At 44.9% G+C, this 288,358-nt stretch overlaps 1 long non-coding RNA gene across 1 annotated transcript; it reads right to left on the bottom strand.

Moving 5' to 3' along the window:
* Positions 1-71,467: 71,467 nt before the first annotated feature.
* LOC146789010 (uncharacterized) lies at positions 71,468-227,596 on the bottom strand. Its single transcript, XR_014969738.1, has 3 exons — positions 227,541-227,596; positions 130,727-130,771; positions 71,468-73,508 (listed from the first exon to the last, which is right to left on the bottom strand). It is a non-coding gene; the product is annotated as an uncharacterized LOC146789010 (long non-coding RNA).
* Between the last annotated feature and the right edge of the window lie 60,762 nt (positions 227,597-288,358).

Below are 288,358 nucleotides of genomic sequence, written 5' to 3' on the forward strand. Positions count from 1 at the left end.
GGAAGAATCTCGAGGAGGAAGAGAGTGTCATAGAGGGGTGCGGCGTAATCGTCGGTTCTAGAGAGGTCAACTATCCTGTCCTGAATCCTGTCCTGAAGTCTTTGTCTCCTGAACTATCCCGGGGAACCCTTACCAGCCCTTTGGCCAGGGGGTTTGTCTTCACACCATTCTTGGTAAATATAATTTTGTGTATTTGCAGATGTTCTTTTCTCTCTGTCCTCTTCCTTTGCAAGAGTTCGAAGTATGTGTTTGATGATTAATTAATTGAATTTTCTCTCCTACGAAGTGATGGCGACTGTACTGTGTTTCTGAAGTGGTTCACATGCATTTAATTTAGATAAAAGACTTGAAACTTTCCTGAGTCTGTGGTTATTTACTTCAAGGTATAGAAAAGTTGGAGTTATGTTCATTATCACCATCAATTAGTTCAACTAATGGTCCATCGACCAGAGGAAAGAACTTTTTGATCAGTGAAAGGTTTGTTAAGAATAGTGAATAACTAATCCTGATATTGTGATTACACTTATAAACTTTGACTCCAGCGGTTTACTCACTTGTGTGTATGTTTATGCGCCCAGGTGAGTATATGGTAGTAGAGTATCTATTGATGGTACGTCGCTGGATCAGTTGTTGCTCTGTTCTCAGTGCGCATGACGGTTTGTCCGGCTGTCTCAGGATGGCCAAACACACATGCACACTTTAGCTCTCTCTAACCCGAGCTACGTTGCCTGGTTGGAGAAAGCAGTCACAGGCTCCCAGTCTCCCTGGGAGCGCAAATCTCATGTTGTAGGAGCAGCTTCAGCATTGGCTGTAGGGCAGTCTGGGAGCCTGTGCCTACAGTGCAGGCAGAAGAGCGGAGATGAGGTGGGATTCAGGTAAGTTTTTTAAGATTTTGTTTTTTGTTTTGTCCCTCCCCTGCCCCCACCCCGCCACTTTCCCCGACACCAGCTGTGACTGCATACATGTGCAGTACCCAAGTGACCTACAACAGACCATGGTGTTGTATTCTTTCAAATTAATGTCCTTTAGACTGGAACTGCCTCCCACTGTTTGCACTACCATGTCTATATATATGCTCTCACTCTGGCTGCTGTCCCACTTGCGGCGCTTGACAAACGTGCTATAGTTTAATGCCACTTCAAAATCTGCTAGTCAGCAACTCTATGGCTTTTTACCCCGTCTGTGTATCAGTTCTCACACCCGCTGCGGCGTACTCGCCCTCGATGTTCCCTGGATGGGTAAATCCGTGCAGTTCCCTCTCATAATCCAAAGGTGCCCCTTGCTTCTGATTGAAGTGTCCCATATTGCCGCCCCTCGCCAAACCACGGCAGCTTTCTAACTCCAACCGCAGATGTCAGTCATATGGTACTGCTCCAACAATTACGATGATTGCCGATCATTTTTGACGGTGGGATTTTCTTTCTGCCGTGGCGGTGCAATCAGCTATTTATATTACTGCTCCTCGTTCCACCATCGGCTGCTTCTGCACTCTTTTCGGAGGGTACAATTTGACATGGTGGTGGGTCCATGTAAAATCAAAGCTCACATCCAAAGGATAATCACACTCACAGAAAGCTGCCGTAGTTTGGCGAGGGGCGGCAATATGGGACACTTCAATCAGAAGCAACGGGCACCTTTGGATTATGAGGGGGAACTGCATAGACTTACTCATCCAGGGAACATCGAGGGCGAGTACGCCACAGCGGGTGTGAGAACTGATACACAGACGGGGATTGAAACATCGCTGTGCCCCGCTGTGCTAAAGTTAGGTTTGGATACATCAGACAGGGGGAGGCTGGACATCAGTCTAGCACCCAATAGCAGCAGTTCTCTCTCTTTGCCATCAATCCTCATATCCAATGAGGTGAACTTTTCCAATTAAAAAAGTAGAACGTTGACTGTGTCACATTTCAATGAAGCGAGCTGGAAGAAGGCTAAGCGCCGAAACGCGTCCTCGCAATAAACAAAATTATGCCACTAACCCCGTGAGTGTGATTATCCTTTGGATGTGAGCTTTGATTGATATATATATATATATATTCACTGAAAAAACCATAGGTTTCACACACGTTATAGTTAGCTGGACATTTTACTCGTAAAAAACCAATGAAATTACCCCGTTATAGTTAGTTCAGCTAACTATAACTCGCGCGCCCGCAATCCACTGCTGATGACGTCACATATTACATCACTCATGACATGGTCAGTGACATCACTGATGACATCACTGATGACATCTCAAATGACATCACTGATGACATCACTGATGACATCATCCAGTGAGTATGTGTTTTTGAAAAATTTCAATATGTTTAATATATTTATGGAAAGGCCTGTTTAAGAATGAGTGGGTGTACAAGTGTGTAAATGGATGATTTTCTGTGGTGCATAACATGATTCTTTAAGTTAGTCATTAAATGTATCTTACTGCAGACTAGTGACTAAACTGTGTATATGTATGTGTCTGTATGTTGGTGTATAAGTGGCTGCATGGTTTTGAGAACAGCTATATGAGTCTCTCCATGGGTAATTGATTTGTTGTCTAAGTATCTGTATGTGTTCATGAATGTTTGTGTGGGTAGGGTGTGTGTCACTCTATGCATAGATGTGTGAGTGGGTGATTCTATGGGTGCATGGTTTTAAGACTGCATCTGTGATGGACTGTATGGTTGGGTGATTGTATGTAAAGGTGTGTTAGGGATTGAATGTATATCTCAGTGGTACATGTGTGACTAACTACATATGTGAAAGGCAGTATATATGCGTGTAAGAGTATATAAGTGGGTAGATGTGAGAGTGTGTGATTGTGAGAGTGACTGTATGGATGAGTGTGTGCTTGAATCAATGATTCTCTAAGAGCGTAAGAATGTGATACTATTTTTATGAGTAAGTGAACTTGAGTGTGTTTCACTGCCTAGGTGAGTAAATGGGAGTGTGATTATTTGCATGATTGAGTAAGTGTGAGAGTACCTCTATGGATGATTGGTAGTGTGTGAGTGTCTATATAGGTGTGTGTATAAATTCATATGATACTTTTGTATGGAGTGACTGTAAGTATGAGTGACTGTACAGGTGAGTGTGTGGAGGTGTATGTAGACCTAAGAGTTAATAATTGGGTATGTAGTTATTGGTATTGCAGTATGTATAGTTTTGAGAATGAAACTCTTAAATTTGTAGTCGGTGTATCAAAGGTTATATTAGAGTGTGAGAAGATGTGCTACTCTATCACAAGGATAATGTCATCAGTGATGTCATTTGAGATGTCATCAGTGATGTCATCAGTGATGTCACTGACCATGTCATGAGTGATGTAATATGTGACGTCATCAGCAGTGGATTGCGGGCGCGCGAGTTATAGTTAGCTGAACTAACTATAACGGGGGAATTTCATTGGTTTTTTACGAGTAAAATGTCCAGCTAACTATAACGTGTGTGAAACCTATGGTTTTTTCAGTGAATTTGCAAGGTTTTTTAAATGCTAATTCCTAACTATAACGTGTGTGAAACCTATGATTTTATCAGTGAATTTGCAAGGTTTTTTAAATGCTAATTCCTAACTATAACATGTGTGAAACCTATGGTTTTTTCAGTGAATTTCAAAGGTTTTTTAAATGCTAATTTTTGTATTTTTTAATTATATTTTTTAAATATTTCTTTTTCAAAAACTTTCCTATGTATACATTAATATATTTTCTGTATCCTTTAATTTGGTGTGGCTCATTTTTTTAAAAAGTTTTAATTAACATAAAGTTGAACAGCATAGTTAATATCTTCTATTAAGTTATGACCACTTTTTTTTTTTTATATAAATTCTTGGGGTGCGCGCTCAGAGCGCACACCTAGTACGTTTGCGTACATTTTTCATGAATTCCGGCGTACGTTATTGACGTACGCATACATACGTTTTACTGCGCGCTCGGAGCGCGCACCTAGTACGTTTGCGTACATTTTTCATGAATTCCGGCGTACGTTATTTACGTACGCATACATATGTTTTACTGCGCGCTAGGAGCGCGCACCTAGTACGCATGCGTACGTACGCATGCTTACGTGCGTCGTACGTACTCCACGCGGTACACTTCCGTATACGCGTAGAGTACACGCGCTGACGTTTACACATACGCGCGTGCTGCGTATGCGCGTTACGTACGCGCATAGTACGTAAGCGCATGTGCGCATACGCGTTCGCGCATGCGTAATTGTACCGTGCGCGCAGGGAGCTTGCTCGGTGCGCGCACCTCGGGGTATGTGATGAATAAAACAACACTTCTAATTGGTTTTCATTACTTTCAGTTTCAGATTGTTTCAACACCACACCCAATCCCCTCATGGCAAGTCATGTGATCCAGAAACATCACTTTTCATTGGTTCAAAGTACTTTCATTTCCAGATTCTTCCAAAATCACACCCACCCCCCTCATTGTTAGTTCTGATTCCCTAGGAGAAGGAGCTAATCTGTGTGTTGAGATACAATGGCAGAGCAGCAGCCATCTTCTGAGAGTGAGCAGGACACTCTTGAGAGACAGAGGCAGAGGAAGCAGAAAGACTCCTTTATATGGCAGTTTTTCACTTTTCCAGAGGGACAAAAGAAGGTGAATGCACCAAAGGTCACCTGCAAACTGTGTCAGCGCGTCTTGTCACGTGGGAATCCTAACAAGAAGTATTCTTTTAGTATTCATACTATGACGAGGCACGTTGAGAAAATGCATCCAGTGACTTTTCGTCGAGCTTCTGGAGCAAACCCTCCACCTGCTCAGCCGACGACATCTGCAGCAGCTCAGCCGAGCACATCTTCGGCAGCTCAGGCAAGCACTTCTTCTGCAGTGGTGCCTTCACCTTCCACCACACCTCTGGATATTCGTCCTTGTTTTTTGAGGATGAGTACACACTGCATGGATTGTGGTCGTCTTATTACTTTGGGTGAGAGCAGTATTGATCTCATTCAAAGAAAATTTGAGGAGCATCCTTGCGAGAGGCCATAATTTTCTTATTTTTTTTTTCGTTTTTCTCTTCCTCTGTCCCTACATTAACTCAAGGGCTCTTTTTAGAGCCACCTAAAATCAAAACACCACAACTTGTTTTTTACAATCTATTTCTTTTTTTTGTTTTTTAGAGTGCGCGCACCCAGCGCGCACCCAATTTTTTTTTTTTTTTTTTTTTTTTTTTTAAACCATTTTTTTTCACCTTTAGTAAACCTTCAGGAACTCCCTGAGAAAGAGAGGGGAGTGGCAAAGTAATTAAAAAAGAGATGGTGTACATTTCACAGATGAACGGAAGACAGTCTTCCTATTAAACTTTAAACTCTGCATCAGTATTTATGTATAGGTACCCAAAAAACATAATAGCTCATTTTAGTGCTGCATTTGAATTGGCTGTATTTACAAGGAGAGGAAAAGACACACAGAGAGGCTTATCCTCTCCTTGTAAATATGGAGGAGCACCCTGCGCCACTAGTTCGTCAAGAAAATTGACGTAGTGGTGGCGCAGGTGGCTTGTAAATGTGCCCCAGAGATGTTAAGGAAATTAAGGGTAAAACAGACAAACCAAGAGTGACAGATACAGACACAGAGAGCAAACAACTGACAAGGAGTAAGGCAGTTAAAAAGACTAAGACATATGGATACAGAAAAAGAAACATGGATGAAAAATTAGTGATGGAGGTAGTAAAGGTAGGGGAATAGTATAGAAGGAGTGAGGAAGTTACAAAAGAGTAGTAAAGCAGGAAGAGAGAGTGAGAAGAGAAATGAGAAAAGTAGAGTAAGGAGAGGTGAAGAAAAGGAAGCATGAAACGAAACCAGTGACACATACAGATATGTTAAACTTACCTGACCATCAAAATAAATAATTTAGAATTAAATGTTTTTATTTAATTGCAAAGATAACTGAATAACATCTTCTAAATTTTCTTTCTAGTTCTGAAAAAAAGTATTAATATTCAACAATACACTTTATTAAACAGTACATGTTTCTTCATATTTAGCAAAGCAATTTTTTGCCCTTTTTTTGCTGTTTTCAGAATGTTTTGATTTTCACTGAAAATAGTGAAATCAATTGTATTCATCATTTAACAGCGGGCAAAAAAAAAAACAATCTGAAAGATTGTTTAAAAAAGCCCCAAATGTATCCTCACTAAAACATACTTTAATAGAAATGTTAAAAATACCTTTTAAGAAGAATAACAATTTCCAAAAAATAACGTCTGTAAACCTTGTTGCAAATGAACATTTTCCAAAATAATATCTGTCAAAGAAGTCCACAATTGTTTGTTTTACCTTTCCTTACGGCCAAATGATAAGTTTAAAATCTCTTTTGAGCGAAATATCCAATTTAAATCCTTTTAAATTTTAATAATGCTTTCTTCCAATGATGATGTTAGTATTTAAAATTTGGGTTTCAGAAAAATTAGGTAACAATTGGGTAAATCATAAGGCAAACGTTGCTTGAAAATCAATTGAGAATCATTACACAGTGTCCATCCTTTTTCACATTTAAGATAAACTGTGTAATGACCAGAAGTTATAGAAGGTCCATCATGAAAAATTATTGCAACTGCAACAAAAGTTTTTCCAGATATTGATAATTGTTGTCCTGTAAACTTCTTTATTAAAGTGTCCAATTTTGAACCATCAGCTCTACAACGTTGCATCATTAAAATTACATACTGTCCATATTTCTTTAAAAATAACGTTGACAACATGTCTGATTTACATTGAGAACATTCCATGTTGTGATTAGCATCTTTAACTAATTTACTAAAAGTCACTGTTTTACTCTCTGGTAATGGTAAATATATGAACCTTTCAGAATGAACATTACTACTGCTTGTGTTCATACAGTTATCACAACAATGTTCCCATTTATAAGAGACACCAAATACATTCTCTACTTCTACCCCTTCATCTTCCAGTACCATCAGGATATACATCAAGAATTCCTGTGCATCTTGCTGGACATTTTGTGTAAACTGTGTACGTCCAGAACATACATCTAAAAGATTTCTAACATCAGAAGCACTTTCTATTTTAGTTTTATCATTACTCAGCTTCTCATAGAGGAGACTCAGCAAAGAACAGAATCTTTTTTCATGATTGTGGGCCTCATGTAGGTCGCCAAATACCGGTCGGTAACGGCCGATTTTCGGTAATTATACCGTTACCGACCGGTATTTTGGCTTTTGGTATGTAGGGGGACAATTTCTGGATTCAGAATTTACCGAATCGGTAAAATTACCGAATCGGTAAAATTACCGAATCGGTAATTTTACCGATTCGGTAAATTCCGAATCCAGAAATGAGATGTAGGGGGAGTGTGTGGGTGTTGTTATGAGTCGGTATTTACCACCAACTAATAGTTGGTGGTAAATAATGTATGGATGAGGAAAAGCATTTAAAAGCGCTTAGAAGTGTGCACATGTGGCAGACATACATGCCCTTAGGGCATGTATGTGTGCCACATGTGCACACATGGCCGAAACAGGGGTGCAACAGGGTGTCAATGTGACACCCTGCCACCCTTGCATGTTCTCCCCCATTACCGAATCGGTATTTACCGATTCGGTAATGAGGCATACCTTCCCCTCAATGGGAAGGTATGCCTCATTACCGAATCGGTAAATACCGATTCGGTAATTACCGAATTTTAACGAATCGGTAAAAATTACCGACACATTACCTACATACGAGTTACCACTTCTTAAATACCGATTCGGTAACGTTCGGTATTTAAGAAGTGGTAACTGGTATGCTACCTACATGAGGCCCTTAGTGTTATCTGCTCTTGCAAAAATTCAAGATAAAATACAACATTCAGCACTACATTTGCGTAGCAGTTGATACCAGAGCTATTTTCAAAATGGCAACCAACAACCTCTTCCACACTGTCCTTTTTCTTTTTGCTTGCAGTCACATCACTATCTTTTTGTTTTCTCTTCTGTACATCCTCATTACAGATATCCTCAAATCTCCTTTTCCGACAAACAACATGTTTTTCAAACACAGGATACTGACCTAAATGAGGAGCATAGCTTCTTCTTAATCTATTATACTCCTTTACACAGTTTGCATCAGCACTTACTTTTGAGTCATCAAAGTCTATCATGAATAAACCAGATAATTTTTTCACACGTGACAAAGCAACATATGCCATACCTTCTTTAAACACACTAGATCCAATGTTTACAAAAGCACTATCTACAGTTAATCCTTGAGACTTGTGAATAGTTACAGCATATGCTAGAGAAAATGGAAACTGCTTCCTACGCACATATAAGTCTTTCACAAGCAAGAAACGAACTGAACAACGACAAATGTCTTTAACCTCTTGTATCTGATCAAATTTTATTTTTAAACATTCAATTCCAACTTTTTTCTGGTACTTAATAAAACCCACAACTCTTCCCATAGCTCCATTCACTAAACCTTTCTCTACATCCAAATTCCGTCTTAAAATGACTCTACAGTTCATACACACATAAAGATTCTTTTCCAAACCTGCTGTTTTTTAAATGTTTTTCTCCAGAGAATCCAATTTAGTACCCAATTTGCCTGTCAATATAACAGTTATTCGTTCATGTTCTATTTTATCCACAGCTTCCAGTTTTATAATCTCTTCATTTTCCAATTTCAAAAGTTCTTGATTGAATACAGAACATTCATGTAGTGTTGGCATTAAGCAGATTACAGTATTTTTTTCTGCAATTTCCTTGTATATTTTCTCTGGAACTATTTGTTCTGTTGGAAACAAATTACTCAGCAATCGACTCTGTAATGCTTTTCTGCCATGTTCTGTGAGTTGTCCAATTCTTATATCTTTCAGAATACTTGCATAGTCCTCATCATTTGCTTGCCTCATATTGGTAATGAGTTCCTTATACTCAAAATATGTCCAAATATTTACATTGCCTATACTTCCTAATGACTTTTTTGTGTCTTCATGTGTAAGTGTATGGAATACCGGTTGTCCTTTAACTGGAGTAAGTTGCAAAAGATCTCCAAAAACTATGACGTGTTTTCCTCCAAATAGGACGTCAAAGTCTGTCTTCAGAATTTGCTGCATTCTTAAATGCACAAAAGCAAGCATTAAGTTTGATACCATGCTTACCTCATCAATAATGAGTACTTTCATTTTCTTCAATACTCTTGAAACTTCCAAGCATGCTTCTCCTGCTAGTTTGTGGTACTGTATTTTGTTCTCATGCTCTACTGGTAACATTAGCAAACGATGTAAGGTAACTCCTTTGTTATACGCTGCTAACCCAGTTGGAGCAGTAACAACACAAGACAAAATGGAATCCATTTTCTTCTGTAGGTAGCTTCTAATTACATTAATTAAGAAACTTTTTCCAGTTCCTGCTTGTCCACTTACATACATTCTCATTGGTTCAAAAGATGTGCATGAGCACTCTTTATTTTCATGTAGTAATCCGTGATCAATTTTTTGTCTGACTTCTTCATAAATTTGTTTTTGTTCTTCATTCAGTTGCTCCTCCAAATATGTTAAGTCTACTAAATCTTCCTGAGCTTGATTCATAGCTGTTTCCACTTCGTTCATAGCTATTGCTGCTTCATTTTCGATGATCGGTTGTCCTAGAGGATCTTGACTGAATGTCCCAGAACTTTGACTGTCTTGAGAACTGTCTCTAGCTACTTCAGCTGCAATTGTTGCTTCTTGTTAAATTTCTTCATTTAACATTTGAACATAAGTTGTGAAAGTACTGCATTCTATGGTATCTTTGCTAGCATTGAAGGAATCTTCGTAGCTCTGAAATTCTCCAAGTAGTTCCTCCTCTGAACGCCATGGTTTAAACAGCTGCAAAAGTGCCAAGTAGTAAAATTCCTTTTTATCATGAGTGTCGCAACTCAGCTTCCGGTGATTTATCAAACTTCCTTTTGTTTGCTTCACCAAACATCCTTCCTCACCAATGACTTTAGATTTTCCATTTTTTTTTTTTTTTTTTTTTTTGAAAAACCTTTATTTTAGATCAGTGACACAGCTATTCAGCCGACAACCCGGAGGTACGGCAGCTTTAGAGATTCAACACATGCTTGCGTCCACATATCACTGACAGGAGAGCCAAAGGTTCTATTTTGCATAAACATAAATACAACCCTAAACACAAGCAAGGCGAAAGGTACTGTAAACACCAATAGAGGTTCCCATCAGGGGGGACGAGCCCCATCACGTCCAACAGGCACAGATCTATAGTAAGGGAAAGGAGGGAAAGGCAGAGACTCTAGAGACAATCACATATCAGCGGGAAAGTCAAAGCCGGAAAAAGACTAAGGGGAAAGTTGCTCCTCAGGCGGATCCAGGTCGGGGGGCAGGCATATGTCCCCTCTGTACTGGTTCCATGGCCCCCACACAGCATGCCATTTCCGAGGGCGCCCCCGAGCACAATACACTGTCTTCTCCCTAAACATACTCCAGTCCATGTTTTCCATCCACGCTGTCAATGTGGGCGGCCTAATGGAGCCCCACAGCCGAGCGATATCGCGCTTGGCTACCATGTTCCCCAGGGTCACCCACTGAGTCTGTGCCGCGTTGTGGTCAGTAGGACTCCAGACATTCAGGAGACAACATCGCGCCTCAGGCTGCATAACAATTCCTGTCACCTCCCCCATCACCTCGTGGGCTCGCCTCCAGAACTCCATAATCGCAGCGCATTCCCAAATAATATGGAGGAAGGTACCCACCATACCACAGCCTCTCTTACATAGGCCCTCCTCATAGAAACCCATGTGGACCAACCTGGGCCCTGTCACGTAGACCCTATGGAGTATTTTAAGCTGCACCAGCCGCAGGCGCGCGGGGATAGCGACCTCTTTGGGAGAAGAAACTGCGGACTGCCAATCCTCATCATCTAGTTCAAGGCCGTCCCTAATCCATTGGGCGCGTAACCCTAGGAGAAGATCCGCCCGAACATTGATAAGCTTCTTATAAATGAGCGAAATCGTGCTCTCTGGCATGTGACCATCCAGGATCCGATCCTCCAACGGAGAGGACTCGGGCACCTTCTCCCCCTCCACAAGGACTGACCGCAAGGCGTGGCGCACTTGTGCATATCGGAAGAACTCCGTGCTCCCCAGCTCGTATTCCTTCTGCAGCTCCTCGAACGACTTTATCCTACCCTTAACTAAAAGGTCTCCAACCCTGGATATGCCGATCAAATCCCATTTCTCGAACCCTTTTGTGCGCCAAAGCTTCCCCAGAATCTCGGAGTCAAACAGAAGGGTGGCAAGGGTAAGCTTACCCCTCCAGCCCAGCGAGTCCGTCGCCACCTTCCACACATGGACGGCCACTCTGGTGGGCCCCGTGAGGGTGAGGTCCGACGATTTCGAATACAACGCTCTGTGGTAATTACCCCCACGGAGCAACCAGCGGTCCATGGCGAAGCCAGGGCTAAGCGCCGGACCATAGACACCATGGTTAATCGCGCTCAACTGGGTGGCCCAGTAATAACGTCGAATGTCTGGAAGCGCGATACCACCGTCGTACCACGGAAGCGTCAACTTAGCAACTGCGATACGCGGACGCCCGTCCCATAAGAGCGCGCGCTGGTGGCTTTCGATCTCACGGAAATAGCTGGCCGGGACCAGGTCAAGAGTGTTCTGCAGGGCATAGAGAAAACGGGGAAGGGACATCATTTTAAACAGTGCAGCGCGGCCAAGGAGGGAGAGCGGCAATCGCCGCCAGCCCGCCACATCCCGCCGCAGGCGCGCCAAGGGAGGGAGCAAGTTCTTCTCATAGCGCAAGATGGGGTCGATGGAAATATAGATCCCCAAATACAAAAAGCCCTGCTGGGCTATCTGGATCGGACAGTTACGCGGAACAGGCGGGACATCCCCACACAGGACATACAAGTGTGACTTCCCCCAATTAATGACTAGGCCCGAGTTTCTACCGAAAGATGTCAAGACGTCACAAACCACTATCAGAGATTTCTTAGGCGAGGCAAGATATAACAGAATGTCGTCAGCGTAGAGTGAAATACGGTCTTCGTGGTCAGGCGACCAGCGAAGCCCACGTATATCCGGGTGCCACCGTATCCACGCCGCCAACGGCTCAAGAGCAAGGGCAAACAGCAACGGCGACAGGGGGCAACCCTGCCGGGTGCCTCTCCCGAGCTCGAAAGGTGCCGACGCCCGCCCGTTCACCACGACGCTTGCAAGAGGCCCCTCATAGAGCAGCCTCACCCACCCCACGAATCCAGGCCCGAAGCCGAATTTGGCCAGCACCGCCCACAAGTATGCCCACTCTACCGTGTCAAAGGCCATCGTGGCGTCGAGGGACGCCACAATAGCCGGCTCTCGTATCGTACCCGTCCTGGCAATCACTCCGTGGAGGCGTCTAAGGTTTAGTGCAGTGTTACGGTGCGGGATAAAGCCCGACTGATCCGGGTGGATCAAGTCGCCAAGTACCCGGACCAGGCGGTTCGCGAGAATCTTGGCAAGGATTTTCGGCTCGGCGTTAGGAAGCGAGATCGGCCGATAGGAACCACACCTATCCCGGGGCTTTCCGTCTTTATGTATTACCACGATCGTCGCCAGCCGTTGATCGAGCGGAAGAAACCCGTTCCTCCGCGCCTCCACGAACATGGCGGTCAAGTGAGGAGCAAACTTATCCGGACAAAGCTTGTACAGCTCTATCGGCAGACCATTTGGGCCCGAAGCCTTGCCGGAGCGCAACGCACGGATAGCACCTGCCACTTCGTCTACAGTGATATCACCATCGAGGTCCTCCCTATCCATGGCGGAAAGGCAGGGCAGAGCGATGTCACGCAGAAGATCACTCGAGTCCTCAGTCGGTCTATCCGAGACCAAGGCGTATACCGTACGAAAATAGTCTGAGAAACACCGGACTATACCGTCGGGATCAGTGACAACCTCTCCCCCATCCGTCAACAACTCCGGCACCACACGATTAACACGCTCCTTTTTGTCCAGCCATGCCAGCAATTTCCCGGCCTTATCACCAACATCATACAACCGCCCCTGCTGCTCCCTGTGAAGGGTCTTGGCGGCATTTGTCACCAGATCCCTATACTCCAATTGCTTCAGGCTCAAATTGTGCAGCGTGGACGTCTCAACATCCCCCTCCAAGGCCAACTCTAAAGCCGCTATCTCGTCCTCCACTTGTATCACCTCGGCGTCTCTCCGCCGCTTGGCGGCCACTACCAGGGACAAGGCTTCTCCTCTCAATACAGCCTTAGAAGCTTCCCACAAGGACACCGCGGAGTCAACTGAGCCCTGGTTTTCTCGAAAATAGTGGTCAACCGTCTTCAGCAACGCACTGCGCATCTTGGGGTCCCGAAAGTACCAGGGGTTAACGGGAGCCACCCTGCCCCCCGCCACCCGGCCTATGTCCAGACGTGCCCACACCGGTGAATGATCTGATATGCCCCGTGCCATGTGCCTAACCTCAGTTACCGAAGAGGCGTGTGCCGCCAGAGTGAGCAGATAATCAATCCGGGAGAGACTCCCGTGGGCCCCGGAGTGGAAGGTGTATTGTCGCTGAGTGGGGTGCCGCAGCCTCCAACAATCTACCAGGCCAAAAGTATCAATAAAGTCGGGAAGCCACTTCTGAGCCCCCCCGGTGTCTCTGGGCGGGTACCTATCTAGCATTCCAGAACCAACCGCATTGAAGTCCCCTCCCACCACTAGCATCCCTTCAGGGAGTTCCAACAAGGCCTTGCCCAGATCGGCAAACGTGGAGGCCTGCAAGGCAGGAGGGACATAAACAGAAACCAAAACCAACATTCTGCCCTCCCACCTCCCCGACACGGCCACAAAGCGCCCCCTATCATCAGCAATGGTGGAGTCAACCTCAAATGGTAGGGAAGCTCTGACAAGTATGCCCGCACCCCTGGATCCCGAGGAAAACCCCGAGTGAGCAATGAATTTGTAGCCCTTTCTGTTAAGTGCATAACACATATTCCCTATAAGGTGGGTCTCCTGCAAGAGGACCACATCTGGCAAGGTCCGTTTAAAAAATTGCAGGACTATCCCCCGTTTTATACGATCCCCTAAGCCATTAACATTCCAGCTGAGTACGTTTAAGCCCCTATCCCCCATCCCTGAACACAAAGAGACCTCCCCCCCCCCCCCCCCCCCCCAGAGAACCACAATCGGACAATTCTGACAGTCATTGCTACGCCTTGCAAGAAAAAACAACAACCCCAAACAACAACCCCAACAACCTGAAACCCTCCCCCCACCCTGCACCCCTGCGTCAGCTTACAAGGCCCCCCCAACTTGCAGTGTGCCTGTCGCCCTACCAAAAACAAATCTACAAAAAGCACCCCAAGGGAGGAAAGAGCCCCTATCTTCCCCCCGCCGCCCTCCCATTACTGCAATAAGGTGCGAGTCACTGTCCAGGGCTGAATCGAAGCAGGCCAGCACCGAAGGTATCACTTCTGTCCATCCCGGTCGCCTTCCACCCCATCCACGCTGTCCCGGCCGGGCTGTCGCCGAGGGAGTGCATCCAACCAGTCCCCTGCCATGTCCGGCGATTCGAAGAAGAAAGTCCGATCCTCATATACCACACGCAGCTTAGCGGGGAAAAGCATGGCATACTTCAGGTCCATATCCCTAAGCCGCCGCTTCACCCCCAGGACACTTTGCCTCTGTTTCTGGACCATCTGGGTGAAATCAGGGTAAAAGCTCACAGAGGCATTTTGAAAAGGCACCGGGCCTGTCACCCTCGATGCTTGCAGGATAGCGTCCCGATCTCGAAAGTGGAAGATCCGGGCGACAATCGGCCGCGGGGGGGGCTCCCACCTTAGGCCGTCCGCCAGGCACTCGGTGAGCCCGCTCCACCGCGAAAAACTTGCCGAGGCCCTTTGGCGCAAGATGATTCACCACCAGATCCTCGACTAGGAGGTCCACGGAGAGCTCCTCCGAAGCTTCCGGGACCCCAATAATGCGCACATTATTGCGCCGGGCCCGACCTTCAAAGTCCTCGAGCCGGCGAGCGGAGAGGTCATTCGCGGTTCGTAGCTTGCGGACCTCAGCCTGGAGTTCCGAGACATCGTCCGCGAGGCCAGTAGTCTTGAGGTCCAGGGACTTGACCCGCTCATTGGTTTTTCCCAGGTCCGCGCGAATCAAGTTGACATCGACCAAAATCATGTCCACCTTGTGCGCCAGGGTCTCGAACTGTCGCCCAATCGAAGATTGCATCCCGTCTATCGCCCCCTTGATATCCTGCAATGATAACTCCGAGGCTGGGGATGAATCTGCCTTCTGTGCTTCCAGCGACTGTCCCGATCCACCAGGCGACCCCTTCTGCTGGGCATAACGATCCATATTGTTGGATTGGATATAGCCTCCCCGCCTGGTAGTCTTAGACTTCGACCTGTCTGCCTCCGATTTGGTCGACATCTCGGACAACAGGACGGTCAGTCGCAAGAGGACGTCCCTCACTCAGGTAGAGGAGACAGGTACGACTAGGTCTTCAACAGCCAGTCAGGACCGGGTGGAGGTCTTCCAGACAACAGAGGATCTGTATGACGCACTCCCAACCCGGAGCAAACAAAGGGCGAGCAAGCGAAAGTGCCACGGCATCCGTCCGTCGGTTCACACCTCCCAAGGCCGCTGTTGTTCAATTAGTGGCCGGGCATCCTGCCAACGCAAGCCCCTGGCATCCTTCGGAGGTAGGCCGCAATCTTCCGCCGTGCACAACTTCGGTCCCCGGTGGGCGATCTTGGCCCGGACAACGTCAATCGCCCCAGCTGTGACTCATCTGCAGGATTCCGTGCATGAAAATCAGGATTTAGGACAGGATGATTGCCGGAGGGCGCGAGGGTAGCGGGAGCTCAAGGCTCACGCGGCCATCTTGGTCAAGCGCTAAGCTCCTCCCCATATTTTCCATTGTTGATATCTTCTGTGACATTCCGTTAAAAAATAAAGTTCTGCAGCACTTCATAGAGACACATGTTCTCAAGGTGATGACTTCTTTGTGGATAATATGTGTCCAACATGTTTGTTCTTAAAATGTCTGTACTTTCTGGTTCGAACTCTGCTAAATATTCAATTTCTCGAATAGATTTCAGTACCCGATTTCGCATTCCTGCAAGGCCTAAACTTGCCCAAATTATTCTTCTGGATTTCGAGTACAGACTTGCAGATGATAACCTATCTGAGCATTCGTAGGATCCAATTTCTTGATGTGATAACATCTTTAAACTGAAACTGTATAGCTTCTTACTGACAGTCTTCTCGTGAGAAATCTCTTCCCACATTTCCTTCAATTCCGTTTTCTCAGATTTAGTGATGTAAGATGTGACATAGCGAGCAACAGCAATAGAATTGTCAGCCACATACTGTATATCCATGTTAGCATTCCACATGGATAAAATGACTGGGTTGTAGTCATTTATATATTTTGACTCTTCTTTTCTTCTTAGGTTGTAGGTATTCTTAGGCGATTTTCTTGTAATAGTATGTCGCACAGCTGACATAAAACTGTTTACTCTTCCTTTTGAAAGAAATGGTCGTGGAAATCCAAATCGACATTTTGTGTAGAATTTATCTTTACTCTTATACTTTCGTCGACAGTATTTTCTACACCGATGACTTTGGAAATGTAAAACTTGCTCTTTTAAATTTTTCTCTTCTGTGCTTTTAGGTATAGCACATGTTGCATATCCTTCGATGAAACTTAAAACTGCATCATCAGAATCTGTTCCAAATTTTGGAGCATCCTTGATCCACAACAGCATATGAATGAGGAGCACCTCTGGCTTGGTACTCTTTTCTCCAAAAGAAATCCACAACTTCTCCAAGAGGTGGATTTTTTTTATTGCAGATGAAGAACATCATAGCCTCAAATCTATGATTGAAATATCTACAAACATTAACTGGATCCAATGAGCACAATTCTCCTGCTGTCTTGTATTGGATGTTTTCAATATTTGAATTTGCCTCTCGAAGAAAATCCAGAAGATCATCCCAAGCGTACTCAGCACAGCTTAGGGTAAGGAACCATGTAGGAGTTCCTAAATTCCGTAACATACATTTCAATTCTCCATGGCGTCGGTACCAATATTCATTCGTCCCACGCTGACAAGCCATCAAATTGATCAATTGAGATTCCAAATGATCATCTCACTGTTGCACTTTGTTCATAAAATCCTTTGCAGTCACATTACGTAGATGTACTCCAGTTTTCAAAATGTGATATACTGCATAAGATAGTGCTGACAAGTCACTTTCAAATAAAAGATGGAACATATAAGGAATACTTTGACGAAATCTCAGATCTTCTGCATATAGTCTTGTAGTCCGATACTCAGAAGCAGGAATCTGTACTGGACGTTCATCATATCGTCCTCCTTCTCCTGTAGGAAACAGCTGGGGAAAACAACGAGCTTCCAAGCTCTCCTCCCATACACTCACGGGAGTTCCTTGTGCTTTCTTCATCTGAAACAGATCAATAGCGTTTCCCATAACTTCTTTAGAATGTAGAGGATGTATGCTGAAATGTTCATACATTTTTTTCTTCTTTTGACTTATCCACTTTTTCAAGTTGCCCAGTTGGTATTCCTGTGTCTTCTAGTATTTCATCTTCATCCATATAAATGGCTTCATACCATTTATTATTTTTTTTCAAATACAAATTTGCTCTTTGTACTTTTCGTACATCCACCAGCTCCTGCCAAATTTTCTTTTCAAATCTAATGGCAAATAGACAACTCTTCCTTTTAAACCTCTTTGTAAATCCGAAGGAGGTAATTTACCAGTTTTTGGCTCCATACGCACTATGGTCTGAAACGGATGGACACATTGAATGAGTATAGACTCATACGTATTTAAATCAGAAAGTTCTGGAGGAATATCAACTAATTCTAAATTATTATGTACAGCTCTAGCTGGCATTCTATTTTCTTCTAACTTGTTAGAACAGTATTTACAAATACGCTGATCTTCACCCAAATCAAAACAATTTTCCAGAAATATATATGTTGCAAAATCTTTCCACTTTATAATTATCTTCATTTTCACTTTTTTTATACAGATCAACATTCCTTGTTTGATTTTTGTAATGGCTTCTCCGGCAACATATACAAGTAATATTTGGTCTTTCATTAGAGATGATAGCCAATTTTGTCATTTCATCATCAAAATTTTTACTAACAGTGAGTTCTACATTCTCTTCCACATTTTCATCAATAACTGTGTCATTTTCTGCACTTTCTTGTTCTGGACCAAAGTAACAAAACTGAATTTCATCAGTAACCTTTACTACATCTGATACAGATCCACGGAACAGAGCATTATTCAACTCATTTAACTTTAGTGCTGGACTTTTAGCAAAATACAATGTTCTCACAAACTTTCTCATTTCAGTATGATGAACAGCCAGCATCCTAAAATGGTGAAAAACACTTTGACACACTTTCCTAGATAGACAAGCCAGAGAATGTCCTTGCAAACCAGTATTCTCTCTCACTCTGCATGGATCTAGTCTTTCTGTTTAACACTCTTTTTACTATATTCTCTTAGAAAGTCACGTAATTTATCAATAGATTCCTGACGCACAGTACAAATACTACTACAATTCCAAGTGTACACTGGGGCTTTAGGACGTCTTCCCATAACCTCATCAGCCATCACTTGTTCCTCATTTCTTGGAACCATTTTCTCCTTTTCCATTACACAACCATCCTTAACTTCATAAGCTCTACCATTGGTGTCAACTGCATGCAACAAACTATTACTTTGAAGATAACTCTCTTCATTAAAAAATGGTTCAGTACTTGAACTATGTTTCCATTCTCCTAAGAACACTTTACAAAAGTTTTTTTTTTTTACTTCTCTTTTCCTTTTGCTTTGTGACTTCATTGCATTCACTAATTTATCTAATCTACGCATCCTGTTCAAAATTAAAATGAATAGTTTTTTTTATTTCTAAAGCCTTCGTAACAATACTTTCAATAAATTTCTTTTTCTTATAAAATTTTGTTTTTTTCTTATATTTTTTCACATCCTTCAGCAAATTTAACATCACTCTTCTCTGAAACATTTTCCGACGAATGTTTTTAAAATCTATTTTCCGTGTTAAGTCACTCTTCCTAACTTCTGAGTCTATATTAGCATTTTCTTTTTGCTGTCGACTCTGTTGTTGTTTTGTACTTGAAACACTGTTTGAATGTATCTTTCGATCATTTTTTTTTTTGAAGATATTCTTTAAAAATTCTTTAGTTTGCTTACCAGAAGACTTTTTCTGTTTTCCAACACGTGCTTCACCTCCTATTTTTTTTTTTATCAGTCGTCTTCAAATATAGTTGTTGTTTCTTTTCTTTTCTTTTTCTTGACTTTATAGGCATCTTTATATTTTTTCACTGTTGCTCACCAATACCTGCAAAAAACTAAAAAAAATACCTTTATGTAATTTTAATTCATTACATTTTTTTTTTAAACTTTTCAAATCCTATCACATGAGCTGATCCTTTCCTACGAGTCAAACTCTTACAAAATAGAAGAAACATGAATTAAATCTCTGACAACAATTCCAGTGTGCACACAGATTCATGGTCTGATTCTAGGCAGAAAGCGATATTTCCTTTGGCAATTTGAAAGCACATTTACTACTGGGGTAGAGCAAGTGATAATTACTGTAACAGCCTGACACATGTTCCTTCTAGTTTAGACAGGCAGAAAGGAGCACATGTCCTAACAGCTCCTTGAGACCATGACCATGTGTTAGAGGGTGACTGATTAGACTAGAGCAAAGGAAATGAGCCTTGGTGATTTTGAATCTGTTTGCGTTACACACTGCTATCTGAAACACCACACTGAGCTGACTATTACACATGGGAGTGTAGCAGAAGCTGCTGTGTGTGTGCAAAGAGTGTGTTTCTGGAGACTGTGTATTGTCATCTGCAAGAGAGATCTGCATGGAGACTCCCACAACTGCATGAAGAGTACAGACATGTGTGTAAGAGTACATGTGTGGTAAGGGTTAATTGGAGTTTTCAACATGTAGGAACCACCTCAGCCATTGCAAGAATTGATGAAAAATCTACCATGCTATTTTCAAATGTGTTTGCATTTGCATCCCATTTTTTTTATACTGATTTCTGCTGAGTGCTAACCAACACATTGGAAGAAAACAAGCTGGGCCTTTCCTGAATGTGCAAGTTTTACAGAACAACAGCAACACAAATTAAAACGCTGACAACAATTCCTGTATGCACACAGACTCATGGTCTCATTCTAGGCAGAAAGCAATATTTCCTTTGGCAATTTGAAAGCACATTTACTACTGGGGTAGAGCAAGTGATAATTACTGTAACAGCCTGACACATGTTCCTTCTAGTTTAGACAGGCAGAAAGGAGCACATGTCCTAACAGCTCCTTGAGACCATGACCATGTGTTCGAGGGTGACTGATTAGACTAGAGCAAAGGAAATGAGCCTTGGTGACGTTGAATCTGTTTGCGTTACACACTGCTATCTGAAACACCACACAGAGCTGACTATTACGCATGGGAGTGTAGCAGAAGCTGCTGCGTGTGTGCAAAGAGTGTGTTTCTGGACACTGTGTATTGTCAGCTGCAAGAGAGATCTGCATGGAGACCCCCACAACTGCATGAAGAGTACAGACATGTGTGTAAGAGTACATGTGTGGTAAGGGTTAATTGGAGTTTTCAACATGTAGGAACCACCTCAGCCATTGCAAGAATTGATGAAAAATCTACCATGCTATTTTCAAATGTGTTTGCATTTGCCTCACATTTTTGAGATACTGATTTCTGCTGAGTGCTAACCAACACATTGGAAGAAAACAAGCTGGGCCTTTCCTGCAAGTTTTACAGAACAACAGCAACACAAATTAAAACGCTGACAACAATTCCTGTATGCACACAGACTCATGGTCTGATTCTAGGCAGAAAGCGATATTTCCTTTGGCAATTTGAAAGCACATTTACTACTGGGGTAGAGCAAGTGATAATTACTGTAACAGCCTGACACATGTTCCTTCTAGTTTAGACAGGCAGAAAGGAGCACATGTCCTAACAGCTCCTTGAGACCATGACCATGTGTTCGAGGGTGACTGATTAGACTAGAGCAAAGGAAATGAGCCTTGGTGACGTTGAATCTGTTTGCGTTACACACTGCTATCTGAAACACCACACAGAGCTGACTATTACGCATGGGAGTGTAGCAGAAGCTGCTGCGTGTGTGCAAAGAGTGTGTTTCTGGACACTGTGTATTGTCAGCTGCAAGAGAGATCTGCATGGAGACTCCCACAACTGCATGAAGAGTACAGACCTGTGTGTAAGAGTACATGTGTGGTAAGGGTTAATTGGAGTTTTCAACATGTAGGAACCACCTCAGCCATTGCAAGAATTGATGAAAAATCTACCATGCTATTTTCAAATGTGTTTGCATTTGCCTCACATTTTTGAGATACTGATTTCTGCTGAGTGCTAACCAACACATTGGAAGAAAACAAGCTGGGCCTTTCCTGCAAGTTTTACAGAACAACAGCAACACAAATTAAAACGCTGACAACAATTCCTGTATGCACACAGACTCATGGTCTGATTCTAGGCAGAAAGCGATATTTCCTTTGGCAATTTGAAAGCACATTTACTACTGGGGTAGAGCAAGTGATAATTACTGTAACAGCCTGACACATGTTCCTTCTAGTTTAGAGAGGCAGAAAGGAGCACATGTCCTAACAGCTCCTTGAGACCATGACCATGTGTTAGAGGGTGACTGATTAGACTAGAGCAAAGGAAATGAGCCTTGGTGATTTTGAATCTGTTTGCGTTACACACTGCTATCTGAAACACCACACTGAGCTGACTATTACACATGGGAGTGTAGCAGAAGCTGCTGTGTGTGTGCAAAGAGTGTGTTTCTGGACACTGTGTATTGTCAGCTGCAAGAGAGATCTGCATGGAGACTCCCACAACTGCATGAAGAGTACAGACATGTGTGTAAGAGTACATGTGTGGTAAGGGTTAATTGGAGTTTTCAACATGTAGGAACCACCTCAGCCATTGCAAGAATTGATGAAAAATCTACCATGCTATTTTCAAATGTGTTTGCATTTGCCTCACATTTTTGAGATACTGATTTCTGCTGAGTGCTAACCAACACATTGGAAGAAAACAAGCTGGGCCTTTCCTGCAAGTTTTACAGAACAACAGCAACACAAATTAAAACGCTGACAACAATTCCTGTATGCACACAGACTCATGGTCTGATTCTAGGCAGAAAGCGATATTTCCTTTGGCAATTTGAAAGCACATTTACTACTGGGGTAGAGCAAGTGATAATTACTGTAACAGCCTGACACATGTTCCTTCTAGTTTAGAGAGGCAGAAAGGAGCACATGTCCTAACAGCTCCTTGAGACCATGACCATGTGTTAGAGGGTGACTGATTAGATTAGAGCAAAGGAAATGAGCCTTGGTGATTTTGAATCTGTTTGCGTTACACACTGCTATCTGAAACACCACACTGAGCTGACTATTACACCTGGGAGTGTAGCAGAAGCTGCTGTGTGTGTGCAAAGAGTGTGTTTCTGGAGACTGTGTATTGTCATCTGCAAGAGAGATCTGCATGGAGACTCCCACAACTGCATGAAGAGTACAGACATGTGTGTAAGAGTACATGTGTGGTAAGGGTTAATTGGAGTTTTCAACATGTAGGAACCACCTCAGCCATTGCAAGAATTGATGAAAAATCTACCATGCTATTTTCACATGTTATTGCATTTGCCTCACATTTTTTTTATACTGATTTCTGCTGAGTGCTAACCAACACATTGGAAGAAAACAAGCTGGGCCTTTCCTGAATGTGCAAGTTTTACAGAACAACAGCAACACAAATTAAAACGCTGACAACAATTCCTGTATGCACACAGACTCATGGTCTCATTCTAGGCAGAAAGCGATATTTCCTTTGGCAATTTGAAAGCACATTTACTACTGGGGTAGAGCAAGTGATAATTACTGTAACAGCCTGACACATGTTCCTTTTAGTTTAGACAGGCAGAAAGGAGCACATGTCCTAACAGCTCCTTGAGTCCATGACCATGTGTTAGAGGATGACTGATTAGACTAGAGTGTTACAAAAAACAAGCTGCCCCTTTCCTGCGAGTGCAAGGGTAATGGTGCAAGACCAACCGGAATGAAATCTCTCTTTACATTTCCTGTGTGCTCACTGTCTCATGGTATGATTATAGGTAGAAAACAGTATTCCTGGGTGATACCAGTACACATTAACTTATAATGAAGACATACTCCATAATATAGAACATGTTCAAGCCACTTAAATATCTTCCTTAACATAAAATGTAAAACACAACTTTTAAAGTGGTAGGAAAATGTACCATACTATTTTCAAATGTGTTTGCATTTTCCTCTCATTGGTCAGTAAATGATTTCTGCTGAATGCTAACCATCACACTTCAAGATAACAAACTACCCCTTTTCTGCGAGTGCAAGGCTAACAGAACAAAAGCAACACGAATTAAATCTCTGTCAACAAATCCTGTGTGCAGACAGACTCATGATGTAATTCTAGTCACAAAACAATATTCCTCACTGATACCACTACACCTTAACTTACAGTGAAGACATACTCCATAATATCTTACAAGTTCAAGATAGTTAAATATCTTCTAAACCACAAAATGTAAAACACAACTTTAAAACAAGAATGACAATTCTATTATTTACATCAAAATACACCACATACTTCCCCTCTCAAACTCATATCTCACCTTTAAAATTAATTAGTTGAGAAAGAAATGTGGCACTCAAACAGCAGATTATCAGATCCAGAATCTCAGAGCTGTACACCTCTCTCCTCTCTCCACAACCAGTAAATGGCAATTTTTCCCTCTCTTTTTTCCCACATATACATGTTAATGTAAAATCACAGTCCTTCCCACATTTTTTCAAATGGAATCACACATTTCTATTGGTTGCTACTTTCAACCCCATTGCAAATCATCCCTTCCCCCAACATGACTTCTGCCTGCTACCATAGCAACAGCTCATGGAACACAGGTGTGAGCAGAGAGGTCAGAAGTTCAGCAGACAATGTTTCAAATCCAAAGAGCAAGACTGCTTGACTTTTCAAACATAACAGCAAATCAAAAGTAATGTTCAGTGGGAACACATTTTTCTGAACCAATCCAAAAGATGCTTTTAAAAATGTAAACATACAGCCTAGTTTTTAGTGTAGAATGGTTTGAAACAGCCAATGAGTTCTTTTTATTAAAATAAAGTATGTATGCCTCCATTTTTCAACTGTCTTTCTTTTCATATTGCCATTCTACTGAAAGACACCTCCTGAGTGCATCCTGTTCTCCTTGAAAGATGTTCACAGTGTGGATTGTAGGTCACAGCTATGTCTTCTGCAGTGAAAAATTTGCAGAAAAAAGAGGTATGGTGAGAGACCTTGCTTTGCCAAATGTAGACATTAAATGGATTGGTCAGAGAGGGTTAAAGTGGCACCAATTAATGCCTTTGGTGAAAACCTTTCTACATCTCCCACAGCCTAACCTTAATATTGTGCACTGTGGTGGAAATGACCTAGGGACTTTAACTGGGGTAGGTCTGGAAATGCTTATTAAGGACACCTTTCTGCAATTGATGTCACTTTTTCCACAAACTGCCTTTGTATATTCTAATATATGCCAAAGGCAAAAGTGGAACTGGTCCAACCAATTTTGTCCGCAGATTGACAAAGCAAGAAAGCACGTCAATAAGTCTGTTTCTGCTTTCCTCAGAGACTATGGTATGGGTTCTATATACCACAACAACTTGCGTTACAACATGCAAGACATTTATAGAGGAGACGGTGTACATTTCAATGATGAAGGGAACAGAGTCTTCCTCTTGAACTTTAGACTCTGCATCGGTACTTACTTGTAGGTACCAAAAAACACTCAATGAACACAAGGGCTCTTTTTAGAGCCACCTAATATCTAAACACCTAAAAGTGATTTTTAAAAATTATTTATTTATTTTTTCGGGTGCGCGCTGGGTGTGCGCACCTCGTGATGTTTTTAAGGTTTTTTCGGGTACGCGTAGAGTGCGCGCACCTCGCGATGTTTTTAAAAATTTTTTTTTTTAAATTTGCCCTTCGTGGTCCTACTGTGCCCCCCTGACAATGACTAGGGGTCTAGAACTCCCTACCCTGCCCCCTGTTCACGGTCTCCACCTTTCCTTTTTAGTGCGACAGACAAAATGGCGGCCGACACTTCCTGATTTCGACCGATTCAAATGTTTACTGACATCTAACAACCAATCAGAATTACGCTCGTGCACGGCAAGGTGCGCGCACAGGGCTTGCTCAGTGCGCGCACGGTACGCGCGTATAGATATTGATATGCTTTTAAATGCTATTTTCTCAGGAAATACTGAACAGATTTACACCACACCTGCAAAAGGCACTTCCTTGACCTTATGGCTACCTCTCTGCCAAATTTCAAGTACTTCTGTTCAGCCGTTCGGGCTGTAGCTGTGTCTAAAGGTCCTATGGAAAAATGCATGAGGAAAACGTGTTTTGGGACCCCCCTTTTTTTCTCAGCCCCTGCTTGACGAATCACCCCGAGACTTTCAGGGTAGGAGCTGAACGGAGCGCCCCATTAGTTTTGAAAATTTCACGAGGATTCGTCAACCGGCGCCAAAGTTATTCAAAATAGAATTTTGAGATTTCCTATGGAAACACGGTCCTAACTATAACTATCTACTGGCGACCGCCAGTAGATAATATGTGTATATATATATATATATATATATATATTCCAACAGACATTTCACATACGTATTCAAAGCGTTGAAACAAGCTCTCCAGCCGAGTGCAGATAACCAAAGTTTTATTCGCAGTTGATAATCACTCCTTCATGACGCGTTCGATCCTTAACGGATCTTAATCATATGCAAAATGAGAGGTGGTCAGTTGCTCCTGTGTTAACTATACGACAGTAAAGAAGGACCGAACTGACTTTCAATGAATTGCGTGATGGTAATTGCTTTCAGTAGATGGCATTATTACTACAAATGATGGGATACAGTGAGCACCTTAAAGGTGAGTACTCTAATAAAATCAGTCACCAGTGCACTCACTTGATGTATTTGCGAGTTGTTCTCACTGATGAAAGTTCCCACATATTCTCTGAACTGCCATAACCATAGTGCATTGCAATGGTGAAGTAAGTGTCATTTGGTCCTTCGCTTTTGTATTTCTCAACACTGTACCATGATAATTTCTCACAGAGCAATACGCTCTTGATGTCTCCAGGAATCAATTCCATATAGGGCAGAGCGGTGTAATGTCCTCCGTGAAATCCATGGCTCTGACACCAGTCTATGTTGTTCCAAAATTCCTCACTCGAATACCTTCTGCTTTTCAAAATTGTCATTATCTCAGAGTGACATTTTTGAAAATACAAATGCCAACTATTGAAACCAATTACCATTGTGCAATTAATTGAAAGTTATTTTGCTCCTTCTTTGCTGTTTAAGATAGTTGTATATTTAACACAGGAGCGACTGACCACCTTTAACTTTGCATATAATTAAGATCCGTTGAGGATTTAAACGCGTCATGCTGGAGTGTCTACCAACTGCGAATAAAACTTTTGTTATCTGCACTCGGCTGGAGGGCTTGTTTGCATGCTTTGAATAAGAGAAGCCCAGTCTGTCGAGTCGGGGCTTGTAAAGCGACGTCCAGTGCTTAATTTGTAAAATATGAAGTCCAGGTGCTCAAATGTTTGTTGGAGGCCACACCCACTTCTTCCGGCTCCACCCACATCCTTCACTAGCTCCACCCACATCCTTAACTGGCACTGCTGAAAGTCAGATGTAATACCCAATCTGAATTTCAGCAAGGGAGCCTTCTCCTGACCTGTAAAATTTTTGAAAAAGAGTCAATCAAAAGTGCATTTAAAGTACAATTTTGGAATAAATTAGCTAAAATGACTAATGCATTGAAATGGGACACGTGAAATATTCCACTGCTCTATGTGCCAATTTGGGGAAAGAACAATTCTGGGGTATGCAATTTTTAACTAATCTAGTCTAATTAGTCTAATTGTGTGTCATGAGTTAAGCAAGCACTCAAGCCCTAAACCGAGGAAATGTCACACATAAGCCCTCAGGGCAGAAAACATGGAAATATCACACATAAGCACGTAGGCCAGAAAGCATGGAAATATCACAAATAAGCACCCATGCAATAATCCGTGGAAATGTCACACATACGCATCCAGGCTAGGGCTCGGCCATAAACCGTGGAAATGTCACACATAGCATAGGTATCCATGATCCAGGCCATAAACCGTGGAAATGTCACATATAGGCACCCAGCCGGGGCGTGTACATATTCCCCCATGATTGTAATGGAGCCTCCCCTTACCCCAGGAAAACATTATTTTATGGAAAAATATATTTATTTTTTTTGTCCCATTCCCTCAGATCTTCAGATTTTTGGTTTTGTTTGGAACAGCTTGGTTCTCTCTTGTGTGTCTGTTCCTTGTATTGCGCATTAACCGAGCATCAGCTCTATATTGTACACTCTAGATATATTGGCTGACCCTATCTTCCTCCTGGGGATAGGAGAACTCGACTTGATGATCCCCAGTGGTCTTACATTCAAGAATCACCCAAACCCACAGAGTACTAGATGTTCCTCGCTGTTCCTGCAGTGTCTAAAGACTTTCTCCTAGATTGTCCCTTCATCCCAGGATCTGCCATATCTGTCAACAGCTACAAGTGAAGCCAAATCACAGTTAATGTCAATGCTAGCCTGCTGGTGGGATTTCAGATGTTTCTGGGTTTTAAGATCAGCGTATGGTCAGTGCTAGCCCATACCAAGGAATACACATCCATCGGGGGCTCAAGATCAGCTTATGGTCTGTGTTAATCAAAGAGTATTTAATGCTAGCCCTTAACACAAGATCTGGATGCATCTGGGAAGCAAGAGGGCCTAAAGGTCAAACAGGTGCAGATGCATCTAGGGGTCAAGAAGACCCAATGGCCAAAGCAAGTCTGTGCCGAGGAATACACATGAATGTGGGAGCTCAAGGTCAGCTAATGGTCAATACCAGCCGTAGTGAAAAGCACAGGTGCGTCTGGAGGTTTAAACTCAGTTTAGACAAATCCTAAACGGCAGAAGGTGTGCTGGAGTGTCCAGGTGATCAAGCTCACTTTATTGTTAATGCTGAACTGTTTAACAGTGCAGGTGCATCGGCGTGGGGATGAGCTCAGTTTACACCAATCATCATAGGCAAAAGGGGGGTCAGATGAAACTAGGGCTCAAGCTCAATTTATAGTCAATGTAAATCTGTGAAGAGGGTGCAACAGTCAGCATTTGATTATCACTGCCTCTCCCTTATTTTCCATCGCATCTGCCTTTGGGGTTGGATGGATGTTTAATCCTGCCTGCGCCTCATCCCCGTTTTCGAGATGTTTGTTGTAGGACAGGTCCACTAACCCCAACAGGAGTGAAGCACGTTGGCCTATATGAAGCACCTACTCAAGCGAGTTAAGCACGATATAGGTACACCTTTCTCAGACTCCTTCACCGACACATTTTGCTTATGTTTAATGGTACTGCAAGTCCATACAAAATAAAAACTCTTCATAAGAGCACCAGCTGAGTTGGTGCAACGCAGGAGAAAAGTGCCCTGACAATGCTTTCGATAACAGTTCACTAAAGATGCTCAAGATTTAAAAGCTTGACAGACCAAACACCAACCAGGAGGAACCATAGCATGGGTGCGACAAACTTGCATCCGGCATGCTCTTCTGCTCTGGAACAGATAGGGAGTTCTAGGACTTAGCTAAGCCAAGCTTTTGCTAGGGTATTTTTTATGAAGAATGATTTCAAAGCAATGTTAAATGTTGTCACCTGTCCACCCACCTTTTGCAGGGCAGCCTAAATCGCTCATGGCCCAGCCTACCTATATGGCTCACTCACTGTCACTATAAATAATACTTTCAGAGAGACACTACTAGAGAGAAAAAACTGGTTAGAGAAATACTGTCACAGATAAATATCTGAATAGAAACCTAAACAATTTGGTAACATCAGAAAGATGCCTATAAGCAAAACTGCTGCAACACATTCCTTTACACTGAAAACATATTTCAGTCACTCTCCCCTAACTTGACCACTGCTAAACCTAATCCAGTCCCCAGCATTACAATGGAACCTAATGCTAACTGTTGTGCGCAGACAACTGCTTATGGCACCCCAAAAAGCTGCTTGTCTGACAGGAATTATTGCTTTACTTTTTTCAGCGCAGGCTTTTTCCTATGTATTTAAAGCCAGCATTAAAAGGATGATGACAGTCTTTTTCTGATTTGCTATCATTTGGAATTCTCCGACCAACACTAGTTTTTAAAGTAGGGTGAGATGATCTGCCAGGTATGTATGTGCAAAGACTTACGCATCATTTGGGCCTGCCATGTCAGTAATCTTGTAGTCCATGCTTTGCCTTGCCTTCTGCTGCCACATTTCTTGTTGGAGTTCATGTTTTATATGAGGAATGGTTTCTAGTACATTGTTCCTCCTAAAAGTTGAAGAGTGTGGGTGAGTGGGGTGAACAACATGCCAATTTTACAGCCACAGTTTCTGCACTAACAGCTTTTCTGCTTTTGTGGTGCAATTCTCCAAAATTGTGAGTGCATCGCAAACTCAATTTTGCTGCAAAACTACAGTGCTGAAACAATTAACGTCCATTCTTTGTTGTAAAAACACACTGCTGTGCTACAGTCAGTATTTTTTGTGTCAAATGACTCAATATCCTTCAGAAGTGAAAGGTGGGGGCTTCTGAACGTCATTTTAAAACTCAGTTGTAAAATGCCATTTCTCAAAAGTGGTCATGCACAGCCTTACCATGCCATTCATTTCACAGAGAAAAATAAGCACATACTCTAGTGCCACCATGCAGAACATCCGCCTCTGAGGAGGTGTCCGTGACCGTGAAGGTTCAGGTCAACTTGGAGAGAGAGGCCTTCTTTCCCTCTCACCACTCGACGAATATGCTGTTCACTGCTGAGGGTTTGCCAGTGCATACATATAGTAAAGTGAGGCTAAGGCAGCATCCTTACTGCGCACCATTAAGTGGTGCCACATTGCAATAAAAGTGCAAAACCGGGTGGGGGGGTCTCTAGCCTGGTAGTGCATGGCTAACCCTGGAACAGACAGGCATGAGACTAGCATCTGTGCTGGCACCATTTGATGCAAGAAATCAAAGTAACCTCCTGCAGAGACATTTAACAGCAGCAAGCTATTTTCACAAGGGAGAGAGTTACCGGCGGTCATTTAGACTCTACGGGTTATGCTAGTTAGTAGTTCCCGTTTTTTTTTTTGCACCACTCCTGACTAGAAACGAAGCTGAAATGGTGCTCGCTCATGTTTTGGGTGCTCTGCTCCCACCAACTTTGGTCAGGTGATCAAACAGTGAGAGTAAAACTTTGAAAAAAGTCAATTGAAACAGTGCCGGTACCACTGAAGGACATTATTCCCCATTATTAGCCCTGGCTCCTAATTGGCAACAAATAGCTCACCACCTGGTACCTGCTGTAAAGTGTGATTTGTGCCAGAGAGTTTTTGCATTCACACTTTACACTGGGGTCTCAGTAAAGCGCTATATGTACACTGCAGGGTGCCGGTCGCATTCTTGCTCGGGCCTCAGTTCAGATCTTCCTCATAATCATACATACAGTAAAGTCACCACGCTCGAGAAAAAGCAGGGTTGAATGGTTTGGTTTTTCATTTTTACTTACAGGTTTACTTTACTGGTGGCACTCCCTTTATTATTAAGAGGCCTGCTAAATGCTGCTGCTGCTTCAATAACAGAACACCTTGTCCTAACTGAAATCAGTTAAACAGCAAACTATTTTCAAACCTATCATGAAATGAAACACGAAAAGATGGCTTTACGAATTGCCTGTTATTCAAAACACTTTTTGTTTATTTCACATCCTTATTTTTTGTGTGATTAGCAAAGTTAATTGACAAAACAACAAAACCACTGTACATTACTCATACAAATATATACAACACAAATGACAATATACTAAACAGCACCCTAACGGATTTATACATTCAATCATCAAACATTCTTGGCCAATCCATTCATACCAGAAACTGACGTATACTAAACTAAACGGTCCTTTTACCACCTCTCTCTTTTAGGCACAAATTGTTGTCCGTATTTTATGCGTATTAAGACATTTTCTTCCTTAATATACACTTGAAGACCAACATAAACATTTAGGGCAGAGCTTTTATATAAAGTGTGTGGAGGACCGACTGGTCGACGCGTTTCGAACCTCTATCTTTATGAGGTTCTCCTCAGGACCAATAAATTCTGCAATATAAATAAAATCAATATAAAGATGAATCCAAAATCGCTCACCCTGCGATTTGTAGTCTGCTTCATCAAAGGAGTTGGTGTGACAGACGTTCGAACGTGATTTTGGCTGTATTTGGTCGTGTCCCTTATCATTTGCTTCCAACAGGGACTGAAAACGAAATGAAGGACGGTGTCATTGCAAGTGTTTAGTAAATGCTGACGACGTTTATGTTTAAAAAGTTATAACCAACGAGTGGGGGGGGGGGGGGTTGTTACACCATCGCTTACCTGATTTCCTCACAAATGACGGCGTACCGCGAGCCCGTGCAGCCGCATCAGGGACTCCTCGTATATTCAGGAAGTGAATGCGATGGATATACCCGGGTCGAAGTGTTGCTCTAGACTCATGGGAGTTGTAGTTATTTTTAACAGAGGAGTGGGAAATGTAGTTTTCTGTCGGAATGATGCCGACTTAAAATTTATTGAAAATGACGGTGAACTTGATGAAACGAATGATGCGAAACCGCGCAATTGTTAAAGCGCTATTATATCACCGAAACGCGTCTGCTTGGCACAATAAGTAAGTATCATTGCTAATGCATTCTGGGATTTTAAAGAGGCATTCTCGAGCATAACAGAGACTTTGTACTATACATCCCAGAATGCATTAGCAATGATACTTACTTAATGTGAGGCCCACTGTAGGGTAATGGCAATAAAAAGCAGACTGGGACATATGCCTCTTTGTGAAATCCTGTGCAGCTGATATGTCGCCTGTGAACAAGGAGTGAAATACTCTGAAACGCGTAAGGCAGAAAATAGCATGCTCTGAACTTTGAATGCTGGCAGCCTTCACTGAATCTCCTTCCGAGTGCTCCTCGAACCGGAGGGAAATTGTTTGAAAGATTTATTACGGCGTTCCAAAGTCGTGAGGAAGCACCACCTTTAGAATTTAAGGGGCCAAGGACATGGTAACGTACCGAGTCCGTTTGGGATTGAAGATTGGCTTTAATGGCTGGGATTCCTTTTTCAGAGGACCACTAGAACAAATGTTTTATTCATACACCTGCGCAGAACCTACTAAGGAATAATTGTTTTAAAGAGGCATTCTCGAGCATAACAGAGACTTTGTACTATACATCCCAGAATGCATTAGAAATGATACTTACTTAATGTGAGGCCCACTGTAGGGTAATGGCAATAAAAAGCAGACTGGGACATATGCCTCTTTGTGAAATCCTGTGCAGCTGATATGTCGCCTGTGAACAAGGAGTGAAATACTCTGAAACGCGTAAGGCAGAAAATAGCATGCTCTGAACTTTGAATGCTGGCAGCCTTCACTGAATCTCCTTCCGAGTGCTCCTCGAACCGGAGGGAAATTGTTTGAAATATATATATATATATATATATATATATATATATATATATATATATATATATCTTTTTAGGCACTTTTTTGTATTTGAAAGCATCCTACAGCTCTCTCAACAATAAAGTTATAGAAAAACCATGATAATAGAAACCAAGCATTGACAAAGCCAAAAAGTTGGCAGCCAATGCTAGACCTATTGGCTGTGCCATTGCTTGTTTTTACTATACTGAAACAGACTAAGGAAATTGGAGTAAGCATTGAATGTGTGGCCCTGAAGAAGCAATAGTATTTAGTGAAAAATGTGCTGGACATTGTTAGGAAATAAATATTGATTTGTATTTTATGGAACTGAGTACGCCTAATTAGTGTCCTTTAAATGAGTTTAAGATGTTTGTTGTTCTATGGTCTATCTGGCATGGCAAGTTGGTATACCTTAGAACAGCAGGTGCAGAATGTCGGTTTGACTTTTATGTTATACTGATCTGAGCTGTACTGTAAAAATGAGTTCTTGTGGATACTACTTTCAACTACAGGCACACATTAAGCACTCAGTACTGGGTCTTGCTCGGCAACATTAGTCAATGTTCTGTTTCTGTTTAATGCATTTTTAAAACCTAGTCCAAAAATGACAGTGTTGACGGTAGTGACTTTCTGAATTGTAACGGCTAAAATATTGTATAGAAATTACCCCACCTCTAACCAACACCCCATTCTCAGCACTGTATTCTAAGACTACCGATCATGTTTTTATTCCTGTTCCGGTCACTTGCCGCTGTATCTGTTTTGCATATTTTTAAACCAGAAAATATGAACATTTTGAAAAACAAAGACTGGTATTTGCAGCCTTTTGTTTTAATACAGTGGTATGCAATGTAATTGAGTCAATGGACCTTATTCACAAAGAAAGTGATCTCTGTCTTCACCTGCTTGTAAATTTCCAGCTTTCTAAAATTAACCAATGTTCCCATGAGTATGCTTAGAATGCTGCGCCACAGTCCGGTTTCCAGTCGTAATTCCAACCAAAGTGATGTCGGGGTCTTAATCGAGAACAATGGACGAACATGAGTGTGGGAAGAAGAAAATATGAAAGGCACAACAGCAATCCCATGGAAGGAGAGGGCTGGCTAAAGCCCCAGTAAGTATGTTATATATACAATTTCAGTCAAATCAAAAGGTCTTGGTTAAGGTCAGACTTTAAAAAAAAAGCAACAACTATTGATTTTGTCACTGTTTGTTTGCTGGAAGCCCCAGGACCTATACTGATATGTCTGCCTGAACTGCAGCCTAATGTGCGATGGGTTAGGTGCTGGCCAGCAGGGGGAGTCGCTGCCTGTAGATCCCGGAAGCTGAAGCGCGCGCTGATAACAGCCCTTTGTTCATGACACCCATTGTCCTGGAGCCTACGCCCTTCTCGAGATGCCGACGGTGTCCGAGGAGGGTCACGTGCTGTTTGACGTGGGGATATGCTGATGGGGTTTCCGTGCCACATGCCGGGGAACAAACAGTACCCTTTCTTTTATGTCGTTATTCCGTTTCCGTCGTTCACTTGAATTCAACGGGTTTGTTTCACAATGTGTTGGGCTGTGTGCTCCGCGGGCGTTTTTTACGCAAACGTTACTGTGGATAAAGAAACGCCGGGTCGGTTTAAAACATGTACTCAAGGTGGGTCCAGGAAGGGGGGGTAAGTATACTATTTACAGGATATCCACAAGAATTCAACTGAATTGATTGATAATCAGTGGTTAACCTTAAAACCCGGCTGGATCAGAGCTTAATTTGAACCTGTGATTGATGGGGCCCACCTAGGATTGACACTAGCCGGGTTTAAAACTGCAACACCATTTTTTTTTTTTGTCCCGGCCGGTACAAAAATATACAAAGTAGGTATATATAAATAGAAAGCGCCTTCGAATGTGTCCTAGATCTGCGTTAACGATGGATGCCTGGCTAATAATTAAAGTAAACAAAAGCAGAAAATTCATGCCACAAATGAATACATAACGATTTTCTTTAAAGTCTGATTTAGTATAATTTCTGGGGCTTTACAGACTCTTAAAACAACAAATGACCGGTATTTTACTCTTTGAAATGTGGCAACTCTAGGCCCACCTTCACTCATTTTTGGGAACCAGCACTTATTTTTTCTCCTCTAACTTTGACCCAGAGAGGGAAAGGAAAAAACACGCAAGAGGGAAAGATGGAGGAGGAGAAATTCAGAAAAACTGCGTAAAAGAGAAAGCAGTGATGAAAAAGAACCTACAATAGTGAGATAAAGCGGCAGGGAGTGTCTGGTGGTAGATTAAGGAGGAATGAGGTGGTGGATGTAAGACTACCAGCCTTGGTATTTGGCTCACCACATGCTATAGCGCCTGTCGCGGGTTTCTGAGCAAATCTTAGGCCCCGGCACTCATTCTTTTCAAGTTAAGCACTAGGCTGGATTCAGCCTGTTTCGACCCATGGTCTTACTGTCATGGACATATTTTTTGAAGAAGGTGGGAATGGTGATGGGGCGGAATTGTATGCGGAAATTATGTAAATCTATGTCTCTAACCTATTGACAGACTTTGTGGGCCCATTTCAGAAAAAAAAATGAAAATGTACTGGCATTTTACGAATTTGTGAATGCGTAGAATTCACAAAGTCTTCCAAAGGTGTGCCTTGTTTCAGGGTTTTCTCTAATTTCCAACATTGTGGAGGAATTTCTGAGCCATGATTGTAAGTAGTCTACATATACACAGGGGTAAATCGCTAAACGTGTTCACTAGCACTTTTTCTTATAAATGCCCTTGCTGCCTGAGGTTTTTCAGCTCCTTTTCATCCCTGTAATATTATTCACTCCCACCATTCACAGGAGTAAATCTCACACCATTTTCATGGTAAAAATGGGACTAAAATATGTTTCTGCATACCCACTAACTCGGCATTTTGTGGGTGTTTCCAAATTCTCTAGGACCCCTCCCCGGAGTGTGCACTTCCCACCCCTGGTGGAGGATTTACTCATTTCTCAGCTGTTTATTTGCCATTAAGGGGCGGGTCACCATCATGATTTGTGCACAATCTTCCAATCCAACACTCGTTGTACGTCACTTGATGGCTGTTGCTTGTCTGATGGTGTCAGAAGCTAAGACTGAAGGAATTAATAAACTATCTCTCTCAGTGGCATCTGCTTCACCGATGGTGTCAGAAGCAAAGACCGAATGAATTAATGAAACATCACTCTTAGTGGCTGCTGCTTCCGATGGTGTCAGAAGAAAAGACTGAGTGAATTAATGAAGACTCCTGTAAATCACAGCAGCGCAGACTGGATTGCTTCTGGGCGCTTCCACTCCGAGGGGGCGGCACGGCGGGTTATTAAAGTGCATTTCCCTTGTCGTTCTGAAGCCAGTTGATCGGCCCGGTGCAGGGACCATGTATGTGGCACGTGACACCCTCGCGGACCCTGACTTGCGAGGCGTCTCTTGAAGCGTCGACTAGACTTCATCTGGCACAACGAGGGTGTGCACAAAAGCTGTTACTCCACAAGTATAAACAACATGGCACATTCCATGACATATTCCATGACATTTTGAAATAATTAAGAGGTGCAAGAAAACAAGTGCAAGTAAAGAGCAGCAAAGCCCTCGAATGAGTCACGCTATAGTGTCTGGTCCGATGGTTTATGGTACAAACGGAATCACTGCTAGGCGCTTTCAGAATATGGAAGTGGGGAGTCATTGTTAAAGGGGCAATCCCGTGCCTCATCCTGCACGAACCTTTACCAATCACCAACGAAATCCATTTTTCAAGGATTATTTACTGATGACGTCAGGTGGGGTTTTCAGATTTCCTGTGACGTCATTCACCGAATGGCCCCATTAAGACAATGGCTCGCCAGGTTTCCTTGTGTTGGTCAGGTGGGCGGGATGGCGGAAATCTCTGAAGCTGCCAGGAGCGTGACCCACAGGTCGAACTGCAAAGCTTCGCCCTCCTTTCGAGGTGCAGCGTGGTTCCTTCGAGGGGCGTGGGTCCCATTTTATTTGAAAGCGTCCAGAAATGCAACTCGGGTGAAAAATAACATGGGGGAGGGTGGTTCCTAAAATTGAAGAATATTTCACGTCTAATAAAACATGCTGGCTGCTGCAGAGGTAGTAATGCGAACCAATCGATGTGCATTTGAAATTAAATGTGGAAGAACTGTTTTTTTGTGTTACCACCGGGTGAAGTACATAAAAACGATATGTAAACTGTGATGCTCAGTGCAGTGGGGACAGAATGAGTGAGCGTGGGGCGGTATGAGAGTTGTGGCAAAAAAATCAGCAAGATATAATTTATATATAATATAACCTGTATTTATAGCTCTACGAGTCCCAATCTGTGGCAAAAACACATTGGAATGCAAGTTATTCTTTTGAGATTTAATTATTTTCTACAGCAGGTATTTCAATACAAATACACCCACCTACAACCAGCAGCTGGTGGGCAAACAACTTGTATCAACCACCCGCACGCCTCTTCCCTGCACCCCCAGTCCCTTTACGTCGTGTTTTTTCAGTAGAGCCGTTTCAATGCATGTCTAACATGTCTCAAACTCCCCCCTTATGCCCTCCCCGTCCATTGCGCGCCCTCAGTATCTCAGCCAGGCCTTTTTTTTATTGAAGTACCGCCAGGTTCCATATTCAGGGCCAATGGAATGATGTGGCAGACGAGGACTAAATTATGCGGCAAGAAAAGGCAAATCACATGGCATAATGCACCACATTTTGTGATACTATTACCTCATTTTTTTTGTCATTTTTGCACACAACACTGGGCAATGGATTCACCACATTAGTATTGTTACAAGGTATACATGGTACCCCAAGTCATTGTCTTTAAATGTATAATCAACAGGTAGGCAGCCTTAAAATAGTGCAAAACGTTAATGTTGCCCTTAAAAAGATGCATTCCAGAACTCAACCAATTACACCTTACAGCCCACCCCCCAAAGGAATAAATCGTTGTCACCATGCAGCCTCAAAGGACTAGATCAATCACAGCCTCAACTGACTTCCAAGTATCCTCTGGATTTGAATAAACCAACTGGACACATTTACCTTTCCTTTAGACAGCACCCACTCTGGAGAGAAGGGCTCTCTCTTCTTTGTCTGTCCCTCTCACTTCACACTGTAGGAGAACCCTGCCTTCTCCCTTCAGCCCTCGCCAACTCAAGGTCTATATTGTTCTGGAATGGTTGTTTAAAACGCTTGGTAACGTCGTTCCCCATAGATCCTGCCAAATTTGGCTTCTGGGTACTACATAAGATGTGATATGGCACAGGGTACAAATCAGAATTTCTCTTAAAGGCTGGCTCCCTGTCTTTCTGTCCATTTATCTATCTCCCTGTCTGACTACACCTCTGTACTAGAGGTAGGTGACCCCACGAATTAATGCGGAGAGCCGAGAGAAGACCCGAGCCAAGGGTCTGGCTCAGATCTTAAAGCCCGTGCATGAGCCGAGCCCTGAAAATGTTTGCTATGTAAATTATAGACAAAACATCATGCAAAATATGATAACGTCTCTTCAAAATTCAAAAGAGTTTTTCTTTAACGTGTAAGTTTTGACATTAGTATCTCACATTATGGCACTGCACTGAGAAGTACTTTATTAAAAGTGATAATTTTTAAACACGAACAAGACAACTGCATGTTACCCTTGTACGTGGCCCAGATTAATATTTAGTAACATTCTTTACGTTAAGGCTTGATTTTTACCTTTTTGTACACCTTTTGTCAGTTTATATATATCGCAAATTCCACCCGAAGGTATTGGAGTGCTTTACATAGAAACCCGTTATATTACACAAGGTCACCATTTATTGTTTATAGGGATAGGGCGATTACGGGATTTGCCCAGAATCACAGGAGGTGGAGCTGACGAGAAGACTTGATTCTGGTTCCCCAGGTCCAAAGTTGAAAGTTGTGGCCCTAACGATACATTCAGGGCCAGCTTTAGTGCGAATATATGATGTTACTTAGCATACCGTTACTCCGCAGGGATTTACTTCAAATTTTTTACTTAGCAAATACCTTTACTATGCATGATTTTCGTGCGCATGCTTTTACTTCGCAAATATATACAAATACATTAAAAATGCTTTTACTTCGCAGTTAATTATTACGCATACCGTTACAACGCGTTATCGGTACTTTAAAACAAAAAAATAATCGTAATAGTAACCTATCCCCTGGCACGCACCCTAAACCCTAAAAATACCACCTGCACCCCAAAACCCTATCTCACCCTGACCCCTAAAAATATCCCAGTACCCCAAAACCTAAATGCACCTTGAACCCTAAAATTACCCCCGCACCCTAAAACCTAAATGCACCCTGAACCCCAAAAATACCCCAGCACCCCAAAACATTAAATGCACCCTGAACCCTAAAAATACCCCATACACCCCAAAACCCTAACCCACCCTGACACCTAAAAATACCCCTGTACCCCAAAACTTTAATTTGCAAAGTAACTCCATTATGCGTAGTAAGTGCATGCTAAGTAATGGAACATGTGTAGTAAGTGCATGCTAAGTAATGGCATCTGCGGACTAAAATATGCGTAGTAATGGTAATACAAAGTAATGACCGCGTAGTAAAGGTAGAATACCCTTTAGTGCTGGTGGTGTCCCATGCGAGAATCTTTAATCATTTTTGACACCCTCCATGACCTTCTTCACGGATTCCCTCACTACCACCCTCATCTCTCCTCGTTCACATGCATTTCATTTGTTTTATAGCGCTATTCATACCAGTATAGGGTGTTGGACCACGTTACATCACACACACATTATACGGAAACACTGAAACATGCATGTGTGAATCAGTCCATAGAAAATGTTATATAAAACAATGAGGGTTACCAGGTGTACGAATCACCTGTTATTCATACTAGGTGGTTGTATATTTTAAGCAGGGCCGGACTGGCCCTAGCGCACACTGGGCATTTCCCGGTGTGCCGCCAGGGCGGGGGCCGGTTTTGTTACAGGGCCGTTTTGCAGCATAGCTGCAATATCGGCCCCTGTAACAAAATCGGCCGAAACCGGCCCTGGCAAACGGCTCGGCCGCACCCCCAACCCCCTAGGGGGCCAGCCGAGCACTTTGCCAGGGCCGGTTTTGGTTCCCAGTCCAGCCCTGATTTCAAGAGTATTTGGTCTGGAGAACAAACTCAGGATTTAAAATGCTTCACAGTGGTTGGGGTTGGCTTTCCCAATAAGAATGCATTTCTATCCCAACAAACCCTTTTTTAAAGCAACATTAGGATAATGCAAGACTGTGGGAAAAAAATGAATATCCTACCTAAACCATGAAATTTGCATGCAGCTCTTTGATGAAAGTTCATAGGTCACTGTGCTATATTCGGATTGTAACCTATGAAGTGCAAAGTAACAAAAGGATGTTTGTGACAAAAGCAGTAACCCACTGAGCTATCCACATAAAATACAGTTCTGTGATTTGCATTGTACACATTCTTTGCAGCAGGCATATAACCCTCCGCGCTACCTTACTATGAGTCAAAACTGCCAGTAGACTAAACTCCTATCTCTACAGCAGGAACATTAATCACCAGTGTAATCATGACATTTTTACTATTGTCTGAAAACTGCTGGACACACAAGGAACTATGAATGCGTAAGTTATTTCTAAACACAGCGCCCCCCTCCCAGCTCAGCGCCAGGTGCGGCTGCACCGGTACACTGCGCTGAAGCCGGCCCAGTCCAGGCCAAGGGTAGGGAGGGAGGCGGGCAGAAGCCATCGGAAAGGTTTTCGTATTAGGGGCTCGAGGTTTCATCAGAACCCCGAGCTAGGCCGGAGCAAGTTCCTGTCACCTCTCTTCTGTACCCCTGTCTCTCTATACCCGCTCTCTCCTACCTGTGCGTGCGTCGGCTGTCCCTTCTTTAGGCTTCTGCCTGTCTTTGCCCCTTTCTCTTCCCTTTCCCGTCTGCCTACCCCCACTCTGTACCTCGCTGTGTCCCCGGAGCTCCCTCTCTCCGCCCCTTTTGCTCTATTCCATTATATAATAAAAGGCTCTATTAAAATATCCGTTCATCGGAAGTACACTCTAGAAAAAAACAGGTGAAAAACTAGAGAAACAAAAGCGTGAAGTTGTGAAAAGAGGCCGGGGTGACTCGCCGTAGCCGGCATTTTCGGGAAAAGCATGATCAATCTTAAGGTTTTCCAACTGGTCAGCTTTTGTGGCTCGCTAATTAATTCACAGATAATTGTTCTTCCAGATCAATGGTATGTAAATGATATGTAAATGCTTCTCATGCATTTTCATTTCGGGCACGGTGAATGGTACTGGTGACTGCCCTCAGGAGCCCCAGGTCAAAGGGCACTGGCCCGGGGGACGGAGAGCAGAGGGTACAGCCACGGACTTCCTGAGTCAAAGCGATCGGGGTTATTTTATCCACACAATGGCGCCGCAGCGAAACCGTGAGAGCCACGACATGCGACCGACGGGGAAAAGATAAGAGAGGACACACACAATGAGAAAATAAAGCCGGCTCCCCCCACAATGACATGTGACGGGCCCCACAGTCCTTTGTTTGGGGCTGTGTCACAATAACCTGCTCGGGTTCTACTTCCTCTGGCGGACCAATCAAATGACAAAAATATAAGGGTTCCGGCACAAAGATATCTTGTATTACTCCAGGAGTCCAGGAGGGAGCTAGGAGTACTCCTGGCGGACTCTTAAAATGACCGAGTGAGCCAAGACTGATACAAGAGTAAGAGACAATGATTCATACCCCAACATTTGCCAATCAGGCCCTCTTTAAGTGCTTCAAGCATCATTTAAGATTTTGGCATCTTCATGCACACTGTCTAAAATACTAAGAACGGAGGAAAGGAGTATCTCCAAACCTGGGACCCACTGGCGCTCCAGAAGGCTGCTGTAAGCCGTGCATGAAGCCTACTGGGAGGTGCAGGCCCTGAGAGCCTTGCGTGAGGCCTGTTGTGGGGTGCGGACCCTGACAGCCATGTATGAGGTCTACTGTGGGCTGCAGCCCTTGAGATCCATGCATGAGGTCTACTGTGGGGTGCAGGCCTTGAGAGCCATGCACGAGGCCTGCTGTGGGGTGCAGGCCTTGACAGCCATACATGAGGCCTATTAAAGGGTGTAGGCCTTGGCAGTCATGCATTAGGCCTACTGTGGGGTGCAGGCCCTGACAACTGTGTATGAGGCCTACTTTGGGGTGCAAGCCCTGACAGCCATGCATGAGGCCTACTGTGGGTTGCAGGCATTGACAGCCATGCATCAGGCCTATTGTGGAGTGCAGGCCCGACATCGGTGCATAAGGCCTACTGTGTGGTGCAGGAATAGAGAGCCATTCATGAGGCCTACTGTGGGGCGGAGGCCCCGACAACCATGCATGAGGCCTACTGTGGGGTGCAGTCCTTGAGAGCCATGCATGAGGCCTACTGTGGGGTGCAGGCCTTGACAGTCATGCATGAGGCCTATTGTGGGGTGCAGGCCCCATCATCCGCGCATGAGGCCTACTGTAGGGTTGAGGCCCCGATGCCGTGCAAGGGGCCTACTGTGGGGGGTAGATCACGATGGCCATGACAGAGGCCTACTGTGGGGTGCAGGCCTTGACAGCTGTGCATGAGGCCTATTGTCAGGTGCAGGCCTGACAACCGTTCACAAAGCCAACTGTGGGATGCAGGCCTTGACAGCCATGCATAAGGCCTATTGTGGGGGGCAGACCTTGACAGCCATGCATGAGGCCTATTGTGAGGTACAAGCCCGACATCTGTATATGAGGCCTACTGTAGGGTTAAGGCCCTGACTCGGTGCATGTGGGGTGCTTTCACTGGAATACAGGAATCAGAATACGCGTGTTCCCCTAGTGTGTCCCATTCATAGTGTCTGCTTCCAGTGAAAGAAGACACTATGAATGGGATGCACTAGAGGACCAAGCATATTTTAATTCCGGTACGGTTTGAATTATCAATACATGGATGTTCTCAAATGGCAGTACATTTTAAGGAACTGGTGAATCATATGCATAATTTGAAGCCCTGAAGAAGTCCTATGTGGATTAAACGCGTCGGCTACTGGTTTTTCTCTGATTTCATTGATGTACTTTTTCAGAAGAAGAGAATTAATAATGAAGTAATGAAGAAAGAAAATTGTGATATCTATATTGTCTATCTGTTGCATACATATGCACCGTGATCACTGTGTTTGTCAATGGAAAAATCTACTTGCTGAATTCATATGCAATCTATACAATACATTACTAAATCTGAGTGCTTAACCACTGTTTGCTAATTTTATTTCGGAAGTTTTCCATTTAGAGTAGAGAGGGACGGTACTCCAGGGTTTGTTGCACCATAGAGAATATTACTTTCCCCCACAATATCAGTTTTGGCAAGTGCCGTTCTCTATTGCCTCAACCCCTCTGTTTCTTGTTGCACTTCATATTTTTACAGTGACTAGCACCACCTGGAAGCTAGTTTTACTGTAGCATGGTTGGCTGTTCTATAGGAAAGCACTGGGAAACAATATTAAGTTTGATAAATGTTATCTCTGCCTAGAAAGCACCTGCAAATTTAATTTTGGACTTTTTGGAATATTCAGTAAATGTCAAATTCACTGATGAATAAAAAATAGTTTGGAAAGATGTCTTTTTAAAAGTCATCTTTGTCCTACTTGAAGTCCCTGGAAGCTAAATTTACATTTTGCCCTCTCTATTCTGCCAGCCAGTAATTAGTAGGGTGCGTGGAACTCGTGGAGTTTCACTCGGCGAAATTCTGCGCAGTTACAGAAGAACTCCTCGAGATTCCACAAGAGGCGTAATTCGGCACGTTGCGCTGCTCTGTAGCTTGTTCCGCACTGTGAAATCAGTATGAATGGCATCACGTGGTGTGCCAAAGGGTGCTGCTTTTTTCTGCTGCTCAAATAGATTTTCTACTCTAGCAGTAGCTTTCTCAACGTCAATGGTAGCGACCTGCTGCAACCACCCGTGTTGAGAAATCTCGCCAGGAGACGTTCTAGCACCCGCAAACTTAATGTTGCCGAGCCGCACATGAGAAAATCTCTGCCACGCTGCGGTTGACGGAGTTTTTCTGGAACTCCGCGCTTCAAGTGGAGCGTGGAGTGGGCAAAACTCTGCAAGCTCCACCGGTGGAGTGTTTCACCCACCACTATAATTAGCATTTTAATGGGCGTGAATGAGGTGTGAACTTGCTCGGAGGACAAGGACAAAAGGCCTTGGGTGTGGGGAGGTGTTGTTGTGTCCTTGACAGGGTAGCCTGTGAGCTGGGCCTCGGGACCTGATTACTTTCAAAGAGCTCTACCCTGTCATAAACAGGTGTAACTACCACCTAGGCCTCCATCCTTCACTTGTCCCTCCAGCCAGAGTGGCCTCCATCACAGTGGGCCTCTTTTTTTCGATGTCACATTTTCAGAACTTGATGGAGTGTCAAGACCTGCTTGACAGGTCTGCTGGGGTTTTTCATATGATATTTGGGGCGCTTGTCAAACGAGAAAAACAGAATGCCAAAACAATGTGTGTATATCTACGGTCTGGTTGCTAAAAACTCAACTTTGTCCAACCAGAGTTCTGTCTCTGAGTTTGTTTGGGGTACGGGAACTGTCAAACTGGATTTTAGTTCTAGATATGGGAGAGAATACTTACACCCTCTTACACCCTAGTACACTTCCCCCACACATCCCAGTCCTCGGATTCGAAGTTTAGTGAGACTGAAGACTTTGGCCATCTTGAAAATGCCCAAAGTGGGTAGGGTTAGCCCAGCATTGGTTAGATGTTCTCACCCACAGGAAAGTGCCAGGCATAAATGTGACATGTTCAGGCACCCACTTCAGAACACTCCTGGATCTGAGGAAGATCAGAAGAGGAGTGAATCTACTGACTGCCACCTGGAAAAAGCCCTGGAGGACTGAGCCTGCTTTTTCTCTTGTACCCAGAAAAAAGAAGCGGACTCCAAAGGTCATAAGCCATACCTCCTCTTAAAGCTACAGGAACACATCTGGCTTCTAAAGGCCGTTTCCTGCATCTGCCCCACTCCAGCTGTCTAGTGGCTACTGGACCTAGACTGGACCCTTCTGTTGGCCTGTGCCTGCAACCCTGTGAGGTCCGTGGGGTCCTGGGAGCTTTAGAAGTTTAAAGGATTAGGAGTTAAAGCACTAAAGTCAGAACATAAAATCTTTGACAAGGACAAACGTGGTTAGTGTATCTGACCCGCACTCCATCGCTGTCAGTGTCAAATTGTGCCTAGGCCCTGTTCTATTTCAACCATTAAATAGCATTGGCATTTTGTGCTTCTGGGTGCAATTTTTACTTAAAATATTTAAAAAATCATATCTGTGATTCCCCTTATTGGACTTTATTGTTTTTCATTTAATCTTTATTACCATTTTAGTCCTCCATAAATACTTTAGATATTGCTTCTAAGTTAGGCATGTTTGTTCTGTGCCATAGCTACCAGGGGGTTGAGCTCCGGTTTATTTAGTGATTTTGGTGACTGCGGTTATTACTTGAGGTGGGTACTCACCTCCTTAATTAATAACCCCATTTCTTACAAAGATGCAAACCCAAAGCTGGATCAACAGACACCAAGTTGCCTGCTTGGCTGACCACAAATTCAGGCGTCCTTTCGTAGGTGCGCTCATCATACATGAGCGCACCTACAAATGTCACAAATGCTTTTTTAAATGTGTATTTACCAAGTTGAAGTGTGGGAGGGGGGAGGAACACGGATGGCATGGGTAGGGGGAAGCATTACAAAGGACGTAAGTAGAGAAAGCTTCACAAAGGATTTAGGTTCGGGAAAGAACAAGGAGGACGAGGGTGGTGGGAAACAACATGGAGGGCGAGGGTTGTGGGAATCAACACAGAGATCAGGGAAACGGAAGAAACACAGAGGGTTGGGGTGAAAGGGAGATGCAAAGGTATAGATACAACAATGTGGAGTGGATGAGAAACCAACATAGGGGCAGTGGAAAGTACACAAGGGCGACCACAACATGTAGGTGACAGGAGAGAAGCACAGGGAGACTAAGAGAGGGGAGAGGATGTGGCCTAACGGTTAGGACAGTCTACCTCAAATCTGGGAAACTTGGTTCAAGTCTTGGCAACGAAGCTCAACATCGTGTGATTCTGGGCAAATCGCCGCATCTCCTTGGGCCTAACAAAAAAACAACAATAAAAAAAAAAGTGTCCTTATGTAACGCAACTGGTGCTCATGTAAAGCGTTCTGATACTTTTTTTTTTTTTTTGAAAAATTTGATTGAAATTAGGCAAATCCAATAATACAAAGTTTACGGCTGTGCAATCAACAAAAATCAAATCCGTAGCCACTGTGTGACACTTCCGGTTCTTAGATAAACAATACCACATCATCAATGCAACTGACAACAAGACCCCATCTACCAATCCATCATCGACACCTGCCCGAACCTGAACCAGGGGGATCTCTGACCCGTGCTCTGTCTCTAGGGCACTAAAGCCACCCTCCACCCCTGCTCATATCTCGAACATGGGAAAACGCCATGTGGCACACAGTACCTGACCCCAGGAGCTAAATATCCCTGCGTCTGCACCCTCCCAGGACCACTACATCTGCGTAACATTGGTAGGTACAACCTACCCCACTCCAGTGGGAGCTATTCCGGGATTCGGGGATGGCGGGGTCGAGCCAGGTAAGCCTGCAATGTACGTTTTATAAGGGCCCCAGATGTCCCTAGGACGCGCTATCGTGGGGAGGAGACTAGAGTAGATCTCGCTATTCGTGCTACAGAAAGCCATGGCCGTAAGCCACGTCTTGGACGTGGGAGCGGTCTTCTTCCCCCAGTGCCTTGCTATCTCCCTCTTGGCCAGGAGAAGCCCCAGAGAGGCCAATTTACGGACATTCTTTGGGAAATTGACGGTATACCCCAACAGTGCGACCTCAGGAGTGGGAACCAGAGTCAGCTCTAGCATCTCTTCTAGGATCTTGTGAACCTGTGTCCAGAATGTCTGTAGTCTTGGACACGTCCAAGACATGTGTGCAAAATCGGCATGTGGTGTAGCGCATTTCCAGCAGGTGTGTGGCCGCGCGGGATCAATGGCATGGAGTCTAACAGGGGTCATATACCAACGGCGTAGGAATTTATAGTGTAGGAGTTTGTGACGACTGTTCAGTGACACCGTGTCGGTGACCTTGCAACATGCCGTCCATTGTTCGTCCGTGATAGGCCTACCCAGGTCTGTTCCCCATTCCTCCCGCGCACGATCGTCCGTATAGGGGACCCGTGCTGCGCACGCCCTGTACAGCTTGGAAACAATATGTGCCCCCGTATCGGCGTCAATCAGGGTGGTGAGGGGTTCCAAGGAGGCCGGCTCGAGGGGAAATCCCTTAATCTCCGCCCGGGCGGCGCAATAGAGCCGGCGAAGAACGAACCGGTCCATGAATGTAGCATCACTGAATCGCGCGTCCTCCGATGCTGAGAAAATGTGCCCACCCGGGTATAAGTCCCCGATCCTGGTGAGGTCAAATTTCGTCAACGTTCGTTGCACCAGTGCTTCATCCGTGCCCGGTAACAGCCCAGGGTTGGGTATCGGGAGGGAAGAAGAATACAGCAGAGGCTGAGCCAAATAGTGCGAGAGCCTGCTCCACGCCCAGCTGGCGGTAGATACCGTTTGAATGTCCATTGGGTCTCTGGGGACACCTCTGGGCAACACCGCCGACAAGCGACCCGGGAGGACAAAGTCCGCCTCTGGGCGAAGGAATGGGATCCGAGCATCAGGGTGATACCAGGCATAGGCATGTGCACACTGAGCGACTAGGTAGTATAAATATAAATCAGGCACTCCAAGGCCACCTCGATCCTGTGGGAGTGTGAGAGTCGCCCAGCGGATCCGGGGGTGTTTCCCGCCCCAGACCAGTCTAATCATGAGGGACCGCAGGGTGCAGAAAAAGGTCCGGGTTAGAGGGATAGGGATATTATTGAAAAGATACAAGAATTTGGGGAGCACTATCATTTTAAGAATAGCTATCCTAGCGGACATAGAGAGCGGGAGCCGCAGCCACCCATCCACCTGAGTCTCCAGTCGCGCAATCGCGCGGCCATAGTTGAGGCGGATGATTTCGTCCGTGCTCAAATGTATTTGTATGCCCAGGTACCGCACCGAGTCCGGGCACCACTCCAGAGGGAACTCACACTGCCATGGGGAGGTGCCACTAGTCAATGGAAAGATGATGGACTTATGCCAGTTTATGCCCAGACCCGAGTGGCTACCGAAACGAAGGATTTCATGTATCAAGGGGGCAAGGTTGGCCTGCGGCTCCCTGACATACAGGATTGTGTCATCGGCATAGAGAGAGGCCAGCAGTGGGCCCGTCCGAAACTGGAGACCCCTGTGGAGGTGCCGCTCCTGGAAATGCCGAATCAGGGGGTCCATAGCCACAATAAACAAGAGCGGTGAAAGCGGGCAACCCTGCCGCGTACCGCGCGTGAGCGAGAATGGGCGAGATAGCGTGCCGTTGAGACGCAAACGGGCCGTAGGGCGACTATAGAGAAGTCTGACAGTCGCCAGGAAGTTCGCAGGCATGCCCATGCGCTCCATGACGGAAAGAAAGAAAGGCCATTCTAAAGAGTCGAACGCTTTTTCGGTGTCTAGGAGGATCGCTGCAGCCGGTGTGGTCGGGTTAATTCTGTGCAGAACCGTGAACAGCGTACGCAAATTCAGCGACGTCGAGCGGCGGGGGACAAAGCCAGACTGTGCGGGCGATATAATGAATTCCATCAGCTGGGAAAGCCTGTTGGCTACTATCTTGGCCAAGATCTTATAGTCAGTGTTTAAGAGGGAGAGGGGCCTGTACGACCCACACAACGTCGGGTCCTTATTCGGCTTCGGGAGCAGCACAATGACTGCCTCACTCAGAGTAGAGGGGAGGGAGCCACGCTCCAAGGCCTCCGCATACACCTCTATTAACTTGGGCGCCAGCAGATCAGAAAAGGCCTTGTAAAAGTCAGCGGAGAAGCCATCAAGGCCCGGGGCTGAAGAGCCCCGAAGCACTTTGATCGCCCCCCGCACTTCCGCCACCGTTATAGGTTCCACCATGAACTCCTGCATGCCCCTATCCAGGAACACAAGAGCGATTTCCGATAGATAGGCCGCACGAGCGGCCGCGGCGTCACCCAACTTGGTGGTGTATAGATATGTGTAGTAGGCCAGGAATTCGTCCCGGATCTCAGCGGGCGTTGTGCGGAGCTCACCATCCGTGCCCCGCACCTCGGCGATCAGGGACTTGCTGTATGGTGGTCGTAAGGCCTGCGCTAGCGTGCGCCCTGGCCTGTCCCCCTCTCCATACCTACGTGCAACCTGGTATTTCCCCAAATAAAGGATCTCCCTGTCCGCGGCCTCCCGGAAGTCGGACAACAGGCGTAAGCGCCTGGTAAATACCTCGTCAGAGGGTGCTTGCTGCGCCTCAGTGTCTAGCGCGTCTAGCTGTGTCTCCAGTTGTGTTATTGTTGCGCGCAATACCTTCAGGACCCCCGCGTGCTTAGCTATGCAAACCCCTCTGATATATGCCTTGAACCCATCCCAGAGCACTGCCCACGAGTCCACCGAGCCAGTATTTATGGTGAAGTAGTCCTCTATCGCCTCAGAAACCTCATGTACAAAAAGGTCATCCAATAGCGCCCTCCCAGGGAAACGCCACTGCCGCTCAAAACCCTCAGGTCGAGGAACGTCTAAGCCAAGTAGGACTGGGGAGTGGTCCGAGTACGTTCTCGGGAACGTCGTCAACGCGCGGAACCAAGGGGCCAGGCCCGGGGAGAGGAGCCAGTAGTCAATTCTGGTCCAAGTGTTGTGTTGTCCTGAAAAGTGTGTGTAGTCAGTAGTGTTCGGGTTTCGCCGGCGCCATATATCCGTCAGTGAGAACCGACGGCAAAGGTCCTGGAATGCGCGCCTTGCCCTAGGCTTAGAATCTGTGGCCCCAGAGGTGCTATCCAGCCCCACATCCAGCAACATGTTTAGGTCGCCGCCCAGCAGGACGCCAGCCGGCGCTAGGGTTACCAGTTGGGCCTCAAGCGCATGGAAAAAGTCAGGGGAATCAGTGTTGGGGGCATACACACAGACAAGAGTGACAACATGGCCCATCAAAACCCCCTTTACAATACAGTAGCGCCCCTCCCTGTCTCCCAGAAACGCCTGGCACTGAAACGGGACTCTCTTATGGATCAGCACCGCAGTGCCTCTGGCGTAATTACTGAAATTGGCAAAGTATCGGTGAGCGCCCCAGGAAGCTGCAAAGCGGGAGGTCGTTGGAGCGTGCAGATGAGTCTCTTGAAGAAAAGCAATGTCCACCCGGTGCCGATTTAAGTAGTGCAGTATTTGTTTGCATTTACTCCGGTTGTTCAGGCCCCGGACATTCCAAGTCATTAACGATAGATTGAGAGGAGCTTCATTCAGACCTATGTGGGCCTTTGATGCCAGTCAGCAAGTAATGGGAGCAACAAAACCGGGATGTCACTGTGTATCAATAAAGTTCGTTCACACATAGCCATATTAGAAGAGTCAAAAATGCTTACCCCCTACCCCCCTCCCCCCACCCAGCCAAACCACGCAAACGTGAGGCAACCCCAATCCTGGAAAAAAAGAACATAGCTCTAGACAGTAATACCAAGTGTAACCAAACAGTAGAAAGCAGAGCATCTCAACAAAAAACGATCCCATCGGTTTCAACCAAAGGGGGGTGACAACGATCCGCAATCCACCCAGCGCTGCAGCACAAATATACTCCAAATGTTAATACGTCCCTCAATAACCAAAGTCAAACAGTGCAAAGTTCGGTGACGGGCGCCGTCTCAGCCGACACCGGAGGTCGAGAACAGGTCCTGGCTGCCCGCAGACCCACTACCAGGGGGAGACCGTCCACCCTCATCTCCCCCCCCCCCCCCCCCCCCCCGGCGGGCCCCCGCGCGGCTTGTAGGTACGGCAAAAATCCTGCACCGCAGCGGGATTGTCAAATAGCCGAGCTCGGCCATCAACCTCGACCCGGAGCCGGGCCGGATAGAGCATGCCATATTTAAGGCCCAGGTTCCGGAGCGCCGCCTTCACCCCCGCATACTTACGCCTGGCCTCTTGGACCATGGCGGTGAAGTCTGGGTAGAATGAGAGTCTTGAGCCCTGCCAGGTAATCTCGCCCTTCTCTCTGGCAAGCCGCAAGGCAGTGTCGCGGTCTCGGAAGTTCATAATGCGGGCAATCAGCGGGCGAGGCGGAAGCCCCGGGTTAGGTCTCGGCCCCAGGGAGCGATGAGCACGCTCCACCACGAAGCCAGGAGTGAAGGAGTCTCTCCCAAAGATATCAGCCAACAGTTGTTCCACAAAAACATCAAGCCTGCCCGTGGCCGTGGACTCCGGAACCCCAATAATTCGCACATTGTTGCGCCGACTGCGCGATTCCAAATCTTCGTTTTTGCTGGCCACTTCCTTCAATATGCGCTCCAATCTGTCCACCCTTTTGATCTCCTGCACCGATTTATCCTCCACTGCAGAGATCCGGGCCTCAGCCTCACCCAAACGCTTGTCGTGGGCCTGGATTTTGGCCCCCATAGTTTCCAGAGTCTTATCTAGGGCGTCAAAGCGACCATCCAGGGCCCTGAAGCCGGCGCGCATCTCCTGTAGCCAGTCCGGGGACGGGGCACGGGCCGTCGAGCCGCCGGTCGCTCCACCGGCCGGGTCCGGCATGTCAGGGCGGTTTTCCGCGGGCTGCTCAGACAGTTTCTCGAACTGCAGCGTTTTCTGTTTGGGGTCTTTGCGACCCATGCCCACAACCGCCAGACGGCCACCAGCGTGTAGAGTAGGGGAGGCACTGGTGCGATGGAGCGTCAGTCCAATGGCGCAGGCCAATCCTTAGCCAAGCTATTCTGGACCACGGGCGTCGTTGGGCCCACCAGCACCGGACAGATCTCGACCTCACTGTGCAGCAGGCAAGGGCCACAACTCCATGGAGCCAGCAGGGTCACAAAGGAACATCAAGTGCACCAGCGCGATGTAGTCAGCAGCCGCGACTCGAGGCCGCCGGAAGGGGCAAGGGAGGAACGCACAAACCGGTCGCGGAGCACATGGCCAACCCAGAGAGGGCCCAAGGATCGAGGCAGAGACAACCCGGGCGCCAGGCCCAGCGAAGGGCCCCAACCGCCCCCCCCCCCCCCCCCCACCGCTAGCAGGCCGATTCACCACCCCTCCCAGGCCCCCCGACCGAATTAGCCCGGGGCCCCAGGGAGGAGATAACGAGCGAGGCCGCGCCCGGAGCGCAAGGCAAGAGCCGAGCGCCCGGTCGTCCTCCGGTCCGCAACGGCACAGGGAGAGAAGCGGGTCCCCGCCAGACAGCACCACAGTGCTCAATGCCCCCCCCCGAGCCCCCCGGGTACCTGTCTCTCGGCCGGCCTCCTTCCTCACACTCGCGTCCCCCATCCCCGGATCAGCCCGCCATCTTAGGCCTCAGGATAATGTGGTCGTCGTCGGGCGCCCCCGTGGCCCGGGAGGTCCGTTCTGCATCCCAGCGCACTCCGGGACCGTAGTAGGGTCAGCGGCGGTGTCTGGCGTCCTGCGCCCGCATCAGGAGGGCGAGGAAAGCAGGGTTTGCGCCGGGTCGATGGCGGAGCTTCAACGCCGTGCGGCCATCTTAGCTCGCGGCTTGGCCACGCCCCCCCAAGCGTTCTGATACTTGATACCTTCGGGTCAAGTTTACGCTATATAAAACTCTGAGAAAAAAAAAGATCAACATGAATGAGACCGGTGGAAAAGCCATGTACTGTCATGGAATACTTAACCCAAAAGAAAACAAGCATTGGCATAGCCAATAGGTCTCGCCTTTGGGACTGTATAAGTGTTTAGACATGCAGCACATTATCCTGAGAGCTGTGCCGCCACGGATTGAATACCTATATAATTACTACACAATGGGTCATGCAGTCTGATTCAGGAATATATGCTTGCCTCTGCTGCACTCTTCTTCCTGGGTGGCATCATGATAACCAACACTTTGAAGGCTTGTGTGAGGTCAGATGCAATGGGCACCAGAAGCAAGTCTATACAACATGCATATCTCTTTTTCTGTCTGATCTTTGAATATCAAAGGCTCATGCAACAGAGAGTTACTGGTGATGAGGGATGGATACGTAACCATGAGGGAAAGGAGGGGTGGTACAATGACTCAGGACATGCCTAGAGGAAGGTGGTCAATCGAGGGTCCGTGGAAGGAGCGGGTGGGTCTTTTTAGGGAGGCTAAAGCATATGCTTTACAAAAGAAAGTAATCAAATGGAAGCCTTACAAAAATAGTGTTACACACTGGCTGCCTTTTCCCTGGGAGGAGAGCTTATCTTTTTTTTTATAAACAATTTTAGTGGGTTTTTACGACCACTAAGTGGCGAACAATAGACATGGCACAGATATAGTACATAGTATAACAGGTTCATATTACGACCATGAAACCCAGAGCATATGCGTACAAATGATAGTTGATATCCAAAATGTGACAACTTGAGTACAGTAGGTCATAAGTTCAGCCACTTCCCCTACACACGATCGTGCTTTCGGGGGCAGCCCCTTGCCTCAAACACCACTCGTTCCTGCTGGGCACACTAATCCACCCCACGACGCCACTGTGCAAGGGTAGAGGAGGAGGGACTCAACCATGTTGCTGTAACATCATGCTTTGCAACAAGGAGGGCAGTGTCCAGAAAGACCCTTTCAGCCCTAGTGCCACCTGTACCCTAAAATACACCGAGAAGGATCAGAAGGGGGGAAGAGAGCTTATATTTTAACAGAACCCTGAAGTCTGGATAGAGAATGGGCCTTATTCAGTGTAAATTGCTCCTAATAACCATATGTTCGGGTGATGCTATAGGACTGTAACTTGATTTTATCCTTTACAATAATCCAACTATCAATGTGTTAATTATGTAAAAGTTGTATTCAGTATAAGCTATACAGTTACCAATATTATAACAGCTGATGCCAGCAGAATCTATTACGGTGTGAGATGTGCTGATGTGTTTTAAAGAAAGGACAAGAAAATAAAATAAAAATGTTAACAAGGTCATCAGTGTAGACCGGATGCAGCACTTGTGTGGAGTGATCTTAACGAAACAGTATCTGTATCGGTTTATTGTAAGTTTGTCTTTGCTATGTGCTTTTATGCCGGTCTTTTTTTTGTAATATGTTTGTCTGACATATTAAAGACAGCATGGTTTTGACTTTTTTCTATGGATTTATATTGATAATGTTGCATTCTGTTGAGATGGCTTGATATATCTACATGGGACCATGCATCTTAATTGTTTCTATTATAAAGGCTTTTTCGAGGGTAAAAAGGGAGTGTAGGCACATTGTTTGGGTAAATTGTTTCTGATCAGGAAAGAGAGACATGCTGCCAGGATGCAAACTGTTGGTAAAGGCAGATATTTTATTGTATTGGAAGTGAGAAGGGTGTGAATAGGAGGAGGACTGGTGGGGGCGGTGAAGGGCTAAATAGTTTCTGGTTGTGTTGTGAAACCAGACCCATAGCTATAAAGATTGCTATCGCTCTCATGTCCTGCATATGGCACTTGTTTGGGAATGCATACCTTCAGTGAATTCTCCGAAATTACAGGATGGGAAGCTTCCCATCGAGATATGACCAGCCGTGACCTGTGCAGGGTCGAGCAAGGGGGATTTCGACAGACAACAAGGAAACATTTATTATTTATTTAACTTTCCCTCGTAGTTGTCTGTCGAATCCCCCCCCCCAGCGGTGGGGCCTGTTTGGGGTGGGTGGAGGGGGGGCCTCCACCCACCCCAAACAGGCCCCACCACCCACCCCAAACAGGCCCCGCCGCTTTTACCTGCACGGGCCGTGGCTGGATATGACCCTAGTTTGCGAGCTGCAAATAAGTTTGCTGTAGCTACAAACCCACATCTGGTGTGTTTTAGGTATATTTTAGTCTCTTTCGAGTATATAGTCAAGTGTTTTGGGGGAGAAATGTGTTTGGGGCATCTTAAAGGCAGCGTGTTTTCGTTCCTTTCTTTATTATTTAATTGCAAATGTTGCATAGATGGTCAAGCACATTATTTGATCAGTATACAGCATTTTCAATTTCAAAACATAAATTCGAAGGAAAAAACGCACAACTTTTCAGATGCCCCTAAAAACAATTGGAAAAGAGACACAGCCTTTCAATTCGCATAAATGCACCGATAAATGTCAAAGTTTAAATAATTAAGCGCATACTTTTTAATAAACTACAAACATGAGATATAATGAAAATACTGTAGCAGTTTAGCAAACGAGAGAACGAGTCGCTTCTTTTCTATTTACAGGCGCTTTATGGCGACTTAAAAGGCAGCGTATCTCTCTTGTTTGCTAAATATTGACAGTATTTTAAGTTAGGTCGTGTTTAAACTTAATAAAAAGTATCGGCTTGTTTTTTTTCAAAATTTTCCCATTTGTGCAAACTTAAAGGGGGCGGGAGGGCTGTTTAAAAATGCGATGGAATGTCAGAGGGAGAATGGTCTACCCGAAATTGCGCTGCTGAGTTAAAAATACGAGTGACACGCAAATAATTTTCAAAATACAGAGCACAACTCTGAGCAAAGCAGGAAGGAGGGGGGGAAAGTGCAGGGAGTTGTGGGGATCACGACAGAAGGCACAGAAACAGGCACAACAACTGGTGAAAGCGGAGACGTAGAAGGGCGAAAAAAGGTTTGGAGGGGTTAGAGAAAAACGTAGAAAAGGAGCAGATGAGAGGCAAGAGTAAAGAAAGGATCAAAGGGGTCAAAGCAAGAGTGAAAGAGTGAAAAGAGGCGCAAATGGAGCAGTTGCATGTGAGAGAGAAGGAGCAGAAGGAAAAAGCTTGGCAGAAGCTGAAAGTGGGAGAGAGGGGAGAAAAGGAGTTGAAGCAAAAAGCGAGGGGGCTCCTCAGACACAAGGAGCCGGGTCTGAAAGTGCCTAGACTGGTTGGAGGACCAGTTAAGTGGGATGGGGTGCTGGGCCTAGGCCCCCGCTACAAATATTCCAGAGCTCTCGAGCTTGCACAAAAGCCAGATGCCTTGAGGTCTTTCACTTTATAGTCGGTGTGGGGAAGTGAGATGCAGCTCACAGATATTGATATTGCACTGAGGAAGGGCACTAGTTGGGGATTCACAGAAATAATTTCAGAAGTACCCCAACATAGTTGGGCTAGATATGATATGTAGGCAGAGCCCAAATTTCAGTCCACTTTTTGTGAAAACTCCAAGACTGTCTAAAGCCTACTGGCCAATATTGACTTTTTTCAGGGCACGAGGTTGAGTAGGGGAGAGGTGTGGGAGTTTGTTTGTTCAGAGTTGTTGCCTGTTTATTCTTCTATTCGGAACTTACTATGTACATTAAAATATAATAAAAATGCAGGGTAGTCAATACTTAAAAATGTTGAATTGACAGAGGTATATGTCGCACTTCACTTTGTCTAAAAGGATAAAACTATCTTTCAACGTCAACGTGCATTACCTGTATTTTAATGTTTAGCTGGAATCGTTGGTTGCTTAATTGTTCCATGTGGCATGGTCTGCCAATGAAGAGCAATTTTTTCAACTGGTTATGTAATAGCATAATTCATCTGTTTGATGTACAGGCTCATGGGTAGCTTATTCTGTGGAGCACAAAGTAAAGCTTTGATCCACTGTGAAGTTTTGACATGATCCTTGCATGGAGGAAGCTATTACTTGCAGCCGGGGCAGGTGAGTTGAGTTTACGTGGGGGTCTGTTTGCCATGTTTCACACTGAAACCAGTATTGTTACGGTTCCAATTCCTGCTCTGTTTTAGTATCAAAGTCTGATCTTTGGAGAAAAAAAGTCTCAATGCAAAATGTAAATGCAACGTCTGTGAGGCTCCGTGCAAAAAGTAAATGCGGCGTCTGTGACAGAAAAGTGATGGCTCCATTCAACAAGCCATCACCAAAGGAAACAAGCGTTGGCCGCGCGCGAGCGGCCGGAGACGCAAAATGTGGTGGGGGAGGGGGAGAAGCGGGAGTTGTGTGTGCGCGTGCGTCATCGCGATCGCTCTGAAAGCGAAAGTGATTGCGATGACGCACACGAGTTTTCAAAGTGCTGCTGGCGGCCGGCTGCGCGCGTGCACGATCGCGTGAACGCAAGCGTTAGGCCAGCCAGCAGCACTTTGAAAATCCCACATACAAAATGTCTTTTCGAGCCAGCGCAAGCGCTGGGGCTCAGCGAGACCTAAAAAGGAGTGCCCGAAAAGCAAGCGGTGGAAAGAAACAAATAATGCATTCATGCCCCAGGGGAGGGACAAACACAAGAAGAGGAAGAAAATCCCACACAAGCTAACAAATAAAAAAAACAAGAAAAGGAAAGTGACGTTAACGCCAGGATGAATTTCAGAAGAATTTCAATGCACTGTCAGAAGAGTGAACAGTGGACTGTACACCGATGCTGTAGGAAGCATATGATCCTGGCAAAAGTGGGGGTGCACTATGGAGTGGAACCCAGGTGGTAGGAGAGTGAAGTGGGGAGTAGACCATACAATTTTGAGATCAATTCCCATGTTGATAGCTATAGCTATATGTGCAGAACACTTGGCGGACACGAAAAATTTATTATTGCGGACTTGCACCATAGTGCAGGGCTAAATAACGGCTGATCGACCATCCCATATACTAGGACTGTTTAGCATCCGGATTTTAAAGTGTCTAAAGCTCAATGTATCATTTACAGCGAAATTAATACAGGATGGGCCCTTCACTAATCTGAAGGGCCACTGCTGTGTAGACAGATAGTTGGAATGTAAGCCCAGCTTGTCACTGTCTTCTGGACTGGGCATGTGAAGGGTGGGAATGAGTAAGTCTGAGGATCTAAGCGTATAAAGCAGACCAATTGTTGCTTTTGTCGTCTATGATAGTGATTGTTATTAAATTTTAAAAGCCACTGTTTCGTTCTGTGAATTCTTAAATTGATTCTTTGAATCACCAAGTAATGCCTAGGAGTCTCTTATATGAACAGGTTTGGCACAACCTCCTTGCCTGTCCTGTCCCCAAGTATCTACCAGTTTCCGCATCATTTCCATCTGCATCACATTTTACACAACATGCCTCTGTTACACGGTCGTTGTTGCAAGGTCACTTTAAAAACTGTATGTTGAGCCTCGCGAAGTGGATGAACCAACTTAGACTCAGCTACTCAAAAATGGCGGTCATCTTTCTCGACTAATCCTGCCCCCTGGAATGGGGATTGGTAGCCTTCTGAACTTGGCTCCTCGCCATGCACCACTACCCTCTGCAAAATAAGACCTGGAAGTATTAGTCTTTGAGTCTGATCTCCGGTTTTTAACATCACATTTCTAATCTGGCACTATCTTGCTTTCTATGGCTCTGATCCCTGAAAAAAGATCTTCCCTTGCCTGTGGAACATGGGAAAACCGCAGTTCAAACCTTAGTCTAGGCTCGCCTAGATAATTCAGTGCTGCTGACAGCAGTCTTCCTAAATCACTCCTTAACCGACTACAACTGGTTCACAACGTGCCAGCCATTTTATCCTCAATCTTACGACATTCTGTCATGTCACTTCTCATCTAGCTTTCTTACATGGCTTCCTATTGACAGGCTTGGCCATTTTAAGGCCTATTATCTCGCTGACAGAGCCCTCCATCCCGTGGTCCAATATATCAGCAGAAACCTTTCCGCATATTCACTCTTGCAAGAACCCTGCCTTTGGCACCCCTCACCCCCCAGTCTTCTCATTATTCCCTGCTTATCCCATCCTAGAAAGGGTGGAGGGACTTGCATTCCAGTTCCCTTGCTTCGAAATACTGAACCACACTCCGTTTTCAAGAAACTTCTCAAAACTCTTATCTTTAGCTATAAATGTTCTCCTTATTGCCGCTTTCTGTTTTGGAGACTTTTTATTCAGAGCCAGGACACCCAAGACTAGTTAGACGAGACACACACACACAGACACACACACAGACACACACACACACACACACAGACACACACACACAGACACACACACACACAGACACACACACACAGACACACACACACACACACACAGACACACACACACACAGACACACACACACACACACACACACACACACACACACAGACACACACACACACACAGACACACACACACACACACACAGACACACACAGACACACACACACACACACAGACACACACAGACACACACACACACAGACACAGACACACACACACACAGACACAGACACACACACACAGACACAGACACACACAGACACCCACACACACAGACACCCACACACACACAGACAGACACACACACACCCCCCCCCCCCCCCCCCCCTCCGCACCATGGCAGAGGAGAGACAGGCCGCGTGTGCCCTCTCTGCACTGCCAAGTAGGACATGGGTAAGGCCAAAGAGCTCTCAGGGGCTGCTGGTGCACGAGGAGAGGTCTCCTTTCATAGGTTAGAAGCTAAAAGGGATCATAGACAAACGCCTGCAGAACAGTGTGAAGGTCAAGAGGTCAAAAGGTTTGGGCCTTTCTTGGTCAGAATTTGCGTGGGAACAAGGCTGCCACTGGATAATATTCAGAAGGTGGGTCAATGAAAGGCTAGATCTTTAATAATTTGTTGCTGGTTCCGCAACTTCAAATGACAGCAACATTCTCAGTTGACTCTGGAGGGCTTCGGTCACCAAAAGGGGCGCTACAGGAAGACTTTTCCTTTCTCCAGAGGGCTTCCCCTATGGCAAGCTCAGCTCCCGTGAATCACGCTGCTATGGATGTAGGTGTGTCAACCACAGTGGAAGAAGAAGAGTTTCAAGGAACCCTCTCTTTTTGCTGTGTTCAGGCAGAGGCAGAGACTGAGGCAAGCTCTTCTTCATGCTGTATGGCAGATACAAATGCAGTCACATCAGCAATGAGAGAGGTGGCACTTTAGGGGTTTTGAGTCCTTTCAGAGGGTGGGGGCAGCCAGGCACAGGATTTAGCGCTACAAGGAGGAGCGGAGCAAGTAGTACCTCTGGGCAGACCAGATGGAGGTGTGGGTCCATCATCAGTCAGTAGGAGAACCAACACACAGCCAGGAATTGTGAGCACAGGTGCAACTAGCCACCCAACCAAGGTGGCTGGGTATATTATGTGTAGTCTAATGGGTGTGTTTCCTCAAACTATTCTCCTCCACCTTTTATCATCTATCTATCCAGCTACCTGCTCAACGTGACTGGTTGCTAGGCAACCGGCTGCCCGCTTTTTCCTCTGACGTTAACGCGTCGCTGGCCTTGGCCCCAGACCTGCTCTCCGCCCCGCCCACCCCCCAGGCTACTTAATGCTGGTTGCTGCACGGTCATGCACAGAGGGCGTGCCGGTGGCGCCCCAAAGGCAAGCCTGTCTGCACCCGTCCGCGCCCACCGCCAGAACCTCTGGCTCACCGACCGCCCACCGCTACTCCAGCTACAGTTTTCGAGTAATGGACTCAGGATGCCGCAGTGCCTCTGCTGCACCCACTCACCAAAAGAGCTTTCGACTACCTCCACAGCCACTTCACCTGCAACTCCAAGGAACCAGGGGCCCCTACAAAGGACACTGACAACCAGCCCAAACTACAATGCATGCTACTCAAACATCCGCTACCTGACCAAGCATGCCGTCCAACTCGAACACCATCACCACCACCAGCCTGGGTGTAGTGTTCCTCACAGATACCTTGCTCAAGGACTCCTCAGCCCTCGACATAGCCACCGCCACTCCAACCGGCTACAAAATGACCCACAGAGACTGGCCAGGCAGACCCAGAGGAGGAATTGCCATCATCCACAAGGACACCATCAGGCTCACCACCTCTGATGGCTCCCCCTCAACCAACATCTCAACTTCCAACTCCAAGCCAACGCCCAGTCAACCGTCAGAGGTACCCTTGCCTACAGACCACCAGGACCCGACCCTTTCTACAAAACCATTTCCAAAATCATCGCTCCCCTTGCCTTGCAATCCAGACATTACCACTGCCTTGGCGACCTCAACTTCCACCTCGAAATCCCCCCAGACACCAACTCGGCCACCCTACTAGTCTCCTTGGACAACCTGGGCCTCGTCACCAACCCCATGCACATCTCCGGACACAGCCTCAACCCCATCGTCCCGTCTAGCGACAAGATGTGGTTCAGCCACACAACGGAGCTCACCTGGACAGACCACAGCATCATCCATTTCACCATCGCTGTCACCTGACAGGTCACCGTCACCCCACTGCCCACCGCAGGTGGAACACCATCACTTGATCCTAATGGATGGCGGCCTCAACACCACCACCCTTCACACATCCGACGATGTCAGTGAAGCAGCCGACCACCTATCCAAATGGATCACCACTAGTGCCGACTCCATGGCACCCATCAAAAACCTCAGCAACAGAAGAACCAACAAGCACGCCAACTGTTTCACCCCTGAACTCACAGCAGAAAAACGAAAATGCAAACCTCTGGAGAGACGCTGGCACACGAGCTGAGACCTGGGCGGTCACATAGCCTTCAAAATGGCTCTCAAATCCTGTCATCAGAGAAGCAAAGAAAGCAGCATTCACCACCCACCTCCAGTCCACCAACCGCACAAAGCAACTATTCAACATCGTCAGAGAATTCTCCTCCCTAGACACCGTTGAAACACCATCCAGCCCTCCTTGTCCCTCTGCAACTCACTTGCTGACTTCTTCCACACCAAGGTTGCCAATATCTACAAAAACTTCGAACCCCAACCACCACAGTCATACCTTCCCGATCGCCCCTCCCGCCCCACTTCCTGACTGACTGGCCACCTCTGCTCCGAAACCACAATATTCATCATGTCCTCCATCCATTCCAGAACTTCCACTGACCCCTGCCTCCACCTCGCCTTCAACCTCAGACACAATGAAATCAGTTCCCCGCTCACCAGCATGCTCTAGGGCAGCGTTAAGCTTCGCCACCTTCCCGGAAATCAAGAAGCACACCAAAGTCAAACAGTGGACTCATCCGACCTCCAGAACTACCACCCAATCTCACCTATCCCCTACCTGGCCAAGGTAGTGGAGAAAGCTGTCAACCGACAACTCGCAGACTATCTGGAATCCAGCCTCCTGCTTGGCCCCTGCCAATCTGGTTTCTGCCCCAACCACAGAACAGAAACTGCCGTTATAGCCGCCACTGACGACGTAGGAGCCGTACTTGACTGCGGTGAGTCAGCAGCCCTGATCCTCCTCTACCTGTCAGCGGCCTTCAACACCATCTCCCACCACCTCCTCATCCAAAGACTTCACCACATCGGCATCTACGACAAAACCCTCAAGCTGCTACCTCTTTTCTCACCGGACACGCTCAGAGAATCCGCCTCCTGTGGTACAACTCTGACCCCAAGAGTATCATCTGCGCTGTACCCCAGGGTTCCTCACACTGTTCAACGTCTACATGACTCCGCCTGGCACCCATCGCTCGCAGCCACAGTCTGAACATCATCTACGCCGATTATACCCAGCTCATACTCTCCCTCACTGAAGACACGGACATCACCAGAGCGAACATTCAGAAAGCCATGATCAACATTGCCGACTGGATGAGAGCCAACTGCCTCAAACTCAACACCGAAAAAACACAAAGTTCTCCTCTTTATAAGAACCCTTTACCTTGGGACGACTCCTGGTAGCCATCCGCCCTCGAAACAGCACCCGTCTCCCCCACCCACGCCTGCAACCTAGGAATCACCCTCAACAGCGAACTCTCTATGAGATGCTAGTGCAACTAAGTTGCCTCCACCTGCTTCAACACCCTCGGACTGCTCCAGAAAGTCTTCAGATTGATCCCAACCGAAACCAGAAGAACAGTCACTCAAGCCCTCATCACCAGTTGACTTGACTACGGGAATGCCCTCTACTCCGGAACCACCACCCTCCTCCTCGGGCACCTCCAAACAATCCAGAACGCAAGATCTGCCTAGATGATCCCACATCACCCTCCACCTTCGTCGCCTGCACTGGCTCCCAGTCAAGAAGAGATGTCACTGTAAGCTGCTCACGCACCCCTACAAAGCCTTCCACAACACAGGACCACAATACCTGAACACCAGTCTGACCTTCCACCAGACACCTGTGATCTGCCACCCTGGCCTTCGCCACCGTCCCCTGCATCCATCCTACACAAGCTGGAGGATACTCCTTCTCCCACCTTGCAGCCAAAGCATGGAACAACCTCCCCATCCACCTCTGAAAATCTACCCCCCTAGCCAACTTCAGGAATAGATTCCAGACCTGGCTGTTCGGGTAGCTCCACCTCACGCAAGTGCCTGGATACCCTTCGGAGTGAGTAGCGTGCTCTACAAGTTCTATTTGATATATGTTTCTATCTATATGAATGAACTGGTTGTGGTGGCCCTTTTAATTTGAAGCCCTTTGGTAGTGTTTATTTTCTCATCTTTATTGAATGCGTGCATTGTGTACACATAAAACCATGCATGAACACATATTAAAATGCTGTGGTTGGCTCCTCTTCCTCGCTGCCACAAGTTTACAGGACTGTCCCATCCGGCATTTATAGTGCATACATCATATGCAACAGTGGCGTCTTGAACCTCATGCTTTAGCAGCTACAGTGGGGGTGGGGTTCTTTATGGGCCTCTTTTATCTGCAACATGGCTGATAAAAAAGCTCATAATGAACGCTAAGAGGAAGAAAGAAAGATGGGTTGATAGGAAAGGGAAAGAAGGGCAGATGAGTGGATGTATGAGTAGGAGAATGGATAAATGGATGAGTGGATGAAAGAATGGGTGGATGAAAGGATGGATGAGTGGGTGAAAGAATGGATGGCTAGATGAAGGGATGGGTGGGTGAAAGGATGGGTTGATGATAGGTAAATGGAAAAGATGGCAGAATAAATTTAAATCTGAGAGGGTGGATAGGTGGAAGAAAGGATGGCACGGTATTTAGAAATCTGAGCGGATGGATGGGTGGATGGAAGAGTGAATGAGAGTGGTAAACGATGGCAGAGTAAAAAAAAATCTAAGAGAATGGAAATGAGGGGTGGATGAATGGGTGGATGAGTGGGTGAAAAGATGGCAGAGTAAATAGACATCTGAGAGGATGGAGGGATTGATGGGTGAAAGGATAGCTGACTAAACACAAATCTGAGGATGGATGGGTGGGGGAAAGGATGGCAGAGTAAATGAAATCTGAGAGGATGGGTGCGTGAAACGCTGGCAACACAAGTGAAAATCTGAGAGGGTGGATAAATGTGTAAGTGATAGGATGGAAGAGAGAATGGAAATGTGAGAGGATGGGTGGCATAGTAAATTGAAAACTTGGAGGATGAATGGATGAAAAAGTAAATGGAAATCTAAGAGAATTGATGGATGATTGATAGATGAATGGATGGAGCAAAGGATCAACCGATGGATGAAAGGCTTTATTCTCCAGTATTGGGGTGTCTTTCATAGATTCACATGCTTAAATATTCCCCGTCGTCGGAGTGGGAGTCCCACGGTAAATAATATAGCAATATATACAGTAATAATATATATGTATGTATATATATATATATATATCCGGCTCAACTTTCCGTCACGCCCCTTCACTCGCGTATATATATACACCAGTAATCATCTAAAAAACAGAGATATAAGTAGGTGATAAACATGAAGAATGTCCCTATATGAAATCTCCATAGAGATACATGAAGAGAGAAAAAAGACATTCGCAGTCTATCTCTGTCATTATGTTGGTCCAAACTACAGCCAATCAGGCGTCAGCTCCCCTCTATGAACCTTCTCCTCAGAGCTCCTCACCTCAGATTTTCTACCGCACGTCGTGTGAAAGGGAGTCTCCCTGAGCTCTGCTCAGTTTTTTCTCTTCAGCATGTCTTCAAGTAAGAAGTCTGTTTAGACCTTGTTCCTCTTGTGGAAAGCTACGTTTATATTCAGAAGACCCACACAGTAAGTGTATTTACTGTCTTTACCCGGATCATGAAGTGGGTAAATGTAAATTCTATAGAACTTTTTCTACAAAAACTCTTAAAGACAGGGAAGGCCGTCTCTTGTTGTGGCTCCAGAGACTGAAAGATAAGGATGAAGTGGTTTCTGACGTAGAAAGCTTTACTTCTGGCCGTTCCCACACAGCCTCAAAACGCAGCAGTGTACAAGATCTTCCTTCTCCTTTCCTTAAGAAGAAGAAAATGTCTCTGTCTATGACATCTGCCATGTCCTCTTCCATGGCTGCTGCGATATCGCCCACGAGACATAGTTCTCAGGCTGCTGAGGCATCGACTTCCCAATTTTCTGGTAAAAAATTGGCTTCGTCGACGAGACTTCCGACGACGAAATCCGCCATTTCCTGCTCGTCGACGGTGACTCTGACGACGACGTCAGCATCAAGGTAGTCGACGGCGGTCCCGTCGACGTTATTGTCGTCAACGATGATTATCAGTACTATAAAGACTGTGTCGTCAGTGTTGCCTATTGCACCGTCGTCGACGAAGATCTTGTCGACGCTACCATCGTCGTCGACGAAGAAAAAGAAGACCTCCGTCGACGACAGCTCCGTCGACGACAGCTCAGTCGACGGTAGTTCCATCGACGCGGAGTTCGTCGACGCTGGTTCCGTCGACATTGGTACCGTCGACGGTTCCATCTACGAAGATGTCGACAGAGGCCTCTGTGCTTTCGACCCCGTCGACGGCAATCTCGTCGGTGAAGATAAAGATTAAAAGAGCAACTTCTGCGCAGAAGTCAATGAATACAAATATTTCTTCCGCGTCTTCAGCGACTACTTCGTCCTTTGCCGCTGTACCTTTGTTGCCATAGCCTCCAAGTGGTCAACAGAATATGTCTGGTGAGGTCATACTTTTAGATGATTCCCAACTTCCTTCACCATTGTTCGCAACTGATTCAGATCAAGAGTCAGGAGAAGGTTTACCTGAATCGTTCGGAACAGCACACAGTCCATCGGATTTAATAATAAAATGCCAGGATGAAAGTAGTGAGGATGAGGAACGTTTTTATCAGGAAGAAATTGCTACGGAAGGACAAACTGCGACGTTACCATTATCGCTTATTACAAATCTCCAACTCATGCTGGATGATTATAATCGGCGTTTTCCTTTATCACCACAAGAATCTGTAGTTCCTGCTGTTCCAGTGGTGCCAACACCTGTGTCGGAGCCGGTGCCAGTTATAACACCTTCAGTTCCGCTGAGACAGTCATCAGCTCGAACATTAATTCATCATGACAGTGATGAGGAAGTTCCTCAAGACAAGGAAGATGGTGAGATCCTGGATGATGGTGGCGATGGTGGTGATGATGATGATGATATGGCGGAGTGGGATGACTACCATGCCCAAACACCATCTCCCTCTCCTGTAGCACCTGGAGACTCACCACCTGTCGACATTGCAAGTTTTCACCAGTTGATGGATAGAGCAGCCCAACGGTTCAAATTAACAACGGAACATAGAGAAGAGGATTGTTTTCTTTATGACTTTAAAAATCAACCTTACAAGCAGACACATACAATCCCCATTATCGAATTCATTTGGGATGAGGGCAAAAAGATAATGAAGACACCAAATAGCCTTCCGGCACAGGTACCTAGGTTGGAGAAAAAGTATAAATCTCCAGTAGGAGCTCCAGCATGCCTCACTGGTCAGTCGAAACCAGATTCTGTAATTACACAGGCTGCGCAACGTCGAGCTAGAAACCCTTCATCTACAATCACTGCACCACCTGATCGTGATGGACGTCGCATGGATGCCATAGGGCGAAAATTTTCATCAATGGCTTCCACTACTGTAAGAGCGGCTAATGCCTTAGCCATTTTAGGTCGTTACGACCGTCAAATATGGGCAGATATAGCGGCGTTGGTTGAGATGTTACCTGAGGCATCTAGGGTTGAAGCTGCGAAGCTTCTTCAAGAGGGAGAGAGTACATCTGCAGAAATAATCGACTGTGCAGTGGACATCGCCTGTACAGGTTTCCGCCAACTCGCTGGAGCTGCGGTATTGCGCAGACAAGGTTGGTTACGCTCAACATCTTTTCGCCAGGAAGTGCAGGCAAAAATATTAGATATGGCATACGATGGAGAATCTTTATTCGGAGATCATGTGGATGAAGCTCTCCAATCGATCAAGAAAGATACAGAGACCGCTCGCTCTCTAGGTACACTGCAATTTCGAAAGCAGACATTTCGGGGGGGAACGCGGACGCGGCACCTCCTCTAATTTTCGAAGAGGAAGCAATCAATACCGGCCATACAACCAGGGTTCCAATCGGTATACCTACAACCAGCAACAGTCTTCTCGGCAGCAGTCTTCCAAGAATTACAGAGGAAAATCCTCGTACAGAGGTTCCAATTCTAAAAGACAATGACTTGTGTCAGTCCCAGAAAATTGGAGGTCGAATCTCACTGTGCTGTTCTCAATGGTCCTCCATAACAAAGGACCGTTGGGTTCTGGACATTGTAGAAAAAGGTCACACGCTAGAGTTCATCGAATTTCCCCCACCCACGCCACCTACCGGACCACCGCCGGCGCATCTCAAAGAACTTTTTCATCAAGTTCAACTGTTAATACGCAAGGGAGCCATAGAGGTGGTACCAAGATCTCAAAGAGGGAAAGGATTTTATTCCCGATTCTTCCTTATCACCAAGAAGAATGGGGAATGGAGGCCAATACTAGATCTGAGGTCCCTCAACAAGTATCTAAAGAAACAATCTTTTCGTATGTTGACGCTTGTCGAGAGCTTGCGTTTACTCTCACAAGGAGATTTCATGGCGACTATCGACCTCCAAGATGCATACTTTCATATCCCGATACTACATCGGAAATTTCTACGCTTTCGAGTAGGTCGAAAGGATTTCCAGTTCAAGGTGTTACCATTTGGTCTACGATCTGCCCCGCGAGTGTTCACAAAAGTGCTCGCTCCTGTGGTAGCCTTCCTACGTCTCCAGGGTGTTCAAATCTTCCCATATCTAGATGACTGTCTCCTAAAATCACAATCAGAAAATCAACTTCTACGGGACACACGCCTTTGTCAGGAGGTGTTTCGCTCCTTAGGACTATCAATAAATGCCATAAAGTCCCATCTACAGCCCTCTCATCGCAGGGAATTTCTAGGAGCAACACTGGATACAGTGTCAACGAAGGCGTTTCTCTCTCAAGACCGTCTTCAAAGGATTCTTCGACGGGTGTCCCTTATAAGATAAAAAAAGTCAGTTTCAGTAAGAATATTAAAGTCATTTCTGGGGATGGCGTCATCGTGCATTGCCTTGATCCCTCATTGCAGGTTAAAGACACGCCCCATACAGGAGGAACTAGACGTCCAATGGCGTCAAGTTACTGGGTCGTTCAACGACGTTGTAAACGTCACAGACCGTACGGACTCGGCACTCAAATGGTGGACACAACCATTGAATTTAACAAAAGGAATTTCATTTCTGTCGGTAGTGCCAAACATGACAATAACAACAGACGCCTCTCTAGAAGGATGGGGTGCTCATTTGGAGGATCTTTCAGTAAAGGGGAAGTGGACGATGTGTCAAAAAACCTGGCACATCAACAGGTTGGAACTCATGGCTATATTTCTAGCTCTCAAGTCATTCCTTCCTTTAATCCAAGGAGAACAGTCCTAATACAGACGGACAATACAACCTGCATGCACTACATCAACAAGCAGGGCGGAACAAAATCTCCGAAACTGTCTCGACTAGCGCAGTCGATCTGGGATTGGTCTCTCGACCATCGCATCACGATTGCAGCAGTTCATCTACCAGGGGTATCCAATATCCTAGCGGATTCCCTGAGCAGGTCTTCCTCGTCGACCCACGAATGGGAGTTACATCAGCCAACTCTAGAGATGATATTTCGACGATGGGGTCGTCCACAGCTGGATCTCTTTGCCACACTGGAGAACCGGAAATGCCGAGATTATGCAAGCTGGCATCCCCAGCAAGGGTCACGGGGCAATGCCTTTTTGATGAACTGGTGCAATCTGTTTGCCTACGCTTTTCCCCCAATCCCCCTCGTACCGCGAGTGCTGTGGAAGATGCGGAGGCAGCCCTGCCATCTACTGCTCATAGCCCCACGATGGCCTCGACAGGCATGGTTTTCGGAGCTGCTCCTACTTTCCCAATGCGAACCAATCCTTCTACATCCCCGTGCAGATCTACTTACAATGAGCAAGGGGAAAATTTGTCATCCGAATCCCTCATCACTGAGCTTATCAGCTTGGAACCTGAGCACTGTGAATTTGCCCATCTAGACATTCCACAGGACTGTAGAAACATCTTGGCTCAGACGAGGGCCCCTTCTACGGTGAAAACGTACAAGTTGAAATGGAGGAGATTCTGCCATTGGTGTGCATCTACTGGGGTTCATCCAATTCACTCTACACCAGAACAATTGCTGCCGTTCTTCTTACAATTGGCTAAGTCCGGACTTTCTCATGCAACTTTGAGAGTTTTTCTGGCGGCAATTTCGTGTTTCCGTCAGGATGGTTCAACTTCCCTTTGTTCTTCAAGGATAATGCATCAATTCTTCAAAGGGTTGTTTCGTAAATTTCCACCTGTTAGACGCCCTCCTCCATTGTGGCACCTTAACATCGTGTTGTCACAATTAATGAGACCACCGTTCGAACCAATACATAAAGTCGATTTGAAGTATCTGACATGGAAGGTGGCTCTTCTTCTAGCACTAACGTCTTCACGTCGTGTCAGTGACATCCACGCTTTTACTATCAATCCTCCTTTCCTACAGTTCAAACCAGATTCTGTAGTATTGCGCACTAATCCAACATTCTTGCCTAAGGTGCCTGCAGATTTTCATATGAATGAACCAGTCATCTTAAAGACTTTCTTTGCTAATCCTCAAACACCTGCGGAGCAAAGGTTACATTCCCTGGATGTGAAACGGTGTTTAAAGTTCTACATCAGCAGAACAGCTTCTTTTCGAAAATCCGATCAGCTCTTCATAGCTTATGGACGGTTTCACAAGGGGCGTCCAGTTACAAAACCAACCATTGCACGTTGGGTTTCAGCAGCCATCTCCTTCTACCATCAAAAGGCGAACAAGCCTTTGCAGTCACCAGTGAGAGCTCACTCCACTAGAGCAGTGTCATCCTCAACCGCCTAATTTGCTGGAGTGCCGTTGCATCAAATCTGCAGAGCAGCTACATGGTCGAGCAGACATACGTTTACAAGACACTACTGCTTGGCGACTTTAAACGAGGAGGATGCTGCAGTTGGGCAGGCAGTGCTTCGCAATCTTTTTAAATAAGGTGAGCCTCTTCCTTCCCTCCTCCATATTGTTTCCATTTACGTGAATAATGTCATTTGCATTTATAAAGATTTTGAATAACATCTTATATATATAAGGATGTTGATTGTCATTACGATTCCAGTTTTCGTATGATTATGGAAACAATGGTAATTCTTACTGCTAGCTATTCTATATTCAAGCATGTGAATCTATGAAAGACACCCCAATACTGGAGAAGAACAATTATTACTTACCTGTAAACAGGTGGTTCTCCAGTATTGGTGTCTTTCATAGATTCACATGCGACCCTCCCTCCTCCCTTCAGAGGCTCCCTTCTCCTCATACACTCTAAAATCACTCTGGTGCGACGAAAATCTGAGGTGAGAAGCTCTGAGGAGAAGGTTCATAGAGGGGAGCTGACGCCAGATTGGCTGTAGTTTGGACCAACATAATGACAGAGATAGACTGCGAATGTCTTTTTTCTCTCTTCATGTATCTCTATGGAGATTTCATATAGGGACATTCTTCATGTTTATCACCTACTTATATCTCTGTTTTTTAGATGATTACTGGTATATATATATATATATGTATATTATTACTGTATATATTGCTATATTATTTACCGTGGGACTCCCACTCCGACGACGGGGAATATTCAAGCATGTGAATCTATGAAAGACACCAATACTGGAGAACCACCTGTTTACAGGTAAGTAACAATTGTTCTTAATGGATGAATAAGTCAAAAGATGTATGTATGAGTGGATGGATGTATGCATGAGTAGATAATGGATATGTGAATCGATCAATGGAATGGCCAATTAATCAATGGAATGGTAGAAGAATGAATGGATGACGGAATGTAAAGATGAAATGGGTGGAAGGAAGGGTGAATGGATAGATGATTGGATGGAAAGAAACGAGTGCTCTTCTGTGGAGGTTCTGGCAGACCTGCTTTGCCTGCTTGGTGCCATCAGTTCTTTGATTCAAAGTGGGGGGTATTTTAATTTTCTGGCGACTCCCTTATCCTGCAACATTGCCTAATTTGTACGTGTAGTCGCTGGTGGCGAGCACAGGTGGCCGTTCCTGGGGACCAGGGTTTATTTTTCAGCATTACTCTTTGCCACAGGGCAGGAGGCAAAAAAGGAGAAAGAGATACATAAAAAAGCAGTGACAAAGGAATAGAGATCAAATAACCTAAGAGAGGTAAAAATACAGGACGTGTAGGGTGTTGGGGAAAAAGAGGCATGTGGTGGAATCAAGATCAGGCAATCTTGGTAATCTGCCAACCTGGAATCCAGCAGCGCTGTTGACTGGCTCCTAGAAAAAAGTTAAGGTCTCTTAAATGTATTCATTTCTTTTTACAAATTAAGCACTCCCACACACATGTTTGTGCTTACCAGTGATGCTTCTTTACCACTGTACAGCTTTCACATCACTGCCGCTCTCCAGGTGATCCATTAAAGATGCAAAACATTTAAGAATATTTTTATTATTTACGCATTTTAAAATGTCAATCAGAGGGTTTACAATACACATCTTACTGGAATTAAAATGATCTCCACAAAAGAAAGAACAAATATATAATTTTTTTTATCTTTTAGAATAAACAATCCAATTGAAAATGAGCCTCATCCAGCAGCAACCGATACTTTCCTTTGAACCCTAAATACTTTAAATCTGACCCATTCGCCTACAAAAGAGATGCATCATCATAGGCTGCAGGCTAGGGGACTGCTTTCAGAGAAGGATGGGCTCTCATCACCCGGCCATCCCATGACTGCCCCATTCGAATTGTGTCCTCCTGCAGTCCAGCCCTGCAGACTCCCCACAACCATGAAACAATTTGGGTATTTTGCAGATGTTCATTCAGAAACGCCCCTAAAACCTATGATGTCATTCAAAACTGTGTTGTAAATTTCACAATTTGGCCCCGTCATTTCTAAGTACTCTCCGTTGGATAAGACCATTGAGCACCATTAATGACATGGAAGTTGGTTCCTTGCTTGCTCACTCAGTGCAATCTGGGGCAGCTATTCATTCATTCAATCACTACAAAGAAACGAGAGAATGCATAGAATGGTTATCTTATAAAAACACAAAACTAATCTCTGTGCCAACAATAATATTGGACTAACTAACTACTACCCTTGAGTACTGGACCTGGTGCTCCCTGGCGTAAAGCACTTTAACGCCTCGTCAGGGGACGAAAGCGCTATATAAATGCAATTACAGGGATTGGACCTACCATCAGGGTTGCTTTTAGAAGGGAGGGGTGGATTCGCCATGGTAAAGTCAAAGCACTTTATATATAATCATATGACTATCCGAACGTACAAAGATGTTTTATAAGCTACATTTATTTTTTACTCTTGGGTGGCAGTTGCAAGATAGATAGAAAACATAGAAACACTTGCGGCCCTCACTACGTTTTTTTAAACTTATTACGCAATCATTGAAGATTGTGTTTTTAATATCACCTGTTTTTAACTTGTCTGTATAAATATGTAATTGCAGTGATTTTAGGTATTTATGCAATAAAAGTTTTCATTCATATAACTGCAATTAGTAGTACAATTGATGTATCATCACATTACAGGTTCGCCAGCGGCAGTTCATCTTACATATACTCTACATTTTGAAAAACAGAAAAGCAATAAATGTGATTGGCATACACAATTATCTTATCAAGAAGCATCTATATTCTGTTTACAATGCATCAAGCTCTGAAAGGGAGACAAGGTATGGACGTTTTGCAGGAAAGGACAGCATTAAGAGGCCAGCCCCCTATAAAGGTATAGTAATGGGTCGGGTGGAATGGTGTGTGTTGAGTAAATCCATTGACCCAATCTACAAGATTGAACTTTAGAACTCCAACACATATACACATTTCAACACCTATCTACAAAGTCATGACTGCGCTCTTACAGATAGAGAGGCTTGCAAAGATATCAATGTATATAGACTAGTAGTAGTTTTTGGTCATGCTCCATGTTGTACATACATGTTTTTCACATACAATAAACCCATAAGATACATTGATCAATATCACATCACTTGGGGAGTCATGGCTTTCTCCTCTTTCTTTGACATTTAGACATGGATACCAAAGCAAGGTTCGGGTTTGTAGAAACTCATGAAAAACTTACTTCATGAACAGTAATGGTTGTCCTAAAGGTAGGTTCCAAGTTTTACAAACAAGATTACCCAGAGCAAAGTTTCAGTTCTTCATACAATCTTCTGGAGTGAGCTTATGAAAATGCAGCATGGCTAGTAATATCATTTCGCATGTACTTATGCAGAGCAAACAGCTGGACCATCAGCTTGTGTGATCATGATACTATGACGAAAGCAGTGGGGTGTGACCCTGGTGTTGTGAAGTAGCCGGTCTGTGACTGGTGGCGGCCTGATTCACAACACCAGCTGCCACGCCCCACCAGAGTTTAGTGGATGCGCAGCCTGGCGGCTCCATGGTTCAGTTTTGATCGCCTTTTTCTCTCCGGAGTTAGGCACGCATGTCTCAATTGTCCTCATTGGCAGAATCTGGAGAAGCAAAGACAATTGTTAGAGAAGAGTAGGATTTAAAATATCTTCCATTGTACAAAATACACATTTATTTATTCAATTATAGTTTTTGTTAAGCACCAATGAGGCCAGATCAGTTCCTGCACATGCACAATATCTGGGGGCCTTACTCTAAGCGTTACAAAGGGAAACTTACCAAGCTTTGATAAGACTGCAAGTCTTGGACATGGAAATGATACATGAAATTAGGTGACATACATATAAATATATATGTATGTGTCTGTATATATATATATATATGTACACATACATACATATGTATCATGTTTAAGCTTTTTCAAAGCCCATATTTTACAGAAAAGAAGTCTTCACTGTGATTATTTCAGAAATGTACAGGGCTGACTTCATTTGCAAGAAATTTAGCTTCCCTAAACATATAAAAAAGTTAAACCAATGGTTAACTTGCCATTTCTTCTTCTTTCTTTCAGTGCTGGTAAAAACGATTTGACGTCAGTGATAGTGCTGCTCTCAAGGCATTCATCAGCACCCCTGACGCGCTTACACTTGCAGACTGATCGCTGATTCAAGGATCTAGCGATACCTCGTCCCTAGTGTGTGTGAAAATACTAATTGTAGATGCAGAAGCAGTCAGCAAAATGCTGAATTGACGGTCTCACGCTGCACTTTATTTTCCCATTGTCAGTCTTGTTTAAACCTACTCTATAGTGTCAATGTACTACTGAAGATAAGCACACTTTGGAAAACGTGTTTCATTTCCTTACAGTGCTACTTTACATTTACAATTTGACTTCTATTAATTCATATTGTTGCATGGAAACACATTTTAGATATTACACATGATCTGTTCCTCACCAAAAGACACACATTTCTCAAAACATAGATATATCTGTAGTATCAGAGAAATAATGAATACTAAAAATGAAGTTAAGGACGAAGCCCAATGCTCCAAATATTCCGAAGGAGTACTAAAATCAACGCATAAATCACGTGATATAAAATATACATAAAAAGTAACATGTGTGACCTGATCCCATATTGCCATCTCGGGGTCCAGGTGGCATTTATAAGCACTCAGCCTTCGGGCTCTTGGTTTATGATGTCACCAGAATCCCTAGATGGCAATATAGGCCCTTTATTACACAGTCACCCTTCATGTATTCTCTACATCTGTATTGACACACTTTAGAGTGAAGTCTGCCGTCATGACTCATCTATTTTCAAAGCAGACCACCATCATGAGAGACTTATCAAATGCACACTACCATCATGGCTTTGCTATATAACGTAGACAGCCATGAAGATTCAGCTCTATCAAATGCACACTACTGTTGTGACTGTTATCCAGTGCAGGCCACTATAATGACACAGTAATTCAATCAAGTTTACCATCATGACTCATCTAGCCAGTAAAAGACCACCATCATGACCTAGCTATTCAGGGCAGGCCAACATCGTGCCACAGCTCTGTCCAATACAGACCACCAACATGGCAAAGCTTTTCTATGCAGACCCCTGTCATGACACAGTTGTATTCAATGGAGGTCACAATCACGATACAGCTATCCAATGCATGCAGTCAATATTCAGAAAGTCAATGCAGCCTGCTTTCATGACAAAGCTAGATAATGCAAACCACCGTCATGATGCAGCTACGTTCAATGGAGACCTCCATCGTAAGACAGCTATCCAATGCAGGCCATCACCATGGCCTAGATCCATTAGATGCACACTATCCTCATAACTAACCTATTCAGAGCTCACCAGCGGCATGACTCCGCTCTCCACTACCGATTGCCGTCCTGACGCAGCTACGTTCAATCGAGACCCCCATCGTGAGACAGCTATCCAATGCAGGTCAACACCATGGCCTAGATCCATTAGATGCCCGCTATCCTCATAACTAACCTATTCAGAGCTCACCAGTGTCATGACTCCGCTCTCCACTACCGATTGCCGTCCTGACGCAGCTACGTTCAATGGAGACCCCCCATCGTGAGACAGCTATTCAATGCAGGCCTTCACCATGGCCTAGATCCATTAGATGCACGCTATCCTCATAACTAACCTATTCAGAGCTCACCAGCGTCATGACTCCGCTCTCCACTACCGATTGCCGTCCTGGCGCAGCTAGGTTCAATGGAGACCCCCATCGTGAGAAAGCTATCCAATGCAGGCCAACACCATGGCCTAGATCCATTAGATGCACGCTATCCTCATAACTAACCTATTCAGAGCTCACCAGCGTCATGACTCCGCTCTCCACTACCGATTGTCGTCATGACGCAGCTGTTAAATGCAGACCAGTCGTGACGCAATTACTGAGTTCAGACCAGTCATGCAGAACACCGTCATGACAGTGCTATTCAATACAGATCATCTTCTCATACCACAGCTATCCAATGAAAACCAAGCACGCGTGTCATCATCATATTGTATATAACAATAGATAAAACCTGCAAACTCCGTGAAACCAATTAGTGGGCAGCAACTAACAACAAAATGAGTCAATATCATTCTTGCTGGCCGCGCTACACATTTAAAAAAAATAATAATAATATCAATGCATTTTAGACATCTTGTGCCTTTGGCTGACAGGCACATTTGAAGTCACCGTGTTTACGTTAGTCAAGACTCAAAATGCAAGCTAGGCCTATTGTCTTTGCCATTCTTTAGTAAAAATGTTCTACTTGTAGATTCATTTTAGGGGTGAAAATCACAAAAAAAACCTTTGGCCCAGTTTTGCTTTACAAATTCCGAAGGAAAAATATCACGCTGTAAACACTGTGACTTCGAATGTGCCTGCGGGCCAAGGGCACAAGAATATTAAAGACAGTTAACAATCACAGAAATGTTTTGCCCTTTGTGGGGCTCAGCAGTGCGATGTAGCTGCCGTGCTTTATGACAAGGGTGTATAGTGTGGGTCCAGAAGAGCCATACCCAAGAGATTTTTACGTGCTATTCATATCACATACATTAACACACAATCTTATTCGCATAGTCTTAGGTTGTCTTGAAGAAGAGGCTTGGATCAGTCCCCACTGGACCGATATTGGACCCCCTTTCTTATAAGTAATGAAACTTAAAGGGAGCCGAATACCAAATAACAGGTCATGTTATTCCCTCCATTCTTTTGCTGGTTGTAAGAGTTGATTGTTAAGTAAAAGGGAGCTAAAAATGGTGTTGCTTGATTACCAGACCCACATCAGGCTCAACCTTTCACTCCTCCAGGTCAGAAAGTAACTTAAAACTCATCTCTCCATGAAACCCCTATCTGCAATCAATATGAATCTTCCCACAACTCCTGCCTCCGAGGCAACATCTGACGGTAGGTGCTCATACTTGGACATACACATAGACTTCAGAGAGGCTTCTGGACACATCGCGGTAATTACCTCCATGCAAACATTTCAGGGGGGCCTGGTGCATGGCTCAAGACGTCAGTATAAGAGACAGCTCAGTGAACTTGGAATAATCTTTTGTGAGAGGTAGAATGTAATAAGTCGACATTCAACCCTGTGCTTCTCATCCCTATTTAATCACTTCTGGGGTACCTCGAGCCTCTCCCCTGAAACCTTTGCTTTTCTACCTCTCGGTTTGACCGTCCGGAGATCTCAGAGTGAGGGGGGAGGGAGTGTCTTGTTGCTTACAATGCTGAAATTACTTTTTAGCTCGACAGTGTAGTAAATGTTGCCTAAGTTGTCTTTTGAAAGTAAATCACTGGATGGAAGAATTTCTTGGAATTTGTATTGGGATAAGACTAAATAATTTTTTATTGCAAATGGTAAAGCGTGAAAAGGGGGCATCTGGCTGGAGTGTTTGAAGCAATTAACTAACTCTTCTTCCTGCATTAAAAGGCAACTGTCAGTACTAACTGAAAACAGACTTATTTCGTCAGATTAATGCAGAAGTCAAATTCTGTCATTTTTATTTATGATTTTAAGGGTAAGCTTTACCCATTACTAGAGGAGCATCAATGAGCAGAAACAGCTTCTTTGACAGCATTTTGTCTGGCTTACTGTAAAAGACTTTATTTTGATTCTATGCTCATACTGAAGAGAATAGAAAACGCAGAAATGTGTTTAACAAGAGGTACTGTCGTTAGTATATGTTTTTTCTGTAAATAATTGATTCGTCTAATGTCACCGTGCACTTTTAACTATTTTTATCATTCAGATTGACTTGATCCCATGAAAATCAATGATTTTAAAATAATTATTTTATTCATTCATTGGTACTTTAGCGCCAAAAAGACATGTGGTTAACAAGAGCTTTATAAATAAGTTGCCACACGAACTGCAAGTTAGTACTTCTTTGACCAGACATCATACACTAATCACACTCAAAATCTGATTAGACAAGTGGATTTTTCAAGAGACTAATTGCTAGAAATCGTCTGAGCCTCAATTGAGCAAGATCAAGCCAGGAGGGGTTATGTGGCATATGGCAGTAAATATAATAGACAACAGTGACATGCTGGTAGATGGGGAGATAGTTTTATGGGTTGATGCATTTGTTGCAGAAACCGGTGTGCTCCTACACGTCACTGGTTCCAATTCAAGCAAGAGAGGGGTCATGGTCAATGGTGCCCAGGACTGACCATGCTCTTGCGAGCCCAGGCCTAATTCCAATATCAGGTAGACAGTCCCCCCAAAAAGGATGCCGCAAGGTGTACCTGCGTTTCCACAGGAGGAGGACAGGATCTTCTGGCTAAGCCCAGCCACAGACCACAGGCAGATTTCATCTTAAGTTCTACTTTCCGAGGACAAGAGAAAAAGAAAGTAATTGTTCCAGGGACATGGAAGTGGGCATGGGAGCGCTGATTAGTGTTTTAATATATTATGAGACCTCTCCTTTAACTAAATCGATATGCTCATGACAGCAAGGTGGGCGTACTGGTGATGTCATGTGGAGGTATTATAGGATAACTCTCTCTTGGCCTTCAGTAACTGAAGGGCCAGCTGCATGAAAGAACCCTCGCATTACAATCTCTGGTGAAGTGGGTTTCTTCTATGATGCTGAATTGGGCGTGCTTCTGGGTTTTCCATCACTGCTTGTGGCTTACATATTCATCTGGCTTGCTGTGAATGCGGCGTCAGATGCCTATTGGAATGCCTAGATGTCCTGCATGCCTGCCATCATTATACTACAAATTGCTGTGCAAATCTCCTTTTAAGATTACATATGCTTGGCAAATGTTTGGATTTGCGAAAAACAGTGAAACTGCATCAATGCTAATGAACTGTGTTGTCAGCAGAAACAAATAATTAGAAATCATTATGAATCATGAAACTGCCAAAAGAAAATCTGTATTGTCAGATGCTGTTTTAGCTCTTCCTAATCTGCATTTTTCTCCAACATTTTGTCTCTGAGTGAAATCCATCAATACAGGCATTTTGCACTGAACAACTTCTGCTACCATCGTCATATTCTATGTCTTATTAAATCATATATTGTTTTGTAACCGTGTTTTCACACACCACCTTTTTCATGTATTTACTTGAAAATTATGATGTACATGGTATGGACCTCTCATGTGCACCACCAAGCTTTCTTTCCCCCATATTTCTGAAATTGAGAAAGTCTGTGACTCCGACCTCCCTCTAGTCAACACAAAGGCTGCAATACTGCTAGAACAATGCTCAGCTTCAAGGTTGTAGGAGACCCACAATTTCTTGGGGAGAGGGGCACAAACAGCCTTGGTATGAGCCAAATCATGGTTCTGGGTTAGCGCTATAGCCACAGAATGAGCCAAGCCATTAAAAGAAGTAAAGTAGGTAACAACTGTCATGAAAGAATAAGATAAAGTCTTTAAAATGAAAAAAATATGTTTTTCAACATTACTCAGAATCTCAATTAGGTACATAAGACTATATCAGTGAATTGAGTGACATTTATTGAAAGTAATATTTTATTTAAAGGAAACATTCATCAATACCCACAATGGCCGGACGAATTTGCAACGTTACCCAAAATATGTCAGTATGTCATGTTCTCTATTTATATAGCCTATATTATCATTAAATGAGACGCAAGATTATTTTTTTTCGATTACCATATGTAAGTGAGGTTTGTGTAGAGGCAGATCATGTACTGAGTTATTTCAATAAGCTCTTAAACTGGATGGTTATGGAAAATGATACACAGTGAAGTGAAGTGATGGGCTTTAGATCACACAACTGGGCGAGTGGGGAAGTCGAAGTTGGAGTCCAGGATTTCATATTGTGCTGTTCAGACAGTGTAAGGTTATAACCTTCTCTCTTCCATTTAACACCACAGATTAGTACTTTGTGTTCAGTTATTCAATGAGTGTTAGTATATGGAAATCTATACATTCACTTTTCACACCTTAATTCAAATCGACATTATACACACGTGCTTAATTATTAGATTTAAAGGTGTGTGTGTATTTTTTGGGAATGTTTTGACAGACACTGAATATCAAACACAGTGACAGAACATTCCTGTGTGAAATTGCGTTGCACTTTATTAGCGTCTCCTTGAAGAACAGCACTGTAGAAGCAAACTCAGTATGGGGATAGATGAGAGACCGCTTTATTTTTGATAATTTTTTTATTGTGGTCATTGGGGTGTTGAACCTCTCATAAAATTGTTCTTTTTCTCATGTGAGCCCAGCCAGCAGTATCATTAGCCAGTAGTGGCTGCTATTGGATGTGCGTGGTGGGGTGGCAGGGAAGGGGTGAGGTGGGAGAGAGGGAATTTAGGGAATGAAAAAAATAAACTTACCCGGAATAGCTGGTAGCTGGCTTTTTCTTGTCTCCAGCCCAGGAACCACCCGGGAACACAGGCTCCCCTGAGCCAATAACAACACAGTGTTGTGATTGGTCTGAGCACCATGGTTCGGCGCTTAGACGGGGACAGGGAGCCTGTGCATGTTCCTCACCAGGCTGTAATACAGCCTGGTGGGGAACATGCAAAGTGTGCATGACTGCAAACCACTTCTTCCCTTGCTCTGGCCAGCCCCGCCCGCCGTTGATTACAATAGGGAAAATACTTTTATGTTATTATTTTATTTTTATTTTTGAGCAAGAGGAGCCGCCACTGTCATTAACATAAAAAGGCATCTTCTGCCTTTCCTGCACTGACAAACACAACGATTTAGGTAGCGGCACAACATGTCAATGATGGCAATTAAATAGGAAAAACAAGAGGTTGTAGAGCTCCCACAGAGTTTACTCAAGTTACAGTGCTTCAATGAAACTTAGGCGTTGTGCAGCATGGCTTTGAGACATTGTGTTTGTCCCTGTTTAATCATCAGTTTCCATTTCAAAATCTGGGGAGGCAGAGTATCATTTTCTGCACCTCCCCTGCTCCTAAATCTTGGTAGGATAAATCCACCCTGTTCCCCACACCCATGTTCGGCTTTTTGGCACCTTAGAATATTGTTAACAATCTGAAAAGGCTGTGAGGGATTTCAGCAAGTTATTGGTACAAGCAAAAAAATACAAAAGATAGGAAGGCAAAACAATTGTAAGCTAAATGCTATCCCAGGTGAAAGCGAGATGAGGTCTGCCAAACGGAAGCATGTGTAAGCACCACTAGAGCTCTTGTATTAGTGCCACGACTGCTCCACTGCACACGCTCCTCTATCGGTCAGAACAGTCTATTAATCCAGCCCCTTGTCGGTTACATCTTTATCCTCGGCAGGTTAAGCCGCCAGATTCCTTTGCTGTAGGACACGCTCTGTAACGCCCGACAATACCATTTCGCTAATCCTGTTTCATCAGCTTTGAGTGCCCCGTCTGGTCATTCCAATCGTGAAGAGGAAATTTAGAGGAAAAAACACACACAAGAAAGAACGAAAGAAAGGAAGGCCTCAGCATGAAGACTTTGCCAAGAGTCCCCTTTTCTTTGGAGCCCATTTAAGGCCTGGCGCGTGCCGCGCCTGGACGCCCGCCAGCGCCATTCCGTCACGGGATGTCAAAGACGTCTGTTTCCACCGGCGGGCTGGGGGCAGCGGCGGCTGCGTCTCACGCCAACGTTCGCCTGCGCGCGCTAAATGGAAGGAGAGCACGTAGAATGGAAACCCCGCAAGAGAAAGGGTGGATGCGAGGGAGCGCGCGCCACTGCAGCGGCGCACGCGGGCGATCTCTTTCTTGTGCAGGCGCCAGAGGCAGGCTCAACAAGTGAGCAGCGGAGGGCTCGTTAGCCGCTCTTTGTTATACTGTTTACTGGAGCCATGGACACCGTTCATGAGACGAGACGCATCCGTTCTGGCAGCCGGCTTCTCTGCCCTAGTGGGGTGAGACGTGGGAGTGCAGGGGGGCATCTGAATATGCCAGGGGTTGGCTCGCTACTGCTGCTTAAGCCTCATCAGAAATTCCACTTGGTATCAAAGACGCAGTAAACCAGCTGAGACGCGTGTTGCCACCTGGCCGGTGTTCTACTGGCATGACCAGTATTTTAATATTCCGCCTGGTACCAACATTAGCAAAATCGTCTAAAGCTGGTATATTTTAACTTATCAGTACATACTTCAAACTCCAAATATAAGAAGAATGCAAAGAGAAAAAAAGTAGTATTACAAATCAATGCAGAAGATTTTATATAAAGTCCTATTTAAATATTACGTCCTCTCCATTGCAGACTCTCCAAACATGAACATTGCGCTGAGAGTTTTGTGCCAGCTGCATTCTGATCTTCAATGACAATTGCTGGAGTGTATGAGGAAGATGGATCTCTCTATGGTTTTCCTCGGGTTGGTATTTCAGGGCACAGGAGAAAAGAAGGCCCCTGTTTGTATCCTCCAGTAGGCCAGGTATCTCCTGCCACCTCAGGGCAGTTCCAACACCTTCCAGGACTTGGAAAAATTTCAAGTGCTTCATAGCAAGGGGGAACAACTGCTGCTGTAAGAAATAGAGGGAAGACATTGCACACCTTAGAGAAGCCACTGCCCAATGCGTGCTGTTAGCGCTCAACTATGCTAGCTGCTCCTAGTGACTGGTGGGAAACTCTTCCACCATCCCCGGGTGTTTGAAAACTCCTGCTTCTCCATTCGGCTGCCTTCACCTGGCAGCACAACAGTAGCGTGGGAGCATAGGAAGGGTTTGAACCCAGCCGATTGCACAGCGTTTCTCCCAACCAGGACTTGCGGTAGCAGCCAGTTTTCAATACCAAATTAACAATATTGGCCTTTGTCAGAGAGAACTTCAGCAACATTTCTTATTCAAATGGTAAATGCATCTAATCATTCTGCAGTATCTGCAATCAATCTGTGAATATTTGGCCTCTTACAACTGCCAAGAGTCTCCACCTTCTACATTCTACCTTCTACCACATTTCACAGTCCATCACATCATTCCACTCCAGTTTTAATGACATCACCCACATCATCATTATACCAGGGAGCTGGATAAAGCCTTCAGCATTACCTTGGTACCATGTAACCTCTACTCTCCAACCTGTGTAATAACTAGGAGAGTGCCCTGTCCCTTGGCCAGCACTACTTGCATACTTCAAAGGTACATGCACAGCCGATCAAGTAGAAGGGAACCCAAAGCTTGCACGCTTCCTGAAGTACTTCAAATTTGGAAACATCTCCCTCCCAGTGAAGTGGTTTAGCATTTGTCAGATTATCTCTGTAAAACGTTGACAAATTTAGTACAATTTTATTTTCCGGCCTTTGCAACAGACCGGAAGCCTCACGTTCCTCAGTTCCTTAGCTACCAAGTGACTCCATGTCATGATTTACATATTCTTCCAGTCCTGGCTCTTTGGCAAACTGCCATATGTAGTCTGAAATTGCAGGACCTTGCTTGAATTCGGGAGAGAGTGAAACTATGAGGCCCAGAATGCAGAGTGGTGTTGGTTTAAAAGCTATGGCTGGCTGAATGCATCCTATTAAATAGAGCAGAAGTCCATTTCTAGGTGAACTTTCCGACAGTGTCAGGGTACAATAAGATAGGGTTCACTAATTTCTGCCACCTATGGATACTAGTTCTTCCAGCCAGATGCCTATGGCTGTTTCTTGTCTTTGTTTCTTTGCATGTACCAGGATTCTATGGTTCTTTCAATCCAAGCATCATCCATTACACAGTAGAAGATGTGTTCCTGTCAGAAGGGTTTGACCTTTCAGATACACTATTGGGTGATTATCCATCAATCACCAAGACTATATAGTTGTAATTATTATGACTGTGGATGTAATTCTATCCAAAAGCACTCTGAGGCTAACATTACAAGAACTCAATAAAAAGTTAAATCCGTTGTTTTAAAACACCCACCTGGATGCCCAAGACGCTATTGTGCCGTGTGTGGTGTTCGGAAAAGTAATGACAGTGGACCCGAATCCAGTGCCGTCATCTTGTAAATTCAACCTACATGTAAAAAAGGTTGGATTTAAAAGCACAAGGTGGCTTTGCACTTCTACGTTCTTTTACTTGTGTGCACTACCACCCCTAAATAGTAAAATAATGCATGAGTAAATCCCTCTCCAAGAATGGAAATTAGATTTTCAAGGACAGAGGTGTACTGAAAAGTTTGGGAACAGCAACAGACTTTGTGTGGTTCTCTGATCCATTTTCAACATGACAATGGTCTATGATTTACTCCTGTGGTGAAAACTATTTTCCCAGTGGAGAAAAAACATTAGGGAAAAGTGCAATTGCACAAATGTGATGCCGTATCTGCCAGTGAAGTGGGCACTGTGTACAGTTGCGTTTGCCACTGTCCCTCGTTACAAATGCGAATTTACAAAAGCTTGACAGAAGTCTGCCTGGAAACCTGCGACTGTCACATTTCTACACTCATCACTTATGTGAGAGTGAACGCCATTGGGTGCAGATTGACGGCTTTCTTTTGTGAATCCGCTCAATGTGTGAAACAGTGAAACAGCAGACAGTGTTAATGGGACATCATTTGTTTGTGGTAACCTGCCTACATGAACATGTCACGCGGATTATACACCTCTTTAACAGTAGTTCTTATTGGTCAAGATGTTGTCCTTGAAATCTTAAAAAAAAACATTTTACATCCACTGTTGACCAACTCAAGCTGGGATTTTGTTGTAATTTACACTCCTAGGGCATTCTGGTAGTTTGTAAGAATATCACCTACAGACATATCGTCCAACATAAACATAGTGTCCTAAATATCGTTTACAAAAATATTATTTAGAACACAGTATCTATGTCGGATGACACTCTGGCGACGGTGTTCTGGTATCAGACCATTTTGGTTGGATCATGAAGCTGCCAAACTGGGCGATTGTGACTATGGTGTTATTTTTATGAATGCTGCTTGCTCCTGCAGCTCACTTCCACCATAGTACAGTAATATCAGGGGAAGGGCCAAACGACTTGCGTTTGCCCAGTGTTATTTTGACTGCTTGCAGTCCCCACTCTTTTGACACAAATCCCACTCATATAAGTTGTTACTACCATTTTCATTGGAGTTTGTGTGATTTTAGCGTTTGTTTCTATTTTTGTGCTTTTGACATACAGCGTGATGATATCATTAGATTTGCAGACCTATAAAGCATTTTTACATTCTTTATACCTGTTTTATAGTGTTTGAGCTTTTAACTTTAACCTAAAATTGTATTGTTGTTTTCATTTTTTTATAAAGTTATACTTCACTTTAGAAACTGACTGCTAAAATGCAGCAATCTATATTTCAGATTTACCTCAACTGTATTTTAGGAACGTTTGAAACCCCTTTGTTTTTATGTTTTTGTCTCCTGACAGTCCTTGACCTTCAAATGTATGTACGTTTGAAAACGGTAATGGTTGGGTGATGTGTGAGATGCACCTTGATAATTTCTGGTAAGCAGGGACACTAAAATAAAACAGCAGTCGAGGGCCAACTTATGTTGCAGTATTGAGTAAATTATGCAACAAGGAACGACAAATTCTTTTTCAATAATGTGACAACTCTTTCCATTGAAACCCGCTGTGCAGAATCGTATAGGACATTTCATAGTCCTTATTTACGTATTTCTCCAGGAGGTACTTCAGGATGCAAAGCAGTGGACCTTAAAGATGCAACATATTGGGGATTCTTTGAATGTCTGAACACGCGGTTAAAATAATTGCATGTCTGAGAACAGCCTCTGTCATGTTGACATACATTTGTATTAATGGTGAAGGCAAAAGCTCTTCCCCCATTCCATCAAACTGAGATGTTTAAACTATCTGGACAATACCGTAACCTCTTTAAATGTTTTTGCAGCGATAAAATGCTGAAGGTGACCTGTCAACATTTATAAAATCAACCCACATGAAGAACATTCCAATACTTTTGAACCCTCTTAGTTATAAGCAATTCTTTTTGTTAAAATTTGCAAATTATGTAGCCGGTGATGAATTTTGTGGCAATATTTAGGTGAATAGAAAATTGACCACAGGTGTATCATGTTGAATTACTGCAAATTCGCCAGTCCTATAGGTCGCTGGTATAATGACTGGATGATGTCATCAGTGGTGTTGTCAATTATGTCATTTGAAATATCATCAGTAATGTCATCAATGATGCCATTTAATGTGGCATAAGTGAATTATAATATGTAAGGTCTTGGCAAGGGTGCAAGCTATAGTTAGGGTAGTAAACCATAACTGGTGAATTTCAGTTTTTTTTTTATTTTTAAATGTTAGTTTTTATTTTATTTAACACCTAACTGTAATGTCATTTTGATCTTTTTTTTACAGTGAATTTTGTATTTTTTTATCGTAAGCAAAAATCGTGTTTATATATATATATATATATATACATGATTTTTTTTAAACACGAGGCGGCAAGACAGCTAAAGCCATATCTAGGTCAGGTCTAAAAATGGAAGTTAATAAGTTATGCGAGATGCAAGGTTGAATTCATCTTTTGAAACCTGGGGACACAAGGTGCATCACAGCTGTCCATTTCTTTCTAAGAGTCCCACCATGTCACAGGGAGATGAAGGCGGGCCTACTGGAAACATTCAAGGGAAAAATGTATTTTCAAGTTTGAGAACACTTCTGAGGCGCCGCAGCAGGGCATGCTTTAAACACACAGGAAGCTTTTTTTAATGGACTAAGTCCAAAAGCGCCTAAATGAAAAATTGCGTAAGTTACAAGGGTAGAATTTAGAGGGAGAAACCGTCTCTAACAAATTCATTGTCAAAATACAGGACACGCCTGCATAGAGACGCAGAGAGCTACTTTGCTTAACGAGGCGCGAGCGTGTGCTGGCCATGACGCTGAAAGTGGGACACCGTATCAAATAAGGGCGGGTGATTTACATACAGTAAAGAAATCTATATGCTCCCTCTCCAGGGTGCTGATGGTAAGAGACAGCGCGACACGAGGGTGGTGTTAAGAAACGTGATGTGGATGCGCCTGTCCAGGGGGCTGAAGTGCACACTAAGTACAGAAATGCGCTTGCGCGCTGACCAAGGTGCTGAAGGGTGGACATGTCTCGTCACTAGGGCGATTCTAAGTAAAGGTGTTTGCGTGTGCCCTGTTCAGTCTACTGATGCTGCACATCCAGACACAAACACACGTGTGCTACCCATCAACCTGGTGAAAAAGTGAAACGCAATCGCACAATCATGCCGAACATAAGATGCGTGCAAGGGCCCTGTCCATGGTTCTGAATGCATGCAGCTGTCCAATGTTGCTCCTCCGCGTGGGGAGGGAAAGGTCTGTAGGACCACGCGCAAAACACTTACCACAAAACGGTGAGAAACGGAAGAAATATAAACTGCAAGAGTGAGAGAAAGAGGCAGGGGGTGTTGGGTGATTTATTAAAGAGACAGGATATGGAATCATGATAGTGTAGACTTGGAATTTGCTCCTCCACGGTCTATAGTGCACTTTGAGTGACTGTTTATTTTTGTACCGTCTGGGACATCAAAATAATGAGCTGGCAACCCTAATCATAAGACTGCAAGTTTGTTGCAGGATCAGCACATTATTTGCTCCATCCTCATCCCTGATTATTGCCATAATAGCAACAGTTTAACCTGTATCTTTAACCCTACGCTGCCGTCAATAACATGCTGAATTACTTCAAGCGTTGTCTCAACGCAGGGTGCGTTCCCAGACACACTCCTCATTCTTGCCCTTCACTTTCACCCTCGCCCTGCACTCACAGCGATCACAATGCACTCACACTGATCACCATGCACTCACACCATTCACCTGCTCACCCTGCACTCACACTGATCACTCTGGACTCACAATGCACTTACACTGTTCAATCTGTACCTCACCCTGCAGTCACACAAGCACACTACTCACCCTGCACTCATGTGACACTTCACTCACCTGTCCCCCTCACTGCTCAATCTGCAAACTCACTCAAACAAGCCCATCACTAACCATGCATTAATTCTTCCCACTCTGCACTTACATCAGCATCCAAATTCATATGATCACCTCTCTCACCCTAAAGACACTCCTTTTACCCTACTCTCACACTGTTGCATCGCTCACCATGCACTCACATGGGCATTCCTGCCACCCACACATCGCAGAGGGTTAATGTGCCTGCTACAAAGAATATGTACCATGCAGATCACAGAACTGAGTGTGAGTAAACTATGAGTAGCGCTATAAAAAAATGATATGTTTGTCAGAAAGGTGGTATAGAGAGATATGAGGTGCATTGTTGGTGCGTGGTAGTGAGGGAATTTATAGAGAAGGACGGCATTGGGGAGGGGGCACCAAAAAAGACTGTTGCACTGTGTGCAACCAGTGCTAGGGGCCAGCACTGGCTGGGAGTGTTAGACCCCAGTGGCGGCTCCACCGCTATGGCAGAGGAGCGTCGCCCCACTACTTTCGAGCAGTGGAAAGGAAATATAAAATGATAACTTTAAGTTACTATCATTTTATAAAATTATAATAACTTTGTTATCATTTTATGTTTCATGGGCGGGTGGGTGGGCGGGGCTGCCCTGCTCAGGGAGCAGGGCAGGTGAGGAGTGGTATGCCCACTCCCAAGTGCGCAATGACTGTTTGGTCGCCCCTTTCGGGCCGCCCAAACAGTCATGCGCACTCTCCCCTTCTCCATGCAGGCTGCATTACAGCCTGCATGGAGAACATGCCCACCGCTAAAGCCCCCGGCTGAGCACCATGTCACGGTACTCGGACCAATCACAACGCTGAATTGCAGCGTTGTGATTGGCTTAGAGGAGGGAGCCTGGCTGCCTGCTTCCTGTTCCTGAAATCTAAAGCTGGAGAGCAGAAGCAGGACAACGTGGGACCCGGCCGGTGGAAAGGTATGGTTGTTTTTCCCCCCTTGCGTGAACCCTGCGCGACCCCCCCTGCCCACCCGTCTCCGCAACCCCACCCGTCTCCGCAACCTCACCCACGAGCCATGCTGGCCACCCCTTTTAGCCCTGCCCGAAGTTGGGGTCTAGTTGCGCCCCTGCACTGAACTACAGTACAACACACACAGCAACACAAAGCACAGGCATACTTTTAGAAGTCCAGTACTCTCTCTCTCTCTGTCTCTCTCTGTCTCTCTCTCTCTCTCTCTGTCTCTCTCTCTCTCTCTCTCTCTCTGTCTCTCTGTCTCTCTCTCTCTCTGTCTCTCTCTCTCTCTCTCTCTCTCTGTCTCTCTGTCTCACTATCTATCCCTAAACAAACGCCCAATGGTAATGGATAGTCAGAGTAAGGCAACAGGAGATGACGTTTTTCGCCCAGGATAGCAAAATGGGTTCATGTGTGGGAGTCACACACCACCTCTCAGAACAAAAGATCTTGCTGAAACTGAGTCGAAATCTGTCAAAAACAAATCTCCTTATATGGTTCATGTGTGATCGGCTGTCGCAGGGTGAACCTCACCATCAGACTTCCTCAAGTATACCTCGACCGTTGATCCATTTGAACTAGAAACTATTTTTCTTGAAATCTACAAATGATGCTCCAGATGGTGGATTGTGGGGAAAATACGGTAAAGCCATAATTATGCAGAAAACGCTGCAACCGCTGTATCGTATTATTCCAGTAACCTTGAATGTAGACATCAAATACATACGGATGTTTCTGCTCATGCTGCCCAGACAAGGAGGTCATGCCTTCACATCATTCCTTTCTCAATCCCACACCAGGTAGAAATTCCTGAAATAAACTCCTCCCATAGGGTCACCGGTACCTTCTCTGGGGCGTTCATCCCCTCGTTATTCCATACAACTGTCTACCCAACAGCAAGTACTTAATAGCCTGTTATGCCATCCCGCTCTTTATATCATTATATTAATATAACTTCATTTTCTTGGCAGATCTGTACTCGTGCAATGCACTTTGGAAAATAGGATTAACGATTTTTAAACTGGAAAAAGTGTCGAACCATTCCCAACATGCGCCTCGCATGAAACATCACATGTACTGAAAGGACAACGTGGAAAACAGTGTTCATGTGAAAAGTGTGAGGACATTTCTGGCCGCGAGGTTGGAATTTCAAGGAGCAGAAGGGGGAGTCCCCCCCCCCCCCCCCCCCCAACTCCTATTTGCACAAGTGTAAATAGTTTGATAAAGAGGGTGACGGACAATTGGAGCACAGCACATCTGTTTGTAATTTAGCACAATATCCTGGTGCTTCTGGACTCAGGAACATGCCATCGCCATGTGCAAAAAATATCACCAACGGAAGACCGGAAGTGGTCAGTTTCAAAACTGTCCCACGAGGACAAAGCACTGCAAAGCACAGTTGCAATGATTCATTGGGGAGAGGGGTTTCAGGTGGAGTTCATCCGACATTCATGCTTGCAGACTGGCACGTTTCCCCCCAACACACTTTGATCCAAAACAAAAGAGAGAAAATCCAAAAGGGGGAAAAAAAGAAGTAAGAGAAAGACAGATAAACAGCTACAAGGGAGAAAGCAAGGATGAAAAAAAACACGCAAGAGCAGTGGTTAATTTGTGAAAAAAGAAGTGATGGGGCTCTCTTGTACCAGCCCACTGCTCCTGTTAGAGCTGCCTATAACAGAACTACCTACTAACCATGAAACCCTACAAGTGGGGAGAGCATGTAGTATAACGGCCAGAGCTGCCTACTCTGGAACTGGGGAACCAGGTTCGAGTCCCTGCATAGGCTCAACATCCTGGGAGTCTGGGCCAATTACTTAATCTCTCCGTGTCTACAAAAAATGAATGTGTCCTTAACTTGTGCTCATGGAAACCGCCCCAATACCTTTGGGTCGAGTTTGCGCATCAACCGCTGTTGACGAGCACCAGAAACCAGCGGCTCAAATTAAGCACTGCACAAAATTGAGATAAAGGGGAAGGCAGTCTCTGGTGGTGGGAGAAAGAGGCATGAGGTGGAATCACGACGATGCCATCCTTGGTATTTTACGACCCCGACATTCGATGGCGCCAGCAACAGACTTCTGAGCAAAACTCTGTTCGCCGGCATTGATTCTTTTACAAATTCAGTGATGTACAATTGTATTTCACTATATCGCTGTCAAAATATCAACCTACGAAAATATTGCCACCACTCTATTGCCTACCACCACAGCATCAAGGTAAGTATATATTTACTGTCCGTAACTTCTCCTTCACTGCCTTGCAATGCAGTAGGGAGATCAATACTGCGGATAGAATACCTTTGCAGGTCGATATGTCAACCACGATCTACTGGTAGAACATGAAAAGGAACAGATTCCTGGGAGCAGATTTTCTCACATGTAAAATCACCCCACAAATGGGTCTTTCCTTGAGTAAATCCATTTTCCAGTGCATATTACTTTAATGAGCGCTAACCTTGAATTTACACTTCTTAACCAAGCCATTTGCCCTCCTACAAATGGGACTGAAAACAGTGCGCTCCGTGGGCCACAGTGTGCTTTTTGAGGAGGCAGACGTGGTTAATAAGCATAGATCTTCGGTTTCATTCCACGTCCTGCTTCCTTTTCACGGCGCCTTTCGTCTTCCTTTTAGCAATAACAGCACAAGACCAATTCACAAATGCTGCAGCAAAAAAACTCAGAAGTCTTCACCCATCGATGTAAGCCTACATACATTTTGAGCCAATGTTGGACTTTTTAGCAATTCTGAAGGAATTCCAGAGTTTTCACATGTGCATAATCCAAAGTAATTGGCGTATGTTTCTGCAGGCGGAAATGTGATGCAAAATTGCATTTCCACATAAATCCTTTTTTTCTCTCTTTCATGGGAACCCGTTTTTGTCTTCCCCTGAACAACCAGCAGTTCTGGGGTTGGTCTCGGCCCTGTGACGTAAGCATATGTACAAGTGTATTCTGGGCCGGAAATTATTGGACCTAGTCCTAGTTGCGTAACGCAACTTGAGGGGGTCCCCTGCAAAATACTTGGTACCCCCCATCACGCTCCGGACCCTCTCAGGCCAGGGCCCACTGCCCCTGCACAGTGTTGGAGAGTGCCCCCTGGAGCTCGGCGCCTTCCCTCACACAGTAGGGGCTACGGGTGCTTGTGTTACACCACTGACTAGACTACTCACAAGGTTGCATGCTTGAGAGTACCCATCATCCTTTGCTGGTGGCCCACCCTGGAATCTGCCCGTGGGAGCAAATTTGCACAGACAGAACCTCCAGGTGAGCAAATCCCATTTATGAAGACAAAATCCAATTTTACAAATAGGTCATGACCCCGGGTAACTAAAATATTGCGTAGAATCCTCTGCGATTCAGACTAAAGGTGGGAAGAGATTCCCTTGGGCTCATTACGGTATAAAGTGTGGTATTTGTGGAAACTGGTGTTAAGTGGTAACTCCTGTTATCGCCTATAAAAGAACTCCACGTTCTCCAGCAAACTCCGAGCCTTCACCATGTCCCCAGGCAACTTTCGGCAAGTCAAACCTGCCAAATTCTACAGAGGGGAAGAATGCCTGGAAAATACCGGGAAATGCAGGTTTTGTTGTGGTAAACCGCAACATTCGTATGTTTTGTCTCATCTTACAGTGGTGAATTTGTAACAGGCAATCATTTTAGCATCTGTTAACGTCAGTTCCCCGGGGTATCCGATTTTAAGACGGGACCCCTCCTAATGAGGTCCTAGGAAACGGAAAATGGTGACCTCTTTTTTACCCTACGATGTGAAGCACCATTTTTGCTTGAAATCTGTTCTATTCACTGTCTTGGTAAACAGAGTAGCAATTATTTCCAGCTGCCTACTCACAGCCTGCTCCAGTGGGTCACATAAATTGACCCCTTTATCATCAGTAAAACGGAGCTTAGATTATCGTTTGGGCCTAAGGCTGCTGAGACATATATGTGTGCACCAGCTTTTCAGGAGTTTCAGAAAAGTTACATGTTGCTACTAGTTGCTACCTATAGCAATTTAAACTTAAAAAAAAATAAGTTGGAATTGGTTGGAAAACGAGTTTTTATTGACTGGAGAAAAGTACTGACCAAATGAGGAAGCAGGGGCGGTGGACTTAAATCACAAAATGCCATAGGGTAGCACAGGGCTTTAAGTGGGATGAAAAAACTGGGGGGGGGGTCTGTCGAAAGGGCGTGGCCAATATAACTAAGGGCGTGGCTTAAAAACATGTAAGCTAAAAATCTGTGCTTAGCATAGTGTGTCGCTGAACTTCTTTTCTGCTGTTTCTGTCATTGCATCCAGATATATGATACAAGTAACATCATACTTACGACAAGTCAAGACTATTGGCTTTATCATAGATAAATAAGCAGCAACTATGGCTTGTACATAATATTGAAAAAGCTTTCACTTAAAGCCCTGGTGACACCAAGACAATGTTGCTGCTCCTGAGTTTTAAAAAGAGAAGGGAAATCTAGAGAGAAAATGACTCTCTTAAAGGATTTCCCTTCGCCTACAACGCTCCCCTGGCATGACGTCATGCCGTAACTTCGTGAGAAGTGAGCAGTGTGAGCACCCGCACACGATGTGCGTGCTGCCACTACAGTCCCGAAAAAAACTGACTGCTTGTGCCAGGGCCCAAAACAGAGCCCGATAGGGACCCGTTTCGAGGCCCTCTGTAAAAAACTGCCGGTGCTCAGACCCGGTGAGACCCGGCCCACTTAAAGCCCTGGGGTAGCAGTAGGCTTGACATCTGTCGACATCACTGTGTTTATCTCCTTCCAACCCTTAGGCCTCAAGAGCGTTCTACAAGGTGACCGGAAATGCAAGATGTTGAAATAAAGAAAGTGGGCAGAACCCTTCCATGGTACCAAAGTGCCCAACTCCAGGCCACCTCTAACTGACATCTATGACATGAACCACGCAGGGTAGCAGCGGATCGCTCATCACCCTCGCATACAGAGCCTGGGGACCCCGACCTTCTTTCTACGATGCCATCTCCCCCTGTGACAGTTCACCTGTCAAGCTAGCCCGCAGAGCGCACCCTCGGCTGCCTCGGTCTGTGCCTCCTCTGCTCGTTTTCTACTAATTTTTCTGTCTTTTTTCTGCTTGCTTGTGCCCCACTATTTTATCTTTCTACTCTTTTGACCTTTATTTCGTCTCTTCCTGCTCGTTTCAGACCTTTATTTTTGCCTCTTTTTGTTCATTTCTGACCTTTATTTTGCCTCTTTCTGCTTGTGTCTGACATTTATCTTGCATCTTTCTGCTAATTTCCTCCCCTTCCTGCCTATCCCTTCTCCTGCCACCCAGCGCCCCACCCCTACCCCCAGTACTTACCGCACAACCCCATTGAGCAGGTCCTCGTGCCAGCTCCCTCTGCGACAGTTCTCCTGTCCAGCTTGCCCCACTCCACCACCCTCTGCTGCCTCAGTCTGTTCCTCTCCAGCGCATCTTCTGCAAGTTTTTCTGCCTCTCCTCTTCTTGCTTCTGCCCTCCATTTTGTCTCTTTCTGATCATTTCTGACCTTTATTTTGCCTCTTTCTGCTAGTTTCTGACTTTTATTTTGCCTCTCCCTGCTCGCCCCTGACCTTTGGTTTGCCTCTTTCTGCTCGTTTGACCTTTATTTTGCCTCTTTATGCTCGTTTCTGACCTTTATGTTGTATTTTCTGCTCATTTCTGACCGTTATTTTTGCTAATTTCTGACCTTTATTTTGCCTCCTTCAGCTCGTTCCTCCCCTTCCAGCCATGTCCCTCCTGCTGCCGTTTCCCTTCTCCCTCCACCCAGCACCATGCCCATCCCCCCAGGACTTACTTAATGGAGGCTGCAGCGCAGCCCCATTGAGCTGGTCCTTGTGCGAGCTCCCCCTGCGATAGTTCTCCTGTCCAGCTTGCCCGCAGTCTGCCACCCCTCTGTTGCCTCGGCCTGTGCCTCCTCTGCTCATTTTCTGCTCATTTTTCTGCCTCTCCTCTATTCACTCCTACCCTCCATTTTGTCTCTTTCTGCTCGTTTCTGACTTTTATTTTGCCTCTTCCTGCTCGCCGCTGACCTTTAATTTGCCTCTTTCTGCTAATTAATGCCCCTTATTTTTGCTAGTTTCTGACCTTTATTTTGCCTCTTTCTGATTGTTTCCTCCCCTTCTCGCCGTTTCCCCTCCTCCCACCATTTCCCCACTCCTGCAGTTTCCCTCCTCCTCCCGTTTCCCTCCTCCTGCCACCAAGCAACCCACCCCTCTGCTCAGATCCTACGTAATTGAGGCCACAGCCAAGCCCGCCTGTGCCCTGTCCGCACCTAGTGACAGGACCCCTGGCCCTCCAGCCCCTATACCACAGAGGGGCGCCTGAGCCTGGATCCTGGACACAGAAATAACAGCTGCTGCATTTCCTCCCCGCAATCAACCAAAGGACCATTCACCTGCCGTCATTGCTGCTTCTTCTGCAACACAGGACTGCCTTCCCACGCTGGATACCCGCCGTTTCCACTCAGAAGACCAAAAACAACATTGACCCGCTCTAATGCATGCTGCTCAGCATCTGTTCCCTCTGCAAACATGCCACGGAAGTCTGGGACATCTTCACCACCCTATCCCCAGACGTTGGCTTCATCACCGAAACATGGCTCAACTTCTTGAACCCCGACAACACCACCACAACACCCAAAGGCTACAAGTCATAACACTGAGACCGCACATACAAACATGGTGGGGGCAAGGAAACCATCTGATGCATCGCCACCAATGACGAACGCACACCACTCATGGAACACCTTAACTTTCAACTACAGACCAATGCCAAGACCATGATCAGAGGCACCTTCGTATACAGACCCCAGACACCCTGACCTGCTTTCTACGACGCCATCTCAAATCTCATCGCCCACCCTAGCTATTGACTCCTACCAAAACATCCTACTTGGTGACCTCAATTTCCACGTCAATGACCCCTGAACAATGCCAACTTCACTTCTTTCCTGGAGAACCTGAAAAATATCGACGGAACCCAATTGGTCACCGAACCAACAGACAAAGCCGGACACACACTCGACCCCATTTTCACCTCCAGCGACAGAATCAGATTCAGCCACGTCACAGAACTCACCTGGACGGACCACGCCATCATTCACTTGACCATCTCTGACGCACAGCACACCATCATAAAGCACCACAGCTTTTCCCACTGCAGCTAGAGCAAGGTAATTCAGACACAGTGGACACAGGCCCTCAGCGCCACCCAAACTGAAGCTTCATCAGACCTTATCCGGGCCATCGAGACCTCTCCCTATGGATCACCAAATGCGCTGTAAGAGTTGCCCCAATGAAGCCAACAAAACCTCAAAACAAGCCAGCTGATACACTCCAGAGGTCAGAACCAACAAGTGCAACTGCTACCAACTTGAGAAACAATGGTGCACCACAAGGAACACTTCCCACAAGAAAACAGAGTGCAACTCTCACAGCCCGCATCAATACAGCGGCCAACCACATGAAAGAACTCTTCAAAATAGTCAAGAAATTCTCCAACTCGGCAGACACAGAGAACACCATACACCCCTCCCAAGAACTCTGCGACACCCTCTCAGACTACTTCCACAGCAAGACCGCCACCATCTACAACAACTTTGGCCTCTAGCCCACTGCTCTCAACCGCCTCAACCAACCAGTGAACATCAGTTGAATGATCACCACCTAGTCTCCGCTCATAACTCACACCACCACGGCCTTCATGGCATCCATCCACTCCAGGGCACCCACCGACCCCTGCCCCACAGTCTCTTCAGCGTCGGACCCAACCCAATCAGCATGGAACTCACCAGCATCATCAACACCTTCATCTCCACAGCAGTCTTCCTGGACAGTTGGAAACACACAGAGCACAGACCCCTCCTAAAGAAACCATCTGCCGACCCCAGCAAACTAAAAGATTATCGACCAATCTCCCTGCTCCTTTACCCGGCCAAGGTACTCGAGAAGGCCAACAGCTCACCGAATACCTTTAACAAAACCATCTACTTGGTGCCTCTCAATCAGGATTCTGTGCCAACCACAGCATTGAGACAATGCTGATCGCCACGACAGACGACATCACAGCCCTCCTCAACCACGGAGAGACTGTGGCCTTGATTCTCCTGCACCTCTCTGCTGCGTTCAACACCGTTTCCCACCACACTCTCATCAACATACTCTACATCAGCATACAGACTAACACCCTCATGTGGATCGTCTCTTTCCTTACAGGACGTACAAAGAGCATCCATCTGCCCACGTTAACCTGCGATCCCAAGGACATCATATGCAGAGTACCCCAAGGATCATCCCTCAGCCCCACCTTGTTCAACACCTACATAACCTCTCCTAACAGATATCGTCGGATCCCATGGCCTCAATAAATTTCATACGCAGATAACACTCAACTTATCCTCTCACTCACTGAAGACCGCTCCACCGCCAGAACCAACTTCTGCAACACCATGACCAACATAGCCAACTGGATGAGAGACAACTGCCTTAAATTCAACTCCGACAGATGGAAGTATCGATCTTCGGGAAGAACACTTCCATTGGGACCACAGCTGGTGGCTAGCAGAACTCAGATCAACATCCACAACAAAAGACCATGCTCTCAACCTAGGCATCATCCTTGACAGAAAACTGACCATGAAACGACTTGTCAACGCAGTCGCCACCTCCTGCTTCCACACCCTTTGAAAGCTTTGCAAAATCTTCAGATTGCTCCCCATCCAGAAGCGATGCCAGTTCAAGATCTTCATGCTGGCCTACAAAGCTCTACATGATCAAGGACCAGCCCACATCAACCATCTACTGAACTTCCATCTATCTGCAAGACACCTGAGCTCCTCCTCACTGACCTGTGCACCCCCCCCCACATCAATTGTAACCACAGCAGCTGCCTCGCCTTCTCCTACATTGCCGCCAAGACCTGGAATGACCTGCCCCTCCATCTTTGAACAGCTCCCTCCTGGCGGACTTCAGAGAGAAATTCAAGACCTAGCTCTTCTATAGAGACACCGCACCTACAGCGCCCAGATACCCCTAGGGGTGACAGTGCTGCACTATGCAAATTGAATGGACGTGTTCCTGCGCACTGAAGGTCCATCGCAAAGGATAACTGGACATCTTTCAGCTGCTTATTGCTAGATTTGGGTGTTAAATTGGTACTAATAAGGTGAAATATTTTCCCAGAGACTGTTCCCATTTCTAAAATGACAAAATAATGAAGTAATGCTACCACAGAATGTGGCACATTGCGCCGCATAATTTGCCTTTTCTTGCCGCATAATTTAGTCAACCCTGCTGAATAATTTGGTCCCATTCTGTCGTATAATTCCAGTGGCCCTGGTTATATTGAAGTGTTTCACATTAGGTCGCCTCCTAGGGTTGCACTAGCCACTAAAGGGCATCTCCTCGAGGTGGAATTTTCTAAATTTAAGAAAGAGAAATAGTAAGAAAGCAGTGGCATGGTGCAGCATAAGGTCTATACCCGCTAAACCCGAGGCACACCACTTCCACGGATTAGCCTTCTGTTTACAAGTGAACACTGTCCGAGCCTATGGAAGAAATGAAAACAAGATACACTCTGGTAAAGAGCATGGCATGTTTATTAATTCTGCTAAATTAACTTTATTTTGGCAAACCCTGGTACTGGTGATCAGGTAAGACCACCCAACTCACAGAAAAAATTAGCATAGGCACTTTTCAGGTAGCGCTGTAAAAATGAGCTAATGCAATGACCTGTGTGTTGGGTAATTGTATGCGTTTCATTAGCTTAGATGTGCCAACATTATCCGCGAAAAAGGCCCCGTTGCACCAAGTCGAGCTGCTGCCAATTTTAAGGTAACCCTCTCACTCTCAGAGCTCTGGGCATCTTCAGACCCCTTTGTGCCAATCCGATCGGAATGTTATGGGTAGTGAATAATTAAAAATGGAAACCATGCATGAAAGCTGCAGATCACACAGCAAAGAGGTGGCTTACGGGTCCCAATTTAATGCAAGTCCTAAATACATTTATATGACGAGTGGCCAACGGGGCCCAGGAGGGCTGGATTCATTCCAGATTTTCGGGTTATCCACAGCACATAAGAGTGACAGGCAGCGAGTTGAAATGAAATTCCCTTAAGTAGTCAGTGGTGCATCCTGTCCTCCTGGGCCCAAGTTGGAATCCGTGTATTAGACCAAGCAACCAGGCATGGCAATGAGACGGGGGCGCCTTGAATACACAATATACAGGCAACGGGTCGCTACAGTCGTCTTCCAAAGGGCCTGGGCAATAAACAACAGCCCTGCCCAGCAAGAGGGAGAGAGGAGCACGTCATCACGCTTTTGTGTACAGGGTCTGAAAAGTGGAGTCTGTTGTAACCAGCCCAAAAAACGTGACCCGTGCCAGGATCCTGCACCAACATTTCCATGTCAGACTTATTGTTGCTAATGGACCACAAAAAGATTTCGGTATAAGCAAACTATTAAATAAATATGTTGTTGCTTGATGTTTTCAAGGAATGTTTTGTATCCCCAAGTTTCCAGGTGTTGGGGTTGAAAGTGGAAAGAAGGTGCATGAAGAATAAGATATGCAGATGGAAGAGATATGAACACAAAAGGGGTTTACATGTCACAGAGTGAATATAACAGGAGTGATTAAGCCACCAGGAAGACCCCTCCCCTTCGATAGGCCTCAGAAAAGCAGAAACATGGGACAAATTAAGGCATTTTTGTATCGGCGTCTCAATCGCGAACATGGTGCCTCTCAAATGAGGCATTAATATTTTATACTGTATCTAATTATGCGATCACTTGGACTCCTGCTTTGCTCGCCTGCTCCTAGCAATTTCAGAGAGGAGTTTACGCCTTACCAATTACAAATTTCACCAGCTGCCACCTTTAGTAAAAGTCTACCACGGGAAATGCGGTGTCCTAATACCACGGAGCAAGGTGGCAACTTCAGTGGGCAACAGACCCATCGTACAATAACTGAAGGAATGTTGTGTGACTCAGCCACTCTGCACCAATGCACTTTATTGAAAGAGGCGGAGTGGAAAGATTCATCTTCAGCAGAAGCATCATTCACAAAAGGGAGAGCGAAACATATGTCTGACGATGCTGGATGATAACTAGTAATGTTATTTGCAAAAAACGCAAGAACTCCAAGCATCATGGATAAGCACATGCATCTTCCCCCTGAGCCTCTGTTCAAATGTGCAGTTTATTGACATGTTGCTCAGAAATGACACGCGTGGGCTACTCAGTCTTTCCTTCCTCATCTTTCTTGCTCTCTGCTATTCCATGTTAGCAGCATTCCCTACTTCAGACCTGCTTAAAACAACCATTCCAAACACACACCTTTAATAAGTGCTTTCCTTCGCCATCAAGTAGCAAAAATGAACTTCTATGAAGGCACTTCCCTGTGATCCAGGTACATTTCGGACCTGGTCATTGGGAGCTGCTGGATTCAGCTGCTAATTTATCCACTCAATATCCCCTGTTCCGTGATGGACACTGAGGCATCAATTTGTATCGGTCGGTATTAGAGCGTTATTGACTGCATCCGATATAGGTATCTTATGGGCCGTTCTCAGGTTCGATAAGTATCTTCAGATATAGGTGTTCCCCTTGAAACGCGACATAACATGTCTCTGTTGATGCTTACTGCAATGGCTTACTGCAGCAGCGGTCCGAGGAGGGAGTTCCGTGGGGCGGAAAGGTGGGCAGGGGGAGGGGCAGGGTGGGGGGTACTAAACACCGGAACATGGATAATTGGAGGTAAGTAAACAATTAAATCAATAAAACGAATTTGGTAGCGCGCCCTGCATCACAAAATGCGGTGCAGCGCGCTACGAAATTCGTTTTATTTATTTAATTGTTTACTTACCTCAAATTATCCATATTCCGGTGTTTAGTACCCCCCACCCTGCCCCTCCCCCGCCCCGCCTTTCCGCCCCACGGAACTCCCTCCACGGACCGCTGCTGGCTTACTGCAATGGAATCCAAATGCCGCAGTGTTTTGTGGGTAAGTATCTGTAAGTCTGACCTGCCCATATTTAATTGCGGAAACTCTGAAGGGTCGGAAAAACCTGATCCAATGGGAATGCACAGGTGCAGCGATTTTCTGAGGCACGTGAATACCTGCCAACTTACAAAATTACTTCACTGTGTGAGGAGGGGACGCGGCCTGGTGCCTAGATCTGGTGCAGAGAGCTATCTAAGAGGTACTCTGCCCCTCACCAAGACCCCTTCCAAAAAAAACACAACAAAGGGGTCATTGAGGCTGTTGCCAATGTCCTGGGGTGTTTTCACACCTTAACCCCTTCGCTGCTGCGGACATTCCGCTGCAGCGCTGGGGGGGGCAGGGGGGCAGCGCGGTGGGCCTGTGCTCATGACGGAGCCGCTCCGTCATGAGCCACAGTTGAGCTGTGCTCATGACGGAACGGTTCCGTCATGACTCCGCCCATTTGCGTTGTCGCCCCGCACAGGCGGGGAAACAGCGCCGCGCAGGCGGAGCGGCCGCCGACAGGATTGTCATGACGGAACCGTTCCGTCATGAGCACACGGCAACCGTGGCTCATGACGGAACGGTTCCGTCATGAGCAGGGAAGGGGTTAATGCACATCGGCTGGTTACTGACTCTGAAAACGAGATGGACTTCCACTGTTTTCAGCTTGTTTTCCCTGCTACCATGTGATTTTGGTTCCTCACTGGGTGACCGTGTGAAGAGTGCCAAAATCGTGTGCTGTTGTGGGGTGTTTTCACACCTTTTAATGGACATCGGCTGGTCACTGCCTCCAAAAACAAGCTGGAAATCCACTGATTACAGTGGTTTTCAGCGCTTTCTCCCTGCTACCGTGTGATTTTGGCTCCTCACTGGATGACCATGTGAAGGGAGCCAAAATCGTATGACACACAGCAGGATCGTGTGAGTTGGCAGGTATGCACTTGTAATCAAGGCCACATATTCTAATCAACCAAACTTCTTTTGCCGCAGATCATACTAGTCAATTACATTTCAATTAGATCAAACCCTTCGTCTCAGGGCTTTAAATGGGCCGGGTATCATCGAAGTTTAGCCCTGGCAGTTCTAAAAACCAGGTACTGAGATGGGTCTTTAACGGGATCTCCATTTTGCTCTTCTTTTCAGCATGAAAAATATCTGCGTGACACTTCAAGCCCCCCCCCCCCCTCTTTTTTGACAGCCCCTTTCCTCCCGCCTTTTTTCTTCCCACGTAGATATTGCTGTGCCTGATTACGGGCGTTTATTAAATGGAGACCATTTGCAAACACCTATTTTTGCACACAGTAATTACCAGGTGCGATAAAGTTAATACCCTTCATTATGTTTTGGGAGGTCGGACCTATAATAAGGCCAGGTATTTTCTGGAACATGTGAATTCTGGTGCTGTAAGCACTAAAATCACCGTGTTATTCCCCCTAAGAGAATAGGTCCTAGTTATCTGATAAATTCCGAACACCGTGGTGTCAGCTTTTATTGGGTGCAATAATTATCGCATATAGTGGCCTCTCATAGTCAGACCCTAGGAAATCCAGGACAGTCGACTGAGAACCAAACAATTAGTATTATTTGCTGCAAAGTTTAAATTTGCAGGCTCCCAGCTCTGCACTCATCCCCCTAATGTGGATCAAATGCGGTACAATCTAGCGATTTGCTTAAGGACCAGCAGTGGCCGATCCGCCCTGCGGCCGCCGCAGTGTCTTAGGGGGGGGCGCCCTGATCTACTGTGGTCTGGATCTGCTGAAGGAGCAGCAGTGGCCCAGCCACCCTGTGGTCGCTTCTTGGTCTTGGGAGAGGCCGGCCTGATCTACTGTAGTCCACATTTGGCTAAGGAGCAGCAGTGGCCCAGCCGCCCTGTGGTCGCTTCTTGCTCTTGGGAGAGGCCGGCCTGATCTACTGTAGTCCACATTTGGCTAAGGAGCAGCAGTGGTCCAGCCGCCCTGTGGTCGCTGCGGGGTCTAGGGAGAAGGCACCCAGATCTACTGTGGCCTGGATCTGCTTAAGGACCCGCAGTGGCCCATCCGCCCTCTGGTCGTTGTGGGGTCTTGGGGGAGGGTGTCCTCACCTACTGTGGTTCACATTTTCTTAAGGAGCAGCAATGGCCCAGCCACCCTGTGGTCACTGTGGGGTCTTGGGGGAAGGAACCCAGATCTACTGTGGTCCGGATCTGCTTAAGGACCAGCAGTGGCCCTGTGGTGGCTGCGGGGTCTGGGGGGGAGGGCGCCCTGATCTACTGTGGTCCGGATCTGCTTAAGGAGCAGCAGTGGCCCAGCTGCCCTGTGGTGGCTGCGGGGTCTGGGGGGGGAGGGCACCATGATCTACAGTGGTCCAGATTTGCTTATGGACCAGCAGGGGCCGAGCCGCCTTGCGGCCACAGTAGTGTCTGGGGGAGGGCATCCAGATCTACTGTGGTCCGGATCTGCTTAAGGAGCAACAGTGGCCCAGCCACCCTGTGGTCGCTTCTTGCTCTTGGGAGAGGCCGGCCTGATCTACTGTAGTCCACATTTGGTTAAGGAGCAGCAGTGGCCCAGCCGCCCTGTGGTCGCTGCGGGGTCTTGGGAGAAGGCACCCAGATCTACTGTGGCCTGGATCTGCTTAAGGAGCAGCAGTGGCCCAGCCGCCCTGTGGTCGCTGCGGGGTCTAGGGAGAAGGTACCCAGATCTACTGTGGCCTGGATCTGCTTAAGGACCCGCAGTGGCCCATCCGCCCTCTGGTCGTTGTGGGGTCTTGGGGGAGGGTGTCCTGACCTACTGTGGTTCACATTTTCTTAAGGAGCAGCAGTGGCCCAGCCACCCTGTGGTCACTGTGGGGTCTTGGGGGAAGGAACCCAGATCTACTGTGGCCCGGATCTGCTTAAGGACCCGCAGTGGCCCTGTGGTGGCTGCGGGGTCTGGGGGGGAGGGCGCCCTGATCTACTGTGGTCCGGATCTGCTTAAGGAGCAGCAGTGGCCCAGCTGCCCTGTGGTGGCTGCGGGGTCTGGGGGGGAGGGCACCATGATCTACTGTGGTCCGGATCTGCTTAAGGACCAGCAGTGGCCCTGTGGTGGCTGCGGGGTCTGGGGGAGGGGGCACTGATGTACTGTGGTCCAAATCTGCTTAAGGAGCAGCAGTGGCCCAGCCAACCTGTGGTAGCTGCAGGGTTTGGGGGGGAGGGCACCCTGATCTACTGTGGTCCAGATTTGCTTATGGACCAGCAGGGGCCGAGCCGCCTTGCGGCCACAGTAGTGTCTGGGGGAGGGCATCCAGATCTACTGTGGTCCGGATCTGCTTAAGGAGCAACAGTGGCCCAGCTGCCCTGTGGTGGCTGCGGGGTCTGGGGGGGAGGGCACCATGATCTACTGTGGTCCGGATCTGCTTAAGGAGCAACAGTGGCCCAGCCACCCTGTGGTCGCTTCTTGGTCTTGGGAGAGGCCGGCCTGATCTACTGTAGTCCACATTTGGCTAAGGAGCAGCAGTGGCCCAGCCGCCCTGTGGTCGCTTCTTGGTCTTGGGAGAGGCCGGCCTGATCTACTGTAGTCCACATTTGGCTAAGGACCCGCAGTGGCCCATCCGCCCTCTGGTCGTTGTGGGGTCTTGGGGGGGGGTGTCCTCACCTACTGTGGTTCACATTTTCTTAAGGAGCAGCAGTGGCCCAGCCACCCTGTGGTCACTGTGGGGTCTTGGGGGAAGGAACCCAGATCTACTGTGGTCCGGATCTGCTTAAGGACCAGCAGTGGCCCTGTGGTGGCTGCGGGGTCTGGGGGGGAGGGCGCCCTGATCTACTGTGGTCCGGATCTGCTTAAGGAGCAGCAGTGGCCCAGCTGCCCTGTGGTGGCTGCGGGGTCTGGGGGGGAGGGCACCATGATCTACTGTGGTCCAGATTTGCTTATGGACCAGCAGGGGCCAAGCCGCCTTGCGGCCACAGTAGTGTCTGGGGGAGGGCATCCAGATCTACTGTGGTCCGGATCTGCTTAAGGAGCAACAGTGGCCCAGCCACCCTGTGGTCGCTTCTTGCTCTTGGGAGAGGCCGGCCTGATCTACTGTAGTCCACATTTGGTTAAGGAGCAGCAGTGGCCCAGCCGCCCTGTGGTCGCTGCGGGGTCTTGGGAGAAGGCACCCAGATCTACTGTGGCCTGGATCTGCTTAAGGAGCAGCAGTGGCCCAGCCGCCCTGTGGTCGCTGCGGGGTCTAGGGAGAAGGCACCCAGATCTACTGTGGCCTGGATCTGCTTAAGGACCCGCAGTGGCCCATCCGCCCTCTGGTCGTTGTGGGGTCTTGGGGGAGGGTGTCCTGACCTACTGTGGTTCACATTTTCTTAAGGAGCAGCAGTGGCCCAGCCACCCTGTGGTCACTGTGGGGTCTTGGGGGAAGGAACCCAGATCTACTGTGGCCCGGATCTGCTTAAGGACCCGCAGTGGCCCATCCGCCCGGTGGCGGCTGTGGGGTCTTGGAGGAGGGCGTCCTGATCTACTGTGGTCCACATTTGGTTAAGGAGCAGCAGTGGCCCAGCCACCGCGGTGTCTGGGGGGGAAGGTGCACTGATCTACCATGGTCTGCATTTGTGCTGATGGCAGAGTCTATCTGTCTTCCCATCTCCGGACAGCTGTGCTGGCCCAGCAGAACGCCAGCATCTCCCCTCTCTGCTTACTGCATAAAAGGAAACATTAGTTTCCCATTGCCTCCCCGTCAGCAGATCAATCATACACCGTGGCCAGACACAATCCACCCCTCCCCCAGGATTTGTAATGAATCTGGTGGTGCCTCTGTCTGCTCGACATCGATCGACGGGTTAGTATGCACTACGCAGGCTTCTGCCAGAGCTAGTCAATGGGAATATTAGTTTACGATTGAATAATGAGGCTGGCATGAAAGGCGGTGCCTGCCAGTCTTGAGGCTGCACACTGATTCGCGGAGACCCTAACAACAGAATTTTGAAGGAAGTGCTGAAAATTGATGAAAGTGTAAATCCAGCTCTGTCTCCCCATAGTTTACCTCAAATTGACCGAGAATATAATAGTCCTTTTTTATACAGTCTGTAATATCAGCATGTTGCTTGTTTATTATTTATAGTTCAATAATTTTCTTCTATTAATCATGTAACTTATTTTTAATAACTCCAAATGAGGGTCTTTGTCTCTATTAGGCTCTACAATATTATGAGGGACCAAGCCTCCAAGACGTATACATGGTTTGTGGGTCCCTTCTTTAGGACTCTCACAAGCTATGAGGGCTGCTTTATCTATGAATCTTCCCGGGCATGTGAGCCCATGTCCCTATCGGTCACATACTGTATTAGGAAGCCATGCCTCTGCAGGCCCACAAAAGGTTTCAGGGATTATGCTTCTACGTACTCACACAGGATGAATGAACCATGCCTCTGTGCGCTCACATAAGGTATGAGGCATCATGCCTGTATATACTCACACAGAATGAACGAATCATGCCTCTGTGCGCTCACATAAGGTATGATGCATAATGCCTCTATGTACTCACACGGAATGAATGAACCTTGCCTCTGTGTGCTCACATAAGGTATGAGGCATCATGCCTTTACGTGCTCACACGGTATGAACGAATCCTGCCTCTGTGCACTCACATAAGGTATGAGGCATAATGCCTCTATGTACTCACACTGAATGAGCGAAGCATGCCTCTGTGTGCTCACATAAGTTATGAGGCATCATGCCTCTACGTACTCACACAGAATGAATGAACCATACCTCTATGCGCTCACATAAGGTATGAAGCATCATACCTCTACGTACTCACACAGAATGAATGAACCATGCCTCTATTCGCCTACATAAGATATGAGGCATCATACCTCTACGTACTCACACAGAATGAATGAACCATGCCTCTATTCGCCTACATAAGATATGAGGCATCATACCTCTACGTACTCACACAGAATGAATGAACCATGCCTCTGAGCACTCACATAAGGTATTAGGCATCATGCGTCTATGTACTCACAAATGGTATGAGAGTCCCTGGTTTCCAAATTTTGAGGCTCGATCCATCTATAGGTCTCACAATCTATGTGGAGTACTGATTCTCTGATCTTACGAAAGATAAGGGAACATGCCTCTATGGCTCACACCATGTATACAGGACCATGTACCTATGGGCTCAAAACATAAAGAATACTAATTTCCACTGTCCACTGTCATATAGCACAATCCACCTTTTATCCGGTATTTAGACACTGATACTCAACAGAAAGGTATTCTTTTTATAACCACAAAAGAATGAAAGGCTGAGTGGACCCACCAGGATTCAAACCTGTGACAGTTGGGTTTCACAGAGATCTCTACAATGGATGCATCAGTCCTTTGAGCTGTCTTAGCATGTAAGTGTAACCAGATTTACGTGGCATGAATGTATAAGGACCCGTGCCTCTATGGCTTCACAAGCTAGGAGGGATATTTCTCTATAAAATAACCTCACAAACAGTAGCGGAGACCATTGCTTTGGGATAGGCTAAGTAGCAAGGAGGTTTCTCCTGGTGGGGCGTTACATGGATCTTATCATCATCTTGTAACTTATATTTGATCCTGTAACCTGACAAACCTATAACTTGTTTTCTACACGACCTGTCTACGAAACATCTTTCACTTTAACAGAATGTTATTGAATCTCAGCTACATCTGAATTAGAAAACGCATTATCTTATTAAACATATATATGTTCTTTATATTTTATTTCTTTAGAGTTTTATATAGCGCAAACTCAACCCGAAGGTATATGGTGCAAACAATTCCTACAAAGGCAGTAAAGCGCTATATAAAATGACCCATGGCTAGGAAGAAAGCAAGCCTTTTTTGGCATGTTACTGAAGATCATTGTACAACCAACTTCCAACTTATAGAACGGCCCTCTTATATTGAGAACGAGAGCAGGGCATTTTTGCATTTTAAGATGTATCACTCTTGGCACGTTAAAAGGTGGCTGATTAAGAAACACTGATGAATCTGAAGTGCAAAATGCACTGTGGTGATCTGCCAATAAATGTAGACCTATGTTTACGATGAACCAATTCTCCCCCTGAAATCTGGTTAGCTAAAACAATTTCCCTCTTGGAATTTGGTATGCTAAAATCAAGCTCTTCTAAGGCACAGATTAAACATTAGTATTTCTACAAGTGATTGCATAAATGTCTAAAAAAGACGTCCGCACCTGCTCCTCTCTGACTGCACCAAATGTGCAATTCTCATCATATAAATGCACTAGCAAATCAATCCCCTTATCCTCAATGACATAAAACGTGGCGGTATTATATACACAGCTGCTTCACATTTTCAAGCAAAATCGCAGAGAATGTTTTCTGCTTGGTAATTTTATTTATGGCATTATCATCTGTGGGTCGCTTTCGGTTGACAGTCCGATTTCAAGCAACCATGCATTAGTAAGACATGAGATGAACGGATTCTGAATGTGATGGGCAGTAACATTCCTAAAACCTAATTAGCCATATTCAGAAGTGCAGTCAGTTAGTTTTCTTAGGAGTCAAATTTTTCTCACTCTGCGAATACAACAGAAGAGCACTTAGGGCACTAGCAAAAGCTTAGGCGAAGATGCTCACTTCTTCACAGCAATATAAATTTATATTAACATAAACACCTTTTATCCATTCACAGTAAATACATACAAAGAACACAAACCCTTTTAAAATACTTTCACCTTCTGCACTTGGTTTAAAATTACTGATGCAGTATCAACGCTCTTTTATTTACCTCTTTTATTTATCAATCTAACTGTACCCATTCACCTATGCCTCCCTAGTGGTAACTGCCATTTGAGTGGGGATGTCTAATAATGCCATATCCGATTTTCATCATCACACCTTCTTGTAAAATGATTTCCATTAACATTCATTGTATGTAAACTTATTTAATGTTGGGGGTCATGAAAATCCGGACTAATAATGGACCTTCCTGCTTTGAATAGGAACGGTGAGAGCCTCCCCTTATCTCGAAGCAGCTTCAATTTGCCTCCGGATCTCTGTGCACTATGGAATACGAGGTAGCTGTGTGGAGTGGAAGTGAGTGGGGCAGAGAAACTTGACAAGCAATGTATGCAAGCAGTTACATCCAGATGGCAGAAAAATCACCAGCAAGTTTTCCCAAATTGACAAGTAGGAATTACCTCTGCAAAGCAACAAACCTACACTACCATTGAAGGTGCAACATACGACTTAGAATACAAAGGCAGCCAAGACCAGCCAGGCAGGCAGGCACATTCTTGTTGCAGTATTTTCTTCTAAAGTGAAGATCCTACAGCACCTTCCTTGCTTATAATTTTTTGGGTATTGTTGTCAAACTTACAGCATCCATTTCCATATACAAGAAAGCTGTGGAATTTCTAACTCTGATAACAAGTGCTTAAATCTCAGTCGTGCTAACAAGGCAACCTCCTAACACATAGATATTTCCGACCAGTTTTTGCAACAACCTTTTATCAAATATATACATTTTGGTCGTGGTGACCAAGTAGTCTCATCATGGATACATTTTGCCTGTGGCTGCCAAGCAGCATCATACCACGTCCACATTTTAGGTGTGCTGACAAAAGCAGTGGAATACTTTAACAAAGCATTAAGACACAGCATAAGCATTTTGCGTGTGTCGTCAAAGCAGCATCATACAACATACATAATTCGATGAAGTTGATGAGGCAACCTCAATTCACATAAAGGTTGTGGCTCTGTGGTCAAGCATCATAAAAAAAATACGGATTTGAGCTATGTTGAAAAATCATCATCATACCACATACACATTTCATCTGTGTCCACGAAGAAAGTATCATATCACATCTGAATTTCGGCCGTGCTGACGCAGCCAAGGAATCTTTTGGCCTTCGAAACAATCCATCATCACATACATATTTTGATTTTATTAACAAAGCATCGTCACTCAACATACATATTTCAATAATGTCAATAAAGCACCATCAGTTAAGATATACAACACTTCAGTGAAGTCATCAAAACACCCTCACTTTACACATTTCAGTAATCTTGGTAAAGCATCATTCTTTAAAATACGTATAACCAACAGGGAGACAAAGCAGCTTTACCAACCAATCATCACCATTTAACATGCACATTTTGGTTGTGCCTACAAAGCATCATTGCTCAGTATATACATTTCAGTGTACATGTGCTGGAAAAACATCTCATCGTATCCATATTTCAGCTTACTTTGTTGACAAAGCAGCAATCTGTCACATACACAATTCAGTCTTGAGCACATACTACCAACGGGCATTTAGCTGGTGCACCTTGCATGGCTTTCATCCTGGTATGCGAAAGTAGACAGGCCCGCAAACATGTACACCGAGACCCAGACCACTCTCTTACTTTATTAAGGTCTTTGTTCATAAACGAACCTTTATCAAATGGCAAATAAAAAAACAAGCGTGTAAATCCCAACTTGCTCCCTCCAACTCCCCACTCCCAACTATTGGCTTATCTGAAAGTGGGACAGGACCGAGATAGTGTTTCCTCAGGATTGGGGCAGAGGTCTGCAGAATGGCTGCAGGGTACAGGAAGCTTTAGTGTACAGCGTTACACAATGGAACATGGTCTGCAGAAATTTTGTACATGGTGATAAACTTGGCGTAAAGTGCGTCTCATCACTGGAAAAAAATAGGACATGGATTTCACAGGTAGGCTGCTATTGCTCCACCGCCCGCCGTGTTTGCATCCTGGCGCCAAACTAATGCCATCCAGGCCTGGCAAGAGTCCAGCATGGCGCAGTCCCTCGCTCAGCAAACCACTCCATGCACAAGCACTGCCGGGAAACAGAAACCATCATCTGCCAGTATTAGGCCCATTTGTTACATCCAGACGGAACTGGCGCTTCAATGGCACGACCTCTTAAGTGTCTCCATTATACCCTAAAAGGACATCTATTAAAACCTGATATTTGTACAAATTAGGTCAATTCATGATGTTTTTCAACCGCTGCCTGAGACTGCGAAACAAAACATTACATAGAACATTCAGTGTATGGCCTTTTCATGGCTGTTTGAGGAAATTACAAAAGACGTCCTTTCGAAGCCGATGTTCCTTTTTTTGCATTTTTTTTTATTAATAAAGGGAGAACCGACGCCTCCCGCCTTTAATATTGTGCTATCAGGGAAGGATCTCCCGTGGGGGAGCGTTCTGCCACCCCAAAGCCGAGATACGTGCACTCTGGCGCAGATAGTCGTCTCACAAAGCCTGGTGGGGGCAGAAAGGATGCACCGTTAATAAATGCGCATAATTACCGGCGGCGCGAGGTTTTCTTCATACAGCGTTTTGACAGCTGCGCTTGAGCGGCATCACAATGTGAGGCGAGAGCCTCGCGCTAATCTCATCCGAATCTCAACTTTTTTTTATTTCTAATTCAACGTTTATTTTCCCCCTCAAATGTCCATGATTTTTCTAGGCCTCCTAGGCGTCGTAAAGGCCGGCTTGGGAGCACGCGCTCGGAGCCGCAGGGCGCGGAGTTTGTTCCGGGTTAATGGAACAGACGTCGCCGTCGGCAGCGGGTGACCTTTGAACCCCCTAGCCTGGCAGACGCCGCCGTCCTCGCGCTAACTAAAATGGAGGGGCTGAGGCCTGTGTGCTCTCAAGACGTGGGGTATCCTCCTTAGGAGAATCCACACGCTGCGGGTTTCGGAAGCTGGCCTGACATCTGCTTGTGGTGAGTTGAGCGCCGAATGTGCCCTCAGATGTTGGATTACTGCGATTGGCAGTATTCCTTTTGCGAATTAAAGACTACTAAATCGTATACTTCTGAGTAAAAGTTGACGGGGAGACTGCATACACGCCAACATTTTAGAACAAGAAAGTAGGAGATTTTGGAGGGGAAGAAACAGCAGGCGTTGGCAATTTCCCCATTCACTTATATTGAAGGAGAGGTCGTTTTTTGTCGGGAGACAGCTGAAAGCCATTTTTGGCTTCAAAAATCTGGAGTCTCATGCCTGAATTGTGTCTTTTTGGCATGTTATGGGAGAGGCATTGTTATGTAGATTTGTATGGTGCAGCTTATTGCCTGTGAGGGTATGCTGAAGCAGGAGCGTAGGTCCGATGGTGCTCCTAGTTGAACAGGCAGGTCTTCAGCATCTTGCGGAAGTTGAGGAGTGGAGTGGCGATCCTGATATGTATTGGGAGTTTGCTCCAGCTTTTGGTGGTGATGAAGGAGAAAGAACATCCTCCTGTCTTGCTTTTGCGGGGGATTCATACGAGGGCGAGCGAGGTGGAGAGCAGCTGTCTGGAGGGTTGGTAGAGTTGAAGTTGGTTGTTGAATTAGGCTTGGCCTGCATTGTGGAAGGCTTTGTAGGCGACGATGACAAGCTTTAACTTGCAGCGTTTCTGGAGGGTAGCCAGTGCAGTTCCAGGAGGTAGGGAGTGATGGTATTCTGGAAGGTTTGGAGTCTTTGCATGAGTTGGTTAAGATGCCAACGTAGAGTGCGTTGCTGTAGTTGAGTATGCAGGCGATGAGGGCCTGGGTGACCGTGTGTCTTGAGTGGGTGGAGAGCCAGTTGAAGATTTTGCTAAGCAGTCTGAGAATGTGGCAGCAGGATGCAATCACGGTGTTGAACGGATTGTTCATCAATAGCTTGTCTTCAAGGATGATGCAGAGGTTTCTGGTGTGGTCTGTGGGAGTGGGCGTGGGACCCAGAATGGGTGGCCACAAGGAGAAGTCCCAGGGGGAGTTCTTAGTACCAAAGATCAGTATCTCAGTTTTGTCCGTGTTGAGTTTGAGGCAGTTCTCTCGCATCCAGTTGGTCATGTCGGACATGCATGCAATAAAGTTGTTGCTTGTGTTGTTGTTTGTATCGGTGAGGGAGAGAATGAGCTGAGTGTCATCAGCGTAGGAAAGAATGTTGATATTGTGGGTTCTTATGATGCAGGCGAGAGGTGCCATGTAAATGTTGAACAGGGTTGGACTGAGGGAGGAGCCCTTGGGGACTCCGCAGACAAGCTTCTTATGTTCACAGGTGAAAGTGGAGAGCCTGACTCGTGTCATGTTGGAGAGGAAGGAGGCCATCCAACTTAGGGTGAAGAGGGTGCTTTGGACTCGGTGTTGAACGCCGCCGACAGGTTGAGCAGGATAAGTCAGCTGTTTCTCCTCTGTCCATGATTGATTGGAAGTCACCTGTTGCTGCCAGGAGGGCGTTTCCTGTGCTGTGGTTGCTGCGGAACCCTGACTGGGTGGAGTCCCGGAGGTGGTGCTTTTCAAGATAGGTGGAGAGCTGCTTGTTGATTTCTTTCTCCAGGACTTTGGCCGGGAAGGGTAGATGGGCCTGTAGTTACTGAGACTTTTTGTGTTTGGCAAGAGTTTCTTTGGCAGAGCAGTGACCTCTGCATGTTTCCAGCTGTCTGGGAAGTTTCCCCTGAAGATGGAGGAGTTGACAATGGTAGTGAGAGGTCTGAGCAGGACCCCGTGTGGATGGTCTGCATGATTCTGGCTGTGTAATCTGTGGTGAGGGTGCTCCAGTTCATTAGGAGGTGTGAGTTCCTGATGGTGATGGGTGGTTGCGTGACGATGTCCTCTATGGTGGGTTGGGGTGCGAAGTTGGAGTAAATCTTGAGAATTTTATTGTGAGGAAAAAGTGTGAAAGGTCGTAGCAGATGATCTGTGGGGGGATGATGGAGTTGGCAGCGGCTGTTGGGCTTTTTAATTCTTTGACGATTTTGAAGGGTTATTTTGCCAGAGTTGGTGCAGGATTCAAGTCTGATTATGAGGGCACATAGGCCAAAAGACAGATTTCCCCAGCAAACTCGATTTAAAAAGCCTAAGAAAAAAACCTGCTCAATCTCTAGAAGTAGATGGCTTCTACATTATTATTTTTTTTGCTCGACCCTAAGGTTTTGGAGCACTTTATACGAGCACAAGTTACATTATACAAGAACACATTCATTTTTGTTTTTTATGCATGGGGAGCTAGAATGAGTTGCCTAGAATTTCATAGGTTGTTGAGCTGGTGCAGAGATTCGAACCTGGTTTCCCAGTTACAAAGTCCGTAGCTCTGATGGTTACTCTAATTTCAGACTTTTATAAAATTCTAAAGCAGTTAGAAATCACATGAGTACTCCTAGAAATTTTTCAATTCTAGACGTACATCTAGGTGTAACTTACATACCAACGTATTAAAACTGGAAAGTGGGAGATTTTGAGAAAATAAATTCAGCGAATGTGTTTTCTACATTGACATATTGAATCAGAGGCAATTGTAGCAGAAGACAGCTAACATAAAGCCATTTATGCATTTCAAAATCGAGTGTCTTGCCTGAATTGAGTCTGTTGGGATGTAAGGCGGACCATAACTGCAAGAGGAAATGTGACACATGCATGTGTACATTTAACCATTTTTTATGCCCCTTCCAGGGTGGGTCAGAGGATTTTTTTTCCCATTTCATAAAACCCATTTCTCTATATACCCAAACAATATGAGGATGCTCCAGTATCTTGACAGGAGTACATTTGTAAATGTTTTCAGGGCAGGAAATTACCTGCAAGGAATATCGCACAAACATTTGAATTTGTATTTATCTACTTTCCAGGTAGGAGTGCCCAGGAATGCCTACTACACAGTCCCAACTTTGAATCTGTAATTGCAACAATTCCATCTTGCTGGCAGAATTTCTGTGCTAGTAAATGTCATTCATGAAGATATTTTATGCATGTCAGCTGAATTTAAGTGCACAAACAACTTTGAAAATTGAGCCCAGAATAAGAAGAAAGCTCTGTTAACACTTGAACCGTGTAAAAATCAACATTCAAACAGTGGCGGCCTCTCAGCTATGGAGGCTTTGAGCAGTGTAAAGGAAAGGAAATATAAAATGATAATCATTTTTAGTTATCATTTTATGATTCCTTTTGTTTGCAGGAGGGCGGAGGGACTGGGCTGCTCTTCTCACGGAGCAGGAGAGGAGTGGTACGCCCACTCCTAAGTGACCAATGACTGTTTGGTCTGCCCTCTAGGGCCGCCTAAACCAGTCGTACGCACTTTCCCTGTTCTCCATGCAGGCTGCATTACAGCCTGCGTGGAGACCTAGCCCAGGCCCCCACTCCCTGGTTGAGCGTCGAACCAGGATGCTCAAAACCAATCACAACGCTGCATTGCAGCGTTGTGATTGGTCAGGAGAGCGTGGCTTCCTGCCCATGAGAAGAGCTGGAGCAAGGAGCAGAGACGCTCTGGCAAGGTAAGTGTGTAATTTTTTGTTTTTCATAGCGCTAAATCGCTCTCGCACCCCCCTGCACCTGCCCCCGCTAGCCACCCATGAAGCATGCCGGCGGACACTGCATTCAAAGTCACATGATGTGTTTGTTAAGGCTTGGAGGCTATGTTCCAAAAATCCTCCGCTTTGCTCTGACTACACATCAATGGGGAGGGTGGCACAGGGGTAGTTTTTGTATGATGGACTTTGTTTGCATTCAAATATGATCACCCTCAACAGGTTAATAAATAAGTTTTCAATCCACTGTTCCAATGCATCCAAGACCTAGACAAAGCAATAAGACTGAATTTCTCCACTCAAACCTATGCTAGATTTTGCCTAAGGGCAGCAACAAGCTTCAAGCACTACTCCACAGACTCATGGACAATTGCCATGTAGGCCAATCTGTACACCCACACCCCCATCAACAATGGCCTCTATTAGGGCATGAAGGCTAGGAGAGAATGTGGCCTAATGGCTAGGGCGGTCATCCTCGGAGCTGGGGAACTGGGTACGAATTTCGGCAGTGACACTCAACGTTCTGTAATTTCGGGCAACTCAATCTCCCCGTGCCTAACAAAAATGAATGTGTCCATCTGTAACGTAACTGGTGCTCATGTACAGTGCTCTGATACCGTTGGGTCTAGTTTGCGCTATATAAAACGCCACAAAAAAGCTAACTACATTCCTCTAAAATGCAATACATAAAAAAAAATATTATGTTACATAATTAATTTTGACTTTGAAGTCTCATCAATTTAAGGTTTGGAACCATTAGAACCCAAAAATATACTTCTGTTGTTCACAAATTAATATACACTTCGATTTCCATTTAAATGTGTGAAGATTGGGGCCTCCAAAGTGAATCTATTTGAAGTTTTGATTTTACCATCCAACAAGATATCTTCCAACGCCTGATCATTAAATCTTTAATGCAACTTAACGACTAATAACTAATATTACTTGTTTCATCCGGGTTAAACTCTTCCACGAGCCAGGTAGACCCCAACCTTGCATAGCCACATTTCAAAGCCTTCTTTGCTAAGACTCTGTGAAGGATACTTATATAAAATGACTGCGCACACGAAATAGCAGAAATGTGCATGCTTGTGTGATGTAAGTCTAATATCAATTGCACTTACATAAATCTTGTACAAGTGTTGTTTTGGAAAGGAGATCCCTTATTAGCATGTCAAATTAGAATCCTTAACCGTACTAGAACCAAGTATTCAAGACATCTATTCATTCCGCTTAGGTTTCACCAAATGTAAGTGCTAGGTGAAGTGGAGATCAAGGGTTTGTACATTTTTTCTTTCTTCCAATCCTAGCCTCCAATTTTTGCACTTAATGAGGTTTGCAGAACTCCCTGGTTTACGTTCACTTTTGTCTATACAAAGATTTTCAGCTGATTCCGACAAAACTTTGATTGCATTGAGAGAGGATTTTGAGTTAAATCAACTAAGCTCCGGTGGAAAAAGTCTGTGAACGGGTTCTCTGCAAGTTTACCTTTTGAAGAGTTATATGTACACAGTGGCCAATGTATGAATATTTTTTACTCTACACGTTTACCTTTGAGAAAATAATTTATCGCAAAAGTTATGACATTCAAGCAAATGTGAGAAAGTGATACACTCTTAAACGTTATAATTTTGCACAGTTTTACATATAATTCTGTGGTTGCAGGGAAAAAAACTTGTTCACACCCATCGGCAGCACTTCATGTGCAAGAGTGTGAGAGACAGGATGGTATATTATGTTGTATTTGTTGTGTAAAAAAGGATATCAGTGAAAGTGGACGGGAGGCCTATTCTGGCTTTGTGGGCAATTTTCATCCAGTTTCTTGGTAGAAATCAAATTTAGGTTTCATAGACTTCTAATGTCTAGTCTGTGTGACAATCTTGAGACAGTGGAGATACAGCAAAGTTCACTCAGAAAAATAGTTGTGTGGGTAATTATTACAAGGCCGGAACACAATCAATGGTGACATTTTCAAACGAGAACTTTGGCCTCATGGTATAGGCAGTCCCTAGACCATCCATTGTATTAATGTCCAGTGTGCGGTGACCCTCTATTTCTGCTGTGTACTCTTCTGAAGATCTTGACAGATTTATGAGAAAAAAGGCTGGGTGTGTAACCTTTTATTCTAATTAAATGTGATTACCAAACAAGCGTGCAAGCATTGGCTGGCCTGATGCAACCTGCCCTTCATAGACACGGCTAGGATAGCATTCGCAGGAAGCATAATTGCATTAGAGTGACAGGCCTGCTCCACTTTTCACCTAGTTTATAAACAGGAAGTACCCCCCGGGGACCTGTGGCATTAAAGCTTAGAGTTCATATTCTTCAAAACACAGATTCACTGCTATGCTAATTAAAAAAGATTAATGCACCCTTCACACCATATTACCCTTCCAACGTGATTAAAATATATTGTTACACGCGTAGTAGTGTCTATAATTAAAAATTGAAAACATTTTTTTGGTTCTTACCATTTTACCACTATAAAAGGAGATTACGGATATTCAGATATGCAACACCTTGTATTCATAAACTATCCGCCACAATATATCAAGTTCACTTTACTTGCACATTAGCTTAAGCTAACCACATGTTAACTAAACATTCAACACATTTACTACTAAATCCACAGCACCAGCACCACAAAAACACAACCACCTGAGCCGTTTCTACTTTCCACTTCAGAATTAAACTCTCTTTTCTATTATAGTACCCTTTTTTGCTCACTTAATTCCTCTAATAATAAGCTGGAAAGAAAATGGAGACAAGATTATGACTCTGGGGGCCAAGACTACACTGAAATTGGCCCAAAAGGCTTACTATGCGGCCATTAGACTGGCCAAGCGGACTTATTACACTGACCGTATTGCCCAGTCTAGTAATAATGTTAAAGAGTTGTTTAGCATTGTAAAAAGCTTCACTTCTCCTAATGCAATGAACGTGGCCCACACCCCTTCTCTCGAATGGTGTGAAGAACTTTCCACCTTTTTTATTAATAAGGTCAGGGCACTGCAATCTCATTTTCAAAACTTCAACAGCCAGATCTCTCAGCTGTCCCCCGACTATTTGACTGGCTCCACTACCTGTGTTACCTTTTCTGCATTTGAACCTGTTCCTCTGCCAGACTCCCTGGCTGCCTTATCTTGCCTTAAATCAGGCTCCCCGCATGATCCATGCCCTGCTAAACTTATGGCCACTGCTGCGGTTGTTGTTAATCCCTTTGTGAACCAGCTGATTAATACCTCACTCTCTTGCTTTTGTGCCTATTGACTGGAAACAGGCGGTTTGTTCCTCTCATACAAAAACCCACTCTCGATCCCCATCTCCCTTCCAGCTATCGACCTATTTCCCTGCAATTGCTAAAGTCTGCGAAAAAATGGTTAACAAGCAGCTCACATTTTTTATTGAACAGCATGGCCTTCTCCACCCTGCACAATCGGGCTTTAGGGCCTCTTACAGTACTGAGTCGGCCCCCGTGGAAGTAGCAGAGGCTATCCGTGAGACCTTGGATGCTGGGGGCAGGGCCGTGTTGGTCCTTCTGGACCTCTCGGCCGCTTTTGATACTGTCCCCCATTCACTTCTCCTTGCCCATCTACATAAGCTTGGCATTATCGGCACTGCTTGGGAGTGGTTGAAATCCTTCCTGGAAAAGAGAACTCAACAAGTCTGGACTCCCCCTTTTGTGTCATCATCTCAAGATTTGCTGACAGAAGTACCTCAGGGGTCTATTCTTAGTCCCTTGTTATTTAATCTTTACATGACTCTTATTCAGCTGGCTGAGGATCTGGGTGCCAAAGTAGTTGCCTATGCAGATGATACGCAACTCTTGTTTACCTGGAAGAAACACGAGGCTGACACATCTCATGTCAAGGCCTGCCTGTCTGCGGTATTCAGCTGGCTTGAGTCGGCTCAGTTAAAATGTAACATTGACAAAACTGAGATTTCTGCCACTATTGCCTCTCTCTGCTAAAGAAACTGTTATCCGTGCTTTGGTCACCTCTCCCATAGATTATGCGAATGCACTTTAAGCCGGTTTGCCATGTTACCTTCTGGACAAACTTCAGGTGGTTCAGAAATCCGCCGCTCGTCTCCTACTGGATCTTCCTAAGTACTCCAGTGTTAGGCATCACTTGCGTAATCTACACTGGCTGCCAGTTAAAGCTAGGATAAAGTTTAAGGGTATTACCATTGCTCACACTGCACTATATGAGTATGGCCCTGCCTATTTTAGGAAACGTTTTCAGTTTTACACCCCTGGCAGGTGCCTGCGCTCCTCGAATATGCTCCTAGCATCTGTCCCCAGGTTTCGCCTGAAACGTAAAGGTGGCAGTTCTCTGTCCTATCTTGCAGCAACTTACTGGAATTCCCTTCCTCTGGATCTTCGCAATCTGAAGAATCCCTCTAAGTTTAGGAAAAAGCTAACAACCTTCCTGTTCAACTACCCTGTCCCTCTCACACTCTGCTTTGGTTCCCTCGGATGCTTTGGCTCGCGCCGAGACACTCTATTGAGTAGCTGTGCGCGCTATAAATCCCTTAAAATAAATAAATAAATAATCTCTGACACACATCTCCACTTCTTAACCTCTTTCTCTATGCTTTCTTCTCCGGTTCCTAGAGTTCTTTCCATTCCAGGCTCTTCCATTATATGACTCTTTCACTTTGTAACTCGGCTCCGTTTTCTTGTGCAACCGCTACTTAGTCTCTCACTCACTGGGTCACCTTCATTTCCTCATGTCTCTCATGACCTCATCATTGCAGAGCCTATAACCTTCCGTCTTTTCCATTCGTTCATAATTGCTTTTCTCCTTTCCTCAGCCTTCTTCCCTCTCTCTCTTCTTTTTAGGTCGAGCCTAGAGCCAGCATTCATGCGCTGCTCTGCGAGACTTGTTGTGGTGGAGTACCGAATAGAAGCTCCTCCCACTCTCCACCCATATTTGCCATTGGCTTGTGTCACTGTCTGTCCTAAATGATGGCTTCTGATTCGTAGATAGGCAGGTTAGTACCTCCTTAGTACCGCCTCCTCTTAATTTGTCACCTCCCATGGCGACTGGCCCCTTTACTTCGGTTGTTACACGGTACGTGTTATTTAGATTGTGAGGACTGTTTTCTTTATTCAATTTCTCTTATTGCAGGCACGATGTGCTTTGGTGCCTTCTTTATCCCCCCCTTCCGTTGTCGTGCCTGGTTTACCCCCGCCCCCCCTCCTGTTGTCCGTGCCTCCTCCCTCCCCGTCCCTCCACCCCTGCCCGCCCGCTGTCCGTGCCTGGCCCTCCCTCCTGTTGTCTGTGATGCCTACCATTTGCAATGCAATAGGTCTCGCATTTTCGCTAGTTTGAGCTTTTGGTTTTTAAAACTTAAATAAAATTCATTGTCATTTACAATGCCAATAGTTTAAACTCGCGTATATGCGAGACCTATTGCATTGCAAATGCTTGTTTTCCTCCTCATAGCTTACAACCAGCTTTTAGCATATTACTCACTGAAGTCAGTCTCACCACGATTTTTACAGAGACTGGTGTTGAAGCGTTTACAATGTTTTATGTTAATTTGCTGATGATTTCATGATGGGTTCTTTATATTCTGTTGCCATGCGACCTCATCGTTCTGATGTACAGCATGCTGACACCTCTCTGGTTTAATGTGCTTTATAAAATGTGAAATAAATCCATACTGCTGCAGATGAGGCTAGCAATTGACCACTCCTTGTCATTAGTGCTCAGTACACACATGCATTTTAGGTCGTCTCAAAACCCACTTGGGCACTCTTCTAACTTGACACAAGGTCTGTCCCACAAGTGATTAATGTATTTTTTCGGATTGGATCCATGCCGGATTTTCAGGATTCCCACCATCTGTGTGAATGATTTCAATTCTATTAATTGCATGCAAATATATCTTGTGGAGATATCCTAAAACATCTGGTATGTATCCGGCCCGCTGGAAGCTAAGTCGGACAGCCCACTCGCTCCATAGCACAGGGGGTTTCAAACTGGGGGCGGCCCCCCCTAGGGGGACCTCAAGTGATCCCAGGGTGGCACCTTGCTGTAGCTTAAAGAAGCATTATGCTGATAACAGTGCTTTGTTTTCTGTGCACAAAAATGAGCGGCAGTAAGCTACGCTGTGATGGGCCATCACTAACATCTTTTGTCATTTATATCTGGCTGGGAGAAGGTATCAAAAGGGAAGCAACTCCAAATATTCTTCAAAGTCCTCACCCCCATTTCTAATAATCACACTGTGGATACTTTTAGTCATGAATAAGGCCTGCCCAACCAGAATAGTATGTTTGGCAATCACGTATTTGATTGCCTTGTTAAATCAGTAACAGAACTTACCTGCAATGTTTTAAATAAGTCTAGACCTATTTAAACATTGAGGTTTAATAGAATAATTCTCAAAACGTTTGAGGGGGGAGTCATGATAATGTATTTTTATTTTTTTGCATTGGGGGTGCAGCATTAAAAAGTTTGAAGACCACTGCCATGGCACGACATAGTGGGGCAGATTCTCAGATGAATAAATAAATATGCACCCCATGGTTTACTCTCTCACAAAGGGGAAGATTGTTTTTTTAAATTCACAAAGGATCCAAACAACTAGAAACCGGTCAGTGGTCAGTTTCCAGGAGCACTCCAACATCTTGTGAATTCCATATTACGTGCATTCACAGTTCTTAATGCACTGTACACGGGCACATGCAAACATTTCTTTGCTTGGGTGCAAATGCAGATTTTTTCAGTTTTTTTCCCTCTATGTGGAAACATTTTTTCATGTTGTGAAACTCCTTTCTATACACTCTTCTCAATTTGTGGGGGTATTTGCTTTCCATTCCCATGAACTTGACAGGAGTACATATATGACTATTTTTAGGATGGGAATTGGTTGTGGTGACAGTTGTGACTATCACTTCCTGTCTCTGGGAGAGGTTGTACACATGCGTAATATTACACATTTGGGGGATATTATTGATATTATGCATAAGTAAGTCCCTTTGCGAGTGCAAATTAATGAATATTTAATTATCGAAGTAAATTGGAACTTGTAAATCGAGCCTTTTGCATATGGAAGATGATTTCACACATACAAAATGGTTATTCTTTAGGACTGAGTGTTCCTTTTAGAAAAATTGTGTGACAGGTTAGTAAGTGAGTCATAAGCTAGTATTATGGGATCATGGGCTTATAAACAGGAAGCTGTGATGTGCCTGCCCCTACTTCCCCCACTTCTCAAACATTTGCATTCTCAGGTAGCTAGTGTGGTTTGCTACCTCTTCGGTTGAGCAGTGTCTGTTTTGGTGTCATCCTGCATCAAATTACACGAGGTGCAATAACATGACCTACCTGAACCTTTACAGTTTTTGTTTTGAACCTCTCCTCCTTCTACCACGCTGAGCTTGACAAAATAAATTGAGTGATTAAAACACCTTTTAAGGCTTTGATGATGGCTGCTGCAAAGCACCCTTCATTTTAAAACTATGCTTCTCGCCCTTTCTACCCTCAGCAAAGTTTACGCTTAGTAATATTTTGACATAAAAACAGAAACACACAATGTTTCCATTCCATTTGACCAAAAAACACTACTCCCCATAAATGTGGTGTAACCAGCCTGTCCCTTGTCTGTGCCTCAATGCAATTGCAACTACGGCATTAATGAAGCTGCAGCCATGAGTAGCAGGCTGTCTCCTAAGCCTCTTTCACCCCTTTCCCACCATACCTGACCATCCCCACCATACCCAACCATGACTCCAAACTTGAGCTCCTAAGTGTTGCCCCTTCTTTGCAGCAAGGGTGCCGTCTTTCCTGATTCTAGCATTGAAAATTAACCTCCTGCCGTAGAGTAAGCAAGTCATAATTGTGATGCAATGGGCCTCTCAAAACTCCAGATCTCTTGACTGGGGTGAATGTTTTGATGTGTTCTGCATTCCGTCCATCAATTGTGTGTTTTTTTTTGCTTCCTCGCCCTAAGTGCGCCGGATATGCCCAGACGTGGGTCCCGGGCTCACTGTGCCACTGGATTCAAGCTTTCCTGGCTGAAGAGGGGTGAAACCCCGAAACCGGTCCTAGGATGCTTGTTTCCGGTCCAGGGAGGAACTGGCTTAGCGGGCTGGACTGTTCCCATGAGGCACAGGGTCAAGACTGATTTGCATATGGCCAGGTCTAACCTGGGGTGGCATGGTGAGCAAATGAATGATGGATTTAACTCAGATCTCTTGACTGGGGGGTGAATGTTTTGATTTGTTCTGCATTCTGTCTATCAATTTTGTGTCGTTTGCAACAGTGGGTTATTAGCAGAGATGGTGTTTTTTTAATACTCCGCATGGTTAATCTTCATGCCCAGGTAAGTGGTACACAAGATCATACCCAATCTGTTGTGAGGGTCATATATGGGTGTACGTATGACTACTGTATTACATGTGGGTGCCATATCTGTGAGGTGGCACTAGGTCTGTCAGTGTCCCACATTCTTATGGGAGATGGTCCTACTTGGGAAAGAACAAGATCTATCCAATACTTTGTCTTCCACATAGTTCAGATCACCATTTAATATCAAGACCATGTGGATATATGATAATAGTGCTGCTAGGTTTTCTAAAAAGTCGTGTTAAGGTGTGTTGGGGCGTAACTAGTCACAATTATCTTAAATATTAGGGTTACCATCTAGGCGTGCCTCTAACACTATGTACCTACCAAGGGCATCAACAATTTGTCGCAACAGGATGAACAAGAAACTCTGTCTGACCCAAATAAGAGCCATAAGTTTGCCCCCTCCATTTTATAGCCATTTCCCAAGCTCTGGTTTCCTAAAATGTCTCCTGCTGCAGATTGCCCATAATGGGTACATTCCAAAGTAGCAATGTTTATTCTGTGATACTAGCCATGTTGTGTCCTGTTCAGAGAACATCCAGTGTTGGCGCAGATAAGGTCTATTTAATAGGTAACCTGGATAACACTTCCATCCCCAGGTCAGACAAGAATTACCCAAGGCCCAGTAAAACAGTAATAACTATAATAGGAGTCTTCAAGCTCCCAGATTTTAGATCGGTCGGGCGCGTAGCTTCTGAAAGGAGGAAGCGACAAGGACTTCACATTACTAATTGAAAACCCCTCTGCCGGACTCCACCTACCCCGGATACAAAATAACTACAGCATCCCTATGCTAGTGATTGTTTTGGCTTCACCACTCTGCTCTAAACAATCTTCACCTAATCGACTGTCCTTATTGTTCACGACAAAAGGCGCGGTTAAAGGCGAGATATCTGCTTGTATATGGGCGTCTGGGCCATGCCAGAGTCTCCGTTCTCTGCATCGTTGTTGTTGCTGGAGTAGTCGGACACAGTTGCAGAGCTCGGTCCCCAACCTTGTTCACATACAGCTGTCAACACTGCATCCCTCTGCTTGTGCATCTGATCTAGTGGGCCCTATCTTCTTCTGATCTGGATGTCTAATTCTCCGCATTTGCTGTCAGTCTGCCTCTTGTGATACCATTCATTGCTGTTCACCCTTTCAGCCTAGTCTCATGCTTCTCTTGGATCCGTTAAGAAAATGCGTAATGTCCTTATCAAGAACTTTCAATTTGACAAGAAACTGCATCATTTACTTAAGGCCTACCACCATATAGCCTGGAAACAGTTGCACTTTGTTATCATCTATTGTGTAATGGCACTTTGTCTTGCTCCATGCAGCAACACGTCTTGTTCTCTATGGTTTAATAGTTGTGGCTCCACTAGTCTGGATGGTCGTCCCATCACAGCAGGACTATCTGTGCTCGCTCAATTGTAAAGAATTTTGAAAGGCCATTGGCTGGTACCGTTTAGGATCGCCACTCATACACGAAAAGTTCCATCTTCTCCCCCTACACCCAAACTTCATTCAGGAAATCCACTGCAGATTTAATTTTATGGCATGACACGGAGGCCAATATTATGCAATCTCCTTTTATTGCCAGCTCACACAGCAGCAACAATTAGTAAGAATTTAGAACTTTCAAAACATTCTGAACATCTATATAGTCTAGCAACAGGCAGCCATCTTCCTTCTTTTATTGCTGCTGCTCACCAGGTAAGTAATCCTTATTTTCTCTCCTCTAAATTATTATTAGTAATACTTACTAAGATTTATTACATGTATACTACATGTCTTATTGAGTATTTGTGCTATTTCCTTGCTATCTGTATGCCTGTGAGATGGTGATTTAATCACTTTTAAGTATTTGCACGTTATTTGCATCCATTTCCCCTTCTCAATCCTTGAACTGCCCCTCTTTTCACCTTTCCGTCCCAAGTTTTTTCTCCCCGTCTCGCTCAGAGACACCAGTTTCACTTGTAACTGGCTCATATCGCAAAGTCGCACCGGAGGCTCACTCAGTCTCTCGTCTTTGAAAGACGCGCCGAGGCCTCGATCTTACTATCTGGGCCCCGCGCGCACTATCCCCGCTTCAACGCCACCGACGCGACCGGCTCGGGTGCTGCCGGCGCATACGCAACCTAATAACCAATGTATTTTTTAATACATTAAATAAAACAAAGCCTCCTCACCTCGCTACCCCCTGGGGCACGATTTTCGTCTCGCCCCCGGTGTGGCCGCTATCTTCAATGCAACCGCACTGGAACCCTCTTCCTGATGTGTTCAACTCCACGGCAACTAGGAAGCAAGCCTCGTTTTAGTATATTAGAGGAAAGACCCTTCATAAAACATTAGGCACACCTTCAAACCCTTGATTTTAACCGCAAACGACAATTTCAACACCAAAGAGAGGATCTCCTTAATGTAGCTGCCCCCTACTGACCAATATTTCAACAAAATTACTTTAATAGGAGTTTTAACCCCTTATACTCCCCCTAGTTACTTAATTTGTACCTACCTACCCATACTTACCCTGATTCCCTTATATAACTAACCTGTACTTACTCATTTTAATTAATTTAATTATTAAAAAAAAAAAAAATGTCTGAACAACAGCTAGACTCATTAGTTGAGAATAGATTAGAAGATCTTGTAAATAGGGCTTTAGGCAAATTGATGGGGTCGCTAGATGACACCATCAATAAAAAAATAGAAAACCTTTCTAACCAACCTAATAATGAACCTGGTTGGTCTACTTGGCAAGACAAGTCTCAGAAGAAAAGGCCATCGGGTGACCACCCTCATAAAAAATCTAAAAAATCAAAAGGGGTCATTGAGAATGTACCAGATGACGCCGGTGATAGACTCAGTGTGTTCGACACTGCGGGTGGGCATGACGGCCCGGTTGTCCCTATAGACAGTGAATCAGATGAGGATCAAACTTATGAGCCAGAGTTTGATCTGTCCTGTTCTTCAGAATTCAACTCTGATTACGATGATATTCCCCCCCCCCCCAGAGAAAAGGGGCTTCTGATGAGGCATCTTTGGACTCTGGGTCTAAGAATTCTCGACCCATTTGGGGATAATATGTTCGACCCCCCCGATGATAAAACATCCCCTTTCACCCGAATGGACACCCTCGCAACATGTGGCCAAATACATTACCTTTTGGTTGAGGATAGAGATACCTAAAGAGGTTAGATCTCGTCTACGGTCCGAATGCCCTCGCCCATCCCTCCCAGATATGATAACTAAGACTCCCGAACTCGACCCAAAGGTGGTATCTTTCATTAACAAGGGTAGAAGAGGCCTAGATAGAGGCCTAAAGTCCTGTCAGGACAGACTCCTCGACATCATTGGCCCACTTACTAAGATTTTTGAGATGGCTGAGTCAGCCTACCTAAGCGATAGTAAAGTCGACCCCAAAGAACCGAGAGAATGGACACAGAGTGCTGTTTGCCTTCTTGGGAACGCCAACACAGCCCTATCAAATGAAAGAAGAAAAAGCATCCTTTTAAAATTGGATTCCAAGCTCATAGAGCTTGCAAATAAAGAAGGGGGAGCTTCTTCACAAGGCCAACCTTTTGGTGATAATTTCATTAAGGAGATGGCAAAGTATGTTGGAATTTTCAGTTCCATACAGAAATCACAAAAAGAAATTAGAAAAGTTTTCCATGATAGAGTTTTTGGAAGGGCCGGGCGATCAAGGGGTCGGTTCCCCGGCCATGGTACACCTTCCTCCAGACCCTACATGGCACGAGGTAATAGGTCCTTCCAAACCTATGGCTTTTCCAACTTCTATCCCCAAAGACAAAGAGGAGGTCGCTTCCGAAACAACAAAGGTGATAGAAGACAGAGATGATTCTCATCAGGTACGTCATTTCAAAGACCCTTTACTTTCCCCTATAAAGGTGGGAGGCAGACTAGCCCAGTTCTCTGGAAACTGGAACCTAGTGACACAAGACGCTTTGGTACTACAAATGGTCAAGGGATACCGAATAGAGTTCACAGACAATCCCTTCCAGGACAAAACCCCAAGGGAAATCCTCTACTCTCAAGAACATTCGAAACTGGTAACAAAGAAGGTAGAAGACCTACTGGCCAAAGGCGCCATCAGGGAGGCAACTCATCCCAAGGTTGGTTTTGTCAGCAACATATTTTTGGTGGAGAAAAAGAACAAAGAGTTGAGGCCTGTAATAAACTTAAAAGATTTGAAGGAATGGGTGATTTACTGCCACTTCAAAATGGAGGGCATATATCTCTTAAGGGTCATCCTAAGAAAAGGGGATTGGTTAACAAGACTAGATCTCAAAGACTCCTACCTTACTATTCCAATCTGGCCTCCTCACCAAAAATACCTCCGCTTTACATGGCAAAACAAAATGTGGGAATTCTCCAGTCGCCCCTTCGGTCTATCTTCAGTGCCCTGCTGCTTCACAAAGGTACTCAGACCGGTAGTAGCATGGCTCAGGGCAAAGGGCGTAAGGTTAATTATATACCTAGACGACATCTTAATAATGGGTCAGTCCAAAGACATTGTATCCCTGCATACTCAGTGGGCGATAGAGATATTAGAAAAGTTAGGATTTGTAATAAAGCTAAAAATATCATGCCTAACTCCAGCACAAGACACTCATTGTAGACACCCTCCGCACAGATCTTCGCCTACCCAGAGACAAACTAACGAAATAAAGAAAGTCTTATTAGCAAACACTATTACACTGAAAGACTTAGCGAAAATTCTGGGTCTCCTATCCTCTACCATCCAAGCCATATTCCCCGGACCACTCTATTATCAAGCCCTACAAAGACTAAAAAAGAGGTGCCTTCACACAAATCAATCATACTCTCAAATTCGGTCCTTAGATCAGGACTCGAGGGAGGAATTGGAATGGTGGCTCAAGAACGCACAAGCTTGGAACGGGAGAGCAATCTTCGGAGAGGAACCCAAATTGGTGATAGATTCAGATGCAAGCCTAGAGGGTTGGGGAGCGAGATGCGGAAACTCTTCGACAGGGGGACGTTGGTCAGACCAAGAGAGGAACATGCATATCAACTGCTTGGAACTCCTAGCAGGCTCCTTCGCAGTCAGGAGTTTCACTCAAGAGAAGATGAAATGTTGTGTAATGCTTCTCATTGACAACATTTCACCAGTCCAATATGTGAGCAAGATGGAGGTCCACACTCCAAAGACTTAGCGGAACTAGCGAAGGACTTTTGGGGTTACTGGTTAAGCAGAGGAATTTCAGTTGTAGCACAACACATTCCTGGACTGAGCAATGGAGTAGCCAACTGGTTCTCCAGAAACTTCAAAGACTCCAGCAATTGGAGATTGAACAGGGAGATATTCCTACGTATCGATCACATATGGGGCCCTCTCAACATGGATCTTTTTGCAGACAGGCTGAATACTCAACTGACACAGTTTTTCAGCTGGAAACCAGACCCTCAAGCAGCTGGGGTGGACGCTTTCCTACAAGACTGGAGAGGTCTAAGGCCATATGCCTTCCTGCCATTTGTCATGCTACCCAGGTTCCTCCTACATACACGCAGACTCAGGGAAACAGTAGTAGTGGTAACTCCTCTTAGGAGATCTCAAGCATGGTTCCCTGTAATTCTAGAAATGTCAATAGACTTCCCTCTACTAATTCCCCACTTCCAGACCTTAGTTCTGGGCCCTCAAGGGGAAATACATCCTCTGATAGAAGAAGGCTCCCTCACACTGATGGCATGGAAGATTTCCGGAGACAGTGGGAAATCCCTGGCCTTTCGCCAGATGCTTTCAGACTCATATCTGAGTCATGGGCTTCCGGCAGGAGAAAAGCATATAGACTGGCATGGAATAAATGGATTTGCTGGTGTATTCAACGGGATATCAATCCTATTTCAACTGATGTAGTCTATGTAATAAATTACCCAACAGAATTATTTGAATCTGGTTTATCCTATAGGACAGTAAACATCTATAGATCAGCCATTTCTGCTGGTCAGTCCTTGATAGACCGGACTACCTGTGGGTCAGAATGCTTTGACAAGGAGGATTATGAGAAGCATTAGGGTCCTTAAACCACCGATTCCTAAGTATACCTCGCTTTGGGATGTTAAACTGATCCCTCAGGTTTTAGACAACTGGGGTGATAATCACTTTTTGTCACTTAAAAAACTCTCTTATAAACTCACAGCCCTCCTTTGTCTCGTTTCATTTAGACGTACTTCTGATGTTAGAGCTTTAGATGTCACCAGTAAAGCTTATCAACCTGAAGGAGTTTGCTTCTATATTAAAAGAAGAACTAAAACTCTTTCCTCAACCATTTTCTACCCTTACTTCTCTGTAAACACTAGACTGTGCGTGGCGCAATGTTTGAAAGAATATGAAAGGGGAACCCTTAACTTGAGGAACGATGTCACGCATCTTCTTATGTCTCACAAAAGACCTCACAAAGCCGTTTCCCCCCCTACCTTAGCTAGATGAGTGAAAGATGTCATGACTGAAGGGGGTGTGGACATTTCTGTTTTTGGAGTTCATTCACTTAGAGGTGCTTCAGCCTCAAAAGCTTTCACCAGGGAGTTTACAGGGCATTTTAAGAGCGGCCGACTGGTCTAAGGAAAGCATGTTTAAAAGCTGCTACTTTAAACCAATGTCTAATGTAATTGATAATGTATTGAATGCACTTTGAACTTACATAATATTGGCCTCCATGTCAAGCCATAAAATGTAGATTTTCCACAGCCTGCTGAAAAGAAAATCTGGATTTTATTAAGGACACGGAGGCTAAGATTATCCCACCACTAATACCCGCCCGGGTAGATTAACGTATTATTTACTTTCTTTCAGAGTGACGAAATTTGGTCATGGAACCATCTCCTGGAGTTATTCATCAGGAATTTGTCTGGATTAAAGTTTATACCATTCGCAGCGCAGAATAAAAGAAGGAAGATGGCTGCCTGTTGCTAGACTATATAGATGTTCAGAATGTTTTGAAAGTTCTAAATTCTTACTAATTGTTGCTGCTGTGTGAGCTGGCCATAAAAGGAGATTGCATAATCTTAGCCTCCGTGTCCTTAATAAAATCCAGATTTTCTTTTCAGCTGGCTGTGGAAAATCTACAATGTCTTCTCACTGTACTCCAGATATCTAATGCTCACTATTAGTAAAATGTGACAGCATTATTTTTCTAAGTTATTTACTAGAATATAATACATGCATATAATCAAAAGAAATTTGCAAACCCTTCCCCAAGCCGCAGGAAACGGATGTTCAGGAATGTACATATTTTGCTTGTTTTGTGTTAAAAACCAAATATGTGAACTGCAGTGGCAGAGCAAACCTCACACCTTGCACAGAAGAACCCATTAAGATAACATTCTGCTGGAACACAAACGTTACCGGTAAAAGTGCATACACAGTAATCCTACCTGCTGTAGGATGAATCCCACACGGCACTCGGTCGGAAGTGCGAACTGCAAATAAACAGAGATCAGATGATAAACTTAGTGTGCGTGATCAGCTTTACTTTCAAATCGGCAAAAACAGTGACAAAAATGTCTGTGTAAGTTGAGAGAAAGTGAGAATAAGCATACACAATAAGATTTCGGTAGAAAAAAACATACACAGTAATCTATTTTCCACAAACCGAGGAAATGGGGTCTGTAATTTCCCCCAAACGTTCAACATTTCTGCATGTGTGCACATACCCACGAGTCCCATTTGCTTTAGACTTGCTGCATACCCAACATGAATCATTCCCTTGAATAGCTTGCATGCATTTTCAAAACTGTACTCTTAGTCTTTCTCCGTGCTGCAGAGAGGCCAGTTTTTCATGGTTGTGAAAATGGTAGGTTTACACTGCTCTTTTCTTAATTGTTAATAGTGATGTCTGAACTACATCAGCGTCACGTAGGGTTGGTAGTCCTTTTTAGATAATATATGAATTTTAACATGAGATCCAGATCCAAATAACTACTATGGTTTACTTACGCTTATGTATTTTAGAATACAGCCAAGTGAGTGCGAAAAGGGAACGTAAGTGAGTGGTAACCTGCTGGGGAAATTATTTATAGCTAAGGGGTGTGTATATGAAAGACGTGTAGTAAATCAGTAACATTTTAATTTTGGAGAAAGCATAATTATTTGTATAGTAGTACCTATTCAGCGCTTAGACGCCTCAGGGTGGTAATGCGCTATATACATCCAGATAACAAAACAAGAGCTGTCCACCCAAAGGGAGCAAGAATATCCTGCAAGGTCAAGGGTTCTTCCACTTGATGCTGACCCTTTGGACTCACAGTTCAACAACCAGAGCCCACTGGTGCTGGTTATTAAGTGGCCCTCCATCGTCCGTACAGTACGCACTAGGTGGGTATAAAGCCTTTCTGGGTGTCTGTAATTCACCCAACCTATGGTGCTTACAGCTTGGTAGAAGATATCTTTGTAGAGTCCCGGAATTAACGAGAGCTCCTCTTTATGCTGCTCCCACGCTGTTTCTGTTATCTCATTCTAGGCAATGAGGCAGGCAGGGTGCTGCTTGGATGATAAAGACGCAGAGCCTAGTGGGGGCTGAGGTTATTTATTTTATTGATTCATGCAATAGCTATAAATGTACAGTGATTAAATAGCAGTCTACCTCACTCCAGGGTCCAGGCCCCTTGTAGGTCACAATAATATTTTGACAGGTTCACCATCATTTTAGGTCCCAGTAGCTGTTGTATAATGTAGTCAAAAGCTCTTCCCTAACATTATGCAAGCCTGAAATCTATGGACATAATCGTCTATTTCATCCCAAATTGCCATTCTGATCAGCAGCGCCCACCCTGAGGAGAAATGTCTGTCTAACTTGTAACATCTGAATACAAAACAGGGCCAAGCTTTTTTTTGGATTGTTGCCCTGTGGCATGGACTTGACATCATGGCTTTGGTAATATGGTTACGAAGTTCCTTACTATACATACAGCCAGTGCAGCTCTGAGCAACAGAAACAGCTTTTAAAGTCCTGGCAGAGGCTTCACACCAGGCACTCGCAGCACTGTTCTGCAGAACTCTTCATAAAGTGCCAGAATGACTCCATGGATTCATAATAGAAAGCAAAGATTTTACATTTGGCTTACTCCAGATGGGAGAATTCAACAAGGACCGGTCTTGCATAAATAACAACTTTCCACCCACCCAAGTTCTTTCCAGCAGCGTCCATTGACAAGAAGTTAGATTTCAGTAAGAAAAACGCTCCAAAAACCATACATGATGAGGTATCTCAGGAAGTGCTGGGGTTTTACATATAAATCGGAACTTATGCGCACCCATGAAAGACTTTTAAGGAAATTATTCATACGTTGAGTATTGGCAATTTGGCATTTCACTTTGCATTCCTAATACAGTCTTTGTCTACAAACCTTTATATGCCATCATAGTCACTAAGTTTTTAATATACAAATTTACTCCAGCTGACCTCGAAAAATCATAAAAATCTTAATAGACCTGCAGGTCTAGTGACTTAAATAATCTTCTCAACCAAATTATTATACCTTTGACCCATAAACTGGTTTCAAATGATGATATCCTGGGCAAATATTTAAATTTACTGAGCCGCCATTTTCTTATTTATCGCATAAGAGAGCACCTTCAAATACACGAGTTTGGCATGGCTACTGTACAAAATACACCTTAGTTTGATTTAATAGACTAAAATTTCCCACTGACAAAAAATTTCCACTGATAAAACTATATACGTTACAATGTTTAGAAATCGATTGTCTGCAAATATTTTTCATTTGCATGTCACCAAGTAAAGTGTTCTGATTTGTTTTGCTCCTATTTAAATCTCTGTTTGCATCACATTTCTGAATTACAAAAAATGTGCTTTCGTAATTCCTGATATATTTTGTACTATGCCTTTAGAAGCTGTTTAAATGTTGTGTTTTTGGGGGGGTGGAAACAGACATTTTACAGCTTTTTGTTTCACAATGGTTGTCAGATAGATCCCGTGACAAAAACCTCTAACTGTAATAAGAGAAAGAAAAGAAAACACAATTTTCCAGGCTAAGATAAGCAGCAATTAGTAAGACAAACTGACATTTGACCTCTGTCCTTGTACAAACAGGAAATGTGTCTAGTTAAAAACAAAATTTAAAGGTGCCTTTCTTTCGCATTCATTTTCTGAATGAACTGATCACCTGTTCCTTTGCAGTTTAAGTTCACTCACCCGAAGTGACAAGTAGGTCCTATAAATAGTTGACCTGATAAAGTCTGACTCGCCATAGGGAGTGGGTGAGTAGATTTTTCGAGGCCTGCCCAGTAAGTACAGACTGGCCAAATGGGAGGAGGGAATGAGTTTGTGTAGAGGATGTGGCCTAACGGGCTAGGGCGGTCGATCTCAAATCTATGGAACTGGGTTTGAGTCTCGGCAATGACTCTTCACTTCCTGTGATTCTGGGCAAATCACTTAATCTCCCCATACCTAACAAAAATGAATGTGTCCTCGTGTAACGTTACTGGTGCTCATGTAAATCGCTCTGATACCGAATACCTTCGGGTCAAGTTCACGCTATATAAAATCCTGAGGAAAATAAAGAGTCGTTGCTATGCAAAGTGAGTTACTTCTTTGAATATGAATAGTAAAATTCTGTCCTGGTTGAAGCCTCCATACTGGACACAGAGGCATCACAAGCTAAGTTATGTGTCACATTTGACGATACCAGTTCATGCACCATAAACAAGGATTGATGGCAGAATCAAAAAGAAAAGTTTTAACAAACGTTTTTGGATGGTTACATTTAATAAAAACACCACGTACTGTACATAATTAAACCCCAACAAGCCAGAAGAAAATAATAAGAAATATTTCATCCTTTTCTACTGTCGTTCATAAAGCACATCATTTTGGAGAAAATAACTAACAACGGAAAATGGGTAAAGAATGTAGACAGAAGTGTTAAATATCACATAAGGAAGTGTTAGCATGTTAGTTATGGAAAAATCATGAGGACTAATGTGAACAAGAGACTTAAACCCTGAATGCCTCAGAGGTAACCAATGCCTGTGCATTCTGGGAGTCACCTACAGTGTGAACTACCAGGGATTACTGTGGGCCTCCACATTTGGTAGGGTGACTCCATGATGAGGGTTAGGGGGCCGCCATTCTGAGGGCATAACTACTAGTCATAAGGTACTATTTACTGGAACTATTTTCTCTTCCTTCTGCTCACCTACCTGTTGTGTGCAGGATCTCAGACCTATTGCACACAGAACACTGTTTTTCCTCCTGGTCGCGTTTTGACGCACTAGGTAGCAGAGGTGTCTTCATGGAGGGAGGACACCATATTCCATGTCTGCGAGCTGATGGAAGGGGATACGCTCTAGAGCAATTACAAGAAGGGACATGGAAGAAAGATGGAGCCTATTATGACACCATGCAGTAGGGGACCACCCCCAGGGGGAATGACAACAGTAGGGCGTATCCTCCCTAGATAATGACTCATACTATTCAACTTTCTTTAAACTTCCCTCATCTTCACTGCAAACAAGTAGTTTGCATGAGTGGGAAAAGGGAATGAAGTAGGACACAATGGGTTGTGGATGTAGTCTGGAAATTGATCTTTTCTTTAAATCAGCTCTCTTCTCTGCAGGAAATTCCAGGGAAACGGCCTAACTCGTTGGCTGTTCTAGCGTTCAGGAAAAGGAGAGCCTATCTAACTTCAAAGAAGGAAGATCCTAGGAAGCATTCTAGAGAAAAAAGGAAAGCCTTTTTCCACTTTGGATTGATTTTTTAGGTCTTGTATTAACCGCAATCTTTCTGATTTTTAAAAAAATTATATGTATATTATACTTCTGGGGTTTCAATTAGCCCACTTTACCCATTACTTTGTTGTTGTGTCCTTGAGACTTCTCTTTTGTCCACTATAACAAGGACCACTGGTATTATGCGGCAGGGGAGAGACAAATTATGCAGCAGGGTTGAGTAAATTAGGCGGCAAGAAAAGGCAAATTATGCCCAATGCGCCACATTTTGTGATGGTATTACTTCATTATTTTGTCATTTTTACACTTGTTAACACTGTCTGGGTAGAGGTTTCATCTCATTAGTACTAGTTTACCTTCCAGATATATCAATTAGCAACAGAAAGGTGACCAGTTAACTTTTGCATAGGCCTTCCACTGCGCGGCAACACGTGCCGCTACGTTTTTAGTACATTTTGAACAGTTTGAGCTACAAATATTTAAATAAAATCTGCAGATTATGCTGCAGGTAATGAATTGCGTGGCAAATGTGGCAAATCTATAATTATGAGAAAAATGCAGCCGCACAATTGCATAGTTCCAGTTCCCCTGCTTATAACATACAGCAGTGGTTTGCAACCTTTTGACTTGTGTTGGCCCCCACTTAATCATTATTGGAACACAGGGACCCATACTGAACCATTATTAGAATCTGGAGAACCCCACTGAGTCATTACTGGAAGCCGAGGATCCCGGCCTAAGCATTTTCAATGATTTGAACCGCAAAACAGTACACAAAGAGTAGAGAAACAAATAAACTATGAAATACTTTTTTTAAAATTCACATATAAAGATATATATATATATATATATATATATATACATACAAAACATACATTTTTTTATTTTATTAGGTAGGATGGAACTATTCTGAATTCAGTTGAGCCCACTCATCGTCCGTACTATTGGGGTCATTAGGATTTGGGGACGGACTGGAGTCCGTCCGTCATCCTGGTGTAAACCGGGACCGTCCGCCTTGCAAGCGGCTGTCCTGCACACTCGATCAGGATGCAACCGCCACCATGGTTGTCGGATCTTGATTTTTAACATTGCGGCGGGTGCTGCTGACAGCAGCACCTGCCGAAGTTCTAAAACAGCATGTTGTGCATTTCACAGCACCACGTGAGAGGGACCATGCGGTGCCTGCCACGTAGTGCTGTGAAATGTATGGGGGTACCATGGGTACCCCCCAAGTGCACCCTCACCTCCCCCCAACACAAGGGGGGGCTGCAACGGGCCCCCGTCACCAATCCCTACCAGCCTTTCATGGAAAGGCCTGTAATGGCCAGCATCCTTCAGGGCTACCTGATCCGTCCGCCAGGCAATCTGTTAGATTGCTTTTGGCGGACCCGTGGCGGACGGTCTTTGCATCCGCCACGGTTCGACCACGGTTCCCTCCGCCATCGTAATGTGGCGGGGGAATCTCGGAACGATTGCGGAAGTACAGCGACCGCATGGCTGGCGGTGACGGGCCTTCCGCAATCGTGATCGACCACTATATTCCTTCTGATGCACTTCCACTGCTCTCACGAATCAATCTGAGAATGCTAACTTAATTTTTAGCCTCCAATTTCAAATTCCTTCACGTTTACAGAAAGTTTTAAAATGTTCAGTTTTATATTTTGCTTCTTCATTCTTATAAACTTCATTAACCTGTTAATATTATTTAATATTGTAAGCAGTCGCAACCCACCTGAGTAGGATTAGCGGACCACAGGTTAAGAACCACTGACATACATGATTGGGCAGTGGGACAGTCCACTTCAGCCACTGAATAACTTTACTGGGAGTTATGGTATTCTGATCTTTCATAAGGTGCACATCCACCCACAAAGTAGTTCCCTACACTGCTACGGACTACTGTGGCAATGTGTGCTGTTTGTGACCCAAAAATATGTTTGCTTTTAATATTTTGTAAAGTATGTATTTGTGATGACCAGGCACCTCATTCAGCAATAAAGTTTTACGAAAACCATTACAAAAATTGACAAAGCCAAAAGGCTGTCGGCCAACACCCAATCTATTGGCTTTGCCAGTGCCTGGTTTTTTTTTTTTGCACTACATTTTTAATGATTTTGACGCTGACAGCCTGACTATTGGATATGTAATACACCTGCACTTCAGGGATTTAAACAGGAGACACTATCAATTCTGTTGGAGAAAATAAATGTGATTCCTTTTCAACTACAACCCCAACATAGGATTGCCCTTTACGATCCACAGTAACTTCCCAGGTAGTAAGGGCTGGAAGTATAAATGATGAGCAGTTGCCCCTACGCTGTCCAGGAAAAGTACCACAGAAGTGGCTATTTAAACCCTGGCTGGAGGTACATCTAGGCTGCCAGGATGACAGAGGTCCTGTCTAGGCAAAGCCTGTGGCAGACTGCTGCTCTATCAAGAGTTGTATATTTCAGCAATGTAGCACTTAAAATGAAAGTGCTTCTACCAATACGGTGGCAGCACTTTAGTCGAAAATGAATGCAAAGCGCTTTGCCATGTTACGCTGGGCCACTTGGCTTCTAAGAGACAAACCTCCAAAGCAGGTGTTTTTTTCCAAGAAACAAAGTCAGTGACCCTGGCGTGCAGGGAGTGCTGTCTTCATGTTACGGCCATTGATTATTTTCCATGCTTGGGTCAGCTAGGTCTTGATGGACAAACATAGGTAGGGAAAATATGCCCCAATTACCTGGGCTTTCCCAGTTGCATATTGGCTACTCCCAATACCTGACAGCCATCAGTCGGCTGAGGCTTCGCCAGCAGACTATCGGCAGTTACCCCGCCTCTAAATGGGGCGTAAGAGTTCTGCTCTATTCTAAGTGACCACCTTAGTCGGCAAGAAAATGTAGTGCGCAAAAAAGCTAGGTCTGCCTGCACACCTGGTTAGCAGATGGTGGAGGAGAGTTAACATGCCAAGGTGGAGAGATGAATACATGGCTCTGCCCCTGTAGACAGACTTTAAAGACCTTGTTGATTACTGCAGGTGTGAGGTGTCCAGGGTCCTCGTTGGAGGATGAAAAAAGACTATGGGTCCCCCTTTTCTTTATGCTATTATGAGCATGCTAATGAAGGCACTGTTCATGTCTGAGAGAGGACGGTGTAAATGCCCTGTGTCAAGGCAAGGCCTTTGAAAATATTTTTAGCATCCCCAAAAAAGGGAAAGCATTGGCTGCCTATAGGTGCTTTGTAACTTCGATTCCGATGGCACCTCACTGGCTGATGCAGTGGAAGCTTCTGCTGTAAGAACGGCTGCTTCACTAGAGAAATGGAAGGTAGTTCCTGGTTGGTCATAATTCCGGAAGCTGACAGTCTGTGAACTTTCAGGACAGGTAAGTAATCCTCTTTTTATTTTTGGAGGAACAGCTCTGGGAGGATTCCGACATCTATGGGTACTGACTTCCCACCAGTACATAACTGAGTTTCATCGTGTTGCATGTACTTAGTGTTATTCTTTCTTAAGTTTCTCTTATGCAATCGGAGACATTTTGGCCGAAGAGAAAATAACAATGTTCCTTCCTCCTGCCAGCCACACAGCAAGTCCTTATAAAGCCATCTTACCAGGTCATGGAGAACCGAATCCAGGTCGCCTTATTTATTCCGCTCCCATTGTAACCCTTCTCTATGTCTTCTATTTGCTGGCTTACTCCCACTTTAGGGAGCATCCTTGTTAAAAGTAACATAACATTACATTTAGCAATACGTTTAAATTCTTAAACGTTCTGCTCTCCTTTAATTTGCTGTCTGCCTGCTCCCTTCCCTCCCTGTTGCAGCCACCAAAGTCTTCAAATAGCATTAATTAGCACTCTCTCCCCCCCCACACCCCCAATTGGTCATTACTAGGACGTCATTGATTTTCCCCTTCATTAAACCACTTGACGCTTAGGCCAATTCATTCATTTCAAAGAAAACTCTGGCCGTCATCAAACCATAATGATAATTAAGAAATCACGTCTCAGAGCACTAGACAAAGAGATACACTTTGGGTGCTTGGAAACTGCTCTCTAATTAGACACCAAATATTGTGCTACTGTTTTCTTTAAACATGCTTTTGGAACATCCCAGCATTTTTCCTGCAGAGTTTGTCACGTTCTTTTGTACATTATTACGGGCGTTGGATACATACCAGGTAGTGAGGACTGTAAACAACTCCGTACGAACAGGGTTTCTGAAACCTTTCATGGATGTGATCTCTTGTCTTTAGTAAGCCTATTTCGATAGCGTTGGAACCCAAATGGTAATGACAGAAACCAGAATCAAGAAGTGCGGTATTCCTTGGATTTCCAGCTCAGCACCTTTCTTGTGGTTGCGTAATTGTGAACAGTTGGTAATTCAAGAGTGGCATAACAGTTGTCCCAATGACCAACCTTTCAAAGAGGGAAAACACTAGCCCACTGAACCACCAGATGTATTTACCCTTCCCTCTTTGTGCTGATTTCAAGATGGCCGCGAGCTACACTACATTTTTGAGAGCTCACTAGCTGGTTCTGGCTGATGCTTTTCAAAAAGTGTAAGGAAGTCGGAGCCGCCAGACCTAACCGTTCAGAGACAGAATTATTTCTGGTGTGCGATACAGTGATTGCACAGAGAAGAACAAAGATGACGTCCAATAAGGAAGTAGTAGTTGAGAGATATTGGTTTGTGACTGGAGAGGGATGTCCCTATAAGCAGTCACTGCAAGAACTAAAAAGGTCTGTTGAGCTACACATGCGTTATCACAGTTGCACCTCAAGCTTTGTTACTATGAAACCTCTGCAACGCATCTTCCCCCATCTGGGTTTTCCATACAAGGTCCAGGCTACCGTCTCTCTTGTTCTGTCCAGACTTGATTACGCCAATCGCTTCTACCACAGATCACCTTTAACAGCTATGAAAAGATTACAACAGATTCAGAACTCAGCTGCCAGACTACTCTTACATATAAAGCCACAAGCCCACATCTCCCCTGCCTTGAAAGCCCTATATTGGTTACCGGTTGCCAGAAGATCCACATTCAAGCTGCTTTGTATCACCCACAAAGTGATACATGGAACAGGACCGATCATCAGGAATAAAATCACCAAATACATTCAACGAAGGAACCTTCACTCTAGAGTAGCACCTCGCCTAAAATCCCACCGTATAAGAAAAAAAAACATGGGTGGCCCATCCTTCTCTGTTCAAGCAGCCAAACTATGGAACTCTTTACCCCCATGAACATAACATCCACGGATAACTAACTTATCAAGAGTTGGCTCTACCCCACATAACTACCATACTGAAACATAAATATACAGCATATCCCTCTGTATATAAGCATATATTTGTACTATAGATATGTGCCTACTTATGTGTATTGCTTTGTATAAACATGTATAATAATTATGTTTTTAAAAATATAGATATCTGTTAGTTCTGCTTTAAAAATGTACATTTTACTTATAATTACATTATTCTATGTTTTAACATGTATTTAAGTAACTGCATAGATAATTAAATCCTGTTTTATAACTATCTACAATTGCTTCACTATTGAATTACAAAAAAAAAACCAGTTAAATTAATTTAAAGTAGAACAACACTCGAAAGCCGGAGTTTTATTAAATGCAACTTTAATCTCCATATATCACCTTCCTAATGCATATATATATATATATATATATATATATATATATATATATATATATATATATATATATATATATACCTTCCATGTACTTATATATCTATATAATTATTACTTTGCTTCTCATTCAGCATATCCAATGCACTACCCTATATCTCACCTTATATCTCTCGCAATATATCCTCTACCTCCACTCCGACTCATTCCAAACCTCATTCTGCTACTCTTTCCAATACACTATCCTATTTCTCACCCTATAACTCTAACAATCCATCCTCTACCTCTACTGTCTCATTCATCCCAAACCCATACCACTACTATCATCCCCAAAATAACCCTTTCTAGACTCTTCCCTCCCCCACCCATTGTTGCATCTACTCATACCTCTTTTATTATTCACATCTCCCAAAAAAGCCTTTCTAAACCCTTCCCTCTGACTTTTCCCACTCCAACTTCCCCGTTACTCATCCCTAACCCCCACCTACTGCTATGAATTCCAAAAAAGAAAAAGAAAGAAATTCTAGACCCTTGCCCCTTATATTCTTCCACTATTCCTTATCAATCCAAATAACAGACTAACATGACCACCACTCAAATTAATGTATTATTTCCCTATACTAATTTCCCACTAATCCTGTTTGGGTTCTGGAGTAGCGTGCTACTCACCAAAAAGCGTTTCAACACCGCTTGAGGGGTAGCAAGCGCTATATTAAACTTTTCCTCTTCGATCTCTCCACTATTTTTCTCAATTGAAATAACAGACTAACATATCCACCGGTCAAATTACTTCCATATTTCACTATACTAACTCACCAGTAATCCTTTATGGGTTCCGGAGTCGCGTGCATCACACTGAAAAAGCACTTTGACGCATCGTCAGGGGTAGTAAGTGCTATATAAATGCAATTACAATACAATACACAATGATACATGAACCATTTCCTTTTATTTTTTTATTAACTCATCTAAGATGGTGGTGCCACTTAGATCAGTCAATTAAAAAAAACAGATAAATATTTTACGTGCACAAAAGCATTTTTGTAAAAGGGGAGGCGGCAATTTGCCACCAGGCCCGCCTCCATTTAAAAAAATGTTTTAAAGAGTGGCGGAGGTGTGTTTGGGAGCAAAAGAGAGCTGGTGGGCAGAGTGGGTTGAAGAAAGGCAAAGGGGTTAAGAGGGGGAGAGCAACACAAGGCGGCTGGGAGAAGCACTCAATGGTGACAACACAGGGGCAGGGGAAGAAGCACACAAGGAAAACAGCAACATTGAGTGCCAGATGGAGAAGAGGTCAGAACAGGATATGCAGTTCCTAGGAACTGCATACCCTGTTCTTACCTCTATGCCCTGGGGCATGTATGCTGGACCTTTTAAATGCCCCCGTCCCTCATTGTGAGAGCTGCCAGATGGAGAAGCACACACAGTGGCATAAGTAAACCTTAGGGGGACAACCTGCAAGGAATTATGTATAGAATACTGGTCCACCCCTGCACCACAGGGGTGTCCGTTATGCCCCCGGGAAGAAGCACACAGATGAGGGAGAGCAACCAGGAGTGCAGGGGGGGTGGAGAAGCACATAGATGAGAGAGCAGCACGGAGTGCAAGCAGGTAAGAGGTGGGAAATAGCTAGAAAACACCCGCTTTCTTGTGAAGTGCTTAAGCAAAAAAGAAAGTTGTTTCCTATAAGTAAACAGTGGAAGGACACAAGTAAAGAGGATGTTTCAGGGACACCAGAATGACAAAAGGGTAGCCACTGAATAAGAAGCAAGCAAATGTGAATGGCAATAAAGCCAGCTGATGGTATGCAATGTTCTTGGTAAGCTGTCAAGAGGTCTTTTTCAACCAGGCAGCACTGGTAGGCTCGGCATAAACAAACAGTAAAATGACCTAGTTATGTTAGTAGAAAGCCAACAAGGGATTTTATTTTAGGAAGATTCAATTCTTTTGTCCAATGCAAAATACTCTTTATGTGAGCTCAAGCCTGATACTCAACCAAACGTTATTAAATTAAATTTAGTTAAAGATATATAACAACACACACGGGGTATTTTTTTAAGTGAAAAAATCACTGGCTTTTTATATAGAAACAATTGATAAAAAGGAGTACAGAAAACAAGTAAATGTATAATGTAACATGAAGGGAAAAAACATAAATATTATCCACAATTCATGGCATTACAGATATCCAATCCGATGAAGTAAACAGAGATCTATCTCATATTTAGAGAACAATCAACTGTGCATGTATGCTTTGGAAATGGATAATACAGTCGACGTTTCGGTCTGTTGGGGTGTCAATCAGTCAGACCATCTTCAGGACAGTTGAAAAATTCAAAAGAAGACTCTCATAAGTTGTTGTATGAAATGGAGGAGTAATCACTTCCTCATTGGTGATTGATTATACTTCATCCGGTCTTAGTTGGGTGAGTATATACCATATGGATGCCCGTAGCGAGATGGGCAACAATGGAATTCGGAATTCTGACTGTTTCGATCTTGTATGACAAGGAAGGCCATTCGGTCCTTCGTTGACAAGTGTCTTGATTCAGTGCTCGAGTTCCTATCGACGGACGGTACCTGAATCTGCTACGGCTTTGAAAAGATAAAATCATTTCTTTGAATCAAGACACTGATTGACACCCCAACAGACCGAAACGTCGACTGTATTATCCATTTCCAAAGCATACATGCACAGTTGATTGTTCTCTAAATATGAGATAGATCTCTGTTTACTTCATCGGATTGGATATCTGTAATGTCATGAATTGTGGATAATATTTATGTTTTTTCCCTTCATGTTACATTATACATTTACTTGTTTTCTGTACTCCTTTTTATCAATTGTTTCTATATAAAAAGCCAGTGATTTTTTCACTTCAAAAAATACCCCGTGTGTGTTGTTATATATCTTTAACTAAATTTAATTTAATAACGTTTGGTTGAGTATCAGGCTTGAGCTCACATAAAGAGTATTTTGCATTGGACAAAAGAATTGAATCTTCCTAAAATAAAATCCCTTGTTGGCTTTCTACTATTACAATTACACTTGCCCAAGCCCTCAAGGGTATATTGGGTGCTACCCCTGGATTTAACTAGTTATGTTAGGACATCCAAGCATAAATCGTGCCCCCACCATGCACTGCCCATGACCTCACACAACCGTGCTAATGATATTCTATTTATTAACTTTAAGACCTGCTATTTCATATGCACAAGAGTAACAAAGGGTGTGCCCCTCCCCCACAAACGGCTGATTCATCCTAAGCAGCTGTAACACCACCAGACCGGAAGATGAAGAACTGCACTGTAAAGAAAAATACAAAAAGCAAGTCTCCATCTATATGCCCATAATATGGAGGAAAAAAACACACACCATGTTTGACCCATCTCTCCTAGAGTTCCAGGAAGCCACTTCTTTTCAAGGGCATCTAATCAACCAAAATAGGGTCCCCACCACCCTCTTTGGTTAAGGCTTCCTCTGTTCCCATTGTCTACGTACATTATCTTCTATCGCCTCTTCTCCGTGTTGTTGAACCCCAATTTCTCATTGTACAGTGCTCCAGGGCACAACTAGGCTCATGCTCTAGAAATACCTACCACATAATACATTCACGAGTCACAGGAAAAACAACGTAAGTGAGAGTAAAATAGGGAGCTACGTTGTTTTCTCAATCTTAAGTACCTACCCATACGTAGCTCCCCAAGTGAAGTGAACCTTGCTCTTAAAACTTGCCTGATCCTGTCCTCTTAACTGACTAATCCACCACCCCCATTCCCTCTACAAGTTCGCATTGATCTGCGCTTTGTTTTGACTCCAGCTGTTATTTGCACACCTTGGTTTCTCGAGTATAGTTATATGTGAAGCTCTCTGACACCCAGTAGATAGAAATCCACCATATAAATATCCTCACAGCACACAGCTCTGTGTTTGAAACAGTCTGACTGTTTTTTTTTTTTTTTTTTTTTATCCTCATTTGCGATTGTATAGATAAGGAGGTTTCTGGAGTCTGATGTTTCTTTTTCGTCTATCTTTGCCTTCACAGCCCCATCACTTTCCGAGGAGGCATTTTGGGGAGTATCCCTTTCCATCAGTTTTTCTCCATTTACCCTTTATCATTTCCAATATTACCATTGGTTGTTTGGGGGGGGAGCTAGTCAATGTGACTACTCGGCAGAAATCATTTCTACCTGGTATTATGGTTTATCGCATTAATCATTGGACTTGTTGTTCATGACCCAATAGAGATTTTAATTACTTTGAAATTTACTTTGAAAATGTTGTTCCCAAATTTCCCAAAAATTGTTCCTCTTTGTATAGCCCCTGTTTCTATCGAAGTTGTTGATTTTAATGGTGTAGTTTAACCAGTTTGTATAGCTTGGGGCGGTCGATTTGACCCATTTAATACAGATTTCTCTCCGGGCTAATAGCATTAATACAAAGAGTAAATTTCCCTGTTTTTTATTTATCTTATCACTATCCGCATCTGTGTTACTATTTATCCCAAAAAGAATGAGAGACGTACTTACAGTTATGTTGGTTCTTAGTATCGTATTCACTGTCTTACCAATCTCCTCCCAGTAGTTGGTTATTGCGGGGCATTTTTGAAACATATGGATATCATTCGCTCTTGCCTCTCCGCACTTGGGACAGCTCTTAATATTGGATCCTTTAAATTTAGACAATTTCTTTGGGGTCCAATAAGCCCGATGAACTGTAAACAGGTGATTTCTTCTTAATGGTGCTGATTTTATGCAAGACCAACATTTCCCCATAGATTCTTGCCATATCAATTGTAGATCTATCTCTTGATCTGGTATGTCTTTCCTCCAAAGTTTTTCCGGAACTAAAATCTTTTTCCTCTGATTCAATAAGTGCCCAATACCACTTTGATATTTCTTTTCTTATTAGTGTGATTCTTATCATTTCGCTTTCAAGTGTCTCGTTTCCGATATTTTCCTCTTGTAGCGACTTGGCCCAATTTGATAGTTGATAATATTTAAATTTCGATATTTTCCCGTCTGTTAGTTCATATAGTAAGTTCCATGGGATTATCTCATTTCCTTTTAATATCTGTCCCCATATTACTATTCCTGCTACTTTAAGTGGAACTGCTAAAGAGTCTTTTAGGCATTCCGGTGTCCCCGGAGAATCCCATATTGGTGCTTTTGTACTATAATACGGTATGTTTAATGAACTTCTTATTTGGAACCAAAGTCTAACAGCGTTATATAGAATCTTTAGTTTTATTTTTTTGAAAAACTTTGGGTGTCCAAATTTAAACAGGAAGTGGTCTGTTTTCTCGGTCATGCTTTGTAGGAAACTTGGGTAATCTTGGTATTTTCTCAATAACGATCTAACATTCTTAAATTGGAAGGATCTAGAGTATTCAAACAAATCAGGACTAGCTATCCCTCCTTGTTCTTTCTTCCTTCTGAGTTTGCTCCAGGCTATTCTCGTCCCTTTTGAAGCCCAAATAAAGCTTGTAATTTCGCTTTGTATCTTCTTCATAAGTTCTTTTTTAAAATCCAGTGGTATAGTATTGAAAAGATATGTACATTTTGGGATAATAGACATTTTTATTACATTGGATCTTCCCAGGAAAGTTAATGGTAGGCTTGACCATGTTTTAAGTAGTTTTCTCATTTCTTTAGCAACTATCGTTAAATTTACTTGCGGAACTTTATCTATTTCTTTTACCAGGGTAATTCCTAGGTATTTTAATTTATCCCTACTATATGGTGAAAGTGGATTACAGTTCCAGCTCATTGTTTCAGTTTTTTCTTTATTTGTTAGATATCCTGAAACTTTACCAAAGTCACTCATCATCTTATCCAATGAACAGTCTGACTGTTAGATTTTTATTGTGAATTAGAGAAACATCCTTGCTTCATACTTTTGTGTTATTGCCTGAATTCTATTCTATTTTTATGCATTAAGAGATGTCCAGTGTTTACTTTTAAGACACAGGACTGGCTGCTACATTTCCAATTTTCACTATCAATCAAACGTAATGTTTGTGTCCTGTAAGTTTATCAAAAGCGATCCTAATGGTGGCCTTCAAGCTAAATGCCAGTAATGTGCTTTAATAAGAAGTGGTAGAAGTAAGATGATGCAGCCATAAGAGATTAAGCCAGCAGTTTATTACATGGTAACCTCACAAAATGCCTTAATAAGGTAAAATCACGAACTGCCTCTTCCTTTCGGATGTCAAGGCACACTCTCACTTTACTCCTGGGACATCACACACACACACAAGAAAACAAGCAGGTTGTTGCAGGCCCTAGCATGACAAAAAAAAAAACAATTTCCTCATATTGTATTTGCATTTAAGTTGTTTCTCTCGTTTTGGTCATTTCACATCAGCATATGCATTCCTCTTTATCGTCTTGTTTGTTCTTATTTTATTACATCTACAGTCTCCATTTTTGTTCTCTGCCTTTGACTTGCTCTTCTCGGTCACATTCTTCCATTTGCTTTCCTTTTCTCCTGGTCAGTCTCTCACTCCCCCTGCTCCACATTTAATTCTCTTGTGTTCTCTCTTTTCTTTCTCGCTCCCTCAGTCTCCCTGTCTTTTGCTTTCTGCATCTTGGGTTCATCCCTTTCTGCACCCAGCTTTGTCATGGTTGATGCAGTTCTCCTCCATCTCTGAAGGGTTTTCCATTATTCTGTGTGGCTTATCTGCTAACCTAGGGCTGGCTTTGGGTTTCATCTAAGGCTCCCAGTCTAGGTTGCAGGTAGTAGAGGGCTACAGGCCCTATGTGGATCTTCAGGCTTGGTCCCAGCGTAGGGACAAAGCCCAAAGGCTGCGCACAGCTCTGGATCAGGAAGCACTAACCGGTCCTTGCGGGAATTGTTGAGCTACAGCTCCTCAGTTATTGGCAGTTGGCTCGGGCTTCAATCAAAGGCTCTGGCACTTGCAATTCACACCACTGCCATTCATGTTGTATTAAATGTTAAAAGATTTCAGCACCAATCAGGTTAAAATGTATCTTCACATGATTTCTGACTCTTTTCAAGTGGAGTTTGATTGCACTCTATATTAGCTCCTTCCCAGTTCAGCTGCATGGCTGGGGCTGTCTGTATAGCCCCCTAATAGAGAGAGACACTGGAAGAAGAGGACTGGATGGATACAGAGCAAAGTTACACAAAGCCCTGGGGGACGGGTGTGGTGCCATGTCAATTGGTGCCACAAAAGTCTAAGGAAGCTACCTTGCAAGCAGCATCTGAGTTTTAAAGTAATGACTTGCAAGCAGACTTTGAGTAGATTCGTGGTCTAAGGTTCTACAATTTCTACAGGTTCACTTTGTTGGCAGAAAGTGCATTTCATTGTTTAAGTTGTGCGTCACTTGAATGAGCTTCTTGTTACATCATGCCTGTAAAATTTGGTGACATTGCAATTCTTGCGTTGTAAGTGGTAATACGGTGCCACAGTTAAAGCCTTTTGATTTCAAACTGCTCCACTAAGCTGCGCAGTGCACCGTCAGAAGCTTGCAGCCCTGCTGACTGGAACTGAACTGAAGATCTCCTTTTATTATGAGGGCTGGGGACATGCAAGTGACAGTACAGGACCATGGAAGAGTTGAGCTTGCATTGGCAAGGCCCTCTCTCCCCATTCCCAGACTTTGTGGAAGCTGGTCTCACCCCTTTCCATGTCAAGAGAGAGACACAAAAAATGTTTACTTCGATTATTGCCCGTTGGCTACGGCTGGTTGTCTTGATTTCAGAACTGTTTAGCCTTCTTTCTTGCCCTTACATTTCTTATGAGATCACTTTGGTAAAAACGCAAGATACCCCTAATCCTAAATCCCAGTTCTCTAGCCACCTAAAATACTGGTTCCAAAGATTTGATGCCCCCCCTCCCTGGGGGCCACATGTGGGTGCTTACCGACATCCAGGACCAGGCAGTAATCAACGTGTTGAATATCCTGTCCGCTTTAGTACAGGAGCATTATCTCTTCCAATGGGCATCCTGGATATCCTTCATGTTTGTGATAAAGTCTAAGTCAGGCTCACGGAGGGTCAAGTACACCAAGGAAGGTCTTGATTACTTGAGAACCCCAGTGATGAATGACAGTACCAACCAAGGATGACAGAGGACTTGTCGAAGAGGTCTCACTGCTAAACTTCCTATTTCCGCCACAGCCGTAGGGAGTTCCCGATTACTTGACAACCCCAGTGGTGAATGACAGTACCCACCAAGGTTGACCCAGGACTTGTCGAAGAGGTCTCACTGCTAAACTTCCTATACCCGCCACAGCACTTGGGGAGTTCTCGATTACTTGAGAACCCCCAGTGGTGAATGACAGTACCAACCAAGGATGACCCAGGACTCGAAGAGGTCACACTGCTAAACTTCCTATATCCGCCACAGCACTTGGGGAGTTCTCGATTACTTGAGAACACCCAGTGGTGAATGACAGTACCAACCGAGGATGACCCAGGACTCGTAGAGGTCTCACTGCTAAACTTCCTATATCCGCCACAGCGCTTGGGAGGTTCTCGATTACTTGAGAACCCCCAGTGGTGAATGACAGTACCAACCGAGGATGACCCAGGACTCGAAGAGGTCTCACTGCTAAACTTCCTATATCCGCCACAGCGCTTGGGGAGTTCTCGATTACTTGAGAACCCCCAGTGGTGAATGACAGTACAAACCGAGGATGACCCAGGACTCGAAGAGGTCTCACTGCTAAACTTCCTATATCCGCCACAGCGCTTGGGGAGTTCTCGATTACTTGTGAACCCCCAGTGGTGAATGACAGTACCAACCGAGGATGACCCAGGACTCGAAGAGGTCTCACTGTTAAACTTCCTATAGCCTCCACAGCTGTACGACGTGCGTCAAAAGTTACTAAACGGTAGTAGCTCATCCTGCAAGTGCCAAGAGGCGGTTTAGTTGTGCATAAACTCCTTCAATAAATCTATAAAAATTCAAGTCTTCCACATTTTATAGAATATGCATAAGAGAACATGTCAGATCCAGTGAATTACTCCGCCTTCTTCTGCTGACAAAAGAGAGCTTGGATTAAAGCAATAGCCTGCTGACTAAATCTTTTTAAATGCTGCGGACTTCTATGTGCTGGGCCAGTCTCCCATCGAGGACTGCAGTCCCTGCCTGAAACAGCCTCTACTGAGGCAGAGGGCAGCCGCTGCAGCGGCATCCATTGCCAAGAGGACCTTGGACGGAATGGCCATGTCAAAGGCCGTGGGGGAGGAAGTGCTGGTGGCAGCTTCACTTCCTATTATTCAGCCCCAAGCAAAGGTTGAGAGGAGATTGAAAGGGAAGCCGTGGGAGCCCCCTCGCTCTCCTCTGGTCAGTGGAGAAAGACTGACAGTCTCCTTCAAACACACACGCATTCTGCCTTTCAGCACGAAAAGACACTTTAGAAAGCGAACAATGCCCGTGGGTTGATTTCATTTCAAACAGTTTGCATATGTTGCCCGAGCACTTATTGTAGGGGAAAGGGCGATGCGCATATGGGAACAGACAAGGCAGCATCCTACAGCAACTGGGTTCAGATTCATCAGCCCCGGCCGAGTCTAACGCGCAGTTCTAAACATTGCCAAACCACAGCTGACCATGTAAAACCCACAGACCGCCCTGGTTTGGCAACAGGCCTGAAATATTGTATGATGTGGGTACTGGGTTAGATGAATCACATGGCATGTTGCATTAAGGTGGATAAATCATTTGTGCTGGAAAATCGTTGAATAACGCGATGCTTTATACTCTGCAATTCACATTAAAAAGAGACATTCTTTTATCTATTTCAGAAGGATGAAGGACTCCGTTGACTATGTCGGCCTTCAAGTCTGTGACATGCAGGTTTCACACAGATTTCTGCAGCAGAAACCTGCACGTCACAGATTTGAAGGACGACATAGTCAACGGAGTCCTTCGTCCTTCTTAAATAGACAAAATGAGCCCCATAAGTATAGATGGCCGAGCCAATAAACTAACAGGGAAAGCCGAGCCAGAACCGAGCCAAGGGTCTGGCTTGTATCCTACAGCCCGTGCCGAGCCCCTGAACGTATTCGCTATGTAACTCGTACAACAACCCCCACGTAAAATACGTTAGTCTTTTTAAAATTCACAAAAGTGTATTTCTTTAACTTGTAGAAGCTTTGACATCAATAGGGCACATTATAGAACTGCACTGGGAAGTTATAGTTTTGTTCATCTGGAATTCTGAACTCACATATATGAAAGTGCTTTCATGCGTGATAATGAAGAAAAAAAGTTTTGGTTAAATAAAATGTTTGCTTAATACCACAAAATTTAAGCAGGGACTCTGCGATTTACTCCTGTTTTCTGGTTTCACTTTGTACGAGTCAGTGCCTAAATGGGCAGTGCTTAATGTGAGCCAGTAAATGAGTATCTCTTTGTCTTTCCTTATGTTAAGGCTTGGTCTGTCTCAATCAACCTACAAGGTGGCTGCAGCTTTATTGATTGGCCGCTCCTGTTGCAAACTAGTCTAGAACAATACGTTGCTCCATAGGCTAGAGGGTATGATCGTCAGGCAGGCGTGAATGGGTAGGTGCTGACAGACAGTGCACCCGACAGCAACCCCTGTTACGGTGCGGGCGATTACACGCGCTAGCCTATGGAGCAACAATAAGGGAGCACGGGTACTGAACCACAATTAGCTCCTAGCCCTCCCCCTTTCTTGGTAGGAGGCTTTGTCTATACCTCTTAGTGCATTTTTGTAAAAACATATCGCAAATCCAAAGGCATTGGAGCACGTTACATTACACATGGTCACATACCTTGTTCATAAGCACTGTGGGATTAAGTGATTTGCACAGAATGTTGAGCCGACTATGAGACTCACACCTGGTTCCACTGTCTGCAGCTCTGACTGTAAGGCACTATCCTGGGTAAAGAGAAGGTGGCAAGCAGGCAGAAGCAACATGAAAGCTCGGCTCCTTATGGGCTCGAGGTTCCAACAGGAACTCGAGCTGAGAAAGAGCCAGGCTTCAGGTTCAAGCACACACACACACACACACACACCTAGAAGCCGCTAATTTTAAGTTCCATCTAGTTGAACGCATTTAGTCGGATTTGTGTTCAGGCCAACTGATAAGTACATTCAGGTCAGAATGATATTCTCTAGTTCACTTTTCAATACCAACAACGTGATAGCGGCTGCAATGTGGGCTACCGGAGAGAGTATGCTATTTAAGACACAAGTTATTATATGGACATGCACCTACTGAGAGTACTAAAGTTAAGGCCGGTCAATGTCTGCTTCCAAAGGTGCCTTTAATAGAGGTATTTAGACATATTCAAATGGGTGAGTCATCATACAGTGACTTATGTTTTTTACCTTCTCTATACTAGATCCTGTTTAGTTTCAAACTCTTTAACACGTATGTTTGCTTTAAAATATATAATCTCTTCTCTGTAATCTTCAAGGTTAAGGTACAGATGTGTTTTGTTTTTATTAAGTGGAATGTTCAACCATGACGACAACATTTCCTCTTGGGTATTCCTGCTAAGATAAGTCCTAATGATACATCGCAATCATACACTGTTCTTTATCTGTCAGATGGATATGAATTCTGAATTTGCTTGTCTTCACTTTTGTAGCTGCCTTACCAAAGCAGCAGCTTGGATGAATTACAGCAGTTTAAAGTTTATTGCAGATAGGTGGTAGTGATGGTAGTAGACCTCACTATTTGGTCTTCGGCCTACTGGCCGAAGCCTTCTACATATGCTAAAAATATTGAGGTTTATTTTAATTATAAACTTCCCTTTAACCCTTAGTTCTCTAAGGCCTCATCTATTTGTTTTTCACCTGAAAGTCTTTAAAAAAGTACTCCCTTTTATTCCATAGCATATTCATTTTAACATCGTTCTGTAGATTTGCTGACTCCCACCTAGAGAATGCCAATGCTCTCTATCTAGGCTTACAGGCAGTAACTACATCATTGACTACAACCTGCCCAGAATGCTGCTGCAAGTGTCCTCCTTAATCTTTCTCCTTCTGCTCCCTCTAGTCACTGAAAGAAGATTCATTGCCCCCCTCCTCATAGTCTTTCTCTTTGCTTTAAAGCGTTGAATTAGCCCTGCTTCTATACAACGTCTGTTTACTCGTTCTGTTCCTTCTCGCTCCCTTTGTTCTATTCAGGCTTCTTTGTTGTGAGCACCTAAAATTAAACAAGTTTGACAAGGTGGCCGTGCTTTTTCATTCAAAATGGTCTCTCCTTGGAATTCGTTCTCTTCAGGTATATGGTATGACGTGTCACATGAAGTAATGGAAGATCTTGAAAACATAGAAACCTAATTTAATTCTAAGAGTTGGGTCCTCAATACAAGTTGATGGGAACAGGGCAGGCTATTTTCCGCACATGGTAAATGTAATTACTCCTAGGCGTGGCATTTACCGCGTGTGATAAATACCTCATAATCTTAATTTTTAACTTAGAAATGAGGCATAACATACAGAATCAGTTTTAATACACTGAATTCCACGTTTTGTCTTTATTTCTGAGCCTTTTTCTCTGATAAATTTTGTCAGGTTTGGCCTGCTGTAATTTATCTGGCAAACTGAGAAAGTGTGATAATTATCACACACCTCGCAATTCCTGCTAATCGGAATTTAGCACTAAACTTGTATAGCGGACAATAGTCTCCTGATGGACTGTAGTTAGGGCCACACGAATTATTCCCAATAAGAACCATATTCTGTGGCAGGGTTGATCAAATCCTGTGGCAGGTAAAGGCAAGTTATGCGTTAAATTATGTGTATTCGGTGGCAGTATTTTGGCTTTTTAATACACACTAGCAGTGTCTGGGCAAAAATGTAATCTCAGTAGTAGCATGCTAATTACCAGCTAGAGCAACGATCACCTGAAAAGTAACCAATTCCGCTTGGCAAAGGGCGTGCTTCAGCTGCTGGATTGGGTTATGCTTTTTTAGGTAACTTTTTATCTGGTGGGGCTAGAACAAACATGTTGTTTGCTGGAATCTACAAACTGTGCTGCAGATCACAGAATGTTACGCCTCCCTGCCGAGACTCGAACCCGGTTCGCCAGCGTCAAGGTCGGCCGCTCTAGCCGTAAGGCCACACACATCCTCTCCCAATTTTATTATGTAGTGAGTGCTGCAAATCTGTAATTTGGCAGAAAATGTAGCAGTAACAGAATAGCTTAATTTACGGTCTGACTACAGTATATTATTTAGATGCATTACCAGTTCTCTACATTATTCAGATTCTTCTTTCGCCGTCCCAGTACTTATGCGATGAGAAGATGCCCACCTCACAGACAGGCACCACGCCCCATAAAAGCTTTCTTTTTACCAATACTCCCTTGAAAAGGGAATTTCACCCATTCTCCTTCCTTAGTGTGCCTCACGTGGCCCTTGAAAAGGGATTGGTGCACCGAACACTTTCTGTTAATAACACCCACAAACTCTGTCTAGGACGAGGAAGAAGGAATTTTAGGAATGAAGATTACCAGCAAGTAATGTAAACCTTACCTCATCTCCTTCCTCATCCCATTCCTTATGTGATGACCATCTACCCAAGCAGTATGCCTTTGTTGAGATCAACCAGCTTGAAGCCGGAAATACCGAAACACAAAGTAATGGCAGAAACTGCCTTTATTAATGCATTACTCACATTAAATGTCCCATCATGTTAAGAAATGCCATACCAGAGCCACTAGTCTGAATTAACAATCCCATAGACAACAACCACATCAAAACCAAGGTGGAAGCACCATCAACATGTTCACAAAGCTTCTAATCTGCCTGTGTATTTATTGTTAATATCACTAGGTAAAGTCAACCTGGCTTAACTGTCCAAAGAGATGACTGAATTAACACCAACTACTTAGACAGCTTGCCAACTCAAAACACCTTCCAAAGGAGCAAATTCAGAGCACGGGTAAACACAAAGAAAGGACAGCCTTCCAACAACAAGAGTTAATAAAGGGACTCCACGCTGAACTCAACTCTACTTAATCTTACTAGTAAATATCCTACAACATGGATGCTTGCTCTACACAATTATCTCACCAAACGTATATATGGATGATAATGATCAGGGGACTAGAACTGATATACTAAAAAAAAAAAAAAAAGAACGTCTTTGTAGTTTGCTAGAGAGAATCCCCTATGGCTTATAATCGTCACCAAGAGCCACTATAAGAAGAAAAGTTGCCTCACGAAAACAAATTCTCATAATAGAAAAATATTTAAAATCTCAAGAAAACAAAAGCCACTCTGCAGATCTTAATTTTGAAGAAGCCTCATTACAATCAAGTGTTGTTGCAGATAGACTAAGTATGAAAACACCCTTCAAGAACTGTAGTATTAATACATACACACCCCTACGGCACAGAAGGAAGTTCAAGGGTGATCATATGCTTGGGTCATGGTATGCTTCTCTAAATTGTGAACCATCTAGGAGTGATCTTCATATCCCTAATACCCTGGGGCAAGCATTTGAAGTATTTGAGGCAAGGCATATCTCAGGAGAGTGTGTCCAATTTCAGGCCCCCCTATAGAATAAAAATCAACTAAAACGAAGGCATTTGAGTTTAGGTGTCTGCCAAAAATGCAATCCTTTAGAAAGTTGAATCAATTACAGAAATCCTCAAGATTTGGAACAACCGTCAAATATCCTAGAAGAAGAAGAAACTAACTTATGCTAATGTGCCTTAAGAGTTCATAATCCCACTATGAAACGGACCAAATAGTGAAATAACCCTCTTTGTCTATAACAAAACTGACAACAGGAACATTTCTGAAGAGCATAGTTCTTTCCAACTGTTTGAACTATGCCAGAATAATCTCTCATATATTATGATGCAATCCATCCAGTGGACACCACTGCTTTCTGGACTTTGAAAACTTGAGTAAAGTCCGTAAAGCATCTTCGAACAGAAGCAAATTCCACTCTTTCTGATTGGCTAGATAATACACTGTAGTGGAGTGACTCTAAACCATCATCAGGATCCATGTTAATCCCAATTTAAATGGTAATTGCTACTAACAGAAAAGGGAAAAAAGGAAACCTGAATGGCCTTGGATGGGTGCTGACCTTCATTGAAACAACCCTGCAAATGCAACTGAGGCAGTATAGCAGTGCAGCATGATATGGTGAACCACACAGGACCGAGATGCAGACTGATCCTATGATTCCATAACCAACAGGGTATTAATAGGGAAGGATGCTATCAGAAAAACAAGGTACCATAAAGAGAAATAACATTGCACCACTATCCAATGAGACCAAAGTTGACTGAATCATAAACCTGTTACAAGAAAAATGAGAACCATGTACCTAGCTTTTATGGGTCTTTACAAGTGAGAACATTAAATAAATTAACCAACCCCATTTCAGTCTGATGTTGACTTCTTTTCCAGCTATTGTGGAAACTCTTAAACTGCTTCAGCCCCAACAGAAACTGAAGCATCCATCAGGCAGAGAGTTTGCTACATCAGTGACATTACAGGGAGAGAGGACAAAGAAAGGATGTAAACTCAGCTGTTCATGTTCAAAGACAGTAGCCCTTGCCAAGATGCCTCCCATCCGTCAATAGTGTATTAGTGATGCTCTGTACATTAGATGAAGGATTTGCAATTCCTCTAGTATCTTGCGGTTCATGAGAAAACTACTCGGACCACATCATTCTGTATGGGGAAAAACCAGGCAATATAAAATAACTAAATTCTCATTTAGGTTATCTGAGAAATTCTTGAAACAGTAATGAAAAAGCAGAAAACTTTAAGTAGAAACATGACCATAAATGATTATCCTAGTCTAGGAAATTGGGTTACTGGTTGAGGGGGGGTGAAACCCTACTCAAGCAGCAACCACAATTTCTGTCAGGGTGAAATACAGGCGAACTGAACTGAGCTGAACTGTTCGTTCCCGTGATTGTGCTCACCTGTGAGGGAGGAGGAGGAGTCCCGTGCAGTCAGCCGCCTTTGCAGACCGAGCAGAGCGGTGCAGAGCTGCAATCAGGGCCAGCGTTTGAAAGAGCTGGGGTCGAGCTGAGGGGTCGGGCTGAGGGGTCTGAGCAGGGTCAAGCCACGCAGGTTGGTGCAGCGGTGGCAGTTTTCTCTTGCTCCCCCGCTCTCAGTTTCCCAGGCTCGCTCACTATTCCCTCTCCCATCTCCTATTTACTGCCAGCCAACCGGGTAAGAAGCACTTACTTCAGGAAGCGGAAGCTAGTGGAGTCGGTGCCGGAGCAGAGTGAGCAGAGTGCGAGTGTGAGCGGGTCCGGCGGCGAGAGGCGGTAAGAGGCAAGCCGAGTGCAGGCAGCGGCGGCGAGGGGTGAACGAGGGGGGTTGTGGACCGTGTTATCCCAGCGCATTTCGGGACAGTAAGAACATCAGGTACCCGCTAGCGGTGTTGTGCTGGGAACCCGTTCCACGCCTCTCTACGCTGTCCCGCTCTGCTGCCCGCCCTGCTTTGCCCCCCCTGCCGGCCAGACCCGTCTCGCATCTGCCCTGCCCCGCCTTTGCCCTACTCCTTCCCGTGAGATATCAAGGCGCGGGCGGCGACACGACTAAAGGAACCAGGCTGGTGTAGCTTACGAGGCCGCCTACAGTCATCAACCCGCTGACCTAGCGGCCCTAACCATTAAACTACAGAGGCCTCAGCCTTGCACCAGCCCGGCATTGTATTAACACACCGCACCTCTCCCCACCCCCCTCACCTCCACTTGCTATTGCACGGGTGGAGGTGGGAAAGGGAGAGGTTACAGCGGGCAGCGGGAGTATCCTGAAATAGACTGGAGTCTGGTTGCCGCCCACTGGGGCAACACTCACAATAAATAAGAGCGAAGGTGAAATTTTTTGACCCACAAGGAAGACAAAGTGCCAAAGAAAGGGGGAGTAGCCATCCCAAGTCCCAGTCATACTACAATGCGGTCCGGAAGGCTTAGGAAAGAAACGGCGAAAACCCACAAGAAGTTGAATAAAGAATCTATTAAATCACCTGCGGAATTAGAGACGGTATTACCGCACTTCTCGGCACCGCCATCCTCCCACTTGCAGTACTCCAATCAGGGATCTGGTCTCCTAGGCTGCACCCCCAAGACGGAAACAACAACACCCCTAGTGCCTTCAACTCAACAATATAATACGCAATATGAAACAATTAATGACGCAAAAAAGAGGACCTTCAGAGATTTCTTTAAGAAACATGGAATTAAAGCCCAAGCCTCAACTAACCCTAATGAAACACCGTCTCCATCAGTACAGCCTTTCCCAACATCTCTCAATACAGATCCAGTTCAAATTAAAGTGCAGGCTATGATTCAACAGCAGCCCCACAACCAGGTCACCAGCACGTCCCCGGATGGTCATCTTATAAGGGACGTATTTTCTACTCCTGTAAGAAAAATAGGCTATTATCAGTCACTCGGTCAGGAGACACGCTTTATCCTTTGCAACAAGTCCATCAATTAAATAAGGAACAAAGCTCTTTGCCAATAACTATTTCAAGGGACGATTCTCCTATCAACCCAAGATCACTTTCACAGCAGGAAACTAACTTTCACACTAACAACATAGGTCTTCCTGGAAACAAGATAATTTCTACCCCTCAAGCTGCACAGTGGACCAGGACTTCCCCAGGTAACATCAAACCATTTACTCCAACGTCGCCTCTTGCTCTGGCTCATCATGAACCCCCTGAAACAAAGTCAGGAGAGCCCAAGTATGAAGCACCTTGGCCAGATATTTTGGAACAAACAAATCCTACTGGCAACAAACATAGCAAACTTGGCGAATACATGGTGCTACAACTCAGTATTCTGGGTTACACAATTCTGAACGGTCGCTTCCCCATGGATAGTCTACCAAACTGGACAAGAACTAATGGTCGTACTTATTCCTTTCTAGATTACACCATCTGCAACAAGGAAATTCTCCCTCTGAATGAGAATTACACCATAGCCGCACGAGGAGACAGCGACCATCGACCTCAAGTGATCACTATGTCATTCCACGTAGCACAAACCAAAGGAAATGATGGACGGAGTGTTGAACATTGCAAGCACTCACCCCACGTAGCACGGCACACCGCGATAAGCTAGACCACAAGAGGAATTCGCACTGAAAACATCAAAAGGTTGAAATGGTCAAATCCTATTATACCAACAATAATGACCAAATGCAGAGCTCTGCAAGGTTTAAGGAGAATCGACGAAATCCCGCCCACTACTGCATGGGAACTCTTCTCCCGGGAACTGCTCAAAAACTTCCCATGTACCACACGAAAAACCAAAAAAGGTAATTCAACCATGACAACTGCTGAAATTAAGAAATTAAAATCATTACGCAACAGTGCGCTAAGACAAGCACGTAGGCACCCAGGGGAAGATCACTTATTTAATACATATAAGCAAGCTCAAAAAGCACTTTGACAAGCAATATTCCTGGAGAATAACAAGTGCTCTGAGCAGTTCTGGTTAAAACTGATACATGCAAGTAAAAACCACAACCCAAAATCTTTTTGGTTGCTTGTTAATTCAAAAACACATAACCAAGGAGGACAAAGTAGTGCGAACATCTCTGAAGTCGAATGGGTATCCTTTCTAACGACCCATTTTGAAAAACCAGAAAAGGAAGAAGGCCCATCGGCCAAACCTCCAACTTTGGCCCGCAGCTTAACTTACGCCAATCGCTAGGTACAACACATGTTGGGACACCTGAGGAACCTGCCAAATTGAATATAAGGATGCCATTGGTAACCGACATCAAATCGATGCTCCAGCATGAAGAATCGCCTCAATGGGTACCCACAACACAAGAAATTCTGATGAAAAGCACAGCACGAATTATAACCGAGGGCTGCTCAGACGAAGCTCCTGGGCCAAATGGTCTACCCCAGGCTCTGTACAAACAGGACACTGAATTCTGGGCTAAATAATTGGCACCCTTATTTACTTACTGCTGGACCAATCACGTATTACCGTAATCATGGCGTGGTGCCATTATACACCCAATTTACAAAGGTAGCAAGAGATCAGATCCGAAAAATTACAGGATGATTACTCTATTGGATGTGGAATCCAAATACTACGTCAAGTTGCTCCTTCAAGATTTGGCGTCTTGGGCTACAAAAAAACATCTTACCCTTTAACCAGACAGAATTTGTGCCAAAATCAGGTACTATAACCAACCTGCTTGCTATATCTGTCCTGTTGGATAAAGTGGCAGCGTCAGGAATGCTAATGCATGGCTGTTTTGTTGACTTCAAGGCCGCTTTCGACCGCGTACCCCGACGCCAACTATGGCTCAAACTGCGGAAATGGGGGATTCCACCAGTGCTTTTACAAGCAATAATTGAGCTACACACTAACACATGGATCCGTATAAAACTTGGAGAAGGATCATATATCTCCAGGAAAATACAAACATCTCGTGGAGCAAAACAAGGTTGTGTGCTGGCGCCCCTCCTTTTTAATCTCTTCATTTCTGATCTGTCGGAGTCACTCGACAAAGTCAACTCTCACCCTCCAAAACTTGCCGGGGTAAGAGTTAGCAATTTACTGTAAGCGGATGACCTTGTTCTGCTCAGCCACACTAGGGTCGGCTTGCAGAGACTATTCGACCGGCTGTCTCCTTACACCATCGAAAACGATCTGGAATTGAATTTATCAAAGACAAAGGCAATCACCTTTGGGTTAAGGAAATACCAAGTTGGCGGTTGGCAGTTCAAGGGTAAAAGTATTGACAGGGCCACTTCATATAAATACCTGGGGGTCCACATGGACAGAAGGGGTTCATTCTCAAAACATAGAGACGAGGTAGAAGCCAAAGCTTTGACAATCCAGGTGGCATTTACGAACCTCGCAAGGCAGCTGTCCGGTCCAAGTCTGACCCCTCTCATAAGAGTCATGAAGGCAAAAACCCTCAATTACCTCACTTACAGCCAGGAGCTCGTGAACAGCCTTGTGAACAAAATAATAACAAGAATCTTCAAGCAAGTGCTGAGCCTTCCAAAAACCTCATCCCCTGCTCAAATACGACTTGAGTTTGGTCTCCAAGATCACCGAGCGCTGGAGCATTCATCAGGTTGTGTAACAAGTTACGTACTTCCAGAGAAGGAAGCTTGGAGGCCTTTTTGTGGCAGTAAATCTCAGCCAGTCAGCTTGGTAGTTCGTACCGGTGGTATTTACAAGACTCCTTAAAACTCCTGGATGCAGAAGAGATCTGGAACTCCAATCCATCGCAGCAGGCACTCAAAACCTACATCAAAAGACATGTCCGCCTCTGGTCTTTCCATTCGGACAGAACCCAACTGGTACAACGTAAGCACGCCTGGTCAATTGTATCCGGGTTTAAGCCAGGGATTGTGGCGCCTCATATGTCATGTACCTACTCAAGTGATGTAGAAAAAAAGATTTTTGGCCCTCAGAATGGGCGAATGGCCATTCTTGTATCACTTGCCAAGTTGGCGTCGCACAAATACCAACATAACGTGCGGGGGTGTGGGATTAGCAAGGAAACAATCAAGCATGTGGTAGGTCTTTGCCCTGCACTCCTTAATGATCGAAAGTTTCTGCTAAAGGTCGAATGGAACAAACTTGGCATCCGCACTTGTCGACAAGCTATCCTCGCATCTATGAATCCGGACAATCCACTGCTTAATATCCGGTTCTCCAAGTTTGTCACAAGAGCAGTAAAAAGTCTTATAAACTGCGAGAGCCAGCAAGCTAACAACTGTTAATCCATAATGGGGATAACTAAGCCCAATGTTGTTTTGTCGATCTATTTACTTCACTGTACTATGTAACAGCAGTCGAATATGGCATTTTGCACACCATTTACTTATTGTTCTCTGTCTTGTGTGACCCTGGAACTTTTAAATTATTGCATGTAGGGGTTTTACTTTACAATTAGAATTGCACTATTAGCGGTTTAGTTATCAGCATTTTATAATGACTAATGTCTTGTCCCGTGGCCTTAGTTGATGCCAAATTAGAATGGACCACCACGGCTTTCAACTGTTTCTTAACTGCTTCTTAAAAAGGCCCAATTGTCTAGATGAATAAATATAGATTGTTAGGTTTTTTAATTATTTATTGTTGAACCTCACATCCTTCTATTATCTACCATTTGCTTGCGACGGTATTAATGCATCAAATGGACGCATTTAGGCGGATTCTAAAAAAGTAAGAGGAATAATGTAAGCAAAGACACAGGAGTTTAGTTAACGCTTGTTCACTACTTTATGTGTAAATATTTTAGCAATTGTTCGATATACGTATTTTTTTATCACTGAGGCACGCCCATTATTGTAATGATTTTTATTAATCAAACAAAGTATTCTTCTTCTAGTACAGGCAAAGCGGGGCAATGTTTTGCGGGGCATTGTCAGACCCGGTATCAAGGATGCGTCGCGCAGCAGCAGTTCCAAGGAAGCTGCTGGGCTGCTATGCAAAGTCCTGTGTCGTCGTTGAGGATGTCGTCGTAGAGGGGCTTACAATGCGAAAGGCCTGCATCGCGGGTGCGTTGTGCAGAGGCTATTCGGAGAGCTGCTGGCTATGATGCGAGGTCCTGCATAACGGATGTTTTACACAGCAGTGATTCCGAAACATCTGTAAGGAGATGGATCAGTTCTGCTCAAAGTACATAAGCTGGGCTGGCAGAGCACCTTTAGGCCCACATCCAACGGTACAGGAATTGAGTGGTACCACTTAGGGGGTAGGACTCACAGCAGACAGAGTCCAGATGCATGGTTCATGGTGGTTGGAATCTTTTCTGTCCCTGAGGTTCTGATCAGTAGGCCAGCCAACTAGCCCTTAGAGTCATTCTGGTGGTCCGGGAGTCAAGATGCAGATCCAGTTCTCACTCGAGCAGCAGGGCAACAGAGTAGCAGTCCTTCTTGCAGAGCAGCACAGCCGTCTTTCTGAGTTTTCCACAGGTCCAGAGGTGTACTGAAGAGTTGAGTCTAAGGATCTAATATTTACACCTGGTGCTAGCTTTGAAGTGGGAGAAGGTTCTGGAGGTTTCCACCTCCAGGGGTGCTGTGAATGTCCTCCCTCTTTGTCTTGGCCCCAGCTTGTCTGGGGACACAAAAGACTAGTGTCAAACCCTTTGTGAGTGCACTCAGGCAGACGCTTTGTGAAGTTCAAGTGTGAGAGGTGACAGCTCCTCGCCCTGTCAAGTAAGAGATGGCCCATCCTGCCAACACCTATTTCCCCTTTGCCTCACTGTCTGGGAGCAATACACAAAGACCAACTGTCAAATACACCTAGTCATGTGACTCAGGAGACAGGCTGCAGACACCAAATGGTTAGGACAAGAAAATGTCAACTTTCTAAAAGGAAAATGAACAAATGATTGAGGGAATGCTGAACAATGCAAACATTCACCCCAGTCAAAAAGATATGGGTTTAATCCATCGTTCTTTTGCTCACCTAGCCACCCTAGTTTGAACCCAGCCATATGAAAATCAGTCTTGACCCTGTTCCTCATGGGAACAGTCCAGCCCGAACTGCCAAGGCAGGTCCTCCCTGACCAGAAACAAGCATCCTGGGACCAGTTTCTAGGCATCACCCCGCCTCTGCCATGCTAGCCTGAATTCAGTGGCGCAATTAGCTCGCCACCCACATCTGGGCGTACCCTTACCAATTAGGGTGACAAAAGCAAAAGGAACAAATGATGGACAGAATGCTGAACAATGTGAACATTCAACCCCAGTCACAAAGATCTGCGTTTAATCCATTTTTCTTTTGCTCACCACACCACCCCAGTTTGGACCCAGCCATATGCAAATCCGTCAAGACCCTGTTCCTCGTGGGAACCGTCCAGCTTGAACTTCCAGCCTGGCTTATGAGGGGTAATGCCACGAAGCCGCTCCCAGGATGCTTGTTTCCGGTTCAGGGAGGACCTGGCTAGGCAGTTTGGGCTGGACTGTTCCCATGAGGATGCTACCCAAGCGATTGCCAGTGGTTAGACTTATTGCAAGCATTCCTTGTGTCACCTTTTGTGTTTGTAGTGTACACTAGAACAGCAAAGAAGACCTGGAGCTGTGCCACAAGTACTTCACCGACCAAACCTCCCTGCTACGGAGGAAAGCGGAAGTGCTTTAATGGGGCTCTGCAGTCAAAAATGCATGCGATACCTCGCGAACAAATCCAGCGTAAAGAAGAGCTTTCTGCGAACCCTGTGCATTATTCATCATTTAACACAGCAAAGCTAAAAGTGCTGGGTCAGGACTAAACGGAGCATCAGCTTCAAAGTTAAGGAACGGCTAGGGGGGCGGCGTTGGGGGGCGTGGGAGGGGGTCGCCCAACTCGCTGCGCACACTGAAACGCACCGAGAGGCATGCCCTCATTCAGGCATCTTTGATGTCTCTTAATCGATGAGCGCAGACAACTATTACATTTATAATAAGCTGCTTTTATCTCCCTTTGTGGCTCATTTCACTAAATGGGTCTTCGATGCTGTACGCCATGAGTGCCACATAAAAAGAGTTTGTAAAATAAAGCTGATCTCGAGCAATGCTTCCATTCCTGGTGTTATTTTTTTTATTAACTGAAGTTGCAGAGCAGAAGAAGTAAAAGACCGGAGGTTAAGATTCCCCTGTGCTTTTAGTTTCTAAAGGTTGTTTGTATATAGAGAGATATATTCTTGTTATGACAGGCTACATATCATAAACGCATAGCACTCTCTAGTATATTTGTATCCATAAGTAATATTGTTATTTATAGTCCTAAACACATGCATTATTTAAGTGCTCTCACATGACGGTATTAAAAAAGCAGACTTCTTTTTCACCACCAGAAAAGCCCTCTAACTGGGCTCTACATCCTTAAAGCAGGGACATAAGCACGCACGCGCATATCCAAGAGGGCACACCCTCCTTCAGAAAAGACTGTTGGAGTGCAAAGCCTGAAAGGAAGAGGAACTAAACACCCAGCTATGACAAACACAAACAAAATACAAATAAAGAATACAGCTAAAACGAGCCAAAAGTGAACAATATCCAACTTGTAACTCCTGCTCGCTCCTGTTCCTTCATATCTCTGTGTTGTGCATGGCTTCCACACAGTCATTATTACCAAAAGAAACCGGTTAATAGATTCTGTGCCATCGTTATACGGGCAGCTGCATTCCAGGAGTACTCTAGCGCGCTCTAACGCCACCTAAAGGCTTCTCTTGTTACCTTTTAATTATTCTTTTACACGACGGCAGCTGGTGACAAAGAGTCTACACAGATGAGGATTTGCCAAAGTGACATCTCACAGTCTTTGACATAATATAACGTGTGTGTATCACCCAAGGGTATCAAGGCGCTGAACAACAGATGTTTATTGTTATCCAACTCAATGGTACTCATTTTATCGACCTCAGAAGGATAAAAGGCTGAGCGGACCCACTAGGATTTGAACCTGTGACCATGAGGTTAAACACAGATCTCCACAGTGGATGGATTAGTCCACTAAGCCACCAGACCTGGCTACAAAAGTGTTGCACCTTCTCGCCAGACTTCTGTTTGTTACTTAGGAGTTAGGGGCATGGCAAAAACATGGAAACTACAGAAAGAATCATTATTTGCTATTTGTTCCTGATGATGTCTTCCTAAGTGTTGAGAACAGGCATGGTAAAGGCAAGGGTAATAAAAGGCAAGACATGGAAAGCAGCCACTAGATCTAATTGCCAGTGGACGGGGCATAGATAGTACATTTTTAAGTATCAACAATGGAATGTTCTCCACCTCAAAGTTTAGTGTGACATCATAGAAAACTCCACACCCACTGAGGTATTGGTCCACCAATGCACCTTGCTCACCGCATTAAGGGGTGAGGGACTAGGGTGTCCACTGTTGGCTACCCAATGAGGTCCAATAACCAAGTAACTAACTCACAAATTAGAAATCAATTTTAATATACTTCTCTCAACAATGTAAATGTATAGAATAGCAATGGGAAGTCCAAACCTCCAGAAGAAGTTCAACCGGGCTAAGATCGTACACACCAATAGTGCTGCCTGCTGTACAGAGCAATAATAGAAGAATTTGATGTTCTGAAAATAATCTATGGCTATCTCTGTTATGCAGTAGAATCCGAATTTGATATGCTCAGTCTGTGGAATCAACATTTGTTTTAGCATACAATTTAAAGAAGACTTGGACAATTTAGGTTAAGTTTAGTCATTATATTAAATAAAATTAGAGTTCATATCAATAATCATCATTTAAGCAACAAGTCATGAGTCTCAATAAGCTGTTACAGAATGTAGTATATATAAAACCACACGTAGAAAATCAGACAAAAGATAACCTTACAAGGAAATTCAGAAACCTGTTGTTCAGCCATGGAGTCCATGGGAAGTTTGCTTAGCATGGAGGTTCCTGCCGCCTATATGGGCAGAGGAAGGTTCAGGGAGTACCTCTCAGCATAAGCATAGAGACTAGACAGAGAAAATCAGCAGTTGCCTGCTCCTCTCAAATGTCCAGTAATAATATGGTTTTGTATGTCCAGAGGTGATATCAGTTGTCACCCCACTATGGTCTGTGTCACATGTGACCATTGTCCGCTCACAAGGTACAGAAGTAGATACTTTGGAATATTTTCCCAGTGGATGTAATGTCAATGGATCTGTTTCGGGCACACAGGCTAGTTCACAAAAAGAGATTCACAAAAGTAGCTTTCCAAGAACTAGGGTCAACAGTTTGGCTTCTCACATTAAAGTCCATGTTGAAGTATCAAAAAACTATTCTTTACCTCTCAGGAATGTCAGGTGAACGTGCAAAAAAGATACATTAAATGAGAAGTGTAGCAAGATTCTGTGTCAAGTCTGGAGGCGAGGATTATGCTTTACTTTCTTTACTTTTTATTCAGCAGCCATTTAATTGTAACTTAAACCAGAACCACATTTCCCATGAAACATCGGGAATTGGTAAAAACAAAGAATGGACAAACCGTAACAGTCAAAGTGGCCATTCCTGAGGCAGAATCTGTATCATTGTCCTTCACCTCTGTCCTTAGTGTTTCTTGATTTGCTTTTTGCAGCCCAGAAAAGTCACATTGCTTTTCTCCTCACAGTATGCATGTTGCTTGAGTGTTTTTCTAGGTACAGTGTGTATTTTTTAAGGGTCGCAGGTCCGCTTTGATGCTCCGACGTGACCATATACTACATTCCTCCCTCCACTATGTGGCGCTGTGGTAGCGCCATTTTCCTATGGTTGGCGTTGTATGATTTTGGAATTCCTGTCTAATAAGAGCCAGAATCGCACACTGCAATCCTGAGCCTCTGCTGCCCCTGGAGAGTGATGCCGCTTCTGTGTGGGGTCTGTACAGGCATACAAAGGTACTCAACTCCCTTGCTACCAAGGGCCGGTAGCGTGTGTTGTTGTTTGTTCATGATGCCCCCAGGGTCGGTATTAGTAGTTGAGGCCGGCTGAGACTCCTGGGGACACGCTCCCACCTGGAACACCTCCGGACACCGGGGATTTGCCTCATTTACCTCGACGACATGCTCCTCCTGGCATAGGACCCCTACAATTGTTGGCTCAGCTGAAGATGGCAGTCAACCTGCATGAAGGTCTAGGCTTTGTGGTGAACAAGAAGAAATCCCTCGTAATCCCCCTTGTGTTTCTGACTTTTGTTATAGATTCCACAGAGGTTACCTCAAGTCTTCCCTCGCGGAAAGCGACCAAGATCCTACACAAGCTTTGGAGAACGTTAGCCTGAAAAAAAGTGTCTTTGCAATAGATTGCCTGCTTGGTGAGCCTCTTATCGTAGTCCATTCAGGCTATATTTCCAGGAACTCCGCTCTACCTGGCACTTCAGCGATTAAAAAAGGCACACCTGCGAAGGGGACTCACTTATTCCTAGTCGGTCATTCTGTCAGAGGACGTGCAGGACGAGATCCTTTGGTGGCTTTCCCACATGGGAGAGCGATTTTTGGGTTGGCTCCAGACCTTATTATAGAGTCCACGCCAGCAGGTCAGGCTGGGGCACACAGTGTGGCAAATTCTCCACAGGAGGGTTATGGTCTCCTCAACAACAGATGTTACACATGAACTGTTTGAAGTTCTGGCCGGACCCTTTGCTGTCCATTGTTAGCCCTCAGAAAACTGCACAAAGAAGTGTCATCTCCAATCATACTCTGTTAGGTACGGTGGGTTATGCAAGAGGCTGAAGTGGATCTTAAAGTATTTGGTGCACATTACACTAAAGGAGAGATGGCCTCCCGCCTGGAAGATATTATGAACACAGTTGACTGGTCCTCGGATTGTACCTTTAAGAAGTTCTATTTCAAGCCACAGGTAGATATGGCTCATTTGGTGGTAAGTAAGCTTTAAACTAGCATAATCCCCGCCTCCAGTCCTGACAGAATAAAACGTTTTCTAGCTATTGTAGGGAAAAGTTCCAATTCTATTAAGGACTTGAAGTCGAGGATTATCCCACCCATGGATTACTCACCTGGGAAACCCTCCCCATAACTACTAAGTATCAAGTTAAGTTTTTATTTGACATGATGCTTGTAGAGTGTTGCGGATACAAAATAATTCTACAGTATATCTTCTGCTTTTGTATAACCTTATTGGTTGGTACTCTCTTGATAATTGCATCTCTTCTTCCAGGGATGGAAAATTGGAAACAGGATTCGTGAGAAAAGGGCCATGGCGTGATTCGCGCAAGAAAGAGGCACTAAGGACAGAGACGAAGGACTATGATACAGACACTGCCTCCGGATTGGCCACTTGGACTGTTGGACTATTTGTCCTTTCTTTGTTTTAACCAATTCCCAATGTTTCATGGGAAATGTGGTTCTGGTTTAAATTACAATGAAATGGCTATGGAATAAAAAGTGAAGAAAGTAAAGCTTAATCATCACCTTTGAGTCCTTAATAGAATTGAAACTTTCCGTTACGATAGCTATGGACATTTTTCATTCCTTCTCGCTCATCCATGGAAAAAATGCAAGCCTATGGAAAAAGCCATTGAATGCATATGGAGACGATGCATCTAAATTAATAGACAAATATGCAATTAGACTTAAGCATCAATAAAAAATCCACGTCAAGTAATCAAATAATATAAGTTTTCAAAAGATTACTTCATGAAAATGTTTAGTCCTAACAAAGAGCTATTGCCACAATTTACAAAATCCCTACATGTAAATTAATTTCATAAAACATATAAACCTTATCGTTTTTGGAAATTTAAGATTCTAGCTATACGAAGTTCAGCACAAAGAGCTTCATTCATCTAAGTGAATGCATATACATTTTGCACCAACATTTATTTCAAAGCCTATGGTGCATTACAATGGAAGCAGTAAAACATGGCTTACATTCATTAAAAACGTTTGCACAATTGTGATTGAGACTCATGTATGTATGTGTATATAGCTCATCATTTTAGTTTGCATTCATTTGCATCAAACAGAGAATACTTTTTAAGAAATTGTCATTTCAACATTGTATTTAGTCATTAGAAAATCAATATGTGAATTATTTTCTATTTCTATAACTGAGCACTCTCTTACGATGCTTGTATTATGTTTTCATCAAATTTATTGTCACTCTCTGAACGTGTGCAAAGTGCACATTTATTTTCGAGTGAGTTTTGTCGTCCTATTCAGTTTTATCTGTCGTAAAAATATTTAACAGCTTTTACTCTGTAACATACCCATGTCCAATATATTTTGAGATTGAACAATCGTCGTGTTTTTCAGCACACACTCAAGAATTAAAACTTAATTGTGAGGTTGCTTTGGAAACACAGCTAAGCAAATGTGTGTCAGCCTCCAAGAACGCTTAAAACCTTGCTTTTTTTAATCATATACTGGTTCAACTATGAAATTAAAGATGTTTATTCAACACTGAGAAGCCTTATTTGGGCAGCCACGCACCATACAAATCATAAATCAAATTAAAGAAGATCAATAGGGCATAATCTTCTCTCACGGACAGCATAAATGGAAGAAAATTAGGTGTTCCACAGGATGAGCCTCTGGCTGTGTTTTCACCAGAAACAGTTTGTCTGGTTATGAAACCTCACCACCAAAGAGGGAAGACCACCAGCATGTGCATGCTCTGCCAGAGGAAGATCTATGCATGTTTCTAAAGGGAGCAATGAAAAGGTTCCCAAACTCCAGATTCAAAGTTTTTATTTAGTACAGCTTCACATAAAGAAGAAATATATCCCTTTGTGATCAATGATGAACATACCAATTGGCAGCAAATCAAGCATCTTTGTAACATACACACAGTACCTAACAATCAGCAGTCATACAAGCATTTCCTCAACATGCGCGCACAGGACATAACAACCAGCAGTGATTCAAGCATCTCTAACACACACACCACCCCCCTGCTCCCCACCCACCAGTGATCGAAGCTTCTCCACAGCAAACACACACATAGTATATAACAATCAGCAGCGATACAAGCATCACCGTAGCACACACACAGTATATAACATTCTGATGGATACAATAGATTTGTTTTTTATTTAGATGGGTAAGTGGGCTACTGCTTTTGACAGTGAGATCATTTTGTTAAGTCCAGTTCATGAGTTGTAAGCCTTCTGATATAGCACAGTGCTCTATTTACTGGCATCAAAGAGCTGCATGCAAAACTGTAAGTCATGGGTTTAGATCCTTATTGATTTGTTTCTCAATCTGTTGTTATTCTAAGATTGCAAACAAGGGTTGCTTTGGGAAGTAATAGTCTTATTAGTACACACAACCACAATCACTGCTTTAGGTTTGATATCTTGACTTTGTGTTTCCGTTTAGTCTTAACATATAATGTCTAGCATGGATGATATTTGGGTTCTACACCCTATAAGTCATGACCCACACTGTCTTATGTAACATTTCCTGTACACCGATTTACACACGTGTATGATTTGTTGTGCTGCTGTGTGTGATGTAATAGCTCTGACACCCTACATTGGGATAAGTGACATTATAAAAGAATTAAATATAAAATCGGTGCCATTTACATCAATATTTGTGTAATTACTCATTCAGACAGATAAATCTTACATTCTGTCAGAGCAAGCACATCTCTAGGGAGTTGAACAAAGTTAAAACGTGCCTCCAAATCATAGTTTCTCTTAAGTACTTGTGAAGTGATAACATGTGCTATTTGGTTTTCTTCCAGTGCTTTGGCATCTAGGTGTTAGGCTCCATATACCCAAACAAAAGGAGGACTGATACCTCTTAAAATCAGGCCTTTGTTTTGGGCCCACTGGAAACATAAATCAGAAAACCCTGTTTCTGCTCTAGTCACACAGTGAGCTCGTTTGAGGCAATGTGATTGCTTTAAACATGTTTTTCTTCAATGTATGTTTTTATATGCTTATTATGATGAATGGAAAGGTATCAACGAGGTTAAAGATTTAAATGAAGTTAGCATTTTCTTTGTAGTGGAGTGCGGAGGAGGTAAGCTCGACAGGGTTTGGAAGTGGTGTCAAGTAACAATTCAAAACTCTTCCACCACTGTGGGAAAACATTTTACGACATCATTGTGGAGGAGTGCTTGAGGTGGTAGTGAGAAGGATGAGAGATCTGTGTACAATTTCAGACTGGAATCCGTGGCAGCTGATAGGCCAAGGATTGGCACATGACTGTCAGCAGTGAGTCCTGAAGCACATACCCGGCAAAATTGCAGGGGTGTGGGTGGGTTGGGGGGAGGTGGGGGATACGCCTGCACCAAGGGTTGGACACAGGATTCCAGTATCAGATTCCCTAGAGTGGTCTCTCCTTCCTCTTGTGCGGTTGGCCATGAGGAAGGAGGGGTATGCCGAGTACCAAGGCACACCCAACGGGAAGGTGTTAGGTGGGGTCTGCAGGGGACTTATAAACCCACACTCTCCCAAGCCAGCCCTCTTTGTCTCTGCTCTTCGGTCTGTGCCCACCAGAGCGACAGTTTCCCACCCATCCCTGAAATTATGTAGAACTTGGGGTGAGTAGGTGTTTCTAAGCTGGAAATACGGTAAAACAAACATGAGACACACTTTGGGCGCCTGGAATACATTTAAAAGTACTCTAAGTTGACTTTGATGTGGTTTTGGGGCTGGCTTGAGGTAAAGACTAGCCTGAAGGCGGCCTTTACTGTATAGCTCAACTCGGGGTTGCTCACATCATGGTGTCTTTATTTGCAGGGAGGGCTGGGATCAGGTTTGATCAAGGAGGACCCTGATGGGTTATTTGCATCAGATATTATTCATGTTTTCATGCTGTCAAGAAGTCTATCACCTGACTGTTCTTATTGTATGCACTTAAGTCGGCATGCTGGAGCAAGTATGACAGCTGTTCTCGCACATGTTGATATATAAAGTTGTGGGATGAAGTTATGTCAAACTGTACATGCTGTTATATTTTGCATTACATCTGTTGTATGTATATATCCTTCAAATGTACATCGGTCATGTGCATTTATTACTTCAAATGTAGGAATGTATGTCCTAGAGTTTAACATGTCAGGTTGACAACTGACTGCATCATACATTTCCAAATCTTATGGCGTTTTGAATTACGGCCACTTAATAACCAAATGGGGGTAGTCCTGTCTCTTATTATGTGTGTGACAATACCCGAGTGTGCTGACTATTACATGATTCAGTGCTCGGCTGATAATGTCTCTGTAGTTTGAAAAGTGGGTGTACTACGAGATCATGCATGATACGAGGTCGAGGTGCAACATGGTGTTTACATGAGAAATTCATTTAGAAGCAAGGCAGCAACTAGAATTTCAAGTGGCCCTGTTTGTCTTTGCATTTTGTAGGTGTGCTTTTCCCCATATTAATGCAAAAAGAACAATTGATGGACGGAATGCTGAACAATCCCAAACATTCACCCCCAGTACAGAGATCTGGGCCTAAATCCATCGTTTTTTTGCTCACCATGACATACAAGTTTAGACCCAGGCATTAGCACTTCAGTCTTGACCCTGCTCTCCATGGGAGAAGTACAGCTCGAACTGCCAGGCCAGGTCATCCCTCGACTGAAAACAAGCATCCTGGTATCGGGAGTAGCATCCCTCATCAGCCAGGCTAGCTTGGAACCAGTGGCATGGTGAGCACGGACCCATGTCTGGGTATACTCGTCCGACTCGAGGTGACCAATGCAAAAAGAACAATTGATGAACTGTATGCTTAACTATATCAAGCAGTAAGGGCACACTGCAAAAGTCCTGCAGGTTTTCAGAGGAGTACTCCCAACAAATATGCAAATGCTACATTATTCAGACCCATCGTTTGCAACACAGTTTATAAATTCTCATTTCCAACATCTTTATTGCCTGATCGGTTAGGACTCTTGACATCAGTGAGCACCCATTGGGTGGCCTTTTTAGTAACCATAGACAACACTTTATCCGGGGGTGCAGGTACCAAGTACTATGGCACTGAACAGCATCTCTAAAGCCCCTTTCAGAAATGACCCTTGGTGACAACACTTGTGCCATGCGCAAAGCAGACTGACCCACTGGTATCATAATGGCTCTACAGGTTTGCTTTTCTCATGATAGGTTCCAACCTGATTCTTTTGCATCAATATCCTTTTTAAGAGCTTCTGTTTATCTGCTCTAAATGGTCTTCCAACATCTTCCATCGTGTGTGTAGAAACCGCTTTGTTTCTGCTCTGTGTAAAGTCCTCTTGCTCTTGTCGTTTCTTTGCTTGACATTTCCAGTGTATTTGGTTCACATGGCCTGTTCCCCATTGGACATCTTCTCTTTTGGTGAGAACGTGCAGGCAAACCGTTCAGTATTGGTTTTAAGAAACTGTGTTCTTCATGATCTTATCACGTATTAAAGATGTGCTTGCTTGGGAAAAAAAATTCGACAAATAACACACGCTAATAAAGAGGAAGCCAATCATGCCGCAAAGCTGGTATGGTGGACCCACACTACAGTGTTCAATGTAATTGTGAGTCTAAAACCCTCGAGTACTGCTTGCCATAGAAGTAAGTGATCACAATCTCTAAATGATTATCTAATCAATGAAGCGTGCTTCAATCAGGCCACACTTCCAAGAGGACACCAAGAGCACATGGCACGGAGGAGGATTTGATTTCATCTAAGACCCGTTCGGAGGTTCACTTGGAAGTGTAGCCAGATTGAAGCATGCTTTGTTGACTAGATAATTGGGTGAAACACTTCCGTTTTGCTCGACATGTATACAGTTGGGATGTCCTGCATTGTTTACAGACTTTAAATCTATGAATGTAGGATTGCTGCAGTAAAACTAGTAGATCCCTGATGAAGTCATAAATGACCAAACATGTTGGCTAGAGAGGACTATTTGCTAACCAAAAGAACAGAAGACTTACAGCACCTATGAATACTGTGTTGTGATCACCTACTACCATGGCAAGCAGTGCTCAAGGGTAATGGACTCATTATTGTGGAGCATTCCTCTTTAGGGGGCGTTTGGTAGCCACCCTTCCCCTCTTAAAGCATTGAGAATGTGTGATAAAAAAATCTTTAGAACTTGACATTACAAGTGGGCACCCGCTATTTCCTAGCTACCCCTCATTTTGGATTCACTGTATTAGTGATGCTCAAATTCACTGTTACCACTATATTGTAAAGATCCAATCTCATCTCAAGTACTACTGCATTTCCGAATGCAAACGCCTGTTATGTGTATTTGTAAAGCCCACTATTACCCACGAGGGAATCCTGGCACTGTTATAGTCTGTTGGCCACTCTCTTCCCTACAAAAGTTATTCCAGGCTTCCTTCTCAATCACCAGATGAATAAGGCCTGACACCTGAATTACAAAAGTAAAAAAATAATAACTGAGCATGTCTATGCTAATAATTCTAGCATTGAAGTAATCTCTCTGGAGATTCTCCAACTTGGGAGAACTGTTACCCACCCTCCACCCCGAGAGTGACCAGAAGTATGAACATAATCATGAAAAGTGTGTGTGTGCGCGCGCAAGTCTGTGAGTATGTGCATATGAGTGTTGTGCCAGCACCTCACCCTGGTAAAGTGCTATGGCACCGACACATGGCGGTAATTCTTAGAAACGTATCGCCAATCCAAGTTATGATTCCAGACATTCCTCTTTCCACCCCCAGTAAAATGCTGCACTTTGCATAATACTGGCATTCTTTGTTAACGTGTGGGCATCCATGGCATCGTGCTTTATGGTTGCATTTTTTATTAAAAGACATTTACGTGTGTTTGGATGGATAAATAGATAGATACCACCCTAGCAGAATGCTGGCACAGTTTATTGGTGGTATATATGTAATATAAGGAAATTAGGTGGATTATATGGTGTGGTTGTGCAATCCCTCCATGTAATACACTTACCAACCCTTTTAGAACCCATGGGCTTCATCTGTCAAACCCTCAGCTCAATCCGGAGTAGCTGTGGCACTGAGCAGCAAGGCCTATACAGAGGAACACGTGTAAAGCATTTAAACAGCACCAAAACAATTGAAGAAGAAATCAACATAACACTCAAGAAATCCAAAAACATTTTTTTTAAATAGACTGTATTTTTAAAAGAATTTAGACACCAGAAAGAAAAAGATCCACTGGAGGGTTCTGCAGATATAGATTTTACAAGCAATAATAAATCAAAGCAATTTCACTTAATGACGAATAAGCCTTGGCAAAGTCAACGAATTGGACACAAACTTTTTCAAGAAATACTTAGGTAAGTGTAAATGAGGTTGGTTAGAAGAACTTGGGGCAACTAACTCCAGCAAGGAGATAGTCAGGGGGATCAGCAAGGTCCTCCAGAACAGTTACCTTCACAGAAGAAGCAATCCTTCAGCAGTTCCAGGCACTTTATCCCCGTTGTAATGGATTCCTATGGAGTGGTCTTTAGGTGGAGTGGTAACTTGCCTTCTGAGGATACCAGCAACATTCCCGGGCTAAACGAACTTGGGTGCAACACTGTGCATCGGGTCTTGGTCCTCGATGCTGCAAGGTGGCGGTGGTCGCGGCTACAAGACTTTGGGCTACCAACTTGCCCCAGCAGGCTTCTTCTTCAGCAGTTTCCCTGTGCTGGGAACAGGAGGCCAGTCAGCTGGCCCTTGGAGTTATCTTGGCTTGACTGGGCTCTGGAGGCGGCTTCTCCTTTAGCATGACACAGCAGCCACAGTCTCTCTCTTCGCTAGCTACCAGGTGCAGCAGGTGCAGTTTTCGTTGGTACAGCCTCTCTGCTAGTCCCTCGGTGCTGCAGGGAAGTCCTTCTTCGGTTCTTCTTCCAAGTCAATCAAAATCTGAGGCCTGGGTGCCAGCGGTGCCCTCTTTACACTCTGAAAGTGCCCTCTGGACAGGATGCAGTTGGTAGCCAATGGGCTATCAGATTCCCTCCCACCTGGTGACCACTTCCTGACTATCCCAGTATGGTGAGACCCCTCTCTTGGTGTACAGACCTCTCTAACCCACCTCAGGTTGGCTACCTCAGGGCTACACGGTTTGGCAACTTGTTACCCCTCTCTGCCTCCTGTGCCAGCCTGTCTGCCTCAACAATGGGTCAGCCCTACCCCCTGGTGCTAAACATCTGCCCTTCAAAGACAGATTTATCGTTAAAGCCTACCTTTAGGGCTAACACCCAAGTGGCTTCGTGCAATCCCTCATTATGCTTCTTCCTGAGAGTCATTAGTATAGCTCTCCAGGAGGACAGAACGCTGCCTTGTGGAGCAGGCTTCATGTGTGCCCAGAAGGGCACAGGAGTTTTAAAGGCCACAAAGTGGCAGCTTTGCTAAAGCTGCACACTGCAACAAGTTACATTCATTTCAACTTGAAATACAAGTAGGGCTTAATGTAATGAGTTGTTTGATATTTTGCAGTGCCTACTTTGGTTGCACCTTCCAGTAGTTAGCACAACCGTACTCGCCAATTGGGTGACCAAGCCTTTCCAGTTTCCAGGCAGTTTTTGCGTGTTTTACTGTCAGGACATTGAAAGTACATGTCCTGTCTGTATTATTTATGTTGCACCAGGCCTTTGGGAAAGTACATGTCCTGTCTGTGTTATTTATGTTGCACCATGCCTTTAGGGCTCGGTAGGCCTGCCAGAGGGCTAACTTACACACATGTCCAGTGGATGTGGTGGATTTACCATTACTTTCAATAGCAAAGTGGAGTTAGCAATGCACGACTGCTCTAACTGTCTGCAGTGGGAGACTTGAGGACTTGTTTTACTTGGGAGGAACCTCCAGGGGTGCGCTATTAGTGCTGCAAGCCCAGGGGTACCAGTCTAACTTACATGCCATTGGTACCATTTACTAGGGACCTACAGGTAAGTTTGCCATTTTCAATTGGGCACAGCCAATTTGACATTGGCACTGAGGTCTAGTTAGAGGCACTCAGTGCATTGTTGGAGTCAAAAAAGACAGCAGCATCAGACAAAAAGCTTGGGGGTGACCATAGAAAAAGAGGCATTTCCTTAATGTATGTATATATATGTATATAAGTGCGTGTGTGTTTTGGAGATGTGTGTGTGTACACACATAATCCTCCAAAACACACAACACAGCACTCCAAGAACTGTAATTTCATTGATTAGTTAATTGTATTATCTCGCTCTATCGACGTGTTTCGACCTATCCGGTCTTTTTACTGATTTGCGATACCAAGGAGAGGCATGTTTTCATGTGTACTCCTAGTTATTTTTAAAGACTTAGTAGTCGAATTGCTGGACTGGTGGTGGCTGGTCCCACCAAGGGCTAAGGAATACACCAACAAGTTGACCAAATATCAAGATCTCAGTCTTGTCTACTCATGTATTTTAGAATTTAAGACGACTTGGAAGTAGCGTACACATTCTATGCCAGAATACAAGAGTTTGTTGACTGTTGACTGGCAAGGAGAGGGCTTGCAGGGCTGGCGAGATCGAACCTGGGGCATCATGCCTGGGTGAATGTGTGAGGTTAAGGATGTTTGGAAGGAGTTTACAGCCCAAAATGATGGAAAACTGCCTGTGACAATTGCCACACAAAAAATAGCACAGCTTCTATCACTTTCCGTTCTCCATCCTCGAACAAAAAATACATCCTCGAACAAAAAAAACATACATTAGAGTGAAGGTTTGTGTGATAATGAGGGAGTATGGGATGTCGCTTTAAACTACGGATTCTGTTTCACTTACAATATAGAGCACTGGTAGGCAAATTGTGACCTAGTTTCGTCTCCTATTAACTGCAAAATGTCAAACTGGGTTTTCTCAAGTGACAGATGAGAGCTCACACAATAACAGGGCTGCAGCAGCAAAGGAAATGAAATGTGGCACATGGCAGGAGCCTTGAAAGGCAGACACAACACTCACCAAAAGCAGTGTCGCTCATTCATTTAGGCTAAGCGGGAGCACGGCGACACAGGGATATATAACAAGTGTCCACGCAGCACTTTGGAATTACTCATCTGCACTAGCGATAAGGGATTTCCCACACAAAATGATAGAAGAAGCAGACCCAAGTCCACAACTCCCAGAAAGCTTCATTTTGGAATCTCAGTTCTGGAAATCTAGCGTCCCAGGGATACAGAGTCAAATAGTCACCATAAGACCAGTTCATCAAAATATTACGCAAACTTCCCCTCTAAATCTGGTTCTACGTGGCTTTAAAACTACATTTCTTGTCAAGTCGTCCAATATAAAACTGTTGTTAAGCTACTGTAAACATAACCTGCAGGAGTGCATGCATTAGGAAGTCGCTCCCTTAATCCCTCAGTCTGATATGTTCTTTCTCTTTCATCTGCCGAACACAGTTGGCAATTTCAATCTTGTTCCACTTGCTGTAACCTCTCTCACGCCTCAGCCCACCAGAATTTGAGGGCAGGCCAGGGGGAGTGGCCAATGATGGAGACTACTAATGAAGCTACCGGTGGCCCATAGGTAGTCTGAGTCAGAAGCGAAGCCTGTGACATTGAGCCACCCCACTTTACTAGAGATGTTGCCCCCTGAATTTTACTGCATGCCTGCTCCTTTCAGTCAACTTCTCCATGTCTCACTTCTGCCCATTCCCCACCATCCTTCTGTCTGCCCTTCTTGTGTCACGGTTCATGACTGCTTTCGGTGCCCATGGTCTCTCCCCACTGCTCACACAACGCCTGGTCACCATCCATCACTGGATCTGTCTCCCAAACCTCGAACACCGGAGAACCCTTTGAACTAACCCCTTTTCACTCCCTTGGAGCCATCCATCTCCTTGCCTTTTTTAACCCAGTGGAGGCCTGCACAGGCTGCCGGAGGCCAATGGCATTAGCAAAGTTCCTTGCTGTAGTAAGTTTGCTCACCGGCCTCTCACGTACATGTGTCGTTGGTGATGCTGGTGAGTTCCACTGTGGCCCTGCTAGTGCTTCACGCAGGGAAGCATCATGGTCTTGGGAAGGTTGGCAGCTGGCATTTGCTTCAAGATTTCTGTGGTGTTCACTAGTCGGCTGGACCACAGACAGCGGAGACTGTAAGGAAGGCAGGCCTGAGCCCAGAAGAGATCCTCGTTCAGTTTGGTCCGTGCTGGAAGAACGACCACCACGCAAGTCAGTGCTCGCAAAAAAGCACCTTGACACCAATAGGTCTTCTGGTTGGACCAGTGTACTAACCAAAGAGGGGTTTTGAGCAGGTGGGGCCGACCGGCATTGATGTTTGGGGACTGACACTTATTTTTTCTGAACAAACTTTGCAAGAGAGAAAAACAAAGGGGAAAGAAGGAGGAAGATAAAGACAGAAAAACAGTGACAGAGGGAAAAATCAGAGATGAAAAGGAACCTACAAGTGAGATGGGGGTAGGGAGTATCTGGTGCTGGATTACAGAGGCATGAGGTGGAATCAAGGCTACACAGCCTTTGTATTTGGGCCCAGCCCTTTGACTGTGAAGGCTGTGGGCTTCTAAACAAACATTTGGACTGTGACACTTATCCTTTACAAACTAGGCACTGGTAGTACTTGTATAGTTCTGAGGAGTTGGACACTGGTCAAGCTCCTAATGGAGATTGACATTGCCCGAATTCAAAGGTCTCTCAGTCAGGAAAGAGTACTTTCGCAGGCACATTCTAGAACAAACTTGAGGAGCAGGTTTGGCGCAAGTATTTATGTATTTCAGTCTTGCCGCAGAGGAAAAACTAGTCCTCATAAGGGCTCAGTTAGAGTGATAGTGGATCGTCGGAGGAGGGGTGGTCATGGCCACATGGCCGACACCAGTGGTGAGCATCAATACAGCAAGCAAAGATCTCGGTCTGTAGGACATCATCATTAGGCACATGCAAGAGCTAGAAACGACGGCCCTGTTCTAGGAGACACAGAGGGGATACAGTATCAAGGCTGCATTCCCAATATTCGATAGAATGGCATCAAGTCGGAAGTATCCCCATTACCGGGCAAGGAAGGTTCCAGCCCTCGGTATAGAGCAGATGTTGCTATGTGTTCCACCCAAATCAGTCAGTGAGTCAGTGCTTTGCTGGCAAGTTGGCACCCTTGTGGCCCCTGGACTGTCAAAGACTGAAGACCAGGTTCCGGCAGGAAAGAAGTGAAAATGTAATGCAGGATGGCACAACTGTAACCTACAACTTTGGTGTTTCGTCCTTAGAGGGAAGAAGATCTTCACTTTGCACAGAGAGAGGCATCGCTTGTCAGATCATGAGTTTTGTCTGAACGAGGAGGTTACAGCCTTGAATTTTAAGTAGGTTATTCATTCGGGAAACCTACAGGATTTCTTATTTGGATGACAAGTAACTGATTTATGTTATGCCATCAGTATGTTGTTCGAGCTGTCTGACACCGGCTACAAGAGACCTTTTATATTAATTTATGGATGCTTAAGACATTTTGAACATTTAAATATATCTATTAATCATGTTAGGGTCGAGCCTGCGGAAGCATATGCTAGCGCATGCATCTCGCTTGTGAGACACTATTGTGTACAAAAAGGGCTTGGAGCCCGCCGGTTGCTTACCGTTTGTGCACTTCAGTCTCACTCTTCTTTGCAGAGTCCATAATTGGCTAGCCCAGCTAAAACGTCACTTCCGATGCTTGCTGTGGAGCACAGACCAAGCCCAGATCGATTTAACTTAGTCAGTTCCGACGTGATTGAGGTACTATTCCCTTCCCCCTCTAACTCCTCCAAACCCCCACCTCACCCCATTCTGCTGCTCCCTCTATAGCGCTTTTTTTTCTTGTTTTCCCCCGTCATCAGTTCTTCCTCATCGTTTCTTGCTCTTGGGCCTCTTACTGCTCGCACCCACCCCCTCCCTCCATTGCTTGCCCAGGGAATGCTATGGAATCTCTGGAATTTTAGAAACACATGTGAGCATAAAGCTAATTTTGAAAAGTTAGCTTTCTCTTAATGTTTCTAGAGTCTGGGGACGTGCAAGGCAAAAGCAGAAAAGAGAACTAATTGTGTTTATGTTATTTACTGCCATATTTCATTCACGGACCCTCGCTTGACATATAGCTAGCTGTATGATTGGGAGCATTATCACGTGTCCGAAAGGTATGTTTGCTTATTACTTAAGCGAGCCATGTCGGCTCACTGGCCAGTGCTTCTTGTGGTACAGAAAGCGTGGCATCAAAAATGTCAAACTCTTAACCCTATTTTTTTTTCACAACAGATTTTATTGGGTGTTTGCAAAAGCATGACCCATCCGGGCCAAAAGTGTACATCATGTCACATAATAGACAGTATGGCCCAATCCCCAGCGAAAGCTTTATAAACAAAATAAAGCGAAGAAAAGAAAAACAGCGAAAGAAAAATATTGACAAGTGCACAACATACCTCCTGCACCCCACAACCCCACCCAGTGTCGTGCCCAAGGTCTGGTACATGGCTAGTCCATAAGAACCGAGAGTCTGCTCACAGGCCCTGCCACATTGTCGAACTTCAGATCCGGGTGCGATTCAGCAGTACATATAGGCTCCAGATTCAAGCCTCGGTAGTCTGCCCATCTCTGCCAGATCTTAGGATGTTTTTTCGGGCATCCCCTCGCCTGGAATACCGTGACCTCCATACCCATACAAAAGTCCCTGCCTCGCTGCCAAACACCCAGAAGCGGTGGGTCTACAGCTTCCCACTGTCCTGCGATGTCTCTTTTGGCCAGGGTGAGGCTGAGGAATAACAGGTGAGGTTTAGATCTATTAGAGCCTTCACCATCAGTTATGTGGAATATACCAACCAAGCACCTCAGCCAAGCACTATTTGTGGTGTTTTAAAGCAGTTTATACATAGGGCAAACTCGGCCCGAATGTATTGGAGCGCTTTACAAGAGCACCAGTCACATTACACATGGGCACATTCGCTTTTTGTAGGCACGGGGAGATTAAGTGATTTGCTGAGACTAGAATCTGGTTCACCAGTTACAAAGTCGGCAGCTCTGGCCAAAAGGCCCTATCCTCCCTCCCATAACCAACCATTTCCCTAATAATACAAGGCGAGTATGTAGAGAATATCTGTGTTGCTTTTATTTGAGTTGACACACCTGCGGGGCCGGGCGGGGTAGTGACTTAAGTCCCGTAACCCTGCAATAAACAGGTTTGCAAAGGATTGTCCGCAGAGGAGTCCCACGCGGGCCGTACCAACTTCAAACTGCGCCTTTCGGCCTGTGCCCTTGGATTGCAGTGTTAAGAATATGCGCCGTTTATTCGGGTGGCCCCTTCTTTCGCCATGCGCAGTTAATGGAGGGGTGAGAAGTCAACAAGAAATGCCAACTGACAAGAGACACACAAGTCAAACCTGTTAACATTTCCCGTTCGTTACTGACTTACAAAAAGAAGAACAAATTATTATGGGGGGACAATGGGAGCGTTATGAACGGTTGTCCAAAGTATCTTTAACTTTTGAGTTTTACAGTTTCTTCGTGTTTTATTGTGAAACGAAACCTTTCCTTTGTTTGATCATTAGCGAAACGGTGTTACATTTCGTTTTTGCTTGTTAGAATTTTGACTTTTTTGCACTTGATAATGCTAATTAGTATTTTAATCAAGGTTTGTTGTAGGAATATTTGTATGTATACTAAGTCATTTGTACTAAGTTAATGTGTTAAACTTAATTTTGATCAAACAACCATGTTTTTAAATTGAGCAATTGCTTTGGAAAGTGATGTGTTTATCACGTGAAGTGCTTGGAGTTCGTGCTTACTTTTTGAGCGCTATAATATCTCCATTGTTTTGACGCAGTGTTGGTATGTTGAAGGCTTGTCTATGTCCATATGTTATATTTTAGTCCATACTGGGCAACTACTTTTGCTGCCAATGTACGAGAGTGATGCAACGTAATAATCACTTATTTTGAATGTCTATGTCATTAAGTATTGACTGTTTTTAGCAGAATAAAGACACCATGCCAGTGCAAACAATGTTCAGTGCATTAGAGGTTGGGCGTTGAAAGGGAAGCAGGGGCTGGTGGGGTGCAGGATTCATGTTTTGGCAAAGCCTCCAATAAATCAGTTCTGTTTGAGTTGATTACATCGAATTCAGCTTGCAAACGACAATAACACAGGATGTAACGCTGAGGCCCCATAATTGCCTTTGGAACCTCCGACGAACGTTTGCAGATATGTTCTGAGTCCGCACACCAAGAGAAATATGCTATCCTTCACAAGATGTTTAATGATGAATATTGCATGATTTGTAATAGTTGATATACTAAGCTTGTGCGACTCCCTTTAGTACCCTGCAGTAAGTTGTGAGGCGGATAAGAAAGAGTGACTACTTATCCAAGTGTCAAATTAAGTTCAATTTGCATCCCATGGCCCCTGGCTTCAGAATGCACTTCTCTAGCTTCTAGAATTTTCTCCAGTGTTAAAATTATGTAATTTACACATGACCCTTTTACCCTCTCCCACACATTTAACATGGTGTTCTGCTGCTTCAAACACAGTCACTGCCAGGCTGATCGGATGGGCCTTTATTTACTTTTTTAAAGTTGTTGAAGCACATAATACCTGTGTCCCAAATATATATATATATATATATATCACTGAAAAAACCATAGGTTTCAGGCCTGATATAGTTAGGAATTAGCTTTTAAAAAACCTTACAAATTCACTGAAAAAAACCATAGGTTTTAGGGGTGTTCTAGTTAGCTGGACATTTCACTCGTATAAAACCATTGAAATTCCTCCGATATAGTTAGTTGTACTAACTACATCTTGCGCGCCCGCAATCCACTGCTGATGATGTCACATATTACATCATTCATGACCTGGTCAGTGACATCACTGATGACATCTCAAATGACATCACTGATGACATCATCCAGTGAATGTGGTTTGGTTCGTTATTTAAATATGTATTATATATATATAGCAATTTGCATTGAAGAATGAGTGGATATAGAAATATAAATATCTGGATGGAGGATTTAGTAGCAGTGTGATTGACTGTTTACTTGACTAATTTATAGTGTCTCACTAAATATATTGGATAGTGACTAAACTGTGTGAATATCTGTATCACTTTTTCAGTTGTTGTGTAAACTGCTGCACCAGTTGGTTACTAGCTACGTGAAAGTCTATATTAGTTATTGATTAGTTAACTGAGTATTTGTAAAGGAGAGTGAATGTGTGTGTGGTTCGGTGGGGGGTGTGTGACAGCCCAAAGATGTGTGAATAGTTGATTCAGTAGGTATATGAAGTTAAAACTACATGTTATAACAGTTGTTTGGGTGAGTGAATATCTTTATGGGTGTGGTGATGAGCAAATATATGTCTCAATGGTACATAGCCAACAAACTAGAAAAATAAAAGCCAGTGTATGTGTCAGTTGTTGTATATAAATAAGTATACATAAGACTCAGTGATCGTGTGAGTGACTGTATGGATACCTGTATACTTGTAATAGTGATTTTATAACACACTAAGTATGAGTTACTATCTATATGAATAGATGAAGTGGTGTTTGTATAAGTTTGTAGCTAAGTAAAAGTAAGTATGATCCATTGTTTGCATAAGTGAGTAAGATGACTTCATAAGTGATTAGGATGTGTGCTGGTGTGTAATGTTGATATAGGTGTATAAGTATATTTGATAGTGTTCTATTGATCATTGACAGCATATATGAGTGAATCTATAGGTAAGTGATTAGATGTGTGTATAGATCTAGGAATCCCTGAGTGGGTGTTTAGAAACTTGTATTGGTGTGTCAATGGTTTCAAATATGGCACTCTGTATTTTAAAGTGAGTGATGAAAGGTTATACTAGTGTATGATGAGGTGTATCTGATGGTCAAGTGGATGATGTCATCAGTGATGTCATCAGGGATGTCATTTGAGATGTCATCAGTGATGTCACTGACCATGTCATGAATGATGTAATACGTGACATCATCAGCAGTGGATTGCGGGAGCGCGAGATCTAGTTAGTATAACTAACTATATCGGAGGAATTTCAATGGTTTTGTACGAGTGAAATGTCCAGCTAACTAGAACACCCCTAAAACCTATGGTTTTTTCAGTGAATTTCTAAGGTTTTTTAAATGCTAATTCCGAACTATATCAGGCCTGAAACCTATGGTTTTTTCAGTGAATTTCAAAGGTTTTTTAAATGCTAATTCCTAACTACATCAAGCCTGAAACCTATGTTTTTTTCAGTGAATTTCAAAGGTTTTTTAAATGCTAATTCCTAACTATATCAGGCCTGAAACCTATAGTTTTTTCAGTGAATTTTAAAGGTTTTGTAAATAACAATTTTTAATGTATTAATTGTTATACTGATTTTTTTGATACTGATTTACTACATTTTTTAAACTATTTATTTTTAGAAATTAAATTTTTAATTAAATTATAATTACATTATACATTACAATACAAAATATACTTTCTCAGAATTAATTACTTTAGTTTAAATACTTTGCAAATAGGCAATAGAGTTTTAAGTACAGTAGTTACAGTTGTTGCAATGGGCAACACAATTTCAAACACAATGCAACATTGAGCTCAATGTGAATTTCTAGTCAAATGCAATTAGTTACTTTATGGATTACTTTTCTAACCACAGGACTGCATCCTAGATTCAGTCCTTGGACATCTCCTGTAAACAGTTGAGTAAAAAAAAAATATATAAAAATCGGGAAGGGGCCGCGTGGCCCCCCTCCCGAGGCCATCATTTGCCCCGGGGACCCCATCCCCCAGGGCATGGCCCTTTTTTTTTATTTTGGAGGGGGCTGCCTTGCCCCCCTCCTGTGGCCACTTATGGCCCCGGGGACCCGATCCCCCGGGGCCGTTTCTTTTTATGTTTGTTTTTTTGAGGAGGGGGGCCGCGTGGTCCCTCTCCTGGGCTACTACTAGCCCCGGGGACCCCTTCCCCGGGGCTGGTCCTCTTCGTTGGGGGCTGTGGGGGGGTCCCCAATCTCCCCACGGTACCAGCCGGCTCCCCGCGTCCTGCGGGAGCTGGCATTGCTTTTCCACATGGGGAGCAGCTAACATGCTGCTCCCCCTGTGGAAAAGCAATCTGCTTTCCTATTTGGAAGAGAGAGCAGGTTTCCTGCTCTCTCTTCCAAATAGGAAAGCAGTTTGCAATGACAGGGTGGGAGCCGCGAGGCTCCCGCCCTGTCATTGCAAACTACAGTGTCCCGGGGGTGGGCACCCCGGGACACTGCAGGAGCCGGCCCTGGGGGGTGGCGGTCCCCAGGGCCTAGACAAGGCTCCAGGAGGGGGGCCGCGCGGCCCCCCTCCCACATTTTGAAGAAGCCCCGGGGGGTGGTGGTCCCCAGGGCTGGGGGGGCCTGAGAGCCCCCCCACCCAATATTAATAAGCCCCGGGGTGGCGGTCCCCAGGGCAGTGTGGGGGGGATTGGGACCCCCCACACCATTTGTTGAAAATGCCCCCGGGATTTGGCCTCCCCCCCCCCCGGGGGCCAATTACCAAAGTAGCGCGGGAGCCCATCATTCTTTTTATTTTCGGCCGAAATTCGCGCTGGGTGCGTGAATCTCACCGATTCATTTGGAAAAGGACCCTGGTGTGCGAGTCTTTTCTGTGGAGTATTTGTAACATGGAATTTCCTGCATATATCAGTTAAGGGAACAGTCACAGGGAGATCATTTTTAAGAGGGAACTCCTGTCCATCCACTTTTTAGGTTTTGCCTAAAATGGTGCAGACGCCGTTTGTAGCAAAACATATTGTAATTAACAGTGTAACTCCTTTGCTTGCTTCTTATTCGTTATCTTATGTGGGCTAGAAGGCGAGACCTACTGGCTTTGCTAATGTTTGTTTTTGATTCTTTCCCTCCCCTGATTGAAGTGCTTGTTGGGAAGACTTTATCTCAAAGACAATTCGGGTATTTTTATTTTCTTGCCTCTACCGTCCTAATGAGGCCAAAATGAATGTGGCCGAAACGCGTCGACCCCATAATACGGAGGGATCCGCCAGATGCTGATTAATGTTAAAAAATTGTGTACATGTTCCTGATAATAGATTGAGGGTTGAAGAATCCCCTAAAATGTGTACAGGACGACCTCTCTTTGTCTAGTTACGGATGGAATTACGTTGTTGGTCCATCCGTATGTAAAAAATAACAGGTAGGAAAGATTATTTTCTGGATATATGTATTTGTATGTTTTATATATTTGTTATCTTTGTTTGTTAAAAAATGTGATAAAAACATATGCTTTTACAACTACTTTTGGAGTAAGTATTGGTGTTGCCTATAAATGAAAAAATTGTAGAGATTTATTACTCACAGATAGGGATCAATATATTTCTCCCTTGAATAGAAGTATTGGCAGATTAGTTCCTCTGCATCGCTGTCTTTTTCCCAGAGGACACCTTTCAATGACTGCTCCCTCAGCCATCTGCCGGACAGCCTATACCCACCTCGCCTCCATCTCCCCCTCCCCTACGGCCGACTCCAGTACTGCCTCCTCCACCCCCTTTGCCTCCAGCAGACTAGCCTCCAATGACAGTTATACCAACGCTGATCTCAACATCTCCTAAAGATATGGCAGACAAGGGCTCTTTCGATTCAGTGTAGTCTGATGTTGAAGAAGAGAGTGAACTACCTAATGAAGGGGGTTACGAGGAGTGGGATGATTACAGTATATAACAGGTAGATGATAAAGTGCCTGTCCAACCAGATTCACCTTCTGATGACATTGCTTGTTTCAATGCCCGGATGGAGAGAGAAACTAAAAAATGCAATCTTCTCATGACCTCTGTGGACCAAAAATGCTTCCTATGACTTCAAGGAGTAGCAAGTTAAAGCTATTGGGTCCATACCAATACTGAATTTTGTATGGTCGGAGGGCCTAAAATTGATTAAAAGGCCAGCCACGGTATCAGCAGTGGTGCCCCATTTGCAAAAAAACAACAGGGCTCCAGACCAAGCACGGCCTGCCTTGCAAGCCACAACAAACCAGACTCTGTGATCATGGTTGCGGCTCAGTGTAGATTAAAGAACCCGATCTAGCGGTCCTCAGCCCCTCCCAATAGGACAGCAGGGGCTTCGATAATTTGTGCCATAGAGTTGGTTCCATGGCTGCTACATCAATTCAAGGTCACAAATGTCTTGGCAATTTTAGGCCGCTATGATTGCCAGATGTGGCATGACATCACATCAGTAATTGACCGCATTCTGGAGCATACGGGGGACATGGCTAAAGCTATCATCCAAGTGGGCACAACAACTTCAGGAACCATCACTGATGTGTAAGTGGACATTTCAAACAAAAGCTTTCGCCAGCTGACTGAAGCGGCTGTTTTAAGAAAGCAGGGATGGCTGTGATCGACAGCTTTCCCTCCAGAAGCACAAGCAAATATTCTGTAAATGTCTTTTGATTAAGTCACTCTGTTTGGAAAAAAACTTGATAATGCCTTGCAGATGGATATGGCAAAATCACTTAGAGCTCTCCAGTTGTGTTGACCTGGTTTCCCAACTTTTCATAGCTCATGAAGATCCAAAGCCTATAGAGGAGAGTTTAATCAGTACGGAGGTCAAGGCTGCTTTTATTACACTCTAAGAGAACCCAATATGACCACGGTTATACACGGTTATACACCCAGTAGAAACCACAGACAATGGTATGGTAGATCTTCTAGTTGCGGGAAGCCCTACTAATTTAAGGCACTTCAATTTGACCTTAAATCAGCACCACAGATTTTTACGAAGGGCCTAGTGCCGGTGGCTGCTTTGCTCAGACAGCAAGGCCATCAAGTGTACCATATTTGAACTGGCTCATCAAGGGAAGAGGCAAAGTCTTCTACGGCTGCCTGCATTGCTCTATTCCACAAATTAGGAATGATACTGAACACTGACAAGTTCTCTGTGGATCCACAAACAAAGCTTCAATGTTATGTCCATTATCGCACATTCAGAGCCAAGGGAGCTCTGAATCAGCTATACTGGACATGCAATTGGGTAAGGCACAAACAAAGACCATCTCTGCCAACTAGTTGCCTACGGTCAGGTGTCTGCTGGGCCTGATGGCATCATAGGTCTTATACCCTTTTGCTGGCTCTGGATGAAACTCGCCCAGCTAGAACTGGCAGGTCAGTGGAAACCAGTTCCCAGAACGTGGGACAATAAGGTCCGAGTCACAAGACACCTAAAATAGGCACTCATATGGTTAAAGTTCCTGGCATATCTCAACGCAGGGCTTCCTGTCCAGTCTTCAACAGGCCGACAAGTGCTCACAACTGATGCTTCAGTGGAGGGTTGGGGTGCTGAAATGCAGGAGTTATCAAGCAAATATCTATGTTAAGACACAGAAAGGAAGCTCCATATCAACATCCCGAAGCTGTGTGCCAAGGCTTGCAGTACTGGTTTACTGAGATCCTGAAACTATCTGTTCATCCATCAATTCTATTGAAGATACACCCCAAGCTCCTCTCCAGGCGCAATGGAGAAATACTGTACCACAACCTCTGGTCATTGAGTGTGACAACATGGTACCTGACGACCTAGAGTTTGATAATTTGGTTCTCACCCTGGGATATAAAAACATCCTGGCACACGCCCGGCCGCCAGGTACTATGAAAACTGATAATGCTAAACGGAAGCATTTCTGTATCTAGTGCTACAAATGGTCTAAAATACTCAGCAGTCCACCTCACAGCAATTTCACAGTTTTGAGGAACGTAAAAAAATTCCACTACTCTATTCTCAGGGGGTCATTTAGCATTTTGTGAATGGGCTTTCCAGAGCATTTCCGCCTGTACGGCGCCCACCATTACCTTAGGAGCTTAATACTCTCCTGAGCCAGCTCATGCTGCTTAAATTTGAATCAATCTCCAGAGTACATCTAAAATGTATGTATTAGAAAACAGTGCTTGGCGCTTACATGCAGAGTGGGAGAGATGCAAGCATTTACGGTGAAAGAACCATTTCTCCACTTTCCGAAGGAAAAAGTTACCCTAAGGACCAATCCTAAATTCATGCTTAAAGTCCCTGCTGACTTCTACCTGAATGACCTTGTTATTCTGCGCTCAGTAAAGTCATTGTACTCGCCTGATGTGTGCAGGTGCATCAAATTTTACATGGACATTTGCTCTTCTGACCAACTTTTTGTGTCTTTCAGCCATCCAAACAGAGAACTGTCAGCCTGCGTCACCTTTTGCAACTACCAGGCTTAGAATCCACTCCAGGAAAGAGTGAGGGTGCATTCCATCAGGTGCATGGCAATGATTGCAGCACTTTACGCTGATGTGCCTTTTCAAGAAATATGCAATGGAGAAGCAGGCACACTACAGCCTGGATGTGAATGTAGCAGCAGATTCAGCAGTGGGACAGTCAGTCCTCCGCAACCTGTTTCAGTAAAGGTGAGCCTGCTTCCCGCTTTGTTATAATTGGTATGTGCTGCTTACTATTTTGATTCAAAAGACACACAATTAATAGACGGAATGCAGAACAAATCAAGACATTCACCCCTAGTCAAACAATGGATTTAAGCCCAGATCTCTGTACTAGGGTGAATGTATGACATTGTTCTGCATTCTGTCCATCAATTGTTTTTTTTACTATTTTGATTCAAGCATCTGAATAAATGGAAGATCCAATGCTGGAGAAGTACTTACTTGTAACTCTTCTTCTCCTGTGTTGGAATCTTTCATATGCGACCCTCCCTCCTCCTTGGCCAGGAGCTCATTTATTATTTACTCTAATTACCCGTTGTGCTATGAAATCGTACCTATGGTGGCCTCTAAAGGGAGCAGGAGAGCTTAGCACTTCAGCCTCATTTGCTTATTATTTTAAATGAGGTGGATTGGGTAATAAACAAACACTGTTGTTGTGGCCTGCGGCCAATTTAACACTGTTAACTACTATTTAAAGTTACTAGGGATTCCCACCCTAACAACCGGGAATGATTCAAGGATGTGAATATATGAAAAATGCCAATGCTGGAGAACTGGTGTTACAGGTAAGTAACTAATTTCTTCACCAGATACAAGTATTTTATTTGCCAAACAATACATAGCAGACCTGTCTTACAAAAAGATATGGGCCATTTAACAAGGGCCTCCTGGACGGAGTGACTTTCTAGCACCCAAATGAGTCATTATACCCAGCTCCATGGTACTCTTTTTGTCGACGTTGGAAAACGGCAAGGATGAGTTGGCCCAAAAGAGATTCTAACCTTCAGAGTGAGCTCAACCCCCTAAGCCATCATACACGACACTTTAGAGATCTGGCCTTTGAAGCCACTATATCTGTCACGCCAGATTATTGTGTTCACATAAAAACACACACATATCATACATTGAGGGGCTTTTGGCTAGCAGCTTCCATCCACTGATCAGTTAAATTGCCATCCCCATTTTTCTTCTACCCACCACAGCATGCAACATGGGGCGATGGAGTAACCTAATTTACTCATTTGGCTCTCTTAACATTGAGTAACTGCACAAAGCGTGTGCACATTGTTAACATCCACTTACAAATAGTTCCTTTCTCTCTAGTGGCAGACCTGGTTCAAGTGAGCTTTTTTAAAATGTTTATATTATTTTTAAATAACTGCTACTTATTTTGCTTGCCCTAGGTCTCACCTTTCAGACAGTGCAAGATATCTGGTTGTGAAAGACTTATTGTGGGCGCCCGAAAAGTGCACAGTGAGCTTACAGCCCATCCACTGCTTACCATTGTTTTGTTTTATTGTCTCTCTTCTTTCCTAGGGAAGAGGTGTGGCACAGCGTCCAGGCCAGCTGACTCCGGAACACAGGGGCCACGATTCGATCGCCGGCACCAGCGGCAGGTCAGCCCAGCACCATGTGACTCTGGACAATAGCTTGTATAATATTCCTGACGGTCCCCAGCGCCTTGACGCCCTCAGGTAATTATTTGCGCTTTACAAATACTGGATTTTTTTCCTTGCATCTTATTCAATGTCTTGCCTTCCTTTTCGTGTGCTGTTTCCTCCCCCAGGCATAGCTCCTTGACCATTCTTTTTACTATCTGACTTGTATCCTTCCACTGCTCACTTTTAGGGAACTATTTTTTGCTTTTTGGTTAAGAACTCCAGGAGAATGCATTTGTTTTTCTGCTCTCTCCCCCGTGTGCTTCTCCCCTGACAAATACCCCCAGCACTCTTTCTTGGTTTTTTTCTTCCTAAGCTGCTGTGTCTCGTGTGCTTCTACCCGCCATCTTTCTCTACTCCCCCTTGAGGTCCATTTTGCTCTTCGTGTGCTTCTCCCCCGCCCTGTGTTCCGCTGTCCATGTGTGCTGCGTGCTCACTCGTATCTTTCTCCCCAACCAAACTCTCCTACTTTAGATGTTGTTTTCTCTATCATATGCTTCTCTGCCTGCGTGTGTGATGAGATCGCCCTCATGTGCTTCTTTTCCCCTCCTCCCCACATCCGCTACTGCATTGCCACACCACTCTGCAGTTCTTTTTGATATTTTGTGCAAAAGAAATGCAATTTGTTTTATAATGTAGTATTCCAAGTTGCGTTCACCATCATGGATTGGTAAACAAAAACAAAAAAACTATGCCCGCGTCATTCTGTAGAGCTGCACATTCTTGGCATACAGAGTGGTGACCAGCAACAGTGATTGCGTCACTGCACCTTTTTTCGTTTTCTTTTTTTGCCAATGCTTGTTAAAGTTGCTGTTATAGGGTGTTTAAGTGCCATTGTAACTGCCTGCAATTTGAGCGCGTTGTTGAGCGGTGCTTTCGTCATGTTGCCGTCACAATAATAAATAGTCAAATGCTTGCTACAGCTGTTAAAAACATCACTAATCAGACTGTCACATCAGTGAATGTTTTTAAATTTAAATATTTATATTGCAAACATGGCCACAATTAGGTGGCAACATGTGTTCTTTTTTCTTTTTCTTTTTGTGGCCTATTTTTGCAATCAAACAAAATAACCATTGTACCAGCACGCCAAAGCCAGTTATATTGACCTTGGCAATGCTTGCTGTATTACGTGTTGAATCAAACATTCCATTTTAGCTTGGAGGCTCTGCTGTTAATACCTCGAAAATGTTAATGCTCACATTATATATCCGAAAGGTTAACTCCACAAAAACAGTTAATTGTCAAATATACAACAGAAATTTGAAAAGGCAGAAAAATAGAGTAGGAAAGGATGAGAAAACAGGAATTAGCAATAAGCATGGAAAAGTAGAGGGGAAGTAAGAGGCAAAAGTGGTAAGTATGGATACCCTGCAAGAACAGAAAAAAAGGGAGAAAACAAAAACCCACATGTTATAGCATAAAAAGGTGAGAAAGAAAAAAAGAAAGAAGGGAAGCGAAATAGAAAAAGGGAGTAACCAGGCTGTCAATAAGGGCTAAAGGAAAGTAATAAAATAGCCATTGAATAGGCGAAGGAAGTATTACTATTGAGGTAAAAAAAAAAATTGAATGAAAGAATGTGCAACTAGCTGCTTGCAGTGCCTGCCGGAAGGTGTCTGGTTGTAGCAGTGCTCGGTAAAGGATTTATATTGGCATTCAAAAAAGAAAAGCGGGAGAATCGCTGTTTGGGCATTTTACAAAAAGGAACCCGGTTGGCTATCATAAAAAAAAAAATCCAAAGAAATACACTTTGTAGGAAATTAACCCTTGAAACAATGTGATGCACAGGACATTGCGGCGAAAGACCAAAGAAAAACAAAAATCAATCAGCAATCATTGCAAAGGCAGAAACGCCTGTTACTGCAGACCGTAATAGGAAATGCAGATTGCCAGGAAATTATAGTTAAAAAAATGCTTGGTAAAAAAAAAGTCTCATCAATGTTACAGTGCATAGTTTGTCCTGTCTACACTTAATTCAGAATTTGCACTTTATCTTTTCAAATCACTCCATCCCTCCCTCTTTATCACTGAGAGGACATACCATCTGGTGGTTACATTCCTATTCGTGACTTGCCCATTGGAACAAATTGTGTCACTGAACAAATTGCACCATTTAGAAAGAGGCTCCATTACACGGGTGACTAGGGTGTTTACTTTCCGGCTTGCGCCCTGCATTTGAACAAGTAACATACAAATCATTTTTACAATACCAGGCTGACAAGCCACTGGGAAGTAGATGCGCTTCAGAATAGGCGAGAAGGAACAACAGGAAAAAACCTTTCAGTGCTGTCCTGATATCTGCTGTCCTGTATACCATGTGAAGCTGATGAAGTGGTAGACAGATAGATATACTGCCCTCTGAAGTTCTTTTTTTCTACCAAGGCCAAAACAGATTTGCGGTTGCTATGCAAGAGCATCGAAGGCAATATGAAGTATTTACTGTGACTTGTGCCTTTGCAAAGGCGGCAGCACTATCCATGGACAAAGACCTTGGTACAGCAGGATGGAAATGCTTACGAAGACTTATGACAAGAAAATAAGAATTGCTTTCTGAAGGTCCATGGCAAAAGAAAATGCTTACAATGGCCTATGGGCGGAAATGCATATCCAAGGCCTGTAAGAAGGAAGTACTGGTAAAGATTTATCACAGCCGGGAAAAGGATACGAAGACCTTCAGCAAGAAGGGAAAGCTTACTAGAGATCTAGCATTGAGGGAATGTCTAAGATAACCTAGAGCAGGGTTTACAAAAAACGACTTCAGAAAGGATATGCTTATGGAGAAAATGCTTACCACTCATGACATACTGTTCAGTTTCATCAAAAGGTATGTCTAGCAGTCTAACGTACCAGACAGCCGTAGGCAGGAACGCTGGGACTGGTAGGGGTGAACCCAGGTGGGAGCAAACTGGTCCAGCTTCGACATCGCTTCAAAGATTCCTTTGCCCCACCCACTGTCGCTCTCTCCCTACCAGCCACTGATGCCTGCCTCTGCTCATCCCTACAGTAGCCAGGAGACAAGCAGGGCTTAAATTAGAAAAATGCCGCCAGAGGAAATAAAAGGCAGTTACAACAACCCCTCCCCCACCATTGTGGCAGGTATCAAATGCGGGAAGATATAGCTGCACGTGTTTTACGAAGGCCCGCGGGAGCATCGACTCCAGCTACTTACCCCGTCTGCATTATTAATAGATGCTAATGGCTGCATTATAAAGAGATGGAAAGCCCTCCCCACCGTTTTTTAATAATATGGAAATTCCAGTAGAAAAAATAGGCAGCAGCAGTCTTTTCCTTGTTCTCTGACTGCAGAAACAGTCTGCACACCCCTCCCCCACCCACTCCTCCAATTTGCATTAAAATCAATTGCAGCCAATAAATATTTGCAGTAAAGCAAACCGGCAGGCAAAGGCTGACAGTCCTAAGGAGACTGCGATTGTGTATATTGCACGTATGTGTGTACATTCAGAAATGTGTTTTTCACATAATCAGCTAGACTGCTATGCTAATTGAAATGCATAGTAATCAAGAAAAATGAACCTTCAGCATTTTGCGCTTCAAATGTATGCAAATCGCACAAACATGTGGACACATATACCATGAACATAAAATGTACTGCTCTCCTGATATATAAGAGCTGGCTGAATTGAATCCAGCAGCGTTAATGACCATGCTTTCACCCAAATCTCTCTCTCTCTCTCTCTCTATATATATATATATATATATATATATATATATATATATATATATATATATATAAACATAAACACACACACATACACACACGTATATGGTAGACATACAAAAACCTTTATTGTTCCAGTCCCAAATTGAGGCAACAAAATGTTACAAGACAATAACAATACCAAACATAGTCATAAAACGATAATTATTTCTGGGAAGTTGAAAAGCAATTGCTGCAGTATATTGCACATTAATTATTACAATCAGTTTTTATACATATCATACATTTCTGTATATTGCTGCTGAATAAAGCCTTTGCCTGTTGTCCGATGACTTAATCCAAATACAATTGATAGAAGAATATCATAAAATCGACATAAAATTGCATCAATGTAACCTCAAAAGATGTTATACCCAATCATTTTATTCTCTGGATTATATAAAATGTGCGAGCTTTCGCTACAGAATGAATACTTTTTCTAATAATCAGCGATTTAAGAAACTTTATACGCAATATGTGCAAAGTGGGGCAGACAAGAACCACATGAACAAATTCCTGTATTCCCTGTGTACATAGATTATATGCTGATACACACATATGCTTTGATGTGGGTTTTGGTACAAAGGCCATAATATAAACTACAATGCCGAAGGGTTTGTAAATGTCACTAAAACTAGGAGGTGACGGCACTGGTACTGGATACGTATAATACCTGATTGTTACCGCGATACCCACCTTACACCAAGCATGTAACATTACACAGACCTGTGGATGGACAGAATGCTGTACCCAAAACAGATGATCACAGAATGATTCAGACTCTGGTGTGCTATGGAAACATCAGCATCATTTGTTCAGGCACTCGGGTAGGCGATAGCACTAAACAGTCATGCAAATACAAACACTAAGAACACAGCATCAAATAATACATGTACTGTGCCCATTGAATGAAATCTAATTCAAAGAAAAAAATACCATGAGAACATTTACAATATTTATATAATTCCTTTGAATCACAGCTTTGGAAACAACTACTGATTGTGAAAAGCCAATGATCTAAATGTAACATATATGTGTGTGTGTGTGTGTGTACATATATAAATGTGTTCTTCACATAAATATAACATAAAAATAAATATATTTGTGCAATGGCAGTGAAAATAAATGTGGGTCAATAACACATGTATTTAGAGTAACTGTATATTCACACATTTATTACTACAGAGCAAAGTTCAAATTCCAGTTTATTACATCAGTGAGCGAAATCTAAATGAGAAACACTGCACTGCCTCACAGCTTGCATGCTACAGTTACTTTACACATGAAAACAAGTCTCCTAACAGTTACAAGGCCTGTTCAATGTGATTTGTATATACTGCACACATTTAACCTCTTGCATCCTAGTTTGAGTTGAAACCTTTTTTAAAAAGCAAATACATATGAAAAATGCCACCTATCCATAGAATATGCTCTTTACTATCAATGTTGAAGGAGAGGAGAGGCATAATGAACCACTCCAGGCTTTGCCTCTCGCAAGTCATCGCCCCTCCTAACGGTCAACAATGGTAATAAATAGCATTCTACACTCTGTACATCTGCATATATAATGCATAGTCACTAAAAAACACAGTTAAGCACCAAGTTATGTTATTGGCGTAAACATACAAAACAACTGAAATGCGCCAGTTATGCTACGCAACAACTGTCATAACTTGCGTTGCCTGCCATGTTTTGCTCTTGGTTGTCAGTCTTTTTTTTCCTGTATCATTTCTTTTTAAAAATGGGTGTTTGGTAGGCAACAGTTATGGTGTGTGCTGCATACCATAAATAGCTAATTTTAGAGGTCTAACTGGAGTTTTAGTTCTCCAGTAAATTTCTCTGCTTTTATTATACTACACTTTTTTCAAAATCCCTGCTGTACACAGGCTTTGGTTGTGAAAAGTGGGGATTGGAAGCAGTCTGTTGTGGGTGGCCAAGCCCCATTGTGCGTGGCCTTCGACTGTTCGGTCATGGGCAGCCATGCCCTGTTGTGCATGGCCTTTGGCTGTGTACAACAGAGACTTATCCAAACTGTTGTGGGCAGCCAATCCCCGCAGCGCATTCCGTGGGCAGCAGGTTTGTCTGCGGGACTTTGCCCAACTCTCCTGCAGCCTTTCCCCACTGCCCACGTTAATTGAATCAGAATATTGGGGGTTTCTACGTTAGATATATTTTTTTTTTGTTCCCTTTTTACTTTTCTTTTCTAAATTTTCTTTTTTTTTTTTACAAATCACAATATTCTATTCTATATAAAATGATGCCTTTTTTAGATGCATACAATTGCGATTTTACCATGGTGAATACTATTTTTTTATCTCAATTTTCCGCATCGCTAAATGGCCCCCAGCCCCCTAATGGGGCAGACCTCAAGAAATCTACTTGCTCAAACAAGATTTTATCAGGGCGAGCTATGGTGAACTGACATAAAATAGGTGATCTGATCACTCATTAAGTGAATGAGCAATAAATACGCCTTTAAATTTTGTTTTTATCTTGTTGTATATGCTCTGTGTTCTGAGACAGAGGTCAAATGTCAGCTTATGTCTCCTTACAATGTGCTTCTTCTTTTATCTTGGAGGTATGTGTTTAGTTTTATTTTTCTGACTGCAAAGTTAGAGGATTTTGTAAAGTGAACTGTCTGACAATCCTGCTGAACAAAAAGTGGGAAATTAAAGGCTGTAGGATGTCAGGCTTTATTTCTAACACACCACATTTTAAAAGCTTGTAAATGACCTGTGCAAACATTTCAAAATATATTTCAGTGGTTATGAAAGCACATATTTTGTAATTCTGTATGATTTAAAAAAAAAAAAAAAAGGTTACAAGGTTGAAACACATCAAAACATTTTATTTGGTGATGTGCAAATGACAAATGTTTGGTGAAACACAATTTCCACTGATTGTTTATACGCGATATAGTTTTATCAGTGAAACTGCATATTAGCTGGAAAGTTTGTGGCCCTTTCAATTGAAATTGTGCTCTTTCTAATTGATAGTGCTCTATCACATCATGCTTTAGTAATATGTTTAATAAAAGTGAGTTTTTAAACATAAACTGAGAAACATTTCTGTCTCCGCCTTGATGATATTAGTGAAATAAGTGGTAAATCAGGGGTCATGTGTGAGGTAGATTCCTATTATACATGGAGCAAGTGTTTAGTCTATTAAATCAAACAAAACAGTTTTTTGTACAGCAGAAATGCTGAACTCACATATTTGAAGGTGCTCTCATATGTGATAATGAAGAAAAAGGCAGCTCTGTAAATAAAATATTTGTCTAGAATCATACAATATGAGGCAGGGCCGGACTGGGAACCAAAACCGGCCCTGATAAAGCGCTCGGCTGGCCCCCCCAGGGGTTTGGGGGTGCAGCAGAGCTCTTTGCCAGGGCCGGTTTTCTGCCGATTTTGTTACAGGGCCGATTTTGCAGCTATGCTGCAAAAACGGCCCTATACCAAAATGGCACCCAGGGGCCCAAAACCAGCCCCCACCCGTGCGGCGCACCGGGGGATTGCCCGGTGCCCGCCACGGCCAGTCCGGCCCTGATATGAGGGCAGTTTACGGGTCCAGTACAGTACAGTTAGGTCAACTTAACTGTTCAAGTCACTAGATCTGCAGGTCTGGTAACATTTTTATGATTTTTCAAAGCCTGCACTGGGGTCAGATTCTTCTCTGGTCTAACTCCCTGTGCTGCTCAAAAATGTTTTTTCCGCAGTGCGAAAATCACAGTTTATTTCAAATATGCAAATTGCTAGATGGCAGGAAAAAACATAAATCCCCTTTATCAGCCAATCACATAAGAGAACAATTCAAATGTGATTGACAGCATTCAGGATCTTTTAAATTACCATTTAAATGGCATAGAGAAGCAATAGTTTTAAAAACTATTCTCTTGCCAATGTCCTATAAAGCTTATATCTCAAAACCTACTTACTAAAGGAGTCCTGAAGAAGAGGAAGGCATTGACAACTTCCCTTGTCTCCTGATCTGCTGAGCTCCAGAAAACTGCAAGAGCTAGAGGCGCTTTTCAAAACTAATGGGTGAAAGTCATTTAAAAGGGCCATCTGCTGAATGACGTGCCTATTGTTGGTGATTGTAAGAGATGCAGGACTGGGTAAAGAGAACTATTTCTTTTTTTACTATGCCGAATGGGCCCTTTAACACTGGGATCCTGAGGTTGCCACACATTTGTGGCTGATGAATGTGTTACCTGGGGTATCATACTAGTAGTTTAGCATTTACAACAAAGTGATCAATCTCTGACTGCAGCCGTACTCGCCCTCCACCTACTTAACCTCTTAACTTGACCAACCGTTCACGCCAAGCACACTACTAAGTTTGTAGTGCACTTGACACAAACGGTTACTTATGCACTGAAAAAAGTCATTTTGGTGTAGGCACTAGAATGATTTTCTATTTGAAAAATAATGTTGGCATGCAAGAGAAGAGCTTCCCTCTCTTCTGAAGATTATTTCTCAGTCAGTGTGTCACGCTGACATCACACTCACTGAAAGTGAAATGAATCTGCGCCATTAGTCACTTTGATTGGTGCTCAGGGGGCATAACTCTGATCCCCGTATCCTGACCCAAATGGGATAGTAGACATCAGGCCATACCACCGCCCCGTAAGCCCCAACAGTCTTTTTGCCCATCCAAGGGCTTAGAACAGCCACAAGACAAGCAAGAAGAAATTTGGATTATTTTTGCTATAGTTCTGACAAATTTGCCAGAAGAGCAGAGGTAAAACCCAATTTCCTCTCACTTGCCATAGCGAATAGCTGCACTATTTGGGCTCTAGGTCACCTGGCAACCAGTTACCTTATGAACCCTGGGCTCATCTGAGCCCTAGAGAGCCATGGTGTTGTACTTGTGTGGACTCTACTACATTTTCTGTGCAAATGTCAAACATTGGCTAAAATCATGCATTTCCCTCACATTTCTGTCATGGAACGTTCCAGAATCTGCAGGGATACCCGCAATTCTCACCACCCAGTGTTCCCACACTTCTCTGAATAAAAATAGTACTCCACAGCACTTTTTCACATTTCTACTAGAAAAAACAACATTTTGCTACATCCTGGCTATTTTCCCGGTTCCCTTCATGAGAATCCACAAACCTTGAGTACTATTAGAATCACCAAAATGTGTTTGGGGGGGGGGGGGGGTTTCTATTGAGGGACGTAAATCTACCCTGGATACATTTTGTGGAAAGTTTATGAAGGTACAGGTGCAAAGTGCCCCTAACATTAAAAAAGGTTCGAGCATTGGGGCAGGAAAAAACTCACCTGCTAGGAGGTTAAGGGTATAATCATACTGGGACAGAAAATATGCCAAGGTACAAAACTAAGTCACCTTCATTATTAAATCAGATAGCTAGAAAAGTGGCCACAGTTGCAAATTGGGGCAGGTTTCAACTTCTTAAGTCAAACTTTTAGGTGTTTGCAAGGCATAGGAGGCTGCATTAATAAGTGCTTGCTACTGGAAATATCTGTGCCAATGTTAGGAAAATGAACAGTAAAAACTGCTCTACCAAACCATACAGCAAGCCCACAGGAGGCATTGCCTGGCCTTGCCTGGCCACTTTACCTGTTTACCTTGGCATTCCGGCCAGGAACGGCCCTTTTGGATCCCGCATATGTGCTGCCGTTTGTCCTGAGGCCTAGTATTACTCTGACCACTTTCACTCACTTTCTTTTTCTCACACCATTTTGATTTTCTTTTTGCCATTTGTTCTCTCTTTTTCTCAGTGCGGTTTCGCATTTTTACGCTCCTTTTCCCCCTGCTCCTCTCACCTGGACTGACCAATCGCTCAGCCACTTAAACTTTCACTCCAACCACCACTGAAGAGTCGCACTCTCCCCCCAAAGGCCACCCACTGAAACTGGAACACTTTCTTCAAAGACACCTGGTCCACAGAACTCTAAAACCACCGCCTGCTGCACCAAGACGACCTTGCCCACTCTTATTACAACCTCAGTCACCGCCTGCGCATAAGCCCTAGAATCTCCCAAGACCACCACTATGACCAGACCACAATCTAGCTGGTACAACGATGACCTTCGATGCACCACTGCAAGGGGCTCGAATGCCACAACTTGAATTTCCTACAGGTTTTTAAACGTCATTTGCAGTCTGCTCTGTCGACCATGAAAGGAAGAGCCATGATGTGTGACATGTGTGAGGCAGAGTTCCGGAGAGAGCACACGCTCCATTTAAACCCCGCTGAAGTTTCGCCAAAAGATACCGTGGACAGCCCCGGTACCATGACCTGCAATCTGCACCACCTCCTTAGACAGGACTGAGGAGGTAGAGGCGCACTGGTGGGAGAAACGGCTTCCTATCGAATCACGTGGCTACTTCATTCGTGGCTTTTGCAAGCATGCACCCAGATGCAAGGAGTGTGGAATGCTTCATAGCCCGTATTGCTAGTGTAAGCATGAACATCCGAAGCAGGATCCCAGGTGAAAACAGAAGTACAAGAACCAGGAAGTAATGGGGCCAGTACCAGACAGGAGTATCTTAAATGTTATAATCAAGGGAACGGCCTCATCCCCTTCCCCTTACACCACGCACCTGGGACATTCACCCACCATCTCTCCTTTCCATAGTAATCCAACCCACATGGGCTGAGGTTTGTACTGCAATGCCCGGATAGTTACAACCACATTAATCACCTTTTAGGCTTCTTGTTAATGGATGCACCGTGCTGACTAATCGAAGGGACAATGGATAGGGGTAGATTAACTAGAGAGAGAGTTCCTGATAGCTCCAGAGGTAAGAAAATGGTGGATTCACCTCAGATGGATGGGAATACATTTTCACCTGAGCTTAGTACCAAGAATTCTAAAAGACCGACCACCCTGCTGGGCGTACCGCCCTAGGAGGGCCAGGAAATGGCTTTCAGCTCCACTGCAGCGGTCCTTCTGACCTCAGTATCTGGAGACTAAATATTACTGAAATAGCTGGGACAAGCAATATACTCATGTCCCTATATTCGGAATTTTTTATGAAAGGAGACCCTCAACTTCACCCACCATCCCAGCCGCTGACTGGCCTCCCTTGTCTTGTAAGGGTGCACACAAGGAGATATTTCTCACTTGAGTGCCCTCACCCTGTTCTTGCAAAAAAAACATGGGAGGCCAGCTGCAAAATGACTGCAGAGCTCTCACCGTGTGACCCATGCAGATACTGTCAAACGCTTTTTTGTGGTTGGATGTGTAGTGGTAGTTACTAGACCGCGTAACAAGCTGTTGTCTCTCTATCTTTATTCCTCACTTCTTGTCCTCTTGCGAAACCTGTCCTTTATCTGCAAAATAGCTTTGCCATTGTGGTCATTGCAATGCTGCAGCGCACTGCAGCATGGCGTAGTGATATCCTTTATGCAAATTCACACCGCCATGTTGAAACAAGACACAATGCAGAAGACACGGATGGTGCAGTTTGGCCAACTCACTCCCCTTGGTCTCCATTATGGAGATAAACCAGATTAATCCAACCGTGGGAGATTTCGAGTCAGAAGTCAGTATGAAAATAACAACTTTAACGGATGTCTTTCCATATTTCGCGCAAGCGATTTTACTTTGTGTACAAGATGCAAGGAAATACTTGTGACTTACCATTTTGGAGTACCTTATGGACAACTTATCCATGGCGATAATTATGCACATTTGTCATTACTATGAGCCCAACCTCTTTCGTTCTGGTACTCACATTACCGCTCATGCCCACCCAATCATCACCATTCCTGCTAGCAGGCAGGTTCAGACCTTTCTGTGAGAATGAACTTAGGGGCATATGTACTAAACATTTTTGCAGTTGCTAATGGCCCAATTCACAGAATCTGGCCATTTCCGACCGCAAAAATGCTTTTTGATATGTGCAAAACACAAATTACAATTTGGTCATAAATTGTGCTTAGTAATTCGGTAATTGGAAGGATCGTGTTCAGGGCGTCCCATCCAAATACCAAATTGCAGTGGTATTTATGAATGTTTTTAGACTAAATTACGGTCTCAAAACATTAATTTTTTTTTACCAGCACCTCAAGGGCGGTGTTAACCATTTGCAAATGGGAAGGGGTCTCCAATGGGACCCTCTTTCCATCTGTGAATGTTGAAACAATTCTTTTTTTCAAGTAGGCAGTAGTCCCACGAACCACTGCCTTCTTTTAAATGCATCCAGTTTTCCTTTAAGAAAAACGGACTGCATTTAAAAAAATGTTTTTAAAAAGATTGCTTTATTAAAAAGCAATCACAGACATGATGTCCTGCTGATCTCAGCAAGCCACCATTTCTGTGATTTCACTATTTATAAGCCAGGAGTATTTAAATATCCTTCTACATCTCCCCCCTCCCTCCTCTATACTATTTATATGCCAGGAGTATTTAATTATTTTTCACAGCTCCCCTGTCCCTCTTCATTATTTTTACACCTGGATATTTAAATATATTTCACATCTTAGCTCCTCTACACTATTTATAAAGCAAAGTATTCGCCTCTCCCCTCTCCCTTCTCTACACTGTTTAGAAACCTGGAGTATTTAAATATCTTTCACATCTTCCCTCTCCCTTCTCTGTACTTATTATATGTCAGGAGTATTTAAATATATTTCAAAGCTCCCCTCTCCCTCGTCTACACTATTTACAAGCCAGGAGTATTTAATTATTCCTCCCACCATCCTTTCGCTCACCATTTTTAAACTTGCAGTATTTAAATATCTTTCTTATCTTCCCTCTCCCTCTTCTACACTATTTATAAAGTGAATATCTTTTGCAGCTCCCCTCTCCCACCTCTACACTATTTATAAAGTGAAGTATTTCAATATCTTTCGCAGCTCCCCTCTCCCTCCTATACACTATTTATAAGCCAGGCGTATTTAAAATATCTGTCACATCTTCCCTCTCCCTCCTCTACACTATTTATAAAATTAAGTATTTAAATATCTTTTGCAGATCCCCTCTCCCTCCTCTACACTATTTATAAAGTGAATATCTTTCGCAGCTCCCCTCTCCCACCTCTACACTATTTATAAAGTGAAGTATTTCAATATCTTTCGCAGCTCCCCTCTCCCTCCTATACACTATTTATAAGCCAGGCGTATTTAAAATATCTGTCACATCTTCCCTCTCCCTCCTCTACACTATTTATAAAATTAAGTATTTAAATATCTTTTGCAGATCCCCTCTCCCTCCTCTACACTATTTATAAAGTTAAGTATTTCAATATCTTTCGCAGCTCCCCTCTGCCTCCTCTACACTATTTATAAAGTGAAGTATTTCAATATCTTTCGCAGCTCCCCTCTCCCTCCTATACACTATTTATAAGCCAGGAGTATTTAAAATATCTGTCACATCTTCCATCTCCCTCCTCTACACTATTTATAAAATTAAGTATTTAAATATCTTTTGCAGATCCCCTCTCCCTCCTCTACACTATTTATAAAGTTAAGTATTTCAATATCTTTCGCAGCTCCCCTCTGCCTCCGCTACACTATTTATAAAGTGAAGTATTTCAATATCTTTCGCAGCTCCCCTCTCCCTCCTCTACACTATTTATAAAGTGAAGTATTTCAATATCTTTCGCAGCTCCCCTCTCCCTCCTATACACTATTTATAAGCCAGGAGTATTTAAACTATCTGTCACATCTTCCCTCTCCCTCCTCTACACTATTTATAAAATTAAGTATTTAAATATCTTTTGCAGATCCCCTCTCCCTCCTCTACACTATTTATAAAGTTAAGTATTTCAATATCTTTCGCAGCTCCCCTCTGCCTCCGCTACACTATTTATAAAGTGAAGTATTTCAATATCTTTCGCAGCTCCCCTCTCCCTCCTATACACTATTTATAAGCCAGGAGTATTTAAACTATCTGTCACATCTTCCCTCTCCCTCCTCTACACTATTTATAAAATTAAGTATTTAAATATCTTTTGCAGATCCCCTCTCCCTCCTCTACACTATTTATAAAGTTAAGTATTTCAATATCTTTCGCAGCTCCCCTCTGCCTCCGCTACACTATTTATAAAGTGAAGTATTTCAATATCTTTCGCAGCTCCCCTCTCCCTCCTATACACTATTTATAAGCCAGGAGTATTTAAAATATCTGTCTCATCTTCCATCTCCCTCCTCTACACTATTTATAAAGTGAAGTGTTTCAATATCTTTCGCAGCTCCCCTCTCCCTCCTATACACTATTTATAAGCCAGGAGTATTTAAATATCTTTCACATCTTCCCTCTCCCTCCTCTACACTATTTATAAGACAGGGTATTTAAATATCTTTCACGGTCCCTTTCCCTCCTCTACACTATTTATAAAGTGAGGTATTTAAATATCTTTCACAGCTCGCCTGCTACATTGTATAAGTAAATGTGTGTGCAATGTAGAGAAGACAAATCTGGCTTAGATACAAGTCCTAGTTGAGCACATGTAATATCAGATGCTATCTAGGGGAAGAGAGGAAACCCCATTGGATACGTCCTCCACTCGTAAATCGACCAGAATCAATCTAGTTAATACTCCTTCTATCTCAGAGATTTTGTGGCAGGTTTTGCTCTCCTGTAGACTGTCTATAATCTGTCTCTATTTCAATCAATCAATCAATCAAATTCTTTATTTCGGCCAATTTGGCCATAAAAGATGCAAAAACAATATCATTAAAATGCATCCACATTAGTTTAAGAACATAGTAAAATACATAAAACCATCATAGTATAAAAAGAATTTCCGATTGCGAAAGGCGTTAAGAATCATAGCCAAAAGGATCAGTCTTTAAGATATTTTGACCTTAACTGCCACATGGCCATTAAAAATTTAGCAACTGCAAATACTATGTGGGGTGCCGTGCTCGTTTTCAATATTCTAAGGGAATGGAGATAGCTCCTTAAGCCCAAGTTTCTGCATAGAGGAGCTAACCAGTATTTTCTGGGTCGATTGTATGCAGGACAGAAAAACATAATATGGGGTTCTTCCTCATCATAAATGCAACAACCTGGGCAGATTTTATCCGTCCTTTTTGTCCAGTTGTAAGTAAATGTTTTAATGGGAAGAGTCCCTAGCCTCCATTGGATAAACAATTTTCTAGCTAGTATGGGGAAAATTATGTCCATAAACCCTTCGAATTGGTATAAATCCTTAAAATCCAAAAATCTAACAGTCAAAATACCTTTATTGGTGGCAGAAACAAGGGAGGCAAAACTTTTTTCCCTATAAATACCCACAAGGTGTTTGCGTGACACCTTGAAACAGCCTTGTTCCGGGGAATCCCATAGTTCGTGAAGACCTAGTCGGTAAAGTTCTTTCTTTATAAAAACCAGCCACGGGATTTTATCACAGAAATTATAATTCATGACATGGGCAAGCTCTTGCCTGTAGTGTTCGAGCTCAGCGGTGGACCAAAGCCTATGCCAGAATCTCAGTGGCATTAATTCCAGGTCTTCTCTTATGGAGGGTAGACCCAAGTCTAATCTTAGGGGGAGAAGGGGTGTGCCACAAGGGAGGGCCAAAAGGCGCCTTATGAAATTGTTCTCTACTTTTACAATTCCTAAACCCGCTTTGTGTCCCCAAAGTTCTCCACCATAGGATGCGGCGGCTCTTGCTTGCGTCTTATACATCTCAACTGCCGGACTGATAGGTTTGTATGTAGAGGAATTTGCCACTTTCAGAATTCCCCCTGACAGTTGAGAAAGCTTGAGCCGACTTCTAGTCACCTGAGGTTCCCAAGATAAATTCTCATGGAGAGTTACCCCCAGATACTGGAAGGTATTCACCCTCTCCAATCTTTCAGTGCTCAGAGAAGGATTAGGTCTGGTTTTAGATGATGGATTAAATATCATAAACTTGGTCTTTTCTGTATTAATTTCTAGACCATGTTGCTTACAGAAAAGGCCAAATTCATCTAGGATCCGTTGGATCCCCATCGGAGATTTTGACAGCAGGAGGGTGTCATCTGCAAACATGATGGCGGGTACCCTCCTGCTGCCCAAACAGGGGGCATCATTGTCGACAACAGTGTCAAGATGTGCTATGACACTGTTGACATAAAGACAGAACAGGGTTGGTGCAAGGACACAGCCCTGCCTGACCCCTCTGAGGACCGGGAATTTTGATGATAGTGCTCCCAACCTCCCATGCCTGACCTGTGCGTAGTTATTCTCATGGAGCCTGATAATGGCATTTAATATATGGGTCGGAACGCCTAACTCCTTTAAGGTCTGCCATAATTTTTTCCTGGGAACTAGGTCGAATGCTGACCTCAGGTCCACGAACACCATGTACAGCCTTCCCCTCTCGATGGTTACAGTTTTCCAATAAAGGAGAACGAGGCGGAAGATCTGGTCCATGGTGGACGTTTTTTTCCTGAAGCCAGCCTGAAGAGGGCTAAGAATTTTATTGTCCTCCATCCACTCCGAGAGGTGGTTCAAGAGGAGGCGAGAATATAATTTTTGGGGGACATCTATGAGACTTATTGGCCTGTAGTTGGCTGGGAGAAGAGGAGAGCCCTTTTTAAAAATTGGAACTATCTCCGCCCCCAGCCAAGTACAGGGAATCTCCATCCCACCCAGAATGGAATTGAAAAGTATGAGGAAATAAGGACCCCAAATGTCTGGATGAAGACGAAAGAGGTCGCCAGGCAACCTATCAAGACCCGGTGCCTTGCCCTTCGCCAAACCCCCGATTGCATTAACCACCTCGACAAGAGTGAATTCCAGATCAGATGTGGGGTCATGGGCAATTGTAGGAGCCACATACCCCTCATCATCGCATCGAAGCGGTTCTTGATAAAGCTGTCCAAAATGGGCCTCCCATATGGATGCTGCAATGTTTGACTCCACTGCAGCTTTGGGTTCTGCCGTGCCGGCATTTACCAGAGACCAAAATTTTCTCATATCCCTTGTTTCAAGTGCGAATGTGAGATCCTGCCATCTGTTCCAATCCCATTCTGACCGTGCCACTGCCATAGCTCTCCTGTAGTTTCGTCTAAGCTCAGAAATTTTAGTTTTATCCATACCTATTTTGACTGTATTTAGTAATTCTGTCTTAATCTTTCTACAGGATGAATTATACCATGTTGGGGTACGTGTTTTATTTTTCCTCTGCGGTAACACTGGGTAGAAAACCTCACCCAGTGCACCCACTAGGTCGTCATGGATTAAGGCCAGCTTCTCGTTAAAATGCAGATCTTTAGGCTGCATAATTAGCAAATCCAGTTCTTGTAGCTTTGGGAGTGCTATCCTGTAGATGTTACTTATGGACTCCTCTGAGTTCTCCAGTTTCCCCCACTTGACCCTGCGTCTGTTTGAGCTAAGTACCAGGTTCCCAGGATCATGACCAAGCTCAACAGAGGAAGATCGGACGGCAGCCACAGGATGCACCATCTCCATTATAAGTGCATTGTGGTCACTGTCCGATCTATCAGTGACTTTAAAGTCCAGGACCTTTGGCCATAGGCTAATGTCTACAAAAATATAGTCCAGCCTGGATTCATGGTTCTTCCTGTTAAACGTGCATGCAGAAGGGGTATCAGAGATAGTGCGTCCGTTACATGCCCTTAGAGAGAAATTAAGTGTTAGGGACATGATTTGCACAGCCAAGGGGGACCAGGATTTAGCGTATGGGGATTGGCAGGGGGGGACACCCCAGAGATCATCTTCTGCCGTAAGTGCACCTTCCTTTAAGCCTTCCAAGGGCTCAAAGTGGCAGTTAAAATCCCCGCCCAGCACTATCTTGTAGTTAATAGGAAGGGATTCCAGAAAGCGCGCAAGATCATCTAATAGTGGGGATTCCACAGTAATACCAATGGGGCGGGAGTACACATTAAGAACTGCTAGTTTAAAACCATTAGGCCACTTGAGTAGAACACATTGTATGTCCGGCGAGAGAGTCGGTAGACTCTCCGCATTACACCCAATGTGACTAGCTACCCAAATCGCCAGTCCTCCAGATGGCCTCCCCCTGCCAGACCAAACTGCATTTACTTCAAAGACTGCATAACCCGCTCTGGACAGGGGTTCCCTAGCCCAGGTCTCCTGAAAGAGACAAATATCACTGTTACTTACTAAAGTGTCCCAGTCACTCGTATCTATTTTATTGGTAATGCCGGCGACATTCCAAGAAAGGACCTTCAAGACGTTATCAGGCACTTCTGATCCACATCCGCCATTTTCCTCCATTATAACATCTATAGTTGGGGATGGAGGTGCATGCGATGATGTTGCAGGGGTCGGTGGAGAATTAGTAGAACCATTAGGAGTGGGTGAGGTAATCGAACTTTGGTTTTTATTATTGTTAGGGCCCTGTGGTCTCTTGGGTGAATGGGTTGCTAGACCCTGGGAGTTAGTAGATGACGAAGACTCCCGCCGTAATACGCGGGATTTTCGAAGGGTGGTCTCTATTTTGGCACTTACAGGCTTTTGTCGCAGATAGCGTCAATCTACCTGTTCAAGGCAGCTATATCTGTTGGGATGTATGTAATTGGCATAATTGGGAGGAACATTGCGACTGGACCTAAGTCTGTGTCTGGATCCATCAACGTCAGGACCAACCCTGGACCAACCGTCATCATTATTCAAATTTGGATTACTACTATTAGGATAAAAATATGACAGGTGGGCCACTTCAATGGATGTCAATCCTGTATTACCAGACCAGTTACAAATGTATGGCACAATGTTAGGGCTCCTAAAATTTACAATTATGCAATCTCCAGCATTATTCTTGTCAGTATGACCAATCCATGGGACCCTTCTTACCAAAAGAATTTTGCCATCAAGGCTAGATGGTAGTGGCCTGTGAGTATTTAGCCAACTAGTGACCTTATTATGCAGGGAGTCGTACGATTCCACCGCGTTTCCACGTAGCATAGGTACCCCCTTCAAGACAACTGAATATGCTGCCGCCTCTGGGGGGAGATTTACCACTTTGCACCAATTTTGGGAACTAGCTTGCCTGGCTGGAGGGTGGATTACATTATTTATTACTTTCTCCTCAGCCAGTGTATATAACGGCCCGGCTGAGCTCGACTTACTAGGGTTTGCTGTCAGAGGTTGTTGTTGGCTGCACAGTGTTGTGAGGGAAGATTTTAGCAAGGGAACTGTAGTAGTATTATCTATTTGGGTAGGTATAGGTAATTGAGAAGGCAAGATGACAGGGTTTGTGGGCAATTTGGAGGTACCAACAAAGTTCCCAACTACACCATGTTCGGCCATTCTTCGGCCTGAAGCTAAACCCAAAAGTCCCTTGCGCAGATCCATTAGACAAATTTCCATATTGGCCAAACGTTCTTCCAGGGGAATAAGCAGTTCCCTCAGTAGAGTACGGAGGGCCAAAAGAGTGACCTCCTCCCCCTCAGCTGGATTATGCTGGCTTGGAAGAGTTTTAGCCGGAATTTGATGATGCAATACACCCGTTCTACATAGTGGCTTTGACCCTTTGCTCGCTAATTTCTTTTGGATTCCCTTGGGCCTGGAGCTGGATTTAGCAACTTTGACGTGTTTGTCCCCCGTTGAGTGGGCCCTTGTTTGATTTTTCAGAATTGCTCCCTCCCTCTCACCCTGGGCATGTTGTTTCATCTCCCCATTACTACATGCTTTCTGTGTGGGAGCCGTCCCATCAACAGAGGGCTGGGGTATTGAGGCCTTACAGGGCGGTAGAGGCAATATACTAAGCTCAGCATTTCCTGAATTATCACAATCAGCGAAAGAAATGGCAGAGCAATTTGTTGCAGGTGTAATTGGTAATCCATCCATACCATTTCCCCCCCCTACTACTAAAGATGTACAATCTAGAGACTTGTCAGGAGTCATAGCACGTGCAAGAGGACCCAAGGAAGATCTCCTCACCCAGTCAATTTCTTGAGAGATTCGCCTTTCCAGGATGGTGATCTCGTCGACAAGGAGGGAACCAGCTTTGGCAAAGTACATATCAAGAGTTCCATTCGTCCTCCCTGTCGCTAAGGCGCTCTTACTCCGGGTTTCTCTGGTTGACATGCTTAGACACAGGTCAAGGTGTGGGGAGGGCGTCAGACAGCTCGAAGGGGCCCAGGCTCAGGTCGCCCTTGCTCGAACGGCCTCAAATGGCCCGCTCTTTGCCCCGGGCTATGACCCGCGCGCGTCCCGCTGGCGCGTGTGGGCTGGACCCTTGATAATGGTGGAAAGTGGGAGGACCGGGAGAAAGAAGGCGGGGCCAGGAAGAGGATGCAGGTGTGCAGGGTAAACTAAGCAACAAGCACCCTGGTCCTCGCAGTCCCGGCGATTCTAGCCTCTGTGACGGCCTCCCAGTTCAACACAGCGTCCCCCTCGCACAAATAGCCCAAACAGGCAAGGGAGCGAGTCCACAGCGTCCCACAATCAGGGCAGTGTGCTTTATAAGTAATAGCAGTAATAGCACTACGCTTAATTGCTCCTTCTTGTCTAGTTTTCCTATTGTCCTGGAGGCTGTTTGGTGTCACTTAAGGGAAGCTAAATAAATTAAATTTAAAAAAAAAAAAAAAAAAATCTGAGCCTTGCTCACTGCTTGCTGCTTGCTGCTCCCACGGCTGGCAGTTGGGGTAGATGCAAGACACGGCCTGGACCGGCAAGTCAAAGACTGTCCTTGGAGCAATACCTCCGTGTTTCTGTGTTTCCGGCATGGCAATCGGAATGAGCTCAGGGGCGAACAGGGCACGCAGGTGAGCCACAAGCAACAGCGACCCAGTTGGGCTACCACCTGGCTCGCACTCCGCGGCCGCTACTGATTGCGACCGCACCTTGGCATTCACCAGTCTCTTGCTCTCTGCACGCCGCTGATGGAGTTGCTGTCAATGCAGGTGAAAGGCAGGCGTTTTGTGCGCTGTCCGCGTTGTCCGGGGTTTTCACTGGGGTGGGCAGGGGAAGGTTTGGCAGCCTTGTTGTCCCCCCCCCCCCCTGCGCGCTACTATTTTTCCGGGGAGCAATCGGGTCGAGTCGCGGGTGGAGTCTCGGTAGATTCTGAAGCCGCCCGCTGACTCTACCACTGTTCTCGCTACTCACTCGTCACTCGCCTTCGCCTTCGCCTCAGCCGCTGCCTCACCATTTGGTCACAATGTCGTGTTTTTGAACCACACCCTCCCTTTCAACACCAAGTAATGGCTCAATAAAGAAATACAATATGATACATACAATTCATGTGCTGATTTAGCGACGTATATTTATAAGAGCCATTTTGTTCCATGCTCGGTAAAGTCTTTAGAACGTGCAGATAAATGTCTTTCCTAAACAGCCCTTAGACAGTAAAAGTACATTTTGCGTCAAATCCACCTAGTTATGGGACTGCAGAACCATATAACAGAAATATCACACTGCATTTTGAGACCTAAACTTTAGGACGAGGAGGCATGGACTTGTGAACAGGGCAGGGCGACTAAGACAAATGGACGGTGAGATATGACACTGGGGTTAGGAGACACAAGGGCAGAAAGACAGACATCGCCTTCCTCTCCACTGTGCCACCATGGAAGCAAGAACACTGGCAAGGAGACACAGACGCTCAGACAAGGGAACACAAACATTAAGGCAGGAAGACGCTGGGGTAGACGGGTACAGACACTGGGTCAGGAAGACAAGACACACGAAATCCGGCACAGGGAAAAACAGACACTGGGACAGAGAGACACAGTCACTTGTACAAGGAAACATGACCACTAAGGCAGGAAAAGATAGAGATGAGGAGACACAGTCACTGGGACAAGGAGGCCCAGTCACTGCCTGGGATAGGAAGACAAAACCACCAAGGCAGAAAGACATAAGATAAAGGGAAACACGGCCACTGGGACAGGGAGACACAGTCATTGGGCAGGGAGAAAAGACCACTAAGGCAGGAAGACACAGAGATAGGGAGACACAGTCACTGGGTCAAGGAGACACAGACCCTGGAACAAAGAGACAGGAAAATAAGGCCGAGGGATAGGAGACAGACACCGAGAGACAAGACTACTAAGGCAGGAAGACACAGAGATAAGAAGACACAGTCACTGGGTCAGGAGACACAATCACTGGTACAAGGAGACGCAGTCACTGGGACAGGGAGATAAGACTACTAAGTCAGGAAGACACAGAGATAGGGAGACATTGTCACTGGGACAAGAAGACACAGTGACTGGGACAAAGAGACAAGACAATGAGGCCGAGGGATAGGGAGACAAACAACGAGAGACAAGACTACTAAGGCAGGCAGACACAGAGATAGGGAGACAGTCACTGGGACAGGGATACACGGTCACTGGGACAGGGAGGCACGCTCACTGGGACAGGGAGACAGTCTCTGAGGCAGAGAAACACAGACACTGGGGCAGGGAGACACCGACACTGGGGCAGGGAGACACCGACACTGGGGCAGGGAGCCACAGTCTTTTGGGGCAGGGAGACACAGTCTCTGGGGCAGGGAGACACGCTCTCTGGGACAGGTAGACAGTCACTGGGAGAAGGAGACACAGTCACTTACCACACCACCTTCTGCATCAACATGCCAATTAAGGGCTGGAGTTGCACTTTGCAAGTGAAACCAAACATAAAGTGAAGTATCTGTGACACATTTTCACAGCTACAACTGAGACTTTGGTAAACCTCGCAGTTCCTTTGATTTTAAAACACAACGTTATTCACACGTTAGACAGTAAACGACGGGTGCAGAATCAGTGGGAGAGAGAGAGAGAGGTGTTAGTGTGAGGTGGGCGCCGATCATGACCTGGAGTGAGCCCTTGAACGTGTCCACGTGGCCAGTCATTAAATAGTGGCACTGATATCATCAACCCTAAAATGTTACAGATTGTAATGCATATCATTTACGCTCGTTCAGAGTCGGACTGGCCTGTAGAGCTGGTCTGACAGAGCAGTGTGTGTGGACCGTTTTATGGTCTGCTGGTCCGGTTTTTATGTCGAGCCTGTCAGAGAATACTGTTGTATCTATTCTGTGGGCTTTTGGCACACCCACCGATTGCCACTGGGTGTTATCTGTGGCATTCAGAAATGCTGGCTTGTTATGGGTGTTTTTCCATATTGGTCCCTCCTTTCTGTGCTTGTTCCCACCCCCTGGCGATTTCACTAATGGTCTCGTTTGGTCAGCCGCAGTGCTACTTCACAGCGCGCAATATCCCCTCCTCCCGTCTGGGCAGGACTATCCAGTTTTGTGTCAAGCCATAGCATCACACTTATCTCAACGCTGCATGGTTCACATGCTAGTTTCCTGCCGCAGAGGTGCGTGCAGAGCCTTGTTTGTGTTTTTTTTGTTAATGGCACGCCCTCACCTTGTTAACGAGTCGCTAACTCCAGCAGAGTTACTTACATTTCGTTTACGTAGTGCAACTTAGAGCAAGCTCACGTGCAACTTTCGGCAAATGTATTATTTTTAACTGCACCCTTATGCGCCTACGATACTTATTTTGTTTAGTTTATAGCCAATACGTTTTATGAAGTTAGGTCACCTGTCTGACATAAGCATCTTTTTCCGAAAGCAGCGAGATGCGTTTCTTTACACACTGTCAAATAAATCACTAACTTTAAATATTGCCACATTAATTCCAGACACCGATCAGATGCGGTTCGTGAACTTTCTGGATGACATGCCAAGCAAAGAAGGACGTAACACTGAAATGACGTTGAGAGTTCAAGTCAGTCAAAACCTGAAAGCAGGTGGCTGACGCTGTTATAGTCTTGCTATGCGCCCTGGTTCGAGAAGCACCGGGTGACCCTTTCAGCCGCAGCTCTGACTGGCCAGTTAGGCCAGTGAGGGTCCCGGATCCCTCTCCGTAAGCAAGGAGGGCAAGATGAACACTGACCTGGAGGTCCACATCCGCCGCAATTATAACTGGAGCAAACTGCTGGCCAACATCAAACGGGTTCCCACTGGGCATAGTCTCCTGCTGTTAGATGTCATTGTCTTTATTAAATTGGAACCATAACAACGCTTTCATTGGTTTATTTTTAGTACGTTTCTGTAGGTTTAAAGGTATGTTAACCAAGCCTTTACCAAATGTAATATTTAATACTTGCACTCCCTACAGTGGAAAGCACTGTACACTGCCTACACCCATGCTCAGAGGAGGTTGCCTTCAGTGCTTGACAAGCGGCCATGGCCTGAACCAGTTCCCCAGGTCTTCATGCCTTCAATTAAGCTGTGTGCAAACTGCATTGTAGTTTGAGACAGTGCAAGCCAGACCAGTACCAGCCTCCATGCCACTTGCCCCATTCTGGCTTCCAAACCTGCTGTGCTCAGTATGCGGTTCTTTTTCAGCAGCCCTAGTGCCACTGAAGCAGCTTTAAATGGCCTTCGGCTCTGTCCTTGTCTTGTGGCCTGGCCCCGTGCCTCCAAGCCTGCTGCCAATGGCCGTAGTCAGTTGGCTGTGGCCAGGCCCTGCACCAGCGCACGTGCCTCGAGCTTCAGTTATGCTGAGCTGGGGCTTAGTGGTGTGCCAGCTTCCATGCATGAAGGCTGCCCGTGCAATTGAGCCGGATGCACATTGCCTTCAGTCATACTCGCTGGGTAGCGGGCCTGGCCAGTGGTCAAGTCCTGTGACAGCCGCTAAGAAGTTTGGCCATGCACAGCAGGCTCCTGGTGCAGGGCCTGGCTGCAGAGTGGTCACTAAATTGATTTAAAAAAAACATTTTTAGAATTTACATAATACATTGTTTGACAAATTTGCATAACTGGAAAAAACCTGACCCTTTTTGGGAGGGCCAGTATTTATTCCTCCGAGACTCCCCATCGCCTCCCCACAAGCCACCTTACAGTTAGTGCATTCTTCCCTTGCTCCCTTAGGTCCCAACATTTCTTTTCGGGGTAGAGACTTTGGAGAAGAAATGTTCAATTGCCACCAGCCAGTGAGATTTATTGGGTTCACTCATCCTCTCAGCAAGATATACAAAAGAATTAAGTATTTGATGCCTTCTGGAGACTTTTTTGTAACTCTAGTTTCTCAAAAACTGCTGAGTGGATTTGCACAAAACAGAAAAAACAGGCTGTCTAAATAAGGATTTACTTTCATGACAGGTTTCATGGAATTGTATTTAGTGTTCTTTGTAATTGAAGAGAGATTCAAAGTTCCTTTTGAAGCCAAATAGACAACCCTTCATTTTGACCTACTATGAACGTTTTAGCCATGAGCTGGACATGCTGATGTTTAACCGGATGCGCCACTTGAATGCTGAATTTGTGCAAACTCTTCAAGTGACACCAATGTTATTAGCAAAGCAGAACAGGCTCTTGAAGCAGAAAGTGCACCTGAGCCATAATGGCGCAGTCACCGTTGCTGACGATTCATAAAATGTGTCACGTGCTTCGTGTTTGTAAGTATTGGCTTTTTAGCTCAATGCAGATCGTTCTTATAGTGGAAGAACGAGGAAGGCGTCATGGACAATGCCCTACATGACTCCTACTCAGACTGGATTGCTTCTACACTCCTACATTTGATAGTCATAGATGTGTCTGTTAATCAAAGTCAGTTGCCTAGGATCACACCGTTTGGTTAAGCTGACAAGACGGTTTTTGGCCACAAGTTTACTAGCCACACTGTCTGCAGTTAAGCCACTGGATGGAATCCGTTTTCTCTCCAGCTCAACACCAAAAATACACCCGTTGAAGCATTCTTTTTCAGGAGCTAAATGAATACACTGCGATCAGTACTGCTGGTCAACAAAATACTCATTATATCAGATGAATTGTGCATCTGTTAAGGATGTCTAACGTATTCCCATACTTCCCTCTCAAAACCCCAAACTGCACAAGAAGTTACTGTTTGGAACATGCAAGACAGTTAAACTGGATGTGTGCTGCTGTCCACCACACAGGGTTGGGAATGCGGACGCTGCACACACATACGACCATCATTGTTTCCTAACAAGTACTTCTCAGAGCAGGGCTATAACGTGCCTACCGGCGCCAACGCGGCCATGTTCAAGGACCGTAGATGTGGCAGCGCCCAGGATAATGTGCCCCAGAGGCGGGAGCGGTTGCATTGCAAATGCTTGTTACCGCGGATTTCTCTGATATTGCCACAAACATTCACTGTACCAAAGATACATGCAGGCAGCCTCCCTACCTTGCAGGATACACACACCGCGTGTCTTTACAAGTTCACAACGGGTCTGATTTGGAAATGTGGCCACTGGTTTGCTCTCTGCTTCGCCAACGGGGGCCACTTTTATGTTATGTCCCAGTCGATGCTGCGCTCGTTTCTGCAATGAAAGGGGAGTTCCTTATTTCTACAGCGATGGTGAGACCGCTTCACACGTCTCGAAAGGCAGAAAGATGTTCGGTGTCTCTTTGGACTGGAGCTTAAGGCAGGGGCGTGTGGTCAGCCCCCGAGCCTCGGCTCTCCGGGCGTTATTGGGGTACCCTCGCCCCACCGACGGCGCTGCCGGCTCCAGTACTCTGTGCGAGACCGAGTTTAACCCCGCGAACCCCAAGTGCACACGATGTGTTAGTGCTCGTAAAAGGATGCTACAAACAGCTGTTTTGTTCATTCGCGCAAAGGCGTTCTACTCACGTGCACCTCGGAGGGGTAAACATTTAAATAAATATTACTTAAACAGGAGTATAAATAAATCACCGCCAGGCCGTCCCGCAATCCTAAACTGTCCAGTTCTTGCAAAAAGCACAGACCGTTGTTCCGTAAATCAGGAATCTTCTTTAATTAAAAAAAATGACGGAAAAGAATAAATAATAAAACGAAAATTCGACTAGATAAAGAAACGCCCCCCCCCCCCCAAACATGGAAGCGCTGTAAACTAAAAACGATCTCAAATCCGAAGAAAACGCCACGAAACTAGACATTCGGCGCATAGGTAGCACATTAAATTCCCAAATGTGTGGTAAAACGACACAGCACACCTAGTTTAGCAAAAGTACTCTGTGTATTTTAGTATATTGTTTTCAAAGTGCGAAAAAAATTAAGTGGAACAGTCATTTAGCAAGTTGGAATTCGGTGTTTGCAAAACATATCGTACGCGTTAAATGCTCCTAAATTATTATTATTTTTTAAATAATCCCTGTTTAGAACACTGTTGCGAAATTAAATGCATTTCAATCAACAACAACAGATATTCGTTGCTTGTCGAATCACTGCGTGCGCCGCCAGTGATGTTTCCTTCAAAAACGCCGTTTGCATAAATTCCCATTGAATTGCATTTGAGCGCACTTCATGGCGCCTCGCAGCCGGCTCTCCGTGTATATTTGTTTTAAAGTGTAACGGTGCATGACAAATGATGTGTGGGGAGTCGGACCCTCCACACACTCTGTGGGACTCTGCCCTGATCCTCGCTCTTAACTGCATTTCCATCCGGACAAAGCGCCGTGAAGCAGCTGCAAGGAGATACCTAGCGCTATCTAAACACCCACATAAATAAGCTCGCAAACCACCCACCTATGTTCCATTCAGAAACCTGGTACCTACAGGAGACCTATGGATGAGACGCAGCGGCGATGAAAAAGGACCACAGAAAAAAAAACCTTACTAGTTTTTCAAAAACGATATATTCCAGTCCCTCTGTGCGAGAAGGGTAAACGCAGAAGTACTGTATCGCGACAATCCGATTCCTGCCAGGCTGTGGGAATATTCCATCCGCGGTGAAATGCGGTGACATTACCGAAGGAATATCGCCACGGAGTCGTCGGTCGCGGTTCTCCCGATAGAAGATGAATGGAGTCCCGGCTCCAGCTGCGCTATGAACCGGGCGCCGCCGGAGTCGGCGCTGCCCCGAGCCGCACGGCGACACAAAAGTATTTACATTCATTAACTTGGGTTTTCTACTTCGCCCCAAAGGTCAAGTGGACGCCAGATAGAGGGACAATCGCTTCGTTTCCTCGGGTCTCAGACAAAGAGTCCGCGGATCCGTCCGGCGCGCGGAACCACCCTGGCCACGCTCAGGCCACCGACACTGCAATTTTCCCATGAAGTATGTAACAAAGGCTTTCTGTCAATTTAATATTGAAATAAAAAATAAAAACAAGCCGGCTAGCAAGAAAAAGTTTCAGGTAAAAAATGTATCAAAAGTAAAAATAAAGATGTCACGAAGAAAAGATAGAAATGTAGAAACGGGCATTTCCTGTCTCTGTGCGATACTTGGCGGGCAAACAGAGCCTGGAAGGAAAGGCACTGAAATAACAAAACCTCTACTCAGCCCTTTATCTAAAAACCCAACCACAATTTTAATTCAACTCCGATGTAAGATTGTTCCCAATTCTCTCTGTGGAATTACTGCCACACGAAAGAAGCACCATTTTCCCTCAGCAAAAACAGCGCCGAAATGTTCAGTTCTAGAAACCATTTCGGAGTGCATTCTGTACATTGAAATAGCAGCCACATCGATACAAAAAAAACTTATTTTCCACATAAAATAAAATTTCGATGCTAGACTGTTAGTCAAATCTGGTAAGCTCTTTAAAAAAAAATTGCACGTAATTGTCTCAGCCAATAGGCTTTGGGAGTCATTTTACAGTTGGTTATTCTCATTTCCAAATAATATGAAAAGGATAAAACGGCCTCAAAAACGGATATGGCCATTGTATTCTTGCTTTCATTTTGTTTTAGCGACTTTAGCTTAGTGTGCATGTCCATTTTTACTATTAATATACTATGGTCGTATGAATAATAAAATTAATGAAAACAATATTTTTTTTTCAAAATGAAATGAAGAAAACTCGACCTACTCCAGCCAGCCACACCTTGAACCGCTGCAGATGACAAAGACCTGGCCAGGCACATTTCCGCAGCTTGTACTTAAAGCAACAGACCCATTACTCTCCGGATACCCCCATCTCCTAGGTTCCTACTGCTCCCGGTTCTAACCCAGCCTTCGTTTTATTATTAATCCACCGCCGTGTGTCTCTACCAGTCAGGCGAGCAGAGCGTTTCATCCATTCACTACCCTCCGTGTGAAAACATATTTTCAAAGCCTCCTCGCGAGTAAACAGGCAGTTTGGATTTGTGACGAGAATTCTCATATTTAACGTGCCTATCACCTCACAGAAAACATGCTCTAAAACCGCCACACACAATTAAAGTGATGTTAGTGAAATAATTGTAATGCTTCTGCCTCGATGGGGAAAATACGATAGTCGAAGGCACAACGGCAATTGCACGCTTATTTACGAGGTCTTTGGTAAAGCGCTGCCTGTGGTCTGGGTTGCTTCACGACACTAGAGAATACAAGGTACGGAGGCTGGAAGACCAGTGGACAGGAAGATGGGTGGGGCGACAGTGAAGTGTCACTGCACAAGCACGGCTTCAGGGGGCTGAAGAGCGCCTGGATGGTGCACATTGTGCTGCTAAGAAGGAGGTATGCCAGTAGCAAGCCCCATGTGTCTGCTGACCAATGTCTAGCCACAGTATGACATTGACATCCGGAAGTAGACAGCCTTAGCTGTTCTTCGATTACAGCTGCTACGCCTAATGGTGCCACACTGCACACATCAAAGTATGGGAAATGTCATTATTTTCGGCGCTGCAAGACTTTTCAGCTAACCAGTTCACAGTGGTCTCTACTGGACAGAGTTCGTGGCACTAGACGTTTTTGGACATCTACAGAACTGTTATAGAGGAAATCCCACATGAATGCGGTTGTGTTTTGAAATGAGGTAATGGTGTCTACTGGTGTCAGTGGCTATTTTTGTTTAGCTATCAGGTTTCCCCTCAATTTTATGGCAAGACATCCAGGCCAATATTATGCATTCTCGTTGTTGCTCCTCACGCAGTACTAACAAGGATAGAATCAAGTACACTGGATCTGTTAAAACATTATTTTTTATTCTGCTTAACATGTATAGCACAGTGCCCATACGTCCTTCTGCTGCTGCTGGTTCATGATTAATCATTCCTGGGTGGTTGATACATGTACACAGAACCCCACGCACACACCCAACACAGTACACATGTACTGGTCTACTACTGTGAATACAATAGCACAAGTGTCCAATCCCAAGCAGAACACATACCTTCGGCAGCACAACTAAGCCATAGAATTAGTTACCACTGTGCTCACAAGAGCACGGTTCAGAAATCACAAGGGACACACACAGCACCTTACTGTAAATGTTAGACTGAACAAAAGCACAAATCCAATAAAGTGCAATTAAGCCACATAGGGGCTATCACCATGCTCAAAAAGAGCACACTCCTCTCCTTGCACAAGACTCACACCTAGAAGTATATTCCACCTAGCACTAAGTACACTTCTTAAAAATAACATATACAGACATGCCATGCACTTGGGTATCATCATGTGAACAACTCTGCGTACAAGAACTCACCACACACTATCCTACATCGGAACACATTTAGACAGAACTTGTAACGTACACCCAGGCCAGACCAAAAATGCTATTCACAACTCTATGATGGAAACCTCAGAGCCGTTGAGATTTACCTCCGGACTACCAGAAGTGTAGCAGTGCTACCTCATTGGTAGATTATGTTCTATATAAATCTCAATTATGTCTCATTAAGGCAGGATAAACACACCCATGGGTGCTCGTTTGGCCACCTCATACGCACACAAAGCCTTCTTAACAGCAAGGCTAGCAGTTTTTGCAGCATCTGAATTACACTGCACCACTTCCGAAGCACTAACGCCTACTGTTATTCGAAGTGCGCCTTGAAGCCTATCGTACTGTACAATATTCTGTAGATCCTACATTTCACAATGATTCCATTCACAGTTGACGGTACGCCAAGCAACACAGATTCATTCTTCTCACTACTTCAGGCTGCAAAATCCTTTCGTACACAAACTGAACTCCACATCATCTAGGCCTAAACAAATCTGAAATACATTTTTCCATCAAGCCACAAAAGAATACACCATATATATATAAAGGCATTCACAAACCCTGTCTAAGTACTAAACAGACATCATCAGCTTTGTTGACTATTAAACTCTTTTTGCTGAATTGTGTATGTTCCTTTAAAAAAAAAAAAAATTAATTGCTGGCGACAAAAAAAAACCTTGATTATTTTTACAGAACACAGATTGGCAGCACATGACAAATAACGACTGTCCTACTGTAAGTTATGCTAATTTAATTGGTAAATTGCATAACAAAGCCGACTTGGATCTTTACAAGAGTTATGAATTGTATTCAATGTTCACCTAATAAAGGCTGCTGCAAACGCTTAATTCTACTGGTTTGCGTATTTAGAATAATTTTGCTGAAAGTTGTTTTCGGTGGGCATGCACAGCTGTGCTGCAGTGTAAATGCTGGATGAATATGTCTCCTCATTGAACGCATTTTTAAAAAATAAATGGATAAAATAAATGGATATTAAAATAATCACACAGGCACTATTGCCCAAGCGCCTAGGGACATTTCAGCTCAACTATGTGCTGAGTGAAATTTACATTCTATCATTTCTTTCTGTAACCTTTCACCCTTTCAGAACTATGATGCCAATTACTATATAACCCCGGTTGTGTAATACCCACTCTGACACACACACATCTGAAGTCACACATACACACCTCTTTGGTAGCCTTTCCCACCGAACAGTACCCTGAGGGGTTGCCAGCCGCAGAGTGCCCTGAAGGCTGCTCAGTGCCATGTTGGTGTAATGCTATCCAACGCAGCAGGCTTCAAAATATGAATTATAAATAGGGTTCCCAATTTTATGGTATTTGTTTTTTGACATTTCCATCTGTATTTATCCATATTTATTTTGTGTTTAGTGTAAAAATGAGGCTGCAGTGGACGCATTTCCATATTCATTTAATCAACAAATGTACATTCCCATTTGTTGGTTAAATACTGGCCTGAAACTCGTGTTTGCAGTAGTAAGAATCAACCAAAAGAATACCCATGTTCTGCAGTTTGCCATATTTAAAAATCAACACAGACTAGAAAATAGACGATCTGTAAAAAAATCAGTAAAAAAACGAAAAACTAGGAGCCTTATAAGTTCTCGAAGTGCCATTTGCATGCTTCCCATGTACACTAACAACACAGTTTCTTCCAGCTGCATAATTAAAAAGAAATCTTATTTTTTTTATATCTTCTAGCTAAGTCGTTTTCCCGCCAGTGTTGTGGATAGTTGAGAATTAGTAAGTATTGATGATCCAGCCCAGAAAAGTCTGGCCAAATTACAGTTTCAGGCGGTAAATATTCACCAACTCCGGATAGGCATGAACCTCACACGCTTAACGCGTTCATGGCTCAACAACTGTACTCTATTCAAAGCAGCTTCGCATACGTTCTTTTCAAAACCATGGGGAAATCACATCACCCTAGCCAGATTTTCTGCTAGCAGGTGGCTTTGAGTGATGGTGGCCAGAGCTTTTTTAAAGTGGGGGTTAAAACAAAATGTCTTTGGGTTGTACAACTTGTGGAGGCAAATCTGATATATTGTGTGCACAATATAGTCCTCACAATTGGCGATGTGAAGACGCATGCCAGGGATTCAGAGTACAAACGTGTTTTGTTCAGCGCTTTGATGGTGTTGGTAATAGATTTCCCAGCAGTCAATGAAAGTAGGGCAACTGGTAGCAAGGCCACATGATCAGACAGAATGTCCTGTACAAAGTAGAACCCAAAACACCCTTTCAGATTCTATCTTTGTCAAAGAGTGAAGTAGACATGAATGTATGCAAAGAGAAGGTAACCCCCTCTCCTCCATGCCCCCTGTCTAATATTGACTATGTCTGAGTCAGAAAGATTTGAATCTACGCAAAAATTCTATAGAAAATGCCCCCCAAAACTCTCTTTCTGATATTGTCTAAGCCCGAGACGGGCAGGTATGAATGTACACAAAGATTCTATAGCAAGTGTCCCCAAAACTCCCTTTCCGATATTGTCTATGTCAGTCAGGCAGACAGGAATGCATGCACAGATTCCCCTGTCTTCAGAACCCCAACAAATGGCTCCAGCAGAAGACAACTTGAGGGACAGGAAGAGTCTTGATTTACCATTTTGGCCTACGTGTCCCTAGCCCACTAAGTGAATCCGTAAAAACAAACAATTCTCTCTGAAGAAGATGACAACCAAGCAATGAGCTGGAAACGACCACTCACGCCTTGTAGAAATCACCAAAGATGATTCTTTGTGACTCCTCATGCCTGACCTAAGTGAGTCTATTTATTTCTTATTTTCCCATCCAGGCCAGTTAGACTCTGAGTCTCTGGCAGAAGCTGGCATTCCTGTAGAAGGTGGAACATCTGGGTAGATCAAGGAACAAATCGAAGACGGGTTATGGAACACAAAGTACCCTTTGTATAGAGTTCAATGCTATACGAATTGTAAAGATAGTGGTGATAACAATGTGCCGTACTTAAACAAGCAAACACTAGACTAAAAGAAAACGATGTACACAAAATAAATTTCAATTTAGATGGCAACAGCATCAGTTCTGGTATACATGATGCCCAGTTCTGTGGCCTCTAAAGTGCTTGGCATATTATATATAGAAATTAGATTTCCTGAGACCTACAAGTTGTATGCTGGTCTGTGGGAGAGAAATTACCATTTCCATCTGAAGCTGCCAAATTTAAAATGGTCCGCTTTCTAAGTTTTAACAAATGTATCGACGATGGATGGAGGGAGCAGAGAACAGGAAGATACGCTTACACTTCCTTAGGGGAATTGGTTGTGGCTGTAAAATTAGATCGGTCCAGACATGCAGAGGAATATGGTCAACCCAAATTCCTAAGACCCCAGTGCTTGCAGGAGAGTGATGCACAGGGATGAGCGACATTAAGTTGGTAAAGCGGACTGCAGCTATAGAGCAGACTTATAACAAGCATTTGCAATGCAATCAGTCTCGCCTTTGGAACCTTATATGTATTTAGCTATGCAGCACTAGCCTGGATGCTGAAACATCTACTGTTCTTTAACATGAAGGGAAAGTAAGCACCGAACTGCGTGACACGCCAGGTATGGAAACACATGGAGATAAATATTGCCTTTCAGCTAGAAATGGTATAGTCCAAAGCTCTGTTTTTAATATAAAATCAGGGCTTTCGGTGGTTATATCACTGAAAATACAAGATTTGAAAACAATATTATTGTCTACGGGTGCTCGTGGAAGACAATTTCTATGGACTGGAATCTAGAGAATGCAAAAGTGATTCTGGTATTTTACTGACCTCTGCTGGTCGTTTTCTATCAAGAAAGTTAAATAGAGACAGTTGCCAGAAAAATTAAAAAAATAAAATCCCTCAGCAGAAAGCAATTCTGGTATTTGCTGACCTCTACTCGTCATTTTCTATGAAGACAGTTAAATAGAAGCAGTTAAACAAAAAAAAAGTCCCTAAGCGAAAGCAGACAAGTCCCAGGGCTGATCTCCAGAGCCCACAAAGTACATACACATATAAGTATATACTAAAGTATATACAAGAGGTCTCGAATGCTCGACCTAAAAATGGACATGCCATAAAACGCAACCCCAACTAGAGGCGCAGGTTTCAGGAGGCGGTCCTCTGCAGTGGCTGACACTCATCGCTAGCTTATCAGCTTTCAATCAGAGGTATCAGGATTGTACCGCTAATGTCACCATAGTAGTGCAGCATGGGCAGACATCCCTCAGATAATAATTATTACACAGCTACCTGCTCGTCAGTGATCCAGGGTTGTGCTGTCGTCTTTTATGACTGCTCTAAATATATAGGTTTCCATTTGTATTTCATTAATTAATTGGTGTTTTACCCTGAAAGAGGCACCATTCCTGCCTGCAGTATGGCACACTCTTGGTAACTTATTAAAGGGCCCCCTCTGTTCTCCTAGCTCCATCTCTCATGCACACCTCCCTCTCACAGATTTCACAGTCTAGGAAGAACCAACATATGCATGCTGCCCAGCACACCACAACTACACGTCAGGAGAGAATGCATCACTTCACCATGATTGCCAGGTCTTTGCGTTTGAAGCTGCAGCTCACAAGTCGAAGATGCCCTCTACCGTGGCTGATTACTGATGTCTTTATTGCATTTAAGGTTCTTAGAGCAAATTATTTGACATCTGTATGACTTTGAAATAAAACGAAGAGACCTGGAGGGAAAAAACCTGTAATCAGGAGTCTGCCTCAACTGTATGTCTAATTTCAACTAAAGCAACTAATGTGGAGCAGCTTATTGGTAAAGGTGACTGTCTGATGGACGCACGTCTGGCACGTACACTGTTTGATGGAGGTGGGACTACAGGCACACCAATGTCTGGTGAAGCCTTCTTTGTTGCCACAGTAACTTCCACATGGGGCACAAATGGCAGTAAAACTTGGCACAGTGGTGGGACCTGTTTCTTGGCACACTGATTGCCAGATGGATGCAAGGCTACTGGCAATGTAGCTGCTTAAAGGTGGTCTGAAAACTGGCTTCCTAACCGCGTCATCAGGCATGATTTGTGTCACCACAACAGGCCTATGAAAGCCTCATTGGTACAGTGACTGCATGATAGAAGCATGACTGCTGGTAAAGCAGCTGAAAAACACACCCCTGGCACCAGCAGTGTCTGCAGTGCGGTGTGGTTCCACAGAGGAACGGCTGATCAATGATGGTGGAGGGCTCCTTACACGCCTTCAGTGGCGGCAATGCAGTGTCCTTTTCATCCACCTTTATTCAACGAAAAAGCTATGGAGGAAACTTGTTATGTAACAGAAATAAACATGGAAAATAGAAAAAAAATAAAAATGTCACCGGAGAAAATAGAGAAGGGAGTGCAGAAAATACAGAAGCAACTGCCCCAAAAATATTTCATAAGACTGGAAGTGGTAGTTCTAAACAATCAACTTAGAAACCTCTGTATCATCTCACCTTTGATCACATTATTCCCCCATCGTGGCATTACAAACCAGGCCAGACACCTGCACATCTAATTTGATTTTTTTTAATGGCTAAATTTGCGAGTACGCTCACAATTTAAAACCATTACTATATTTGTTTTTAAGCACAACCTGACAGAATGGAAAGTGCTATTTAAGCAGCAGCCGTGCAGCCTTTGCCTGCCTTGACTACACCTTAACAACGGTTTGGAATATATATATAGTTCACATCACTCTACATAGTGCACAGAAAAACAATCAAGTGCTAATATATGTACTTACATGTGGCAGCCATCTTGAAGGCAGCTTCCATTAAAGGAGGATAGACCACAAGCCTGAAAGAAAACGAAATAGGATTTATTATACAAAAGAGAAAAAAATATATCAAGTGACATATAAAATCGGTACACTTGTCTATACGTCTTATGGCAGTATTGTTTTGGGACAGCAGACAGATTTTTTTTAAAGATAGCAAATCTAGATTTTTATTTTTATCTTGTGACTATTAAAAGAAACATTGCGTGCTTGGACAAAGATTTTTCACCCCTAAATAAATAAATGTTCTCTATCATGTATTTGGCATACACAAGGAAAAAGAGAAAAAAAAGGAAACTCTTATTCTTTGCAATGATTTCTATTTTACAAAGGTTAGCAAACAGGGCCTTTATTGCGATGGGTTTTGGTATTGCAATCTGAAGTGGAAAGCAGAATATATCTAAATAAACTGCATTCCCTTTGTTTTTCTTTGTTTGGATATTGCTTATAGCAGCTCTGATGTCCACAGGATAACAGCAGACTGATTATAATAGAAAAATTGAATTGAAAACCCGTGATAGTGGCTTCGAGTTAGATCACCTCCAAAACTCCGAAAATATGTAAAGGAACTGAACTCCTGTATGGTTCAAGCCATTTTTTTTTTCTTACAGCTGGAGGAGTGTCCTGTGCTGCAACCAGACGTTTCAGGTCTCTTCCCCTTTCCTTTCACCCCCTACACCTTTTTCGACCAACAGTGTTTGAATATTTAGATTTAAATGTTTTTGTTCATAGCTCCCATCTTCCTCCTTCTGTAGCCCGTGCATTGTGCTTCTCTCTAGCCCACCCCCTTCTATGCTGCCTCTTGTATTCCCCTTTTCGCTCTCAGTTTTCCTTCCTAGCCTCCTTGTTCCCGGTGCACCCTCCTCCACCGATGGTGGTCTCTGCATTTCTGCAAGCCCCCAACGTTTTGTCTTGGGTTCCTCTATCTATCCTTGCTGCATTCCGTAGAGCTGTGCAGCTAAGATTGGCCACAAGCAGTAGAAAATGTATTTCTGATACTATTTCAAGGCGTGGCATGGGTGCACAGTAGCAAATGTTACTCATGATATTCTTACAAGAGCAACACACCAAAACATTTCTTGGGATTCTAATAATATAAACCTAGATGAGCCCATCTTATGATCCCAAATAAATCTTTTGAAGAGAAAGTGTCTAATTGATCAAAACATGATCCTGAGCGTCAATGCTACCTTGATTTTCAAGACTTGTATAGTCGAGCTTATGCTTGCGTTCACCAGCCACTGTCACAAAGCACAGGCTTTACCTGGCAATAAAACCTGCTACTGCTTATAAGTCATTACTGTGCTTAGGGTTAGTCCCACTTTTCAAGGAAAAGATTAACAAGGCCATATACTTTCATTAGCTACTCAGGCCACTAATAGAAGACACAGTGTGAGCTTGGAGCAACAAAATGCCTTTCCCAGATAGACGTGCACTGGATCCATCCTTGATTAGAATACTCTGCGTGGGCGTACGGGAAGCTGCAGAGTGGCACGCAGATCTCTAATGTGAGAATGTTCCAGAAGAGCACCTCCCCATATTCCGCCATTCGATGCGCACGCAGCCTCATGCGCGTATCTGAGAACATTCCAGAGCACAGCTAAAATGCTGCCTGCTATGAATAACCAATTGGGCTCTGGTCAATAAATCAGACAATCATACTTAATATACTAATCCCTTTTTGTCATCTCAGGCAAATGAGAATGTCATACCCTCCTGTAATAGGGCATTGGAAGATTCAAGCCGAAACCTATATCCACCTGTAGCCCTTTAACCTTTCTTATTCGGTGGGCGGGGACAGTTCAGGTGCCACTGAATACACATAAACCCTATTAGCAAATTGTTTCTGGAACTCTTCCAGCAGTATCTATGGACGGTAACAACGATTTTCAATGGAATTTGGCTTTCTTACCCTTCATACCACCTCCGCTTTGGGCCACAGTTTGTTAGCAGTAAGCTAAACCCTTATCATTATTTCTGTTTAGTTAAGAATCACTATGACAACAGAACATACGTTTGTAACTTCCAAAGGGAGGAACTCTGATTTTTTTTCCTCTTGTTCATCGACAGCGTGTACATCAGGCCTGCTGATTTTCCGAATTGCCTCTGGGAACCAATTCCTTATTTAGAAAGAAATGGTAATTTAGACTTATTCTAGAAGTTTCTACTAACAAAGGCTTATTCTCTAGTAAAATAAAGAAATGTGGCTGTTCTGTAACATTCTCATCAGCTTCATAGCACACCCGCTTGAGGTATACCTAAGAAGACTGCAGCAGACATAGCACAACCGTTTGAGGTATACCTAACAAGACTGCAGCAGACATAGCACAACCGCTTGAGGTATACCTAAGAAGCCTGCAGCAGACATAGCACAACCGCTTGAGGTATACCTAACAAGCCTGCAGCAGACATAGCACAACCGCTTGAGGTATACCTAACAAGCCTGCAGCAGACATAGCACAACCGCTTGAGGTATACCTAACAAGACTGCAGCAGACATAGCACAACCGCTTGAGGTATACCTAACAAGCCTGCAGCAGACATAGCACAACCGCTTGAGGTATACCTAACAAGCCTGCAGCAGACATAGCACAACCGCTTGAGGTATACCTAACAAGACTGCAGCAGACATAGCACAACCGCTTGAGGTATACCTAACAAGCCTGCAGCAGACATAGTACAACTGCTTGAGGTATACCTAACAAGACTGCAGCAGACATAGCACAACCGCTTGAGGTATACCTAACAAGCCTGCAGCAGACTTCTGCCTCCGTGCAGCACTTTATATCTCAAATGTTTGTGTGACGATGAATTGTGTCAGTAAGAATGTCCAACTGTATACACAGTTGCTAGGATCATACATAGAACCCTCCAAATGTGCCAAAATGGCTTTCTGTTGATATGAGGACAATGGAAAAGGTACATTTGATTAGCGAGGATCCTTGTTATATGGACACAGGCCCCTTACACTATTTTGTTGAAAACTTTCACTACAAAAACTAATGGAAGTTGTAAAATCTCTTCATAAAGCGCTGTGCGTGTGGTGTCTTAATGATCACGGGTTCTAGCTCTTTTCTACAGCCTGTCATACCAGATTTTTTTCTCCACTCTTACTAACATGGTCATTAAAGTAGCTGTAAGAAGCACCAAACGAAGATTATCTTGGTGATTTTTTTGACGCTTACAAAATTGTAGAGTTACGCAGTCTTGCAAACAAACCTGCTAATGTGCAGACATACGCGCGAACACATTCCTGGGATAATTACATTTATATGCTCTTGTTTACACTGGGCTTCAAAGAAATCTTCATTATCTAACCTAAAGATCGTTGGAAAATGGCACCGAGGAAATGTCTGTATTTAAAAAAATACACCTTTTCAGGAAAATGTCTTTGATAAGCGCAACAGATGTGAGAGGCAATATTTGACTAGAATTCGCCCATACTCTGTTCTCAGCCGTTGAGTCTGTTGTAGGTGATATCTTTTACAGGAGCTGCAAAAACACATTGAATGGCTGCACCCCAGCGATGCTGACTAACATCTACACACATGCACACCCTACAAGAAGTGTTCACTTAGAGGGCCTTTTGTGATCCTGGGGTAAATACTGCTCCCAAGTCGCTGCTCATTCAATACAGTCTCTTTTTCACAAACGTAGGCCATTTTTTCGCATCAGTCACAAAATCCTACTGAGGGCTAAATGCGAACTCAACCCACCCTAATTGTGTTTTATCATTCTCCATTCGGTTTTCTGTTTAAAGAGAAAAAATGTGGTTTTCGACCGAGAGTATCTGTTAATAAGATTATACATTTACCACCAAACATATCAACTTTACTTGCTCTAAAGTGGAATGCCTTCTTGAGCAACAGAAACACATACTCTTATGCCATAAATAAATACAGCCTATTTATTTTATTGCTCCTTGAGGGGCGGCATGCCCACCCCCTCCCACGTCAGGCTTTGACAGGATTCTAATATTGAACCCGGTACACATCGTTCATGGCGTAATGTCCAAAAATGACAATTTTGTTGAGTGAATTTTATCTGCCCACACCTGGAACAATCATATAAATCATTATTGAGCATTATTTTTTTATCAAAGTGAAAATAATTTGGTTATTATGACAACCTCGAAATAAATTGGACCACCAAATGATGGACTATCACACTGAGCTATTCACAATCACAAACACATACGCAGAGATGAAAATAAACATAGCTTCCCCAGTAAATTCAGATATTGTGACCATGTGTTGTAATCCGCTTTAAACATGCTTATACAAAAGAAGTGTCAATCTACTGCGTACTTCACACTATTTCCCTGTTCAGTGAGGCGGGGGTGCATGACTAGGCTACCAGTGCATTCTCCTCTATCCACGATCCGTGAAATACATGGGATATTTGAATGACACCTATACCACACATGTATGTACGTGGCATACGATGCCATGAAGTCGCCACACCTTCTCCACAGAAGGGCCCTGACGGTGTAACCTTGGCTGCATCCTCTAGCTAAGGGATGGCCAGCTTCTGCTCCTTCGTGCAGTGCCAGACTGTTCCTGCTGGAATCAGCGTCCATCTCCACGGCTGGGGTTGAAGCACCTGTGCCCTTTCAATGGTGCAGTGTTTGAGGTTGTGTCAACACCACTTCCAAATTAGCACAATATGCACCGCAGAAATAACAAATGTGTGCTTCTACATTTATCTAGGTGGGTCGGGCCCCTTGTGTATATTTACTTACACAAACATACTATGATTTCGATGTCTTAAGCTATGAAAGCAAGCATAAGATTACACTTGTGCATTATCTTCATTTCTATGAACGCCGGGAGTAGAGAGCAGGCGCTCAATTATTCGCTGGCCATGCCTTTCACAGCTCAAATGGAGCACACACCCAACTCATTGGGCTGGAGGCAATTTAGTGTGAGAGGGCTGCTTTACAAGCGCTATGGGGGGGATTTGTACCAAGCAGTACAGGAGACATGCCCTCTGGCAGCAGCTCCCTGCCTTCTGCCTGCATCCAGGCCCGCTGAGCTCTTAGCCCAGGCAGGATCGCCACGTGAGCGAGCCTTGCCGCATGTCTAGTGGTGGCAACGCCCAACACGCCCATCCCCATGTCTGCAGAGGGGCCGTGCCATTCCAACACAGCATTTCTAACTGCTGTCAGAAAAAGGCTAGAGCGGCTTGTCAGAAAATAATGCACAGAGGGTGCTCAGTAGGCAGCATCCAGATGTGGGGGGAAGGAAGTGCTGCACAATGCCAACAATAGTTCATACCCATCAGCTTTGTCTTTCAAGGTCTTAATCCAATCATGCAAAGAACTTCACCATCAGTTGCCAACTGTCCCTTACTCGCTGCCACCAAGGGGCCAAATTTGATGTAAATCTCAATATTCGCCACCTGAGATGTTCATTATAAGGATTGTCCCTCATCAGTCATCATAAGCAGGGTTACTCACCACTGACCACCAAATAGCTTCATTATAGAAGATGCGTTCTCTCCAGTGACCAACACACAGCCCCTTTAGACGGAGTGGCCATAGCAGCGACCAAGACACAGCTTCTTTAGAAGAGGTGGTCCTCAGCAGTAATCGACACAGAACCTCCTTAGAAGCAATGGCCCTCACTATCAACTACAAGTTATCCACCACTGATCTAGCAAAGCTTCAGCAGAAGAGGTGACACTCCCTTGTAAATAAAATGTGACTGCCTCAAAAATTCATTTTTAAAGGCTGCCATCTCCTCTGATGCCCATTGAGGTTTGTTACATAAAAAGATGCCCCTCACCACTGTTCACCACAGATCTTAGTCGAAGATGTGGCCCTTAACAGTCACAAGTTGTTGCTCACCACTAACGGCCTCAGATTATTTGTTATGAGGTGGCTCTCTGCACCAGGTCTTCATTAGGAGACGCCTGTGACCTCTACATCTCTTTTCATCAACATCTTCACTATGAGGGCTGTCCCTCAGCTCTTGCTAGTGTGTCACTGTGCACCTCCAAGAGGTTTTTATGGGTGGTCTCCCACACTACTGGAGCTTCATTGTGTGAGAAGTTCCCTTCTACCAGATCTCTAGTGTAAGAGGTCCCCAGCCACCAGACCTTCGTTGTGAGAGGTGTCCTTCACCGTGATGTCGCCATTGTGAGAAGTGCCACTCTGATAAGGCTTTATTGTGGAACATGTGCCTCACCAGTCTTATATTTTGAGGTGACATATGACAAAATAGCTCAATGAATAGACTCCTTCCTCGTTGGAATACTACTGCCTTTAATTTACACTCATTTGTTTCATGCACTTTTTTCAGCCAATGCACTCTAATGCTATGAGGTTTCAGGAATAAATATGGAGGATGAAAAACCTTCAACAAGAAAATGGAGATGCGCCACAACAGCCTATTATACATGAGAGTGCCTCAGAAGTAAAGGATGCTACCAACGAAAAGCGTGAACCAGGCATTTCAGACCGTCTAAGTGCATTTAATCCAAACATATGAATTGTTTGTATAGTAAGATTAACACCAGATTGGCAATAATGATATAAAAAAATATATATGTCGGAGCATGGCTACTTTCATACAGACACATTATGCTACTTTTTATTAACCATGTGGATAATTACAAAATCTAAAAACTACAAATGCAATTTTTCAAGACTGTCCTAATTTATAATTTCTTGTTCCTTCGCACTTTATTCTGATGATGTTAATCCCGGATATTTAAAATGGTTTCCAGCTCTACTAGATATTATTCGATATCTTTCTTTTTAAGGGAAGTACGCATTCCTTAATAGAAAATCACACTCGGACTCACTATGCACTACAAAAAGCACATTCATGCCATTAAAATACATCTCTACCTTCTTATGCGATTGGTAGGGAATATGACGGGGAACTCATACACTTTCGGAAACAAGAAATATTCTAAAAGTAGAGGATGAACCAGTGAAAAGTGTCTACAATGGCGTGTACAAAAATAGTCGTTACCAAGCCAGGAGAAGAGATTCTGCCAAGGAGAAAAGGGCTCGAAAGCATCTCCTGCATGCCGGGTGCTACCTCGAAGAACTAGGCCAATCTCTGACATGTCTATGAAGGTGCAGTATCAAAGACTGACTAACAAACTTTACTTGTCCGTTGTTGTGGGGTTGGAGGCGCCTAATTCATTCATAGATTACAAAAATGCTTGAAAGATTTTTATTTCCCCTTGTAGCGAGGAGTTGGGTGGTCAATGTAATTATTTCCTGCACTAAACTGATGCACCACATGCAACCCTGGATATTACTAGGGACTTTACCATGTTAACACAACATAGCCCTTTGTATTGCTCTTGTGTTTCTGATGGCGTGTGGGGCCTTGGATGATGCTGTAACACATGTTTTACTTGCAAGATTAGAAAAGTAGTCAATGTACACCTTCTGGTTCTTCTAGGGTGGAGAAGGTGCGCATCCTTAAAATGTATCTCGCATGGTTGTCATCTATAGGGCAGCAGACTCGCATCGGTGCACATTTCATGTTGTGGGGGAAGAGATCAGAGGCATTCTTGGGTTGTGGGGTGGGTTGTGAAGGAACAGCTGTCTTGCATTTCCTATATGTGCGTGTGGGTGGGCTGAGGCTGCAACACATCTCAGGCATGTTCCTACTGACGGACAACGAACGCCACACGTTTCTTGGTCTTTCGTTGCTTTGTAGTGGGGGGGGGGGGTGTAGTACAGAGCACTGTTTCTTAATATTCTTATAAAAATGCAACTTGCATTTACTTTTTGTCTTTAACAAGTGTTTCAGCATCTATCCCCCCACGCATGAAACCTTTCCTGTCGAGTGATGGGAGGTTTAAGCCTGCTGGCGTTATTTTAGGATTATAATGCCCTCCCCCTTTTCCCACACACATTGTATTACCATACTCGGAGTTAGAACAAGGTAGTTTGGAAAGAGCTCAGTGTGCCCCCTGGCACTCACCACTAGGTACAGGCAGCAGAAACCACGATAATGTGGAATGATGGCCAGACTCACCTGTCAGAAGGGCTGGTGGGGCAGCAGGGCAGTCCTCCCTGGCACCAGCAGGGCGCGGTGATGGCAGCAGTAAGAGTTCACGTGGAGATCAGCAGCGGTAGGAGCGTGGGGGGCAGCACCAGGGGGCAATCGGTGTGCCCAGAGGGCACGCCGGGTCAGAGAATGCCTGAGCACTCAGGGCACCTTGGAGTGAGAGCTCGGAGCAGCATGCACTGTACTGGGAGCAGGGTGGGTCTCTTGCACCAAGAGGCGCACCTTCTTGTGGACACCTCAGCAGCAAGCGACCTGCCCTGCAGCGCCCGCTGCTCAGCAGGGGCCACACTGTAGAGCGCAACGGCACGGCCCCGCAGCGGCATGCACTGGCAGCTCTGCTGCATAAAAAGCCACACCCTGCAGTGTATCGAGAGATCAGCAGCACGGGTGCAGCTGGGGGCCAGCACAGCGTGCACAGTACCAGGGGATCCGCCCTGCAGCGCACTGCCAGCTCGGCAGCAGGGCATGCACGCAGCACTGAGGCCGAGGGAGGCAGCGGGGCACGCACAGCACTGGAAGCTTCACTGACAGCCCAGCGTCAGAGGATGCCCCATTGTACTGCGGCCGCAGCATCACAACAGGACCCACCCCGCAGTGAGCAGGCACTGCCACCACTGCCCACACAGCAGCACATCCCACGCCCTGCACTGACAGCTCTGCAGCCCAGGGCAGGGGGGATTTGTAGTACCGCGGACGGCACCATTCTGCAAATGCAGGGAGGAGGGGCCACGCTCTCGCCGCCCCTCTGCCAATAAACCCTCGTGGTCTCTCCCGCCCCCTCCCGCGAGGTCGGGCTTGGAACCCTCTGCATCTCTTCGCTGTGTCATGGTGCTGGTCGGTGGAACGTAGCCCGGCGGGCACGTGCGCTTCCCTCCTCCTCCAGACCCGCACCGGGGACAGCCCGGCTGTACCAAACCCTTGTGGAGGGGGGTTGTGCTCCCCTGTGTAAGCTCGTGTCTGTGGGGGGCGTAGTAACCATAGGCAGGTGCGGTGGATGGAGGAGGTGAAGGTGGGTGGAGAAGGGGGGGGGGGGGAGCCCTGCTCTTCTGTAAAGTAGGAGGGAGGGGGTGTAATCGTGTCCCTCTATCCTTAGCTGAGGGAGAAGGAATCCCCGCTTCCACGCACGGAGCATGGAATCATTACACCCTGTAAGGCAAGGGGTGTTTATGGTGGGGTGGGAATGGCCCGCTTCCCTGGTTTGCAGACGTTAATACTCCCTGGCTGCTTCTTCGCACCTAGGGTAAGGTGTTTGCAATTTGAAAGTGAGTGAGTGGGTGAACAAATGCCTTGCTCGTCTCTGCAAGGCTCTTGGGACGTGCAAAATGGCATTGTGGGGTATGTATCGTATCGCCGTTTGTTTCCACATTTACCCTTGCGTCTCCCTCCAAACTGCTTTTCTTGAAGAAGGCAGAAGAGCCCCGCGTAATGCCACCATGACCCCTCACCCATTTCCTTTGTCTGGAGGTTAACAGGAGAGTTAATGACTGCTTCCGTGTAACCCTCGCTCCCCCTGTGGAATAGTGACGAAAGCCACGCCCCTCCGAGGGAGGGGTACATGGAGTTGTTATCCAAAGGAAGGACGGAAAAGAGGATGGAAATGAGGTGATCCCAGGGGAGGATGGGTGGCATTGCTGTCCTGCCTCTTCATTCCTGGTGATAGTCATTCCCTAGTGCATGGACCTCATACGTGGTCAGAAAGCTCAATACAACACCCGTACCTTACTGTACACCCAGGGGCAAAAGGCAATGGATTGGTGGTGAGGTTACCTCTGTTCCTGTTGCAGAGAGGGATGGGTACGGGCTATGTACCCCCTCCCTTTTTAAATGAAGGGTGAGTAGCTGGGTAGGTGACCCCTGATCCCTCTCCTGTGGTGTTGGACAGATGCTTGTAGTTGAAGGGTGTGGCATGTGAGTCACTGTGTGCACCACCCTCATAATGCGTCATTACACACACCGTCCTTTCTTGAAATGGTGATGTGCAGCGGGTGACTCAGTGCATGTTCATGATGACGGCTTCAAAGATCGTCATAGCTCTGGAAGAATCTGTAAAACATTACATCAGTTCTTCAGAGAGGAGGGTGCAGTCATGCTCCGAGCACCCACACTTCTGCTTCAGGTGACACTGCAGGAGCTTCTCAGTATGGCTGTGCATCATTATCAACTCTAGCAGTATTCTCCTCCAGAGAGCTCCCATGCCTTTAACAGCAATTTTAACCCATTGGTTGCCAGGGAGTCTGTTCCCTCCTTTGTCAGACACCGTTTCCAATGTTTGCACAGACCTTTATATACATTTGAGGGGCGATTCCCTTTACATTTGTGCTTTGGGCCCATGGCGTATATACACATCGTAAGGCTGTTGTCTGATGCATATTTTACAAGCTACATCTATGTCAATAGGAATGTCAAGGGCTTAACCCTTCAATTTCTGTAGCAGAGATCGAAGTGTTGTGGATAAGACTGGAGAATACATTGCGCCACCTAAGAATCAAGCTCTGCTCACTGGCTTTCTCTAAGCCACGGCGTTGGGTAGCTTCATTGATGGATTCTGTGAGCAGGGACAGAGCAATTGTGAAATTGCAATAGCTTTGCTGATCACACCTTCCATGCATCACTTGCAATGATTATGAGGGGCCACTAGGCTGAATGCCACTTCTTTAACAAATGAAAGCTTTAACTCTTTGACAGTGTCAAACACAGGCTAACACAATGTCTTGAAGTGTATCTCAGGAAAAATGCATAGATATTAGAATCATCCTTTCTAAAGTACAGAAAAACACAAACATATTTACCTAGCTTATAGAGTCGTAGGATGTGTCCTTGTTTGTCCTTAATCATTTGTGGAAAAAAGTTCCAGTAACGAAGTAGAGTTTACTGGGTCAACATACCACTCAGAAATGTGTACTATCGATTTCTGTATCCAAGACTCCACAACGTTTTGTTCTTGAATGTAAATCTTGACTCGACACAATATGTACCAACTGCAGCTGGCCCTCCTTGAGTCCTTTGAAGTACTGGGTTTCAATAACAATTCAATTCATGAAGCTTTATTCGGCACATGTAAATGACCATAACATAATCAAGGGTTGGTGACATCCAGCTGGTCATACACTGGAGCTCATGTTCATACATAACTGTGAAAGGATGCAGCTAATAGTTTATCCATAACTATGGTCAGATTGCTTCATCAACCACCATCTCTGATTGTTCAGCCACCATCTCTGATTTGAAGTACTGCCTACACTCCTTCAATAGGCCCCAGCATCACCCCATTATATTCAGACTTCTATATGAAGGAAGCAGCGTAATCCAAGGTGCGATTAATCCAGTAAAACATGCCAGGACCACTCCTTTGCAACACATCCAATGCTGTTGAGAGAGTTGAAAGAGATATTTATTAAGTCAATCATTTTGGCATTTTTATAGTGGGTGTAGAAATGTGTACCACAAATGATTCAAATAAACTGATCACAAAATATTGTATTAAAGTTATCGGAGCTGTAACCCACATACATCCAGTCTGGCAGAACGAAACGGAAATAGCAACAAACCTGCTTCATTCCAAGTGTCTCATTGGTTGCCCTTTTTGTCTGCCTATATCATGAAAGCCTTAGGCTTAAGCACCAGTGTTGGACTTGATCCTCTCTATATGATTCCCCCCCCAAACATTTTGCCTTAATTCCACCTACTTTTCTGAATTCGTTTTTTGGCCTTAGGACTCTGTGCTTTTTTACCACTCCTAGCTAAATTGCTAAATTGCTTGTGCTCACTTCCTCAAACGTGGTAAAATTGGCTTACACCAGATTGCTAAATGTAATGAACTTATAAATTCCTAGTAAAGGTGTATAGAATATACCCAGGGCTGGTAAATTAAATGCTAATAGTGGGCCTGCAGCACTTACTGTGCCACTCACTGAAGTAGCACATTTAAACTTGTCCTGTAATTGCAACCTGTGAGCAGTTTTAAACTGTCAATTCGACTTGGCAAAATAATCTCCTTGCCTAGCCTAAAACTCAATTTTTATTAAATACAAGTCATCCCTAAGGTAGGCCCTAGAAAGTCGATGGGGTATGTTGCATTGTAATTAAAATGGTGGACATGACCTTTTAAGTTTAACATGTCCTAGTAGTGAAAAACTCACAAATTTGTTTTCCACTATGGTGAGTCCTACCTATCCCATAGATAATATTGAGTTACCTTATTACATTTAAGTGCTAACTTTTGATTGGGAGAAGTTAGAAAAGTCATATTTGGTGCCTCAGGAATTGTAATTTAAATAGCCTCTTTAATGTTGGATTTAAAGTCACAGTTCTGAAAATGACACTGGAAATTTGTCATTTTCTTGTCCTAACCATTTGGAGCCAGCAGCCTGTTCCTGGGTTACATGACTAGGTGTAGTTGGCCTTTGTGTATTTCTCCCAGACAGCCACAGAATAGAGGGACTAGATGTTTCCTGGATGGGCTATTTCAGGCAGTATGGGGGGTGGAGCTGTGCACAGTCCCACTTGCACTTCACAAGAATGTGCCTCAATTCACACACAAAGCACTGCACAGTAGCCTATTGTGAATGCAGAGAGAATGGAACTAGGAGATGGAGGAAGGAAATTCCAGATACTTCTGTAGGGGGAAGCCTCCAGTAGTTTCTACCACTTCAAAGGAGGCACCAGTTATGAAAATTGGATCCTCAAACCCACTCTTCAGTTCACTTACTGGACCTACAGAAGGACTCTTAGAGGACTGCCTGTGATTTGCTGTGTACTTCAAAGGAGTGTCTTGCTGCATGAAGGAGGACTGCCCTGCTACCTGAAGCCTGCTATGTGCCCCCAGACGACTTCCCTACTGCTTGAGACCTGATTTTCTGCTTAAATCCAGGATTTCCAGAGTGATTCCAAGGGCTAGTTGGATGGCCTTCTGATCAGAGCCTTAGGGACAGAAAAGGCCTCAAACATCTAGAACCTGCGCATGGACCCACCCTTAGTGAGTCCAGACCTGTCATTTGGTGACCCTCCTGTCCTGCACCCTTGGCAGTTGTGCTAAAGGTGCCCAGATAGTCCAAATCAAAACTTGGGACTTAGAAAATGTTTTGCCAAAAAATGCTCTGAGAACCAAGAGGAGGCATGGTCCACCCAAGGTGCATCGCCAGTTGACCTGGTTCCGCAGAAGCTCCCGCTATGTTCTTCTCCACAGCAGCAAATCTTGTTGAGTGGCTCCTCGCAGAAGGAGATTTTGGCCTCGATGAAACCTCATTGGCTGCATCCTGCAGTTTCGTCCTACTGGAGATTTTCAACTTCCAAAAAAGAGACCAAGCCTGAACGTAGGAATCTTCACCGCAGCTTTGTCCAGCGGCTTCCCAACAATGACGCCCCTTCTCGGACACAGCCAGCTGCCTTGCCCCGCTGAACACTGACCTTCTCAGACATTTTTCTTCAAAATTTCTTCCAAGTCTGAATAAATGTCCACAGTTGGCTCTTTGATCTTTTAGGCACTATATTGCACTTAAAACGTAAAATAAAAATCATAACTCCGATTCAGCTGATTGGATGTTTGTTGTTTTTGTTGTCAATTTATTACAATTTTCTCTATTTTTCTAAATTTGTGTGTGATTTGTCTTGTGTTTTTTTTAAAACTTTATTGCTGTTTCTGTGCTGCATAAATACTTTACACATTGCCTCTAAGTTAAGCCTGACTGCTTTTGTTCCAACCTACTAGAAGGTTTAGCACAGGTTAATTTAGTGCTTTTTTTAGTGGTTAACCATGACAAGGACTGCAGCTGGTTCATTGGTAGGGTTTCAACACCTCTCAGCCAACAACCCAATTTCTCACAATCAGGAAATTCAAAGTACCAAGTACTGTGTTCACTGGTGCCCCTTTATTGCCTTTTTGGCTGTTGTCACGTACTGGCAACTGGTCTGAAACTGGTGGTTTTTAAAACCTGGAATTGGTTCTTTGCCTGTAATTAGCTTGATGACTCTAGTTTATAGATATGTAAATAAATGAATTATTTAACTCCATGAATTCATAAATTTAATTGGCAGCTGAATTATTCCAGTTTACAAACATCTGTCTCCTCTCTTAGGGCCGATGTATCAAAGAATGCCACCCATTCTGATTTTGTTTGGAAGGGCAGTGATACATATGGGCCTTAGTCTTTTTGTAAAGTGTCTATCCCTCCTTATTGCTTCATAAGGGGAGAGATATGATTGTCTGTGGGGAACTCTGGGCTATCCCTGGGTATCAACTTGTCTCCAGGGGCATGAGGCCTTAAGACCTTCAATAAGATGGTGTTAGAACAGGATCCAGGTTGCCAGTATTGTCAACTCTCCCTCTTGAATTTCTTAGACAATTTTTCCATTCCCCGCCTCTATTTCTTACATCTATTGCTTGCCAGGTATGTGGTCAGGACAGGCTTCAGGTCGCCAGTCTGTGTCTAGCTGGGTTCGACTGAAGGAGGTTTGTATAGGTTCTTCAGCAGTCCTGGTCCCCTCCCTCTTCCACCTCCTGGAAGCCATTCGCTTGCAGCAGTTCTATGCCATTCCTATTTTCCTGCTGTACTTCCCTATTGGATAGAGGGAAACTTTAGCTCTGCTTCCTTCTTAAAGGTTGGGTCCAGCACTCACCTTAAAGGTTCTCCCCTGAAGTAAATTATTCTGTAATGGAGGCATTTTTTCACTCAGACTATTGTTGGGAAAATCAACGCGTAAGAGACTGCCTGTGACTGTTGAGGGGAGCCTCATTGTAAAACTGTGAAACACTCGTGTTGCTTACCTGTGACCTGTGGACCTGGGGCAGAGGTGCAGGGCTGTTGGGTGTCCGGGGTCTCTCCTGCTCGATCCCGCCGACGCTGCTGTGGTTCCAGCTAGCAGCGCGTGGTGAGCGGAGTTTGAGGACTACAATCCCCAGAATTCCTGGCTGTGGAGCCCGCCCCCAATTGACCAGACTTCCACGCCCGGAGGCGCTAAAAGCGGACAAGCTCCCTCGGTGGAGCGGGAGCCTCATTGTAAAACTGTGAATCACTCGTGTTGCTTACCTGTGACCTGTGGACCTGGGGCAGAGGTGCAGGGCTGTTGGGTGTCCGGGGTCTCTCCTGCTCGATCCCGCCGAGGCTGCTGTGGTTCCAGCTAGCAGCGCGCGGTGAGCGGAGTTCGAGGACTACAATCCCCAGAATTCCTGGCTGTGGAGCCCGCCCCCAATTGACCAAACTTCCGCGCCCGGAGGCGCTAAAAGCGGACAAGCACCCTCCGCGTCGCGGGACGCGCGCGGGCGGCACCGGGCTAGGCCCGGGCAAAGGGCGGGCCGTTTGTGGCCGTTCGAGGCTGGAAGAGGCTGGGCAGGGCCGCCGCCCTAACATCAACAGGAGGCGGCAGAAGGCTCACTAAGGTACTGTTCCAAGTCCTATATATACAAGGGTGGATGTCATGTAATCGCTGATTTGGGACTATTAGGACACGGACAGCCTATTGTAAGGACCCACATAGATACCAGCAACACAGCAACACCGATATGGCCGCAAAAATCCAAACACGATCGGCAAAATCGAGTATTAAGGGCCAATTAAACTCCAGACAAGGGAGCAAATCATTAAAGACCCCCCCACATGTACATGCGCAGCAGACGGCTATTGACAGAATGTTGCTCAAAGCCATTGGTGAAGTCTCCTGCGAAACTGCATGCACGGAGAGGCGGCTCTCACTAACACCTCAACTGAGTCAACTTATTTCGCCTCCTCCTATTCTGCCATTGACAATTCAGGACTCGGTCATGGAATCCCCATTGATTGTTAGTTCCCCTGTACAGACAACTCCTGATAGGGGTTCAAATGTAAGGGGTAAAGGGGTTAATATACAAGCTGTTAAGAAGAAGGTGAATAGCAAAAGGAAAGCTGGGCATAAAAAGGGCAGAGGTTGCCTGGCCACTAATAATATAGAATCTACAGTGGCTGAAGAAATAAGGGACCAAGCAATGGATATACAGGTTCCCCCGGGTTGGGTGTCAAACATTATTAGTGACCTGAAGCTACATTTTGAGCAATCGATTGATGCCCAGACAAAACAAATCTTGAGTAGGCTGGATAAAGTTGTTTAGCTAGTAAAGCTAAAGGGGGGAGGGGGGGGGGAAGTAATACGCTCTCATCTTCATTGACCAGCATTCCGGCCAGTGACACATTGAGCACAAAGTTATCATCTGCACAAAGGGACAAATCTAGTGAAGTTGAGTTATTGAAGAAGAACTCGTCCTCCACTTTACTAGATAATCCTGTAGCAGGGCCCTCTAGTGGTAACATACGACCACCATCATTGCCCATTCCTAATCCTCCACCCACTGGTAGAACAAATACAGACCCCCCTCAGAACACAACATCTGCTAACATCAGAGACGTACCCCATACTAAATCAGGTAACAAGGGGTTATGCTTAAATTTACCCCCAGAAGCGACCCCCTATGTCATCATCCTTACAGGGGTTCCAGAGTTAAAACTCGGCCAAATAGAGCTGCATGACGAGCTTAAAAATAAAGTCACGCATTGGCTGAATAAAAATAGGCCATTGCCAAGGGATGAACAGGGGGAAATTCTGCATGTAAGAAGGGCTAGGTGGATTGGGAACAGGGCAAAAAACAAAGCAGGTGATTGCGTGGTGATAAATTTTCGGGACCGCAGAACAGTAGAGTACATATTAAGTTGGGGCTCTGTAGTCGCTGGAAGCAGTATTAGTTCCTCACCCCTATGGTTTTTCTATGCCAATGAATCAAGTTCCCTGTCTAGGAACTGGGCAATCCAAGGCAGAGAAGAGTGTTATCAGAACAGCAAGGATGTCTATGGCATAAAGTCATATGCTCCACCAAGGAATCAAGGTGGACTAGCCCTGTCAAATAGGTTTGATCCCCTCATGTTTATGGAGGAGTGGGATTGACTGCAGGGGGTGGAAGGTCAAGTTGAGCAAACTGCCCAGGAGCTGACCTTTGACCAACCCCCCCCTACAGTCAAAGACCAAGACCATTCTAAACGGAGTAAACCGGGTTCTAGTCATCTGGGTGGGGAGAGGTTTTCGGACAATATAATTGCAACTAAATGTATATTGGATAACTTGGTGGGGAGCCAAGTAGGCTCGCAGGAGAAAAAGGTTACCGAGTTGGAAGCACAGGTGTGCTCTCAATTACAACATGTACAAGTTGCCCAAATTGAGTCTGTATCAAATAAAGCTAATATCGAAGTAACGGCTCCCTCTCCCAACACCCATACAGGCCCACTAGGAATGGAATGGCAAGAGGGGATTTAAATGGTTTCATGGAATATTGCGGGGTTAGCTTCCAAATTCCATAACTAGGAGTGGAGACAGTACGTTAGTAGATTCCGTGTAATTTGTTTACAGGAAACCTGAGTGGTGGACTACAATCCCTTTCATCTTGCTGGATATAAGTGTTTTTTGGTGCCCGCACGGAAAATGGCTCCGGAAAGACCAATGGGAGGGCTAATTACATACGTGGACCTTTAGTTAGAAGGAGTGTGGACTGACCTGAAGTGGAACTCAGCTAATATACAAGCCATTGGGTTCGAAGTGAGGAAGATGAACATTGTTTTGATTAATGTATACAATGCCATTGTAGGGACTGGGAAGAGCTTAATAATACAAGATTTAGATAATTTACTGATCGAAGAGCTAGTGCAGAGGAAGACAGTAGTGGCCCCGTATGTGATCCTAGCGGGTGACCTAAACTGTCACCTGTGCGCCAATCTAAGATGGACGGAGGGTGCTTGGACCGGTTGCACAGTGAAAAAAGGCCCGCACTTCGAACATACCCCTGATGGGTCGGAGCTAGTGAGGGTTCTGAACAATCATGCACTTAGGCACACATTAGATCTGATGGGGCCTAAAGACGGTCATGAAGTCACCCCAACATTCAAGGGAAGAGGGTATTGCTCCATTATAGGCTATATAGCAGTTTCTATCCCTTTTTGGGACTGGATAAATAAGGCTGGCATCGAATGGAGCATATTCAGTGACCACAATCCGTTAGTCTTGAGGATTAAGAACTGGGCCCCCTGTAACAATAAGAAAAGTGTTAAGGTAAACAGTACACTGAGGGCAATTGATCAAGGGAGAAGGCTCAGATGGGCCAAGGTGGATGGGGATGCCTTCTACAGATCCCTAATGGAGGACGGTAAAGAAATGATTGGGGTGTGTTTAGATCCATTATTGGAGGGACCTATGGTGGTCTACTAAAATCCCCCGTGAAAGGGTTAGTGAAATGCTCTCCTAGATGTTTCAATAGAGACTGCTCTAGGGCTCATAATGAACTGAAAGAAAGCTTAAAAAAAAGTCCCTAGAGATAAGGTGCGCATTGCACAATGTAGGTCAGCATACAAAAAAGCAATTAAATTAAGGAAACTGGCACTTCAATCACAGACATGGGAAAATCTACGGGAGGCTGCAGACAGAAGAGATCCTAGGGCATTCTGGAAAATAATAAATAACCCTTGTTTTCAGGATGCGGTTGCCCCGGAAATTGGTACAACCATTCTCCCGGAGCAATGGTTTGATCATTTCAAAGTACTGTATAACCATGCAAATGAGCAACCGAGGGGGGAGGGGGCAATCTGCCCATGGACGACAAATGTTGAATTTACGGTGGATGAACTGGTAGCGGGGATCAAGGGGCTGACGCAAAACAAAGCCCCAGGCCCGGACGGCATTCCTCCGGATCTCTACTTAAGTAAGGTTGATCTTTGGGCACCCATCCTCACAAGAGTAATAAACACGGCGGTCACCACAGGTATGCCAAAATCCTGGTCTGAAGCCATAATAGTTCCAATCTTTAAAAAGGGAAAAAAGGATGACCCTCGGTGTTACCGACCGATTTCTCTAATTGATGTAACGGTGAAAGTTTTGGGGAGAGTTGTCCTAAACCGCCTATTAGACTGGGCTGATGAACACCATATAATTACAGGCTTGCAATACGGATTCAGAACAGGAAGGTCAACCACAGACCAGTGTCTGAACCTTTATTTATTAACAGCTAAATATACTATTGCAAGTAATCAGTCGGTATATATGGGGTTTATGGACCTCTCATCGGCTTTTGACCATGTCAACAGAGAAAAGCTTTGGAACCTGATGATTAAACTAGGGGTAGATGAGGGCCTAGTAGTTATCTTGAGAGCACTCCACTGGAACACCTCTGCTAAAGTGCGTTACAATTTGGAGGGTGATACCACAGTTCCCTTCCCTTGCACCAGCGGGGTGCGCCAGGGATGTATCTTGGCCCCGTTCCTGTTCTCACTATACATAAATGGGTTAGAATAGGCACTATGTAAATTGAATGCAGATACCCCCAGAGTAGGTTCACGATCGGTACCGGTGTTGCTATATGCCGATGATGCGGTACTCTTAGCTCGAACGCCCAAAGGCCTCCAGACTTTGTTGGATGGGTTTGTCAGTTTTATGGCCAGTTTAGATCTATCGGCTAACTTATCCAAGTCATACGTACTGTTGGCAGGTTCTAAACCATGTAAAAAGTTTTGTTATAGAATAGGTACACACATAATGGAACAGGTTAAAACCTTTTCCTACCTGGGTGTTTTGTTTGATGGGCTTTTAAATTTTAAATTTTTAACTGAAGGGCGAAGTGTAAAAGTAGTGGCAGCAACAGGGGCCATAATGAATTATGGACGCAGGTTGGGTAGGTGGTCGCCCGAACAGGTCATGCACCTTTATGGTTCAATTTGCTATCCCAAAGTAACGTATGGGGCTGAAGTTTGGGGCTTTGTAAACACCCAACAAATTCAAATTGAGGAAAACAAATTTTTGAGGAAGGTCTTACAAATCCCACAAAGCACGTCAGCTTATATTACCCATGCTGAACTGGGAAGGGTATATATAAAGGACCTGATTAAAGTTAGACCGCTTATGGCCTGGTTAAGAATTTGGACTAATAGTGAGGCTGGTCTGAGTAGGCGAATAATTAGAGATTGTATGGCCAGAGACAAGGGGATGTGTATTCCATGGTTGAGTTATGTAAAGAGTGCCCTGATGAGGCTAGATCGTAAGAACCTCTTTACTGAACCTACAACAATTACGCCTGAGGATAAAACCAGTATCAAAAGAATCTTTCTGGCAAAAGAGATTACGCGTAGAGCGGCCTCAGAAGAAAGTAAGCCCACAGTCTGTATCTATAGCACACTAAAGTCAGTAGAAGGCATGGAACCATATCTCGCCTTATTATATAACGCACAAGACAGATTTTTAATCATTCATTTTAGGCTCAACCTTTTACATCATCTTTTGGCTGATCCGCCTGGTTTCACTGTTACAGTTGAGCAGAAGGGTACTTGCGGCTGCGACAATAGGTCTCCGCAGGATACCCTTCATTTTGTATTCTTTTGCCCTTTTTACTCAGTACCCAGACGCCGCTTTTTAGTAAGGTTCTTAAAACAAATGAAGTTTAGACATGCCAAAGTTGCTCTTTTATATCTACAAAGGGCCGAGAATCCACTGACACTGGCTTGTATTATGAATTTTATTAGAGTTGTAATAAGATTGAGACACACTAGAGGGTTACCTTGAATGCACTGATGTTAAATGTTCTCCCTAAGGTCAGTGTAAAATGAAATGTATTGAGATGATGTTTTAACTGTTTATTGTACTTTTATGATATTTTTTAAATATCGAATAAAGGATTTTGAATTGAAATTGACTGTTGAGGGACCCTGGGGCTCTGTTCGCTCTTGTGTTAAAGAACACAGAGTGGCATGTGGGATGCATGGATTTATTTGGGAAGGGGTCCTCCTTTCCTCTAACTGAACCACACTACCAACTGCAAATGACAACTGGGGATATTAAAAAGCACCTAGTCTAGTGGTATGAGTGGCCTTTAAAGTCACAAAGTAAGATTGCTAGAGCTTTGTGGCACAGGACTTGGTTTGCATGCTTAAAAATGCCCCGCCCCAAAGCCTGATACTTGGCCAGGGCAGGAGAGTACAGACAGGATAGAAAGTAATCTGATCACATGAGTCTACCAGGTTGAAGTGCCACGAGATGGAAAATGGCTGTAATGCCCAAAACAATTGTAGAGCCCAGTGATTACCATCTATGCTTTTAGAAAACCAAGTCAAAGAGACATGTTCCATGATCACCAAAAATGTCTGCCTTATAGATAGTACAGAAAAGCCTTGACAATCCATCAAATGTCAAGGTATTCCTTCTCTTTAGTTGCATATGCCCGTTCGTGTTGGAATAGCTGTTGCTTATAAACAAAATTATATGAGGTCTGCCCTTAAAATCCTGAGACAGGATCACCCCATAGCCAGTCCCTGATGGAGCACCCTGTAGAGTTAAAGAAAGAGAAAAGACGACACGGCAGGACATGACCAGAAGAGGGGGAAAGTTAAAAAAAAAAATGACTGGTCTTGTTCTGTACCCTATGACATCTTGTTAGGAAACGTTTTTCCAACAGAGCCATCAGGGGTTCAGCTAAGACGGTAAAGCGCAGTATGAACCTTTAATAATACTCAATGTGCCCTAAGTATGAGCATTGTTCTTTGATTATCCAAGGTCTAGAAATCTTTTCTAAAGCCTCAACTTTTTCCACCGGTGGTCTAATCATACCACAATCAATGACATATCCTAGATAGTGAATCTGTGAAACAGTCCCTGTCTGCAAAGTAGGCCTAATAGGTAGCAAGAATCTGGTCCCAGTAAAGGTGGCCAGGACTGCATGTAACCCAAACAGAAGTACACAAAATTGGAACAGTTCAAAAGGAGTAGAAAATGCTGTCTTTTTCCTATCAGTTATTCAAAAAGGCTCATGCCAATATTCTTTTTGGAGGCTGAGGGTACTGATATACTTTGTGAATCACAGTAGTGAATCTCAGTTGATCCATGACCTTATTCCAAAGATCACATTGACCATTCGAAAGCTGAAGCAAAACCACATGAATCCATTTGTCTTGGACGCTAGAAAAATTAGAAAAGTCGATTCGCTTCAGGAGGGTTCAATGTCTTATAATGATAGCATGGCGATGTCAGGAATGAGCAGCCAGATGTAGTAAGCATTTTAAGAGTCACAAATATTCCGATTCAGCATTGCTACTGTTAAAATGCTTTTTCTTATTTACTAATTCCATTTTAGGAGTCTGTAAAGTTTTTTCGACTCCTATAATGGAATTCCAAATGGATACTGATTTGGTATTTGGAAGGGGTGTTTTGTAGGCGTCCCTTTCAAATACCAGATCCGTATCTATTGCATCAATGTTTTGCGACCAAAATCTGGTTGCAAAACATTTTTTTTTTTAGTGTTTTTTTTTTTTACCAACAACTCAAAGGACATGGTAACCCATGCGAATGTCCTCTTAAAATTAAAAAAACATTTCTTTTTAAACACAGCGTTGTTTCCTTTAAGGAAGGCAAGCTGCATAAAAAATGTTTGCTTTATTAAAAAGCAATCACAACTTGGTAGTCTGTTGGACCCAGCAGGCTTCCATTCCTTGTGATGGCCTCCAATCGTAGTGAGCCAGAAATTGCGACCTACTTCAGTAATTTACATGAGGTAAGTCTGGTTCCAAACCCACGATTCGTCATTTTATGAACCAACCTATTAGTATATAGCTGCGTTCTTAAGATTCTTTACTAGTTGTAAAAATAGAAGTTGCAAATTGCTGCCAGTATTTTGTGACCAGTAAATTATACATATGCCAAGAGATGATTCATTTAGGAGAAGAGTACCCAACTTGATAAACCCGCTCAGGTTAGGTAAAACCACTTTTTTGAGAGAATGTCTGCTCAAGCCCTTGTAGCTATAGCAGAAGCAGCAGGTAATCCTCAGAAAAGTGTTAACTAAAGTAAAGAATACAACACAATAGAGTTACCAAACCAATTTAGAAAAAGAGAGAAAAATGTAATGAGTAAAAGATCATTGTTAAAATAGGTGCATAGGAAGCAGAGATTGGAATAAAAAAAAATTAACAGCAAGAAAAGCACCAGTCAAAAGTCAATGTTTGTAGTTGATTGGGAACTAGGCACAAATTCAGGCTGCCCGAGATTATATGGAGGTTGGGTACACCATGCATGTTCAATATTTTTACCTACCTCTGAAATGAAAGTGAAAATCTTCAAGTGGAGCAAGATCCAAGGCTGTAGTCGGCAAGTGTTCCTCAAAGTCATGTACATTGTCATTGAGCTCCCACTGAAGCTATTTGTCTTGGCACCAAAAGCTCTGGGCTGGACTAGCCTGGATTTTGTACCCACTGTGGTTTCTTCACGGGTTGGACAGATTTGCCACCTCGCCCCGGTCCAAGGTTTTACCTTTGGATTTAGTCCCTTTTTTTGAAGTCAGAATCCTCTAGTGTGGCAAGGCTGGTAAGTCGGACAGGGCTCCACAAAGCCAGATACCTTTACTACGATATCCCGCAGAACCAGTTTTGAGCACAGTAAAAATTTCAGAGAGAGATCAACCTGGTTTTCCTACCCACCTTGGGTGCAACCATCCAGGGCAAGTCTCAGCACCATGTCCCATTTGTTCAAAGAAAGATGGAAAAGATGAATAACTCTCAACTCTTCCGAGTGTTGCTAACGTTCCTCCTGGTCAGTCCTGCAACCACTAGCTTCTTAGAGGAGGCATCTAGGAATCACATTTCTCTCTCCAGCCAGGTATCCTGCAAGGTCCAGTCCTCTATGGTCAGCTGGGCTATCTTGGAATTAGATGTCCTCCTGTTTTTTTCTGTCTTTGAAGCAGGCAAACAGGAGGCAAACCACCTGGCAACTGGAGAACAGTTCCAGGCCCTGGGAGCCTGGTTGTAAATACACACTGCAGCCTACATATGACATTTGACTTCTATGCCATAGGTGTATATTCTGCACCATCGTTACACAGGCCACTTAGGTGAAAACTATTTTGTCACTATCATTTTAGGGCTTGAGCACGTGCACTGTGTCACTGAAAAGTAGTTGCCTAATACCAGAAAAATAGTACCTTTCTTCTAGCAGGAATCAGGGTCTTCTTCCTGCAGGCCTTCTTCCGATGAAGTCTTCCGAGGTCAAGGATGGTCTGAGATGGTGGTGATTGAGGTGCAAGATTTATCCTGTGAATTAGCCAAGGATTAGGGATATTCTACCACCTCCTTTTGCAGCAGTTGCTCTTTGCATTACTGTAAATTACCCAGGAGCCCCTGTTTCAAGATGGCAGAACCCACCTGCGACAAAGGCCTGTCTTCAGCTCCTTAATCACTACTCTGTTTAGATGAGCTCCCCTCCTATCTCACATGGTAAATCACTTTTTTATCACCTACTGTGAGTAGAGCCTGGGTATACATTGGAAACGATTTCCTATCTCACTGGGTAAAAAAAAAAATTCTCCCCTACTGTGAGTGGATCCTGGGTATACATCGGACAAGATTTCCTTGGTATTTTCAAGTAGAGCCTGGGTATACATAGGACAAGATTTCCCTGGCATTTCCAAGTCAAGAGTTAGTGCTAAAGCCGCACTTTGTTATATCAATCGTTCCTTCCCACTCCCAGATTGCTAATTACTGCTAAGTGGTCAGCAGTTAACTCCCATTTGTTCTTTCTGGGCTCAAGGGCAGACCATTGTTCTCTCAGCCAGAGTTGTTAACTCAAGGGTGTGTATTTCAGCTCTGGAGGGGTGATGAGTGGCAGAATTCATTTTAAGCAATTTTTTGGCTCAGGCAGCCTAACGTACATTCTTATAAAGTTATCTTTCTGTTACATCAGATCTTGAAAATTAAGTAAGAAATATTGTTGAAGCTTTCTCCCTAACCCAGATAGGGAATGAAAAATATAATCTCTTCTGGCCCTGTTTGTGGAAAAGTCTAGCAAGGTAAATAGCGTGAAATAGCTTTTCGGTATTATTTCTCTGTGAGAGCATTCTAATAGCAATATGTAATATGCCCTACTTTTATGTATAACTGTTGGACCTGGCCCTTTCTGCAGGATCATCCCCAAACCTTTTGCCTTCACCCTCCTGTTTTCCTGTATTTGTTTGCTTTTAGGACTCTGCACACTTTACCACTGCTAACCAGTGCTAAAGTGCTTGTTCTCTCTCCTTTAAACATGGTGAAATTGGCTTACACCCAAATTGGTACATTTAATTTACTTGTAAGTCCCTAGTAAAGGAATACTCCATGTACCCAGGGCCTGTAAATTAAATGTTCCTAATGGGCCTGCAGCACTGATCGTGCCACCTACTTCAGTCGCCCTCTAAAACATTCCTCAGGCCGGCTATTGTAACCTGTGTGTGCAGTTTTAAACTGCCAATTTGACCTGGGAAAATAAAACTTTTGCCAGGCCCAAACTTTCCTTTTTAAAACATTAAAGTCACCTCTAAGGCAGGCCCTGAACAACCCAGAGGGCAGGGTGCAGTTTATAAAGTTGGACATGTAATTTTAAGTTTAATGTCCTGGTAGTGATAAACTATTAAATTCAGGTTTCAACACTACAACAAGGCCTACCTCTCACATAGGATAACATTGGTTTACCTTATTGCATTTAATAAGTGATAACTTTCAATTGGGAGCAATTAGGAAGGTCAAGTTTGGTGTCTAAAGAAATTTGATATAAAGCCCTCTATAATGGTAAAGTCGGATGTTAAGTCACAGTTCTGAAAATGCCACTTTTAAAAAGTTGGCATTTTCTTGGTCTTAACTATTTGGTGCCTGCCTGCAGCCTTTCCCTGGGTCACATGACTAGGTGTAGCTGGCAGTTGGTCTTTATGTATTGCTATCAGACAGTAAGACAAAGGGAGGCTAGGTATTGGCAGGAAGGTCCACTCTGACTTAACGAGGGGGAGGAGCTGTCATCTACCACACTTGCACATCTCAAAGGCTCTGCTTGATCACACACTCAAAAGGTTTGTTGCTAGTCTTTTGTGTCCCCAGACAAACTGGGGCCAGGGCAGGGAGGAAGGGAATGCCTGACACCTCAGGGGCGTGGAAACCACAAGAACCTTCTCTTACTTTAAAGTGGGCACCAGGTATAAATATGGAACTTCAGACCTAGCTCTTCAGTACACATCTGGGCCTGTGGAAGACTCAGAAGAAGGCCTACTGCGCTGCTTTGCTGCAAGAAGGAGTGCACTCTCCTGACCTGCTGTGCTGCCATACTACACTCCTGCCTGAATGAGAAGGAATGAACCTGCATCTTGATCCCAGTACCACCACAGTGACTCCACGGGCTAGCTGGCTGGCCACCTGATCAGAGCCTCAGGGATAGAATGGGCTCCAACCACCTTTTAACCAGCACCAGGACTATGCCAGACTAAGTACTGCCCTCCTAGGCGGTGCCACCCCATTCCTGGACCGTTGAAAGTGCATTTAAAGGTGATCCGCCAGTCCAGCTGTGGCCCCAGGAGAACCGATGCAACGCAACATATCGGGCCGCTAAGCTCTGTATCGGAACAGCAGTGCGATGTATACCAGATGCAGAACTTCACATCTCAGCCTGCAGCCTCCTCTGAGCTCCTGCTGCGAGATGCATCCTCGATGCAGGTCTTCACCTCCCAAGCCCCTCATTGACAGCATCCTCGACAATGACACAGGACTTTGCATCGCAGCCTCGCAGCTCCTCCGAACCCCCGCTGAATTACACATCCTCGGTGGAGGAACTCACATGGCCCCAAAACTAAGTTTCAAGGTACTTTGTTTAGTTAGTCTAAGTTGGTCCCTGTAGCATCTCACTCACCATCGCAGTCGGCCTGAACTTGTGAGTTTTTCCTGGTTTATTGCGACCAAATAACCCCAGTTGGCGCTTTGTGCTTTTTCGCGCTATTTTCACTTAAATCTTGAAAATTGTACATCTCCGGTTCTACTGATTGGATTTTTGTTGTGTTGGTCTTCAATTATTTATTAAATATTACTCTACTTTTCTAAATTGGAGTGGGATTTTTCTTGTGTTGTGTTTCACTTTATTACTTTGTAAAGTGCTACATACACTCTTTACACATCTCCAGCTCTCCTTGTGAGATATTTGAGTTCTTGTTTATTCTATCCAGTCACCAGAGATCTATCTGGTTACCAGAGCTGGTGCTTCTGACCAGGAACCTGGATCACATGTTATCTTTACAATTCCAGTCAACGTGGTGTTCTTGGGTTCTATCCTTTTATTAATAGATTGTTATGATATATTCAGAAGCTATGGCGCCAGGCAGGTTGAACCAATCTACATGCCAAGGAACCATCCTATTAAGTCACTTTGTTACCACATCCCGATTAATCTTTTTTCGCCCACCATGCTACCTTAGTTTGGATTGCCAGTGGCTGAGATTAATTCAGCCATTCCATCCATCCTCTTGTTCTTAATGCAGTTGAGGCCTAAGTGCGACGTGTATGGCCAGACGTGGGTCCCGTGCTCACTGTGCCACTTGATTGGTTCTGATGCTCCGTCCATCACCACCCCCTTTTGTACCGCTTTGTTCGCCATAAGCTGGCAGGGTATGCTCAGACGTGAGTCCCTTGCTCACTTTGCCACTGGATTCAAGCAAGCCTGGCTGACGACGGCTAAAATGCCAGAAACCGGTCCTAGGAAGCTTGTTTCCGGTCCAGGGAAGGCATGGCTTGGCAGTTCGGGCTGGACTGTTCCCATGAGGAACAGGGTTAGACTGATTTGCATATGGCCATGTCTGAACTGGGGTGGCAGAGTGGGCTAAAGAACGGTGATGGATCAAACCCGGATCTGTTGACTGGGTGTGAGTGTTTGATTGGTTCTGATGCTCCGTCCATCACCACCCCCTTTTGTACCGCTTTGTTCGCCATAAGTTGGCAGGGTATGCTCAGACGAGAGTCCCTTGCTCACTTTGCCACTGGATTCAAGCAAGCCTGGCTGAAGACGGCTGAAATGCCAGAAACCGGTCCTAGGAAGCTTGTTTCCGGTCCAGGGAAGGCATGGCTTGGCAGTTCGGGCTGGACTGTTCCCATGAGGCACAGGGTCAGACTGATTTGCATATGGCCATGTCTGAACTGGGGTGGCAGAGTGGGCTAAAGAACGGTGATGGATCAACCCCATATCTGTTGACTGGCTGTGAGTGTTTGATTGGTTCTGATGCTCCGTCCATCACCACCCCCCTTTTGTACCACACAGGCTGCAATGGCAGGCCTGAGACATGTTTAAAGCTCAACTTAAGTGGGTGGCACAATGAGTGCTGTACGCCCACTAGTAGCATTTGATTTAAAGACCCTGAGTACATAGAGTACCTCTTTACTAGGGACTTACAAGTAAATTAACTATGACAATTGGGTGCAAGTAAATTGTACTATGTCTAAAGGAGAGAGCACAAGCCCTTTAGCCCTGGTTACAAGTAGTGTAGTGCGCCGAGACCTTAAAGCCAACAAACGGGTTCAGAAAATAGGAGGATGAAGGCAAAAAGTTTGGAGACGACCCTGCAGAAAGGGCCAAGTCCAACAGGCTCCAAAATGGCATTTTGTAATCTCTCCATATGTACTAGAACCATTTTGGTCAGCAGAATGTTATACAACTTCATTGTGACAAAGAAGTAGTGGAGCAACATATTGACCCCATCTGTCAATTGGTAACATAGCATTCTTGCTCATAGGCAATGAAAAACTAAGTTGAATTGTATCCTAGGGTGTATTTTTTAGGACAGAGGCAAGAGTATTGGGGTGTACTTGGGATGCAATAGTGACATCTTTCAATGTAATTATCACCCCTTGACTTGTTTCTTGTCCCACTATCTGGCGAACTCCCTGAAGCTGAATTACGTGTTGCGTCATTTGTCTTTCTTGTGCCTGTTGCTGGTATACCTGAAGAACTAGTGTAAGCTGATGTTGAACTTCAACTAACGTGTGGAACAGGCTGTCCATTTTAGTGAATATTTGACTTATCCAACTTTAACACCACTATGAGTAATTTACACAATGACTCCAGGTTACAGATACGGTAGATAAAGGGTTTATTTAACTTCATGAATCTATTCACTGGCAGATGGACATGGTGAATTCCATTTTACAAACGTCTGTGTACTCCCTGGTGCATGAAAGGAGAGTCTTTTCTTGAAGTCTCTATCCCTCCCCCTTACTGCTTCATGAGGTAAGAGACCTGATGTGTCTTTAGATCTTTGAGGAAATCTGGGATATTGTTGAGTATTAACTCGGTCTGCATTTGGATACGTCTTTAGCCCTTCAATAAAGAAGCTGTGTGTTTAGGGAAGAGTCCAGGTAGCCAGTCTGTATCTACCTGGGTTCCAATAAAAGGAAATATGTGTATAGCTTCAACGGTCCACCTCAACCCTCTTCCCTGCTTCTGGAAGCTATTGGCTTGTTGCAGCACTTGGCCTGCCCTCTTTCCCTGCTCCACTTCTTCCTAAAGGTTGGTCTGGCCCTCACCTGAAAACTCTTGCTTGCTGCTTGAGTTCTCGGATAATGACAGTGTTTTTCTCCCTCCCAGGCTAGGACTAGGGAAACCTACAGGTAAGAGATTGCCCAGGGCAATTAAGAGGAGTCTGGAGCTCTGTTGACTAGTGTATTAGAGAAGACGGAGTGGTATGTGTAATGCATGGAGTTTTATTGGAAAGGAGCCCTCCTTTTCTGCCTAACCGGACAATTCTACAAACAGAAGACACTGGTGGTGCATTAAAAGGCATCTGGTCTCGTAGTATGAGTGACACGTAGTGTCACAAGTTATTGTTTTTAGCATTTTGTGTAATGCTGTGCAGGATCTCGACCTCCAGGTCTTGACTTTGTCATTGTTGCTTTAACAAAAATGTTAGGCTGGTGTTACGGGGCTCAAGCGAGTGCACCCTCACATTATCAATGTGAGGAAGTCTGCTGTGCCTGTGTTGGCATCTGCCAATTCCAATATCAAAAGGTACCTAGGTTTCAGATGTGTGTTTGGATCCTTCTTGAGCCTTCGGTATCTGGTTCCATACCTCAAAGTTACAAGTATGCAAGAAGTGTGCAAGCCTACTTCCTCCCGTGTACCGAATGAATGAACTCCCCGATCCATCATGGGCCAGTACTTACTAAACAATGTAAAAGGACACTGCTGCTCACCTAGGAATATGTTTTCATAGAAACGGTAAAAACACTCTCAGATGTCCCCACAAAACATTATCGAGTGAAATGCGCATGGAGGAAACTTCTGTGTTATCAACAAACGTTTGGCATTCCTTCACCCCCTGGTGTGAAAAAGTGCTCAGTTAAAAAATGCGACAGTTCCTAACAATATTCCGTCTAAAAACATGTTTTGCAATTCCATCAAAGGAAACGAAGCTGCTAACCAACTAACGCAGAGAACATCCCCGAAACATAAGACAATGTCAAGTCGGGCTTCTGAAGACCCCTCGAATCCGCCTCACCCGCTCTGGGGGGAGGTCCTTCTCATACCTCGCCCCTCGTTACTGGAACACGCTCCCCTTCTCCATACGCTCCTCCCCATCCCTTATCACCTTCAGGAAAAAATTGAAAACCTTTCTGTTCTAATTATCCTGATCTGTTTCTGCCCCCCCCGCTGTTTTCTCCTACTTCCCCTTAGTTTACTACCTGGTATAGCGCCGAGATGCCCCAGGGTGAGTCGTGCGCTTTAGAAATATTCTTAACATAACATAACATAACATAACAATGTCTTAATAGAAATTAATAAAATACATTATAAAAATAATTTCCGTTTCTTCTTATGAATGAACTGTACACGTTGATGTATCCTTGAACATGTGGTCCAGGTGACTGGCTGATTAAGGGAGCTTAAAATATGGTCTCATTCTGCAGGCGGGATTCTAGAAGATGTTTAAGAGTAGACTTTTTTTTTATAGAAACCTAAATAAGAATGTTTGAGGTGGTTGATATTTGATGATATCTCTTACTGAATCGTGCATCTTTGAAGTTGGTGTTGCGTCAGAGCAGAATGCTCACAAATGATGTCTTCAGTAAACACTTTGCTTTGTCTGTGCCTCTGACTCGCATGCACCAGCTTCACTAGTGGATCAACCTAATAAGATAGTTCCCCACTATACTTCATCTGCTGTGTGCCATGGAGGTTCCTTCTCCATTACCAGATGAATCATTTTGTCTAAAATTAATAACCAGTCACTTTTAAGGGATCATTGAAATATTTAATCAAATTAGAAACCATGTTTCACACTAAAGAACATCAGTACTTTGTGCCATCTTACAGTTCTTCTCTTTTTGGCAGCCGCGTCTTATAAAGCTCTATAAGTTAAGGTCCTAATCTCTCTATACGCATATATATGTATAGGGCAGAAACTCTTTAAGGAGCAAAGGATAGTGCCGGCTCCTTTCATCTTTTCTACATCAACTGATATTGGAACGATATCCTTCTCAAGTATAGTTCCTAGAATTTGGGATTCTGTCCTGCTAGAGGTTCATTAGGTCTAACATGTCATTACTTTTAAGGTGAATGTAGATAATTCACGTAGACTAAGGTTTAACATGGGATGAGGTCAATTCCTTTATTAGCAACCTAGGTATGCACACACTACACACTACTATGAGAAAAAAACTTACTGCAGTAAGTTATTGCACAACCTCATTGGATAACACAAAAGTGATCTCATTCCAGTAGGAGGGCAACTACATGCATATATAGTACAGCTAGTCTGTTGTTCTCAGCTTTACCATAAACATATTAGAACTTTACTGTATCTTAAATCTAAAACATCCCTTTTTTAATGAATCTATTAATTAATCTTTATGCACAGTGTTGTTACTCCTTTGAGTTGCAGGAATACTGGAGGTAGAATTTAAAGTCGATGGTGATGTCTCGTGCTGGTGATGTGGGGGTTTGGTGGGTGTGGTGCTGGCGGGGTGGTGGTGGAGATAAGTATAGGGTGGGGTGGGAGTGGTGAGGGTTGTGGTGGAGATGATAGTGATTCGATGAGTGGCACATGGGAATATTGGCTTTACTTCAGAGAGCTGAAAGTATTGGACATAGACAGTCAGCTTTGTTCAGCTGGGTGGGTTGCTACAGCCCGATCAGTGATGTGATGTAACTCATTTATAGGCAACTTCTCAAAGTTTTCAGCAGAGTTCTGAACCTTGATTTGGCTCGCAATTTCTGATTCAAGGTGTTCTTGAATGCAGCCCTCTGGAATTGGGTTTATGGCTTTGGTTTCAAACTTCTACAATATTGTGCATCTCTGTCTTACTGTAGTATGACAGATATAAAAATGAGTTCAGTTGACTAAGCTTGCATGTCTGTCCACAGCTGGTTAAAAGAAACAAAGGATCAATTTTATAGCTGTGAACGGGAAAGACGCATTCAGCAATGCCAGGGCAAGCATACGAAGGCAAGGCTTACTTAAAAACAGTGGCTGTCCTGGTGAAAATTCCAGTTACAAATGACTTTTGACTGGATTGGATCCATTTGCATCAATTTTTACACTTCTAAATATGTTTACCTGAAAAAGGAGGCAAATTTTAGCAGCTCCCTAAAAATTGCTAGAATTAATTTCAGCCACCTGTATGTATTTTGGTCCGCTTTACAATCCATTTTTGTTGTTGTTGCTACCTGTGCCATTATATGCAGGGACCAATCTTATGCAAATCAGCGTTTGTTCTGCTTATTTTATTTAGCACCTTGTTTTCTCGCTGAGGTGCCCCAAGTACAGCAGGCATGTCCAAATGTACGTTACGTGCTCACTGCGCCGTAGAACTTAGATGTGGTTCCCTTATGAACCCTTTCTATCGTTGCATTTGTTACTGTTCAGAGGAGACGTGCCCTAGCAGTTTGGACTGGACTGTTCCTGTTGGAGCAGGAGCAAGGCTGGTTTCCATAGGTTTGGTCCATTTCTGACGTGGCACCGTTGGCAAAAATAATGGCTTGGAACATGGTCTAGATCAATCACCAGAGGCTGAGATTAATTGAATCATTACACTCATCACCCTTTTTAGGTCTTGCCTAGCGACGCAGCGCAAGCGCTGCTCGCCTTGGTGAGATCTATTATTGTCAGTTTGTTGGCCGAAGGGGGACAGGACATGTGCACGCGTGTGAAGACAGAACATGTGAACGTGTACGTCTAACGGCTTAGCAGAAGACACGGGTGGGACATCTGAGAGACGGCTGCATTGAGGTAAGCTCCGGTCGGAGCTGCGGAGGCGGGACGGCCCCTGCGGCGCTCTGCATGGGGCAGCTCTGCTCTGTCTTTAGAGAGGCTCTGTGTGAGTGTTTCTGACACTATGCGCAGCACTCAGTGCTTTAAATGGACCGGCACTTTTTAGATTTTGAGAGGGAGAGTGCCTGCACTTCGTAAGAGGGGCACTTGCTTCCTCAGAGCCATGTAAACAACCCGTTACAATTAATATTCACCACAAAAGCTCAATAGCCCTGGTAAAGATGCACACCACAGAGGTACTCCAGGCACCTATTTTTTTTTTTTTTTTTTTTTTTTTTTTTGAAACCGTTTATTACAAGTCTTAAGAGTATACAAGTATGGGCCTACAACCTTCCGGCCGGCCGCTAGCAATGATAAGAACATACGACATACATTTATGGAACACGTGGTGTTACGGAGGAGCATTTCTCAGGAGGTAACAACGTCAAAAGCCACATCATCCAGACCCCATTATACGGTTTCATTTTAAATTAAGAACAACAAGAAAACCACACCCACAAGGCAACCCACAATCGGAAATAGCAGCACGTGCTCCCCTAGAGGGGGGATCCCAACTATCCACAGAAGTCTAAAGAGGGGGAAGAGAACAGAGCGAGGACTGGGGGAACCCAATGTCCGGCGGCGGGGGAATGAGTCGGCTAAGGGGATGGGGCTGGCGAGGTATCAGGCAGCAACGGTGGTGCACAGATACCCCCGCGGTAGGCGTTCCAGGGGCCCCATACTTTCACCCATGTCGCAGGCTTACCCCTCGCCACATACACCACATTTTCTCGAAACATGCACCAGTCCATGTGTTCTTTCCAGGCCGAGACCGTCGGGGGCCTCTGGGATCCCCACAGTTGAGCAATATCACGCTTGGCTATCATATATCCCAGAGTCACCCACCACGTCTGCGGCGCCGAGTAATCAGTCGGTTCCCACACGTTCAGCAGGCATCTCCTCGCTTCAGGCAACAGCGCCACATGCGTAACCAGTCGCAGCACCTCATGTACACCACGCCAGAACCGCTCCACCTCCGGGCACTCCCATAAAATATGCAGAAAGGTCCCCAAAGCACCACACCCACGCTTACACAACCCATCTCCAGCATAGCCCATACGCAGAAGCTTTGGCCCCGTCATGTAGACCCGGTGGAGTATCTTGAGCTGGACGAAGCGAAGGCGAGCCGGTATGGCCACCTCCTTCGGGGAGGCCACCGCGGAGGTCCAGTCCTCGTCGTCCAACTCCAGCCCGTCGGCAACCCAAGCCGCACGAAGGGCAGTCAACAGGCCCGAGCGGTCGTTTATCAGCTTTTTGTATATCAGTGAGATCGTGCTGTCCGGGACGTGCCCATCCAGCATTCTATCCTCCAGGGGGGAATATTCCGGGATGGAGGCAACGTCCGAGAAGACGGAGCCCAGCACATGATGGACCTGCAAATACCGAAAGTATTCACTGCCCTGCAACTGAAATTCCGTCTGCAGCATATCGAACGTTTTAAATCCTCCCCTCGTCCAGAGATCCCCCACTTTACTGATACCTATTATGTCCCACTTCTCAAAGCCCTTAGAGGTCCACAGGGAACCTAACCGCTCAGACGCGTATAGTGGTGACGCCCGGGTCAAACAGTCCTTCCACCCCATAGCTGCATTGGCCGCGTGCCACACCTGCACCATGACACGCGTGGGGCCCGTCAGACGAGCGTCGGGCGCGCTAGAGTAGAGCGCTCGATTGTAGTCGCCACCTGGCAGGAGCATCTTGTCCATTTCGAATGCCGGGTTTAAGGCGGGCCCGTATAGGCCATGGTTAATTGCAGCGAGCTGGGAGGCCCAATAGTACCGTTTAATATCCGGGAGGGCAATCCCCCCGTCATACCATGGGAGCGTCAGCTTCGCCAGGGCAATACGCGGCCTCCCGTCCCAGAACAGGCGGCGGTGCAGACTCTCCACCTCACGGAAGTAGCGCGCCGGGACTAAGTCCATAGTGTTCTGCAAAGCGTACAGGAAACGCGGCAGAGACATCATCTTGAACAATGCCGCCCGGCCGAGCGGTGAAAGCGGCAGGCGCCGCCAGCGTGCGACATCTACCCGCAGGCGCTGGAGGGGGGGAAGCAGGTTCCGCTCATACCGGGCCTCCGGGTCCAGAGTAATGAAGACACCCAGGTACCGAAATCCCTGCGGGGCGATCTGGATCGGACAGCCCCGCGGGAGAATAGGAGCCTCCCCAGAGAGAACATACACGCACGATTTAGCCCAGTTGATGACGAGACCGGAGTTACGACCAAATGAATGTAAAACATCAACCAGCACTATAAGTGATTTACGTGGGGAGGCTAGGTACAGAAGGATGTCATCAGCGTATAGGGTACGCGGTCCTCATACTCGGGGGTCCAACGGAGACCACGGATGGAAGGCTCCCACCGCAGCCACTCCGCCAGGGGCTCCAAGGCAAGCGCAAAAAGAAGCGGCGACAAGGGACAGCCCTGTCGCGTGCCCCGGCCCAGCTCAAACGGGGCCGATACTCTTCCGTTCACCACCACCTGCGCCAATGGGCCCGAATACAACAATTTGACCCAACTGATGAATCCTGGGCCAAATCCAAACTTCGCAAGCATCGCCCAGATGTATGGCCACTCAAGCGTGTCAAACGCCATGGTGGCGTCCAAGGACGCCAAAATGGCCGGTTCCCGTATAAATGGGACGCGTGCGAGCACCCCATGCAAACGCCGCAGGTTAAGGGCTGTGTTGCGATGGGGAATAAAGCCGGACTGGTCCTGATGAACCAGATCTCCCACCACACCGACCAGCCGATTGGCCAGTACCTTGGCGAGAATTTTGGGCTCCGCATTCAGTAGCGAGATAGGCCGATAAGAAGTAACCCGGTCCCGGGGTCTCCCTTCCTTGTGGATCACCACGATTGTAGCCAGACGCTGGTCAAGCGGGAGGGAGCCCAGCGAGTGGGCCGCCAGGAACATTGCGCGGAGGTGAGGCGCCAATGTATCAGGTCGCAGCTTATACAACTCGATAGGGATACCATTCGGGCCCATGGCCTTGCCAGAAGCGACCGAGCGTATGGCGAGGGCTATTTCGTCGGAGGTGGGAGCGGCGTCCAGCGACACCCTGTCCTCCCCAGAAAGGGAAGGCAGCGCGATATCCCTGAGCAGGGCACGGGAATCCTCTTCAGAGCAAGAAGAGACCGGGGAATACACCTCGCGGAAATAATCCGCGAAACAGGAGACAATTTCTTCTGGCTCAGTTACACACACACCATTCGTTTTCTCAATCAGCGGGACCACACGATTCGCTCTCTCCTTTTTATCCAACCACGCTATCAGTTTACCAGCCTTATCACCCACATCATACAGTCGCCCCTGTTGCTCTCTACTAAGGCCCCTGGCCGCCTCCGTGACGAGGGCCCTATAAGCCGCTTGTTTGAGTTGTAGGACATGTAGTGCAGCATCCGTCACCCCATCTTCTAGATTACCCTCCAACTCAGCTATTTCAGCCTCCACCCGGGTCACCGCCTCCCGCTCGCGCCTCCGGGCGTGGGAAATAAGGGATAGGGCCTCCCCTCTGAGTACTGTTTTGAAGGCCTCCCACAGGGAGATAGCCGAAGGCACTGACCCCACATTCTCATCAAAATAGCGCTGGAGGGATTTAATCAAGTCAGCGCGAATGGTGGGGTCGCGCAGGTACCAGGAATTGATTGGGACCACCCTGCTCTCACCCCTCGGAAAGACATCGAAATGTAACAGAAGCGGGGAGTGGTCCGAGATACCCCGTGCCAAATGGCGCACCTCCCCCACCCTCCCGACATAGGCCGCCGGGACAAGGACATAATCAAGCCGTGAGAGACTACCATGGGCCCCCGAGTGGAAAGTGTACTGCAGCTGCGTGGGATGTTTTAAGCGCCAGCAGTCCACCAATCCCAGTGTATCCAAGAGGCCGGATAGCCACGCCTGTGCCCGGGGGAGGTCCCTAGGGGGGTGACGATCCACAGTCCCAGAAACCACCGCGTTGAAATCCCCCCCCACCACCAGAAGCCCCCCCCGGAAGGCCAAGGAGGAGGCGCCCCAGGTCTGCAAAGGTGGTCGACTGCAACCCCGGTGGGACGTACACTGACACAAACACAACCACTTTGCCCTCCATTCTCCCCACCAAGACAGTGTAACGTCCCCTATCATCGTGGAGCACCTCATCAATTTCTAACGGGAGCGAGTTCTTTACCATGATACCCACACCCCTTGAGCCTGGCGTGAAGCCCGAGTGGGCCACGAGGCGGTAGCCACGCCGATTCATGGCACAGAAGGAATTGCCAATAAGGTGTGTCTCCTGCAGAAAGACTACATCGGGCGAGAGTCGCTTCAGAAACTGCAGGACCACACCTCGTTTGATCCTGTCCCCCAGCCCATTAACGTTCCAAGACAACAAAGTTAATTCCCTACCCCCCATCATACACAGAAACCATCATTCGTCCCCCCGAGAGCACAGTAGAACCAACACAAAAAAAGGGTTGCCTTGTGATAATAACAAACAACACCCCATCCCTGCCCACCCACCCCAACAGAACTCCCCCCTCCCTGCACCCCTGCATGAGCCCAGACAGCCCCCCCAACGTGCAGTGTGCCTGTCGCCCCATAGATAGTTAAACTAACTAGACCCCCAGAGGAGGAGGGAGAACCCCCAAGAGACCCCACACAACCTCCATAGGAGGGGAACTTAAGCGAACAGACGTATGGCCAAAAGTGGCATCATTTTTGTCCCGAGCGAGGCTTAATATTAGTCCCTCAGTCTTGATCCGGCGAGCCCTCTCCCCCGGCCGCTCCCCCCCCGCCACCCCGATCCCGATCCCCAGACAGAGTATCCAGCCAGTCCCCGGCCGCTTCGGGACGATCAAAAAAGTGCGTGCGACCATCCACCTCCACTCGCAGCTTAGCTGGGAAAAGCATGGCGTATTTGAGGTTTAGGTCCCGAAGACGGCGTTTGACACCGAGGAAGCTCAGTCTCTGCTTCTGGACCGCAGGGGTGAAATCAGGATAAAAATTAATGTCCATATTGTCAAGTCTAATCGGTCCCTGTAGCCTGGAGGATTGCAGGATAGCGTCTCTGTCCCGAAAATTAAAAATCCGGGCAATGAGAGGTCTCGGAGCGGCTCCGACCTTAGGCCTTCCCCCGGGAACCCTGTGGGCCCTCTCCACAGCAAAGAATTTACTCAGCCCCCGTGGCTGGAGATGGGTAACAATCAGGTCTTCCACGAAAAGGTCCGCCGCAGCCTCCTCACGTCCCTCAGGCACCCCGATGATACGGATGTTGTTCCTCCGGGCCCGACTCTCGGAGTCCTCCAGGCGGCGATCCATCAGCGCACTCGCCCGAGCAAGCCGGCGCACCTCCGTTTGTAGGGCCGCCACATCTGTCGTAAGGCCCGATGCGGTGTGGGCCAAAGAGTCGACTCGGTCGTTGGTCTTGGAGAGATCGGCCCTTATCAGGCCATCATCCACGAGGACCGAGTCGATCTTCTGCGCCAGTGTATCAAAACGCTGGCCCACAGAGGCCTTCATCTCGGCGATGGCGCCCATGACATCCCGCAGAGTCAGATCCGTGGGCAGATCGGGGGCATCAGTAGGGCCCTCAGGGGACCTGCGTGGCACCTCGGGAGATCCCTTCTGGAGGGTATATCGGTCCATGCTGTTGGACTGATGGGCTGCGCCACGCCGGGTCGATTTTATCTTTGTCCGGTCACCCTCTTGTTTCGTGGCCATGGTCCCAGTCTCCCGGTCACACCAGCCACGTCGTGAAGGGCAGGCAAGCCGGTCCACGGGCTCCGGGGGGGTGCCACCCCAGATCTGCGGGGCGGATCACAGCCGGCGGGCAGGCAGGGCCCCCCGGCGAGGCCACACCAACACACAAAGCCCCGCGACCCAACCTCGCAGAGACAGCAAGGGGGGTGCGAAAGCGAAAGTGAAAGTGCGGGGTACGCGAGCCACCAAGCCCTGCCCGCCGCTGTTGTTCACTTTGTCACTGGATCGCCCCACAGCGCAAATCCGGGGTTCGGCTAGGAGAAGGCCGCAAACCTCAATCGGTGCTAAAGCCGGTGTCCGGGGTCCGATTTGGAAGCGGAAAACGGGTGCCACCTCAGCTCAGGCTCACCAACACAGTCCCCTCATCTGGGACAGGATATGTTCAGGATAGTCATAGGAGGTCGCGGAGGTCCTCGGGAGCCTCGCACCTACGCGGCCATCTTGGTTGCGCGCTAGGCTCCTCCCCCAGGTACCTATTTTAGGATTTCACCCACAGTTGAGGTAAGAATAGAGGCGGTGGGTGCACGTGTCCTAAGGAATGCCTCTTATAAACCCAATGATCGCAATGAAACTGCAGAATCACGCAATAGCTGCCCAGGCGGTGCCACTACAAAAGCAACTTTATCAAGCAAACTCGGATATCCCTCCAAAATGTTTATCAATGACAGACGTGCTTTGCCCTGTCCACCTGCGAGAGAACTGCAACCTGCACAGAGGCTCGATGACGTCAGCCTATTCTATCGATAAGTGCTCCAGGTGTTGCCACGTGTCCTCTGAGCGCTTTGTTTACAAACCACAAAAGCCCAATAACCCTGGTATAGATGCACACCACAGGGGTAGTCCAGGCACTTATTTTAGGATTTCACCCACAGTCGAAGTAAGAATAGAGGCGGTGAGTGCACGTGTCCCAAGGAATGCCTCCTATAAACCCAGTGATCACAACAAAACTGCAGAATCGCGCAATAGCTGCCCAGGCGGTGCCACTATAAACGCAACTTTATCAAGCAAATGCGGATCTCCCTCCAAAATGTTTATCAATCACAGACGCGCTTTGCCCTGTCCGTCTGCGAGAGAACTGCAACCTGCACAGAAGCTCGATGACGTCAGCTTATTCTATCTATTAGTGCCCCAGGTGTTTCCACGTGTCCTCTGAGCGCTTTGTTTACAAACATCGGCGAACCTCAAACTTGAGGTTTCCCTGAGTCTGCTGTTAGTTGCGCTGTCTTAAGCAGACGCAGAACAGGGGTTATTTAGCTTAGTGTGCATAATTTCTGTGACGCTGCACTGCCACTCCCTAATGTCGTTACTAAGTGTGGCGTAACAGAAAATGAAGGGCCCGCCCGTGCAATGTGAAGAGGGCCCCCGAATGTTTCCCATAGCTCACAGGAATTCAGTGGTCTATGTCTGAATGTTGACTGTTTGGAGAACCCGCCCCTTAACCCCCGCGGACTGCCAGGGCCTGCGTTACGCCCCATGCGTATACTACATAGAACTTTGGGGCTTAGTGCCCGCATGTGTAAAGTGCTGTAGAAAAGGTTAGCATTATAGAGAATGTTTATTTTTCGGTAACGGTTCAAAAATAAGCAATGTTTTGCTGTTTCCGGGATACGATGTCTGCCAGGCCTTCTATGCGCAGCGTACCACTGAGCACTGTGACTTCAAGGTGCGCTTCGCAGGAATGAGTTATTTGTTCTTCATAGCAGGGAGTATACACAGTAGCAGCATGGCTTGATGAACTTTAATAGTATGAATTGTTTACCACGTGCACTGTGTTTTAAAGACACACAATACTCTTAACAACAGCTAGCACTCCTTTGTGAATCGTATTCCCTGTGGGGCTCCCTGCACAGCGCTGAGCACTTCTTTGGTGCTCCATTTCCCAGCACTTCACTGCCAACTTGTGGCATTAGTAAGCAGTTCGCACCAAATTCACAAAATGATTTTATTCGTGATTACGACTCCGTTGCTCTGACTGTGCAGCACCGAGCACGGCCGGAGAGTTGCATTATTACATATGTGGACGGTGGCAAAACTGCACGTACGAACAGGATGCACAAACAACCGTCTCGTGTCCTGTGGGAGGCTCTCTGTTGGCACAGCGCCGGGCAGGCAGGGAACACAATGTATGTGTGAGGTCGATGGCTGAAAATGTTTGTAGTGCCCCTTCGAGCCTTACACCTGGCGAAGCGGTAAGAGCTGCAGGCTTTGGAACTAAGAAGCCAGGTTTGAGCCTCGGCATTGGTTCAACATCCTGTGATTCGGGGCAAATCATCTATACCCCCCACACACACACAAGAAAATGAATGGTATACTTCTGTAAACGGTGCTCATGTCAGTCGAGTTTGTCCTATATAAAAGCGCAATAAATAAGAATAATAAACAAAGGACATATGTTTGGTAGTGTGATATTGTACTGTTTCTTTTACTGTACAAATCTTGAAATTGACTGCAGAGCGCCGAGCGACATACCACAGACTGGTGAAAGCCTAGCCCAAATGTGTCTGTATTTTATGATTACATGTTAAAATCAGCACATACTTCGTATTATATTTCGCCTGTCACTTTTTATCTACAATGTATTTCTAAGTGGATTGGGTTTGTAGCGCCAAGCAAGTCTCTCAACACAAACAATGTAGTACAGGACAGGGCATGATTCGGGGTACATGCGGGTGGACAGAGTCCGCCCACTCTGTTCACAGGGTGAACGCTGGCCACCCTGCCAAGAAGTTGGGTCCCACTGAAAAACATGCTGAATTCGTCCCGGTGTTATTTGCAAACACCGGGACACACTCAGCAGCGCTTGCACGTTGTTATCTGCTTTCGACCAGCAACAATGTGCAGGCAGGAGGGGTCTTTTTAGGTTTCGCCTGCATAGGCTGCGCACATGCGCAGTCTCGCTGGCGAGATCTTATGATTTTAAGGGGCTTTGACTATTGGGCTTTAAGCCCCGCCCCTCTTTCCCATTGGCCGGCGTCACTGTTTATGGTAAACGGTGGCCAGCCATTGGGAAAGAGCTCTTCGTGACGTACACTTTTCTCTATTTGAGCCGTCCCACTTGGACTGGCTCGCCTGCTTTCCTTCTGAAGTAAAAGGTTTCTTATCTTTATGAGCAACACATGGCCCCATAAAGATAATAAACCTTTTACTTCAGAAGGAAAGCAGGCCGTCCAAGTGGGACGGCAGAAACAGAAAAGTCTACATCAGCTGCCTGGTGAGCGCTAAAACATGGGCAGAACGAATGTATTGCTCCTGTTTTTAGTTTGTTTTGTAGTTTTATTTAGAGCAAAATGGTCCCGGAGGTATTGGAGCGTGAGCACCAGATACATTAAACTGAGGTTTTAGGCACGGGGAGATTAAGTGATTTGTCCAGAATCACACGATGCTTAGCCGATGCCGAGATTCCAGCCAAGTTTCTGCGCCAGCCTCTTATTGCACATTCTCTGGGGATTGCATTTCACTCGGTTTCACTGGCGAGCGCTAAAACATGGGCAGCACGAATGAATTGCTCCCATTTTTAGTTTGTTTTATTTAGAGCAAAATGGTCCCGGAGGTATTGAAGCGTGATCACCAGATACATTAAACAGGGGTTTTAGGCACGGGGAGATTAAGGGGCATATTATCAAGTCAGGCGATAAAATTATCGCCGCTTTAGTGGCAGAAAACTGCCGCTAAAACGGCGATAATGGGCTTGATAATATGCTCTATGGAATTCCAATTGAAGCCCATGTTAGATGTGAAGGATATCTCACCTGAGCTTCAATTGGAATTCCATAGAGCATATTATCAAGCCCATTATTGCCGTTTTAGCAGCAGTTTTCTGCCACTAAGGCCGCGATAATTTTATCGCCTGTCTTGATAATATGCCCCTAAGTGATTTGCCCAGAATCACACGAAGCTTAGCCGACGCCGAGATTCCAGCCAAGTTTCTGCGCCAGCCTCTTCTTGCACATTCTCTGGAGATTGCATTTCACTCGGTTTCACTGGCGAGTGCTAAAACATGGGCAGCACAAATGTATTGCTCCAGTTTTTAGTTTGTTTTGTAGTTTTATTTAGAGAAAAATGGTCCCAGAGGTATTGGAGCGTGAGCACCAGATACATTAAACAGAGGTTTTAGGCACGAGGAGATTAAGTGATTTACACAGAATCACACGATGCTTAGCCGACGCCGAGATTCCAGCCAAGTTCCTGCGCCAGCCTCTTCTTGCACATTCTCTGGAGATTGCATTTCACTCGGTTTCACTACTAGAAACAAGCTGGGATCTGATACAAGGCTTGGGGTGGCCGCCAAAATGTTGCTCAGCGCCTTCCAGGGGTTAGGTTACAGCCCGCAGGGGCCTGGGGGAGGGGCGGTAGGTAATGAAGAGAGGCGCATGGACTGCCAGCCGAGACCGCAGGCATGTACGGAGAGAGCAGACTGGCAGAGACAGCACAACTCCACCGAAAAATAAACATGCAGCTACGGCGAGACTCTTAGCGCGCTATAGACTGATCACCAGGGAAAGGAGACCGACAGCTGTACGGAGACCCGCACTGCTAGAGACGGGCGACTTGCAGCTGTACAGAGACACTCACCGCCAGAGACGGGCCACTCACAGCTGTACCGAGACTAGACGCCCACTGCGAGAGACGGACAACCTACAACTGGACAGAGACACCCGGTGACCAGCTGCCTACAACTTGAAGGAGACATCCACCGTCAGACAGAGCCTAGAGAGACGTCAGCTCACCGTGGCTACCTAACTTCACCAAGCAATTACTTTCATGATTAAAAAGAGACACCCACTGCATCCAAAGAGACAGCCACAGGAGGCTGTGGGCAGGGCCCCACAGACGCACTTTGATCGAGAGAAGAGCCTGATACAAACCTCCCACGCTGACCTGACACTAACAGTGAAAGGGGGACCCTCACTCTCACAGTGTGAGAGAACTCCCTATACTCTGAGTGTGAGAGCCCCTGACTCTCGCAGTGTGAGATAATTCCTTGATACTCTTGAGTGTGAGAGAACCCCTGGCACTCAAAGTGTGAGCGCACACACTGTGAGACTTCTTGCTTCATTCACATAGTGAGAGAGTGGCAGTTGCAGGAGCCAGGCTGCTTCCCACCCAAAAGGAACTCCATCTTAACGTGGGCTCAGGCATAGTAAGAAAATTAATGTCTTCGGGTTGGCCAAATACCCGCTCAGATTAGCAAGGGTGCAAATAAGTGGAACCAGGAGGAAATGCTTCCTTCCTGTGTCTTTTGTGCAAAGACTGCTGTAGCTGTGGTGCCCTGGTGCCACTACACCTGCTGGCCTTTTCTAAATGAGCGTAAATCGCCACAATTTGCATGGCTTTCATTGAATTCCAGAGTTTACAAACTATAATTCATATCTACATCCTGAAGCCTTGCGTTTGTCAGGATCGTTCCTTCCTAAATGTGGGCGTCCCATTGGCCACCTGCTTTTTGGCCCGGTATTGCCTGACTTCCGCTTTGCCAGAGTGTGAGATGGGATACTGTGTTTTGTGTCGCCCCCCCCCCTCGAGTTCCTCGGTCTGTGTGTGATGGGCTAGCCGCAGGCGAGGTGTTAGCAGCGTAAGGAATATATATGAATATAGAGGAGCGCGAGAGAGACAGAGCTGGAGGTAAAGCGAAAGATGGACACCTGGAGAGAGGGGAGTAGAGTAAGAGGAGGCAGGGATGGGACCCGAGGAGAGGAAATGAAGGCAAGGAGACGGGGAGCATGAGGAGGAAAAGAGACAGGATAAGAGAGGGGAGGGTACATAATGAGAGACACAGGTGAAGGAGACATGAAGCGAGCGAGGTAAAAGCAGGGAGAGAGGCAAGAAAGGTGAAAAAGAAATATGAGTAAAACTAGAAAAGCTGACATGAAGAGACAGAACTGAAGCAAAGGGTGGAAGAGGACTTCAAGAAAAAAAACCTAATGTGAGAGAGGGGTGGTGCAGGAAGAGAGACCCGAGAAGCGAGGGAGACAAGAAGAGAGATTCCTAGAGACATAAGCAAGGCAGGAAAAGTGAAAGAGGCAGCGATGAAGGGAGGGAGCCAAAATAATGACAATAAAATAGATCAGAAATCCGCAGGTATAGGGAGAAGAGGAGCTAGGCCAAGTCGCAAGAGATAGGAAAAGGCAGAGATTCGTCTGGAAAGAAAGAGTTGGAGACGGGTTAAGAAAGAAAGGCTGGAAAAGAGACACCAAGACATAGGAACAGCATGAGAAATGAAGGCATGAATAGGGAAAGGAGGTGGAGAGATGTGTGGGAAGATGGGAAGAGAGGGAGTCACCAGCAGAACAAGAATTAGCAAGGCCAATTGTTAGGACTTCCCTCTTGGCTTTGCTAATGCAGACTTATTGGCTTTACAAATGTGTTTTGCTAATGCTATTTCAAACCAGAAAAAAATAAAAATAAATTGCCTATGCTAAACAGCATAGCTGTGTCCTTATGCACATGTGTATCATGATTAGGGCTCCCAGTTACCACCACTTGTATTATTTCCATTTAAAGCACTAAACATACAGAGCATGAAATAATAGCTCCAAAAGAGAGAAGGCAGAAAAGTAATTGAGAGCGTAGCAAGCGAGAAGAGCAGAGCAAAAAAGATGGGGAGAGAACAGTAAAAAAGAGCCAAAGAAATAAAAATGGCGCAAACAGAACAAAAGAAAGGGAGGAAATGGACAGATGGGGAGTGAGCGGTATTAAACAGGGAGAGAAGGAAAACAAGATGAGGAAACAACAGTACAAAAAAGAAAAGATGATAAAGAGACGAAAGAAAACCAGTTTAAACAAGCATTAAAAATGCAATAGGTCTCGCCTTTCATTAAGTTAAATCCATTTGCTTTGCTATACAATACCATTAGCAAAGCAAATGGCTTTAACTTAATTAAAGGCGAAACCTATTGCATTTTCAGTGCTTGTTTCAGACTCCTGCTGGGCCCATAACAAAAGCTGAATTTTAGGGGTCATCAGGCCTCCTTTGGTTCCAGTCTCCTGGCTGGCAGCCACCCAGGAGCCTCACACCTGATGCAAATGCAGTGGAGGGCAAACAAAGGCTCACACCTTGTTAGCACTTCACAGAGGCACCTTTTAACTTTTTCAGTTCGTTTACAAGATATGCATGTGCTGTAAGAATGTCAGATGCATTGGTCTTTTCCTGTATTTACACAAAATAAATGTAATTTATATAGTGCTTACTACCCTTGAGGCGGCATTGAAATAATTTAAGTAGCACTTTTTTTTTCTCGTAAAGCAGTATGGGTAGAGGAAGTTTGCACTGACAAAAGGCAACACTGTTTTATGCACAGCTTTCAAAAGTGTGAATCTTCTGCCTCAATCAGGAGGGTTTGTGTGTATACTTGAAATGTGTTCCGATGCACTCATGATAGACCTGCTAAACCTATATGTGAGGGCTCAAGATCTGATGTCACTTCTTGTGATGCCACGCGCCCTGATGTCATGCGCCGTGATGTCACGCGCCGTGATGCCACTTGCATTCTGATTAACTAGGTTAGTCCCCCCCTTTCTTTTTTTAGGACTTGTGCCCTAAGTACATGGGTGTGCGACTTCTGTCCTTACTGGGAACCAAGGGAAAGTTGGTCTGAAAAACTATAGCGAGTAGTTCTCGGGTTTCAAGGTTGAGTGCAGAGCGCCAGGCACACGTAAAGGGCTGTTCAGTAAAAGTAAAGTATAAAGTACAAGCTCAATTTACTATAGTGGGTCTTGAAGGTGACGGTGTGAAATAAATCTGATTTAAAAGCACAGTTGAGAATAACCCCGATCTTAGAATGCGCTGCTTTCTTAGGTCCATGCCCGGAAACAGGCCTCAGGGTAAGGTAATGTCACCACCATAGGTGGGATTTTACATTGGCATGGTTCAGGTATGTGGCCTGAAGTTCTGCAGTGCTATCACAATGAATGGTTTTGTAAATCTAGGTTGGAAGTGGCTGGAGATATTTATGGATCGCCAAACGAGGAAAAGCAGGTAAACACACAACAAATCCTAATCTTTGAAAACCTTCTGATCCCCTTGCACGTTCTTTCTCGGCTTGAATAGTTCACCGATGTACTCCTGTCAAAGACGTGCCTAGTGCAAGAAAGGGGTATCCCCTGGTTTAACGGGGTGTGGGCGAGGAACAAGGAAATATCCTCCAACCTCATCCTCCCACCCCCTGGAAATAAATCCACAGGTCTATTTACGGCGTATTTCCACATGAACAATGCTACACCGTGCTGTATTCTCTGAATGCGTAAATATCACATTCCTGGTGTTTGCAGATTCTCTGGAGTATGGTTGAAGTTCTTCGTGGTCTCTGTAGAGTCAGACATTTGCTCCAAAGGTAGCAGTCGGTCAATGAGGGTAACCTTCCAACCAGTGAACTGGGGGGTTGTCAATCAGAACCATACTGAGGACAGGGGCGCGAGGCAAGTCCCTGTAGTGCAACCCTCCCCCTTCCGGAGATTCAATTTTCAGCCCAAGGCACGGCATTTCCGCATGGTTATAGTTTTGCTGCATTTGTCACATAATTCACCATTTGCTGCATAACCTGTAGATGTGAACATAAACTAATTTTGTTTCTAGCTCAAACGGATCAAATATTACTAAAATGGTAGTGTCACGTGTTGCTGCGCAGCGGAAAGCCCGTTGCAAACGGACTGGTCACCTTTGTTTGCTTATTGCTATATTGGGAAGTTACACCAGTAGTGATGATGTGAAACCTATGGCCTGGCGTTTTAGCAAGTTTAACAATTATAAAACAAGCATTGGCATAGCCAATAGGTCTCGCTTTTAGGACCTTGTAAGTATTTAGTTATGCAGCACTATATCCTTGGTGCAACAACATCAACTTTTGCATGGCTTAACACTTATAAGCGTTACAACAAACAAATGATGGACGGAATGCTGACAATGCAGACATTCTCCCCCAGTCAAGAGATCTGGGTTAAATCCATCGTTCTTTTGCCCACTACGCCACCCCAGTTTAGACATGGCCATATGCAAATCAGTCTTGACCCTGTGCCTCATGGGAACAGTCCAGCCCGAACTGCCAAGCCATGTCTTCCCTGGACCAGAATCAAGCATCCTAGGACCGGTTTCTGGCTATCAGCCGTCATCAGCCAGGATAGCTTGACTCCAGTGGCGTAGTGAGCACGGGACCCACGTCTGGGCATACCCATCCCACTTAGGGCGAAAAGCGTTACAACAAACAAATGATGGACGGAATGCTGACAATGCAGACATTCTCCCCCAGTCAAGAGATCTGGGTTAAATCCATCGTTCTTTTGCCCACTACGCCGCCCCAGTTTAGACATGGCCATATGCAAATCAGTCTTGGCCCTGTGCCTCATGGGAACAGTCCAGCCCGAACTGCCAAGCCATGTCTTCCCTGGACCAGAATCAAGCATCCTAGGACCGGTTTCTGGCTATCAGCCGTCATCAGACAGGATAGCTTGACTCCAGTGGCGTAGTGAGCACGGGACCCACGTCTGGACATACCCATCCCACTTAGGGCGAAAAGCGTTACAACAAACAAATGATGGACGGAATGCTGACAATGCAGACATTCTCCCCCAGTCAAGAGATCTGGGTTAAATCCATCGTTCTTTTGCCCACTACGCCACCCCAGTTTAGACATGGCCATATGCAAATCAGTCTTGACCCTGTGCCTCATGGGAACAGTCCAGCCCGAACTGCCAAGCCATGTCTTCCCTGGACCAGAATCAAGCATCCTAGGACCGGTTTCTGGCTATCAGCTGTCATCAGCCAGGATAGCTTGACTCCAGTGGCGTAGTGAGCACGGGACCCACGTCTGGGCATACCAATCCCACTTAGGGTGAAAAGCGTTACAACAAACAAATGATGGACGGAATGCTGACAATGCAGACATTCTCCCCCAGTCAAGAGATCTGGGTTAAATCCATCGTTCTTTTGCCCGCTACGCCACCCCGGTTTAGACATGGCCATATGCAAATCAGTCTTGACCCTGTGCTTCATGGGAACAGTCCAGCCCGAACTGCCAAGCCATGTCTTCCCTGGACCAGAATCAAGCATCCTAGGACCGGTTTCTGGCTATCAGCCGTCATCAGCCAGGATAGCTTGACTCCAGTGGCTTAGTGAGCACGGGACCCACGTCTGGGCATACCCATCCCACTTAGGGCGAAAAGCGTTACAACAAACAAATGACGGACGGAATGCTGACAATGCAGACATTCTCCCCCAGTCAAGAGATCTGGGTTAAATCCATCGTTCTTTTGCCCGCTACGCCACCCCAGTTTAGACATGGCCATATGCAAATCAGTCTTGACCCTGTGCCTCATGGGAACAGTCCAGCCCGAACTGCCAAGCCATGTCTTCCCTGGACCAGAATCAAGCATCCTAGGACCGGTTTCTGGCTATCAGCCGTCATCAGCCAGGATAGCTTGACTCCAGTGGCGTAGTGAGCACGGGACCCACGTCTGGGCATACCCATCCCACTTAGGGCGAAAAGCGTTACAACAAACAAATGATGGACGGAATGCTGACAATGCAGACATTCTCCCCCAGTCAAGAGATCTGGGTTAAATCCATCGTTCTTTTGCCCACTACGCCACCCCAGTTTAGACATGGCCATATGCAAATCAGTCTTGACCCTGTGCCTCATGGGAACAGTCCAGCCCGAACTGCCAAGCCATGTCTTCCCTGGACCAGAATCAAGCATCCTAGGACCGGTTTCTGGCTATCAGCTGTCATCAGCCAGGATAGCTTGACTCCAGTGGCGTAGTGAGCACGGGACCCACGTCTGGGCATACCAATCCCACTTAGGGTGAAAAGCGTTACAACAAACAAATGATGGACGGAATGCTGACAATGCAGACATTCTCCCCCAGTCAAGAGATCTGGGTTAAATCCATCGTTCTTTTGCCCGCTACGCCACCCCAGTTTAGACATGGCCATATGCAAATCAGTCTTGACCCTGTGCCTCATGGGAACAGTCCAGCCCGAACTGCCAAGCCATGTCTTCCCTGGACCAGAATCAAGCATCCTAGGACCGGTTTCTGGCTATCAGCCGTCATCAGCCAGGATAGCTTGACTCCAGTGGCTTAGTGAGCACGGGACCCACGTCTGGGCATACCCATCCCACTTAGGGCGAAAAGCGTTACAACAAACAAATGACGGACGGAATGCTGACAATGCAGACATTCTCCCCCAGTCAAGAGATCTGGGTTAAATCCATCGTTCTTTTGCCCGCTACGCCACCCCAGTTTAGACATGGCCATATGCAAATCAGTCTTGACCCTGTGCCTCATGGGAACAGTCCAGCCCGAACTGCCAAGCCATGTCTTCCCTGGACCAGAATCAAGCATCCTAGGACCGGTTTCTGGCTATCAGCCGTCATCAGCCAGGATAGCTTGACTCCAGTGGCGTAGTGAGCACGGGACCCACGTCTGGGCATACCCATCCCACTTAGGGCGAAAAGCCTTACAACAAACAAATGATGGACGGAATGCTGACAATGCAGACATTCTCCCCCAGTCAAGAGATCTGGGTTAAATCCATCGTTCTTTTGCCCACTACGCCACCCCAGTTTAGACATGGCCATATGCAAATCAGTCTTGACCCTGTGCCTCATGGGAACAGTCCAGCCCGAACTGCCAAGCCATGTCTTCCCTGGACCAGAATCAAGCATCCTAGGACCGGTTTCTGGCTATCAGCCGTCATCAGCCAGGATAGCTTGACTCCAGTGGCGTAGTGAGCACGGGACCCACGTCTGGGCATACCCATCCCACTTAGGGCGAAAAGCGTTACAACAAACAAATGATGGACGGAATGCTGACAATGCAGACATTCTCCCCCAGTCAAGAGATTTGGGTTAAATCCATCGTTCTTTTGCCCACTACGCCACCCCAGTTTAGACATGGCCATATGCAAATCAGTCTTGACCCTGTGCCTCATGGGAACAGTCCAGCCCGAACTGCCAAGCCATGTCTTCCCTGGACCAGAATCAAGCATCCTAGGACCGGTTTCTGGCTATCAGCTGTCATCAGCCAGGATAGCTTGACTCCAGTGGCGTAGTGAGCATGGGACCCACGTCTGGGCATACCAATCCCACTTAGGGCGAAAAGCGTTACAACAAACAAATGATGGACGGAATGCTGACAATGCAGACATTCTCCCCCAGTCAAGAGATCTGGGTTAAATCCATCGTTTTTTTGCCCACTACGCCACCCCAGTTTAGACATGGCCATATGCAAATCAGTCTTGACCCTGTGCCTCATGGGAACAGTCCAGCCCGAACTGCCAAGCCATGTCTTCCCTGGACCAGAATCAAGCATACTAGGACCGGTTTCTGGCTATCAGCCGTCATCAGCCAGGATAGCTTGACTCCAGTGGCGTAGTGAGCACGGGACCCACGTCTGGGCATACCCATCCCACTTAGGGCGAAAAGCGTTACAACAAACAAATGATGGATGGAATGCTGACAATGCAGACATTCTCCCCCAGTCAAGAGATCTGGGTTAAATCCATTGTTCTTTTGCCCACTACGCCACCCCAGTTTAGACATGGCCATATGCAAATCAGTCTTGACCCTGTTCCACTCAAGATGAAAAGTGTCTCAGAGCAACAGCTTCCTTTAAAACTCCAGCATTCAAAACTGCTGAAGTTGTGCGTTCTCGGAAGTGGAGAACAGATTTAATCAAGGCTCTTCCCACTGCTGAATGAGACTTTGCACCACCTCTGGATGGAGACGCCTTTCGTGATCCAGTGGGCAACTGCGGCGGAGTTTGTCTGCCATGGCATTCAGAGAGCCAGCCAGGGATATGCCCTGATTTTCCAGCCATGTCCAGAGACCAGGGCAAGGGCCTCCTGATAAGGGTCCACGGCCCCACCCGCCCTGCTTGTTGCAGTACACATGGCGGTGGTATTGTCCGTTAACACTTGCACTCGCCTTTTCTTGATGAAGGGAAGAAAGGCTTTCAATACAAACTGAATCGCTCTGAACTCGAGCAGGTTAATGAGGAGTCCAGATTGCGCCACAGACCAGAGGCCTCTGATCCCCATCTCTCCCAGATGGCCGCCCTATCCCAGGAGTGATTAGTCTGTCTCCACTGTCAAATCTGGTTGAGGAAACGAGAGGGGTTTGCCGCTGGCCCAATCACTGATCAGTGACCACCACTGCAGATCTTTTGCAGTGCCCTCCGAGATCTGGACCACATCGAAGAGATTTCCCTCATGCTGTGCTCACTGGAACTTTATGTCCCACTGTAGAGCCTGTATATGCCAGCAGGCATGTCTCACAAGCAGGTTGCATGAGGCCGAGCAGCCTCAGAGTCATTCTCACCAAAACCCAAGATAGAGACTGACACATCGGTATCATAGCATGAATATCCTTTATTCGCCATTCTGGTGGATAAGCCCAAAACTGCAACATGTCCTGAACAGTTCCAATGAAAGGGAGCATCTGAGAGGGAGTCAGGTTTGACTTTGGCACATTGATCGTGAACCTCAGTGAGTGCAGAAGGTCGGCCGTAGTCTGATGGTGGGAAATAACTGCCTGGGGCTATTCTGCCTTCAACAGCAAGTCGTCGAAATAGGGGAAGACTGGTACTACTGATCTCCACAGTTGCGCTGCAACCACCACCATCATTGTGGGGCGCTGGTAAGGCCGAAAGAGAGCACGGCAAACCGAAAGTGCTCGTGGTCCACTGTGAACCGCATGTAACGTCTGTGGGCTGGCAGTACGAGGACGTGGAAGTACGCGTCCTGCAAGCCAAATGCTACCATCCAGTCTCCCGGGTCCAGGGCAGACAGAACATGAGCGAGTGTGAACATTTTGAATTTCTCCTTTTTCACGAAGAAATTTAGGGGGTGCAGGTCTAGTAAAGGAAAATTGCCTCCGTCCTTCTTGGGCACCAGAAAGTAGCAGGAATAGCAACTGCAACCTCCTTCTGATGTGGGTACCCTCTCTATGACTTCCTTGGCCAAGAGAGCCACCATTTCCTGGCGGAGTAAGGAGAGATGGTCCTCCATCAGTCTGCCACAAGTGGGTGAAGGGTTGGTCACAAAGGTGAGGAAATAGCCCCTTCAGACAATCTGGGATAAACAGCGGTCGAATGGTATTGACCTCCAGTGGTTCAAATGATGGTGTATCCTGCCTCCCACTGGTTGCCCATGAGGGCTGGATGGCAAACTAAAAAGGCTTGGATGCTGCGGCTGCTGGGGGGATGGTGGACCGACCTGACCTCTGGCTGCCCGACCCACGGGGTTTGTGGGTACCGCGCCCTCAGCCCCACAGGGGCTGGGAAGCTTGCATGCCTTGATGACTGGTCGGGTAGAGGACAAAGGTGTCATGGCCAGCACCCAGTATGGCTTTAGGAAAGGGCGAGGAACACTAGATCAGTGTTTAAACTTAATTTGCTTATTGGGAAGTATACCCAGGCTAAACAGGGTTCTCTCTACCTCTGCTTTGCAGATCTAAGTAGTGCTTTCGACTTGGTGGATCACTCCATTCTTTGGGCGAAGCTGCTTGAACTTGGAGCCCCGGAAGGTATTATTTTCTTTCTAGCCCGGTTGTATTATAACCTTCAAACTAGTGTCCGCTATGGCGTAAATGGGGAATGCACTCCTAAATTTAAGGTTAGGAGTGGTATAAGACAAGGTTGTGTCCTTGCACCCTCACTTTTTACACTTTTTATCAATGAGGTAGATACAGTTTTAAAAACAATCAGTGCCGATGCTCCACAGGTCAATGGCCGTGCCAGTATTGTTATATGCGGACGATGCCGTGTTACTGTCCAGGACCCCCATCGGCCTCCAACGTTTGATTGACAGGTTCTCCGTTTTTTTCAGGGATAGGTAACTGCTTATAAACAAAACTAAAACTTATACTATGATCTGTGGGGGTGGCCGCAGGTGATCCCACTCCTTTTTCATTGATGGACAGAGAGTGCTTCAAGTTGACAAATTTTGTTACCTGGGAATCACCTATGCCAGAGATCGCACCTGGGCACATGAAATTACCAATGTGCGGGCCAAAATGGCCAAAAGTGCCCATGGGGTTTTTAGATTTGCGGCTAAGATAGGCGACAGACGCATCAGGGATATGTTGCAGAGTTATCAATCACAATGTGTATCAATTGCCTTATATGGGGCTGGGGTCTGGGGACACTGTTCTAATGGCTGCCTGCAAATTGAGGAAAATATTTTTCTCAAAAAACGTTTGTGTTTACCAAATTCTGCCCCAAATGATTTAACTCACAGAGAATTAGGGATCAATTATCTGTCAGACTTGATATCTTTGAGACCGCTAATGTTATGGCGCTCGATCTGGCAAAAGGAGGAGACGGCCCTGAATAGATCTGTAATTAACGACTGTCTCTCTCTCTGGATAACCATTCCAAGATCCCTTGGTTAAAATACATAATACACAGTTTCCTGGAAATGTTTGATATAAATATTTGGCCGACCCATATGCTGCCGTAGCAATGTCAAAACATGAGATGAAGAGCATATTCATGAACTACAAGGCAGAAAGACGGGTGAGTGGCAATGGTTTACTGTCCACCTGCATGTTTTATAATAAATTTGTGGGTAACGACGGATTTCAATCATATTTAAGTCAGGTGACCAGACCCTCGCATAGATTTGTCCTTACTAGGTTGAGGCTCGGGCTAGTACATCATTTGGTGGCCTTCCCGTCTCCTAAAAAACACCCGGTTGGCCCTTGTCCCTGTGACGGTCAATCTAAACAATGCACTTTGCACTTTCTTTTGCTATGTAACCTCTATAGGAATTTCCACATTGTTTATTTAAAACCGATCCTTGTAAAATATGGAGTCCGTACTGTTAATGATGCTATGAAACTGCTTTTTAATCTGCATAATCCGGATGTTTGCTTTTTTACTGCTACCTTTTTATACAAATTAATTCATGTTAGGAAAAGTATGATGTTTTAAAATCTTGTGTGTCAACTAAATTAATTACCCCTGCATTTTTGCTTGCTTATGTATGCATGTTATTTCGTGCTTTTATGGTCATTCTTGATATGTACCGAATAAAGCTTTATGAAATGAAAAAAAATGACTGGTCGGGTAGGCACATGGTTGGAAACTCTTTCCGTGGCCTTGAGAGGAGCAAAAGGCGGACTGGTGTTAGAGAGAGGCCATGGAAAGGCCCAAAGCAGGATGTCCATGAAGATTTGATTGAAAAGGAGAAGTGGTTCTGAGGGCGTTAATCCTGGCTGCAGCACTTCTGTCAAGGCATTAGTGCCCACCGAGGGCAGGTTGAAATCCACGACCTCAGCCTCCTTCCTCACCACCATAGCAAATTAGGCTGCCTCCTCCATAACCACGGTAGGAGGAGAGACCAAGCCAGTATCTAGGGAGGTGCCCAGTCCACTAGCTACCACAAATTCCTCATATTGAGTGTCCTCATTTGGATCTAGAGACTGGTATTCATAGGGGCCAGTTGGCTCCCAATCTTCCCCAAGTTCCAGCCCACAAGAATAGGGCTTTGCACTTGAGGGAATGGCTCCAGTTGGTGTTGCAATCGGGAATGAGTATGGGGCAGCACCAAGACGATCGACAGCGGGGCCAGTGCCGGGAAAGGTTGATGTGTCTCAACTGGCGCCTGTCCAGATCCATGTGTAGATGCACAGTCCCCACCTGGGGCAGAGGGTGAAACAACTATTGGAAGACCAGCAGAGGCCCCTTCCAAACTTGCGGGGGCGCCCGAAGACACTCCAGCAGGAACGGGCTACCCAATTATGAGGTGCCTGGCCTCATAAATTCACAGACTTTCTCTCTGGCTCCTGCAACCTCAAGAAGGAGCAGAGACAGCTGAGGTGCAGGCTTAACTGCGAAGCCAGGTCTCGAGTGCCAAGACTTCCTCATCTTGTCCGATGACTTTGATGAGTGGGGCAAAGTCGAAGACCTCTTAGACTTCTTCTTTTTGTGGGTCTTATCGTAGTGGGACGACTTCGACTGTGACAAAGATCAATGGCTCCGCAACCAATCCTAGGATGTTCCTGATTGACCGGGATTGAGACTGTTGAAGCGTCGCTTGAGAGATCTCTCCCAAAAGGCCTTGGGGTGCATGGCACACCAATCGATGCAGGTCTTGACATTATGGTCATGCTCAAGAAGACCAGAGGCAGACAAGGTGCGGGTCCATCACTGACTTCTGTCTGTCACATGCGCTGCAGGGCTTGAAACCAGCTTTCTAAGTGGACATCCCTGCCACACCAGGAGACAATCTCTCAGAAATCCTTGACAAAAAGTTTGTGAATTAGTCAGTCAAAAAGTGACTGGCAGTAGCTCTTCTCCGGATCTGCGCTGACTTGCGCAAAAGAAAAGAACTGGCGTCGGCGCGATGGGATGGTGCCTATATAGGCACCGCGCATGTCACTTCCTGCATGGACAATGCCACATGGAGCCAAATGATGACACCTACTGGCAAGTAGGGGTACTGCTCCTGAAACTTTTCCCCGGTCGAGTCTGACATCTGGGGATAATTCTAAGGTAAGGAATCTGTGGCTAGGAGTCTTTATCAGATGCAGATCTTCGTTCCATAGTGTTGTCCACTAGATAGAACTGAGAACTTTGGGCTGTGGCTGGGTTTAGGCAAAGTAGTCTGCCTCTACATGATATGTTTCAACATCAAGATCTCTACTGTGTTGTTGCCAACTATTAAATCATTTCTGAAATTAGGAGCCATATCACGTGGCAACAGCGACTTGGTTGTGACAGTTGGCGTATAGCTTGGCTAAACAATATTTTAAAAGCTAATAATCTCAAAGTCAGATCTGCTGTCTTTGCCAACGTGTTAATGGGCATCCCACGATGCTCAAATGCATTGAAATTAGGAAATGTAATGCATTAATGTTAGAAGGATGCTATGGTTGTTACTCATGGGGCCTGCCGCATTGATCACACCACCTCAATTTCCTATGAAAACCTCAATGTTGTTGAAAATGTTCTTTTTGCAACGTAAGGCTTTATGCATTAAAGACCGCTCTGACTTAGCAGTTAAATTGTGTTCGATGGTGTCTTAGTCCTTCTATGAAGTGCCCTCTCCCCCACATCATGACCTCTGTCTCCAGTGGAAGTTCTAAAGACCTTGACCACCATTCCTTCACTGACTTGAGCATCTATCTGTTCCTGACCTACCTAGGGAGCATGACATCACCTTCTATGCTGAAATTAAGCCTTCTTCATGATTATCTTGATCGACATGACAAAAAAGCGGATTAGTGCTTCTGCGACTTAGCAAAGCTGTCAAATCCGTTTAATCAAATTCACTCTTAACATGACATTGCTGAGGTTTAGGATTCTATGCCCTTCTCATGCAAACGTTTATTCTGTAAAAATGTCCCATTCCATGCGACTGCCCGTCCTATCCTCCCTTTGAAATTCTCCACATCATTCATCTTTTGACACCTACACATTTCCTTCTACTTTGAGCCTGTTCCTTTTGACCTATTCCTATTCTTTTTGTGTTACTTACACAGGCTTGCCTTGCTTCCCAAGCTTTCAAATTCATCCTTTTACTCCTCAACTTCCTCTCCTCTGCCTCCCTCTCTGCAGCATTTTTTTGTTTAGCTTTTTATTAATAAATTATTTGTCACCCCTACATTTTCATCCGCATCTGAATGTTACCACCTTCTGTGTTTACCAGAATTGTTCTATTGATATGCAGATCTTATTTGCCTAACACTTTTTGCATGGCGTCAATGTAAGGGCCACATGTTAAAATGTTCCTGCGCTGTCCTACAGCTACACTAAGTTCAATTACAGAACTACACCAATCCAAACTCTACCATCTCTGTTGACCCAAGCTCTACCACATTTTCCTTCCTTAAGTTTAATTCTTTCGTATTGCTAGTGTGCACTGACTGCAACATAGTAGGATCAAGGCATCAAAATAGAAGGATACAAATAAAAGGAACACAGATTTAAGACAAAGCGTTGGAAGTAGCTTGTAGATTGCTGCATCTCTGAGCTCCGTATGTTTCCTAGATTTGTTGACGAGGATCTCATTCTGAGAAGTGGGTTGTGGATGAATTTTACTGACCTAGTATAGGAAGCAAACTCTAAAGGTGATAACAGCTTTAACAATTACTTCACTGATTGATCCACCCCTGCTTCCATGGAGGACATGAAGATGTAATTTGCTTGACTGTGAAATGTGTCACACTCTGATCCCACAGAGACCTGGGATGGACGTGCTAAATAGCTCTGGGGCGGGTTATCCTATATTTAGACATAGGCTTTTGATGGTGACAGATTCATCGATGGTCTTCGAACCATAGAAGAGAAGACATCCAAACTGGACAGCAGGAACAATGCATGAACAGGTAGTGTTCCCCGTTGTAGTGGTATTGTTTGTGGGCTTTGCTGTTGGTCCTGCGTCGCTGTGGCTGATTTGAAAGGTAGTAGCTACCAGGGCTCTCCCTTCCCCTCCATTCTTTCAAAGTTATGTCTATTATTAGCCTAGAAGACCGAGTGTAGTCTCTTCAAAAGGCCAAGTAGACAGATCGTAATAAGATCTTGGAGGTACCAACAAAGTCACTAATGCCGTGACTGGGTTAACATTATATTGTACAACAATTTTGCCATCTTATGTTTGGAATAAGCTTTTGGGCAGTGTGGATTACGGCTAGCCTGCAGTCTTGTTCACCCTACTTGTGTCTGTGGTATTAGCTTGCCAGCAAAATCATGGCCTTTTAGAAAGGTAGGCCCAGGAGCAGACGGCCACAGGCTAAGCCTTTTGCATGGTGCTCAGGGCTTCGTAATGGGCCAATCTCACAAGTAAATCAAGTGCCTAAACGAAGCTTCCACATGATGCAATGTCTTTGAAGAATTTACGCTTTATTACTCTCGCTCCTCAACTATGCCATTGGACCTCTCTTGGGGCACCCCTTTTAATACTGCGAATACTACATAGAATCAAAAATGGAGCAGCCACAGAGCTCCTCATCTGCTGTTGCAGGTCTACTTAATACATTGTCTCTTTTCCCTGCACTGGTTCCCTGTGGCCATGGGATTGGACCACTTCTCATTTGACAACAGCTCCAAATATATCAGCAAGCAAGATCACTGCACTCAAGGCTGGTCCCGCCATTGAACAAGCCTGCATTCAAAAAGTGTCAAACCAATAGATTCTTTATCTCTCTCTAGAAAGCCCGACACTGGAATTCAGTGCCTGCCCAGATCCTAGAGGGCATTAAAGCCTTGACTCTGTCATTCATTGTAAACATAAGATGCAAACTATGATTTGTACAGATTGTTATGCAGCTATGTGTGCCTGCTTGCACTTTATTCATTTTTTATTTTTGTAAATCTTTTTTTTATTGTTTTTTTGTTTTTTAATTCGACAATAACAATAATAAAGCAGCACTGCATAGTTAACATCTTATGTCCCTAGGACACTTACATCAGTTCTCATGGCGACAATAAACTTCACAGGTAGTTATTCGTTAGACGTGCATGTGTGACAGCACCGATAGAGGTGTACCTTAACGGTAATCCCCATTCAGAAGCTAATCTGGTAGAGAGACCTGTAGACCTCTGTGTGCAGACAGTAACAGTGAGTCGCTAGAGTGGTACCGGTGATCTTGGTAGACTGTGCTGTTAACCGTACTGAGGGGAGGGACTTGGAACTTGGAGCTGGGTTGGAGCACGTCTGCTTGCCTGTGCTTGTGCGGGGATATGTTGCCTGTTATACCTGTGCCCGCGTTGTCGCCATATGCCCCTGCTTGCACTTCATTCATGTGCACGCTGCACCATGTTTGAAACATGATTCTGAATCTCTTGCACTGGAAGCAAGATTTCCCACATAGACCTTACTACATGCAACACCTTTCTAACTAAACATCTCTCGTAGTACACCCAGTAATTGATGACATTTGGAGCGATTCATGGACCCTGCACGTGTACAAAGCACTATACATTTGCTCCAGTCCAATACAATACAATAGTCGAGGTTTACTTCTCCCCACAATCAGAATATCTTACAGGCTACAGATTTCACCTCTTTCCTGTGTGATAGTCGCAGGGCAGCACGCAAGCTGCTGTTATAAAAAACACAAATACATGACTCCTTGCACACTATAACGGGACGGGATATATCATTTGACTGGGTGGTCTACCTACTGCATCACTTTCACAGGACGCAGACAACTAAGGTGACGTCTAGGTTTCTGGATTTAGGGCTCGCGGTCGCAAAGCGCCTCATAACCAGGAGGTGGAAGGCGCAGGACCCGCCTCATCCACAGGCATGGAGGCACTCACTTACTGCATGGGCCGGAGCGGAGGGAACTGCCATCAGACAGGAGGAGACACTAGGGTTGAGGAAGATGCCCATAGCCGCGCAGTGGGAGGAGCTACTTCAGGCGCTCAGGCATGCTGAGGAGGGAGATGGGAGGGGTGAGCAGGCAGGGGGGGGGGTCGACGCCAAGACGGGCAGCAGGAGATTCGTCGGAGTGACCTCGTAGGGTTCCACACACAACTTACACCTAGATTGGACGATGTGGGAAGATGCATCTAAACACACGATTATGTGCCGCAGTTTACTCACTATACATTACCAAGGGAGAGGGAGACTATACGGGGGGCAGGGACGGTGGTATGAACAACGGAGCTGGTCTAATTTTTAGGTGGTTGAGGTTTTATATGTTCGTTTTATTATTGATTTTTATTGACAGTAGTTATTGATTCGGCTGAGGTACTCAACGGGGTATCCTGACGTGCTCATGTGGGGGAACGAAGGACCGCCCATATCAATGTTTAAGATCTGTACCTCATTAGGGGTTCAGTACAGCTGGGTGGAGTTTCCACACTGCGACCCAACTATGTTCCTATCATGTGCGCTACATACTGCTGTTTCAATAAGGGAACTAATATGTCAGTGAACCGAATTCCT

Source organism: Triturus cristatus, chromosome 10, assembly GCF_964204655.1.
Source record: "Triturus cristatus chromosome 10, aTriCri1.1, whole genome shotgun sequence".
NCBI lineage: Eukaryota > Metazoa > Chordata > Amphibia > Caudata > Salamandridae > Triturus > Triturus cristatus.